This window comes from Heterodontus francisci, chromosome 4, assembly GCF_036365525.1.
Source record: "Heterodontus francisci isolate sHetFra1 chromosome 4, sHetFra1.hap1, whole genome shotgun sequence".
Classification (NCBI taxonomy): Eukaryota; Metazoa; Chordata; class Chondrichthyes; order Heterodontiformes; family Heterodontidae; genus Heterodontus; species Heterodontus francisci.
Window position 1 is genome coordinate 89,924,571 of NC_090374.1, and position 288,358 is coordinate 90,212,928.

The 288,358-nt window shown below is 43.4% G+C and overlaps 1 protein-coding gene across 6 annotated transcripts; it reads left to right on the forward strand.

The window, feature by feature from the left end:
* Positions 1–30,227: 30,227 nt before the first annotated feature.
* Positions 30,228–205,934, forward strand: ythdc2 (YTH domain containing 2). 6 transcript variants are annotated; one of them, XR_010974877.1, is made up of 32 exons: positions 30,228–30,307; positions 36,201–36,364; positions 46,677–46,767; positions 48,773–48,969; positions 49,197–49,399; positions 50,651–50,817; positions 51,730–51,832; positions 62,646–62,802; positions 72,802–72,909; positions 73,134–73,288; positions 87,612–87,747; positions 91,470–91,596; positions 93,762–93,827; positions 100,313–100,491; positions 103,813–103,909; positions 110,488–110,575; positions 110,656–110,736; positions 110,827–110,909; positions 115,296–115,401; positions 115,969–116,088; positions 116,173–116,445; positions 140,164–140,290; positions 143,534–143,739; positions 143,965–144,172; positions 155,622–155,731; positions 162,019–162,317; positions 172,921–173,086; positions 179,883–180,086; positions 190,736–190,918; positions 197,030–197,134; positions 197,952–198,290; positions 203,351–205,934. XR_010974877.1 is itself a non-coding variant. In XM_068029854.1 (31 exons), the coding sequence occupies exons 2-31, from the start codon at positions 36,208–36,210 to the stop codon at positions 203,354–203,356; spliced, it is 4,308 nt and encodes a 1,435-aa protein (XP_067885955.1). In that variant the 5' UTR covers positions 30,228–30,307; positions 36,201–36,207; the 3' UTR covers positions 203,357–205,934. The 6 variants fall into 6 exon arrangements, 1 of the variants encoding a protein (XP_067885955.1); XR_010974878.1 differs by having other exon boundaries at positions 155,625–155,731; XR_010974879.1 differs by having other exon boundaries at positions 143,965–144,160.
* The last annotated feature ends 82,424 nt before the right edge of the window (positions 205,935–288,358 follow it).

The following is a 288,358-nucleotide window of genomic DNA, read 5'->3' on the forward strand; positions in this document are numbered from 1 at the left end:
ACTGAACTTCGATAGGCAAGTTACTGGTAAATGCCTCAGCCCTTGCAATTAGGCAACAAGTTTGAGGTTCTTGCAGCTTGTATGGACAAGAGCGAGGGCTGCAGTGTGGATGAGCAGACTGACCATGGCACCATGGTACAGGAAGCCATTTAAGTGGGGGGAGCAAAAATGAAAGTAGTGGTACTGGGGGACAGTATAGTGAGGGGGATTGACACTGTTCTCTGCCATAAAGAGCAAGAGTCCAGAAGGCTGTGTTGCCTGCCCAGTGCCAGGGTTCGGGACATCTGCTCAGGGCTGGAGAGGAACTTACAGTGGCAGGGGGAGGATCCAGTCATCGTGGTCCATGTAGGTACCAATGATATAGGCAGGACAAGGAAAGAGGTTCTGCATAGTCAGTATGAGGAGCTAAGCACCAAATTAAGAAGCAGAACCAAAAATAATCTCTGGATTATTACCTGAGCCACGTGCAAATTGGAGTAAGGCAAATAATATTAGAGAAATAAATGCGTGGCTCAAAGACTGGCGTGGTAGAGGTGGGTCCCAGTTTGTGGGGAACTGGCAGCAATACTGGGAAAAGTGGGGGCTGTACCATTGGGACAGTCTACACCTGAACCGTGCTGGGACCGGTGTTCTGGTGAGTCACATAACTAGGGAAGTAGAGAGAGTTTTAAACTTAATAGTGGGGGCAAGGGATCAAATTTGGGAAGATGTGGTAAATCAAAGAGTAGAGTCAAGGCAAGAAAGAAAGATATTAATAGGGGAAAAGATAAACAGACCGTGACAGGAAGGGACAGTGATTACAAATCTAAGAGTTAATCAGCAAACACGGCTGGAGGTTACAAAAATAATAAAAGGACAAAATTAAAGGCTCTGTATCTGAATGCACGTAACATTTGAAACAAAACAGATGAACTGATAGCACAAATACAAATAAATAAGTACGATCTGACAGCCATTACAGAGACATGGCTGTAGGATGGCATAGATTGGGACCTGGATATTGAAGGGCACATGACATTTAGGAAGGACAGGAAACTAGGAAAAGGTGGAGGGATGGCTCTGTTAAATAACTGTATTAGCACAATAAAGAGCGATGACCTAAGTTCAGGAAACCAGGATGTAGAAGCGGTTTGGGTTGAGATGAGAAATGATAAAGGCAAGAAGTCACTTCTGGGAGTGGTGTACAGGCCACCTAACAGTAACCACGTAGTAGGACGAGCTATAAAGGAAGAAATAATGGGTGCTTGTCAGAAAGGTACAGCGATAATCATAGGGGATTTTTATCTACATATAGATTGGAAAAATCAGATGGGCAAAGGTAGCCTAGGTTAAAGGCCTGCTCGGGTCTGCAAAAAAAAACCTGACCCAAGCCCAACAGAACCACATCCGACCCCGAGCCCGACCCGGCCCGAGTCCTTCCATTTTTTCCCGTGCCCGACCCAACCCAACCTGACCATCAGTTAACTTACCTTCCGTTCTTCACTTTGTTACTAATCTGCAGAAGCTTAAAGTAACTGTAACAAAACCACCTTTCTGGTCCAAAAAATAAATTAACATTGGAGCCACTTACCTGCGATAGAGCATGTCCCACCCAGCCCGACCTGAGCCCGAATGCCGGACCCGGAAGTGCAACCCGACCCGACCCGAACACGACACATGTCGTTGGGTCCCATCGGGTTCAGGTCGGGTAGCTGGCCTTTAGCCTAGGTGAGGAGTTCATAGAGTGTCTTCGGGAAAGTTTCTTAGAACAGAATGTTTTGGAGCCAACCAGAGAGCAGGCTACACTAGACCTGGTGTTGTGCAATGAGATAGGATTAATTCATGACCTCATAGTGAAGGTGCCACTAGGCAGCAGTGATCATAATATGGTTGAATTTTACATTCAGTTCGAGGGAGAGAAGAGTAGGTCTAAGACTAGTATTTTAAACTTAAATAAGGGCAGTTATGAGGGCATGAAAGCAGAGATAGCAAAAGTGAACTGGCAAAGCAGGTTAAGGGATAGGTCAATAGAGATGCAGTGGCAGATATTTAAAGGGATATTTCAGAACACATAGAATAGATACATTCCAATGAGAAAGAAAAATTCCAAGGGGAGGACCCACCATCCGTGGTTAACTGAAAAAGTTAAAGATAGTATCAAACTTAAAGAAAAAGTATATAATTGTGCAAAGGTGGGTGGCAGGTCAGAAGATTAGACAAAATATAAAAAAGCAGCAAAGAATGACTAAAAGATTAATAAGGAGGGAAAAATTAGAGTATGAGAGAAAGCTGGTGAGAAAAATAAAGACAGATAGAAAGAGTTTTTATAGATATTTTTTAAAAAAGAGTTAACAAACAACGTTGGTCCGATATAAAGTGAGTCTGGGGAATTAATAAAGGAAAATAAGGAGATGGCAGATGAATTGAACAGGTATTTTGCATTGGTCTTCACCATAGAGGATATAAGTAACATCCCAGAAATAGCTGTAAATCAGAAAATGGAAGGGAGGGAGGAACTCAAGAAAATTACAATCACCAGGGAAGTGGTACTGAGCAAATTGTTGGAGTGGCGGGCCAACAAGTCCCCAGGTCCAGATGGACTTCATCCTCGGGTCTTAAAAGAAGTGGCTAGTAAGAATAGTTGATGCATTGGTCTTGATTTTCCAAAATTCCCTAGATTCGGGGAAGGTTCCATTAGATTGGAAAATAGCCAATGTAACTCCTTTATTCAAAAAGGAAGGGAGACAGAAAGCAGGAAACTACAGGCCAGTTATCTTAACATCTGAAATATGGAAAATGTTGGAAGCTGTTATTAAAGACATTATAGCAGGGCATTTAGAAAAATTCAAGGTAAGCAGGCAGAGTCAACATGGATTTGTGAATGGGAAATCATGTTTAACCAATTTATTGGAGTTCTTTGAAGAAATAACATGTGCTGTGGATAAAGGGGAACCAGTGGATGTACTGTACTTAGATTTCCAGAAGGTATTTGATAAGGTGCCACATCAAAGGTTATTGTGAAAAATAAAAGCTCCTGTTTTAGGGGGTAACATTTTGGCATGGATATAAGATTGGCTAGCTAACAGGAAAGAGAGTAGGCATAAATGGATCCGAAACGTTAACTCTGCTTCTCTTTTCACAGATGCTGCCAGACCTGCTGAGTGGTTCCAGCATTTCTTGTTTTTATTTCGGATTTCCAGCATCCGCAGTATTTTGCTTTTATATAAATGGATCATTATCTGGTTGGCAAGTTGTAACGAGTGGTGTGTCACAGGGATCAGTGCTGGAGCCTCAACTTTTTACAATTTATATCAATGTCATGGATGAAGGCACCGAAGGTATGGTTGCTAAATTTGCTGATGACACAAAGATAGGTAGGAAAGTAAGTTGTGAAGAGGACATAAGCAAGCTACAAAGGGATATAGATAGGTTAAGTGAGTGGGCAAAGATCTGGCAAATGGAATATAATGTGGGAAAATGTGAAATTGTCCATTTTGGCAGGAAGAATAAAAAAGAAGCATATTATCTAAATGGTGGGTGATTGCAGAATTCCGAGGTGCAGAGGGTTACAAAAGATTAGTATGCAGGTACAGCAAGTAATCAGGAAGGCGAAGAGAATGTTTTCATTTATTGCGAGGGGAATTGAATACAAAAGTAGGGAGGTTATGCTTCAGCTATACAAGGCATTGGTGAGACCACATCTGGAGGACTGTGTACAGTACTGGTCTCCTTATTTAAGGAAGAATGTAAAGGCATTAGAAGCAGTTCAGAGGAGGTTTACTAGACTAATACCTGGAATGGGCAGGTTGTCTTATGAGGAAAGGTTGGACAGGCTAGGCTTGTATCCACTGGAGTTTAGAAGAGTAAGAGGCGACTTGATTGAAACATATAGGATTCTGAGGAGTCTTGATAGGGTGGATGTGGAATGGATGTTTCCTCTTGTGGGAGAATCTAGAACTAGGGATCACTGTTTAAAAATAAGGGGTCACCCATTTAAGACAGAGTTGAGGAGAATTTTTTTCTCTCAGAGGGTCAGGAGTCTTTGGAACTCTTTTCCTCAAAAGGCGGTGGAAGCAGAGTCTTTGAATATTTTTAAGGCAGAGGTAGATAGATTCTTGATAAGCAAGGGGATGAAAGGTTATCGGGGGTAGGCAGGAATGTGGAGTTGAGGTTACAATCAGATCAGCCATGATCTTATTGAATGCCGGAGCAGGCTCGAGGGGTCGAGTGGCCTACTCCTGCTCCTAATTTGTACGTTTGTAACAGTACATTGGAGAGAAAGTAAATAATGAATAAGATAAAAGTGAGTTGAGAGATGTTTTATTAAATAAATGGAAATTATTCTCGAGAAGTTAATTAAGCTAATGGACAAAGTGCCTGAATTGGATGCAGTACATCCAAGCAACCTGAAGGAAATGAGGGAAGAGACAGTGGAGAACCTAGAAATTACATTTCAGGGTTCCATTGAGAGTGCATCAATGTTAGAGGGTTGCAGAATGGAAAGTATAGTATCAATTTTCAAAAAGACAGAGCGAGCTAATCTGGGCAATTACTGGTCAGTTAATTCAACAGCTGTGGTACAGAAAATTTTGGAATCTTTAATTAATGATGAAATTACTAAATACTTAGATGATGACAAAATCATTAGAAGCAGCCAATAAAGATTTCAGAAAAGAGGATCATAGAAACATAGGAACAGGAGTAGGCATTCTCCAAACCTCTCGTCTGAACATTGACTTCAAACCCATTTTGACTTAATTTAGCCCTTGAGCCTGTCCCGCCATTCATTGGGATCATAGCTGATCTGCGACCTAATTCCATCTTTGCCCCATATCCTTAAAACCTTTGCCTAATAAAAATCTATCAATCTCAGTTTTATAATCAACAATTGATTCAGTTTCAAGAAGAGAGCTCCAAACCTTTGCCACCCCTTGTGTGAAGAAGTGTTTCCTAATTTCACTCCTGAAAGGTCTGGCTCTAATTTGTAGACTATGCCTCCTAGTCCTGGATTCCCCAACTAGTCAAGTCATAGAGTTATACAGCACAGAAACAAGCCCATCAGCCCAACGCGTCTGCGCCGACCATCAAGCACCCATCCAATCAAATCCCATTTTCCAGCACTTGGTCCATAGCGTTGTATGCGATGGCATTTCAAGTGCTCATCTAAATACTTCTTAAATGTTGTGAGGGTTCCTGCCTCTACCACCCCTTCAGGCAGTGTGTTCCAGATTCCAACCACCCTCTGGGTGAAAAATTATTTCCTCAACTCTCCTCTAAACCTCCTGCTCCTTACCTTAAATCAATGCTGCCTGGTTATTGACACCTCCGCTAAGGGAAAAAGTTTCTTCCTATCTATCCTATCTATGCCCCTCATAATTTTGTATACGTCAATCAGGTCCCCCCTCAGCCTTCTCCGCTCGAAGGAAAACAATCCTAGCCTATCCAGTCTCTCTTCAGAGCTGAAATGCTCCAGCCCAGGCAACATCCTGGTGAATCTCCTCTGCACTCTCTCCAGTGCAATCACATCCTTCCTTTAATGTGGTGACCAGAACTGTACACAGTACTCCTGCTAACCAGCGTTTTATAAACCTCTATCATAACCTCCCTGCTCTTATATTCTATGCCTCGGCTAATAAAGGCAAGTATCCTGTATGCCTTCCTAACCACCTTATTTACCTGTGCTGCTGCCTTCAGTGATCTATGGACAAGTACACCAAGGTCCCTCTGGCCCTCTGTACTTCCTAGAGTCCTATCATCCATTGTATATTCCCTTGCCTTGTTAGTCCTCCCAAAGTGCATCACCTCACACTTCTCAGGATTAAATTCCATCTGCCACTGCTCTACCCATCTCACTAGCCCAACTATATCGTCCTGTAATCTAAGGCTTTCCTCCTCACTAGTTACGATACCACCAATTTTCGTGTCATCTGCAAACTTACTGATCATATCTCCTATATTCACATCTAAATCATTAATGTACACTACAAACAGTAAAGGTCCCAGCACCGATCCTTGTGGTACACCACTGGTCACAGGAAATGGTAGAAATAGTTTCTCTCCAACTACCCTATCTGTTACCCTTAAAAACCTGAAAACTTCAAACACATCATCCCATAACGTTCTAAATTCCAGGGAATGCAACAGTAGTTTGTGTAATCTCTCCCTATAATTTAACTCTTGGAGTCCAGGTATCATTCTGGTAAATCTACAGTGTGCTCCCTCCAAGGCCAATATACCCTTCCTAAGGTGTGATGCCCAGTATTGAACACAGTACTCCAGGTGTGATCCAACCAGGGCTTTGTATAGCTGAAGCATGGCTTCTGCCTCCTTGTATCCTAGTCCTCTAAATATAAAGGCTAGCATTTCATTCACCTTTTTGATTATTTTCTGTACCTGTTCATGATATTTTAATGATCTATGTACCTGGATCCCCAAGTCACTTTAGACCTCCACTGTTTTTAGCTTTCCACTACTTACAAAGTACCCTGTTCTATCCTTTCTAGGTCCAAAATGGATGACCTCACATTTGCCTTGACTGAAATCCATTTGCCACTGTTTCCCCATTTACTTCATCTATCAAAATCTCTTTGTAACTTTATTCTTCCATTCGCACTGCTTACAATGCTGCCTATCTTTGTGTCATTGGCAAATTTGGATATGTGGCTTCCTTGGCTATCATCTAAGTCATTAATAAATACAGGGAATAGTTGAGGCTTCAACACAGATCCTTGCAGGTCACATCCTGCCATTAGAGGTGCTAACCATTATCCCTATTCTCAGAGACTGGCGGCAGAGAGAGAGCGAACAAGCGGAACCAGCAGGCACTTCAAAAGAGCAGCGGCAGAGAGAGAGAAAGAGTCTGAATGGGACCAGCAGGCACTTCAAAAGAGTGACAGCAGAGAGAGAGAGAGAGAGAGAGAGTACTATCCAGTACAGTCCAATTCAGGCTGCCAGAGCGGACTGACCTCGTTCTGAGGAGAGAAAAAAAAACCTGAAAGTGTGACGTCACAGGAAAACTGGTAGTTGATTGGTTAGTGAGTTATTTTGTTGTTTATCTTTCAAAACCCAGGTAATTTTACTAATTGTAAGGTTTTTTTTACAAATAATAGTAAAGCTTAATAGATTGGCTGGTGAATATTTCCTATTAATTAGTTAAGTAAATAATTAATTATTAAAAACACAATCAGGATGGCAGGGCAGATGATGTGTTGCAGCTGCAGTATGTGGGAGCTGGTGGATGCCAGTGTGATCCATGGAAAACATGTCTGCAGTATCTACAGCTCAATGAGCTTTGGCTTATAGTCAGTGAGCTGGACGCTGAGCTACAGACACTGCGATACATCAGGGAGGGGGAAAGTTACCTGGACACTTTGTTCCAGGAGGCAGTCACAATTCATAGGATTGGGTCTTCTGATTTGGTCAGTGGTCAGGGACAGGAGGATGTGACTGTGAGTAAGGCAGGTATGGGATCGAGAAGGCAGAAGTGGAGGAACCTCAGCCCTTGTAATTGTCCAACAGGTTTGAGGTTCTTTCAGCTTGTTTGGATGAGAGTGAGGGCTGCAGGGTGGATGAGCAAACTGACCATGGCACCATGGTACAGGAAGACATTCAAGTGGGGGGAGTAAATATGAATGTAGTGGTAGTGGGGGCAGTATATTCAGGGGAATAGATACCATTCTCTGCAGCCAAGAGTGAGAGTCCAGAAGGCTGTGTTGCCTGCCTGCTGCCAGTGTTTGGGACATCTGCTCAGGGCTGGAGAGGAACTTGCAGCGGGAGGGGGAGGATCCAGTTGTCACGGTCCATCTGGGTACCAATGACATAGTTAGGACTAGGAAAGAGGATCTGCATAGGGTGTATGAACAGCTAGGGGCTAAATTAAAAAGCAGAACCTCAAAGGTAATAATCTCTGGGTTATTACCTGAGCCACGAGCAAATTGGCGTGGGCTAAATGAGATTAGACAGTTGAATGTGCGGCTCAAAGATTGGTGTGGGAGAAATAGATTTTGATTTATGGGACATACTGGGGAAAGTGGTAGCTGTACTGTACTGTCTACACCTGAACTGTGCTTGGACCAGTGTTCTGGCGAGTCGTATAACTAGGGCAGTAGAGAGGGCTTTAAACTAAATAGTGAGGGTGAGGGATCAATTGAGGGAAGATGTGATAGTTTTAAGAGAAAGGAGAAGGCAAGAGAGCAAGATAGCAATAAGGGTAATGATAATCGGATGGGACAGGAAGGGACAGTGCGGACAAACTCAGGAGTGAACCAGCAGATAAGACTAGAGGTTGTGAACTAACAGAGTGGGGGCAGGATTCGGGAGAGGTGAGATTTAGAAGTCCAAAGAGAAAGGTCAAGGCAACGGAACAGTATAGCATTGTGGGTAAAGACAAGTAGAATGGGACCAGAAGGGACAGAGAGTTTAACAGAAATTGTATATCAGCAAATAAACTCATCAAAGGGAATTGAAGCAAAAAAATCAAATTAAAGATTCTATATCTGAATGTGCGAAGCATCGACAATAAGATAGATGAATTAGTGGCACAAATAGAGGTAAATGATTTAGATCTAATCGCCATCACAGAGACATGATTACATAGTGATCAAGGTTGGGAAATAAATGTTCCAGGCTACACAATATTTCGGAAATACAGACAGAATAGCAAAGGATGAGGGGTAGCACTGATAGTAAATGATGACATAACGGTATAAGTGAGAAAGGATCTAGACTCCGAAGATCATGAATTAGAATCAGTATGGGTAGAAACAAGGAATAGCAAAAATCAGAAAACACAGGTGGGAGCAGGTTATAGGCCTCCTAACAGTAGATATACCATTGGACAGAGCATTAAACAAGAGATTATTGGAGCTTGTAACAAAGGCAATGTAATAACTGTGGGGGAATTTAATCTTCATATAGACTGGGACAATGAAATTGGCAGGAGTGGTCTAGAAGATGAGTTTGTAGAATGTTTTTGGGCCAGTTACTTGGAGCAATACGTTGTGGAGCCAACCAGGGATAAAGCCATCTTAGATCTAGTATTGTGTAATGAAGCAGGATTAATTAGTAAAGTCATAGTAAAAGATCCACTGGGAAACAGTGATCACAATACCATTGAATTCCATGTTAAATTTGAAAGTGACATGCTCCAATCACAAACAAGAATCAAACAAACATAGACATAGACATAGAGAAATACAGCACTGAAACAGGCCCTTCGGCCCACTGAGTCTGTGCCGACCATCAGCCACCCATTTATACTAATCCTACATTAATCCCATATTCCCTATCACATCCCCTCCTACATTAATCCCATATTCCCTACCATTCTCCTACCACCTACCTACACTAGGGGCAATTTACAATGGCCAATTTACCTATCAACCTGCAAGTCTTAAACTTAAACAAAGCCAATTACGTAGGCATGAGGGGAGAACTGGCTAAGGTAAATTGGGTAAACAGACTAAAAGGTATGGCGGTAAATTAACCGTGAGAAACCTTTAAAGAAACAATTCAAAATGTTCACCAAAAATACATTTCTTTGAAAAACAAAAACTCAGCCAGAAAGACTTATCTGAGGCTCACTCAGGAAGGCAAGGATAGTATTAGATTAAAAGAAAAGGCTTACAATGATGCAAAAAAGAATAGTAAATCTGAGGATTGGGATTGTTTTAGAAACCAGCAAAAGGTCACCAAAAGGTTGATATAGAAGAAAAAAAATAGAATGAGAGTCAACTAGCCAGTAACATAAAAACAGATTGTAAGAGCTTTTATAGGTATATCAAAAGGAAGAGAGTAGCTCAAGTAAACTTTGGTCCCTTGGAAGCAGAGACAGGAGAAATTATCATGGGGAATAAGGAAACGGCAGAGGCGTTGAACAAATATTTTCTGTCTGTCTTCACAGTAGAAGACATAAGTTCCAAACCAGAAATAGGCAGTAACTTAGGGGCTAAAAAGTGTGGAAATTAAAGAAATTCATATCAGCAGAGAAAAAGTATTGGAGAAACTTAAGGGACCAAAATCTGACAAATCTCAAGGACCTGATAGCCAACATCCTAGGGTTCTAAAAGAGATAGCTGCAGATATAATGGATGCACTAACTATGATTTTCCAAAATTCCTTAGATTTGGGAACGATCCAATCAGATTGGAAGTTGGCAAGTATTACACCACTTTTCAAGAAAGGAGGGAAAGAGAAAACAGGGAACTACAGGCCAGTTAGCCTAACATCAGTTGTTGGGAAAATGCTGGAATCTATTATTAAGGAAGTCTTAAGAAGGCACTTAGAAAAGCATAGTATGATTAGAACAAGTCAACATGGTTTTACTAAAGGGAAATCCTGTTTGACAAATTTATTAAAGTTTTTTGAGGATGTAACTAGTAGGATAGATAAAGGGGAACCAGTAGATGTGGTATACCTGGATTTCCAGAAGGCATTCGATAAGATGTCACCCAAAAGGCTAATTGGCAAGGGCTCATGGAGTTGGGGGTAATATATTAGCATGGATAGATGATTGGTTAACAGACAGGAAGCAACAAGTGGGCAAGAACTGAACATTTTCAAGTTGGCAGGCAGTAAATACTGGAGTGCCACAGGGATCAGTGCTGGGCCTCAGTTACTTACAATCTATATTAATGACTTAGATGAAGAGATAGGGAGTAATGTATCTAAGTTTTCTGATGATACAAAGGTAGGTGGAAATGTCAGCTGTGGGGAGGACACAGAGAGGCTGCAAAGAGAAATAGACAGGTTAACTGAATGGGCAACAAAATGACAAATGGAGTATAATGTAGGGAAGTGTGAAGTTATTCACTTTGGTCATAAGAATAAAAAAGCAGAATATTTTTTAAAAGGTGTGCAACTTGTAAGTGTCGATGTTCAAAGAGACTTGGGTGTGCTTGTACAAGGAACGCAGAAAGTTAACTTGCAGGTACAACAAGTAATTAAGAAGGCAAATGGCATGTTGGCCTTTATTGCAAGGGGATTGGAGTACAGGGATAATGAAGTATTGCTACAACTGTACAGGGTTTTGATGAGACCACATCTGGAATACTGTGTGCAGTTTTGGTCTCCATACTTAAGAAATCATATACTTGCATTGGAGGCAGTGCAGTGAAGGTTCACTAGATTGGTTCCTGAGATGAAGGTGTTGTCCTATGATGAGAGACTAAGTAAATTGGGCCTGTATTCGCTGGAGTTTAGAAGAATGAGAGGTGAACTCATTGAAACATATAAGATTCTAAAGGGGCTGGATAGAGTAGAGATTGAGAGATTGTTTCCCCTGGTCAGGGAATCTAAAACTCAGAGCACACGATGATGAGAAATTACTTCACTCAAAGGGTTGTGAATCTTTGGAATTTTCTACCCCAGTGGGTTGTGGATACTCCATAGTGGAATACATTTAAGGCTGGGATAGACAGATTTTTTGTGTCTCAGGGAATCAAGGGGTATGGTGAGCAGGCAGGAAAGTGGAGTTGAATCCTAAGATCAGCTATGATTGTTTTGAATGGTGGAGCAGGCTCGATTGGCCATATGGTCTACTCCTGCTCCTACTTCATGTATTCTTGTGTCTCCTGCCAATTTCCTAACCTGGTCAATAATTTGCCTTCAATGCCAAGGGCTACAACATTAGTTAACAGTCTACGAGAGATTTTTCCAAATGCCTTCTGAATGTACATATAAATAACATTCACAGATATTCATGTCTACTACATTAGTTATTTCTTCAAAAAATTCAGTCAGGTTCGGAAGGCATGACCTACCCTTTACAAACCATGCTGGCGCTCTCTACTCAGAGGAAAATTTTCAAGGTGTTCAAGTCCCAGGCCCTTGCCTTTTCCCAACAGCCCTGCAAATCTTTTCACTTCAGATAATTATCTAATTCCCTTTTGAAAGCCACGATTGAATCTGCCTCCATCAAACTCTCAGGCAATGCCTTCTAGACTCTAATCACTCGCTGCATAAAAAAGTTTTTCCTCATGTCATGAGAACAGAAAGTGCCAGAAATACTCAGCAGATCTGGCAGCATTTGTGCAGAGAGAAACAGAGTTAACGTTTCAGGTCTGTGACCCTTCATCAGAACAATTACTTTAAATCAGTGTCCTCTGGTTCTTGACCCTTCTACCAATGTGAACAGCTTCTCCCTATTTACTTTGTTCAGACCCCTCATGATCTTGAACAGCTCTATCAAATCTCCTCTCAACCTTCTCTTCTCTCAGGAGAACAGCCCCAGCTTCTCCATTCTATCCTCGTAACTAAAGTCCCTGATCCCTGGAATCATTATCATATATTTTTTCTGCGCCCTCTCCAATGCCTTTACATCCTTGCTAAACTGTGGTGCACATAATTGGAAACAATACTCCAGTTGAGGCTGAACCAGTGTTTTATAAAAGTTCACCACAACTTCCTTGCTCTTGTACTCTATGTCTCTATTTATAAAACCCAGGAACCTGTTTGCCTTATTAACTGCTTTTTCAACCTGCCCTGCCACCTTCAATGATTTGTCCACACATACCCCCAGGCCCCTCTGCTTCTGCACCCCTGTAATTCATACGAGCTGCTTTGTCACCCTTTGCTGCTCTTTGCCTCTTTTCATCAGCATCTATGCTATTTTTTATATGTTTGTATGCTTTTTCTTTTACGCTGTTTCTTACCTCTTTAGTTGTCCATGGCTCTCTTTTTTTGGCAAGTTGAGATCTTGCCCTTTAGAAGTGTAAACTAGTTCTGCATCACATTAAATTCTTTTTTAAACACCTCCCACTGATCTTTTCATTTTACCCATTAACACATTTGCCCAGTTTACTGTGGACAGTCTTTGTGTCATAAATCTAGAATCTTAGTAGCTGTTTCATGCTTCTCCCATTCAAACACTACGTTGAACTTGATCGTATTATGATTGATATTACATAAATGTTCACGCATTGTTAGACTGTTAACTAAGTCTGGCTCATTACTAAATCTAATATGGCACGCCTCCTTGTTGGTTCTAGGACATATTGTTGCAGAAAAATATCCCAGACGCACTCCAGAAATTCACTACCTTTCTGACATGTGGGCTGGAACTTTACCGGTAAGAACCGGGTCCCGTTGGGGGTGTGCGGAGGAAAAAATGGCGCGGGAAGACATCGGGCCGGGTCCCCGCAGTCATTTTGCGCTGACGCAATTTAACCAGCGTTGGAAGTCGGGCGCGATCGTGTTTGCACTCGCCGCCCGACCAACATCAATTGAGAAGTACTTAAGGTACTTCAGAGTCCAATTGACGGAGATTTTACGCTATGTATCTGATTTTACGGCAGTTAATCGGGTCTTGGGGCGTGTCGGGAACCCGGCAGTTTCAAAAGGGTGGCAGGCATTGAATCATGAGGGAATTGGAGGTAAAAATGTATTTATTGAACTTCATTAATGCTGATGTTATTTGTGTGTCCTAACAAGGGGTGTAACTTGCAGGTTGTGCAGAAGGTTTAATCTGAATGTTATGCACTGCTGATTGGGACCCGTCTAATATTAGTTATTGCCTGAAAGGAAGTACCTGAAGTGAGCCAGTCACAAAAGCTGGAAGCTATTACCTGTGGTCAAAGCATTTGTTCTGCTATTCAACAATGGGAATTGTTCACTCTGGAAGTGGATCATCATTTGAGGAGGACAGTGATTCAATGAGTGACAGAAGTACAAATGGTCAGGGGAACGTACAGCAAGCTGCACCAGTGCATCCTCGTGCTGCTGGAGACAGAGTAGTTCACAGAGTCGCCCAAGAGCGACCAAATGTCAGGAGATGTGCCTACCCAGCAGGAAGGGCATACAGCCCGCGTCTGAACTACCTGCAGCTGTCAGGACGCCAGTGCAGAAGAAGACTGCGGCTGTCACGGGAGACTGTCACATCTCTTTGTGAGATGCTGTCATTGGATGTTGCAACAAACTGTCTCGGTGGCCATCCAATGCCAGTCGCTCTAAAGGTTACAATAGCTCTTAACTACTATGCGTCTGGCTCCTTCCAAGCCTCAGCTGCAGACTTGTGCGGTGTCTCACAATCAGCAGCGCACCACTGCACAAAGGTTGTGACTGATGCATTATTTCAACATGCTAACCATTTCATCACGTTCAAGATGGACAACACTAGTCAGGTTGAGAGAGCCAGAGGCTTCAGCACTATATCCGGCTTCCCAATGGTACAGGGCGTGATAGACTGTACTCATGTGGCTTTTAGAGCACCAGCTGGACAGTCAGGGGCATTCAAGAACAACAAGGGATTCCATTCAATGAACATTTCACTCATCTGTGATTATTGGAAGCGAATCATGCAGGGGTGTGCCTGTTACCCTGGTAGTTGTCATGATTCTTTCATTCTCGACAACTCACAGGTGCCTGAAATTTTCAGTCCTCCAGACAGAATGGAGGGATGGATACTTGGCGACAGGGGTTATCCTCTGAAGACATGGCTCATGACACTAGTGAGGAACCCAAGGGGTGAGGCGGAGGAACGATACAACAGGAGCCATGCGGCCACTGGAGTGACAATCAAGCACACTGTAGGTCTCCTAAAGATGAGATTTAGGTGTCTTGACCGCTCTGGTGGATCACTGCAGTACGCACCGTCGAGGGTTTCAAGAATCATTGTCATCTGTTGTGCCTTGCATAACCTGTCGATTGAACATGGAGATGCCCTCGAGGATGATCAATGTCAGCATGATGTGTCATCAGATGATGGCGACGTTTCTGATGAGGAAGATGGGCATCAGTCTAATGATGATCATGGAGAGGAAGCTGAATGTAACTTGGCTCTAAGTGCTGGAGAAACAAGGGATTCTCTAATAGGAACGCATTTCAATTGAAATGATATAAATCTTCACACCTTTCAAACTGCTTTATGACATTAATCATTGTGAGGATCTGACAGTGCAAAATCTCTAACCTTTAGGGGGTGAGACAATGCGACGAACCAATCCATCACATCATGAGGGACGCGACCCAAGTGTGTGGCCTCACATTTGAGACAACTTGAGTTGACTAACTATGTAGTATCTGACTTCAGGAATGACATGTTCAAAAGTAAAATCTCCAATTTAATCAAACACTATTATTTAACAAATCAAATAAATGTATTTCAAGTCACCCAGTGCACCAGTAGTGAAATTGAAGTGTTTTCTTAATCCATTTAGAACAAAGAACAAAGAACAGTACAGCGCAGGAACAGACCATTCAGCCCTCCAAGCCTGTGCCGATCTTGATGCCTGCCTAAACTAACACCTTCTGCACTTCCGGGGCCCATATCCCTCTATTCCCTTCCTATTCATGTATTTGTCAAGATGTCTCTTAAACGTCGTTATCGTATCTGCTTCCACCACCTCCCCTGGCAACAGGTTCCAGGCACTCACCACCCTCTGTGTAAAAAACTTGCCTCGCACATCCCCTCTAAACTTTGCCCCTCACACCTTAAACCTATGTCGCCTAGTAACTGACTCTTCCACCCTGGGAAAAAGCTTCTGACTATCCACTCTGTCCATGCCGCTCATAAGTTTGTAAACCTCTATCATGTCGCCCCTCCACCTCCGTCGTTCCAGTGAAAACAATCCGAGTTTTTCCAACCTCTCCTCATAGCTAATACCCTCCAGACCAGGCAACACCCTGGTAAACCTCCTCTGTACCCTCTCCAAAGCCTCCACGTCCTTCTGGTAGTGTGGCGACCAGAATTGCACGCAATATTCTAAGTGTGGCCTAACTAAGGTTCTGAACAGCTGCAACATGACTTGCCTATTTTTATACTCTATGCCCCGACCGATGAAGGCAAGCATACCGTATGCCTTCTTGACTACGTTATCCACCTGCGTTGCCACTTTCAGTGACCTGTGGACCTGTACGCCCAGATCTCTCTGCCTGTCAATACTCCTAAGGGTTCTGCCATTTACTGTATACCTCCCACCTGCATTAGACCTTCCAAAATGCATTACCTCACATTTGTCCGGATTAAACGCCATCTGCCATTTCTCCGCCCAAGTCTCCAACCGATCTATATCCTGCTGTATCCTCTGACAATCCTCATCATTATCCGCAACTCCACCAACCTTTGTGTCGTCCGCAAACTTACTAATCAGACCAGCTACATTTCCCTCCAAATCATTTATATATACTACAAACAGCAAAGGTCCCAGCACTGATCCATGCGGAACACCACGAGTCACATCCCTCCATTCAGAAAAACACCCATCCACTGATACCCTCCGTCTTCTATGACCGAGCCAGTTCTGTATCCATCTTGCCAGCTCACCTCTGATCCCTTGTGACTTCATCTTTTGTACTAGTCTGCCATGCAGGACCTTGTGAAAGGCTTTACTAAAGTCCATATAGATAACATCCACTGCCCTTCTTTCATCAATCATCTTTGTCACTTCCTCAAAAAACTCAATCAAATTAGTAACACACGACCTCCTCTTCACAAAGCCATGCTCTCTTGCTAATAAGTTCGTTTGTTTCCAAATGGGAGTAAATCCTGTCCCGAATAATCCTCTCTAATAGTTTCCCTACCACTGACGTAAGGCTCATCGGCCTATAATTTCCTGGATTATCCTTGCCACCCTTCTTAAACAAAGGCACAACATTGGCTATTCTCCAGTCGTCTGGGACCTCACCTGTCGCCAATGAGGATGCAAAGATTTCTGTCAAGGCCCCAGCAATTTCTTCCCTTGCCTCCCTCAGTATTCTCGGGTAGATCCCATCAGGCCCTGGGGACTTATCTACCTTACACTTTACATGTACTTTACATGTGCTCATTCGGGTGCACGATCCCTCGCCACCAGACTTACCAGAGGCAGGTGGCTGATCTTGTTGCTGCCCTGCTTTTGATGACTTAGGCGGACGTCCTCTGCATGCTCGCGGCCGTGAGGGCCCTGGCATCTCAGGGTTCTCATGACAAATATCATGAGCACCCTCTATCACCCCAGGATTTAGCGGTTCACATGTCCCTGGCGGAGGGAGCAAGGAGCTGCAGGATGCATCAGGGGCGCCATGAGAGGAGCTCCCATATGCGATCTGCTGCCCCTGTGTCCTCGTGAGGCTCGGCTGGTCCTCAATGGTGGCATCAGAGTGCTGAGTGTCCTCAACCTGGCGCAGTCGCATCAGATTATGCTTTCTGATGCTCTGGTCCAGGGAGGCCACACTCGCTCTGAGGTCCCGAATTGCATGAAGAACTGGTCCCTCCACTGCAGCCGCCAGTCTTTCAACAGAGGAAGCCAAATGTTTAAAGGTCTGTGAGTTTGATAAACTCATACACTGGAGGGATGTCTCCAGAGTATGAGTCATAGCGCGCAACGTCTCAGGCAACTCTGCCAGGTTTCCATGGACCGCATTCTGCACCTGCAACATCTCCCGACGAAAGGATGATCTCAGAGGCACGTCATCAGCTTGCGGTTCTGCACTGGCCTGGTATCCCACTCTCCTCCGAGTGTGTGATGCATCAGCCGATTCTGCCTTTGGTGGCTGGCCCGGCAACTGTGCTGTGCTCACACCAGTATGTGACATTGATTCCCCAGACACAGTCATCCCAACCGAAGTGTCAGTATCTGCTGTGGTACTTGGTGTGTCGCGATGATGTGACGGTGCACCCTCTGAGGCACCCTCCTCCACCTCAGAGGTGGATGGTCGGGCAACAGTAACGCTTCCTGGCACATGCTGTGTTTCACCTGTTGGGAAAAGCATTGTGATCAGTTTCATCATCAATCCAGAGTTAAGCACAAGTTTGTGCCTCCAGCATGGTTACATTGAGGGCAACATTCAGTGCACTTGACATTCACCAAATCATTGGCACAGTAGCGCAGCCTCACCCCCCACTCCCCCCCCCCGCCCCACCATAATGAAGTGTTACACTACATTCTGGATCACTCACTCTCATGGCCAGGTCCACCGGCCTCGCCATCTGCTACAGCGCGTCCTTCTTCCTCCCCGGCTATAATTAAGGCATCCTCCTCCATTCTGGTGAGGAATGCCTGGGTGGCCACGCCACCACCAATACGTGACCTCTCCCGGGCATTGTGTGCCCTCTTTTCCAAAATAAACAATAATACTTATTTAATACATAGTCAGTGGCATATGACACTGTTACCCAAAGGGTTGATCTTGCATTTCACTGCTGTGACAGTGCTGGGCGCAACTTTAACACCACAGCATTAGCGTTCATCTCAGACTTGCCCATCATGCGTCCTATTTCAAGGCAGCAGCCAAGCATTGATCATACAGGGCTTCCACATTGCATCATGAGTACACAAAAAACCTCCCTTGGCTCATAACTGATTAGATGAATGAGGAATGCCCCTTACCCTGGCAGAGCGAAGCAGGTCATTGAGGTGCTTGCGGCACTGTATCCATGTACGCCTCACTACGCCTCGGCTGCTGACGTCCTCTGCGACCTCCAGCCAGGCCCTCTTGGTCACTTTGGAGGGTCTGCTTCTCCCATCTGAACTGAATAGAATGTCTCTCCTCTCCTGAACAGCCTGGAGGAGGACCATCAGAGAATCATCAGAGAATCAGTGGGGCAACGCGATTGTTTCTGCCCTCCATCACCTCTACCTGTAATATTGTTGGCTCCCAGTCTTTCTGTGTTTCAAGGTATGGAGACTTTGAAATCTCCAGACCTTATGACACTTGTATCTTCCTTGACGTCCAATGAAGAACTCACTGCTCTGTTTAAAATCAGTAATCCTGTATATAGGGCTTACAATCAGCCCCCCAATGATGCTGAAGTTCCCGCCCGTGCGCGTCATTTCTTGTCGGAGTTACGCCGCGGGCCCGTTGATTAGGTGATCAGCGTGTGATACCGGCGGCCAGGTGCACGGAGTAGGATCGGGGGCCTGATCCGCTTCGGGCGCATCGGCCCCGGAGCCACTGGTAAGCGCAAAATTCTGGCCGTGCTTGTCTGCTTATCCTAATCTGCATAAAAGTTAAACACTCCCCTAAATCCACTCTGCCTTTACCACATGCTTGTCTAATTCCTGCATTGTTGCAAACTATCGCTTCAATGCTACTGCCAGGAGTCCTACACACAACTCCCTCTACAGTCTTAAATCCCTTTCTATTAATTCCACCCATAAAGTCTCCACAACCTACTTACCTTTTCTTATATTCTCTCATCATGGAAGTAATTTAATCCTTAATTTTTAAGGCTACTCCTCCCCCTCTATCATTTTCTCCATCCTTCCTGTCTATCTAGTTGTCAATCTGACCATCTTGCAGCCATATTTCAGTCACGGCTACCATGTCATACCCTCCAAGTTGAATTTCTGCCTACAATTCATTCAATTTGTTGCTTATACTCTGTGTATTTGTATAAAGAACGCTTATTTGGGCCACACACACTAGCCTGTCCTTTTGCTATAATGATTTACTGACATGCTTCCTATTTCTCTCTCCTGGTTTAATTACTAAACATCATTTAGTTTTCCCTTTACCTGCAGTGCCTAAAGCACAACTTCTGACTCTTGCTCAGCTCTTTTCCCTTTTGTTTTCAAACTATTATCTGTATTATGTATTCCACCTGAGCACCACCCCCCCCCCCCCCCCCACCCTACCTCACTTACTAGCTTGAAGTCCTTGTGACCACCCTTTTTATCCTTTCTGTTAGGACCATGGCCCAGCCCAGTTCAGGTGCAGCCCATCCCAACAGTACAGTTCCTTTCTGTCCCAGTACTCATGCCAATGTCCAATAAAATGCAACCCCTCTTTACCACACCACTCTGGCTGAAGGAGTTCCAAACAGGACCTCTTTCTTATTCTTTTCTGTGTCCCAACATGGACCAAAATGACTGGATCTTCCCCCTCTCTCTCTAATATCCTTTGAAGCCGATTTGAGATATTACTCACCCAGGTACTAGGTAGGCAACGAACCATCTGGGACTCTAGATCCTGCTTACAAAGGATGATATCTGCCCCCCTCAAATTACTGAATCTTCCACAACTACATTCACCTTCCTTCCTGTCAGCCCCTCAGACAGGCTCCTGCTCCAAGGTGCCATGGTCTGTATTCTAGGTGTCCTTCCAACAGTCTTTATTGCTATCCTCACAGATAGCAATTACATTGCACCTGTTGGACAGGATCAGTTTCTGTGGTTCTTTGTTGCCTATCTCACCTGGATTCTCCTTACTCTGTACACTACCAAACATACCAACCCCATTTTGAACCTATACCTATCTACGAGGTGTGACCAAAGTCTGGAGCGAAATGTCGAGAAACTGCTCCTCCTCCTTCATGTGTCTAAGTGTCTCCAACTCACACTCCAGCTCAATGACACTGAGCTGGAGATATATACTGCAGATGTGTTCACTCAGGATAGTTTCACTGTCCACAAACTTGACAAACTTGATGGTGTTCTTTGAGGAGGTGGTAGATATGGTGGATGGGGAAAATACGGTTGATATGGCATACATGAACTTTCAGAAAACCTTTGATAAGATGCCAAACTGAAGACTACTGAGAAAATTAAGGGATATGGAATGGGGGAGTTAGTGCAGTTGTCACAGAATTGTATTTATTTTCTCCTTGGATTAAAACAGTGTGCCTTTAAGACTGAGCACAGGGTGCCAGGTGCACCTGTCCCTAGGCCACAGTAGGAGAGAGAGGTGGCATGAAGACCCCCATCTGCCAAGAATGAGGCATATTAATTTTGTCACATTAACATTAATTTTAAACTGTTGCTGGAATGAAGAAATTACTTGTTTAAAGGGATCAGTAGCGGCTGGAAAAGAATTTGCATTCTAAGAGACAGTCGCCTAGGAAAAGACAATGGGAACTGCTCACTGATTCAATTAACAGAGATTGGTCTGGGCAATGGTGATCCACATCTTGTCAGCGTAAGAGACAGCACTACACCACCACCCCCAACCTCCCACCGCAAACGCAGGAGTTTGTTAAAAAAGCAAGTCACATGACTAACCTGCTGGCCCAGGTCTGGTTTTGAACTGCTCACAGGATAGCTTGAGTCAGAATGCAGATTGCAACTGAACTCGGAAGAAGAGAGCCTCTCTCTCTCTCATCTCCGGACCCACTGAAGTCACTTAAACCTCAAGTGAGAAAAGACTCCTACATCCAAACAGGTTTAAAGGCATGCACTGGGCCCCAACGAAACGGCAAGACTTACCAGCAACCAAAGACTCTACATCAAACTCAAAGGACCGTAAATAAAACCCAGCTATTGCCTCAAACTTTTCCCTTTTATCCTTTCTACTTCTGTCTCTATCTGCGTGTGTATTTAGCGTGTATGCATGCTAGTGTGGTCGGGTCATGTATTCGTAGTCATTAACCAAATTAAAGTTTAAGATTAATAAACTTCCACCTTTTTTGTTTAAATCTAAGAAAACCTGTCTGATTGATTTATTTGCCTTACAACTGCAAAACAGTGAACAAGGATTCACTGAGGAGGAGCTAAAAACACAGCGTTTTTAAAATTAAATCCTGTTACGGTTAAACCAGGCAAAGACTGGTCATAACACATTGTATAATGTTTTGATTTTACTGTGTGTGAAACTGGTAAAAGCCAATCTGAACCAGCCACCAGCAAGGCATGCTACTGAAGAGCTTTCTGTTCTCTCTCAGCAGATATTCTACAAGGAGCTACAGGCTGAGTTAATTGCCTAAGGAGAAAAATGCCTTTTCTTTGAAGAGACCATTTGTATTGCTGAAGGTAGCAAAATTCCTTTTCTTTACTTCCAAGCCAGGAAGTATTTGCTTCAAGATTGACTCTCTCTTGACTGATTGTATTTTCGCCAGTGGTCTTGATGCCTAGCACAGCTGAAGTGTTTTGAAAGCCTAGCTACTGACAGACTGTTTCATCAAATCCGCGTGGAGGCTTCGAGTAGCATTTGATTATTTTCACATTAGAATACTTCATCAATCAGGAATGTAACCCACAGACTTATTTATTTATTCTTAAGAAACAGCTAATTTTTAAAAACATAATTTTTTGGAAAAAAAAAGAAACCAGTTAATGTGATTTTTGAGTGTATGTGTGTGAATGGGGGAGTTAGGTTAAAATAAGAAGTTAAAAGGTCTTTAGACATAGGTTTATCTTAATAGTGTTTAAGATTCATTTATTTTTTAATAAGTGGTTAATTTGTTGTTGTCTAAAGATACCTGGTTTGGTCTGTTTTATTCTGGGGGTTACTAGAGTGTTTGATTTGGCTGTTTTCCAGTTGGGTGGGAAAACTTTAATAATATGCTGTGACCTGTGGATTGATGGGACTGAATTGATGGTGCATTGCCCCCACCTCGGTCATAACAGTAGTATAAGGGTTTGAAAGGGTTAATGTCTGAGACAGTGTGATGATGTAAGAGATCACATGAGAAAGAGACCTGAAGAGAGGAGTTAGACATGCTTCAGCAAAGTTGTATATAGTTCTGTAATATGTAAAATAAAACTAGTTATTGTTAAAACTTACTGAAGACTCAGAAACCTCTGCTGGCTGTTCTAACCAAACATACAATATGGTGACCAACAGTGTTCTTGCCATACAACCTCGAAAATTTTAGAATACTACTTTCAAGAAGGTTCAAAAGTCAGACCTGGAAAAAGTGGCATCCAAAACTGCAGAACTCGAGAAGAGGCTGCGAGGAGCTCCAAAGCTGCTCCGTAGACAAAGAGTCGGGGAATCGGCTTGCAGAGGCATAGTGGTCTGTGGGGGGAAAAAAATTCCCGGTCCAGTGATCGCATGCTTTGAGTCAGAGAACCAAGCAACTGTCGGGATCTGGTGAGCAACCCTTAAAAAGGGTAGAAAATTGTTTTTAACAGCGCACTAGGCAGACAGTTCTGGTCACCACACTATAGGAAGGATGTGATTGCAAAGAGGAGATTCACCAGGATGTTGCCTGGGCTGGAACATTTCAGTTATGAAGACAGACTGGATAGGCTGGAGTTGTTTTCCTTCGAGAGGAGAAGACTGAGGGGGGACCTGATTGAGATATACAAAATTATGAAGGGCATTGATAGGATAGATAGGAAGAAACTTTTTCCCTTAGTGGGGAGGTCAATAACTAGGGGGCATAGATTTAAGGTAAGGGGCAGGAGGTTTAGAGGGGAGTTGATGAAGAATATTTTCACCCAGAGGGTGGTTGGAATCTGGAACACACTGCCTGAAGGGATGGTAGAGTCAGAACACTCATGACATTCAAGAAGTATTTAGATGAGCACTTGAAACGCCATAACGTACAAGGGCCAAGTGCAGGGAAATGGGATTAGTTAGGACAGGTGCTTGATGGTTGGCGCACTCACGTTAGGCCTGTTTCTGTGCTGTAAAACTCTATGGCTCTATGACAGCACCGGGAAAACTGAATCCCTAGCAAGGGCAGTTCCAAGGTCTGCGCCATTAAATGTGGCTGAGAAGCGTGGGAAAGCTTCCAATACTGGAAGAGAAATTTAAAACAGCAAGTAAACTACCTAGAAAGCTTAGAAAAGCCATGGGTCTTAAATTCATGCTACCACAGAGGTTTGGACACATGAAAGGACCAAATCAAACACAAAACTGCTCACTTTGAAGAAAAAGGTTTTAGAGATACAGAATTGCTTCAAAATTAGACTGCAAGTCTGAAGCAGAACAAGTCAACACATTACTTTGCTCCATAGAAGCAATAGCAGACAATGTTATTGCAAGATAAAGCATTAATGAGATATCAGATACATTTTGATAGCCTTTAATAAGTATTTCAACCTGAGCAGCAACAAGATTCTAGGAACGGCCACATTCAACAGAAGGGACCAGAAACCAGGTGAAGCAGATGTTCCGAAGTTGAGTTCCGAAGAAGGGTCACTGACCCGAAACGTTAACTCTACTTCTCTTTCCACAGATGCTGCCAGACCTGCTGAGTGATTCCAGCATTTCTTGTTTTTGTTTGAAGCAGTAGATGCTTTTATTAATGACCTTTACAGGACAGTTGAAGGATGTGAATATGGAGACCTAAAATCAGAATTAATACGGGACTGCATTGTAGTAGGTATTGCTGATGAATCCCTTTCAGATTTTTTGCAGTCTAAGGAAGACCTCATCCTAGAAAAAGCAATACAGCTGGTGACACAAGCAGAGGTCCATAAGCAGAACAGAGCAATCCTGAGAGGTGAAGAATAACCTTGAGTGAGGAAATCTCCAATGACGAAACTGTTCCTTAATACAAGATTGTAAAAGATGCACCAGAAAAGAAGGTACACTTGGGAGGGAAAGTGCAAGAAGCCATGAAACCCTGCCAATGCTATGGCACCAAAAAGACACACAGACGCACACAGTGTCCTGCAAAGAAAGCAGAATGCTCTGTTCTGCTTACGGACCTTTGTTTGTACGCCATTTTGGGAGGATGTGCCAAAGTAAAACCTCTATTCCCATGGGTTTTAAAGGAAAAATATTCATGCATTGAGCTATTAATGAAGTTGAACAATCTCCATTGGAAGAAAAATCAGAAAACTTCCTTGGTGAGATCAATGACCCTAACCATGCATTCTGGACTGCAGACATATATGTCAACGTACATATCACCAACTTTAAACTAGACACTGGAGCGAGTGTAACAGTTTTATCAGACAACAAACCGTGGTTATGAATGCATTGCCTGCAACCAATGGAAACTCAGTTACATGGTTCAGGAGGCATTGAACTGAAAGTTAAGGGCAAGCTACAGGCAACACTCCAGTATGAGGGAAAACAGATATTGGAAACACTGTATGTTCTACAGAATCAAGAATATTCTCTTTTAAGTAGAAGGGCTGGTATAGACCTTAGTCTTATCAGGAAAGGGGAAGCAGATGCATTATCCAGAGCCACTGTTTACCATCCTACACGACAGGATGTTAACTTCATTGATGAGATTGAGTCATATTCTCAGTTCACTGAATTGCAATGGTGGGCAAGCTAAAAAATGCTCTAAGAAATTCATCATGCTCAGATGCAAGAAGAGGAATGCATCCGTATCTGCCAATATTGCATGCAAGGTTGGCCACAGCAGCGTCCCAGTGGCACGGTGATGAAAATCCTCTTTGAGTACAGAAAGCAGTTTACTATTGTGAATCATTTGTTGATATATGACAAGAGTCTGGTGATTCTGGTCTCACTCCGGGCAGACATCTTGGGAGAAAATACACTAGGGCCACAAGGGTATCACGAAATGCAGAGCACGGGCTCAGTTGTCTCTGTGGTGGCTGGGAATATCGAGAGATATAGAAGAAATGAATTCTAATTGACAGGTATGCGCAGTGCACAGACCAGACCAGAGGGAATCGCTTATCTCGACCCAATTTCCAACCAGACTGTGAGATGGTCTGGGGATGGATCTATTCATGTTTAATGGGAAATCCTACCTGATTGTTATTGATTATTTTTCCAGGTGGATTGAAGTCAAATATTTGTACACAACAATTACTGAGACTGTCATTCAAGCTTTAACAGAGATCTTTGTAACACATGGCATTCGTGATCAGATTGTGTCAGATAATGGTCCACAATTTGCAAACAACTATTTCACGCACTTTGCGTAGATCTTTTCATCTTACAAGTTCCCCTAGATGTCCTCAATTTAATAGTGAAGCTGAAAGAGGAGTCAGAACTAGCAAAGCCGTGGCATAGTAGTAATGCCACTAGACTAGTAATCCAGAGGCCCAGGCTAATGCCCTGGGGACATGGGTTCCAATCCCACCATGGCTGCTGGTATAATTTAAAATCAATTAATACATTCAATTAATTCATAAAAATCTGGAATTGAAAGCTAGTCTCAGTAATGGTGCCATGAAACTATCATTGATTGTCGTAAAAACCTATCTTGTTTATTAATGTCCTTTCAGGAAGAAAATCTGCTGTCCTTACCTGGTCTGGCTTACATGTGACTTCAGATCCACAGAAATGTGGTTGACTCTTAAATGCCCTCTGAAATGGCCTAGCAAGCCACTCAGTTCAAGGGCAATTAGGAATGGGCAACAAATGCTGGCCTGCCAGCGACACCCACATCCCATGAAAGAATAAAAAAACTTAAAGAAGAATGAAGATTTTCAAACAGCACTCCTAAACTACAGATCTACTCCATTGCTATGTGGATTAGTACCATCAGAACTGTTGATGGGAAGGAAGCTCAAGACACAACTTCCTATCCCACCCAAAAAATTACTTCCAGGGTTAGAAGTCCAGGATTATCAGAGTTCAAGACAGAGAAAAGTCTTATTGAAAACAACAAACTTATAACTATAACAGGAGATATCCTACCCAAGTTGATGGAAGGAGAAAAGGTTTGGGTATGAGTCCAAGGCAGAGAAGGAATAATTGTCCAGAGATGAGAATTAACAGAGATCTTATTTAGTACATACTTCAAAAAGTACTATAAGAAGAAAGAGGAAAAATCTTATTTCTATTAATCAAAGACGTCAATCAGTCACACATTTGGATGAACCATATGTTGACCCTGAAATTCAGAAAGCACCAGATACAACAAACCTCAATGAACCATCCAAGTCAAGAAACCAGAGTTCAGAGAAAGATCATCTGAGTCTGACTACAACACAATCAGGTAGAGTTGTGAAGCCTCCTGACAGATTTAATCTGTGATGTCAGAGACTTGGGGAGAGATGGGGTAGTATGTGAAAGTAAAAATGAATGTATAAAAAAAATGGACAAAGACTTGGGGGGAGATGTAGTATAAGGGTTTGAAAGGGTTAATGTCTGGGACAGTGTGAATAATACCTCCCACTATGATGATGTAAGAGATCACATGAAAAAGAGACTTGAAGAGAAGAAGCAGCAGCATGGCATCAAAGGAGTTAGACATGCTTAAGTAAAATTGTATATAGTTCTGTGATATGCAATAAACTAATTATTAAAACTTACTGGAGATGCAGAAATCTCTCCTGGCTGGACTAACCAAACATACAATAATTAGAAAAATTAGAATGGAAGAAACAGAGTTTAGGACTCTGGGGCAGTTGCTCAAAGTGGTTGGAAGTGGATATCAAGTGTCCCACAGGGTTCTGTGCTTTCTGCCACAGGTGCAGATGTGACAGAAGCCTGGTGGGAGAGTCCAGATGTGTTGCAATCCTAAGAGAAAACACCATCATCTATACTTTTCCAGCTATGCCTATGCTGCTGTGCACTGCCTTACTATGACCGCTGATCCCTTGATAGATATTTCAGATATCATGTTTTCAATTAGGCAGTTTGCAGATCATACAAATCCATTCACTCTGTCTCTGATGGGGCTCACTGGCAAGGCTGGCATTAATTCCCCATCTCTAATTTACTTTGAGAAGGTGGTTGTGGTGAGCTGCCTTCTTGAAACGCTGCAATCTATGTGATGAAGGTGCTTGACGGTATTGTTATAGGTAGGAAGTTCTAGGATTTTGAGGATGAAGGAACGGCAATGTATGTCCAAGTCATGACTTGGAGGGGTATTTTCAGGTGATGGTGTTCCCATGCTACCCTTGTCCTTCTAAATTAGGATTTTCAACATACGGCCCGCGATCCGGGATCCGGCCTGCCAAAGATTTCCATCCAGCCTGCGGATGTATTTCAGAAATGAGAAATTTACGATTGGCTTCTTCTTCCAGATCAGCTATTAAAAAAAGATCAGTTTCACAGCTGACAGTTGCTGACATCGTGAACAGCCGTTACTGAACTTGGGACAGATTCGGGGTTTTCCGTCTGGTTCCGACTTTTATTTAAAAGGCTGCTGGAAAACCCCGAATCTATCCGAAATTGGGAAACTGCTGTTCTCGATGCCAAATCTATCAGCTGTGAAACTGACTTGTGATCTTTTAAAAAAAACTGACCAACCACAAAGCTGCTGTGGTGAGTGCTCCCGCTCTCTGCAACTGTCGGGGGGGGGGGGGGGGGGGAGAGAGAGAGAGGGGGCAGGGAGAGAGAGAGGCAACAGAGCAAAAGGGGACAGAGAGAGGGGGAGAAAGAGAGAGGGGGAGAAAGACAGAGGACAGAGAGAGAGGGGACAGAGGGGGGTAGAAAGAGAGAGAGACAGAGGAAGGGACAGAGAGAGAGGAGGAGAAAGAGGGACAGAGAGTGAGAGAGAGTTTGAGGGGGGAGCGAGCAAGGGACGGAGGGGGGAGGGAGAGGGGGACAGAAAGGGAGAGAGAGAGGGAGATGACAGAAAGAGAGGGACAGAGGGAGGTAGAAAGAGAGGGGAGTGAGTGAGGAACGGAGGGGGGAGGGAGAGAGAGGGGGACAGAGAGAAAGGGGGAGAGCGAGAGAGATGACAGATAGAGAGGAGAGATGGGACAGAGGGGGGTAGAAAGAGAGGGGGTCAGAGAGAGATAGAGAGAGGGACAGAGAAAGAGGTAGAGAGAGAGGGGGGACAGAGAGATGGGGGAGACAGAAAGAGAGGGAGGCTGAGAGGGGGGGACAGAGAAAGGGGGGAGAGAGGGAGAGAGAGAGAGAGGGGAGTCGGGGGGGGACAGAGCGAGAGAAAGAGTGGGGACAGAGAAAGGGAGGGGAGTGAGGGGGAGAGAGAGGGACAGAGATAGAGAGGGGGACAGAGAGAGAGGAATAGAGATAGAGAGGGGAGAGAGAGCGAAAGGGAGAGAAAGGAGAGAGAAGGGAAGGATGAAAGAAAGAGGGGCAGAGAGAGAGGAGGGGACAGAGAGAGAAAGGGGAGACAGAGAGAGGTGCAGAGAGAGAGTGGGAGAGGAAGGGGCAGAGAGAGATGGGGAGAAAGAGTAGGGGGGAGAGAGAGAGGGCGGACAGTGAGAGGGGACTGAGAGAGTTGGGGAGAGACGGGGCAGAGAGAGATAGGGAGGAGAGAGAGAGAGGGGACAGAAAGAGGGTGGACGGGGAGAGAGAGAGGGACTGAGAGAGAGATGAGGCAGAGAGAGAAAAGGGGGGTGGACAGAGAGAGAGAAAGAGAGGTGACAGAGGGGCAGGGATACAGAACGAGGACGACACAGAGAGGGGTGAAACAACATGGGGGAGGTCACAGAGAGGGGGCTCACAGGGAGACATAGAAAGGGAGGGAGAGTAATCAAGATCACTCCTGACAGATGGACATCTATCTGGAATACTCCACATCGCTACAAGAAGTGTGCGAGTTAACATTGACTACTTGTGCAAGCAAAAAAATGCCAGTACCTCACTAAATCAGTGTTCAACATAGTGACAAGAAAGTAAGTCAATAAATTAGTCTTCTCATTTACAGCTTCTTTACAAAATGCACATTTGTTGTTGTTTTGATTAATAGTAAGACAAATTTTTAATGCCTTTACCTTTCTGAAATTGTCTCACCGGCCCCTATGTAAGACAAAAGTTATAATGTGCCCCCCCCGCCCCACACACAAAAAAGTTAGACAACCCTGTTCTAAATGGTTGAGGTCACGGGTTTAGGAGGTTCTGTCGAAGGAGTCTTGTCGAGCATGGCTACCCGACCCAAACCCGAAGGGACCTGACAATGTGTCGGGCTCGGGTCGCTCTTCCGAGTCTGGCATTCGGGCTCGGGTCGGGTCGGACACGCTCTATCACCACCTCCGGTACGTGGCTCCAATGTTATTGTACTTTTTAAACAACCTTTCAAGTCCAGTTATAGTTTTTTTAAGCTTGTGCAGATAAGCAAGAAAGTGAAAATCAGAAGCTAGGTTAACTGATGGTCGGGTCGGGCGCGGGAAAAAATGAAAGGACTCGGGCCAGGTCGGGCTTCATTTGCAGACCTGAGCCGGCCTTTGGAACCTTGCTGCAGTGTACCTTGGAGATAGCACACTGTAGCCATATGGTGTAGAGATTGAATGTTTAAAGGGCCGCTGATCAGATGTTTCTTGCCTCCTTTCTTTCTAACTACCTGTGAGAAATAAACTTGCACGGTTATGGGGATTGAGCTGCGGAGTGGGTCTGACTGCATAGCTCCAAGGAAAGCCGGCATGGACTCAATGGGCTGACTGGCCCTCTTCTGTGCTGTAAATGACTCTATAACTGTAGAAGTAGACGATCTGTTTGAATGGTGAGGTAGGCTCGAATGGTCTACTGTTCCTATTTCCGATGTTGCCATGAGCCTTCTTGTTTATATTTCAGTTCCGATGAATGATATCGACCTGGTTAACTTCTTCCTGTTTACAGATACTGAGTGAGCTTCTGTTTGCTTCCAGTTGTTTCTGGCTGAACAGTTTTTCCGATTTGCATTTTTTTCCCCACGGCATATCTTACTGTATCTTTCCTCTAACAGAAATGAACCTGTTGTCGGTAAATGTGTTAAACAGAAGACAAACTTGAGCATGCAGCCAATGAGCTTCCTTCAGTCACATGACTGTGCGCCGCGGTCTCGCGCGGGTGATGTCACGGGCGCGACGCGTCGGTCGGTCGGTGAGAGCGCGAGCGAGTCGGGACTGTGTGATTGTGATCGGTAAGTGTACCGGGATCGGGGAAAGCTGCTCTCTTCTCTGTTTAAAGGGAAAAAACGGGCTGATATGTTGGCGGCCGGGGCTTTACCGCCCGTCTGTATTCGGTCAATGATACTGAGTGTCCTCTTTTTGGACTCGGATGAAGGAGCAGGCGAGCTGCGCGGCCTCCAGTGGCAGCTTGTCTTCACGGCCGCTCCTGGTTTACTCATCGTATTCCTACCCTTCGCCCCCGCTCCTGGCCGGGCTGTCACCTCTAACCCCAGACCCTTCTCCTTTCAGGGTAAATAGGGGGTTTTGGGGGACAAAGTTTTTGTGCTCTTTCTCCTTCGGTGTTGGATGTTGAATGATATTGAACATGAGACTCTTTTTTTACATGACTGGCAATACCCAATATCTCAACAGTTTGCTTTTGAATGTAGTTGATAAAACAGTAATGACGCATTCATTGACTTTAGTCTATGCTTACCCTGTTCTAAGTGGTCATCATTTGGGTTTGTAGTAGCCCCATCTCACTATATTTATTGATTTCTACTTGACCTTTTACACCACAACAAAGCAGTTTCTGCTGTGACCTCAAAGTTGGTGTCTAACTCAGAACAATGACCTGAAGGTGAAATCCCCAAAAGTAGTGGTCAGGATCCCCACCAGAAGTAAATTCCTTCTTTTGAAGTTTGTGTGCAGCACCTGTCAGATATGCAGCAGCATCATGACCTCATCATATTGACCAAAGCGAGTGGACCTGAATACTAAATTAAGGATTCCAGACAGTAAGTGCTTTTGGAGTGTCAGTACAAATTGGCATTCTGTCCTCATTTTTCTAATTATTTGCTCCCTATGTACCCAAAGGTATTCTGGAGTTATTTAAACTTGTTAGCAGTTTAAGTAACTGCTCCAAAGCACTAACCTTTAGCTGTTAATGATTAATGACATTATCTGAACAAACTGAAATTAAAGATTTGACATTTTGTATCTTGTTTTTTTTTCTCTTCAATGTTTTACAGAATAATCTAGTAGTTTCCCCCTTACGTTTAATCACTTGTGCCAGTATGCATGTCTTTTTATGATTTATTAATACTATCTGAACTTATTATATGCAGCTCTGTGTAACTTAATTCCTATGTGGTTGTAGAATATTATAGTGTTTTGTATTTACAAATAGTTTATGCGATGATTTTAAAATTCTTATCCTATTGTTCTAATCCTTCCATGGCCTCATGCCACCCCATCTTTAACTTCCTCCAGCCCTACAACCCTTCGGGAACTCGGCATTCCTCCAATGCATCCCCCACGTCCTTCACCAACACCATTGGCAGCTGCGCCTTGAGTCATCTAGGCTGTGTGCTTTAGAATTTCTCCTTTAAATTTCTTTGCTCGATTCCTTTTAAGACGTTGCTTAAAACCTACCTCTGATCAAGTGTTTAGTCACCTAGCTTAATATCAGGAGATCTTAGCAGCTCTGATCAGCCAACTGTCTGGGAAAGGAGTAAATTTATGGCCCACTCGGCAGTGGCCTGAAGAATTAATTGGCTAATCATCCTAGAGGAGGCCATTTGTGATCACAAAGTGCCCACTGTTCCTCAGAAGCACATTGTGACACTTTGTGAATATCATTGTATTCAGTTCATCCAGTATTGCAAGCAGCCAGATAGGCTTTTGAAAGCCCCTCTGGTTACAGTGCAAAGACTACGCCCCAGCCTGTGCTAAGGATATTTATTGAAAACTTTGAAACCAATGGACAAAGTGAATGGTGCTTCACAGTTGGGCATCATTCTTAAGCAGGAAGAGCAAAATAGCTAGTGGATGTGACTACAGTGTTAGAGGTTGGTTTTAAGGAGGCTCATCTCCATTAGAGTAGAGGATAGACTAATATAAACTAGCAGACACCCACAAAACATTTGCAGGTAAATTAGTATATTGCAACAGCACTTCTTCAAATACAGGATTTCTAGTTATTCTTTCACCAAAGTCTTTAACATAAAATGTTTTACTCTGGAAAAAGCTACCATGTGTAAAAACAGGCCTAAATACAAATTTTGTCAAGAGTCTGCCCTTGTGACTGTTTATAGTCATGGCGTATGAAAGTCCAATTGGGAACTGTTATTGCCTGAGTTGAAAGGGCAATTTTACATCTGATGGGCTCAATATTATTTGAGGAATAAACACTCTATTTCCTTGAAATTTTCCTGTTAGATGCTGAAATTATATCCTCTAACTCATCTTGTTCCATGACAAAGTCCTTGTTTAGGATTCAAGTTTGATGGCAACATTGTAACTGCTCCTTTGTTTGTGCAGTGGCATGCCCATTGGAGTTATACTGTGTAGAAACTCTGGAGGGTTTAGATTATCATCATCTTTGTCTATAGAATTAACACTAATGTATTCTTTTAATTCACCTGACGGCTTTTCAAAAACGTTTTCATTCAAATCTAATGAATTCTTCATTTTTAGCACACAGAATAGCTTTCGAATAATTTGTATCAAATAATTGTCCCTGCCATTTTGCCACGTGACCAATTCCATCATCTCATCCACTCCTCCCTCCTGTCATCCCCGTCTCATGCTATTCCCTTCTTCCCATGCTATCCATCTCTTGCCATCCTCATCCCATTCCTTTCAACCCTCCCATGCCATCTCCATTCCTCTCATAATCCCATCCCATCCCTTACGCAAACAATCTCTCCAGCCAGGGTTGGGCTCCCCTTACCTTCCACTGTTTTTGGTCTCCATGAAACCCCCACCCCCCCCACTGCAGCCACCTATGCACCAGTCCTCCATGCACCCCACATGCCTTTCTGTGTGCCAAGCACTGCCCACCAAATAAACCTACCAACAGATACAGCCCTCAAACTGACCAATCAAAGCGGTCCAGACAGAAAAAAAAAACCTGAGAATTATTATTCCAGATTTTCTATGGTGCTGTCCACAGTCAGTTGATGAAATATTGATAATGGCAACTGGTTTGGGAGAGAGACTTTCGAACTTACTCGTGTCTCCTAGTAGTCCGAGCTTTCAGCTGCATTGTGATTTTTTAAAAATTCATTCATGGGATGTGGGCATCACTGGCTATGCCAGCATTTATTGCCCATCCCTAATTGCCCTTGAGAAGTTGGTGGTGAGCTGCCTTCTTGAACCGCTGCAGTCCATTTGGGGTAGGTATACCCACAGTGCTGTTAGGAAGGGAGTTCCAGGATTTTGACCTAGCGACAGTGAAGGAACGGCGATATAGTTCCAAGTCAGAATAGTGTGCTACTTGGAGGGGAACTTGCAGATGGTGGTGTTCCCATGCATTTGCTGCCCTTGTCCTTCGAGGTGGTAGAGGTCGCGGGTTTGGAAGGTGCTGTCGAAGGAGCCTTGGTGTGTTGCTGCAGTGCATCTTGTAGATGGTGCATACTGCTGCCACTGTGCGTTGGTGGTGCAGGGAGTGAATGTTTGTTGTTGGGGTGCCAATCAAGCGGGCTGCTTTGTCCTGGATGATGTCGAGCTTCTTGAATGTTGTTGGAGCTGCACCCATCCAGGCAAATGGAGAGTATTCTATCACACTCCTGACTTGTGCCTTGTAGATGGTGGACAGGCTTTGGGGAGTCAGGAGGTGAGTTAGTCGCCGCAGGATTCCTAGCCTCTGACCTGCTCTTGTAGCCACGGTATTTATATGGCTACTCCAGTTCAGTTTCTGGTCAATGGTGACCTCCAGGATGTTGATAGTGGGGGATTCAGCAATGGTAATACCATTGAATGTCAAGGGGAGATGGTTAGATTCTCTCTTGTTGGAGATGGTCATTGCCTGGCACTTGTGTGGCGCAAATGTTACTTGCCACTTAACAGCCCAAGCCTGGATATTGTCCAGGTCTTGCTGCTTTTCTACACGGACTGCTTCAGTATTTGAGGAGTCGCGAATGGTGCTGAACATTGTGCAATCATCAGCGAACGTCCCCACATCTGACCTTATGATTGAAGGAAGGTCATTGATGAAGCAGCTGAAGATGTTTGGGCCTAGGACACTACCCTGAGGAACTCCTGCAGTGATGTCCTGGAGCTCAGATGATTGACCTCCAACAACCACAGCCATCTTCCTTTGCGCTAGGTATGACTAACCAGTGGAGAGTTTTCCCCCTGATTCCCATTGACTCCAGCTTTGCTCGGGCTCCTTGATGCCATACTCGGTCAAAAGCTGCCTTGATGTCAAGGGCAGTTTCTCTCACATAGCAAAATTGAAAGGGATATACTGACAAAAGTATTTCCAAAAGCTGTGGCAGCAGTCAGCAAGGAGAAGTAGTGTGTGCCCTACACTTTAAAAAAAAAATGCTAATGATTTACTGTGGCATCGCACACAGTACATCAGAGAATATGGTGAGTCAGTTATCTGTTTGTTTTCCTTTCTCTGTTCTTTCTATTCTGTCTCATTCTCTTTCTACTCTCCTTAACTTTTCTTCTCTTTCTTTTATCCTCCTTTTGGATGGTATCCATAGTGTGGCAGAGAAAATAGTCACCAGCTGCGGCAGACTGTATTTGGAGTAGGGGTTGCAGGGAAATTGTGGCTTGCTTAGGAACATAAAAAAGGAGAAGGCTATATGGTCCCTCAAGCCTGCTCTGCCACTTAATAAGATAATGGCAGATCCTCTCCCTCAACTCCACTTTCCTGCACTGTCCCCATATCCCTTGATTCCCTTGAGTCCAAAAATCTGTTGATCTCTATCTTGAATGTCCTCAATGACTGAGCATCTACAGCCCTCTAGGGTAGAGATTTTCAAGGATTTGCTTATGCCCCCTAGTTCTTCATTCTATAGCCAGGGAAAACAGCCTCTCCATCTATCCTGTCAAGTTTTTGCAGAATCTAATATGTTGCAATGAGATCACCTCTCACTTTGTAAATTCGAGAGTTTGGGCCCATTCTACTCAATGTCTCCTCATAGGACAACACTCTCATCCCAGAAATCAATCTAGTGAACCTCCGTTGCACTTTCTGTAAGCCAAGTATCTTTCGTCAGTATGGACACCAAAACTGTGCACAATACTCCAGGTGTGATCTCACCAAAGTGCTGTACAATTGTCGCCAGACTTTCTGACTCCAACCTCCTTACAATAAAGGCCAGCATGCCATTTGTCTTCCTAATTGCTTGCTGTACCTGCATGTTAAATTTGTGAGTTTCTTGTACAAGGATATCCAAATCCCTCTGAACAGAACATTTAAAAGCTTCTCATCATTTAAAGAATACTCAGTTTTTCTATTCTTCCTAACAAAGTGAATAATGTCACATTTCCACACATTATACTGATCTGTCACCTTCTTGCCTTCTCACTTAATCTTTCCATATCCCTTTGCAGAATTTTTGTATCCTCCTGACAGCTTACTTTCCCACATAGCTTTGTATCATCAAACTTAGGTACATTATACATGGTCCCTTCATCTAAGTTATCAACATAGATCCTTGCGGCGGCCTGCATTCTGAAAATAACCCATTTATTCGCACTCCGTTTTCACCAATGTTCTCTATCCATGCTAATATATTACCCCCAATCTATGACCCCTTATCTTGTGTCGCAACATTTCATGTAGCATCTTATTGAATGCCTTTTGTAGATCTTTTGAAATATTCTACACCCACAGTTTTCCTCCAATGAAGGTTTCACTAGGTGCTGAGCATTTAAGGTGAATTTTGTATTGTGTACTGCTGAATATATTTAATGTTCTATTCACTGCGATTCTGTATGGACAATTTTTATAATATTTATAAGGGATGTAGAATTAGTAAGCGTTGAGAGATTGTAGGTGTTAAGAATGATGCAACATGTTGGTGCAAACTTGTGAAATATCAATTAAATTTTATTTTGTGTAGGATTGATTAAAGACATTTTGTGTGGGGGGGAAAATAATCAACATTATTCTTGTTTCCTCAGAGCTAATATGTCGAGGCCTACAAGTGTGTCCCCACGACCTGGCAGTGCCCAGTCAAGCCAAGCTGCCTCTAAAGCCAAAGGTTTTAAGGATATCCGGATTGATGAAGAAGTGAAAATTGCAGTTAACATTGCTCTAGAGAGATTCCGTTACAGTGATCAAAAAGGTGGATGCAGTAACAATGCATTTGTTACTGAAAAATTCTTTTTAATTTCACTTGGACAAGTGTGGATTAATTAAGGAAGGCAAGCACAGATTTGTTAAAGGCAAATTGTGTATATTATATTATTGTGTTTAACTTGATTGAGTTTTTTATGATAAAATAACAGAGGGTTGATGTAGAATACATGGATTTCCAAAAGGCATTCAAATAAGTGCCACATAAAAGGCTTGTCAGCAAATTTGAAGCCCGTGGAATAAAAGGGAGAGTGGCAGCACCATTACAAAGTTGGCTGAGTGACAGGAAACAGTAGTGGTGTACAGTTGTTTTGATGAATGTAGGAAAGTATACTGTGGGGCTCCCTAGGGGTTGGTGCTAGGACCACTGCTTTTCTTAATATATATTAATGACTTATATGTACAAGACGCAATTTCAAAATTTGCAAATGGCACAAAACTTTGAAGCATTGTGAACTGAGGAGGGCAGTGATGAGACTTCAGGAGGGCATAGGCTGGTTGAATGGGCAGACGTGGCAGATGAAATTTAATGCAGAGTGTAAAGTGATACATTTTTGTAGGAAGAACAAAGGCAGTGTGAAATCAAGGGTACAATTCTAAAGGGGATGCAGAGGCAGAGAGATTTGGGGGTTGGTTAGCATCCTTCCATCTACGAAAAATGATGGACATGTAGCAAACAATTCATTTAAGTGGGGTGTCTTCTCCTGGTTTTGTTGATGGCTGTGAAGACCAATCCTTGAGAGGCAGTTTCTGCCACAAGTGCTGCATGTGAAGCTGCCAAGTGACACTGAGAGTTGTTTTTTGACGTTGGTGCCTGTTGCCAAGCTGCTGTAGCAACTGGTCATCGTGGTAGTGCACATCAGTCCACAGGATTTGTCGCCATTTCCCTCTTTCGCCAGCTAGTAACTCCCAAGTACGATAGCCGACATCTAGGGCCTTTATGTCACGCTTGCAAGCATCGTTGAAGCAGAGCTTTGGGCGCCCCATGGTTGTCTGGCCCTGGCCACCTCACCAAAAAGAAGGTCCTTGAGTTTGCAACCCTCTTCCATTCTGCGGACGTGTCCAATCCACCGAATCTGCCTCTGTTTGATTAGTGCCAGCACACTTGGGAGCTCTGCCTTTGAGAGTACTGCTGCATTTTTGATTTTGTCCTGCTGGGATATGCCCATATTGCCCCGCAGACAGTGAAGATGAAAATTATTGAGCTGCTTTTCCTGGTAGCTGTATGTTCCCCTATGTTTCACAGCCATACAGCAAAGTGCTGTATAGGCCTTATAAACCATCAGCTTGGTCCTAAAGTTCAGCTTGGTTTAATCCCATGTGCTTTTCGAAACTTGGCCAAAGGTGGTCGCTGCTTTCTCTATGCGTGTATTGAGCTCTGCATCAAGGGACAGATTGTCTGTCACCATGGACTCGAGGTAGCAGAATTGTAGCTGTGTTTCTGTGTGAGCGACTAGCGCAACATCAACAGCGTCGAGGTGTGTTTTTGTCTTTGCTTTCAGCCTTGATAGATTGTAGAGCCTGCCGTTTGACCTAGTGTGCAAGTAGACTCCTTCCATATCTGCAGGGAAGGCGAAGGTCAGGAGCATGGAGAAGATGTCAAACAGAGTGGGGGCTAGGACATAACCCTGTTTCACTCCAAAACTGTCAGAAGTGGAGCCATCAAACTGTACAGTGCAGTGCATGTTGTCATGGAATGAGCGGATGAGACTGAGATTCAGTGGACAGCCAATTTTTCCCAAAATGCTGCAGAGCCCTGCTCTGCTGATGGTGTTGAATGCCTTAGTGAGATCCACAAAAGTAAAGTAAAGGAATATACTTTGTTCCCTACACTTGTAGCTGGCTTATGGAGAAGATCATATCCACAGTAGATCTGCCAGCATGGAAACTGCACTGCGCTTCTGGGTAGAATCGGTTTGCAAGTAAATAGAGTCTTTCAAGTATGACCCTAGCAAAGGACTTACCCGTGATGCTAAGGAGTGAGATGCACCTGTAATTGTTGCAGTCTCCTCGGTTTTTGTATAGTGTGATGATTGTGGTGCCACGCATCTCCTGTGGAACAGAGCCTACTTTCCAGCTGAGAAGGAGAAGGTCATAAAGGTGTGGCAATAGATGGGACTTTCTGTGCTTGAGCCATTTGGCTGGGATTCCATCCTTGCCTGGAGCCCTTCTGTTTGCCAGGTGGTCTATGGCGTTCTTAAACTCCAGTGATGGTTCGTCATCTAACTCATCTGTGACAGGACGTTGCGGGAGAGAATCGAGCGCAGATTGGGAAATGTCTGATTCGAAGGAGTGCAGCTCAGGAGTGTGCAGCCCAGTGGGACGTCTGTTACCTCTGGCGAGTACTTTACCATCTGCTGACTTCAGGAGAGCAACTTTAGTGATGGCAGGGCCAAGCACCCGCTTAATCCCTTCATATATAGCTCGTGAGATTTCCTTTGTCACACGCAGTTTGGATTTCTTGACATAAGCTGATCCAGTGTTTTGCGCAGTATCTCCTTCTCCTTTGCATGACTGTCTTGATGCACTTGGTCCTGCAGTGTTTTAGCTGTAGGGTTTATGTTGTGCATCATGTATGCATTGTTTTTTGTATCAATGACATGACATATCTCAGCTGAGTAGGTATATTTGCACAAGTCATCGAAGATGGCAGGACAGGTTGAGAAAGTGTTTAAAAAGGCAACGGAATCCTGGGCTTTATCAATAGACCGCAACATCCTGAGGGTTGCCATTGACCAGAAACTGAACTGGACCAGCCATATAAATATGGCTACAAGAGCAGGTCGGAGGCTGGGAATTATGCAGGGAATAACTCACCTCCTGTCTCCCCAAAGCCTGTCCACCATCTACACAGCACAAGTGTACGGGCGGCACAGTGGTGCAGTGGTTAGCACCGCAGCCTCACAGCTCCAGCAACCCGGGTTCAATTCTGGTTACTGCCTGTGTGGAGTTTGCAAGTTCTCCCTGTGTCTGCGTGGGTTTCCTCCGGGTGCACCGGTTTCCTCCCACATGCCAAAGACTTGCAGGTTGATAGGTTAATTGGCCATTATAAATTGCCCCTAGTATAGGTAGGTGGTAGGGAAATATAGGATAGGGACAGGTGGGGATGTGGTAGGAATATGGGATTAGTGTAGGGTTAGTATAAATGGGTGGTTGATGGTCGGCACAGACTCGGTGGGCCGAAGGGCCTGTTTCAGTGCTGTATCTCTAAACTAAAGTCAGGAGCGTGATGGAATACTCTCCGCTTGCCTGGATGGGTGCAACTCCAACAACACTGAAAAAGCTCGACACCATCCAGGACACAGTAGCCCGCTTGATTGGCACACCATCCACTACCTTCAACATTCACTCCCTTCACTGCTGCACAGTGGCAGCAGTGTGTACCATCTACAAGATGCTCTGCAGTAACTCAGCAAGGCTCCTTTTGACAACACCTTTCCAACCCACGAACTCTTATCACCTAGAAGGACAAGGGCAGCAGACGCATGGGAACATCACCACCTGCAAGTTCCCCCTCCAAGCCACGCACCATATCCTGACTTGGAACTATATCGCTGTGCCTTCACTGTCGCTGGGTTAGAATCCTGGAACTCATTTCCTAACAGCACTGTTAGTGTATCTTCACCCCAAGGACTGCAGTGGTTCAGGAAGGCAGCTCCCCACCACTTTCTCAATGGCAATTAGGGACAGGCAACAAATGCTGGTCTAGCCAGCGACGCCCACATCCAATGAACGAATAATGAAAAAAAATAGAGGCACAATACAAAAGCAAGGAAGTTATGGTGAGCCTTTATAAAACACTGGTTTGGCCTCAACTGGAATCTTGTGTCCAATTCTGGGCACTACACTTTAGGAAGGAGGTGAAGGCATTAGGGTGCAGAAAACATTTATGAAACTGTAGGGTTGAGGAACTTTTTGCATATATTGGAAAGCTGGGGTTATTCTTTTAGAGATGGTTGAGAGGAGATTTGACAGGTGTTCAAAATCCTGAGTCTAGCCAAAGTACATAAGAGCATAAGAATTAGGAGTAGGCAGTTCAGCCCCTCAAGCCTGCTCCGCCATTCAATACGATTGTGGCTGATCTCATCTCGGCCTGAACTCCACTTTCCTGCCCATTCTCCATAACCCTTCACTAATTTGAAATCTGTCTGTTTATCTCCTTGAATTTACTCAATGTGCCGGCATCCACCGCGCTCTGGGATAGTGAATTCCACAGATTCACGACCCTTTGAGAGAAGTAATTTCTCCTCATCTCTGTTTTAAATCTGTGACCCCTTATCCTAAAATTATGACCTCTCGTTCTAGATTGCCCTGCAGAGGAAACATCCTCTCTCCGTCTACTTTGTCAATCCCCTTAATCATCTTATATACCTCAATTAGATCTCCTCTCATTCTTTTAAACTCCAGAGAGTAAAGGCCTAAACTGCTCAATCTCTCTTCATAAGACAAACCCCTAATCTCTGGAATCAAACCAATGAACCTCCTCTGAACTGCCTCCGGTGCAACTACATCCCTCCTCAAGTAAGGGGGCCAAAACTGTACGCAGTACTCTAGGTGCGGTCTCACTAATTCCTTGTACAATTGCAGCAACACTTCCCTACTTTTATACTCTATTCCTTTAGCAATAAATGCCAAAATTCCATTTGCCTTCCTTATTACCTGCTGCACCTGCATATTAGTTTTCTGTGATTCATGCACAAGGACACCCAGATCCCTCTGCACCGAAGCACTCTGAAGTTTCTCTCCATTTAGATAGTAATTTTCCTTTCTATTCCAACCAAAATGGATAACCTCACACTTATCCACGTTAAACTCCATCTGCCCAATTTTGGCCCATTCACCTAACCTATCCATATCCATTTGTAAATTTCTTATTTCTTTATTGCAACTTACTATCCCACCTATTTTAGTGTCATCAGAGAAACTGTTCCCATTGGTGGACTGGTTGAGAACCAGATGACACTGATTTAAGATGATTAGGAAAAATAACAATGGCAACATGAAAAACATTTTTACGCAGCAAGTAGTTGGGATCTGGAATGTGTTGTCTGAGAGTGTGATGGAGGCTATCAAATGCGAATTGGATAAGCACCTAAAGAGAGAAAATTTGCAGGGCTATGGGGAAAGGGCAAGGAAGTGGGACGAGATGAATTGTTCTTGCAGAGAGTTGGCATGGACATGATTGGCTGAATGGTCTCCTGTACTTTTTAGAATTAGAACATTACAGCGCAGTACAGGCCCTTCGGCCCTCGATGTTGCGCCGACCTGTGAAACCATCTGACCTACACTATTCCATTTTCATCCATATGTCTATCCAATGACCACTTAAATGCCCTTAAAGTTGGCGCGTCTACTACTGTTGCAGGCAGGGCGTTCCACGCCCCTACTACTCTCTGAGTAAAGAAACTACCTCTGACATCTGTCCTATATCTATCACCCCTCAACTTAAAGCTATGTCCCCTCGTGTTTGCCATCACCATCCGAGGAAAAAGACTCTCACTATCCACCCTATCTAACCCTCTGATTATCTTATATGTCTCTATTAAGTCACCTCTCCTCCTCCTTCTCTCCAACGAAAACAACCTCAAGTCCCTCAGCCTTTCCTCGTAAGACCTTCCCTCCATACCAGGCAACATCCTAGTAAATCTCCTCTGCACCCTTTCCAAAGCTTCCACATCCTTCCTATAATGCGGTGACCAGAACTGCACGCAATACTCCAGGTGCGGTCTCACCAGAGTTTTGTACAGCTGCAGCATGACCTCGTGGCTCCGAAACTCGATCCCCCTACTAATAAAAGCTAACACACCATATGCCTTCTTAACAGCCCTATTAACCTGGGTAGCAACCTTCAGGGATTTATGCACCTGGACACCAAGATCTCTCTGTTCATCTACACTACCAAGAATCTTCCCATTAGCCCAGTACTCTGCATTCCTGTTACTCCTTCCAAAGTGAATCACCTCACACTTTTCCGCATTAAACTCCATTTGCCATCTCTCAGCCCAGCTCTGCAGCCTATCTATGTCCCTCTGTACCCTACAACATCCTTCGGCACTATCCACAACTCCACCGACCTTAGTGTCATCCGCAAATTTACTAACCCACCATTTTACACCCTCTTCCAGGTCATTTATAAAAATGATTTTAATTTTCGTTGTTATCGATATTTATAAAATGAAATTTGATTGTTTTGAAATAGTTGTTTTTGATTTCATATTGTCTGATTTTTAAAAAATTCATTCATGGGATGTGGGCGTCGCTGGCCAGGCCAGCATTAATTGCCCATCCCTAATTGCCATTGAGAAGGTCGTGGTGAGCTGCCTTCTTGAACCTCTGCAGTCCATGTTGGGTAGGTACATCCACAGTGTTAGGAAAGGAGTTCCAGGATTTTGACCCAGCAACAGTGAAGGTTTGGCGATATAGTTCCAAGTCAGTATGGTGTGTGACTTGGAGGGGAACTTGCAGGTGGCGGTGTTCCCATGCATTTGCTGCCCTTGTCCTTCTAGTTGGTAGAGGTCACGGGTTTGGAAGGCGCTGTCTAAGGAGCCTTGGTGCATTGCTGCAGTGCATCTTGTAGATGGTACACACTGCTGCTACTGTGTGTCGGTGGTGGAGGGAGTGAGTGTTTGTAGATGGGGTGCCAATCAAGCGGGCTGCTTTGTTCTGGGTGGTGTTGAGCTTCTTGAGTATTGTTGGAGCTGCATCCATCCAGACAAGTGGAGAGTATTCCATCACACTCCTGACTTGTGCCTTGTAGATGGTGGACAGGCTTTGGGGAGTCAGGAGGAGAGTTACTCGCCGCAGGATTCCTAGCCTCTGACCTGCTCTTGTAGCCACTGTATTTATATGGCTACTACAGTTCAGTTTCTGGTCAATGGTAGCCCCTAGGATGTTGATAGTGGGGGGATTCAGCGATGGTAATGCCATTGAATGTCAAGTGGAGATAGTTAGATTCTCTTGTTGGAGATGGTCATTGTCCGGCACTTGTGTGGCATGAATGTTACTTGCCACTTATCAGCCCAAGCCTGGATGTTGTTCAGGTCTTGCTGCATTTCTATACGGACTGCTTCAGTATCTGAGGAGTTACGAATGGTGCTGAACATTGTGCAATCATCAGTGAACATCCCCACTTCTGACCTTATAATTGAAGGAAGGTCATTGATGAAGCAGCTAAAGATGGTTGGGCCTAGGAGACTACCCTGAAGAACTCCTGCAGTGATGTCCTGGAGCTCAGATGATTGACCTCAACAACCAAAACCATCTTCCTTTGCGCTAGGTATGACTCCAGCCAGCGGAGGGTTTTCCCCCTGATTTCCATTGACCTCAGTCTTGCTAGGGCTCCTTTATGCCATACTCGGTCAAATGCTGCCTTGATGTCAAGGACAGTCACGTTCAGCTCTTTTGTCCATGTTTGAACCAAGGCTGTAACGAGGTCAGGAGCTGAGTGGTCCTGGCGGAACCCAAACTGAGCGTCACTGAGCAGGTTATTGCTAAGCAAGTGCCGCTTGATGGCACTGTTGATGACACCTTCTATCACTTTACTGATGATTGAGAGTAGGCTGATGGGGCGGTAATTGGCCGGGTTGGACTTGTCCTGCTTTTTGTGTACAGGACATACCTGGGCAATTTTTCACATTGCAGGGTAGATGCCAGTGTTGTTGTTGTACTGGAACAGCTTGGCTATGGGCGCGGCAAGTTCTGGAGCACAGGTCTTCTTTCCTTATCATTTTCTTGGGACTATTATTGAAGGAAGTAACTTGAATTTATTTAGTTTCTTATCATGATCTCAGGACATTACAAGGGCTTTATAATCAATGGATTATTTTTAAAAAGCAGTGTTAGGTAGTGAAATGCGGCAGCTAGTTTGTGCACTGCAAGGATCCACACGCAATGTGAATGAATAGCCATTTAATCTGTTATGTTGATTAAAGAGAAGCATATTGGCCTTAGCACTAGGAGAATGCCCTGCATTTCGAATACTGCTATGGGATCTCTCTTGTCTATCTCAGTGACCTTGGTTCAGTGATAGCACTCTTGCCTCTGAGTCTGAAGGTTGCGGGTTCAAGCCCCACTCGAGACTAAAGCACATAATCTAAGCTAACACCTCAGTGCAGTGCTCCTTCGGTATTTCACTGTCGGAGGTGCTATCTTTCGGATGAGGCACTAAACCAAGGCCCTTTTGCCCCCTCAGGTGTACGTAAAAGATCCTATGATACTATTCAAAGAAGAGCAGTGGAATTTTGCTTGGCGGTCAATATTTATCTCTTGACTAACACCACTAAAACCGATTATCTGGTCATTATCTCATTGTGCGACCATGGTGTGGGTAATTTAACTAGTGTTTTCTGCATTGCAGCAGTGACTACACTTTTTAAAAGTACTTCATTGGCAGTTAACAAACGTGCAAATTTCAAAGGGCATTCAGTCCTCAAAGGATTCATTTGCACCGTTTCATTTCAGTGATGTGTGACAGTGGCAAAACATTGTAAAAGGTATTATATAATTGTAATTCTCTCTGCTCTGAGCAGGCAGTCAGGTCCTCAGGTTTAAAATCTCACCCAAGAGAACCTCTCTGCCTTAATCCTGCATTGAAACATTCCCTCAGTACAACACTGAGCCTTCCATTGTGTTCATACCTTTTGGGCTTAAACACCCAATTTTCTGAGTTGGATGAGTGTTACCAGTTGAGCCAAGCTTACATGTAAGTATACAACCTGTCGGGCCTGCACTGCTTTTCTGAAAGAACTATCCATTTAATTCTGCTCCCTGCCCTTTCCCTCTACCTTCTTAAGATGTTTACAAAATGTTTATCCACTTCAATTGGAAGTTATTATGGATTCTGCTTTTAGCACTGGATTTTTAAAAACCTTGCCAACTTGTCCTGCCACCTTTTTAAATATGTATTCACTAGATTCTGCTTTCACTACTGGTACTGTAGAACATTCCATGTCCTAACAATCTTCAGTGTAAAATAAATACATTCTTCTAGCCATTTCTTTTGGTGATTACCATAAATGTGTAGATTCCAGTCAACTCATTGACCAGACTTTGCAGTTGGCTGTGCTCCCTATTTTTGTGCTGTCTAGTTGTCACACAGACTTGCCTTTTACAAATCTGCACTGGCTATTTTTTTATTAATCCATGTTGTAAGTGAGTATTTATTTTATCCTGTAATATGGCTCCTGGAAGCTTGCTTACTACTGAAGTTGGGCTGATCAATCTATAGCTATGCAGCTTACCTTTGACCCTTCTGGAGCACAGGTGTTACTTTGGCAACTGTCCATTCCTTTTGCACAATTTCTATATTCAGAGATGTTGGAAAGATTGTGGTTGAATGCTCTGCTATTTCTTTGGTTTCCCTTGGTATTTTTTGTTATGTATAGTTATCCTTTCTAATTGCTCTCCTATCTTTTCATTCCAACTATCACACCTGTGTGGAAACGGAGACAAAATCTCCACTATTCTCGAGCCATTTATCTTATTAGTCTCCAGTTTGCTTTATAACTAGCGTTGTGCATGCTTTATCTCATGTAATTTGGTTTGCGAGAAAATGTTGCTGTGATTTTCTGATGCAGCAAGTTTTGCTTGCAGCCAAGTCACTGGATAGTATAGCCATAAGACTACAGGAAGAAATAGAAAATCACTGAATCCCTCTGGACATTTCATCTGCATGTGCTAGTGGGGGTGGTGGGATAGCAAGGGCTGGGGGGTGTTAGAGGCCAGTATCAGTAAGATATCCTTGCAAGTTGGCTGCCAATGCTCTTGCCTAGAAAATGATGCATGATATAGGAGCCTGAAGGAAAATAGTAGATAGATGAAGGAATTGTGGAATGAGCGTGGAAAGAAAAATTGATACTTGGGCAGGAATCCTATTTAATGATTAAAACAGCCTCATAGTCTGGAGCACCAAAGTTCTGGTAGTTTATCATCTGAATCTCAAAATAAGATTACCAACCTGGAAGTCATTCCCACCATTCAGCTTCTTGTGTAATATGCACTTTGAAGTTAGAAATGGAGCCAAAGCAAAACTTGTTGATGACAGATGTCCTGTATGTGGAAGCCACTGCACTTGTATAGTAAACTTACTTTCTAGGGAAAGTCCATTGCTTTGTTAAAAACTAGGATGAATTAATGAAAATAAATGAGAAAGGAATGTTTAATCACAAAGTTGGGGCTTTTAATAGTATGCAGTAATGTCACTTGCTCTGATTTGATGTGCTAAAAGCATTTCAAATTGTGAAAACTAGATAAAATATTACATAACTGACATTTGCTACAGCTGATTAATTTTTTTCTTCTAGAAATGGAATTTCCATCCTCCTTGACTAGTACAGAAAGGGCATTTATTCATCGTCTTGCCCAGTCCCTTGGTCTGATCTCTAAAAGCAAAGGGTGAGTCTCAGATTTGGGCTGTTTGAAGCTTACATGCTGTAGTGTCCCTCGAGCAGTGTTGCAGAATATATTGTACAGTGTAAGTGATGCAGATTCTTCCAGTTAACAAATAACTAGAACCTGAACAGAGCACAATTGACATGCTTTTATATTTATTTTTAAATGTTTTAATATATTTAAAGCTACGTATTTAACCATTTTCAGTCTTTCCCGCTATTTTACACCAAAGATATAAATTATATGTGAAAATAAATCAATTACTGTTGAAAGGTGTCATGTCTTTGCACAAATGAAGTGGAAAGATTGCAACTTAATAGCCCTGCCAGGCTGAATAAAGGCCCCAAAATGAACTCCACTGAAATGACCCATTTGCTACTTGGAGAACAACCATTTTGTCAACAAAAAAAATTGGAATAGTTACCCAGCACTGAAGAACTCACTACCATACCATAATGTTCCACAAATAGACAACAAAGTTGCTGCTTTTGTGGGAGTTAGTTACCTTTATCTCCATGTGTGTGGAAAATAATTATTTGATCAGAGTCACCAATGATGTCCTTTGAGGGTGGTATGTTACTCTGCCTTGTGCTCTGTGACCTTTCCAAGGCCTTCATTATGATCTTCCATTCTCCCCTACAAGTTCTCTCTTCACCTTGCTGTACCACTGCCATATGGTACCATTTCAACTTGTCTCTTGTAGAGAGTTCTTCAACCCTCAGTCATTTCTGCTTTGCTAAAGCCTCCATCCTCGAACCTCACTGCCATTCTTTAGATTGCTTCTCACCAACATTTTCTTTAAGCATGGGATCAGCTTCCATGTTTACACTGTGACATTCCAACTTTACCTCTCTGCCATACCTTTGCTCTCCAGGACGGATACAGTCTGCTTGTCTGATGTCAAGTTGTGGATGGATCAGAGGTTTCCTATTTCATTGGCTAGAACAAAGCCTTGCTATTAGGCTTCTGGAAGAAACTCTGCATTCTAGCACCTGGTTCTACTTCTGGTCCCTTTCCCAGCTATGTTCTCAGACCAGACCACACCTGACAGTGTGCAACCTTGATGTCCTTTTTGACCATTAACTGAGTTTCAAACTCACCATTCTAGTCAGCACTATGACCGTCTATTTCAAATTCCTGTAACATTACCTGCTTCCATCCCTCTCTCCCACCACCACTGCTGAAACTCTCATATAAGCCTTCGTATCCAAGCTCAACTTCTACAATAATCTCTTTGCCAACATCCTACAAATTTCGTTGCTCGCATCCAGTATTAAGCCCCACTCGTCTATTGCCTATTCTTGCTGGCTCTGCGTCCCTCAATATTAGTTTCAAAATTCTTGTTTACAAATCTTTCCATGGCTTTGCACCACGCATATCACTCACTCTCTTCCAGTGCTTGACCTGCTGTGTCCTGTTTCCCTCAGCCAAACACCCTGTGCTCTAATGGTAGCTAAACCTTCAGCTATCATGGCTCTGTAGTTTGGAATTCTTTTCCTAAATACCACCGTGTTGCTACAAGCTCTTTAGCTTAAAGTATGTTCAAAACCTGTACTTGGTTTCCGGCCTTAATTCGTCTTCCAAATGATGTTTGCTTTTCCTTCATTTCTCCCCGCCCTAGCCCATGTGATGAGTTCTGGAGCATGTCGCTACATAAAGTACATATTGGTGCACTGTGTAATGGATATTCTTATTGTCTATTCAAATGGAGCTGTGAACGCTATTTGAAATAACGAGAAAGCAAAATTGTGTTTAAAATGTTGCAGTGCAGGACATTTCTACAAGTATTACAGCATTATGGTTTATCTGCACAAAATTTATTTTAGATCTTATGAAACATTTTTATTTTTGTTTTAACATTTTTCATTAATGACTCCATCTTAGTTCGCAATTCATGAGAGCCATACTGCAGTTAAAAAAAACTTTTCACACAGCAAAGTACCCTTTATGTTTACAGTGCTTTGCCTTTTAAAGTTTTTAAGAACAATAATTGATTCTTTCCTTTCAGAAAAGGGGCACACAGATTTCTTACAATAAAGAAAAAAGACGGCTCTGAGATGGCTCAGGCTGTCATGACCTGCACACTAACTCACAGTATGAAACATGCCATACGGAATCTAATTCAGAGGTTTCCTGTGACTAATAAAGAGCGCACAGATCTTTTACCCAAAACTGAACGTGGGAATGCATTAACTGTTGAAGCAGGTATGTATGACTGTTGCCTCCCTCCAAAATAAACAAACCTATTTGGCAAGTCTGTCTCTTTTTTAATTATTTAAAATTATTTTGTTTATTATTTATATAGGTTCATTTTGCACAAGTGTCATTTTGTGAGATTGTGAAATTGAATATTTTGTGAGATTGCTATTTTTAGTTTTACATGTTTATTTTCAAGCTGTGGTTCAGTTGGTTTCACATTTCTGCCCTCCTAGAAAACAACAGAGAAATGAATAAGACCAGTGGTAGACTCAACAATGGCATTCCTCAAGTTCCACCAAAACGTGGGGATTCTGAGTTAGATGCCTTTCGACAGTCTCTGCCTGTTTTTGAAAAGAGAGATGAAATAGTGAAAATTATAAAAGAGAACAGAGTGATTTTAATAGTTGGAGAAACAGGATCTGGAAAAACTACACAGGTGCGTTTCCCCCTTAATTTGTTGATGATACTTGTTTTTATATTGCCTTGTTAGCATATCAAAATGCCTCAAAGCAATTCAGAGCTTTTTTTGAGTCCATTGGCTGTTGTACTGGGAAAACATAGATCCATTAAAACTTTGTTTTATATAGTAGCTTTATATGGAGGGAAATTTTATAGATTTTTGGGGAGAAAATTTTCAGGAAAGGGTTCTGTATTTTATGGCTTGATGTCTCTTGTGTTTATTTTTAGGTGAAGTGCAAATCCCCATTTTTATATCTTGTGCTTTTTGCACATTGATAACTGATTTGACTTAAACCACTTTGCTTTGGCTTTTACAAACCTGTGCTTCAGTTCTCTGAATTTTGTACAGGGGCAGTGTGCACTCTATTTTCGGCACCACAAAACTTCAACTATGTGGATTTCTTAATGCTTTGTAGGCTCCTAAGTATGGCAACTGTGTATATTATTACTGCTTAATCCAAAACAAATGGACTTTTGAAGTTCTTTTCATGGGTAAATGTGTAATGTTAGTATTTCAGCAGAAGTATAAAACTCTCTCTGGCTTATTTTGTTTGGGTTGGAATTGTGATTTTTTTTTTTCTGATTTAAGAATGGACCTCCAAATATCATGCTGTAATCTTTAATATGGCTGAGATGTAGTAACAGCTGCATCACCACCAAGTGAAAGCATAAAATACCAGTAGCTTTTGTTTTCTAGTCTTAATTTTATCTAATATGAGCATATAATTAAGTTTAAAGTATAGATTGCTAAGGGAGGATTGAAATGTCAAATTAATTATTCATCCTTTCCCAAAAAATAAGTGTTAATAATTGAGCGCTTTTTAAAAACTTGCCTTTGCTGAAGGTTCTGAAATGGAATGAAAATTTTCATGATAGTGTTTAAATGTGTTGATTTACAGTAGAACTGTATGTAGATTATATTCTGCCAATAATTAATTTAGTGTTGTAAGCCATTATCCCATTGGTATTTTCTCACCTTTAGTCACGATCAAAGTTTTTACAGATGCAATTTAGTAATGTTTGTTTTAATATCAGTTTGATCTTTACCCTTTTGGAAATGTATGGTGCTGGAGTTTTTTTTTTGAAGAGCATGATTACAAAATAGTCACAGGAACAATATTCTTGAAATTTTCCAAATACTTGCAGCTGTGCTGTTCATTTATTCTGAGTGTCTCTCTCTTAATTTGAGAGTAGCTGTGTTCACTCTTCATTGTATTTTTTTTTTCAGATCCCCCAGTTCCTTCTGGATGACTGTTATAAGAATGGAATACCCTGCCGTATATTCTGTACTCAGCCCAGACGACTGGCGGCTATTGCTGTGGCAGAAAGGGTTGCTGCAGAGAGGGGTGAGAAGATTGGACAGACTATTGGTTATCAGATTCGACTGGAGAGCAGGTATAATGGAAGAATCACAGAATTGTTACAGCGCAGAAGGAGGCCATTTGGCCCATCGTGTCCGTACCGGCTCCCCGAAAGAGCAATTCACTTTGTGCCATTCCCCTGCCTCCTTCCCGTAACCTTGCACATTCTTTCTTTTCATATAACAGTCTAATTCCCTTTTGAATCCTTCAATTGAACCTGCCACCGCCACACTTGGGCAGCAGATTCCAGACCTTAATGACTCGCTGCGTGAAAATGTTTTTCCTCAGGTCGCTTTTGCTTCTCTTACCCATTACTTTACATCTGTGCCCTCTCGTTCTCGATCCATTCACGAGTGGGAACAGTTTCTCCCTATCTGTCCATACCCCTCATGATTTTGAATACCTCTATCAAATCACCTCTCGGCCTGTTCTTCTCCAATCTATCTTCATAACTGGTTCCGGGGATGAGGAACTTCATTCTCGTGAATCTTTTCTGTGCTCTCTCCAGGGTTCTTGCATCTTTCCTGAAGTGCGGCGCCCAGAACTAGTGTCATATATGTTCAACATAACCACCTTGCTCTTGTACTCTATGCCCCTATTAATAAAGCCCAAGATACTGTATGCTTTATTAACCGCTCTCTCAACCTGTCCTGCCACCTTCAATGACTTATGCATGTATACACCCAGGTCCCTCTGCTCCTGCACCCCCTTTAGAATTGTACCTTTTTATATTGTCTCTCCATGTTCTTCCTACCAAAATGAATCCCTTCACATTTCTCTGCATTGAACTTCATCTGCCACCTATCTTCCCATTCCACCAACTTGTCTATGTCCTTTTGCAGGTCACGATGCTTTCAAGTTTCGTACCATCCGCAAACTTTGTAATTGTGCTAAATGCAAGTGCACTTGACATTTAAATTTGCTAATACAAACTTCTTTGTTTCAGGGTTTCCCCAAAGACACTGCTGACATTTTGTACTAATGGAGTGCTGCTTCGAACACTAATGGCAGGAGATGGCACCTTAGCAGCTGTCACACATGTGATAGTAGTAAGTTTATCAGAATGATTCATGTATCCATTTTCCCTAACTGAACAGAACATGAAATAAATGAAATGAAAGCAGAAAATACAGGAAATAAAGGTTCTTGATATCAGAAGAACTAGTATTATGGTTGTGGATCCTTGCTCAGAACTGGAGGAGAGCCCTTTTGTAGGAGTGAACAGGATGATTATCTTGCTGAGGCAGTGAGAAGATTTAACAAAGGAAAAGTGGGAGTGGAGGCATGGAGGTGGGGGCAGACCTGGTCAACTGTTCTGCCAGGCAAAGCTAAATGAAAATCTTTAGATTGGGAAGGGGAAAGATGGGGGGAACAAAGGACTGCTGCGGAAAGTGGTTATCAGAGCATATACTATGGCAATGGACAAGGGGGAAAAGGGATGCAAGCTTTGCAGGGCGGGCTGGGACCATGTTACAGCATGATTCCACCACCAAAGCACATCTTTATATCTATTCGCACCTGTTTTTTCCTTCATCTTGTTGCATCCTGTAATGGGGCTTGATTGTCTTCCAGTTACCAGTTGTAACAAAGATTTAACCTGCCTTTTTTATTTTCAGATGCTGGTAGACTGAATATCTATTTCCAACACTTTTTTGATTTGCAGTTTGTTTCTGTCTATCACTTTTATGGAATAAGTGACCAGAATCCAAAATGCTCTAACAATTCTCTTATTAACTATTTTCATAAATGTGTTAAATGCTAATTTACTGGAATAAGCAATTCTTGAAATACAGCTGATCTGGTGATGTACTGTATTGGTTTAAGCCTATGTTCTTCAGGGTAGTGTCCTAGGCTCAACCATCTTCAGCTGATTCATCAATGTCCTTCCTTTCATCATAAGATCAGAAGTGGGGATGTTTGCTGATGATTGCACAACGTTCAGCACCATTTGCGACTCCTCTAATACTGAAGCAGTCCATGTCCATATGCAGCAAGACCTGGACAACATCCAGGCTTGGGCTGATTAGTGGCAAAGAACATTCGCGCTACACAAGTGCTAGGCAAAGACCATCTCAAACAAGAGATTCCAACCATCTCCCCATAACGTTCAATGGCATTACCATCACTGAATCCCTCACTATCAACATCGGGGGGTTGCCATTGACCAGAAACTGAACTGGACCAGCCATATAAATGCAGTGGCTATAAGAGCAGGTCAGAGGCTGGGAATTCTGCAGCGAGCAACTCTCCTCCTGTCTCCTCAGTGCTTGTCCACCATTTACAAGGCGCAAGTCAGGAGTGTGATGGAATACTGTCCATTTGCCTGGATGGGTGCAGCTCCAACACTTAAGAAGCTCGACACCATCCAGGGCAAAGCGGCCCACTTGATTGGCACCCCATCCACCACCTTCAACAGTCACTCCCTCCAACACAGATGCACATCTACAAGATGCACTGCAGCAACGCATCAAGGCACCTTCGGCTCCTTCGACAGCACCTTCCAAACCCGTGACCACTACCACCTAGAAGGATAAGGGCAACAGATGCATGGGAACATCACCACCTGCAAGTTCCCCTCCAAGCCACACGCCATCTTGTCTTGGAACTGTATCGCCATTCCTTCACTCTCACTGGATTAAATCCTGGAACTCCCTCTTAACAGCAGTTTGGGTGTACCTACGCCCCAAGGACTGCAGCTGTTCAAGAAGGCAGCTCGCCATCACCTCAAGGGGAATAAAGGATTGGCAATATGGCCTAGCCAATGGTGCCCACATCCCATGAAAGAATAAATTTTAAAAAGTAATGAGCTTCTTAACAAAACCAATTAAACTGGCTGCTTTTGTGTCCCTTGAAATGGGCAGGTTACATTTTGAGTCCTAGAAGCGAATCCCTTGTTTGGCTGAGGATTTGTTTAGGGGAAAAAGGAGCGAAAATGCAAACTAACAAAAAAAACTTAGTTTTGAATAGTGTAATGTACATATTTCAACCACACTTGATGGTCAGAGCCTCTGCTATTTCTTCTCTTGCTTCCTTTAACAGCCTAGGATACATTTCATCCAGCCCTGGGGATTTATCCACTTTCAAAGATGTTAAACCCCTTAATACGTCCCACCTCACTGCTAATTTCATCTAATATTTCATGCTGCTGCTGCCTGATACATTGTCTGTATCGTCCCTCTCTTTTGTGAAAACGGATGCCACGTATTTAAGAACCATACCAATGTTCTCTACCTCCAGGCACAGGTTACCCTTTTTTTTTTAAATTCATAAGATGTGAGTGTCACTAACAAGGCCAGCATTTATTGCCCATCCCTAATTGCCCTTGACAACTGAGTGGCTTGCTAGACCATTTCTGAGGGCAGTTAAGAGTCAGCCATATTGCTGTGGGTCAGGATCACGTGTAGTCTAGATCGGGTAATGACAGATTTCCTTCCCTAAAGGACGTTAGTGAACCAGATGGGTTTTTATGACAGTCTGGTAATTTCATGATCTTTACTAATAAGATTAGCATTTTTTTCCAGATTTATTTATTAATTGAATTTAAATCCTACCAGCTGCGGTGGTGGGGTTTGAACTCGTGTCACCGGCGAAGTCCAGGCCTCAGGATTACTAGTCCAGTAACATTACCACAATGCTATCCCCTCTCGTGGTCCCAAATATGACCTCTTTCTTTAGTTATCCTTTTGTTCTTTATGTATTGATAAAAAAAATCCTTAGTTTCCTTGATTTTACTTGCCAATTTATTTTTTTTGTGCCCTCTCTTTTCTTTCTTTATTGCCTTTCACTTTTTATACTCTTAAGTTTTCTGTAATATTGGCCTTCGGTATCTTTCATAAGCTTCCCTTTTTTCCATTATCCTCCCCTTTAAGCTCCTTGGCATCTGGGGGGGCTCTGGATTTGTTAGTCCCACCCTTTTTCTTTAAGGGAACATACTTGCTTTGAACGCTCGCTATCCCTTCCTTGAATACCTCCAAGTGATCGGACACTGATTTAACTTCAAGTAGCTGGTTCCAATCCACTTAAGCTAAATCACATCTCTGCTGAGTAAAATTAGCTTTTTCCCAATTGAGAACTTTTATTCTTGGTCAATCTTTGTCCTTTTCATAACGACCCTAAATCTAACTGGATTGTGATCACTTCCACCAAAGTACTCCCCAACTGATACCCCTTCCATCTGCCCAGCTTCATTTCCTAGAACTAAGTCCTCTCTGTTCCCCCTCTCTCGTTGGGTTTGCTACGTACTGGCTAAAAATGTTCTCCTGAATTCATTTTGAGAATTCTGCTCCTTCTCTGCCTTTCACACCCAATTCTATTCCAGTTACTATTCGGGTAGTTGAAATCCCTCACTGCTACTGCACTATTGTTTTTGTACTTCTCAGAGATTTGCCTACATATTTGCTCTTCTATCTTCCTCTGACTGTTTGGCGGTCTGTAATACACTCCCAGTCGTGTGATTGCCCTTTTTTGTTTTTCAGTTCAACCCATATGATTTGATAATCCTTCTACCTTAACATCCCTCCTCACAGCTATAATTGTTTCTTTAATCAGTGTTGTTGTAGCTTGCTGCCATGTCTCTTCTTTGGAAACAGTAAGATTCTAGAGTACTGTACCTCTAGGGTATGCCTGCTTTCTGCTGGCTTGTGCTCCAGACTGCAGCTTCAAAAGAAATGATGGAAATTTCTTTAGTAAGATGACTTCAATTGACTGTCCAAGCTGGGATTTAAATTTGTGATTCTTTGAGTAATGATCCAGCATTCAATCTGCACAATTACTAAAATGCCTGGCTTTTTTCTTTGTATATGTGCATCTTACTGTTACAATACTTCTCATACTAGGGAACAGCATGGGGAAATGCCAATAGCCAATCATCTCTACTCGGCTGGATACTGCAATCTTTTGGCTTATTCTGGTCTGTTGGGATGACTTCTTCTGTAATTAAATGCTTACTGAACAAGCGGTTGGAGGGGACAAGAAAGGGATAATCTCACATACCAACCTAGAAAATTCTGCCCAACAACTTCACAAAAACTGACATAGCCCAGAAAAGCTGACAAGTATAAAGTAACCCTGAATTTAGTCCTCGTGAAGATGAGTTGCGGTGTAAGTGCAGGAGAATTTGAGCGGATAATTTGAGCTGCAGGTTCACACAACATTTTATCATGCATAGTTGAGGAAAGATCCTACAGCACATAAAAGTGTAATTTAGGGCAGTGGTGGATTTGAATTTAATGGAAGTGTGAGATTTCTTTTTCATGGCAATCTGGTTGCACCTCCAGAGAGGTTTAAGTTTTGCCACTTAATTTTTTGGCATTTTGAAGGCCCATGTAATGCTGTCTTTAAAGGCAAAAATAATTTCTCCTGGAAGGTTAGATGTTATAAGTATGAAAAAAAACCAAATTGTATGGACTTCATTGCAAACTTATAGGGTGAAGCCAAAATAAATGGGTTCATAGTTATGTTAAAATAACCAATAAATGTGTAAATATTTGTCCACTGTTATTGCCAACAGTAATTTTTGGTCTATTTTGCTCTTGAACCTGACGAGGTCTAATTTCTTGAAATAAAAATAATCATTAAAGTAAAATGCATAGGAATATGCTTTCCAGGAACAGGCATGAGGAGCTGTGGTGTATGCTTTGAATACCTCCAATCTGGGGAAAGCTGTTATAGTCTGAATATTATTCATTCCTTATATTTTCCCATACACACTAGTTGGTACCCTCCATCCACAAAAGATGATGGACACACAGCAAATAATAAGTGGGTGTCTTCTCTTGATGCACCTTTGCTGATGGCTGTGAAGGTCAATCCTTGAGAGTCAGGTTCTGCCACAAGTACCACACGTGAAGCTGCCAAGTGACGCTGAGTGTTGTTTTTGATGGTGCCTGTTGCCAAGCTGCTGTAGCAAATGATTGATGTGGTAGTGCCTGTCCACAGGATGTGTTGCCATTATTGTATGATTGCTTTGAGTGATGTCTCTTTAAGAACTTAGTATGTTAATGAGCTAAGTACCAGGATGTATTCATGTGACAAGAAGCCATAGTCACTCTGCGCTGTAACACCCTGGACAAAGGTTCTGTATATAGTTTGTTCTGTATTGTATGTACTAGTTTAGCTGTTAAACCTAGAGATCTTCAAGGAACTGGAATCCATGTACCTCATTATGTTGTTTAAGATAACACAAAGAAACTCATGACAGCCATATCCCTCTTTCACCAGCCAGTGAATCCCGAGTGCAATAGTTGACATTTAGGGCCTTGTCACCCTTACAAGCATCTTGAAGTGGAGATTTGGGAACCCCAGTGGTCGCCTGGCCCTGCTACCTCACCAAAGAGAAGGTCCTTGGGTATCCGACCACCTTCCATCCTGCGGAGGTGTCCGATCCACCGAAGCTGCCTCTGTTTGATTAGTGCCAACACGCATGGGAGCTTTACATTTGAGAGGACTGCTGCATTTGCAATTGGGAATGGGCAATAAATGCTGGCCTTGCCAGCAATGCCCACATTCTGTGAATGGAGGAAAAAAAAAGTTTTTATCCTGCCAGGATATATCCATAATATGCCGCAGACAAGGAAGATGGAAATTATTGAGCTGCTATTCCTGGTAGCTGTAAGTTGCCCATGTTTCACAGCCATACTGCAAGGTGCTGAGAACACTGGCCTTATAAACTGTCAGCTTGGTGTTATTCCATGCGCATTTCGCGATACAGCCAAAGGTAGTAGCGGCTTTTCCTATGTGTGTATCGAGCTCTGCATCAAGGGACAGATTGTCTGTCACGGTGGACCTAAGGTAGCAGAGTTTGCTAACCGTCCCCAGTGTGGGGGTGTTTAGTGTGATCGGGGCGGAGATGCAACACCATGTCCCATGACCAGGGTTTTCTTGACGCTTATATTTAAGGAGAACAATTTACGTTAGCTGTTCTAATATAGGTATTATGAGCTCTTTTCCCCAGTTTCTTCATGCCAATAAAGTTTTCAGAGTATAATTTTACAGAATCTCACCATTCATTTATAAAATGAAAACTACTAAATTACAGAATGTAAATGGACATTCACATACAAACAAGCCAACAGTATTCTATTTCCAAACCTAGTGCTGTGACAGGTCCTTTTGGGCCTCCTTATACGAGAGACAATGGATACGCGCCTGGAGGTGGTCAGTGGTTTGTGAAGCAGCGCCTGGAGTGGCTATAAAGGCCAATTCTGGAGTGACAGGCTCTTCCACAGGTGCTGCAGAGAAATTTGTTTGTTGGGGCTGTTGCACAGTAGGCTCTCCCCTTGCGCCTCTGTCTTTTTTCCTGCCAACTACTAAGTCTCTTCGACTCGCCACAATTTAGCCCTGTCTTTATGGCTGCCCGCCAGCTCTGGCGAATGCTGGCAACTGACTCCCACGACTTGTGATCAATGTCACACGATTTCATGTCGCGTTTGCAGACGTCTTTATAACGGAGACATGGACGGCCGGTGGGTCTGATACCAGTGGCGAGCTCGCTGTACAATGTGTCTTTGGGGATCCTGCCATCTTCCATGCGGCTCACATGGCCAAGCCATCTCAAGCGCCGCTGACTCAGTAGTGTGTATAAGCTGGGGGTGTTGGCCGCTTCAAGGACTTCTGTGTTGGAGATATAGTCCTGCCACCTGATGCCAAGTATTCTCCGAAGGCAGCGAAGATGGAATGAATTGAGACGTCGCTCTTGGCTGGCATACGTTGTCCAGGCCTCGCTGCCGTAGAGCAAGGTACTGAGGACACAGGCCTGATACACTCGGACTTTTGTGTTCCGTGTCAGTGCGCCATTTTCCCACACTCTCTTGGCCAGTCTGGACATAGCAGTGGAAGCCTTACCCATGCGCTTGTTGATTTCTGCATCTAGAGACAGGTTACTGGTGATAGTTGAGCCTAGGTAGGTGAACTCTTGAACCACTTCCAGAGCGTGGTCGCCAATATTGATGGATGGAGCATTTCTGACATCCTGCCCCATGATGTTCGTTTTCTTGAGGCTGATGGTTAGGCCAAATTCATTGCAGGCAGACGCAAACCTGTCGATGAGACTCTGCAGGCATTCTTCAGTGTGAGATGTTAAAGCAGCATCGTCAGCAAAGAGGAGTTCTCTGATGAGGACTTTCCGTACTTTGGACTTCGCTCTTAGACGGGCAAGGTTGAACAACCTGCCCCCTGATCTTGTGTGGAGGAAAATTCCTTCTTCAGGTGACAGGTATGCTCAATAAAGTCAGTTAATCCAGAAAAATTCTCCTTATCTCAAAGTGGCTGCAACTAGTCTTGAACAAAATAAGGGTGAGAATGTATCAGAGGCTTGAAGCAGCTACATAGCTTAGCCAGAAAGTAACATCAGAGGTCCAGAACCAGAAGTAACCACATAATGTTGCTAACCATTCTGAGAAAATAAACATTCATACCGGACAAAAGCTGGGCATGCCCCAGAAAGTTTCCTTGAGGAAAATTATAAAGAATTTTGAAGCTGCATTTCTCACAGCTTACTTCTTCGATCTAATTTCATTGGGGAAGGATGCGAAATAAAAGCAACTGTAGAAACGATTCTCAGAAACTATTACCTCATCTTAAAACTTTTTTACCTTGAGTTTATGCACAACCAATAATTAGGTGTAAAATTGGTTCTTTCAGTTTTCTTTCCAGTATATTTCATAGGTTCTGACAGCCTTCCAACGAATTGAACTTGTTCATATTGACATTCAATTCCAGGGAGAAAAGCTGATAGTATTTCACAAGAAAAAACAAACACGTGGGTTGAAAAGCTGATGGTTGGTATGTTTAGATAATAAATGGAAAAATATGGTTTGATTATTGAGGAATTTTGTTAACAGCTCAGCAAAATGGCTCTGCTTATTTGGATCTCAGATCAGGACTTGTAGAGCAGGACTTGAACATGCCTAATAAGTGCCACTGAACATTTGAGCACTATTGTGCTTAACCTGGTTGAGTTAATCCTACAAATGCATAGGCTATTCACCATGTGATCACAGAATCACATAATAATACAGTGCAGAAGAGGCCCTTCGGCCCATCAAGTCTGCACCGATGCATTAAAACACCTGACCTGTCAACCTAATCCCATTTGCCAGCACTTGGCCCATAGCCTTGAATGTTATGACGTGCCCAGTGCTCATCCAGGTACTTTTTAAAGGATGTGAGGCAACCTGCCTCTACCACCCTCCCAGGCAGGGCATTCCAGACCGTCACCACCCTCTGGGTAAAAACAGTTCTTCCTCAAGTCCCCCTTAATCCTCCCGCCCCTCACCTTAAACATGTGACCCCTTGTAACTGAACCTTCAACAAAGGGGAACAGCTGCTCCCTATCCACCCTGTCCATGCCCCTCATAATCTTGTACACCTCGATTAGGTCACCCCTCAGTCTTCTCTGCTCCAGCGAAAACAACCCAAGCCTATCCAACCTTTCTTCATAGCTTAAATGTTCCATCCCAGGCGACATCCTGGTGAATCGCCTCTGCATCCCCTCCAATGCAATCACATCCTTCCTATAATGTGGCGACCAGAATTGCACACACTACTCCAGCTGTGGCCTTACCAAATTTCTATAGAACTCCAACATGACCTCCCTGCTTTTGTTATCTATGTCTCGATTGATAAAGGCAAGTGTCCCATATGCCTTTTTCACCACCCTATTAACCTGCCCTCCGCCTTCAGAGATCTATGGACAAACATGCCAAGGTCCCTTTATTCCTCCGAACTTCCCAGTGTCAGGCCATTCATTGAATACTTCCATGTCACATTACTCCTTCCAAAGTGTATCACCTCTCACTTTTCAGTGTTAAATTCCATCTGCCACTTTTCTGCCCATTTGACCATCCCGTCTATATTCTCCTGTAACCTGAGACACTCCACCTCACTGTTAACCACTCGGCCAATCTTTGTGTAATCTGCAAACTTACTGATCCATAGTCATCTATGTCGTTTATATAAATGACAAACAATAGGGGACCCAGCACAGATCCCTGTGGTACGCCACTGGACACTGGCATCCAGTCACTAAAACAGCCGTCTGTCATCACTCTCTGTCTCCTACAGCTAAGCCAATTTTGAATCCACCTTATCAAGTTACATTGTATCCCATGTGCATTTGCTTTCTTGATAAGTCTCCCATGTGGGACCTTGTCAAAGGCTTTGCTGAAATCGATGTAAACTACATCAACTGCACTACCCTCATCTACACACCTGGCCACATGCTCAAAAAATTCAATCAAATGTTTTAGGCATGACCTCCCTCTGACAAAGCCATGCTGACTATTCCTAATCAAATTTTGCCTCCAAGTGGTGATAGATTCTCTCCTTCAGAATTTTCTCCAATAGTTTCCCTACCACTTACGTGAGACTCACTGGTCTGTAGTTCCCTGGCTTATCTCTACAACCTTTCTTCAACAGTGGGACCCCATTAGCTGTTCTCCAGCCCTCTGGCACCTCCCCCGTGGCCAGAGAGAAATTAAAAATTAGGGTCAGAGCCCCTGCAATCTCCACCCTCGCCTCCCACAGCATCCTGGGACACAAATTGTCTGGACCTGGAGATTTGTCCACCTTTAAGCCTTCCAAAACCTCCAATACCTTGTCACTCCCTCTGGCAATTTGCTCAAGAACCTCACAGTCTCTCTCTCTAAGTTCCATATCTACATCCTCATTCTCTTGGGTGAAAACAGATGTGAAGTATTCATTCAACACCCTACCAATGTCCTCTGGCTCCACCCACAAATTTCCCCCTTAGTCCCTAATGGGTCCTACTCTTTCCCTGGTTATCCTTTTCCCATTGATATACTTATAGACTATCTTGGGATTTTCCCTACTTTTACCAGCCAGAGCTTTCTCATATCCCCTCTTTGCTCTCCTAATTGCTTTCTTAAGCTCCATCCTACACTTTCTGTGCTCCACTAATGCTTCCGTTGATTTGTTCTCCTTGTATTTGCTGAAAGCCTCTCTCTTCCTTCTCATTGTACCCTGAGTGTTTCTGGTCATCCATGGTTCTCTGGGATTGTTGCTCCTACCTATTACCCTAGAGGGAACGTGTTGGGTTGTACCCTCCCCATTTCCTTTTTGAATGCCCCCCACTGCTCTTCTGTAGATTTCCTGACAAGTAACTCTTTCCCGTCTACCTTGGCCAGATCCTGCCTTATTTTACTAAAATTCGCGCTCTCCCAATCCAAAACCTTTTTTTGCAACTTGTCTATTTCTTTCTCCATGACAAGCTTAAATTGTACCATGTTATGGTCACTATCACCAAAATTATCCCCCACCAACACATCAACCACCTGTCCGGCTTCATTCCCCAGAATTAGGTCCAGGACTGCACCCTCTATGTTGGATCCTCTACATATTGGGCTAAAAAGTTCTCCTGTATATATTTTAAGAACTCCACTCCATCTAAGCCGTTAACACGATGACTATCCCAATTAATGTTGGGAAAGTTGAAATCACCTAATATAATTACCCTATTATTTTTACACACCTCTGTGAATTGCGCACATATTTGCTCCTCAATTTCCTGCTGACTATCTGGGGGTCTATAATAAACACCTAGCAATGTGGCTGTCCCTTTTTTATTCCTAAACTCTACCATAAAGCTTCATTTGATGCCCCCTCCAAGATATCATCTCTCCTTACTGCAGTAACTGACTCCTTAACTGATAAATGTATGTTTGTGCCGGGAGGTGCGCAGTAGGAGTATATGCTCTGCAATTACTAACCAGCTAACTGAAAACAGTAGAAGTTGTGTAGATTTTTTTTAAAATGGTATCGCCATTCTTTTGTTTTACTAAATGTACCATTAATGGTTTAAAAATAGATACCCATCCTTTCTTTTCCCTTTTTTCTGTTTGACAGGATGAAGTGCATGAGCGAGATCGGTTTAGTGATTTCTTATTAACTAAACTGAGGGATCTGATGCAGAAACATCCATCTCTAAGACTTATACTTTCTAGTGCAGCTCTGGATGTTAATCTCTTCATCAGATATTTTACTGGCTGTCCTGTAATTTACAGTAAGTAAAAGCTGTTGAATAGCATTTTTATTACCTTGTATCCTGAAATTAGTTTGTGCTATTTGCTTTGCCAAGGCCTCAAAATAATTTGGATGACTATCAACCTTTTTTGTATGTCCTGTAAACTGTTTGGTTAAACAATATTTAATATTGCCACAAGAGTAGACTTTTTCCAAGTGAAGATAGTTTGTTACAATTATTAACATTTGCTACTTCAGGTAAATATGGTCACAAATTTGAATTATGCAAGGAAATTAAGCTGTTGATAACATGATGGTAATTTGCACTAAATTGTTAGTATTGTTTAGACCAGAAGGATGGCTGGTATGGGAAATGAAATATCACAATGATGCAGTAGGTGATACTTTTCAAGGTTGGATTAATGTACATTGGACAAATCAGAGGGAGCTTCTCTGCATTTGTATTGTACCTACCTGGGGCTCCTTTATGCTGACACTGGTCGCCTAAAATGAAAATATGTTCCCATTTCCTGTAAATAATCCATGTTGAGGCTTTGTACAGTACAACTCTGACCTTGATATCCTACTGTGTGCACTGCTCACATCTATAGGGGGCATAGTCTAAAAATTAGGACCAGACCGTTCAGGAGAGATGCTAGGAAGCACTTCTTCACACAAAGGGTGGTAGAGATTTGGAACTCGCTCCCACAAACAGCAGTTGAAGCTATAACAATTGTTAATTTTAAATCTGAGATAGATTTTTATTAAGCAAAGATATTAAGGGATATGGGCCAAAGGCAGGTATATGGTGTTAGGCTGCGGATCAGCCATGATCTCATTGAATGGCGGGACAGGCTCGAGGGGCTGAATGGCCTACTCCCATTCCTATGTCCTATATATCATGCATGCATTAAGTAAATGGAACAAAATGTATTTTTGTTCATAGATTCTTGGAGCAATGTGCCTAGGTGCATGTCTTTTGAGGGGTTAGTATCTAAAAGAGGATAAAAGAATTCTGTTAAACTAGGCAATTAGTTCTTTGAGAATATGAATTTTAGGTAGACTTATTACTAAACAAAGGTTACCGAGTGGGGAAGTGGATTATGTGTATGTGTCGCTATCTGTTTAATAGAAGTCACCAGGGAAAATTGGAGCTTAATGTACTCCGGGGTGGTTCCTTCTTTGGCTAACGTGGATAACTTTTCTTGAAGCCAGCTGCAAGACAGCATCCAATAGTAGTGTGTTTCCATTCACATTGGCTTCATGGATACTGTAGGGAAAAAAATGTTATTTCCATTACAGATTAGGGTGTTGTGCAGTGCAGCTCTGGTGGGGTTGACCTTGGTTCTAAGTTGACCTTAAGATGCAAGTTACTAGAACCCTGCTACCATTTTTTTTTTACATTCTGTTAGCTCGGCTAGATTCTCCCATGAGCAGGAATTTGTCGTTATCCCATAGGGTAAAACCAACTGGGACACTTGCTTTTTTAAAAAAAAAAAGTTGCATTTATATAGTACCTCAGGATGTCGCTAAGTACTTTCTGAATTGTTGTCACTGTTGTAGGAAACACAGCAGCCAAATTATGCACAGCAAGCTCCCTCAAACAACACTGATAAGCAGCAAGTAATGTTTGTTATGAAAGTGCTTTCATTTTTAATATTTTTATTTGAGAACTTGTGTGAAAACTGAAAAGATTCCATTATATGTGTTTTTTAAACCAAGTTCACTGACAAGGCAAGATGTTGCTTTAAAGCCTCCTGTGCTGGAGACCACCTGTGATTTGAACTCAGAAAACAGCAGAACCCTTGGTGACTTGGGGGGAAAATGGTTACAGAGAAGCCACATGTCAAGGTTTGTGGGGGTCAGGATGTTTTGGGTTTGAACATTGTTTTCACTTTTAGTTGGAGTGTAAACTGTTTGAAGACATTTGGTGTTTTCCTGCCAAGGAACAAGAAACCACCTAGCTCACCACCTTCTCTACCGTTCTGAAGAAATCCTGCCAAGATTCAGTGTGGGGAAAAAATATCCCTGGTGCTGTATAGCTCCTGAAGAGCTGGGAAAAGTCCTGCGATTCAAGTGTGTGCTGGCAAAAAAGCCTCAATGCTATATTTCTCCTAGAAAGCCGCCTAGAATAATTCTCGACATCTCCAGAACGGACTGCTCCTGAGATGAACCCAGTGACTTGTCTCCATATACCTGGATGCCAAACCAAAAAAGGGACAACTGACTTCCTTCCATATCATCATCTGTTTGTCGTCAAGAATTAGTAAATATTTGGCCAAAGTAGTCTTTTTTTGTTTTTGTTTTCTGTTTTTTCCTGTGTGTGTGTGTGTGTGTGTGTGTGTGTGTGTGTGTGTGTGTGTGTGTGTGTGTGTGTGTGTGTGTGTGTGTGTGTGTGTGTGTGTGTGTGTGTGTGTGTGTGTGTACGCGCGCTTCTGTCTGTTAACCAATTTCAATCCATTGCAGTATATCCCCAATCCCATGTGCTCTAATTTTGTTTACTAACCTGTGTGGGATCTTATTAGAAGCCTTCTGAAAATCCAAATACACCACATCCACTGGTTCTCCTTTATCTACGCTACAAGTAATATCCTCAAAAACATGATTAATCTCCCTTTCACAAATCCATGTTGTCTATGCCCAATCATATCATTATTTTCTAAGTCTTCAGTTAACTCATCCTTTATAATGGATTCTAACATTTTGTCTACTACTGACGTCAATCTAACAGATCTGTAGTTCTCTGTTTTCTCTCTTGCTCCCTTAAATAGTGGGGTTACATTTGCTACTTTCCAGTCTGCAGCAGCCCTTCCAGAATCTAAAGAATTTTGAAAGATAACCACCAATGCATCCACTACCTCTATACCTTCAATCCTCTGGGATGTAACTCATTTGGTCCAGGGGATTTATCAACTTTCAATCCAATTAATTTTTTGAGTACTACCTCTTATTGATACTAATTACTCTCAGTTCTTTATTATTGCAAGTCCCTTGGTTCCCGAGTATTTCTGGGAGATTTTCTGTATCTTCCTCCGTGAAGACAGACAGAAAGGAATTGTTTAGTATCTCTGCCATTTCCTCATTCTCCTCCACATACTCTCCTGTCTTGGCCTGCAATGGACCCACATTTGTCCTTGCTAATCGTTTCCTTTTCACATACCTAAAGAAGCTTTTACAGTTCGCCTTTGTAGCTAACTAGCTTGCATTCATATTCTGTCTTCCCTTTCTTTTTCAGTTTTTTGGTCCTCCTTTGTTGGACTCTATATTGCTTCCAATCCTCAGGCTTACCACTTTTTCTGGCGACCTTATAAGCTACTTCCTTTGACCTAATGCAGTCTTTAACTTCTGTTGTTAACCACAGTTGATTCACCTTTCCTGTTGGGTTTTTGGGTCTTAGAGGAATGTATATTTATTGTAAACCGTGTAATATTTCTTTAAATACTAGCCATTGCCGGTCTACTGTCAAATCTTTTAATGTTTTTCCCAATCCACCGTAGCCAACTTGCCCTTAATACCTTCATAGTTTCCCTTGTTCAGATTTAAGACCCTAGTTTCAGAATGAACTATATCTCTTTCAAACTTAATGTTGAATTCTATCATATTATGGTCACTATTTCCTAATAGCTCCTTTACAGCAAGGTTATTAATTAGCCCGTTCTTACTGCATAATACTAAATCTAAAATAACCCCATCCCTAGTTGGTTTTTCAACATACTGCTCCAGAAACCCATCTTGTACATACTCCAAGAATGCATCCTCCACAGCATTAGTGCTAATTAGGTTTACCCAATCTGTATGTTGTCATACTAGGTCCCACCTGCCAAGAATGAGGCATATCAATTTTGTCATGAACATTGATTTTTAACTGTGGTGTTGGAGCGAGGAAATGACTTGTTAAGCAGATCAGCTGTGGCCGAAAAAACATTTACATACTAACAGACATCGAAGGTGAGGAAGTGCAATCCAGAGCCTGCTAGGGAGGATACAATCCACAAGGGCCAGGACTGGTTAGACCAGCTTGTCACATGACTAACTGGCTATTCCAGGGTTTTTTTGAACTAGCCGCAGAGTTTGAACTGGGTAAGACTGTTTGCTCCTGGACTGAGAAGATCTCTCCTGTCTGCTCCCATTTCTTTCTCACAAGTCTCTGAATCCACTGAAGACACATGAACCCCAAGAGAGAAGTCTCCTATACTGAACAACGACTGGGCCCCAACGAAAAGCAAGATCTACCTACAATAAAGGACTCTACAGTGAGCCCAAAGAAGCGTAACAAAAACTCTTCAGATATTGCCTCAAACTTTTCACTTAATTTTTCTTCTCTTTTCTGTTTCTATATTTGCATGTGTGTATTGTGTATGCATGCTAGTGTGGGCGCTTCGTGTATCCGTAGGCGTCAACCAAATTAGAGTTTAAATTCAAGTTTAATAAATTTCAACTTTTTTTCTTTAAACCTAAGAAAACCTGTTTGTGCTGGTTTCTTTGCCTTATAATTGAAGAGTGAACAAAGATTCACCAAGGAGGAGCTAAAAACCATGTTTAAAAATAAAAGCCTGTTACGGTAAGACCAGATGAAGGCTGAGAGGGACCCCTCAACACCTTTCTCACCTGTTCATAATGATGTAAATTGAAGCTGCCCATTAATACTGTGTTGCCCATGCTACACGCAGCTCTAATTTCCTGATTTATACCATTCCCATCTTTACTACTACAGTTTGGTGGCGTATAAACAACTCCCACCAATGTTTGCTGCCCCTTGCTGTTTCTTGTTTCGACCCAAACTGATTCTACATATTGCTTCTTCGATTTAAGATCCCCTCTCACTAATGCACTGGTATCGCCCCTTATTGACAGCGCTATTCCACCTCCTTTTTCCCTTTCGCCTATCCCTCCAAAATGATGAGCATCTGTGAAGATTCAGTTCCCAGTCCTGGTCACCCTGTAACTATATCTCCGTATTGGCAATTAAATCATACCCATTTACCTCTATTTGTGTCTTAAAAACATCTACTTTGTTGTGAATGCTGCGTACATTCAGATAGAGTGTCCTTAACTTTGTTTTAACATTATTATTCATTCCGATCCTATTTGATGTTTGCCTTTGTCTTGTCTGACTTCTTACATATGTCATTGGTACCAACGTGGACCATGACCTTTGGCTGTTCACCCTCCTCCAGTAGAAAGTTCTCAACATTTGACTCTAAGTGTCATAGCATTCGGACAAACGTGGGCAAGGAAAGCTTTTGCTGATTTTGCTGATTAGCTACACCTCCCTCAGCTGATGAATGAGTACTCCTTGTTGAATAACACTTTGCAGAAGCACTAAGTGTAGCAAAGGCGCAGAAAGTATTCTGGGTGGGGGACCTAACTGTATTGTATTGTGCAATGAGATGGGATTAATTCATGACCTCATAGTGAAGGTGCCCTAGGCAGCAGTGATCATAATATGATTGAATTTTACATTCAGTTTGAAGGAGAGAAGAGTGGGTCTAAGACTAGTATTTAAAACTTAAATAAGGGCAATTATGAGGGCATGAAAGCAGAGCTAGTAAAAGTGAACTGGCAAAGTAGGTTCAGGGATTGGTCAATAGAGATGAAGTAGCAGACACTTAAAGGGATATTTCAGAATACACAGAACAGATGCATTCCAATGAGAAAGATAAATTCCAAGGGGAGGACCCACCATCTGTGGTTAACTATAAAAGTTAAAGATAGTATCAAACTTAAAGAAAAAGTATTTAATTGCACAAAGATGGGTGGCAGGTCAGAAGATTGGGCAGAATATAAAAAACAGCAAAGAACGATTAAAAGAGTAATAAGGAAGGAAAAATTAGAGTACAAGAGAAATATAAAAACCGATAGTAAGAGTTTCTATAAATAGTTAAAAAAGAAAAAAGTTAACGGTGAGCATTGGTCCTATAGAAAGTGAGTCTGGGGAATTAATAAGGGAAAATAAGGAGATGTCAGATGCATTCAACAGGTATTTTGCATCGGTCTTCACTATAGAGGATATAAGTAACATCCCAGAAATAGCTGTAAATCAGGAAATGGAAGGGAGGGAGGAATGCAAGAAAATTACAATCACCAGGGAATTAGCAAATTGTTGGAACTGCGGGCTGACAAGTCCCCGGGTCCAGATGGACTTCATCCGAGGGTGTTAAAAGAAGTGGCTAGTGAGATAGTTAATGCGTTGGTTTTAATTTTCCAAAATTCCCCAGATTCACAGAAGGTTCCATTAGATTAAAAATAGAAAATGTAACTCCTTTTATTCAAAAAGGGAGGGTGCCTGAAAGCAGAATTAGAAGCTATTAATAAAGAAGTTCTAGCAGGGCATTAAAAAAAACTGAAGGTAATCAGGCAGAGTCAACATGGTTTTGTGAATGGGAAATCATGTTTAACCAATTTATTGGAGTTCTTGGAGGGAGTTACATGTGCTGTGGAGAAAGGGGAGCCAGTAGATGTACTGTACTTAGATTTCCAGAAGGCATTTGATAAGGTACCACATCAAAGGTTATTGCAGAAAATAAAAGCTCATGTTGTAGGGGGTAGCATTTTGGCATGGATAGAAGATTGGCTAGCGAACTAACAGTAGGCATAAATGGGTCATTTTCTATCTAACTCTGCCGTAAAAATATTCAAAGACTCTGCTTCCACCGCCTTTTCAGGAAGATCAGCCATGATCTTATTGAATGGCGGGGCAGGCTTGAGGGGCCGAATGGCCTACTCCTGCTCCTATTTCTTATGTTCTGGTTGGCAAGATGTAACGAGTGGTGTGTCACAGGAATCAGTGCTGGGGCCTCAACCTTTTACAATTTATATAAATGACTTGGATGAAGGGACCGAAGGTATGGTTGCTAAATTTTCTGATGACACAAAGGTAGGAAAGTAAGTTGTGAAGAGGACATGAGGCTACAAAGGGATATAGATAGGTTAAGTGAGTGGGCAAAGATCTGGAAAATGGAGTATAATGTGGGAAAAAGTTGTCCATTTTGGTAGGAAGAATAAAAAAGAAGCATATTATCTAAATGGTGAGAGGATGCTGTGGGTGTCTGAGTGCATGAATCGCAAAAGGTGAGTATGCCGGTTCAGCAAGTAATTAGGAAAGCTAATAGAATGTTATTGTTTATTGTGAGGAGAATTGAATACAAAAGTAGGGAGGTTTATGCTTCAGTTATATAGGGCATTGGTGAGACCACATCTGGAGTACTGTGTACAGTATTGGTCGTCTCCATTTAAGGAAGGATGTAAATGCGTTGGAAGCAGTTCAGAGAAGATTTACTAGACTAATACCTGGAATGGGCGGGTTGTCTTCTGAGGAAAGGTTGGACAGGCTAGGCTTGTATCCACTGGATTTAGAAGAGTAAGAGTCGACTTGATTGAAACATATAAGATTCTGAGGGGTCTTGACAGGGTAGATGTGGAAAGGATGTTTCCTCGTGGGAGAACCTAGAACTAGGGGTCAATGTTTAAAAATAAGGGGGTCTCATTTAAGGCAGGGATGAGGAGAAATTTTTTCCGTCAGAGGGTTGTGAGTCTTTGGAACTCTCTTCCTCAAAAGGCGGTGGAAGCTGAGTCTTTGAATATTTTTAAGGCCGAGGTAGATAGATTCTTGATAAACAAGGAGATGAAAGGTTTTTGGGGGCAGGCAGGAATGTGGAGTAGAGGTTACAATCAGATCAGCAATCATCTTGCTGAATGGCGGAGCAGGCTCGAGGGGCAAGTAGCCTACTTCTGCTAATTTGTATGTTCGTATAGATTCAAAACTGAACTAGCAGCTCAAAACTGGGAATCCATGAGGCACTGTAGGCCATCAGCAGCAGAATTGTATTTCACCGCAATCTATAAACCTTGTTGCCTGGTGTATTCCTCACACTACCATTACCATCAAGTCAGGGGAATAACCTTGGATCACGGAGGCGTGTGGAAGAGCTTTCCAGGAACAGCACCAGGCACAGCTAAAAATGAGGTGCAAACCTGGTGAAGCTATTGCATACTTGCCTCCATGTTAAACAATGGAAGCAGCAAGCTATGAGCAGAGCTAAGCCATCCCAGAACCAACAGATTGGATCGAAGCTCTGCAGCCTTGCCACATCCAGTCATGACACTTGGAAAGCAACCGAATGTACTCCGCAAGGGAACCTCAGTGTCCACCACCAAGAGAGGCTCAGTCGCACTGCTACCGAACGAGCATGTTGAGTCCTGAAGGACATAGTTACGAGACTGGGACTGGGCTTGCTTGGTGATGTTGGAGAGCCAATACGAGGGAAGGAGTGATGACTGCATTGTCCAGTGGCGGTGAAGTTCTGTCTTCACACTGAGGGTGTCCCCCATTGTGTTGTGTGGCACTGCCACCCTGTCGAAATGATTCAGATTCTAGCAGCAGCAGAGTTGTATTCCACCACAATCTAACCTTGTGGCCCAGCATATCTCACTCTATCTTGACCATCAAGCCAGGCAACCAACCCTGGATGAGTATAGAAGAGCATGGTAGGAGTCGCACGAGAAAACGAAAATGAGGTGTCTACCTCATGAAGCTACAACACATGTTAAATAGCAGAACCAGTAACCGCCCTAAGCGATCCCAGAACTAACGGATTGGATCAAAGTTCTGCAGTCCTGGCACTTCCAGTCGTGAATAGTGTTGGACAATTAGACAACGAATAGGAGGAGGAGGCTTCATGAACATCTCTGTCCTCAATGATGGCAGAGCCCAGCACATGAGTGCAAATGCCAGGGCTGAAACATTTGCAAGCATTTTCAGCCAGAAGTGCCAAGTGGTTGATCCTTCTGGGCCTCCTCCTGAGGTCCTTGCCCTCTCAGAAGCCAGTCTTCTGCCAATTTGATTCACTCCATGTTGTGTTGAGAAATGGCTCAGTGCAATGGATACAACAGAAGCTATGGGCCTCAACAACGTCCCAGCTGTAGCGCTGAAGATGTGCTCCAGAATTAGTCATGCCAAGCTGTTCCAGCACAGCTACAACACTGGCATCTACCTGATGAAGTGGAAAATTTGCCCAGATCTTTCCTGTCCAGCCAATTACTGCCCAATTCGTTGACTCTCGACAATTAGCAAAGTGACGGAAGATCTTGTCAACTGTGCCATCAAGTGGCATTTACTTACCAAGAACCTCACCAAAGCTCATTTTTGGTTCTGCCAGGACCACCCTGCTCCAGACATTATTACAGCCTTGGTCCAGACATGGATGAATGAGCTGAATTCCAGAGGTGAGAGTGATTGCCCTTGATATCAAGGTAGCATTTGATCGCATGTGGCATCATGGAGCCCTAGTAAAATTGAAGTCCGTAGGAATGGGTAAAATTTTCCATTGGCTGGAGTCATACCTTGTACAAACAAAAATGGTTGTGGTTGTTGGAGGCCAATCATCTCAGCCCCAGGACATTGCTGCAGGAGTTCTTCAAGTCCTAGACTCAACCATCTTCAGCTGCTTTATGAATGACCTCCCCTCCAACATCAGATCGAGCATGGGGATATTCGCTGATGTTTGCACAGTGTTTAGTACAATTCGTAACTAATAAGATAATGAAGCAGCCTGTGCCCATGTGCAGCAAGTCCTCAACAACGTTCAGGCCTGTGTTGATAAGTGGCATGTAACATTCACGCCCCACAAGTGCCATACAAGGGCTATCTTCAATGAGAGAATCTTCAAACCTCCTCATGGTAATACCATTGAATGCCATCATCAGATCCCACACCATCAACATTCTGGGGGTCACCATTGATCAGAAACTTAACTGGACCAGTCACACACATACTGTGGCTGCAACAGCAGATCAGAGCCTGGGTATTCTGCAAGAGTGACTCACATCCTGACTCCCTGCAGCATTCCCAACATCTTCAAGGCAGAAGTTAGGAATTCAGAGAGGTGACAATTTTGAAACTTTGTAATGGAACTGAAATCTTTTGGTTAAACTCTTGGTCATAGTATACAATTTAAAATATGTATTATGTATACTGTATTAAAAGTATAGCAAGGCAGATTCAAGTACAGATTTTAATCTTTGGTGCCTTTCTTTCAAGTTCAAGGGAGACCATTTGAAGTAAAAGAGCTCTTTTTAGAGGACATCTTGCATACCACTGGGTATACAAACAAAGAAATGTTGAAATATAAGAAAGAGAAACAGCGAGGTAAGTTCAAATATATGTATGTCACCATTGCTACCTGATTCCTCGATTCCAGTGAAAAAAAAAAACTGAGATTGAGCCACCAGGCTTGAGCAACAGTCCAATTTTGGTACAATTTTAACCTGTTAGTGTTGTTGTAATGTGTTCCAGTAATACCTTGTGTTACAATTAATTACTCTAAGTATGTTTAATGTTATTAAATGTTGAGAATTATGTTTTATCTTCAGAGGAAAAACAACAAACAAACTTAAGTGAATGGTATAAAGCCAAGGAGACCAGCAGTGCCAGCAGATCGGAGTATCAAAGACAAAGATTTATCCCAAGCCTGACAGCAGAAAACGATTTGCTCGATGATGGTGGAGACAGTGTATTCAGTCAATTGGTAATTTGGCAAATTTTTAAATGAGCGTCTTTTATGATTTTTCTTCCTGTTTTCTTGCCGTGCTGCCCAAATTCACCATTATATATTATTGGTTTCAAGAGCATTAGGTTCAATCTACACACATTCCCAATTTCTATGGATTCATAGCCATCTAACAATGGATGTGCTGCAGTAGGGGATGACCATCAAATTTCCTTTCTTCCCAAGATGCCATTGTTGAAACCAAACATCTTGCATCATGAAGCTTGAGTGCAAATACCAATAGGGATTTGTGATTTGCTCAAGCCTTCTAGTTGAGCATCCATTGCTGTTGCATTGTAACAGTTGGTATGTCCTTTGGTCAATTCCATTTTGCCTATTTTAATCAGAATGGAAAGGACAAGTAAAACATATACAAAAAGAAGAATGTAAATGGCCATCAATCCCATCCTACCAGACACAGTGCAACCATGTACACCATTGACACATCATGAATCTCCTGGGAGAAGCCAGAGAAAAATCTGCCAATTCAGGAAGTACTCTGGGGAAATTCCTTGTTGACTTCCTGAGTCATCAAACAATGAGGCTGAGGTCGTCCTTAACTGCTGCTAATCCAAGCCAACTAGCAGTTTACCTTCCATAACTGGAAATTGCCCTCTTCTCAGGGAACTTACTTATCAAGTTCTCCATTAAAGAATTGAAAAATAGTGCTGAAGCAAAAGGCAAATGATGCAGTAGCAAAACTACTCATGTCAAAAATAACTTTAGTACTATATAACCCAAAACAATATTTAAAAAAAATGATTAAAATTAGAAATTGCTTGCTTTGACTTTGCTGGGATTGGCCCCCTTCTGTTTTTTTTCTATTGTTTCATTTTTCCCATTCTCTTTTCACCCTATTTATTTTATATTAAATTTTTCTTTTCTGTACCTAAAATTTATATTAACTTTTGTTTTCTTCTATCTCTTACTTTGTGGTTGGCTAAAAAACAGCTCCAAAGGCATACCGATCAAATATCTGTATCCACAATTGCATTGCTTCATCTGAAGTTGAAGGGAATTTGGTTTTCCTAATTTTCAAACATATTGGTATAAGTGTTTTTTTTTCTGGTAACAACAACATTGGTACAGCTGTATCTAGATGAAAACTGAAACTATTAGCGATTATTCCCTAATATTAAGTTGGTCTTCTTTGTGATAGATTCCCTCCAAAAATTGCTGAGCTCAGATTTCCTACAACATTCACAAATAACTATGAAATTGTTATTTGAAGAATAATGCTCAACCTATGTTGGACTGTTGCATAAAAGATGAGATCATTGAAATTATATTTTGTGTTGCAATATGTCTGTGCAAGAAGTCTAGAAAAAGAGGATAAATAGGCCGGTTGCAAGAACTTTAAACTAGTAAGTAGGGCGGGGTGAAGGGCTTAGGTGGAAAAGGTACCATAAATAGGAATTCAAAAAACAAACGAAAGCGAAGAGAATACAATAATAGTGAAATTGTGCTTTATGCACTGTAAATAAAGGCAATACTAAAAGATGTAAAATAATGAAGCCCAGAGAGAAATAAAAAAATGTGTGTAAGACATTAGAGCTGAAGGACAGGTTAGGGTTTGTGGCTCAAGTAAGCATTCTTTATACAAATGCATGAGGCATAAGTTGCAACAAATGAGTTGCAGGCAGAAATTGAACTTGGAGCATATGACATGGTAGCCTTCTCTGAGACATGGCTGCAAGATGGCCAGGACTGGGAGCTAAATATACCAGTTTGGAAGATCCACAGGTAAGCTAGGGAAAACAGTGGAAATGGCGGAATAGCCTTGGTGATTAAGGATGAAATCAGTTCAATAAGACAGGATATAATGAGAGGTAAGCAAGCAGTGGAGACTTAGTGGGTAGAATTATGAAATAGAAAGGGATTGAAGACTGTAGTGGGAGTTGTGTATAGGTTGCTGGTAGCAGCTGTGAAGTAGTAGATGTATAAATGCAAAAATTAGACAAGTTATGTAGCAACGGCAAAATGGCTTTAATGGGGGAATGTTGACTTTCATATAACAAAAACAAAGAACAATACAGCACAGGAACAGGCCATTCGGCCCTCCAAGCCTGCGCCGATCTTGATGCCTGCCTAAACTAACACCTTCTGCACTTCCGGGGCCCATATCCCTCTATTCCCTTCCTATTCATATATTTATCAAGATGTCTCTTAAACGTCGCTATCGTATCTGCTTCCACCACCTCCCCTGGCAGCAAGTTCCAGGCACTCACCACCCGCTGTGTAAAAAAACTTGCCTCGCACATCCCCTCTAAACTTTGCCCCTCGCACCTTAAACCTATGTCCCCTAGTAACTGTCTCTTCCACCCTGGGAAAAAGCTTCTGACTATCCACTCTGTCCATGCCGCTCATAACTTTGTAAACCTCTATCAGGTTGCCCCTCCACCTCCGTCGTTCCAGTGAAAACAATCTGAGTTTTTCCAACCTCTCCTCATAGCTAATGCCCTCCAGACCAGGCAACATATATTGGGATAGGCATGTGTCAGAAAAGTATTGAATTTCTTGTGTGTCTAGGATAGTTTTCTGCAACAATATTCCCTCCAGCCAACAAGGGGGCATGCCATATTAGATTTAGTAATGAGCTAGTTAGAATGTTAACTCAAACGGTGCATATGAACTTTTAATAGCGATGATAATATGACTCTTCAGTTTTCTGTTTGAAAGGGAGAAATGTGAAACAGATACTAAGATTCTAGATTTAGTTAAGCCTGACTTTCATGCAATTTAATTAGGGTTGATTTGGATGGGATGAGGCAGAGACTATCCATGGTAAGCTGGGCAAATCTGTTAATGGGTGAAATGACAAGATCAGTGGGAGGTGTTCAAAAAAGAATTTAAACTGATATAGAAGCAGTTTATAACCCTAAAGGATAAGGACTCTACTTGCCCATGAAAAGCCATGGACAACTAGAAAGGTAAGAGCCAAAGTGAAACTAAAAGAAAAAGCATACAAAAATGCAAAAATTAGAACAGATCCTGGCAAATGGGAAAGATGCAAAGGATGACAAAACGGGTACTAAGAGATATAAAAAGGGAGTATGAAAAGAAACTTGCAAAGAATATCAAAATCAGTACAAAAAAGTTTCATAAGTAGGAAAAAGAAAGTAGTTAGGAGCAGTGTGGGCCCCTTGAAAACTGATAATGTTGATATTGTCAATGAAAATAAGGAATGTTGAATACTTTGTGTCAGTATTTACTGTACAGGAAGGGGTCAGCATGCAGGAAATCCCAAGGAAACTAATATTGAATTAGGGACAGGGACCAAAATTAACATAAGCAAAACAACAGAAATGAAGAAAATAATGGCACTAAAGAGTGACAAATCTCCAGGATCAGATGGTATCCATACCAGAGTTTTAAAGGAAGTAGGTGAGAACATTGCAGATGCCCCAACTGCAATCTTCCAAAGTTTTCTCAATTTGGGAACAGTTCCTTTACATTGGAAAATTGTGCATATCACTCTGCTATTTAAGAAAGGTGACCGAGGGAAACTAGGAAATTATAGACCAGTTAGCCTAACATCTGTTGCCCAGAAACTACTAGTCTATAATTAAGAATGGGGTGATTGAACACCTTGAAAATTTTCATCTGATCAGAGCGTGCCAGTATGGTTTGTAAAGGGTAGGTCATACCTGATTAGTTACTTCCTCAAAAAATTCAGTGAAGTGGACAAGAAAATGTCTGTGGATGTTATTCATCAGAGTGAGGGGTACACGGAGTGGAGACTTTGCCGGAGTGAGACATAGTCAGAGTGTGAAGGTGGGACAAAAACAAGAAATGCTGGATTCACTCAGCAGGTCTGGCAGCATCTGTGGAAAGAGAAGCAGAGTTAACGTTTCGGGTCAGTGACCCTTCTTCGGAACTGACAAATATTAGAAAAGTCACAGATTATAAACAAGTGAGGTGGGGGTTGGGCAAGAGATAACAAAGGAGAAGGTGCAGATTGGACCAGGCCACATAGCTGACCAAAAGGTCACGGAGCAAAGGCAAACAATGTGTTAATGGTGTGTTGAAAGACAAAGCATTAGTACAGATTAGGTGTGAATATACTGAATATTGAACATCAGCAAGTGCAAACCTGAAGAAAAACAACCTGAAAAAAACAGTGGGTAAGCAAACTGAACAAACTAAGATGAAATGAAATAAATGCAAAAAAAGATTGTAAAAAATGTAAAAAGGAATGCAAAAAAAAAGGAAGAAAAAATAACTAAAAATGACTAAAAATGAAAGTAAAGTGGGGGGCTGTCATGCTCTGAAATTATTGAACTCAATGTTCAGTCCGGCAGGCTGTAGTGTGCCTAATCGGTAGATGAGATGCTGTTCCTCGAGCTTGCGTTGATGTTCACTGGAACACTGCAGCAATCCCAGGACAGAGATGTGAGCATGAGAGCAGGGGGGAGTGTTGAAATGGCAAGCAACCGGAAGCTCAGGGTCCTGCTTACGGACTGAGCGGAGATGTGAAGGTGGGAATTTGGTTCATGTAAATTCTGGTAAGTTTTTCTCAAGTTTAATTGAGATTAAGAGGCAGGCTTTGACATAGAACTTTCAGACGCCAATTAGTTAAATTGCCTTGTTAAACAGTCAGCTGCCTGACAGTGGCAGTTACTTGTCTATCATCTGAATGTAGTTGGCTCAGTAGGTGTTAATTACTGTAGCAAGAAGCTTAGCTAGCTAGCAAGTGACTCATCAGAGGCTCTATAAAAGCAGTCAGGATTTCAAACCGCATGGAGCAAGGGATGCACGGAGTGTAGACTTTACGGAGTGAGATGTAGTCAGTGTGAAGGTGGGAATCCAGTGCAGAGGGGGAAAAGAAGAATTGATGTGATGTTACGAGCGTAGAAGGTAAGTGGTTGAACGTTTTCTCTTTTTCTCTTATCTAAACTAAGGAATTTTAATTGGGGTTAGTGTAACATTAATTGGAATAGTCACCATAAGTTACTACTGAGTCTCTACTGAGACTCGGATGATTTATTCATAAGGTTTTATTAGTTGTAGTAAAGCTTAGTAGTGGGGTTTATTAATTATAAATTAAGAAATTAACACATAATAGTGGCAGGGCAGGTATGTGTTGCAGCTGCCGTATGTGGGAACTGGTGGGATGCCAGTGTGATCCACGGCAAACACGTCTACAGTAAGTGCAGCTCAAGGAGCTTCAGCTCAGAGTCATGAGCTGGAGGCCGAGCTACAGACACTGCGATGCATCAGGGAGAGGGAAAGTTACCTGGACGCTTTGTTCCAGGATGCAATCACACCCCTTTATATAGGGTCATCTGATTTGGTCAGGGACAGGAGGGTGTGACTGGGAGTCAGGCGGTAAGGAGATTGAGAAGGTGGGAGTGGAGGAGCCTCAGCCCTTGCAATTGAATAACAAGTTTGAGGTTCTTGCAGCTTGTATGGGCAAGAGTGAGGGCTGTAGTGTGGATGAGCAGACTGACCATGGTGCCATGGTACGGGAAGCAGTTCAAGTGTGGGCAGTTGAAAGGAATGTAGTGGTAGTAGGGGACGGTATAGTCAGGGGGGATAGACACTGTTCTCTGCAGCCGAGAGCGAGAATGCAGAAGGCTGTGTTGCCTGCCCGTGCCAGGCTTCGGGACATGGCTGGAGAGGAACTTGCAGTTGGAGGGTGAGGATCCAGTTGTCGTGGTCCATGTAGTTTCCAACGACATAAATAGGACTAGGAAATAGGTTCTGCATAGGGAGTATGAGCAGCTGGACACTAAATTACAAAGTGGAACCTCAGAAGTAATAATCTCTGCATTATTACCTGAGCCATGTGCAAATTGGCATAGAGTAAATAAGATTAGAGAGATGAATGCATGGCTCAAAGACTGGTGTGGGAGAAGTGGGTTCGGGTTTGTGGGTTACTGGCACCAGTACTGGGGAAAGTGTGGGCTGTACTGTTGGGACAGACTTCACCTGAACCTTGCTGGGACTGGTGTTCTAGCGAGTCGTATAACTAGAGCAGTAGAGAGGTCTTTAAACTAAACGGGGGGGGGGGGGGGGAGGGGGGGTCAGAGATCATGTAGGGGAAGATTGAGTAAATTAAAGTGAAATGACAAGGCAATAGATCAAGGTAGCAATAAAGGTAATGATAATCAGAGTATGGCAGGAAAGGACAGTGATTTGAAAATGTGAGTGTGCCAGCAGATATGGCCAGAGTTTACAAAAACTAAAGAAAAAAACTGAATTAAGGACTTTGTAACTGAATGTCCACAGCATTTGCAATAAAACAGATGAATTGTCAGCTCAAATAGAAATTCATATGTATGACCTGATGGCCATTACAGAGACATGTCTACAAGGAAACCAAAGCTGGGACCTCACTGTTCATGGATGTGTGACATTGAGGAAGGACAGGAAGCTGCAAAAAGATGGTGGGGTAGCTCTGTTAATCAAAGCGGGCATTAGCACTGTAGTGAGACATGACCTTTGTTCAAAAGAATCAGTTTGGGTGGAACTAAGAAACAGCAAGGGGCAGAAAACATTGGTGAGAGTTGTTGATAGGCCACCAAACAGCAGTGGTAATGTAAATCACAGTATAAATCAGGAAACTAGAGGTGCGTGTAACAAGGTTAATACAGCAATCATGGGTGTTTTCAATCTACATATAGACTGGGTAAACCTAGTTAGTACTAATGTTGTAGAGGACAAATTCTTGGAATATATGCGAGATGGTTTGCTTGAGCAGTACGTTGAGGAACTAACTAGGGAACGGGCTATTTTAGGTCTAGTATTGTACAATGAAAAGGGCTAATTCATAATCTTGTTGTAAAGGAGCTTTTAGGAAAGAGTGACCATAATATGATAGAATTTTACATTAGTTTTGAAAGTGATGAAGTTCAATCAGAAACTAGGGTCTTGAATCTAAGCAAAAGGAACTATGAAGGTATGAGGGGGAAAATTGGCTATGGTGGATTGGGAAACTACGTTAAAAGGTATGACAGACAGGCAATGGCTAACATTTAAAGAACTGATACATAGTTTGCCACAATAATATATTGCTGTAATGCACAAAAACTCTGCAAGCAAAGCGTTCCATCTGTGGCTGATGAAAGAAATCAAGGATTGTGTTAGATCAAGGGAAGAGGCTTATAAAGTTGCCCAAAAAAAAAGTAAGCATGAAGATTGGGGGCATTTTAGAATTCTGCAAAGGAGGGAAAATAGAATGAGAGTAAATAAGCGAAAAACATAAAAATGGACTGTAAGAGCTTCTATAGGAATGTAAAAAGGAAAAGATTAGCAAAACCAAATGTGGGTCCATTACAAGCGAAGTCAGGAGAATTTATAGTGAGGAATAAGGAAATGGCAGAGAAACGGAACAAAAATTTGGGTCTGTCTTCATGGAGGACAATACTAAAAATCTCCCAGAAATAATGGATAATCAAGGGACTATTGTAAACAAAGAACTGCAAGACATTAATATGAGTAAAAAAAAAAGTACTAGAGAAATTAATGGGACTTGTAAAATAGATAAATCCCCTGGACCTGATGATCTGCATCCCAGAGCATTGAAAGAGGTGGCTGCAGAGAGAGTAGATGTGTTAGTCATCTTTCAGAATTCTACAGCCTCTGGAATGGTTCTTGCAGATTGGAAGGTAGCAGTTGTAACCCTACTATTTAAGAAAGGAGGGAGAGAGAAAACGGAGAACTACAGACCTGTTAATCTAACATCAGTTGTAGGGAAAATCGTAGAATCTGTAATAAAGGATGTAATAACAGGACACTTAAAAATAAATAATGGTAGGATTAGTAAGAGTCAACATGGAATTATGAAAGGGAATCATGTTTAACAAACCTGTTGGAGGTTTTTGAGGATGTAACTTGCAGAATAGATAAGGGGGTACCGGTGCATGTGGTATATTTAGATTTTTAGAAAGCTTTTGATAAGATCCCACACAAGGGGTTAGCAAACAAAATTAGAGCACCTGGGATTGGGGGGGGGGGGTGCGGAATATACTGGCATGGATTAAGAACTGGTTAACGAACAGAAAACAGAGTAGGAATAAATGGGTCACTTTCAGGTTGGCAGGCTGTGGCTAGTGGGGTACCACAAGGATCAGTGCTTGGGCCCCAGCTATTCACAATCTATATCAATGATTTGGATGTCAGGATTAAATGTAATATTTCCAAGTTTGCAGATGACACAAAACTAGGTGGAAGTGTGAGTTGTGAGGAGGATGCAAAGATGCTTCAAGGGGATTTGGAGAGGCCAAGCGAGTGGGCAAAAAATTGTCAAATGGAATACAATGTGGAGAAATGTGAGGTTATCCACTTTGGTAGGAAAAACAGAAATACAGTGTATTAAATGGTGAAAAACTGTGAAGTGTTGAACTTCAAAGGGACTTGGGTGTTCTTGTTCATGAGTCACTGAAAGCTAACATGCAGGTACAGCAAGCAATTAAGATGGCAAATGGTATGTTGGGGATGATTTGAGTATAGGAGAAAAGATGTCTTACTGCACCGGTGGATGTGGTATATTTAGATTTTTAGAAAGCTTTTGATAAGATCCCACACAAGGGGTTAGCAAACAAAATTAGAGCACCTGGGATTGGGGAGGAATATACTGCATTTCAGTTATGAAGACAGACTGGATAGGCTGGGGTTGTTTTCCTTGGAGTGGAGAAGGCTGAGGGGGGACCTGATTAAGGTATACAAAATTATGAGGGGCATTGATAGGATACATGGGAAGAAACTTTTTCCCTTAGCGGAGAGGTCAATAACTAGGGGGCATAGATTTAAGGTAAGGGGCAGGAAGTTTAGAGGGAAGTTGAAGAATTTTTTCACCCAGAAGGTGTTTGGAATCTGGAGGGGTGGTAGAGGCAGGAACGCTCATTACATTCAAGAAGTATTTAGATGAGCAGTAGAAACGCCATAACATACAAGGCTACGGGCCAAGTGCGGGGAAATGGGATTATTTTGGGGTAGGCGGTGGCCTAGTGGTATTATCACTGGACTAGTAACCCAGAGACACAGGGTATTTCTCTGGGGACATGGGTTCGAATCCCACCACAGCAGAAGGTGGAATTTGAATTTAATTAATAAATATGGAATTTACAAAGCTAGTCTAATGATGGCCATGAAACCATTGTCGATTGTTGTAAAAACCCATCTGGTTCACTAATGTCCTTTAGGGAAGGAAATCTGCTGTCCTTATCTGGTCTGGCCGACATGTGACTCCAGACCCACAGCAATGTGGTTAACTCTTACATGCCCTCTGAAATGGCCCAGCAAGCCACTCAGTTGTATCTAACCGCTACAAAGTCTATAAAAAGGAATGAAACCGGACGGACCACCCAGCATCGACCTAGGCACCGGAAACGACAATGCCAAACCCGGCTCTGTCGACCCTGCAAAGTCCTCCTTACTAACATCTGGGGGCTTGTGCCAAAATTGGGAGAGCTGTCCCACAGACTAGTCGAGCAACAGCCTGACATAGTCATACTCACGGAATCATACCTTACAGACAATGTCCCAGACAATGCCATCACCATCCCCGGGTATGTCCTGTCCCAACAGAGGTGGTGGCACAGTGGTATACAGTACGGAGGGAGTTGCCCTGGGAGTCCTCAACATCGACTCCGGACCCCATGAAGTCTCATGGCATCAGGTCAAACATGGGCAAGGTAACCTCCTACTGATTACCACCTACTGCCCTCCCTCAGCTGATGAGTCAGTACTCCTCCATGCTGAACACCACTTGGAGGAAGCACTGAGGGTGGCAAGGACACAAAATGTACTCTGGGTGGGGGACTTCAATGTCCATCACCAAGAGTGGCTCGGTAGCACTACTACTGACCGAGCTGGCCGGGTCCTAAAGGACATAGCTGCTAGACTGGGTCTGTGGCAGGTGCTGGGGGAACCAACACGAGGGAAAAACATACTTGACCTCGTCCCCACCAATCTGCCTGCCACAGATGCTTCTGTCCATGACTGTATTGGTAGGAGTGACCACCACACAGTACTTGTGGAGACGAAGTCCCGCCTTCACATTGAGGATATCGTCCATCGTGTTGTGTGGCACTATCACCGTGCCAAATGGGATAGATTTCGAACAGATCTAGCAATCCAAAACTGGGCATCCATGAGGCACTGTGGGTCATCAGCAGCAGAATTGTACTCATCCACAATCTGTAACCTCATGGCCCAGCATATCCCCCACTCTACCATTATCATCAAGCCAGGAGACCAACCCTGGTTCAATGAAGAGTGCAGGAGGGAATGCCAGGAGCAGCACCAGGCATACCTCAAAATGAGGTGTCAACCTGGTGAAGCTCCAACCCAGGACTACTTGCATGCCAAACTGCGTAAGCAGCATGCGTTAGACAGAGCTAAGCGATCCCATAACCAACGGATCAGATCTGAGCTCTGCAGTCCTGCCACATCTAGCCGTGAATGGTGGTGGACAATTGAACAACTAACTGGACGAGGTGGCTCCACAGCGGCACAGTGGCGTGGTGGTTAGCACCGCAGCCTCACAGCTCCAGGGACCCGGATCGATTCCGGGTACTGCCTGTGTGGAGTTTGCAAGTTCTCCCTGTGTCTGCGTGGGTTTTCTCCGGGTGCTCCGGTTTCCTCCCACAAGCCAAAAGACTAGCAGATTGATAGGTAAATTGGCCATTATAAATTGTCACTAGTATAGGTAGGTGGTAGGGAAATATAGGGACAGGTGGGGATGTTTGGTAGGAATATGGGATTAGTGTAGGATTGGTATAAATGGGTGGTTGATCGGCACAGACTCGGTGGGCCGAAGGGGCTGTTTCAGTGCTGTATCTCTAATCTAAAAATCTAATCTAATCTAAAATATCCCCATCCTCAATGATGGGTGAGATCAGCACATCAGTGCGAAAGATAAGGCTGAAGCATTTGCGACAATCTTCAGCCAGAAGTGCCGAGTTGATGATCCATCTCGGCCTCCTCCTGAAGTCCCCAGCATCATAGATGCCAGACTTCAGCCAATTGGATTCACTCCGCGTGATATCAAGAAACGACTGAAGGCACTGGATACTGCAAAAGCTATGGGCCCTGACAATATTCCGGCAATAGTACTGAAGACCAGAACTTGCTCCAGAACTTGCCGCGCCCCAGCCAAGCTGTTCCAGTACAGCTACAACACTGGTATCTACCCTGCGATGTGGAAAATTGCCCACGTATGTCTTGTACACAAAAAAACAGGACAAGTCCAACCCGGCCAGTTACCGCCCCATCAGCCTTCTCTCATCATCAGTAAAGTGATGGAAGGTGTCATCAACAGTGCCATCAAGCGGCACTTGCTTAGCAATAACCTGCTCAGTTTGGGTTCCGCCAGGGCCACTCGGCTCCTGACCTCATCACAACCTTGGTTCAAACATGGACAAACGAGCTGAACTCAAGAGGTGAGGTGAGAGTGACATCAAGGCAGCATTTGACCGAGTATGGCATCAAGGAGCCCTAGCAAAACTGAGGTCAATGGGAATTAGGGGGAAAACCCTCTGCTGGCTGGAGTCATACCCAGCGCAAAGGAAGGTGGTTGTGGTTGTTGGAGGTCAATCATCTGAGCTCCAGGACATCACTGCAGGAGTTCCTCAGGGTAGTGTCCTCGGCCCAACCATCTTCAGCTGCTTCATCAATGACCTTCCTTCAATCATAATGTCAGAAGTGGGGATGTTCGCTGATGATTTCAGAATGTTCAGCACCATTCGTGATTTCTCAGATACTGAAGCAGTCCGTGTAGAAATGCAGCAAGACCTGGACAATATCCAGGCTTGGGCTGATAAGTGGCAAGTAACATTCGCGCCACACAAGTGCCAGGCAAAAACCATCTCCAACAAGAGAGAATCTAACCATCTCCCCTTGTCATTCAACAGCATTACCATCGCTGAATCCCCCACTATCAACATCCTAGGGGCTACCATTGACCAGAAACTGAACTGGAGTAGCCATATAAATACCGTGGCTACAAGAGCAGGTCAGAGTTTAGGAATCCTGAGGTGAGTAACTCACCTCCTGACTCCCCAAAGCCTGTCCACCATCTACAAGGCACAAGTCAGGAGTGTGATGGAATACTCTCCACTTGCCTGGATGGGTGCAGCTCCAACAACACTCAAGAAGCTCGACAACATCCAGGACAAAGCAGCCTGGTTGATTGGCACCCCATCTACAAACATTCACTCCCTCCACCACCGACACACAGTAGCAGCAGTGTGTACCATCTACAAGATGCACTGCAGCAATGCACCAAGGCTCCTTAGACAGCACCTTCCAAACCCGCGACCTGTACCAACTAGAAGGACAAGGGCAGCAAATACATGGGAACACCACCACCTGCAAGTTCCCCTCCAAGTCACACACCATCCTGACTTGGAACTATATCGCCGTTCCTTCACTGTCGCTGGGTCAAAATCCTGGAACTCCCTTCCTAACAGCACTGTGGGTCTACCTACCCCAAATGGACTGCAGCGGTTCAAGAAAGCAGCTCACCACCACCTTCTCGATGGCAATTAAGGATGGGCAATAAATGCTGGCATAGCCAGTGACGCCCACATCCCATGAATGAAAAAAAAAAGTTAAGACGGGTGCTGGATGGTTGGTGCAGGCGAGTTGGGCCGAAGGGCCTGTTTCTGTGCTGTAAAACTCTATGACTATATATAGAGCCTTCGTGAGACCACACCTGGAGTATTGTGTGCAGTTTTGGTCTCCTTATCTAAGGAAGGATATACTTGCCATAGAGGGAGTGCAATGAAGATTTGCCAAACTAATTCTTGGGATGGAGGGATTGTCCTCTGAGGAAAGATTAAATAGTCTGGCCCTTTTATTCTCTGGACTTTAGAAGAATTAGAGGTGATCGCATTCAAACAGCGAAAATTCTTACAAGGCTCGACAGGGTAAATGCAGGAAAGATGTTTCCCCTGGATAGGGAGTCTAGAACCAGGGGACACAGTTTCAGAATAAGTGGCAGGCCATTTAGGACTGAGATTAGAAGGAATTTCTTCACTGGGGGTGGTGAATCTTTGGAATTCCTTGTTGCAGACGGCTGTGGAGGCTCAGCTGTTGAGTACGTTCAAGACTGAGATTGATAAATTTTTACACGTTTTTAAAACAGCAAGGGATAAGGGCTAGCAACTCTAATTGGCAGGATCTGACTAGTGATGTCCTGCAAGGATCTGTGTTGGAGCTTCAACTGTTTACCCTTTTCATTAACAATTTAGATGATGGTCTAAGAAGCCACATATCCAAATGTGCCGATGACATAAAGATAGGTGGCTTTGTAAGCAGGGTAAATGGAATAAAGTTACAAAGGTATTAAGTGAATGGAGAAACAGTGGCAAATGGATTTAAATCTAGGCAAATGTGAGGTCATCCACTTTGGACCTAAAAAGGATATAACAGGGTACTTTTTAAATAGTGAAATGCTAAAAACAGTGGAGGCCCAAGTACATCGATCATTAAAATGTCATGAACAGGTACAGAAAATAATCAAAACGTCTAATGGAATGCTGGCCTTTATATTTCGAGGACTAGGATACAAGGATGCAGATGAAGTGCTTCAGCTATACAAAGCCCTGGTTGGACCACACCTGGAGTATTGTGCTCAATACTTAGGAAGGGTACGTTGACGTAGGAGGGAGTGCAGTGCAGATTTACCATTATACTACCTAGACTCCAAGCGTTATAAGGAAAGATTACACAAACTTGGGTTGTAATCCCTGGAATTTAGAAGTTTTCAGGATATAAAGGGAAACAGATAGGGTAGATGGAGAGAAATTATTTCTGTTAGTTGGGGAATCTAGGACTAGGAGGCATAGCCTAAAAATTAGAGCCAGACCTTTCCAGAGTGAAAATAGGAAGCTTTCTACATAATGAGGGTGCAAGTTTGGAACTTGGATCAATTGTTAAACTGAGATTGATACATTTTTGTTAACCAAGGGTATTAAGAGATATGGGACAAAGGCGGCTATATGGAGTTAGTTCACAGATCAGTCATGATCTCAATAAATGACGGAACAGGCTCAAAGAGTTAAATGGCCTACTTCTGTCCCTGTGTTCCTAAACTTTGATAAATTTGTAGCACTGTTTGGATTTATTAACCTTTTCTGACTCATGGAAATTAAATAAGTTGTCTTCATTAAATTAATATTTGTAATAATTTATATTACATAGCTATGACAAACTGCTGACGCTGTTTATACTTGCTAACAAAGTGGCTTTCTGAAAGGATATGGATTGCCTATTATTTAAGTTATTGCCCTAGGTGTACATTTGTGCTTATAATAGCCATGTCTCAATTTTTTTCCCTTTTTCTCTACTTCAGAATGAAAAAGATTTTAATTCTCTTGAGCCTTGGCTTATAAAGGAAATGGATGCCTGCCTGTCAGATATTTGGCTACACAAAGATGTTGATGCTTTTGCCCAACTCTTCCATCTTATTTTAAGTGAAAACGTCAGTGGTGAGTTTTCTTTTTCAGGGTTAGTTTCTGAATACATGCCAGCAGCAAGCCACCATATTTATCAGACCATAAGATGCACTGGATCATAAGACGCGCCAAGATTTTACAAGGCAATATTTGGGCATAACCTTCAGACCATAAGATGCACGGCAATTTCAGGCAACTTTTTTTCCAGAAAAAAAGTGCATCTTATGGTTCAGCAAATACAGTACCTTGCCAGTCTCCATTGCACGTTAGAAAATTGTGGGCAGTGTGCTCACAAACCTCCAATCCACACAGGTGGTGGTGTGGAACCAAGCCGTGGCCATTGTGTCTTAACCTTTTTACCTTATACCATATAGATATGTTCATATGTGCATAATTAAAACTAAAATGTATGCTCAGTTAAAATTTTATTTTTTTATTAGCTGTAAAATAATAACCTGAGCAATCTAGATCTGAAAAATAGTTTCTCTCCATCTACCCTGTTGAATCCCTTTGTCATTTTAAGCATCACAATTAGATCTTGTACAGCTAATTTTATGCAACCTGTTCTCATAATTAGAGTCATAGTCATACAGCATAGAAACAAGCCCACTGCGTCCATGCCGACCATAATGCCTATCTATACTAATCCCACCTGCCTGCATTAATTCCATATCCCTCTATGCCTTGCTCATTCAAGTACCTGTCCAGATGCCTCTTAAATGTTGCTACTGTTCCTGCCTCCACCACTACCTCAGGCAGCTCATTCCAGATACCCACTATTCTTTGCGTGAAAAATTTATCCCTTTGATCCCCTTTAAACCTCCTCCCTCTCACCTTAAATCTATGCCCTCTAATTTTAGTCACCCCTACCATGGGAAACAGACTCTGGCTATCTACCCCATCTATGCCTCTCATAATTTTATATACCTCTATCATGTCCCCTCTCAGCCTCCTTCGCTCCAGGGAAAACAGACCCAGCCTATCCAATCTCTCTTTATAACTCAAGCCCTCCAAACTAGGCAACATCCTTGTGAATCTTTTCTGCACCCTCTCTAGCTTAATCACATCTTTCCTGTAGTGCGGCGACCAGAACTGCACACAGTACTCCAAATGCGGCCTGACCAACGTTATGTACAACTGTAACATGACGTCCCAACTCTTGCACTCAATGCCTCGGCCGATGAAGGCAAGCATGCCATACGCCTTCTTCACCACCCTGTCTACCTGTGTTGCCACTTTCAGGGAACTATGTACTTGCACCCAGGGTGTCTCTGCTCAAGAACACTCCCCAGGGCCCTGCCATTCACTGTATACGTCCTGCCCTGGTTTAACTTCCCAAAATGCATTACTTCGCACTTGTCTGTGTTAAATTCCATTTGCCAATCCCTTGCCCACTTTCCCAATTGATCTATATCCTGTTGTAACCTTAGACAACCTTCTTCACTGTACACTATACCACCAATTTCGATGTCATCTGCAAGCTTACTAATCATGCCCTCTAAATTCACATCCAAGTCATTAATATATATGACAAACAACAGAGGGCCCAGCACAGATCCCTGCGGCACACCACTGGTTACTGGCCTCCAATCTGAAAAACAACCCTCCACTACCACCCTCTGCCTCCTATCACCAAGCCAATTTTGTATCCCTATAAACCCTTTGAGGCCCAGTATCCTCCTGGTAAATCTGTGCTGTACCTCTTTCAAGGCCAATGTATCTGTCCTGTGATCCGGTGCCCAAAAACTAAAAAGCCATGATATTGCGAAGTATGTATTTTTTTAATGTTGCAAACCTTAATTTCATTAATATCATAAATTTCAGTAACTGACTAAAATATAGCAGGCAAAACATTTTTCTAAAGAAATTTGACTGATTTGATTGAAGGTCCAGACCTCATTACAACCTTGGTCCAAACATGGACAAAAGAGCTGAATTCAAGAGGTAAAGTGAGAGTGACTGCCCTTGACATCAAGGCAACATTTGACTGAATGTGGCATCAAGGAGTCTTAGCAAAATTGTAGTTAATGGGAATCAAGGGGAAACTCTCCACTGGTTGGAATCATGCCTAACACAAAGGAGGCCAATCATCTCAGCCACAGCACATTGCTGCAGGAATTCCTTTGGGCAGTGTCCTAGGGCCAACCGTCTTCAACTGCTTCAACAATGACCTTCCCTCCATCATAGTAGCTCGTCAAGGCTTCTTCGACAGCAGCTTCCAAAACCGCAGCCTCTATCGCCTAGAAGGACGAGTGCAGCAGACGCATGGGAATACTCCCCACAGCCCTGTGGGTGTACCTATGCCACATGGACTGCAGCAGATCAAGAAGGCATTCACCATCACCTTGAGGGCAGGTGGGGATGGGCAATAAATGCTGGCCATGCCAGCACGCTCATATCCCATGTACAAATAAAGATATATAGATGTAACTTTCATAGCTACATATAAAGTGCCCTGGAGTACATTTTGCTCTGGGGAAATTTATTTTTTTCTGTTGTCTGTAATTACACTTTTATTTACTAATTGTTTGTGCAAGTGTCAAGTGTTTTCTGGTTTTATGTAAACTTAGCTGATGTCTGTGAAGGTCTAAAATCTAATAGAAGCTACTATACTGCATCATCGTTCTACAATCGCTGCTTAGTGCCATGGTGTCTCAGGTTCCTCACAGATATGTTGAGTTTAAATAGCTGCATGATGAGATTTTATACTGTAATCCAATTAGACCTTAGATAAATGTGAATCTTTTTATGTCTAAAAGCTTATTGTACTAAAATTGCAATATCTAATATTTGAGTTATTGTATTATTTTTCTTACCTCTTGAAACCCTCAGCATCTGTGGCTGCTAAAACAGACTAGAGATCTGTTTCTTTCCCTCTGTTATTCCTCCTCTGTACTTGGGGGTGTCCACAGGTTACTGAAGGGCAGATTTTTGCATTTCTGTGGGCATCAGCCCTCCATGTTGGCATGGCTTTATTTTTTAAAATTAAGGCCCAGAATTTATCTGCTCCGCCCGCCCCTCTGTCCCCCCACCTTACGCAGGAGCAGGATAGGAGATGGAGGTGGGTGTGAAATCAGGTGGGAGGCAGGGGGTGCTATGCCTGTCTGCCTGCCCCGCCTGCCCTTCGGCCAATTGAGGCCTTTAAGCGGCCAATTAATGGTAAACACACAGTGGCGGATGGGCACTTCACTTGAGGCCATCTAGCAATACCAGGCAACCGCCTTGCAGGCTGGGGTTGGTGGAGGGGAGGGCCACAGGAGCATGGGCTGCCCATGCTGAAACAACCATCACCACCAACCCCCCAGCCGACCTCGCCAGGGCCTGGCTGATTGTCACCGGTGAGGCCTGACCCCCACTTACCTATTTGGAGGCTGACTGTCCATGTTCCTTTTCTCACTGGGTGCAGTCCTAGCAGTGGCCACCGCTCCCTGTGGCATTGAGTTGCTGTAATTGGCTGGCAGCTCTTGGAGGTGGGACTTCCTATCAGAGAGGTAGAGCCCCGAATGCAGCCAATTAAGGGCCTGTGCCATGCCAGATAGCAGCTTTCTAGCTGGTGGGTGGGGCCACCGCCTCCACCTAAAATTCTGGCCAAGGTGTTGATAAATATGCAGAGGATGCCAATAGCAGTAACATCTTATGTACTTCAATTCTTTTATTAGAGCAAAAAGACAAATTTCATAGCTGGTATTTGGGCAGTTTATTCTATAATTCTGTTATATATTAATCTCTATCCAAGTAAGTGTTACTGTTCTTAGTTGACTATAGGCACAGTGAAACCAGTGCTACTCCATTAATGATAGCTGCAGGCCGGGGCTTCCTCAGTCAAGTAGAACAGCTACTCAGCATGGGAGCAAATGTCAGTGTTAAGGCTTCAAATGGCTGGTAAGGAAATTGGTTTCTTTCTTTCCATATGCCTCTATGATTATACTTTGATTAAAATGTGTGGCTTATTCAATTAATCAAATATAGTTTCTGTTAATAGTTTGATTGTTGCTGAATTTTAGATGATCTGAATGGATTTTGATTGCACATTATTTTTCTAGGCTGTTTGAGATAATTATACAGCCGTTAGTATTTTAATAAATTGAAAGCTGCTAGCTTAGCAGAAAGCAAATACTTCCAATTATAATCAAGAGTTTGCAAGGTTGGGTCTTGGGACACCCAGAAAAATCTGCCAGCCTAATGTGACAGGTTTCATCAGTTGTCAGATCGTGTAGTGCTGTGGGAAAGAGAAAACTGCTTTTCATGAAATTCTTAATGCGTTGCTAGAATTGCTTAGAAAGTAAAAATTTTTTGTAATATTTTATAATAAAATGTTACATTTTGTGTTGGATTCTGGTGAGACTCAATCTTATGAGAATATGCATGTTGCCTTAAACTTTTACTAATTTTCTACCTTTAAGTGCTGAGCATGACATTTGTTGTCCTGATTTAGTTCCTGTTTAGCGAGCTAAGGTCGGAATGCCTTTTTTGATCATTCAAACAAATTAATATTGTGCTAGCAAATAGGCTGTTTTTGCATTTAACTACAAAGAAGGAAATGTCTGATAAAACAACAATTTACTTTTTGTAGCATTTTTAGCATAGTAAAATGTCCCAAGATGCTTAACAGGAATGTTATCAAACAAATTTGGACACTGAGCCACATATGGAGATATTAGGTCAAGTTGATCAAAGTAGTAGGTTTTAATGAGCATCTTAAAGGAGGAGAGTGGGGTAGACAGGTGGAGAGGTTTTAGGTAGGGGATTCCAGAGTTTAGGGCTTAGGCAGCTGAAGGCATAGCTGCCAATGGCGGAGCAATTAAGAGTGGATATGCAAGAAGCAAGAATTGAAGGAGTGCAGAGATCTTGGAGGGTTGTAGGGCTGGCAGAGGTTACAGAGATAGGGAGGGGCAAGGCCATGGAGTGACTTGAAAACAAGGATGAGAATTTTAAAATTGAGGCATTGCCGACCAGGAGGCACCATGAGCTATTTGGTGAATGAAACTTAGTGAGCGTTAGGATATGGGCAGCAGAGTTTTGCATGAGCTGAAGTTTGTGGAACAATGCCGATGTGAGACTGCCTATGCTAAAACTGGTGTCATCATTGTTTTTTGAACATGTACACAAATATAGCTAGTTTTTTTCATCAATCTAACAATTTCCTTCAATAATTTGCATGTGTGATGTAATAACAATAGCACCTACGGTGTGGAGAACTTGAATGTAATCTACACTGCTGTCAGTTTGGCCTATCCTCCATTCATAGGAGTAAGAGTAGGCCATTCAGCCCATTGAGCTTGTTCCATCATTCAGTTAGATTATGGTTGATCTGTATCTCCATCTACTTGCCTTGGTTCTGTAACCCATAATACCTTTGCTTAACAAAAATCTGTCAACCTCTGTTTTGAAATTTTTCAATTGACCTCGCCTCAGTAGCTTTTTGAATGGGGGAGAGGTCCAGATTTCTACTACCCTTTGTGTGAAAAAGTGCTTTTTGACATCGCTTCTGAATAGCCTAGCTCCAATTTTAAGGTTATGTCCCTTATTCTGGGCTCTTTGTTTCATTGATTGGTGAACATGTTGTTGTATGGAATGCCTCCATTAATTTAAGAATTGATCCTTGCATAGATGTGCAAAAGATGCATATGTTTTAGTTATGATATTGGTCAATACTCTATATCTCTAACTCTTAACATGTTAGTTTACAACTGTACCTCCTAAAACAATTTTGCAGCTGTGGATTACTAATCACAAAAAAAAATTGAGTACTCCCTCGTTAAAAGAAACTTGTCCAGTTAAAACAATCAAGAATAAGTTTAATGGCTTTGTAATTGATCGGAATACATGCCCAACATAGTTTCGATTTTGATTCCTCACTTTGTATTGGTGAATATGACATGCTAATGGTTATGTATTTCAGCATATGTTGCACTGAGATTACATCAAGAAACTTTCCTTTTAAATCTTTTACTCATCTTGGGCGGGACGTGGGCGTGGACCATGAAGCTGGTTCTGTAGTATACTGCATGTCCTTAAGAATTAAATTGTTTTTTCAATTTTTCCAGGGTAGCTTTGGACTGGGCTAAACGATTTGGTCAAACTGACATTGTAGATCTTCTAGAATCTTTCAAGTAGGTATAGAAATGCTATTTAGATGTATTTGCCACACCATTCTGAATAATGAATCTATTATTCACATATTACAATTAGGAGAAAACCAGTTTAATGAAAAAGTTTTGCATTAAAGTAACCCATTTTTCAGTCTTAGAGCATGTGTATATACTAAAAGGTAATAAATAATAGTGTTGGGAATGGGACAGTTCCATTTTAGGCACTAAGGGCTAAAAATGCATCAGACCCGATTCTCTGGCGCGGAGGTCATGATCCAGCCATGCCTGCACCCATTCAGATCGAGATGGGCAACAGGCAACATTCATCTACCCACCTCGTCTAAATGATTGTGATTGGGCGGCGCAATGGCTAGCATCGCAGCCTCACTGCTCCAGCGACCTGGGTTCGGTTCTGGGTACTGCCTGTGCGGAGTTTGCAAGTTCTCCCTGTGACCGTGTGGGTTTCCTCCGGGTGCTCCCGTTTCCTCCCACATGCCAAAGATTTGCGGGTTGATAGGTAAATTGGCCATTGTAAAAAAAATTGCCCCTAGTGTAGGTAGGTGGTAGGAGAATTGAGGGAAGGTGGGGATGTGAGAGGGAAAATGGGATTAATGTAGGGTCAGTATAAATGGGTGGTTGATGGTTGGTGCGGACTCGGTGGGCCGAAGGGCCTGTTTCGGTGCTGTATCTTTCTATGACTCTATGACGCGATGGTGTGCCTGCAACACTGATCTCTGCTTGTTAATGCTGCCGGCGAGCTGCACCCAGTAGGAAACCCTGGCAATGTTGTTTGCTGATCATGTGGTAGAGGCTGCCTGCTGTTCAAGTCAGGCTGCTGCTTAAAGGGAATCTGTACAAAACTATTGCTATAATGGAAATTCTTTTGAAAATGAACACTGCAAACAGAGGACCCACAGTGACGGATGTGATGCTGGAAGCATGAGTGGTCCAGATGGGCTTGAGGAGAGATGCCATGATCCCATGGGGAACCAGGAGACCTTCAAGGACCACCTGAGAAGGGAGTGGGAGCAGATGGCCAGGAGTCTGGACATGAAGATCTGGCAGCAGTGTTACAAGAGGTCTAATGACTTCATGTGGGTGGTCACTGTCAGTGAGCGCAACTTAACATGCCATCTTCTGTCCACCACACCACCACCCTCCTGCGCTGCTCAATACACTACACCTCCATCGCTCATCTAGCAGCAGTTCCTGGCACTCAAGACTCAGGCCTAGCATCCAGGTACTCCACCTCACCCTCACACACCTACCAATGATGCCAGCCTCTCATCCAGCTCCCACTGCCTTCATATACCTCCAGCTATTCAGCTATGGCAGGAACATAACCCAAACAGTGCTGCACAACCACTGACATTCTGCCCTCTTGCAGGGCAAATTGGCACACAAAAGAAGGGAGCAGAGCTGGCGGATGCATTTTCTGAGCCCTACAGAGGAAATGGGTCTCTGAATCGTGATACTGGCTGCATCGGGACCCATGGCATCCAATGTCACTGAAAACATTTAAGATGATGGCTGCAGGGTGACCAAGGATGGGAACTGAACATCCAGGAGTATTCAATATTTAGGAAGGACAGGCAAAAAAGGAAAGGAGGTGGAGTAGCATTGTTGGTAAAAGAGGAAATCAATACAATCGTGAGGAAGGATATTAGCTCAGAGAATCCTGATGTGAAATCAGTATGGGTGGAGCTAAGAAACATCAAGGGGCAGAAATCGTTGGTGGGAGTTGTATATGGACCCCCCAAACAGCAGTGGTGATGTCGAGGATGGCATTAAGCAGGAAATTAGAGATGTATGCAATAAGGGTGCAACTGTAATTATGGGTGATCTACATATAGATTGGTCAAACCAAATTAGCAATAATACTGTAGAGGAGGAATTCCTGGAGTGCATACGTGATGGTTTTTTTGGACCAATACGTTGAGGAACCAGCTAGAGAACGGCCAGCCTAGACTGGGTATTGCGCAATGAGAAAGGATTAGTTAACATTCTTATTGTGTGGGCTCCCTTGGGGAAGAGCGACCATAACATGATAGAATTCTTCATTTAAGATGGAGAGTGATTCCGAGACTAGGGTCCCGAATCTAAATAAAGGAAACTATGAAGGTGTGAGGTGCGAGTTGGCTATGGTAGATTGGGGAACGTTACTTAAAGGGTTGACAGTGGATAGGCAATGGCTAGCATTTAAAGAGTGCATGGATGATTTACAACAATTGTTCATTCCTGTCTGGTGCAAAAATAAAACAAGAAGGGTGGCTTACAAAAGAAATTAGGGATAGTATTAGATCCAAGGAGGAGAAATATAAAATGACCAAAACAAGCAGCACACCTGAGGATTGGGAGCTGTTTAGAATTCAGCAAAGCAGGACAAAGGGATTGATTAAGAAGGGAAAAATAGAGTATGAGAGTAAGCTTGCAGAGAACATAAAAACTGACTTGTAAAAGCTTCTATAGCTAATTGAAGAGAAAAAGATTAGTGAAGACAAATGTGGGTCCCTTACAGTCAGAAACGGGGGAATTTATAAATGGGGAACAAAGAAATGGCAGACCAATTAAATACATACTTTGGTTCTGTCTTCACAAAGGAGGACGCAAATTACCTCCCAGAAATGTTAGAGAACGTAGGGTCTAGTGAGAAGGAGGAACTGTATGAAATCAGTATTAGTCGGGAAATGGTGTTAGGGAAATTGATGGGATTGAAGGCCGATAAATCTCCCAGGCCTGATAATCTACATCCCAGAGTACTTAAGGAAGTGGCCCTAGAGATAGTAGATAGATTGCTGGGCATTTTTCAAAATTCTATAGACTCTGGAATAGTTCCAATGGATTGGAGGGTAGCTAATGTAACCCCACTGTTTAAAAATGGAGGTAGAGAGAAAACAGGGAATTATAGATCAGTTAGCCTGACATCAGTAGTGGGGAAAATGCTAGTGTCCATTATAAAAGATGTAATAGCAGAGCACTTGGAAAACAATGACATGATCGGACAAAGTCAACATGGATTTATGAAAGGGAAATCATGTTTGACAAATCTACTGGAAATTTTTGAGCATGTAACTAGTAGAATAGGTAAGGGAGAACCAGTGGATGTGGTGTATTTGGACTTTCAGAAGGCTTTCAATAAGGTCCCACATAAGAGATTAGCATGCAAAATTAAAGCACATGGGATTTGGGGGTAAGGTACTGACATGGGTAGAGAACTGGTTGGCAGACAGGAAACAAAGAGTATGAATAAACGGGTCTTTTTCCGTGTGGCAGGCAGTGACTAGTGGGGTACCGCAGAGATCAGTGCTAGGACCCCAGCTATTCACAATATATATTAATGATATAGATGAGGAAATTAAATGTAATATATCCAAGTTTACAGATGACACAAATCTGGGTAGGAGTGTGAGCTGTGAGGAGAAGCTCCAGTGTGATTTGTACAGGTTGAGTGAGTGGGCAAATACATGGCAGATGCGGTATAATGTGGATAAATGTGAGGTTATCCATTTGGTGGTAAAAACAGAAAGGCAGATTATTATCTGAACGGCGATAGATTGGGAAAGGGGGAGGTGCAGCGAGACCTGGATATCCTTGTGCACCAATTGCTGAAAGTAAGTATGCAGGTGCAGCAGGCAGTTAAGAAGGCAAATGGTATGTTGGCCTTCATAGCGAGAGGATTCGATTACAGGAGCAAGGATTTCTTGCTGCAATTATACAAGGCCTTGGACCACATCTGGAGTATTGTGTGCAGTTTTGGTCTCCTTATCTGAGGAAGGATGTTCTTGCTGTGGAGGGAGTGCAGCGAAGGTTCACCAGACTGATTCCTGGGATGGCAGGACTGATGTACGAGGAGAGATTGAGTCGATCAGGCTTATATTCGCTAGAGTTTAGAAGAATGAAAGGGGATCTCATAGAAACCTACAAAATTCTAACAGGACTGGACAGACTAGATGCAGGAAGGATGTTCCCGATGGTGGGGCGAGTCCAGAACCAGGGGTCACAGTCTAAGGATAAGGGGTAAGCCATTTAGGACTGAGATGAAGAGGGATTTCTTCACCCAGAGAGTGGTGAACCTGTGGAATTTTCTACCACAGAAAGCAGTTGAGGCCAAATCATTAAATATATTCAAGAAAGAGTTAGATATAGTTCTTGGGGCTAAAGGAATCAAGGGATAGGGGGAGAAAGCGGGAACAGGGTACTGAGTTTGGACGATCAGCCATGATTGTATTGAATGGCAGTGCAGGCTCGAAGGGCCGAATGGCCTACTCCCTGTTTTCTATGTTCCTGCTTTCTGCCCCTTCTCAACTTCCAGCACACTGTTATCCTGCTACCTTGCACGATGAACAAGCTGCTGATGGTGTGGCCATGGGCCTTCTGCTTCCCACCCCAACTCCCGTCCCTCACACCAACCTTCTCCTTCTGAGTTCCTACTTTCAGATGCCCAAGAAGTACAGCCTGCCCAGCTACAGGAACCCAAGGAGGAGGAGGGGAAAACAGCACAGCACTGATGAAGTGACCCTGTTACTTGATCTGACACTTGCAGCCACCAGCTCAGATGTTGGCACTGCACCTATCTTGGAAGTTAGTATAGAGTTGGGATCAGCATGTGGTGAGTCACCGGGTTTGAGTGGCCTGCTTGGTAGGCCAGGGGTGAAGAATGGTTTGTTTGGCAGCTCATCAGAGGGCAAGGTGTCAGAAATGTACTGCTGCAGAAGAATTTGATCAGGACCTCGATGGAGCAGCATACAGGAGAATGCTGAATGGGTATGTACACAGAGGTGCTGGGTACATTGCCTGGCCTGCCAAGTAGCCTCCTGTTGTTGTGAAGGAGCATGGAGGAGTTCAACTCCAAGTTGGCAGGGGGCATGGCGCAGAGCTTGCCCTCTCTGCAGCCTCTGCTCCATCTCCCTGTGTCCTACAGACTGAAAGGTACAATTACTGCTGCCTCCATGCTTGGTGCAGCCTTTGGACAGTATTTAATGCCCTCCCCCATGATGAGTTTGGAGGCAGGGAGGGCCTTTAATTGGGTGGAATGGTGGGTGGGGACCCTGCTATCTTCACAGTGTGATTTGGACAGGTTGAGTGAGTGGGCAAATACATGGCAGATGCAGTATAATGTTGGGTAAATGTGAGGTTATCCCTTTGGTGGCAAAAACTGAAAGGCAGATTATTATCTGAACGGCGATAGATTGGGGAAGGGGGAGGTGCAGCGAGACCTGGGTGTCCTTGTGTGGCGGGAAGGCCTGTTGACATCCTCCTTGCCCTGCTGCAATTGAGTCTCTTAAGTCGGCAATTAAGGGCCTTATCCTGCTGCCATTGGTATTAACCCAGCGTCTGGCGGGGATCTCGCCATGCGAGGAGCAGGACAAGCAAAACTTTGTACGTTGCTTGCCAGCTCCTGGAGGAGTGGGTGGTTCCTTGTTCAAACAACTCGATGCCTGATCAACGGACCCGGCATCGGGAAGGGGCGGCCTGCTGAGAGCCACCCCTGCAGACCCCCTGCCTTCATCACTCACCTGTGGCCTGGATCCAGCGACAATCCATGGCCTCTGGTGGGTGGTGTTCCAGCAGCAACCACCACCACCCGGATTGGCCGTCGGCTCTGAGTGGGCAGGACTTCTGCCCCGTGGGGTTCTGATCCTGGGGAAAGTCCACCGGTGGCCCCTCAAGTTCCTGATGGCATGTAATACGGGTGAGCTTTCGAAGAAGGGTGTAACGTAGGGCTGTCGCCTCCATTAAATCCTGCCCTTTGTGTGCATAGGTCACCTACTCTTCTACCGTCCCTGTGAGGATGTGGCAGCAAACTCTGGCAAATGCAGGAACTAACCAAAAGACCTCCCAAAACACTCAAGTACTTTCAGACACTGCAGTTGAAAAAGTTTCAAAAATTTAACTCGCTTGCAATCAGGATGTCTGGCTCTTTAAATAGCACTACTGCAGAGCCCATCTTGCAGTTTCACTTCTCATTTCTCATGAGTAGACAACGGAGGCATTACCTAGACCTGCGCTGTCCAAATTTGGGATCCTCCTATTCTATCAGTCGGTTGGGCTGTATGATGTCAGAATAGCGTCAAATCAACATTTTCTGGTATATGCACGGATGCACCTATACTCTGCATATGAATTTCAAACCCTGAGGCCTTCATAACCATCTGCAATATGAAGCATCCTCTAAAATGCCTGAACAATGTGTTAACCCTCAATTTCAACAGAGCATCTCTTATTGCACCAATGTGATATTTCAGTATCAAGCATTTTTGATGTCGCTGTGAGATTGCCAATATCAAATTGGAGGCAGTCTGCGCTGGCTCATTGTGCTTTATTCTGTCCTTGTCTTAGTCTTTAAGTAAAGTCCATGTATTTTTTAATGAACTTCTGACACTGTGAAATCATAATTGTATCAGAGTTCAAAGTCAAGATAGTGAAACTGTTCTTAAGTAGCTTTAATAGATTTATGCAGGTTGCTAATGTTGAATCATGCTAACATTTTTATTTTTATGCGCAAGTTCTTCAGTGGAATTAGGAAATTTGGATGAGTGTGTTCTGGTACAATCAAATGGTGGAGAACTGAGCCAAGAAGATAAAGAAATACTAAGTGTCTACCACCATAGCTTTGATGATGAAAAAGTTGACCTAGATCTAATTATGCACCTTCTTTACAACATCTTTCAAAGTTCCGATGATGGTAAGATATTGGTTTGAGCAACTCTTCGATTTCTTTTCGAACTATTCACCATGCTAAATTTTTGTAGCATAATTTGATTTCAGCTATGGCATGCATTATGTCTAGTGTTGTATGTTCAAATTGGAATGGAGAAAATTTAGAATATCTGAATGTTACATAGAATTCATAGCTCAGAAATGTGCCATTTGGCCGAACTGGTTCATTATGGTATTTCACACAAGCCTCCTCCACTCTTCATCTAACTCAATTAGCATAGCCTATTCTTTTCTCTGTCATGTGTTTATCTAGCTTTCCCTTAGGTGCATCTGTACTATTCCCCTCAACTACATATTGTAGTAGCGAGTTCTACATTCTAACTTCTCTGTGCGCAAAGAAGTTCTTCCTGCATATTATAGGTGACTATCTTATATTTCTGGCTCCAGTTTTGGAATATATCTGATATCTGTTTGCCAGTTCTGTATACTTTTGAGCATAAAATTTGCTCACAATCATGTTAACTTTGCAAAAGGTATGAGTTGGCATTAAAAAATGTTCTGCATCTCATGCCATTTGCTACTTGAGAGGGTGGGAAGCTGACCCATTCCTAGGCCTTTGGTAATCCAGGCTATTAGGTTGCTTCTTAGAGACTGTTGCAAGTTGACCTGACCTCATTTTAAAAAAAAAGATGAATTTTTATGATTTGTTTTACCTCACTCTTTCTGTAAAAGCAGCCTCCCTAGATACATCAGGTGAGATGGAGAAATCATTGACTTATTCTGAATAAAAATCATGGTTTGGATGGTGTAGCTTGGAAATTCATAACTAGTGTTATGACCGAGGCAGGAGGAGTGCACTGACTTTCTCTAGTTCCACTTCCCCACAGGTCACAACATATATTTAAATGTTTATCCAGTTACCCATATGGCCAATTATATACTCTCTTTTTATTTCAGAATAAAATCTGCCAACCAGGTTTCTTTAATAAAGAAATTACTTATTCAGTGAAGATGCAAAGCATTACACACAGATTGAAATATGAAAGTTCCCTTCTAACTTAGCCCAACACACACACACGCACAGGTTTAAAAAAAAAAGACATTTTCTCTGCAGAGAGCTCTTTACAAAAAAAGACAAAAAATACTTTGGCCAAATACATATTAATTCCTGAATGAAAAGAAGATATGGAATGATATCAGTTGTCCCTTTTTTCTGGTGTCCCACGTATGTGTAAACAGCTGTCACTGGGAACTTTTTGGAGCAGTTCTCTTCAGGCGATGTCCAGGATTAATCTGGCTGGCTTTCCAGGAGAAATGCAGCATCGGGTTTCAGCTCACACTAGATTCTCAGGGTTTCTCAGATGGAGAGAGGATGAGCTGGGTGCTTCTCTCAGCAGGCTGCAAACCCAACTGACACAAAACAATCCAAAACGAAACTAACTCTTGACCACCATAAATTTGACATGTCACTTCTCTGCAGACAACTCCCCCTAGTTACCAAGGCTCCTGTTCTTTATTTAGCTTAGACATGTAACTTCCAGTAAGTGTGTTTCCAAACCAAGTCCCAAAGTCCTTCCAGTAACTTTAAAAAAAAAACAAAGCCCAGCATCTATGTAATCTCTTCAGTCCTCCAAAGGAATCCATTTCCACGATTTTAAAACACGAGTCCTCACAAAATATTAAAAAATGGAAGTACTTTCATAACTCTAGCAATGCATTAAACTATAGCAAGCACATAAAGAGCACTGGAAAAAATCTTGCCATTGAGACTTGTTCTCAACCATAAAAGTTTGCAGGCTGTAGTTTCCACTGAGTGGTTTCAGATGTGGTTGGAGGAACCGGCACCGTAAGAACATAAGAAATAGGAGCAGGTGTAGACCATATGGCCCCTTGAGCCTGCTCTGCCATTCAGTACAATCATGGCTGATGTTCTGCCTCAGTTCCACTTTTGTACCCGCTCCCCATATCCCTTATTCCCTGAGACACCAAAAATCTGTCTATCTCGGCCTTGAATATATCCAACGATGGAGTATCTGGATCCTCTGGGGTAGAGAATTCCAAACATTCACAACTGTTTGAATGAAGAAATTTCTCTTCAGCTCAGTCCTAAATGAACAGCCCTTATCTTGAGACTATGCCCCTGTGTTCTATATTCCCCAGCCAGGGGAAGATAACTTCTGAGTGTACCCTGTCAAGCCCCTTCAAAATCTTGCATGTTTCAATGAGATCGCATTTCATTCTTCTAAAACTAGGGAATGTAGACCCAATTTACTCAACCTGTCAATGTTGGACAACCCTTTCATCCCAGGAACTAATCTAGTGAACCTTAGCTGTGCCACCTCCAATGCAAGTATATCCTTCCTTAAATATGGAGACCAAAACTGCACACTGTGCTCCAGGTGTGGTCTCACCAATACCCTGTGCAACTGTAGCAAGACTTCCTTACTCTTGTTCTCTAATCCCCTTGCAATAAAGGCCAACATGCCATTTGCCTTCCTAAATGTTTGCTGTACCTGCTTGCTAACTTTGTGTTCCTTGTATGAGTACACCAAAGTCTCTGAACATCAACATTTACCAGTTTCATGCCTTTTAAAAAAAAAAAATCTGCTTTTCTATTCATACAACCAAAATGAATAACTTCACTTCCTCGCGTTGTATACTCCATCTGTCACCTTGTTGCTCACTCACATATCCTGTCTATATCTGTTTGCAGCCTCTTTGTGACCTCCTCACAGCTAACATTCCCACCTAGCTTTGCATTGTCAGCAGACTGATATATTACTCTCGGTTCTTGGTCTAAGCCATTATTCTAGATTGTAAATAACTGAGGCCCCGGCACTGATCCTTGTGGCCCTCCACTAGTTACAGCCTGTCTTCTTGAAAATGCCCCATTTATCCCTACTGTCTGATTCCAGTCCGTTAACCAATCCTCCATCCAGGCGAATATATTTCCCTACTCCATGAGTCCTTATCTTGCTTATGTTAGACATGGACATCGATTTTAAGGCCTGAGGTGTGACTGATAGTGATTTGTGATGGCGGTTGTTGGGAGTTACTGTGGCAGAAACGGGGACAAGGCCTAAAAAGGGGACACTGGCAGAATCAGAGGAAAACAAATCTGCTTTGATCTCTGCTTGTTCCTCCACTGACTAAGCCCATGTTTTACCAACTTGGGAGATCTGACAGGAGAGAGAGTAACATTCTGTACTCAGCAAAGTTACAGGAACATAACTTCCATGTTTCATTCAATCGGATTTAGTAGTACAGTAGTACATCATTCTGTTTTATAAAATTGCCATAAGTAAAAAAGAATACTTTTAATGTGTCCTTACGGTTATATTTCCAGGTGCAGTTTTAATTTTTTTACCAGGGTATGATGAAATTGTTGGACTCAGAGATCGCATTCTCTATGATGACAAAAGGTTTGCAGATAATTCTCACAAGTAAGTTTTCAAAACGTAACGTGCAATTTCTGAAATAGGAAGTTAAATGAATATTGTTTATAAAAACTGTTTTCCTTCTAAAATAGTTCGTTTACACAGACTGCGTATAGAAATGTGTCTTCTGTTACATACCGTAGGTACTAATCAATCAATATCAGAGTTACAGAATCATAGAGGCTTATGGCACAGAAGGAGGCTATTCAACCCATCAGCCTGAATTTTCCTGTTGGTTCGCAGTCCCAACGTCTGCCTCAATTCCAGGTTGGGAACCCAAAAGTGGCTGTGGTGGGGCATCGGACACGATCTTCCTGGAGGCGACCAATTTAGAAGGTGTCTCCAGGAGCCTCATCCAGTTAAGGACTGTGGGTGGATCAGATCACAGGGTCTGCAGCAATGTCCGGCCAGCACACCCACCATAAAGGTGGGTGCTGCCAATGTAGGTAGGAGAACACGAGGGCACCTCAAGATGGAGGCGTCTTCTGAAGAATTACAAAACTGTTTTTTAAAACAAAAAGTGTGGCCACAGCTGCCAGGCCATCATTGTGGAGGAGGAACCTTTCTACAGGATGGCCTGCAGCTGCAGTTGTGGCCTCCTAATACCCGTGGCTTTGAAGAGGGGGGTTTAAAGGAGGTGTCGAAAGGCAATTAAAAGCATAATACTGCAGATGCTGGAAATATGAAATAAAAACAAGAAGTGCTGGATATACTCAGCAGGTCTGGCACCATCTGTGGAGAGAGAAGCAGAGTTGTTTCAGGTCAATGACCCTTCATCAGAACTGACAAATATTAGAAATGTAAAAGGTTTTAAGCAAGTAAAGCTGGGGTGGGGCAAGAGATAACAAAGGAGCAGGTGTTGATAGGACAGGGTCACAGAGAATAACCGACCAGAAGGCCATGGAACAAAGGCAAGCGGTATGTAAATGGTGTGCTGAAAGACAAAGCATTAGTACAGAGAGGGTGTGAATTGACTGCAAAGCACTCCCAAGCACAAACATTAAAGAAAGAACAGTGGGTAGGCACAGTAAACTAAAAAAACTAAAATAAAATAACCAAATAAAAAAGGAAAAAGAAAAAGAGAAAAAAATAACTAATCATAAAAAGGGGGGCCCGTCGTGCTCTGAACTTATTGAACTCAGTGTTCAGTCCGGCAGGCTGTAGCGTGCCTAATCGGTAAATGAGTTGCTGTTCCTCAAGCTTGCGTTAATGTTTGCTGGAACACTGCAGCAATCCCAGGACAGAGATGTGAGCAGGGGGAGGGGTGTTGAAGTGGCCATCAACTGGAAGCTCTGGCTCATGCGCCATTCCATTCTTCCAGTTTTTCCATCTCCAACGCATCTGCACTGATGATGCTACCTTCCACGACGGCACTTCTGATATGTCTTCCTTTTTCCTCAACTGAGGATTCCCCCACACTGTGGTTGACAGGGCCCTCAACCGTGTCTGGCCCATTTCCCGCACCTCTACCCTCACCCTTTCCCCTCCCTCCCAGAACCGCGAAAGGGTTCCCCTTGTCCACGTTTTCCACCCCACCAGCCTCCAGATCCAAAGGATCATCCTCCACCACTTGCGCCACATCCAGCATGATGCCACTACCAAACGCATCTTCCCCTCCCTTCCCCTGTCAGCATTCCTAAAGGATCGTTCCCTCCGCGACACCCTTGTCCATTACCCCCAACCCCTCGTCCCCTTCCCACGGTACCTTCCCCTCCAATCGCAGGAGGTATAATACCTGCCCATTTACCTCCTCTCTCCTCGCTATCCACGGCCCCAAACACTCCTTTCCGGTGAAGCAGCGATTTACTTGTACTTCTTTCAATTTAGTATACTGCATTCACTGCTCACAATTGTGGTCTCCTCTACATTGGGGAGACCAAATGCAGATTTGATGACCGCTTTGCGGAACACCTCCGCTCAGTCCATAAGCTTAACCCCGAGCCTCCGGTTTCTGGCCATTTCACCACCGCCACCCCACTTTTGAAGAAGATAAACCTCTTGAATAATTCGGCTCTGACCATGTTTCTCACATTTCACATTCCTCCTTAACTACAATGTCTGCATTCCCTCACCCCCACTCCTTTTGAGAGGACAGATATAAAATATTCATTAAGGACCATGCCCACAGCTTCTGCCTCCACGCATAGGTTACCTTTTTGATCTCTAATAGGCCCTACTCTTTCCTTAGTTATCCTCTTGCCCTTTATGTATTTATAAAACTACTTTGGGTTTCCTTGATTTTACTTGCCTTTTTTAACTAGAGCTGTATGTTTATCAAAAATATGTTTTAGCATAACCTTTTACAAGAAAATATTCTCTCCAATTCTTCCCAACATAAAGTTTTTGTCGGTGATCATTGAATCAGAACAATAACAACAATTAAACTCTGATAATATATGGTTACCATACCCAGCAACTAAGTCTCTGGTGTATCAGTCTTAATTTCCGTTCCCAATAGTAGGGTTTCCGATGTTCATCACGCCCACGCAATACGAACTATAAATATGAACTTATGAAATATAAACTATAAATATGAACTTATGAAATATAAACCCGAAATGGACACTTTCCTGTAAAACAAAATGGAGTTGAGAGGTAAGGTGACCTTTTCTTTCCTGCCAATACACACGGAATTGCTAGAACTCTGAGCTAATTTTCATGTCTGGACAAATCTTTGAGAAGTCATTAAAACACAAACTGTAATATTCTGATAATTATCAAGGCTTAGTACAGAATATATGAGTTTGATGGCTCAAATAACAGGAGTTTATTCAACACGTCTTGCATCTAAGGTTTCATCTACAATACTTCATGAGGTTCTGCACAGATTATATTCCATCACTTGCTGTGAAAATGCACACCGTAGAGCTACATAACCCAGTAGCAAACCCAATGTCCACTATATTACATTGTATACACAAACAACTCTTCCTGTGGTAATGGCTGCATTTCTCCAACTAATTAAAACAAAACTGGGTTCACAATACTGTTGTAGATGCTTCGACTCCAAAATTGAAATCCAGAAAATGGATGTGAAAAGCTGTGTTTTATCAAGGTGATATGTGGATGAGTGCTACCCAGACTCGATTGTCTGACAATGGCCCTAAACTTCAGAAACTATTTGAGGACAATGGAAAGAGTTGCTCTGGTCGCATGACATAAATAAGGTTTCTGATGAGGGGTTTAAATAAGGCATATTCTGAGCAGACAGAGAAAACATCTATGCCAATTAAGACAAAAGACCCTGCCTAAGACCCCCAGCTTTAAACCACATGTAGACAGAGACTCGAGTTTGCCCTTAACTCTCCACCTGAGGACCCGTACCGGGGCTTTGCCATTGAACCTTGACTGGAGTATAACCAGAGAAGTCTGCTACAGTGAACATAAAACAACAGTGAATCTGTCCTCCTAAACCTTTTCTTCAGTAGACAAAAAAGGATTACAGGCCAGCATCGTTTCAAGTCTTCACCCCAGGGAAAAGCAAGTGTAACAGAGGGCTCTTGAGATCATAGGAATTAAAGGTATGCTGTTTTTATAATAGCAATATTTTCTTGCATCTTTGTATATCTGTACACAGAGTGGGTGTAGTTATTTGGGCGTTGAACAATAAACATTTATCTATCTTTTAAAGCTTGAGAAAACCTGTCATTTGTCTTTTCCTGACAATTAAAGCACTCTAGCTGAAACATTATTTTTAAACATGCAGTATTCAGTCAGGCGAGAGGTGAAAAAGGGGAGCCATTCCGATCATCTCTCATTTGTCCGTAACATGTAACACATTATTAGATAGCATTGTCTCTGTTGTTACGACCAGGTGAGAAAGGTGTCTAGGGGTCCTTCTCAGCCTTCACCTGGTCTTACAGTAACAGGGTTTAATTTTAAACAGTGTTTTTAGCTCCCCTTGGTGAATCCTTGTTCGCCGCTTTCCAATTATAAGGCAGAGAAACCAGCACAAACAGGTTTTCTTAGGTTTAAAGAAGAAAAGTTGAAATTTATTAAACTCGAACTTCAACTCTAATTCGGTTGACGCGTAAGGATACACGACACACCCAAGCTAACCTGCGTACGCGATACATGCAAATAGAGACAGAAAAGAGCAGAAGAAAAATAAAGTGGAAAACTTTGAGGCAATATCTGAAGAGTTTTTGTCACAGTTCTTGGAGCTCACTGTAGAGTCCTAAATTGTAGGTAGATCTTGCTTTTCGTTGGAGCCCAGTATTCTTCTGAAACCTTGTTCACTGTAGGAGACTTTTCTCTCTTGGGGTTCATGTGTCTTCAGTGGATTCAGAGGCTTGTAAGAAAGAGATGGGAGCAGACAAGAGAGATCTTCTCAGTCCAGGAGCAAACCAGACACTCTCCGTTCAAACTGTTTGTACAATTCAGAAAAACCCAGGTTGCCAAGCAGGTTTGCCATGTGACTAACTAGTCTGACCACGTCTTTGATTGTATCACCTTAGCAGTATCTGGAATGCACTTCTTACACACAATATCTGGTGATCAAGGTCCATTGTAGGTTGAATGTGTAAGGGAATGGTCCTTTGTCCTTCCAATCACTGTCTGTTAATATGTCAATGCCTTTTCCAGCCACAGCTGATCTGTTCAAGTCCTTTCTTCATTCCAGTAACAGTTTAAAATCAATGTTCATGACAAAATTAATGTGTCTCATTCTTGGTAGCCTAGCATGACACTATGGTCCTTTGCCAAGAGATGCTTCTCCTCAAACTCCATTTTGACTTCTCCAATTGGAAAAACCTCTTTGCTGCCCCAGGTTCTCTGGATTTGGCAGATCCTTGCATTTGATCCTGGGTTACTCGATTCAGTTGACTGCTGGACGCTTGTTAGATGTTACCTTGGTCGCTCGCTCTTACCGATCTTGTCGGTCAAGGTCTTGTTGCCAACTCTGCAGACGTGGGTGTGGTAATACATGTTTACTCCGAGCCTTATCCCAGTTTGGTGACCTGTTGGCAATCAAAAAAATTTTCTTTCTCCCCTATAGAAGCCCTGGCTGATACCCCTCCTGGCCTAGGGAAAGGAGCTGAAGCTAATTGTAATGTTTCTGCTGTTACCCTTGATGAGATCATATAACTCAGCACAGACCTTATGTCAGTATGGCTGAATATGGCAGTAGATGATGCATTTTACCCGTGAGCCACCATGGGAGTTGTCATCAAAACTGTTTTAAAGAAATTATAACTTCATTCTTTTATCTTACACTGAGATCAGTATAAAAGACTACATGGGAAAACTCTCTGGCTTTGCAATTTAAATTTACAGTAAGTTTATTGGAATTGAATGTTTGGTCGATATTTCCAAAATATTGCCAACAATGGTTTAATTATATAAAACACAAGATCTATTCAGGCTCATAAATATAAATGTAAACATTTTAAGCTAAACACCTTAATTGGGAATCATAAAAATAATCTTCACAAAAGGTATTGTTAATCTGTTAATTGTGTATCAATTGTTTAATTATATGCAGGTGGAGGGTGTTAGTTGGGGTCTTGAGCACTTATAAGCAGACACTTACTAAGACTGGTGGAGGTTTTTGAGTGAGGAACTACATTTTGTTATCCTTTTACTCTGTACAATAAATGTGAAACCGAGTAAAGATAGGCTCCAGCGTCATTATTCCACAACAAGCTTTCTGGAATATAACAGTTATTGCATATATAATGCTAGTATCTGTGCTTATAATGGAGTTTTGGGATTATACATCAAATAAGCAGAGATATTCAGCTGCTTTGGCAAGATTGAAGCTAGATGGTTAGGCCTGAACTGGAGTATAGCACCTAGTTCTGGCAGCCCCACTTTAGGAACATTGTTAGGGTTCTTGAAAGGGTGCAGTGAAGATTTACTAGAATAGTTCCAGGGATGGGGGATTTCAGTTACAAGGTTAGGTTGAAAAAGCTGAGGTTCTTCTCCTTGGAACAAAGGAGATTGAGGGGAGATTTAATGGAGGTGTACAAGATTATGACAGGCATAGACAAGTTAGACAGGGAAAAACTGCTCCCATTAACTCATGGCGCAAGGACCGGGAGAGACAGGTTGAAGGTTATCGTGAAGAGATGCAGGGAGAATGTGAGGAAGAGCTTTCTTATGCAGTGGGTGGTAATGACCTGGAACCTGTTGCCCACCAGGTGGTGGAAGCGGAGACTATCCGTGATTTTAGAAGGAAATTGGATGGCCAGTTGAAGAAAATAAACTTGCAGGGTGGCGGGCCCTGAGCAGGGGAGAGAGACTGACTGACTGCTCCGTTGAGAGCCAGCAGGGACTTGATGGGCCGAATGGCCTCTGCTGTGCTGTAAGTGACTAACTCTATATAAATGTCCAGGGAGATAACAGTGCAGAACATAGTAGAGCTAGTCATATATAGGGTCTGTGATGTGTCAACAAATAATCTGTTAAATACACCTCAAAAGTAGTTGTGTAAGTGAAGCTGATATAATTAATTGTTTTTGCAGATGTGCAATCGTAATATATGCCTTGTAAAATTAGTATGTTATTGGCGTATCGTAAAAATTGTTTAAATTTAATTAATGCAAATGACCATCTGACCAGTACAATATGTTGTTTTGTTTTAGGTTACAGGTTTTCATGCTTCATTCCAACATGCAGACGTCTGACCAAAAGAAAGTGTTAAAAAACTTACCTAGTGGAATTCGTAAAATAGTGAGTTTTAAAATAAAACCACAGATTTAAGTTTTATTCTTTTATTCACTTAAAGCACAACTGATTGTGTCTTCTTTCAGATTCTTTCCACAAATATTGCAGAGACGAGTATTACCGTCAATGATGTGGTATTTGTCATTGATTCTGGGAAAGTAAAAGAGGTTAGTTTTAATTAATGCACATCAGAATATTTCTACAATACTCTGAACTTAGAAATATTTAATTGTTTCAATGAACATTTTTTGTTCCAGAAATCATTTGATGCACTGAACTCTGTCACCATGTTAAAAATGGTATGGATTTCTAAAGCGAGTGCTGTCCAGAGGAAGGGAAGGTATTATGAGTACTCCATTTTTGCAATTTTAAACATAATTGTAACAATGTAAGGAAATAGTTACCTTAGCCAAGCTAATCAGCTATGACATTGGTGTCTACCTGACCATCTGCAAGATTGCCCTATGTCTTAGCCTCAACAAATAAATCTAAACCAGCCAACTATTGCCCTATAAGTATGTCCCCCCCCCCCCCCCCTCAATCATCAGTAAAGCTGCAGAATGAATAAAATCAAGCAAAACCTATTCACTAATAATCTATTTATTGACACTCAGCTTGGGTTCTGCAAGAAGCACTTGCCTCTGAATGGGAGGTGGTGGCGTAGTGGTAATGGACTATTAATCCAGATGCCTAGGCTAATGCTCTAGGGACATGGGTTCAAATCTTACCCCGGCAGATGGTGACATTTGAATTCAATGATTAAAAATCTGGAATTAAAAGCTAATGGTGACCATGAAACCATTATCAATTGTTGTAAAAACCCATCTGGTTCATTAATGCCCTTATCTGGTCTGGCCTACATGCGTCTCCAGACCCATACCAATGTGGTTGACTCTTGTATGATTGACTCTTAAATGCCCCATGAAATGACCGAGCAAGCCTCGGTTGTATTAAACTGCTACAAAGTATCAGAAAAACCTGACAGACCACCTGGCATCGTCCTAGGTACTGAAAACGACAATAAAAACCCTGCAAAGTCCCCCTTATTAACATCTGGGGGCTTGTGCCAAAATTGGGAAGCAACACCCTGACATAGTCATACTCACGGAATTATACCTTACAGACGATGTCCCAGACAGCACCATCACTGTCCCTGGGTATGTCCTATCCTACCAGAGGTGGTGGCACAGTGGTATACAGTTGGGAGGAAGTTGCCCTGGGAGTCCTCAACATTGATCCTGACACCATGATATCTCAGGGCATCAGGTCAGTCTTGGGCAAAGAAACTCCCTGCTGATTACCACCTACTGCCCCCTCCCTCAGCTGATGAATCAGTGCTTCTCCATATTGAACACCAATTGGAAGAAGCACGAAGGGTAGCAAGGGCACAGAATGTACTCTGGGTGGGGGACTTCAATATCCATCACCAAGAGTGGCTCGGTAGCACTGCTACTGACCGAGCTGGCCGAGTCCTAAAGGCCATAGCTGCTAGACTGGGTCTGCGGCTGGCGGTGAGGGCATGAGCAAGAGGGAAAAACCTACTTGACTTCATCCTCACCAATCTGCCTGTTGCAGATGCATCTGTCCATGACCGTATTGGTAAGAGTGACCACCGCGCAGTCCTTGTGGAGATGAAGTCCTGTTTTCACATTGAGGATACCCACCATCATGTTGTATGGCACTACCACCGTGCTAAATGGGATAGATTTTGAACAAATCTAGCAATTCAAAACTGAGGCGATGTGGGCCATCAATTGCAGCAGAATTGTGTTGAGCCATAATCTGTAACCTCATGGCCCCCATTCTACCATTACCATCAAGCCGGGGACCAACCCTGTTTCAATGAGGAGTGCAGGTGGGCATGCCAGGAGCAGCACCAGGCATACCTCAAAATGAGGTGTCAACCTGGTGAAGCTACAACATAGGACTACCTCAATGTCAAACAGCGGAAGCAGCATGCAAAGGACAGGGCTAGGCGATCCCACAACTAACGGATCAGGTCTAAGCTCTGCAGTCCTGCCACATCCAGTCATGAATGGTGGTGGGCAATTAACTAACAGGAGGAGGCTCCACAAACATCCCATCCTCAATGATTGCGGGGAGGTGGGGGGGGGGGGGGGGGGCGCATCAGTGCAAAAGATGAGGCTGAAGCATTTGCATCCATTTTCAGCCAGAAGTGCCAAGTGGATGATCCAAGTCGGCCTCCTCCTGAGGTCCCCAGCATCACACACGCCAGTCTTCAGCCAGTCCGATTTACTCCATGTGATATCAAGAAACGGCTAAAGGCACTGGATACTGCAAAGGCTATGGGCACTGACAACGTTCCGGCAATAGTACTGAAGACTTGTGCTCCACAACTAGCCGTGCCCCTAGCCAAGCTGTTGCAGTACAGCTACAACACTGGCACCTACCCAGAAATGTGGAAAATTGCCCAAGTATGTCATTTACAAATCCAACCTGGCCAATTGCTGCCCTTTCAGTCTACTCTCGATCATCAGCAAAGTGATAGCACTGTCCACGACCCCCTTCTATCAAGCAGCACTTGCTCAGCAATAACATGCTCAGTTTGGGTTCTGTCAGGGCCACTCAGCTCAGTCCAAACATGAACAAAAGAGCTGAACTCCAGAGGTGAGGTGATGTAAGAATGACAGACCTTGACATCAAGGCAGCACTTGACCGAGAATGGTATCAAGGAGTCCTAGCAAGTGGGAATCGGGGGAAAACTGTCTGCTGGTTGGAGTCATACCTAGCACAAAGGAAGATAATTGTGGTGCTTGGAGGTCAATCACCTCAGTCCCAGGACATCACTGCAGGAGTTCCTCAGGGTAGGGTCCTAGGCCCAGCCATCTTCAGCTGCTTCATCAATAACTTACCATCCACCATAAGGTCTGAAGTGGGGTTGTTCGATGATGATTGCACAATGTTCAGCACCATTCGTGACTCCTCTGATAATGAAACAGTCTGTGTCCATATGCAGCAGGACCTAGACAACATCCAGGCTGGGGCTGATAAGTGGCAAATAACATTCGCACCACACAAGTACCAGGCAATGACCATCTCAAACAAGAAGAAATCTAACCATCTCCCCATAATGTTCAATGGCATTACCATCACTGATTCCCCCACTATTAACATCCTGCGGGTTACCATTGACCAGAAACTGAACTGGACTTGTCACTTAAATACTGTGGCTACAAGAGCAGGTCAGAAGCTGGGAATTCTGCAGCGAGTAATTCACCTCCTGACTCCCCAATGCCTGTCTGCCAACTACAAGGTACAAGGCACAAGTCAGAAGTGTGATGGAATACTCTCCACTTGCCTAGATGGGTGTAGCTTCAACAACATTCAGGAAGTTCACCACCATCCAGGACAAAGCAGCCCACTTGATTGACACACCATTTACCACCTTAAACATTTGCTCCCTCCACCACCGACGCACAGTGGCAACAGTGTGTACCATCTATAAGATGCACTGCAGAATCTCGCCCAAGGCGTCTTCGACAGCACCTGCCAAACCCGTGATCTCTACCATCTGGAAGGTCAAGGGCAGCAGATGCATGGGAATACCACCACCTGCAAGTTTCCCTCCAAGCCACACACCATCCGGACTTGTAACTATATCGCCGTTGCTTCATGCTGCCAAGTCAAAATCCTGGAGCTCCTTTCCTAACAGCACTGTGGTGTACCTACATCCCAAGGACTGCAACGGTTCAAGAAGGCAGCTCACCACCACCTCGAGGACAATTAGGGATGGGCAATAAATGCTGGTCTAGTCATCGATGCCCACATCCCATGAACGTATATTAAAAAGTGTCATTGCAGTCTTGATCCAGATGTGGACATAAGAGCTGAATGTCAAAGAAGAGGTGAGAGTAGCTGGCCTTGACATCAAGGCAACATTGGACTGAGTATAGCACTAAGAAACTCTAGCAAAAGTGAAGTCTGTGGAGTTCAGCAGACTACTTGCTGGAGTCCTACCTCACAAAGAGGAAGTTGGTTGTGGTTGTCGAGGGCCAGTCATCACAACAGTTATTCCTTGGGGAACTGTCTGCAGTATAACAGTCTTCAGCTCCTTCATGAATGTCCTTACCTTCATCAAAAGGTTAGGATTGGGGCTGTTTGCTGCTAATTCCATAGTGTTCAAATCTATTCACAATAGCCAAGGCTGCATCTATGGGGAGAAAAACAGAGCCACCGATGCTGCCATAGTTGGTTTTGATGAAAGGTTATTGACATGAAAGGTTAACTCTGTTTCTTTCTCCACCGATACTGTCAGACCTGCTGAGTATTTCAGCATTTTCTCTTTATATTTCAGATTTCCAGCATCCACAGTATTTTGCCTTTTCCCATGATAATGAGATGTTCGAAAGAGATGAATATCCAGTTCTGATCACAAGGGGGGCTACTGTTACACCCGGGGTTACATAATGTATAGTTCAATATTGGACACACTGTTCGATCCAAAATGCCAGACTGCTAAAAGGAACTGACTAGCATTCACAGTATCAAAGCAAGACTTAAATTTGCAGCACTACTCTGAAAATTATCAGTTTAAAAATTGTTATTTTTGATCGCCGGAGATTGACTGATTTGAATAATTTCTAATTTTTTTGCCTGCATGTTGTCTTTTGGAAAATGAAATTTTGTGGAATATTACATGTTCAAAACCAAGACAAAGACGAGAATGCTTGTTTAACTGTACTGCATTCCTGTTTGTTTTTAACAGGGCAGGTCGCTGCCGACCAGGAATTTGTTTTCACCTATTTAGCAGATTACGATTCCAAAACTTATTAGAATTCCAGACACCAGAGTTGCTACGGATGCCACTGCAGGTGTGTGTTTGGTTTGTTGTTCGTAAAATACTTCTTTCTAATGTATAATTGGAATACTACAACTGGAATGCACTAACTGAGGGTGGGTTGGATGCAAATGCTATCCAGGCCTTCAAAAAAGAATTGAATGCATATCTGAAGAGAAAAAATGTTCTGTGCTATGGGGAGGGGAGTGGGACTAGGTGAGTTGCTCTTGCAGAGAGCCACCACAGACATGATGGGCCAAATGGCCTCCTTCTGTGCTGTAACCGTTCTATGATTCTATAATTGTAAATGCTTGTAATTTTCTTGTTCTACCAAAAAGTTAAATGGTGGAATAAATGTTGAAACAATTAAGTAACCACCCTAACAGATTTTTCTTCTGCTGGAGTAGTGTAATTGAGAAAATATGGGCACTAAAAGTTTTATTTTCCGCATACAACTAATGCATATTGGATGATTCTGTGAAAGTATTAATACATCATTCTCACTCTGATGAATTAACTATCTGTAAAAAGACAAAATAAAACTGACCATTCCAAACTTTCATTATGTAATTGAATCATTTGCGTGTTTGTATATTCTTAGGAACTTTGCTTACATACCAAACTGCTAGCTCCAATCAATTGTCCAATTGCTGACTTCCTTGCAAAAGCACCAGAGCCCCCACCTTCACTTATTGTTAGAAATGCTGTTCAGATGATCAAGGTATGAGACATTTATCATCACATAAATGAATACATTTTAAAATACAGGAATGGAACAAATTTATTCTACGAATTTTCATTCTAGACTATAGATGCCATGGACAGCTGGGAAGATCTAACAGAACTTGGTTACCACTTAGCAGATCTTCCTGTGGAACCCCATCTGGGCAAGATGGTTCTTTGTGCTGTAGTTTTGAAATGCCTTGATCCTATTCTCACTATTGCTTGCACTCTGGCCTATCGAGATCCATTTGTTCTACCAGTGCAACCTTCACAGAAGCGTGCTTCCATGTTGTGTAGAAAGCGCTTTGCTGCAGGAACATTCAGCGATCACATGGCACTTTTAAGAGCATTCCAGGTAGGCTTTTTGAATTTATTTTGTGCTGTTGAATATCTTTTATTTACAATCAGAGTACAGTTCAGAGCTTTGTAGTAATGCTAATTGATTTTTAAATATAAAATTAATATTCATTTACGTCACTCCCTTCTGATATTCCTGCCTTGCATATTTGTGGAAATGAACACCCAGCAGGTATATAGTGTATTGTGAAGTATATGTAACTAGCATGCTTGTTATGAATAGTACTCTGCCACCAAAGGAAATAGTTATATCTGTGTGTTTGGTGTCATATTGTGAAAAAGTTGGTATTCCTAGATTAATTTTCAAAAGATAAATTGTTATCTTAATTCAGTCAGCTTTTATCAATTTTGCCTTGATGCTCAAGTGATGAGTGTATTTTTTGATTGCCGACCAGAAATTTGTGTTTGAATTCCAGTGTTGTAATTTAATAGTTTGCATACCATATTGTGGGAGTTTCATTTGTACTTAATTGGCTTAAGGACTAGTGGATGGTAGACAGTGGTATTTCCCACCTAGATATAGTTACCACAGGTCACAACATATATTTAAATGTTTACTCAATTGCCAGTACGGTCAATCGTATACTATACTCTTTATCCCAGAATAAAATTACACCAACCAGGTTTCTTTAATAAACAACAAAGTTATCAGTTTATTATAAAACAAGACTTATCTAGTAAAGATGCAAAGCATTAATACACAGATTGAAATATGAATGTAAATAGATATTCCTTTCTAGATACCCAACTCACATGCAGGCGCGCGCACATACCGGTTAGATTTTTAAAAAAAAGACATTTTCTCTGCAGAGGCCTTTTAAAAAAAAAAAGACAAAAAAAAAATACTTTGGCCAAATGCTCTTAAATCTTGAAGAAAAAGTATAAGATACGTTGTGTCCCAAATGGTATACATTTTGGCGTCCGAGTACATGTAGATGGGTCACTGGGATCTTTTCTGGAGCAATTTTTTCAGGTGGTGTCAAAAATTAATCTTGTAGACTTTTCAAGAACTTCTCAGGAGAAATGCAGCATCAAGGGTTTTAGCTATCACGTACTGGATTTTTTGCAGGGTCTCTGAGGTTGAGAAAGATGAGCTGGGTATTTCTTTCAGCAGGCTACAAACCCAACTGACATGCAAAACAGTTTACACCCCATCCAGAAAGTCAAAACTTCCTGACTACCATAAATCTTGACATGTCACTTCTCTGTAAACTAGAAACTGAACTGGAATAGGCATATAAATACAGTGGCTACAAGAGCAAGTCAGAGGCCAGGAATCCTGCAGCGAGTAACTCACCTCCTGACTCCCCAAAACCTGTCCACCATATACAAGGCACAAGTCAGGAGTGTGATGGTCACAAAGGAGGACACAAATAACCTTCCAGAAATGTTTGGAAACCAAGGATCTAATGAGAGGGAGGAACTGAAGGAAATCAGTATTAGTAAAAAAAAAAAGTGCTAGGGAAATTAATGGAGTTAAAGGCTGACAAATCCCCAGGGCCTGATAATCTACATTCCAGAGTACTAAAGGAAGTGGCCCTGGAAATAGTGGATGCACTGGTGGTCATTTTCCAAAATTCTGTAGACTCTGGAACAGTCCCTACAGTTTGGAGGTTGGCAAATGTAACCCCACTATTTAAAAAAGGAGGGAGAGAAAAAACAGGGAACTGCAGACCAGATAGCTTTACATCAGTAGTGGGGAAAATGCTAGAGTCTATTATAAAAGATGTGATAGCAGAACACCTGGAAGGCATAAATGGGATTGGACAAAGTCAGCATGGGTTTACGAAAGGGAAATAATGCTCAACAAATCTACTGGAGTTTTTTGAGAATGTAACTAGTAGATTAGATAAGGGAGATCCAGTGGATGTGGTGTATTTGGATTTTCAGAAGGCTTTTGATAAGGTCCCACAAAAGAGGTTAGTGTGCAAAGTTAAAGCACATGGGATTGGGGGTAATATACTGGCATGGATTGAGAATTGGTTGACAGACAGGAAACCGAGAGTAGGAATAAACGGGTCTTTTTCCAGGTGGCAGGCAATGACTAGTGGGGTACCGCAGGGATCAGTGCTTGGGCCCCAGCTGTTCACAATATATATTATTAACTTGGGTGAGGGAACTAAATGTAAGTTTGCAGACAACACAAATCTTGGGGAGGGAGGGGGGAGAATGTGAGCTGTGAGGAGGATGCAAAGAGGCTCCAGTGTGATTTGGAGAAGTTGGGTGAGTGGGGAAATGCATGGCAGATGCAGTATAACGTGAATAAATGTGATGTTATCCACTTTGGTTGTAAAAACAGGCAAATTATTATCTGAATGGTGATAGATTGGAAAGGGGGAGGTGCAACGAGACTTGGGTGTCCTTGTACACCTGTTGCTGAAAGCAAGCATTCAGGTGCAGCAAGCAGTTAGGAAGGCGAATGGTATGTTGGCCTTCATTTCAAGAGGATTTGAGTACAGGAGCAAGGATGTCTTACTGCAATTATACAGGGCCTTGGTGAGACCACATCCGGAGTATCGTGTGCAGTTTTGGTCTCCTTATCTGAGGAAGGATGTTCTTGCCTTGGAGGGAGTGCAAAGAAGATTTACTAGGCTGATTCCTGGGATGGCAGGATTGACGTATGAGAAGAGATTACGTCGACTAGGCCTATATTCACTCGAGTTTGGAAGAATGATAGGGAATCTCATAGAAACCTTTAAAATTTTAACATGACTAGACAGGCTAGATGCAGGGAGGATGTTCCTGATGGCTGGGGAGTCCAGAACCAGGGGTCACAGTCTCACGATACGGGGTATGCCATTTCGAACTGAGATGAGAAATTTCTTCACTCAGAGGTTGGTGAACCTGTGGAATTCTCTACCACAGAAGGCAGTGGTGGCCAAGTCATTAAATACATTCAAGAAGGAGATAGATATATTTCTTAATGCTAAAGGGATCAAGGGATATGGGGAGAAAGTGGGAACAGTGTACTGAATTAGACGATCAGCCGTTATGTTTTTTGAATGGCGGAGCAGGCCCAAAGGGCTGAATAGCCTACTCCTCCTGTTTTCTATGTTTCTATGCTTACTCTCCACTTGCCTGGATGGGTGCAGCTCCAACAACATTCAAGAAGCTGACACCAAAGCAGTCTGCTTGATTGGCACCCCATTCACAAACATTCACTCCCTCCACCACCGACGCACAGTGGCAGCAGTATGTACCATCTACAAGATGCACTACAGCAATGCACCAAGGCTCCTTAGACAGCACCTTCCAAACCCGCGACCTCTATCAACTAGAAGGACAAAGTCAGCAAATGCATGGGAACACCACCACCTGCAAGTTCCCCTCCAAGTCACACACCATCCTGACTTGGAACTATATCGCCGTTCCTTCACTGTCGTTGGATCAAAATCCTGCAAGTCCCTTCCTAACAGCACTGTGGGTCCTGCAAGTCCCTTCCTAACAGCACTGTGGGTGTACCTACCTCAAGTGGACTGCAGCAGTTCAAGAAAGCAAGAAAGCAGCTCACCACCGCCTTCTCAAGGGCAATTAAGGATGGGCAATAAACGCTGGCCTGGGCAATAAACGCTGGCCTAGCCAGCAATGCCCACATCCCATGAATGAATAAAAAAAAGCACATCAATTACATTATTCCCTGCCCCCCACCAATGTGGATAACCCTTAAGTGATAGGGCTGCAATAGTAAACTTCATCGTAATAGTCTGGAATTCTGGTTTTTGAATTTTTCCACAAAAACTAGGGGGCTATGATCAGTATATACCAGTGTATCTCTGGCGTTGTGGTGGACATATACTTCAAAATGTTTAAGAGCAAGTCATAAGCCCAGGGTTTCTTTTTCCAATGTAGAGTATTGCTTTTGGTGTCGATTTGGAAAATATCCCACTGGCCTTTCTGTGTCCGATTCATCGTGTAACAGTACTGCACCAACCCCCAGGTCACCAGCATCATTTGCTACCTTGAAGGGCTTATTGAAATTTGAGGCAGCCAACACTGGTTCATCAATCGAAATTGCTTTCAGCCTCTGACAAAATGCTTGGCACTCCCCTGACCACACTATCTTGGTTTTCTTTTTTTTGAAGCAAATTAGTCAGTGGAGCAGATATAGTACTAAAATTTGGTACAAACCTGTGGTAGAAACCACAAAAACCTCATGATTTCTTGCTTAGTCTTTAGGGTAGGGAACTCCACCAATGCTTGTACTTTTGCTGTTCTTGGCAATGCTTGGCCTCGCCCTACTTTTTCCCCCTCGGTAGGTTAAACATGCTTTTGCAAATTCACTTTTGGCAAGGTTTATCACCAAATCAGACGACTGTAATTTTCTAAATAGAGCTTCTAGTTGCAAGTGGTCCTTTCAAGTATCACTGTATACCAGCACATCAAAGTAAACCACACAGTTAGGAACACTGGCTAGCACTTGGTTCATTAGTCTCTGAAAAGTGGCTGGGGCATTTTTCTTTTAGCCCAAATGGCATCACTTGGCATTGGAAAAGACCATCTGGTGTGACAAAGTCCGTATTTTTTACTTTTTTAGCTCGGGATGTTAAATGAACCTGCCAGTATAGTATCCCTTTAACAAATCTATTTTTGGAAGAAATGTGGCACTGCTAACTCTCAATACAGTCTTCCAAACGAGGAATTGGGTAGGAGTCTGCCTTAGTTACTGCATTAACCTTTCTGTAGTCTATGCAAAATCTAGTTGAACAGTCAGGTTTAGGTGCCAACACAACTGGGAAACTTGAGCTGCTCTGACTGGGTTCAATTAGGTGGTTTTCCAACATGTATTGGATTTTTGCTTTCACCTGGGCCTGTTTCTCTGGACTTGAGCAGTAAGGATGCTGTTTTATAGGAAAGGATTCATCTACATCCACATGTATGGCTAAGGTTGTACATCTGGGTTTGTTCCTGAAGACTCCTTTAAATGCTGTGAATAGCCTTTTTAGGTCGTCTTGTTGTTCTGCATCTGAATATGAACGCATAGTGACTAATCTCCCTAACAATTGAGTATTTGCTAACTGGATGGTGGGAGGTTCAATTTGAGAATTGTCTAGGCCTCCTTCTGCCTCATCCTCACTATCCCTTTCATCCTTCACCGTCCCTACTACCTGACATATCTGTTCTTGCTTATCCGCCTCCCAGCGGTGTTATTGTTTCAACATAATCATGTGACACAGCCGATTCTTTTTCTGGTGATCTTGGGTGTCAATCAAGTAATTTATTTTACCAATCCTTTTGACTATTCCATATGGTCCACTGAACCATGCTTTCAGCGGTTCAACCTGCAAAGGCTGTAATCCTAACACCTCATCCCCTGGTTGAAATGTTCGGGTCTTGGGATGTTTGTCTGCCCATTTCTTGGTTGTTTGGGAAGCTTTTAGGTATTCCTGAGCCACATTGCAGGCTCTCGTGAGCCGCTCCTGGGACACGTAATCTAGCACGGAAGATTTGTCCCTCTGTTCTAAAAGATTTTCTTTGATTAGTTTTGAGGACCTCATCTCATATCCATAAGCTAATTCAAAAGGACTAAAACTGGTAGACTCATTAGGTGAATCCCTAGTGGAAAACAAATGAAATTCCAGCCCTTTGTCCCAATCATGGAGATATTCGGGACAGTATGCCCAGATCATCGTTTTGAGGGTCTGATGGTACCCTTGTGGCTGTGGGTGGTGTGCTGACTTTAACTGTTATGCCCAGATCATTCATAACTTTCTGAAAAATTTTAGACACAAAATTGGTACCTTGATCCGACTGAAACTCAATTGGTAATCCATATCTAGCAGAAATTGTTCTCAAGGGAATGGCCTCTGGGAACAGAGTAGCCATATCCATGATATCGAGTGTATATTGATGTCCCGCTTTTGTTTTTGGTAAAGGTCCACACAGTCTACCAACACCGTACTAAATGCTTCCCCAAAAACTTGCATGGGAATTAGAGATGCTGGTTTTATGGCAGATTGAGGTTGCCGTTTTCCCACAATCTGGCACGTATGGCACGCTTTACAAAACTGCACCGCGTCCTTGAAAAGACCTGGCCAGTAAAAATGTTGACTTGTACGTGATTGGGTCTTTCGGATCACCACACGTCCTGCCATAGGAATTCCATGGGCTATCCTTGATATTTCCCGGCGATATTTGGGCAGTACCAATATCTGGTGAACAACCGTCCATTCTTCATCCACAGGTCTGTGAGGAGATCGCTACTTCCTCATCAGAATCCCATTTTTAATATAGTAGCCTTCTGGAACTCTCTTTTCTTCAGCTTCAGTTAGAGCTGTTTCTGCCACTTTACTTAACTCTGGATCAGCTTGCTGAGCCTTGATCAGAGAAGACATATTGAACATTTCCTTCAGATTATCCAAATCCCCAAAGAGTTTCAGATATTCAGCTATCTGTCTCTGGTGCCAGTTTTACCTCTGATAATGGAATTTGTTTGGCTATTGCTTGGGTCATTACACATGAAGGAAAAAAATCCTGGAACCTTTTCCTGCAACTGTTCTGTCTCTTTGACTTCACTTGGTGTTTCTGTGACTACTGGAGAAGCTACTACCTTCGCTGTGTCCAAATCATTCCCCAGGAGTAGGTCAACTCTGTCTACAGGCAAACTATGGACAGTTCCTACGGTTACTGTTCCAGACATTAGGTCACACTCCAGATGCACCCGATACAAATGTAAGGGTATATACTCCCCGCCAATACTATTCACTAAAACAGTGGCATTCAGTGCACTCTTTGGTGGAAAAGTTATACCTTTCTGCAGCAAAAGAGTTTGGATGGCTCCTGTATCCTCAAGTATAACTATAGGTTTGCCTGCCTCACATGAGGGATCGGAGGTACTTTTCCTTTTAACAAGAATTCCCTATGACTCTGAGGTATCTTGCTCTCGTCCCCTGCACTCACACTGGTTTTTGTACTTGGCCTTACAGCTGCAGTCAGAGCTACAATTTGCTCTGTTGTACTCTGTCAGGGCCCCTTTCTCTGCATTGGCGTTGTGCACCCCAATAAGTTCCATGGGTTTACCCTGCAACTTGCAACATTTTGCACAAAGGTGTTGCACCTTGTGGCAATGGAAACACTTGGGCTTTTGGACCTCACTTCCACCCTCAGCATCTTCTTTTCTGACCTGACGAAGAGATCCTGGGGCATTCCCAGCTGTCCCTTCTTGTCCCTGGCTATATGCCTTCCTTTCACCCTCCCACCTTCTATCCTTCTTGGGTTCGTGGGGGTGATGGGCAAAGGGTTTGGGCTTGTAAACAAGCTCATAATCATCCGCAACCTGAGCCACCTGTTTGGCTGTTGAAACCTCTGGTTCTCTGCATGGGTTCTTACTAATGGAGTGAGTGAATATTTGAATTATTCCAGGAGAATTATTTCCCTAAAGGCTCATACATGGCCTCTACCTTTAGTGCCCGCATCCAACAATCAAAATTAATTTGCTTTACCCCCTCATTCTATATAAGTTTGCCCAGACTGTTTCCAGAGGTTCTGAAATTTCTGCCTGGATGCTTCAGGCACCAACTCATAAGCAGCGATAATAGCCTTTTTTGACAACTCATAATCTGCAGAAGCCTCCTCAGAAAGCATAGTATAAACTTCATGAGCTCTGCCCATCAACCTGCTTTGCATGAGCAGTGTCCAGCTTTCCTTCAGCCTCTTCATCTGTCTAGCTATCTTTTCAAAAGAAATTTAAAATGTCTCTACGTCCCTTTCCTTAAACTTTGGGAGGGCTTGCACAAATTTAAACAGCTCTCCGCTGGGTCCTGGGCTGGAGTCGGATCTTTCCTCACCCGATTTTTCCCTGGAGTCAAGGCCACCCTTTTATCTTGGATCCACGTTTTTTAATTAGAATTCCCTTTTTCTCTTTGAAATGCCCTTTTTTTTTTGCCCTTTCCTCTCTTTCAAGTTCAAGTTTTTTCATTGTCAATTCTATTTCCTGTTCAATCTCAAGTTTTTCTTCTCCTTTTCCTGTTCAAGCTGTTTCATCTGCAACGGAATCCTAGCTAATCCAACTGAACCATCATCTGGATTGCCTTTTCCTTCCTCCTATTTCAAATGCTGTGCTTTGACTTCAATTATATCTGCTTTCTTGGCTCCTGGGTTTAACTCTAATGCTGACTTTTCTGCCAATTCCTTTATCCTAGCCATGGTTAAGATTTGCAGATCACTCGGATAAATCCTCACTCCCCAGAAAGGTCGTAGCAACTGACAAATCCATTCAGTAGCGTAAACTTTAATGCACAAGAAACCTGTTTTTTTTTTTCTTTTCCTCATCAATTATTGTTACCTCACTTATAATTGCACGTCGTCGGCTTTGGGTTATCCCACACAGAGCACCCAATTATATGTTATGACAGAGGCGGGAGGAGTGACTATCTTTCTCTAGTTCCGCTTCTCCACAGGTCACAACATATATTTAAATGTTTACCCAGTTGCCAATACAGTCAATCATATACTCTACTCTTCATCCCAGAATAAAATACACCAAACAGGATTCTTTAATAAACAACAAAATTATCAGTTTATTATAAAACCAGACTTATCCAATGTTGCGACCAGGTGAGAAATGGGTCTAGGGCTCCCCTCTCAGCCTTTTACTGGTTTGGCTGTAACCGGGTTTAATTTTTAAAATACCGTGTTTTTAGCTTCCCCTCAATGAGTTCTTGCTCACTGCTCTCTAATGGTAATTGCAAAGAAATCAACCAGACAGGTTTTCTCCGATTTAAACAAGAAAAGTGTAAGTTTATTAACCTTAAAATTCTAACTCAGTTAAAACTACTAAAAATACATGACGCAATCATGCTAGGATGCATACGTGATAAACGCACAGGCAAATAGAGACAGAGGAGGAGGAAGAAGGGGAGAGGTTTGAAGTAATTGCTGGAGTTCAGTTACTGGTTTTGGATTGGATGTAAAGTCTTTGAAGTTAAGTCTTGCAGTTCTCGTCGGGGCCCAGTACACACTTATAAACTTCTTTCGCTGGTCTTCTGTCTTGAGGCTTAAGTTACTTCCTTGGGTCCCTGGAATTTTGTTTGAGAGAGACGGAGCGACCTTCCTTCTCTTTTGTCTTCAAATTGCAGTCTCTTCCTTTCTGTGTGGAATGCTGGCTCTAACCCATTCAGTGTCTCTTGATCACTACTGACAAAAATCCATCTGGCTAATTGACTCAGGGAGGACTTCCATTGTCGTCTTCAGGCAACTGTTTTTTAGAATGCAAATGTGCAGCCATGTTTTCAGCCACTGTTATGGTCTTTTTAAACAAGTTATTTCAAGTCCAGTAACAATTCAAAAATAATGCTCCATATGACAAAATTAATATCTCTCATTTTTTGGCAGGTGTGGTTTTCGTCACACCTCCACATCCAGCGGAATGAAATGCGATATTAGGAGAGCTTGTCATTAGAAAAAATAGAAAGAAGAGAAAGTACAGGAAAACACACATGCATTTCTCTCATTCATTTTCATTCATTCAGAAATCCTAAAAATTGTTACAGCCTGTCTTTCTTTTGTAGCAGTGCTGAATTAAACTGCCCCTTTTCCCTTGAGGTGGGTCTGAAATAAATAAGTGTTGCCCAAAGGGCAAAGGGGTTTAAAGTTTCTTCACCATCAGCCTGAAATACATTGGGAATGGGCATCCCAATAAACCTGTGATTTTTGGGGAGGTTTGCAGTTTGCACATTTCCATGATTGCCTACGGTGTCTTTGTTCCTGTTGGGGTCTGTAGGGATGAGGGTCAGATTTAGTTAGCTCTGGTTTGGAGTTCTGCTCATGAGAGTCTGCAGTGGGTGGATCCAGTCTGATCTCTCAGTGCTTTGATGAGTCATGCAATGGCTTTTCACTTTAGGGTATGGTTGGTTCCCTTTTCTCCTGACTGTGGTGGGGGGGCGTGGGGGTGGATTCTTTGCTAATCTTCCCTTTGTCCTCTGGGACACTCGTGCTTGCATGTATTTGTCCAGATGCTACCACACTCCCCTGAGGCACTTCGACTCTTGAGGACTTTCCTTGTCCCTGCAGGTTTCTGTAAATACTGTTAGCAACTCTGGGTGCTTCTAGTGCATTTACATAGGCGGATGTGGGGTCCAATTTTTCAAACATTTTGGGCTTGGCTGACTGAACAGTAGGTGTTTCCATTTGGGAATCCTCTCACATCTCCTTTAACCTGTCCTCTTTGTCCCTTTTTCCCATTTCCCCTCATTTTTTTGCCAGCCCTGTGTCTGCCTGTCCCCTTTTGTTCTCGATAGTGGTCGCTTACAATTCCCCAGCCCTCTGCTGGAGGATTTCCCTGCAGATTTCACTGTAGGTTAGGGTTTCCCCTCAACCTGGCACATGTGGCAACTCATACAGTACTCCACCACATCTTTGTGGTCTTTTGGCCACTCAAACTGCTGTCTTATGTAGGCTTTGGTTTCTTGTACACCGACATGTACAGCCATTGTAATCTCATGGGCCATTCTTAATATTTCTCTCTGGTACCTTTGCGGCATCACTAATTGGTGAAGCACTGTCCACCCTTTGTCCTCAGATCTGTGAGGAGAACTCCAATTCCTCATCAGTACCTCATTCTTTAAATAGTAGCAGTTGGGGACTCCCTTTGCTTCAGTTTCAGACTGGGCAGCCTGTGCTAACTCTCAGTACTGGGTCGGCTCGCTGAGCCTCAGCTAGGGAAGATCCATTTAATTCATTCCCTGGGTCCTCTAAATTTCCAAAGAAAGTCTCAGACAGACAGACCTCATGGCCATCTGCCTGCAGTGCCAATTCAGTCTCCTTTGTGGGAGCTGGTTTGATCATGGCCCGATTCACTACACATGCAGGTGAACTGCAGGGGACCGTCTCCTGCCATAGCCTGATCTCTCTGACCTCCTGCGATCTCTTTTTTTCACGACTGGGAAAGCTACCACCTTTGCCCTCGCCAGAGCATTACCTAGGGACAGGTCAACCCCGTCCACAGGCAAACTAGGGACAATCTATACAGTCACCGGTCCCGAAACTAGGTTGCACTCTAGGTGCACCCGGTGTACTGGTACAGGCATACACTGCCCTCCAATATCATTTGCCACCATTCTGGTATTTACTGCACTCTCTGGAGGAAAGGTCAGGTCCAGTATCCCTGAGGATTACTATGGGCTTGCTTGCCCCAGTCGCAGGGTATGGTGTTCCTCTCCTTTTAGACACAAAATCCTGATAACCTTCAGGAATCTTAAGAGATTTTCCTGCACCTATAGCAGTATGTTTTCTGGACCTTACTACTGCTGCAGTCAAAGCCACAGCTTGTTCTGCTGTGTTTTCCATCAGGGTCCCTTCTCCTTCACTGAGTGGGTGTGCCCTGATTAACACTTCAGGTTTTCCAGGTAGTTTCCAGCAGTCAGCTCTTGGATGACCTGCTTTATTACAATGGAAGTACACAGGCCTCTGGGTCTCACTCCTACTTATAGCACTTCATTTTTGGCTGGAGGAGGGCCCCCTGTATTTCTGCTTTTCTCTCTCTTCCAGGACTGCTTGGGCTCCTATCACCTTCCCACCCTTTGTCCTTTTTGGATTTGTGGGGGTGACTCGGAAAGGTTTTCTCCTGGGGAACCGACTTGTATATTCGAGCAAACTCATCAGCCAGAACTGTGGCTTGCCTTGCTCTGTGAACTTTTTGTTCCTGTACATGGGTCTTTATGGAGAGTGGGAGAGAGTTTTTAAATTCTTCCTAGAGAATTACTTCTCTTAGGTTTTCATAGCTAAGCTGCATTTAAAGAGCCCTCAACCACTGGTCAAGAGCCAGCTGCTTACTTCTCTCAAACTCCAAGTAAGTTTGATTAGCTTGCTTCCCGAGGGTTCAAAACATTTGATGGTAGGCCTCCGGTACTAGCTTATATGCCCCAAGGATAGCATTTTTGGTCATAATCTGAAGAGCTCTCATCTGGCAACAGGGAATAAACCTCATGGGCTTTTCCAGTTAGCTTGTTTTGTAGTAAAAGAGACCTGATCTCAGCTGGCCATTTTAGCTGCCTTGCCAGTTTCTCAAAAGACACAAAAAACACTTCCACATCTTCCTTATTAAATTTTGGAATTAGTTGAGCGAGTTTTAGCAATTTTGTACCCAGCCCTGAATTATGCTTCTCTATATTGGCCATGCTTTCACTGGGGTTACTCCGTCATACGAACATACGAATTAGGAGCACTCGACCCCTCGAGCCTGTTGCGCCGGTTCATGGCTGAACTGATTACTCCTCCTTTCCACCTGCCTGCGATAACCTTCTACCCCCTTGCTTATCAAGAATCTGTCTACCTCTGCCTTAAAAATATTCCGCTTCCACCGCCTTTTGAGGAAGAGAATTCCAAAGACTCAGGACCCTCAGAGAAAAAATTTCTCCTCATTTCTGTCTTAAATGGGAGACCCCTTATTTTTAAACAGTGACCCCAGTTCTAGATTCTCCCACAAGGGAAAACATCCTTTCCACATCCACCATGTGAAGACGCCTCAGGATCTTATATGTTTCAATCAAGTCGCCTCTTATTCTCCTAAATTCCAGCAGATACAAGCCTAGCCTGTCCAATCTTTCCTCGTAAGACAGGTCACCCATTCCAGGTATTAGTCTAGTAAACAGTCTAGTCGCCCCCTAGCTAACTCAAGCCGCCTCAGCTTTCTTTCCTCACGTTCCTCTGGAAGGTTCTTTGTTTCTCTCTTTTTCACTCTCCTGTCTTTTTTTACTCTCCTGTCTCTCCCTTTCTCTCTCTTTCCCTGTCTTCTAATTCAAGTTTCCTCTGTTCCGGCTGTAACTTTACTAGCAATACCCTGTTGGAGTCTATTTCTAATCCTGGATCTGATTCTTCAGGTTCGAGGGAAAAATGGTTGGCCGCCAGTTTTAGGAATTTGGACTTCCTAGCCCTGGCACGAAAAGTGATCCCACACTGGGGAGGCACAGTGGCGCAGTGGTTAGCACCACAGCCTCACAGCTCCAGCGACCCGGGTTCAATTCTGGGTACTGCCTGTGTGGAGTTTGCAAGTTCTCCCTGTGTCTGCGTGGGTTTCCTCCGGGTGCTCCGGTTTCCTCCCACATGCCAAAGACTTGCAGGTTGATAGGTAAATTGGCCATTATAAATTGCTCCTAGTATAGGTAGGCGGTAGGGGAATATAGGGACAGGTGGGGATGTGGTAGGAATATGGAATTAGTGTATGATTAGTATGAATGGGTGGTTGATGGTCGGCACAGACTCGATGGGCCGAAGGGCCTGTTTCAGTGCTGTATCTCTAAACTAAAACTAAACTAAAACTGCTCAGCCATATTCCTCAACTCTTCCATACACAATGACTTTAACTTATCCTAAGTTACTTCACCCTGGCTTGGGGAGGTACTGGCTTCAGTCGCAGACATGTTAGTATTCAAGCACACACAACCACAAGAAAACCTGTATTGAAATCTTTTCTCTTTTTGATTGGGATCAATTTGACTTCCCACTTTCAATTTCTCGTTTGTCTGTGGGTCCAATCCGGAGCGCTAGCCCCCAAATATCTCTTACGACCAGGTGAGAAAGGGGTCTCGGACTCCCCTCTCAGCCTTTAACTGGTTTGGTTGTAACAGGGTTTACTTTTTAAAACACTATATTTTTAGCTTCCCCTCAGTTAGTTCTTTTTCACTGCTCTGTAATGGTATTGGCAAAGAAATCAACCAGACAGGTTTTCTCAGATTTAAAAAAGAAAGGTGTAAATTTATTAAACTTAAAATTTTAATTCAATTAAAACTACTAAAAATATGTGACGCGACCACGCTAGCATGCATACGCAATAAACATGCAAATAGAGACAGAGGGGAAAGGTTTGAAGTAATAGCTGGAGTTCAGTTACTGGTTTTGGATTGGATGTAAAATCTTTGATTGAAGTTAAGTTTTTGTTGGGGCACAGTGCATACTTACAAACTTGTTTCGCTGGTCTTCTGTCTTGAGGCTTAAGTTACTTCCTTGGGTCCCTGGAACTTTGCTTGAGAGAGACAGGGAAAGACCTTCCTTCTCTTTTGTCTTCAAATTGCAGTCTCTTCCTTTCAGTGTGGGACAATTCAAAAAACCCCAGTTGCCCAGCAGGCTAGTCATGTGACTGGCTCCTTATTTGGAACAGTCTCTCCTGCGAGGTTTGTGGATTCCCCCGAGCTTACTAGATGCTCTCAGTGGGTGGGTGGGGGGGGGGGGGGGGGTGGGGTGGCGGGTAGAATGCTGGCTCATACACATTCAATGTCTTTTGATTATCACTACTGACAAAAATCCATTTGGCTACTTGAATCAGGGAGGACTCCTATTGTTGTCATAGTCATCGAGTCGTACAGCATAGAAACAGGCCCTTCGACCCATCGCGTCCATGCCCACCTTAATGCCTATCTATACTAATCCCACCTGCCTGCATTAATTTCATATCCCTCTATGCCTTGCTCATTCGTGTACCTGTCCAGATGCCTCTTAAATGTTGCTACTGTTCCTGCCTCCACCACCTCCTCTGGCAGCTCATTCCAGATACCCACTATTCTTTGTGTGAAAAGTTTACCCCTTTGATCCCCTTTAAACCTCCTTCCTCTCACCTTAAATCTATGCCCTCTAGTTTTAGTCACCCCTACCATAGGAAACAGATTCTGGCTATCTACCCTATCTATGCCTTTCATAATTTTATATACCTCTATCATGTCACCTCTGAGCCTCCTTCGCTCCAGGGAAAACCGACCCAGCCTATCCAATCTCTCTTTATAACTCAAGCTCTCCAAACCAGGCAACATCCTTGTGAATCTTTTCTGCACCCTCTCTAGCTTAATCACATCTTTCCTGTAGTGCGGCGACCAGAACTGCACACAGTACTCCAAATGTGGCCTAACCAACGTTATGTACAACTGTAACATGACGTCCCAACTCTTGCACTCAGTGCCTCGGCTGATGAAGGCAAGCATGCCATACGCCTTCTACACCATCCTGTCTACCTGTGTTGCCACTTTCAGGGAACTATGTACTTGCACCCAGGGTGTGTCTGCTCAAGAACACTCCCCAGGGCCCTGCCATTCACTGTATACGTCTTGCCCTGGTTTAACTTCCCAAAATGCGTCACTTCGCACTTGTGTGTTAAATTCCATTTGCCGATCCCTTGCCCACTTTCCCAGTTTATCTATATCCTGTTGTAACCTTAGACAACCTTCTTAACTGTCCACTATACCACCAATTTTGGTGTCATCAGGAAACTTATTAATCATGCCTCCTACATTCACATCCAAGTCATTAATATATATGATAAACAACAGAGGGCCCAGCACCGATCCCTGCGGCACGTCACTGACCTCCAATCTGAAAAACAACCCTCCACTACCACCTCTGCCTCCTATCACCAAGCCAATTTTGTATCCAATTTGCCAGCTCACCCTGGATCCCATGTGTTCGAACCTTTCGGACCAGCCTACCTTGCGGGACCTTGTCAAAGGCCTTGCTAAAGTCCATGTAGACAACGTCCACCGCCCTGCCCTCGTCAATCCTCTTGGTCACCTCCTCAAAAAACGCAATCAAATTCCTGAGACATGATTTCCCATGCACAAAGCCAGGCTGACTATCCAAATGCATATAAATCCTGTCTCTCAGAATGCCTTCCAATAGCTTTCCCACCACTGATATAAGGCTCACCGGCCTGTAGTTCCCTGGCTTTTCCCTGATGCCCTTCTTAAATAAAGGCACAACATTGGCTACGCTCCAGTCTTCCGGTACCTCTTTATTCAACTGTCTTTTAGAATGCAAATGTGCAGCCATGTTTTCAGCCACTGTTGTGATCTTTTTAAACAAGTTATTTCAAGTCCAGTAGCAGTTCAAAAATAATGTTCCCTATGACAAAATTAATATGTCTCATTTTTAAGCAGCTGTGGTTTTCGGCACATCAGTAAAGATGTAAAGCTTTAACACACAGTTTGAAATATGAATGTAAATAGATATTCCTTTCAGATGCCCAACGTACACTGCGTGCGCGTACACACGCTGGTTAGAGAAACAAAAATAAAGAAATTTTCTCTGCAGTGGTATTTTACAAAAAAAGACAAAAAAAAAAATACTTTGGCCAAATACTTGTTAATTCTTGAAGAAAAAGAATAAGATATGTGTCCCAAATGGCATACAGTCTGGCATCTGATTACACGTAGATGGGTCACTGGAATCTTTTCTAGAACAGTGTTTTTAGGTAGTGTCGAGAATTAATCTGGTGGGCTTTCCAGGAGCTTCTCAGGAGAAATGCGGCATCAGGGGTTTTAGCTATCACGCACTGGATTTTTTTGCAGGGTCTTTCAGAGGTGGAGAAAGATGAGCTAGCTGTTTCTTTCAGCAGGCTACAAACCCAGCTGACACTCAAAACAGTCCACACCCCATCCAGAAAGTCAAAGTCACCTGACCAACATAAATCTTGACATGTCATTTCTCTGTAAACATCTTCCCCCAAGTCACCAAGGCTTCTGTTGTTGATTTCGCTTAAGGCATGTGACATCCAATAAAGGTTTGTTTTCAAACAAAAACCTCGTGTCTTCCCAGTGACCCTTGTAGAAAAAAAAAACACATCCATGGAATTTTCAGTTTCCCAAATGAACCAATGTCCACAATTTTCATCACAAGTCCTCAAAACATCTTAAGAATGGAGCACCTTCTTAACTATATGTATACACACAGATAAATAAATGACTTGGATATTGGAATACAGAGTAAAATTTTAAAGTTGCCGATAATACCAAACCTGGAGGTGTGGCGAACAGTGAGGATGCTACCAATCGACTGCCACAGGACATAGATAGGCTGGCAGAATGGGCAGACTAGTGGTGGATGCAATTTAATACAGAGGTGTGAGATGATGCATTTTGGCAGAAGGGGTAGGGTGAGGCAATTTACAGTTAATGGCACATTTCTAAAGAGTGTGCAGGGAGAGAGGGATCTGGGAGTTCATGTGTATAGATCTTTGAAGGTGGCAGATCATATTGAGAGCCCGGTTAGCAAAGCATGTTGGATCTTGAGCTTCGCACTTGGATGTATTGGTGGGATTTGAAAACTAGGATGAAAATTTTCAAACAAAGACATTGCCAGATCGGGAGCCCTGGATTAACAGGCCACTTGAGGACCAAGTGGTGCTAACCACTGCACCATCCAATTATATCTTTGCTAACAATACCCGATCGGAGTCTGCTTCCAACTCTGTTTCTGCTTCTTCAGATTCAAGGGAAAAATGGTTCGCCACCGGTCTTAGGAGCTCAGCTATTTTCCTCAACTGCTCCATAGAAGTCCTTTTAGCCTATCCCAAGTTACTTCACCTTGGCTTGGGGAGTTACTGGCTTCAGTCGCAGACATGTTAGCATTCTAGCACACACAACCACAAGAAAACCTGTATTGAAATATTTTCTCTTTTTTGATTGGGATCAATTTGGTTTCCCACTTTCAATTTCTCTCATTTGTATGTGGGTCAAATCCATGACGGTTGGAGGGGTGGGGGGGTTGAGGGCCCATTGCCATTTTGTTGCAAAGCGATTTTGTTTGGGGAAGGATAAGCCAACAACGGCCTTCCCGCCCAGAAGCCAAATGAGGTCCTCAAGTGGCCTGTTAATCCAGGGCTCCCGATCTGGCAATGTCTTTGTTTGAAAATTTTCATCCTAGTTTTCAAATCCCACCAGTACATCTCAGTGCGAAGCTCGAGATCCAACATGCTTTGCTAACCGCGCGCTCAATATGATCTGCCACCTTCAAAGATCTATGCACATGAACTTCCAGATCCCTCTCTCCCTGCACACTCTTTAGAAATGTGCCATTAACTGTAAATTGCCTCACCCTACCCCTTCTGCCAAAATGCATCATCTCACACCTCTCTGTATTAAATTGCATCCACCACTAGTCTGCCCATTCTGCTAGCCTATCTATGTCCTGTTGCAGTCGATTGGTAGCATCCTCACTGTTCGCCACACCTCCAGGTTTGGTATTATCGGCAACTTTAAAATTTTACTCTGTGTTCCAATATCCAAGTAATTTATTTATCTGTGTGTATACATATAGTTACAAGGTGCTCCATTCTTAAGGTGTTTTGAGGACTTGTGATGAAGATTGTGGACATTGGTTCATTTGGGAAACTGAAGATTCCATGGATGTGTTCTTTTTTCTACAAGGGTCACTGGGAAGACACTTGAGGTTTTGTTTGAAAACAAACCTTTATTGGATGTCACATGCCTTAAGCGAAATAAACAACAGAAGCCTTGGTGACTTGGGGGAAGATGTTTACAGAGAAATGACATGTCACGATTTATGATGGTCAGGTGACTTTGACTTTCTGGATGGGGTGTGGACTGTTTTGAGTGTCAGCTGGGTTTGTAGCCTGCTGAAAGAAACAGGGTCACAGGTAGGAGCAACAAGCCCAGAGAACCATGGATGACCAGAAACATTCAGGGTATGATGAGAAGGAAAAGAGAGGCTTTTAGCAAATACAAGGAGAGCAAATCAACGAAAGCATTAGTGGAGTACAGTAAGTGTAGGATGGAGCTTAAGAAAGCAATTAGGAGAGCAAAGAGGGGATATGAGAAAGCTCTGGCTGGTAAAAGTAGGGAAAATCCCAAGATATTCTATAAGTATATCAATGGGAAGAGGATAACCAGGGAAAGAGTAGGACCCATTAGGGACCAAGGGGGAAATTTGTGGGTGGAGCCAGAGGACATTGGTAGGGTGTTGAACGAATACTTCACATCTGTCTTCACCCAAGAGAATGAGGATGTAGATATGGAACTTCGAGAGAGAGAGACTGTGAGGTTCTTGAGCAAATTCTCATAGGGAGTGACAAGGTATTGGAGGTTTTGGAAGGCTTAAAAGTGGTCTAATCTCCAGGTCCGGATGATTTGTGTCCCAGGATGCTGTGGGAGGCGAGGGTGGAGATTGCAGGGGCTCTGACCCAAATTTTTAATTTCTCTCTGGCCACGGGGGAGGTGCCAGAGGACTGGAGAACAGCTAATGTGGTCCCACTATTTAAGATAGGTTGTAGAGATAAGCCAGGGAACTACAGACCAGTGAGTCTCACTTAAGTGGTAGGGAAACTATTGGAGAAAAGTCTGAAGGAGAGAATCTGTCTCCACTTGGAGAGGCAAAATTTGATTAGGAATAGTTAGCATGGCTTTGTCAGAGAGAGGTCATGCCTAACATATTTGATTGAATTTTTTGAGCATGTGACCAGGTGTGTAGATGAGGGTAGTGCAGTTGATGTAGTTTACATCGATTTCAGCAAAGCCTTTGACAAGATCCCACGTGGGAGACTTATCCAGAAAGCAAATGCACATGGGATACAAGGTAACTTGACAAGGTGGATTCAAAATTGGCGTAGCAAAGATTGGCCGAGTGGTTAACAGTGAGGTGGAGTGTCTTAGGTTACAGGAAGATATAGACGGGATGATCAAATGGGCAGAAAAGTGGCAGATGGAATTTAATGCTCAAAAGTGTGAGGTGATGCACTTTGGAAGGAGTAATGTGACATGGAAGTATTCAATGAATGGCCTGACACTGGGAAGTTCCGAGGAACAAAGGGACCTTGGCATGTTTGTCCATAGATCTCTGAAGGCAGAAGGGCAGGTTAATAGGGTGGTGAAAAAGGCATATGGGACACTTGCCTTTATCAATCGAGGCATAGATTACAAAAGCAGGGAGGTCATGTTGGAGTTGTACAGAACTTTGGCAAGGCCACAGCTGGAGTACTGTGTGCAATTCTGGTCGCCACATTATAGGAAGGATGTAATTGCATTGGCGGGGTGCAGAGGCGATTCACCAGGATGTTGCCAGGGATGGAACATTTAAGCTATGAAGAGAGGTTGGATAGGCTTGGGTTGTTTTCACTGGAGCAGAGAAGACTGAGGGGTGACCTGATCGAGGTGTACAAGATTGAGGGGCATGGACAGGGTGGATAGGGAGCAGCTGTTCCCCTTAGTTGAAGGGTCAGTTACGACGGGGTCACAAGTTTAAGGTGAGGGGCAGGAGGTTTAAGGGGGATTTGAGGAAGATCTGTTTTACCCAGAGGGTGGTGACGGTCTGGAATGCCTTGCCTGGGAGGGTGGTAGAGGCAGGTTGCCTCACATCCTTTAAAAAGTACCTGGATGAGCACTTGACACGTCATAACATTCAAGGCTATGGGCCAAGTGCTGGCAAATGGGATTAGGTTGACAGGTCAGGTGTTTTAATGCATCGGTGCAGACTTGATGGGCTGAAGGGCCTCTTCTGCACTGTATTATTCTGTGATTCTATGACTGCTGGGATAGCTGAATCCTCAAACAAACCTGGTTAGACCAGCTGGTCATGTGACTAGCCTGCTTGGCAACCTGGCTTTTCTGAATTGTACAAAGCGTTTGAAAAAAGACAGTATGCTCCTGGACTGAAAAAGACCTCTTGGGTCTGGCTCTCCCTCTCTTTCTCACGGAATCAACTGAAGACACATGATCCTCAAGAGAGAATGGTCTCCTACCGCGAACAAGGTTTAAGAACAATACTGGGCCCCAACGAAGAGCAAGATCTACCTACAATCAAGGACTCTACAGTGAGCTCAAAGAACCGTAACAAAAACCCTCTTCAGAGATTGCCTCAAACTTTTCCACTTTATTTTCTTTTTTCTGTCTCTATCTGCATGTATGTATCGCGTATGCATGCTAGCGTGGGCGCTAACCAAATTAGAGTTTAAGTTTAATAAATTTCAAACTTTCTTTAAAGCTAAGAAAACCTGTTTGTGCTCGTTTCTTTGCCTTATAATTAGAAAGCAGTGAACCAGGATTCACCAAGGGGAGCTAAAAACATGATGTGTTTAAAATTAAACCCTTTTACAGTAAGACCAAGTGAAGGCTGAGAGGGAACCCCATTCTCACCTGGTCGTAACAACTTCCAGAGTTTCTATTCTGGTCACTGTTTAAAAGTGTCTAATAATCTAATGGAGGTCTTGAAAGAGTAGACAGCAGTATTGGAGAGAAGGCTTCTTTTCCTAGCAGGGTTCAATGTATTTTTAAATAATTTGTTCCTGGGATGTGAGCGTTGCTGGCAAGGCCAACATTTATTGCCCATCCCTAATTGTCCTTGAGAAAGTGGTGGTGAGCTGCCTTTTTGAACAACTGCTGTCCATGTGGTGTAGGTGCATCCACAGTGCTGTTAGGGAGGGAGTTCAGGATTTTGATCCTGCAGCAGTGTAGGAGCAGCAATATATTTCCAAGTCAGGCAGATGTATGACTTGGAAAGGAACTTGCAGCTGGTTGTGTTCCCATACGCCTGCTGCTCTTGTTCTAGGTGGTAGAGGTTGTGGATTTGGAAGGTGCTGTTGAAGCAGCTTATGGGAGTTGCTGCAATGCATCTTGTAGTTCCAATGCACTGCAGCCATGGAGGACTGGTGGTGGAGGAAATGGATGTTTAAGGTGGTGGTAGGGGTGTCAATCAAGCATGCTGCTTTGTCCTGGATGATGATGAGCTTCCTGAGTGTCGTTGGAATTGCAACCATCTCATGGAGAGTATTCCATCGCACTCCTTACTTGTGCCTTATAGATGGTGGACAGGCTTTGGGGAGTTGGGAGGTGAGTTACTCGCTGCAGAATTCCAGCCTCTGACTTGCTTTTATAGCCATAGTATTTATGTAGCTGCTCAAGTTCAGTTTCTGGGCAACCCCCCAGGATGTTGTTGATGGTGGAATCAGCGATAGTAATGCTGTTGAATTTCAAGAGGAGTTGGTTAGATTCTGTATTGGAGAAGATGATCATTGCCTGCACTTGTGTGACGCGAATGTGAATGGTTCGTAGATAATTTATGTTGAATGGGACAACTGAAAGGGCCAGCTAAGCAAGCTGCATGCTTGGGGAAATGGGAAAAGGCAGGAGAGAAATTGGTAACAGTAAAGAGAAGCTTTAGGATCAGTTCTATAATCAGGCGATGGTACAGAGGTGTTGCATGGAGAAGACAGAAATTAAGGGCTTTGTGCAGTTTAATGGAATTAGGGAGAAAACAGCTGTATTTGGAGATCTAGTGAGAGATGTTGACTTTTGGCAATGCTAGTTTTGTAGTTTTTTTTTACTACTGGGTATGCTGATTGGGATATTGCAACTTTGGATAAAATTGTGCAAGAAATTGGATATTGGTGGGTGTTGTACATGTGGGAATAAATGACATGAGAGTGAAAAGAGAGTTGGAGGTGCTCAAAAGCCAGTCGAAGCATGTGTAAAGCTGTGTATGTTCCATTTTATTAACCTTTGCTAAAGGCAGTGATTTCATCAGAAAAATTCTGAGGATAACAACTGCCAGCAACTGTTGTAAGACATTTTTAGAAATAACTGGAACTGTTTTTCTGGGTTGGACTGCACCTGCCTGGTTCCATTCTTATTTATCTAATCGTGGCCAGAGAATCACCATCACTGATTTCTCTTCCCATTCCCGCACAGCTATCTTTGGTGTCCCTCAAGGATCTATCCTTGGCCCCCTCCTATTTATCACCCACGTGCTGCGATATCATCCGAAAAACGACGTCAGTTTCCACATGTAAGCTTTACCTCTTGACCCCTCTACTGTCTCTAAATTGTCAGACTGCTTGTCTGACATCCACTACTGGATGGGCAAAAATTTTCTTCAATTAAATATTCGGAAGACTGAAGCCATTGTTACTGTCCGCTATTTGATTACTACTGTAACCCATATTTTGTCACTTCTGTTTCCATAAGCAGCGTTTCTATGCTAAGCACTATATCAAGTATGGTAACAATGAGAATGTATTTACTTTTTGGCTTTGGCTGTGTTGAATTCAGTAAGCTAATTTTCATCTTCCCGATGAAATTTATGGCACTGGAGTTCTATGTGATCCAAAACATGGGTGTTACAGCAATATTGGGTGATATTCAGGAAATCCGTTAAAAAGTGCTGCTGAGTTGCAAAACAAAGGGCTGGATTTTACATCGGGCGAACGGGAGCTGGCCACCGACGTAAAAGTCAGTGGTGAACCCGCTTCTGCCTAGCCTGGGGATTCATCCCGCATTTTACGGGTCCCCAACCTTTAATTGTTCTGAGGTGGGACTTCCAGCTGCTTGAGGCATGAAGTTCCACCTCATTGAACTGCCGGCCAATCATCAGGCCGGCAGCTCTTAGTTCCAGCAGCGCCACTGGGAGCAGTGGCCACTGCTGGGACTGCAGTCCAGCCAAGGACATTGAGCCAGGAATGCAGGTAAGTTTGGGTTGCCTCGCCGGGGGTAATCGGTTGGGCCCTGGCGAGGCAAGGGTGGTCGTTTGGGGGGAAGTGGGGTGTCTTGGGTCCTGGGGCTGGTTGGGGAAGCGGGGACGGCCCTCAATCAGGCACCCTTTGCCTGTTTGTCAGGGCCCAGCCCGCGCTGAGAGGCCGCCAGCTTTCACCGGGCGGCCTTTCCCGGCTCTAGGACGCCCACTTGCCACGGTTAAAAATCCCCATGGAGGCGGGCGATGGCCTGCTGCCGTTAATTGGCAACTTAAGAGCTTTGGCCTGGGCAGGAAGCCTGTTTTTCACCCGCCCCCCCCCCGGCCCTACATAAAGTGGGGCGGAGGCAGGAGCGGGTCAGGAAGACTTCGCGGAGCTTCCTGCCCCATTTTATGCCACCTGCCCGCCGCCATCCGGCTCGCTGGGGTGGCATAAAATTCTGGCCAAAATGTTTAAATTTGCATTGAACAATGTGATCGTTTGACTATTTTATTTGTTATCTTAGATACTTGTTTTGTTTTGAACTATTTTGTTTTCTTTCAGGCTTGGCAAAAGGCTCGCAGTGATGGTTGGGAGAGAGCATTCTGTGAAAAAAATTTCCTTTCTCAAGCTACAATGGAAATCATTATAGGCATGAGGACACAGTTGTTGGGCCAGCTCAGAGCTTCAGGTGAGCACAGATTAGAGGTGAACGTAATGCAAGCTGAAATTTATTAACTGAAAGTCTGCAGGCAGTCAAACAAAACGGACATCCAGTACTACCTCTACTGTTCACCGTTGAGGCAGCATGGTTTCTTGGGAGATGACCTTTGTGCCAATTCTTATTGGTGGTGTTGGCTTACTCTGCTTTCATTTCCAAGATACGTCCCTCTGATCACAGAAACAATTTGCTAGTAAAATTAACTGGCAAGAAACATATTGGTTTTAATGTGGTACGCATGCAGATATAGGGGCACTGTAAAGTATAATGTGTAAACTGCATCTCTGTCAAGATTTCATTGAAAATAGCAGTTTATTTATATTCTGTAAGTATCTGTATTTCAGGGTGCATGGATGTTCTTCAAAATCTGTTACTCAAAGTATTGTTTGATTTTTCAAACATTTAAATATGCAAATAAACTGCAACTGTATTGTTGCTGCAAAGTAATTTATTTTTGCCTTGACACTGCTTTTGCAATGTAAATGCAAGTTGAATCCATTGTAAGGACATAAACCTGGATGAAACCAGCTTGGGATTTCCAGGAGGAGGGCATATTTCCATTTCACATCCCATCAATCTCTCCTGTGCTCATCATTCACCGCCACCAGGTTCTCTGGAAACGCTGAACTTTTCTTCCTTTTTTTGCTTCGCTAACCTTTCATTACTTGCTCTCAACTTTGACCACTCATTCTCCACCGCACTCTCTCCCACTCTCAAACACCAACCTCTTTTGAAGCTTCACTTTTCTCTCCCCTTTCCACGTAAAATGTGTCTATCCTCTTGTTGCCCCCTCCTCGCCTGAAAGCTTTCAAATCCTGCTTGTTGACTGACCACCTCTGCATACTTCAGCTACAATCAGAAACCCCATTGGAGGAAATCGTCTGCATTGCTATCTCCAAGAGACTCACTGAACAAGTCATCTACCTCTTCAAACTAAAAGCCTCAGGATGACTGAATTCAGCTGGAAGCCAGCCGAATCACCAAACGCCACAGACTGTATACCTTTTTTATGGACTTTAACTCAACCAATCTACCCTTCCCCACTCTGTAACCTAGTTGTGTGTGAGTGAATGAAAGTTGGCATGTTATTTTATTAGTTTGGATTAGGTACAGTAAAGTTAATCTCTTTCTTTGTTAACTCAAGAAAACCTGTCCGATTGGTTCTTAAGATCATAGCAAGTAAGTAATCAAACACCTACTGAATTGGCCAGTACATCCACTTTAAGAAAGAATTAAACCTGTTGTGGTCTAACAAGGAGAGGGAAAAGAAGGAAGCCCTTCAACCCCTGCTCACTTGACCGTAATACTCTGCTCCACCCAAACTGTTAGGACTGAGGTGGGAGGAGTGCACTTTTTTTTTCTAGTTCCACTTCTCCACAGTTAACATATATTTAAATGTTTACCCAGTTACCGATGTGGTCAATAATAGACTCTATTTTTTATCCTAGAATAACCTGCACCAACCTGGTTTCTTTAATAAACAACAAAATTATCAGCTTATTATAAAACAAGACTTAACCAGTAATGAAACAAAGCATTAACACACAGATTGAAATATGAAAGTTCCCCTTTTTAAATTTCCTCACACTCAAAAAAAAAAATACAGAAATTCTCTCTGCAGAGCTCTGTTACAAAAAAAAAGACATAAAGAATACTTTGACCAAATACCTGCTAATTCTTGAAGAAGAAAAAAAGATATGTCAGTTGTCCCTTTTTGGTTTGACGTCTCAAATTTGCATAGACGGCTGTCACTAGGATCTTTATAGAACAGTTCTTTTCAGGTGACATTGAAGATCAGTTTGGCAGGCTTTCCCGGAGAAATGCAGCAACAGGGGTTTCTGGCAGGCCTTCCAGGAGGAATGCGCCATCAGTTTCTCTATTTCTTACACTCGCTTCTAAGAGCTTCTCAAAGAGATGGAAAACCCGGCAGACTTTTCAAAGAGAGATGGAGAAAGGCTGAGCTGGGGTTTTGTCCTTGGCAGGTTGATTAAAAAAAAAAGACCTCCTTTCAAAACACTGTCCATACCCCCAACTGACTGTCCAAAGCGACACCAAAACAAAATCTCGAGTCGAGCCTCCTGACCCCTATAAATCTTGTGGCTGTGCATCAAGTGTTGCATGCTGGAGCTTAGGTCCTTGATCAGATTCGTGAGAACGGTTCCAGGTATGAGGACTTTCAGATCTGTGGCTAGATGGAAGAAGCTGAGGTTGTTCTCTTTGGAGAAGAGATGATTAAGAGGATATTTGATAGAGGTGTTAAAAATCATGACAGAGTAGATAGGGAGAAACTGTAATAAAAACAAGAAATGCTGGAAATACTCAGCAGGTCTGACAGCATCTGTGGAGAGAGAAGCAGAGTTACCGTTTCAGGTCAGTGACCCTTCGTCAGAACTGGCAAATATTAGAAATGTAAAATGTTTTAAGCAAGTAAAGCGGGTGTGGGGCAAGAGATAACAAAAGAAAAGGTGTTGATAGGACAAGGTCACAGAAACGGTTCCTGTTAGCGGATGAATTGAAAACCAGGCGGCACCGATTTAAGGCAAAAGAAGCAACGACATGAAAAACCTTTTTACACAGTAAGTGGTTAGGATCTGGAATGCACTGTCTGAGAGTGTGATGGAAGCAGATTCAATTGTGGTTTTCAAAAAGAGAATTGGACAATTATTTGAAGAGAAAAAAATTTGTAGGGCTACAGGGAAAAGTGGGGGGAGGGGGACTAGGTGAGTTGGTCTTAGAAAACTGGCACGGACATGAAGGGGATGAATGGCCTCCTGTACTGTAACTATTTTCTAGATTCTTTTTAACACGTGGCTTCTTGCTGCTGCTTACACAAGGTGGGTTTCCTGCAGGCAGACTAGGGATGCCCAGTTTCTGAAAAGATTTTGTTTGTGGTTTCATTTCAGTAGGTTTGTCAGCATGAAGCTAGAGCTATAAATGCTTTCAGCATTCATGTAATTAAAAAAAAAATTAACTATATCTGATTTTGTTCCTCTTTAAATTGGTACGTGGGGACAAGATCTTTGAGTATTCCTTAAGAGCTGGCGAGCTTAAAGTGAATATTGTAAACCACTTTAATATATTTGTAATTAATTTTATCTGTAATTTTCTGTTTGCTTTTGTATTTATTTGAAGAATATATTGAAGACCAGTTTGACCTGATTGTTTTGCTTCCTTATTGTTTTCCTTTTACCTATGTTTAATATTGCCTCACAGGTTTTGTGAGGGCACGAGGGGGAGGTGACATTCGAGATGTGAACACAAACTCTGAGAATTGGGCTGTGGTGAAAGCTGCATTAGTTGCAGGCATGTACCCAAATCTCATCCACGTTGACAGAGAGAATTTAATGTTGACTGGGTCTAAAGAAAAGAAAGTCAGATTTCACCCTACCTCAGTTCTCAGCCAGCCACAGTATAAGAAGGTAGGACTTGTGCTTTCTAACATTAGAAGATTAGTGTGGAACTTTTTCAGCATCTAATTAACTCGGAACTTTTTAAAAACTACACTCTCAATTTAAGTGAAAAGCAACTGCTATTTGGCCACTGCATTCAAATATCTGTCATATTTCATTTTTAATTTCATAGCCAAATAATTATTTGTGAAACTGTATATTATTATCTAATGTAAACCCTAAATTTTGTATTAGATTCCCCCAGCAAATGGACAAGCTGTGGCTGTTCAAGCAATGCCCACTGACTGGCTTATTTATGATGAAATGACAAGAGCGCACCGAATTGCTAATATACGCTGCTGTTCTGCTGTAACGCCAATCTCCGTGGCCTTATTTGGTGGTCCAGCTAGACTATCAAGCAGTGCATTACAAGAACCCTCTTCTCCTCGAGGTAACACATACAGTGAGTCAAAATTATTTCTTAATAAACTGCAGTATGTTTTTGTTGACAGATGTGTCATTTAGTTAAATTCATTTCAGAAACTAAATATTTTTTGTACTAAGTATAAGTTAGAGAATAAAGAAAATTAGTTTGAAACCAGCTTTAAGTGCCCTTTGAAATGTATTCTCTAGATTAAAAATTGCATTTGCGTGATAGTTTCCTTTTCCTGAAAAATAATTAGGACATGAAGATTTTCATTACTCTTCGGTATTATGACCAAACAAATTGGCAATTATTTAATAAGAACATAAGAAATAGGAGCAGGAGTAGATCATGTGGCCCATTGAGCCTGTACCACCATTCAATACGATCATGGCTGATGATCGACTTCAACGCCACACTCTCACCTACTCACCATATCCCTTGATTCCCGATTCTCTGAGAGACCAAAAATCTGTCTATCTCAGCCTTAAATATATTCAACAATGGAGTATGCACAACCCTCTGAGATTGAGAATTCCAAAGATTCACAACCCTTTGAGTGAAGAAATTTATCCCCTCTGTCCTAAATGATTGGCCCCTTTTCGACTGTGCTTCTGTGTTCCAGATTCCCTAGCCAGAGCAAACAACCTTTCAGTATCTACCCTATCAAGCCCATTCAGAATCTTACATGTTTCAATGAGATCACCTCTCATTCTCCTAAACTCCAGAGAATATAGACCTGAAACGTTAACTTTGCTTCTCTCTCCACAGATGCTGCCTGACCTGAGCATTTCCAGCACTTTGTTTTTATTTTGGAGTTGCAACACCTTGTCCCATGACTATGGTTTTCTCGACATTTATAGTCAAGGAGAACAAGTTACAGGCATGGAAGAGACTGTTCGTGAGCCTTTGTAGCTGCATTTCCGTGTGAGCGACTAGTGCAGCATCAGCGTAGAGCAGTTCTAGGGGAGGCGTTGGCGTGGTGGTAAAGTCACTAGACTAATAACCCAGAGCACCAGGCTAATGCTCTGGGATAAAAGCAAAATACTGCGGATGCTGGAAATCTGAAACAAAAACAAGAAATGCTGGAATCACTCAGCAGGTCTGGCAGCATCTGTGGAAAGAGAAGCAGAGTTAACGTTTCGGGTCAGCGACCCTTCTTCGGAACTGGAACTAATGCTCTGGGAACATGGGTTGAAATCCCAACGTGGCAGATGGTGGAATTTGAATTCAATTAATAAATCTGGAATTAAAAAGCTAATCTAGTGGTGATCATGAAACTATTGTTGATTGTTGTAAAAACCCAACTGGTTCACTAATGTCCTATAGGGAAGGAAATCTGCCATCCTTACCTGGCCTACCTGTGATTCCAGACCCACAGCAACGTGGTTGACTCTTAAATGCCCTCTGAAATGGCCTAGCAAGCCACTCAGTTGTACCAAACCGGTACAAAATCGAAGAGAAGGAACCTACATCCTAAAGACTGCAGAGGTTCAAGAAGGCAGCTCACCTCCTTGTCACGGACAAGTAGGGATGGGCAATAAATGCTGGCGTAGCCAGCGATGCCCACATCCCCTGAACTAATTTTCTTTAAAAATCAGGTCGCGATGTCTTTGCTTTCAGCAGAATAATAAATATATATATAATTTTATTATATTGCATATAACATTTTGGGGAGTGGGTAAAGGAGTAGGTTTCCTTTTTAAACCCACATTCCTAGGTCCATTGCCAATCTGGTAGCAGGTGGTCAAATTTGTTGCTGGTGCTAAGCTGAGAGAGACCGTGGAATCAAAAAAGCAGCATACAAGTTGCAATGCGTTGCATTAAATATGTATGTGGGCAGATCAATGGCAGATCAAATTGAATGTGGATAAGTGCAAACTACTGCACATAGGATGGAAAAATAAGCAGTAAAATTATTCAAAGAATGGTGATTAAATAGCTATAGATGAAGTGGAAAGAGACCGAGCAGTCTTGGTAGGCTCAACATTCAACATGTACAACCAGAAGCCAACAACGCCAATAGAATGTTAAATTTTATTGCCAAAGGAGTAGAAATATAACTTGGAAGAATTGTGTTCAACCATTTACAGTTCTCTGGTTAGATTTATGCAGATCTGGATTCTGTATCGGCAGCCATCCCAAAACAAGACAGACTGATTCTACTGGGAGATTTTAATGCCAGAGTTGGGTGCAACTGCACCTTCTGGAAGGGCACCATCGGAGAAAATAGGAGTGGGTAATTTAAATGCCAACAGCCTTCTCCTCACCAAGTGCATTGAACATCAGCTTGCTGTCACAAACACTCTCTTTCATCAGAAAGGTAAACATAAGACAACGTGGATACACAACCGATCCAAGCATTGGCATCTCCTCGACTACATTGTTGTCTGAGCCCGGGATAGGAAGGATGTGCACGTCACCCAAGTCATGCAGGATGCAAACGACTGCTGGACAGACCATAGACTTATATGCTCCACCATGAGCATATGTCTGGCACCCAAACACTGTAGATCCTTAAAGAAATCCAGGAGAAGATTAAACATCCATGCTCTCCAGGATATAAAAACCAGAGAACAATTCCAAGTGAAACTTTCTTCCCATCTTGCTCTCACAGGTTCCAATGATGCCAGTGTGGAAGAGCTTTGGGACAAGATCAAATCTGCGATCCAGGAGACATGTATCCAGATCATCGGGTTTGAATCTCACAGGCACCACAGCACAGGTTTGACGAAATGGTAAAGAATACACAGAATTCTCAATCGGAAACGCCAAATCTTCATTCTATGTCAAAATCACCCTACATCACAGCATAAACAAGAATACTTACTACTGAAATCTGAAGCTCAGAGAATGATACGTGTCATACGAACATACGAATTAGGAGCAGGAGTAGGCCACGCGGCCCTTCGAGCCTGCTCCGCCATTCAATAAGGTCATGGCTGAACTGATTACTCCACATTTCCAGCTACTCCCGATAACCTTCCATCCCCTTGTTTATCAAGAATCTATCTACCTCTGACTTAAAAATATTTAAAGACTCTGCTTCCACTGCCTTTTGAGGAAGAGAACTACAAAGACTCACGACCCTCGGAGAAAAGATTTCTCCTGATCTCTGTCTTAAATGGGTGACCCCTTATTTTTAAACAGTGACCCATTGTTCTAGATTCTTACACAAGGGGAAACATCCTTTCCACATCCATCCTGTCATCACCCCTCTGGATTTTGTATGTTTCAATCAAGTCGCCTCTTCCTCTTCTAAATTCCGCCGGATGCAAGCCACGCCTGTCCAATCTTTCCTCATAAGACAACCTGCCCATTCCAGGTATTAGTCTAGTAAACCTCTGTACTGCCTCCAACGCATTTACATACTTCCTTAAATAAGGAGACCAGTACTGTACACAGTACTCCAGATGTGGTCTCACCAATGCCCTGTGTAGCTAAAGCATAACCACCTTACTTTTGTATTCAATTCCCCTCACGATAAATGATAATTCTATTCGCTTTCTTAATTACATGCTTTACCTGTGTACTAACCTTTTGCGATTCATGCACAAGGACAACCAGATCTCTCTGCATCTCAGAGCTCTGCAATCTCTCACCATTTAGTTAAGGTGCTTTTTTTATTCCTCCTGCCAAAGTGGACAATTTCCCACTTTCCCACATTATACTCCATTTGCCAGGTCTTTCCCCACTCACTTAACCTATCTATATTCCTTTGTAGCCCCCTTATGTCCTCTTCACAAGTTACTTTCCTACCTATCTTTGTGTCATCAGCAAATTTAGCAATGATACCTTCGGTCCCTTCATCTAAGTCATTTATATAAATTGTAAGAAGTTGAGGCCCCAGCACAGATCCCTGTGGCACACCACTCGTTACATCTTGCCAACCAGGAAATGACCCATTTATGCCTACTGTTTCCTGTTAGCTAGCCAATCTTCTATCCATGCCAGTATGTTACCCCCTACACCATGAGATTTTATTTTCTGCAATAACTTTTGATGTGGCACCTTATCAAATACCTTCTGGAAATCTAAGTACAATACATCCACTGGTTCCCCTTTATCCGCAGCACATGTAACTCCCTCAAAGAACTCCAATAAATTGGCTAAACGTGATTTCCCTTTCACAAAACCATGTTGACTCTGCCTGATTACCTTGAATTTTTCTAAATGCCCTGCTATAACGTCTTTAATAACAAACATTTTCCCTAAGAATAAGTGATGGGTAGAGAACATAGAACATAGAACATAGAACATACAGCACAGAACAGGCCCTTCGGCCCACAATGTTGTGCCGATCCTTTGTCCTCTGTCAAGGACAATTTAATCTATACCCCATCATTCTCCTTTATCCATATACCTATCCAAAAGCCTTTTGAAAGTCCCTAAAGTTTCTGACTCAACAACTTCCCCGGGCAAGGCATTCCATGCCTCGACCACTCTCTGGGTAAAGAACCTTCCCCTGACATCCCCCTTATATCTCCCACCCTTCACCTTAAATTTATGACCCCTTGTAACGCTTTGCTCCACCCGGGGAAAAAGTTTCTGACTGTCTACCCTATCTATTCCCCTGATCATCTTATAAACCTCTATCATGTCACCCCTCATCCTTCTCCTTTCTAATGAGAAGAGGCCTAGAATGTTCAGCCTTTCCTCGTAAGACTTATTCTCCATTCCAGGCAACATCCTGGTAAATCTCCTCTGCACCCTCTCCAAGGCTTCCACATCCTTCCTAAAATGAGGCGACCAGAACTGCACACAGTACTCCAAATGAGGCCTTACCAAGGTCCTGTACAGCTGCATCATCACCTCACGGCTCTTAAATTCAATCCCTCTGCTAATGAACGCTAACACCCCATATGCCTTCTTCACAGCCCTATCCACTTGAGTTGCAACTTTCAATGATCTATGCACATAGACCCCAAGGTCTCTCTGCTCCTCCACATGCCCAAGAACCCTACCGTTAACCCAGTATTTTGCATTCATGTTTGTCCTTCCAAAATGGACGACCTCACACTTTTCAGGGTTAAACTCCATCTGCCAATGAAATCCAACCTTATGCAGACCAGCATGACGTGCAGCTTTTTCCAGGCCACCGAGACCATTTATGGACTAAAAACAAATGGTTTCTCCTCTCTCCACTCACCCCGCCCACCCCCACCCAGGAGTCAACTGTATCGGACAAAACCGTCAAAACAATCCCTTAACAGCCTGAGAGATCATATTTCGGTATGCTCCCAACACTTGCTTAGATAAAAGAGGCTATCCAACAGATGAAGAATAACTAGGTGTCTTGTCCAGGCAGCATTCCTGGAGAGATCTGTAAAGCTGGTGGTCATGAGCTTTTGCTTCAACACTCAGAACTTTTTACAAGAATCTGGGAAGAGGTAGTAGTTCCCAACTTCTGCAGTGTCATCCTTGTTTCACTTTTAAGAAGGGCGATACTTCCATACTGGGGAAGAATCTCTCACTAATCCTCCTGCACCACCTCCTACCCATCAGTGAAAACATACTTCCGGAGACCCAATGTGGTTTCCGGCCATCCAGGGGAATCACAGGGTGTGATCTTTGTCGCTCGACAAATCCAAAAAAAAAAGTCCCTGGAACAACGCAAAGAGCTTTACATGACCTTTATTGATCTGTCAAAGGCCTTTGATTCCATCAACCACGAAGCTCTTTGGAAAATTCTCCAGTGACTTGGACGTCCAGCAAAATGATACTGTCCTGTGACTCTTGCATAATGGTGTGACAGCAACAGTCCTTTGCATTGGACTGGAGACCGCGCTCTTTTGTATCCGAACAGGTGTATGATCGCGCCAACTTACTTCACTATTTACTTCAGCCTGGTTATGGAACTCATTCATGACCAACTCCCACAAGCGGTCATGATTGAATTTCAATTGGATGGGAAGTTTTTCAACCTTAACAGGCTAAGAGCCAAGACTAATGTGACTCCATATTCATGACTTACATTATGCCAACGACTATGCAGTTGTGGCCCATGCTGCAAGTGATGTTCAGACCACACCCAACCTCTTCAACTCCACGTACAAAAGGATGGGTCTCTCACTCAACATCATCAAGACCAAAATCTGTCAGCCTTTCCCCGGACAAGCACCTACATCTCCAGCTATTGTTATTGATGGGGAGATTTTAGAAGTCGTTGAACACTTTCCATATCTCGGCAGCTACCTTTCTCAAAAGGTCACCATTGAAGTGACGATCCAGCACAGAATTAGCTATGCCAATGCAGCCTTCGAAAAATTGTGTAGTCGTGTCTTCAACAACAGAGATCTCCATAAAAAGACAAAGGCTTTTAGACCCACCAAATAGTGAGAGGGAGGTAGAAGAACAAATATGTAGGCAAATTTCTGAGTGCAAAAACTATAGGACAATAATAGTTGGGGATTTCAACTACCCCAATATCAACTGGGATGCAAACAGGGTGAAGGGCGCAGAGGGGAAAAATTCTTGAACTGCATTCGAGAACTTTTTTAGCCAGCACGTAACAAGCCCAACGATAAGGGGCGCAATTCTAGATTTAGTTTTCGGTAATGAAGCTGGACAAGTGGAGGAAGTAACAGTGGGTGACCATTTTGGAGATAGTGACCATAATACAGTAAGTTATAGCATAATCATGGAAAAGGACAAAGATAAAACAGGAGTAAAAGGTCTAAATTGGAGAAAGTTTCTTAAAATTCGCCTGAGAGGTGACCTGGCAAAAGTGGACTGGATACAGCTACTTGAGGGAAAATCAGTGGCAAACCAGTGGGAGGCATTCAAAAACGAGATACTACAGGCAGAGTGTAGGCATGTCCCCACTAAGATAAAAAGTGGTACAGCCAGATCTAGAGCTCCCTGGTTATCTAGAAGCTTACTGGGTCAATTAAAGCAGAAAAAGAAAGCTTATGACGATCACAAAAATCTTAATACTTTAGGAAACCCAGAGGAATATAGAAAGTGCAGGGGTGAATTAAAAAAGGAATTTAGAAAAGCAAAGAGAGGACATGAAAAATGATTGGCAAGTAAAATCAAGGAAGACCCAAAGATGTTTTATCAGCACATTAAGGGCAAGAGGATAACTAAGGAAAGGGTAGGGCCTATCAGAGATGTGCAAGGGAACCTGTGCGTAGATGCAGAAGATTGGGCAGGATTCTTAATGGTTTTGTCTCTGTCTTCACAAAGGAGAGGGTTGATGTAGACATTGTAGTTCAAGAGGAAGAGTGCGAAATATTAGATAACGATAAGCATAATGAGGGAGGGAGTACTAGAGGGTTTGACATCCTTGAAAGTGGATAAATTGCCAGGGCCAGTTGGATTACATCCCAGATTGTTAAAGGAAGCCAGGGAGGTCTGCAAATGTTGTACCATTGTTTAAAAATGGTGTGAGGAATTGGCCATATAATTATAGGCAGGTCAGTCTGACCTCGGTGATGGGTAAATTGTTAGAATCTATTGAGGGAAAGGATAAATTGCCACCTAGAAAGGCACGGATTAATCAGGGATAGTCAGCATGGATTTGTTAAGGGAAGGTCATGTCTTACTAACTTAATTGAGTTTTTTGAGGAAGTAACCAAAAGGATTGATGAGGGTAGTGCAGTGGATGTGGTCCACATGGACTTTAGTAAGGCATTTGACAAGATCCCACATGGAAGACTGGCCAGTAAAATGAAAGCCCATGGGGTACAGGGGGATGTGGCAGGTTGGATCGAGAATTGGCTTAGGGACAGGAAACAAAAGGTAGTGGTCGACTGATGTTTTTCTGAATGGAAAGTGATTTCCAGTGGCGTTCCACAGGGCTCAGTGTTGGGTCCCTTGCTGTTTGTGGTATATATTAATGATTTGGAGTTAAATGTGGGAGGCATGATTGGGAAATTTGCTGATGGCACAAACATTGGTCATGTAGTTGATGGTGAAGAGGATAGCTGTAGACTCCAGAATGTCAATGGTTTGGTTGAGTGGGCAGAAAAGTGGCAAATGGAATTCAATCAGATAAGTGTGAGGTAATGCATTTGGGGAGGGCAATTAAATCGAGGGAATACACAATAAACGGGAGGATATTGAGAGGGGAGAAGTGAGAGACCTTGGAGTGTATGTCCACAGGTCCCTGAAGGTGGCAGGGCAGGTAGATAGAATGCTGAAGAAGGCATATGGAAGACTTTCCTTTATCAGCTGGGGTATAGAATACAAAAGCAGGGATGTAATGCTGGAACTGTATAAAACGCTGGTTAGGCCGCAGTTGGAGTATTGCATACAGTTCTCGTCACCACATTACAGAAAGGACATAATTGCTCTGGAGAGAGTACAGAGGAGATTTACAAAAATGTTAGGGTTTGAAAGTTGCAGCTATGAAGAAAGATTGGATAGGCTAGGGTTGTTTTCCTTAGAACAGAGGAGGCTCAGGGGTAACTTAATTGAGGTGTACAAGATTATGTGGGACCTATGTAGAGTAGACAGGAAGGGCCTGTTTCTCGTAGTGGAGAGGTCAATTACCAGGGGGCACAGATTTACGGTGATTGGTAGGATTAGAGGGGACATGAGAAACTTATTCACCCAGAAGGTGATGGGTGTCTGGAATTCACTGCCAGGAATGGCGGTGGAAGCAGAGACCATCAATTCTTTTAAAAGGTACCTGGACATGCACCTGAAGTGCTGCAAGGCTATGGACCAGGTGCCGGAAGGTGAGATTAGATTGGGTGGCTAGTTGCTATTTTACTTTTCTTCTTGCCCACACGGGCACGACGGGCTGAATGGCCGCCTCCTGTGCCGTAACTTTTCCATGTTTCTATGGTTCTACAATGCTGTTGATGTCACCACTCTTCTATATGGAAGTGAGACTTGAGTCACCTATCAAAGGGCGGCACAGTGGCGCAGTGGTTAGCACTGCAGCCTCACAGCTCCAGGGACCCAGGTTCGATTCTGGGCACTGCCTGTGTGGAGTTTGCAAGTTCTCCCTGTGTCTGCGTGGGTTTTCTCCGGGTGCTCCGGTTTCCTCCCACAAGCCAAAAGACTTGCAGGTTGGTAGGTAAATTGGCCATTATAAATTGTCACTAGTATAGGTAGGTGGTAGGGAAATATAGGGACAGATGGGGATGTTTGGTAGGAATATGGGATTAGCATAGGATTAGTATAAATGGGTGGTTGATGGTCGGCACAGACTCGGTGGGCCGAAGGGCCTGTTTCAGTGCTGTATCTCTAATCTAATCTAAAAAAAAAAGGCACCTCCGGTTGCTGGAGAATATCCACCACAATGTCTCCGCAGGATACTCGGTCAATTGGGAAGACAGGCGAACAAACTCCAGCATCCTGACCAAAGCCAATTCCTCCAGCGTCGCAACCATGATGATGCGAAATCAGCTCCACTGGTCTGGGCATTGCTTCCACATGCCAAATAATTGGCTTCTGAAGCAGATCTTTTCACAACTTATGGATGGCACCCGATCTCAAGGAGGACAAAAAAACGTTTTAAGGATACTCTGAAAGCCTCATTGAAAAGGGGATAAATTGACATCGATCTGTGGGAGGAACATGCTGCTAATAATGTCATGTGACACGTCACCCAACAAACCACAATGCAGTCAGAAACTGGCTGTATGAGCTCTGTTGCAGAGAAGCGTTGAAAGGAGAAGGAGAGTGTCTACGACCCTGGATCGAGGACCTCCCTCCATCCCTTAGGTCAATGCTTGTCCTCTCTGCACAAAGACCTGTGTTTCCAGGATTGGCCTGCTGAGTTACCTGAGGACAAAAATCATGAACACTGGCAGACATCATCCTCGTTTCGAGGGACGACGATTATGGCATCTAGTTCTGTTTTGTGATTATATAGCAGACATTCAGGCACTAGATACAGTGCAGGGGAGAACCATAAGGCGATCCCTAATGTCAGAAAACTGAGTTGTGGGGAATGATTAGAGAGGCTTAGACTATGCAGCCTGGAAAAGTGGCATTTGAGAGGTAATCTTAGAGGTATATAGAATGGTACATTATATGGAAAAGGTAAACCTGTAATATTGCAATAAATTGAGAGTAATGCAAGGAAACACTGTTCATACTCTTTTTTTAAAAAAAAAAACTGACATCTGGAAATTTATCTTGCAGGGAATGATAAATATTTGAAGTGGTGCTTCTTGGTAGAGTGGTGGATCCAAAAACCCTTTATCCTGTAAACAAACAACAGGATGCTGCAAGGGGAGTTACTATAGGGAACATCTGGTTGAATAAGCTAATATGGGTTGAATGTTCTTTCTCATCCATAATTATCTTGTCACTTTTCCTTCTGCCTTTCCCAGTAGAAAAGTGCAAGGTTTACATTTGCCTGTTGGCACAGCTGAAAGTAGGAATGCACTATGTAGGGGTTCAAAAGTACAAACCACTTTGTTTGCTGCGACGCCGCATGATATAATAACCTTTGCTCTTTCAGAGAACTGGCATGGAAACAATGGGCTGAATGTCCTCCTCCTGTACTGTAACCATTCTATGATTCTAACAGTCTTGCATCATATCCAGCCTATATTCAGTAAAGAGTCAGAAATTTGCTGTGGATTTTTGCTTGTTTAGTTTGCTTGCCAAGGTTGATATGGTTGTAATATAATAAATGTACACAATAGAAAATTATTATTGCCATAAGCAATAGATTTTTTGAGAGTTTTAAGCCTTATATGTTTCCCTCTTCATAATTCAAAAACAGAATGTTGTGTTTTAAAACTTTTTTTTTGCCAAGTACGTTCTTGCTTATCCATTGATGTAAAGATGTTGTACATGTTATATATTTTACATCTTTCTGAAATCCCATCAATCTGGAGTGGAAATAAGAAATTTGTTTTACTGGAAGGCAATGAATATTCTGTTCCTAATTTTTGCAATTCAGAATAAAAAAAAATAGTAAAGCAATGGGTGATTTTACTTGGGGACGGAAGAACAAACTTGTATTTATGTAGCGCCTTTTACACCTGCAGGACATCCCAAACACTTCACACCTATGAAGTAATTTTGAAGTGAGGTCACCATTGTAATATAAGAAAATGTGGAAGACTATTTGTGTATAGCTAGGTTCCACAAACAGCAATGAGATAATGATCAGATAATCTACTTCGGTAATGCCAGTTGGGGGACAAATATTGGCCAGAACAGTGGGAGAAAATCCCATACACCTCTTTGAATAGTGTTGTGGAATCTTTAATGTCCATCTGAGAGAGCAGATGGGGCAATGGTTTAATATCTGATCTGAAAGATAGTACCCCCAACAGTGCAATGTTCCCTCGGAACTGCACTGAAGTGTCAGCCTAGATTATGTGCTGATGTCTCTGGAGTGAGACTTGAACCCTCAGTAGTGTCACCACTGAACCATCTTAGGAAAGGCTGACATCTTAGTAAAAAATCTCTCAACATAGAAACTTAAAAATATGATGACCTTAGTTCAGGTAGTTGGTTCTTAAGAAATCTGATTAAAGGCATACTTATTTTTTCTGTCTGATCTTTCGTGCAGTAGATGGCGTCACCAACGACAGCAGTGATAGTGAAATGGAGGACAAATCCACTTCTAAGATGGCAACTCTGAAGCTAGAAGAGTGGCTGAATTTTAGAATCGACCCTGAAGTGAGTAATTTCTGAATATATGTTCTTGATTTATTTTAGAATAATGACTGGCATATAAGCAAGCTAACGTCTGACAAAGCCCTGCATTGCTATAACAGTATTACACTTCTAAATTGGTTGGCCTTTCAGGATGTTATGTTGATTTCACAATCTCTATGACAAAATATATAATCTCAAAGTCGAATATTTGCTGTAATACTTGAAAAAAAAACTAAGATTTCATAGATTAGGCAGTTTCATTACAAAACAAATATTTTTTGCGATCTCTCATTTTAATTGTTGTTCAAATTAAAATACTCTGGTATCTGCTTGAAAAGTTACATTCCACTATGGGGCTTGTTTCTTTCAAGACTAGATGGCTCCAGCCATCAGGTTCAGAATTGGACCTGTACTTCAAATCAAAAATTATTTGATCTATAGCTGCATTCACATTAGAATTGTAGCATTGTTGAAGGAAGCAGATTTTTGCCATGTTGCTTCGGATTCAGGGCTAGTAGTCTAAGACAGGTTTTGTATTAAACCACACGATCATGCTATTTTATCTGGCAGTCTTTTTCCAGCTTTGCTGTGAAACGGCATTGCCAACAGGCACTTTTGGTACTTCATGATGTTGAACAATCACTCAAACCAAGGGTGAAGGTGGTGTTCTGTCTCCAAGCACCCCCACCCCTCCTCCCTCATCCCCTGCAGTCATAGTGAGGTTTTGACCAGCATTATACAGCTGGCAGCATCATGCAGAGAGAGAAGCACGGCAGGAGCTGAGCAGGCCACAGCTGGAGTACTGTGTACAGTTCTGGGCACCACACTATAGGAAGGATGTGATTGCACTGGAGAGGGTGCAGAGGAGATTCATCAGAATGTTGTCTGGGCTGGAGCATTTCAGCTATGAAGAGAGACTGAAAAGGCTAGGGTTGTTTTCCTTAGAGCAGAGAAAGCTGAGAGGGGACATGATTGAGGTATACAAAATTATGAGGGGCATTGATAGGTTAGATAAGAAGAAACTTTTTCCCTTAGCGGAGGGGTCAATACCCAGAGGGCATAGATTAAGGGGCAGGAGGTTTGGAGGGGATTTGAGGAAAAATATTTTCACCCAGAGGGTGGTTGGAATATGGAATGCACTGTCTGAAGAGGTGGTAGAGGCAGGAACCCTCACAACGTTTAAGAAGTATTTAGATGAGCACTTGAAAAGCCATAGCATACAAGGCTACGGGCCAAGTGCTAGAAATGGAATTAGAATAGTTAGGTGCTTGATGGCCGGCACGGACATGATGGGCTGAAGGGCCTGCTTCTGTGCTGTATAACTCTATGACTCTGAAATCGAAAAGTGACATCAGAGTGATGTCACAATCGACAGTGAGAGTTGGGAAACCGAGCCGCCGGGGTGAGTATACAGGTAAGCTTTTAATTTAATTTAAATCAAACATAGCATCAAACATCCCAGGCAAGCAGCTAGGTGCTTGGTTTGGGAAGAAGCTACCTGTTTGGTGAGTAGCTGGTAAGTGATTAAGGTCCATTCTAATCCTAATGTTTAAAATAGTAAAGGAAGTAGTGGTTAGCTTAATAAAATACATTAAAAAAAGGAAAATAAAATAAGTAATTGAATAAAATAATTAAGTAGTTAATTAAAACACATTAAGGATGGCAGGACAGGCGATGTGTCACGGCTACAGCATGTGGGCACCCCTGGATGGCAGTGTGATCCAGGGAAAACACGTCTGCAGGAAGTGTTTGCCGCTCGAAGCGCTTCAGCTCAGTGTCATTGAACTGGAGGCCGAGCTGCAGACACTGCGACACATCAGGCAGGGGGAAAGTTACTTGGGCATTTTGTATCAGGAGGCAGTCACACCCCTTAGGATAGGGTCTTCTGATTTGGTCAGTAGTCAGGGACAGGAGAGTGTGGCTGCAGCTGAGGCACGTAAGAGGACCCAGAGTGCAGGAGCCTCCGCCTTTGCGATTGTCAAACAGGTCTGAGGTTCTTTCAGCTTGTTTGGATGAGAGTGGGGGCTGCAGGGTGGATGAGCAGCTGGCCCATGGCACCATGGTACAGGAAGCCATTCAAGTGGAGGGAGAGAAAGGGAATGTAGTGGTAGGGGACAGTATAGTTAGGGGGATTGAGGCTGTTCTCTGCAGCAAAGAGCAAGAGTCCAGACAGCTGTGTTGCCTGCCCGGTACCAGGGTTTTGGACGTCTGCTGAGGGCTGGAGAGGAACTTACAGTGGGAGGGGGGAGGATCCAGTTGTCTTAATCCATGTGGGTACCAATGACATAGACAAGACAAGGAAAGACGTTCTGCATAGTCAGTATGAGGAGCTAGGTGCCAAATTAAGAAACAGAACCTCAAAGGTAATAATCTTTGGATTATTACCTGAGCCACGTGCAAAATGGTATAGGGCAAATAAGTTTAGAGAAATTAATGCGTAACTCAAAGACTGGTGTGGTAGAAGTGGGTTCTGGTTCGTGGGGCACTGGCATCAGTACTGGGGAAAGTGGTGGCAGTACTGTTGGGACGGTCTGCACCTGGGGCCAGTGTTCTAGTGAGCCGCATAACTAGGGAGGTAGAGAGGGTTTTAAACTGAAAAGTGGGGGCAAGGGGTCAAATTTGGGAAGATATGGTAAACCAATGAGTAGAGACAAGGCAAGGGAAAGGTATTAATATGGGAAATGATAGACTGTGACAGGAAGGGACAGAGCATACAAATCTAAGTAAATCAATAGATAAGGCTAGAGGTTACAAACATAGTAAAAGGACAAAACTATAAAGGCTCTGTATCTGAATGCACATAACATTCAAAACAAAACCGTGAACTGAGAGTGCAAATAGAAATAAATATGATCTGATAGCCATTACAGAGATATGGCTGCAGGACGACATAGATTGGGATCTGAATATGGGAGGGTATATGGCATTTAGGAAAGACAGGAAGCTAGGAAAAGGTGGAGGGATAGCTCTGTTAATTAATGATGGTATTAGCGCAATAGAGAGGGATGACCTAAGTTTAGGAGACCAGGATGTGGAAGCAGTTTGGGTAGAGATGAGAAATGATAAAGGCAAGAAGTCACTTGTGGGAATGGTATACAAGCCACTTAACATTAACCACGCTGTAGGACGGTGTATAAAGGAAGAAATAATGACAGCTTGTCAGGAAGGTGCAGCGATAATTATGGGGGATTTTAACCTACATATAACCTGGAAAAATCAGATGGGCAGAGGTAGCCTAGATGAGGAGTACATGGGATGTTTTCGGGATAATTTCTTGGGACAATACGTTCTGGAGCCAACCAGAGAGCAGGCTATACGAGACCTGGTATTGTGCAGCTAGATGGGATTAATTAATAATCTCATAGTTAAGGCACCCTTAGGTAGCAGCGATCATAATATGATTGAATTTTTCATTCAGTTTGAGGGAGAGAAGAGTGGTTCCAAGACTAGTATTTTAAACTTAAATAAGGGCAATTATGAGGGCATGAAAGCAGTGCGAGCCAAAGTGAACTGGCAAATCAGGTTAAGGGATAGGTCAATAGAGATGCAGTGGCAGACATTTAAGGGGATTTTCAGAATACACAGAATAGATATATTTCAACAAGAAAGAAAAATTCTAAGGGTCGGATCCGCCATCCGTGATTAACTAAAACAGTTAAAGTAAGTATCAAACTTAACGAAAAAGCCTATAATTGCACAAAGATGGGAGGCAGGTCAGAAGATTGGACAGAATATAAAAACAGCAAAGAATGACTAAAAGATTGATAAGGAAGGTAAAATCAGAGTACAAGAGAAAGCTAGCTAGAAATATAATGACAGATAGTAAGAGTTTCTATAGGTCTTTAAAAAAGAGTTAACAAAGTGAGCGTTTGTCCGATAGAAAGTGAGTCTGGGAAATTAATAACGTATAATAAGAAGATGGCAGATGAATTGATCAGATATTTTACATCGGTCTTCACTATTGAGGATACAAGTAACATTCCAGTATTAGCTGTAAGTCACCAATCACCAGGGAAGTGGTACTGAACAAATTGTTGGAGCTGCCAGCTGATAAGGTCCTGGGTCGTAATGGACTTCATTCTAGGGTGTTAAAAGAGGTGGCTATTGAGACAATTGATGCGTTAGTTTTAATTTTCCAAAATTCCCTAGATTCGGTGTAGGTTCCATTAGATTGGAAAATAGTGAATGTAACTCCTTTATTCAAAAAGGGAGGGAGACAGAAAGCAGGAAACTACAGGCCAGTTAGCTGAACATCTGTCTTAGGGAAAATGTTAGAAGCTATTGTTAAAGACGTTATAGCAGGGCATTTAGAAAAATTCAAGGTAATCAGGCAGAGTCAGCATGATTTTGTGAAAGGGAACTCATGTTTAACCAATTTATTGGAGTTCTTTGAGGGAGTTACATGTGCTGTGGATAAAGGAGAAACAGTGGATGTATTGTACTTGGATTTCCAGAAGACTTTGATAAGGTGCCACATCAAAGGTTATTGCAGAAAATAAAAGCTCATGGTGTCGGGGTAACATTTTGGCATGGATAGAAGATTGGCTAGCTAATAGGAAACAGAGAGTAGGCATAAATGGGTAATTTTCTTGTTGACGATATGCAACGAGTGGTGTGCCACAGGGATCAGTGCTGGTGCCACAACTTTTTACAATTTATATAACTGACTTGGATGAAGGGACCGAAAATATGTTGGCTGAGTTTGTTGATGATTCAAAGATAGGTAGGAAAGTAACTTGTGAAGAGGACATAAGAGGCTACAAAGGGATATAGATAGGTTAAGTGAGTGGGCAAAGACCTGGCAAATGGAGTATAATGTGGAAAAGTGTGAGATAGTCCACTTTGGCAGGAAGAATAAAAACGCATATTATCTAAATGGTGAGAGGATGCAGAGGGATCTGAGCATGAATCGCAGAAGGTTCGTATGCAGGTACAGCAAGTAATTAGGAAAGCTGTTAGAATATTATCATTTATCGCAAGGGGAATTGAATACAAAAGTCAGGACATTATGCTTCAACTATACAGGGCATCGGTGAGACCTCATCTGGAGTACTGTGTACAGTACTGGTCTCCTTATTTAAGGAAGGATGTAAATGTGTTGGAGGCAGTACAGAGAAGGTTTACTCGACTAATACCTGGAATGGGCAGGCTGTCTTATGAGGAAAGATTGGACAGGCTAGGCTTGTATCCGGTGGAATTTAGAAGAGGAAGAGGCAACTTGATTGAAACATGTAAGATCTTGAGGGGCCTTGATAGGGTGGATGTGGAAAGGATGTTTCCCCTTGTGGGAGAATCTGGAACTAGGTGTCACTGTTTAAAAATAAGGGGTCACCCATTTAAGACAGAGATGAGGAGAAATTTTTTCTTTCAGAGGGTCATGAGTCTTTGTAATTCTCTTCCTCAAAAGGCAGTGGAAGCAAAGTCTTTAAATATTTTTCAGGCAGAGGTAGATAGATTCTTGATGAGCAAGGGGGTGGAAGGTTATCGGGGTTAGGTGGAAATGTGGAGTAATCAGTTCAGCCATGAACTTATTGAATGGTGGAGCAGGCTCAAAGGGCCAAGTGGCCTACTTGTGCTCTTAATTCATGTGTTCGTATGCAATATTTGGCTGCAAAGATGTATTTACTGATCTGAGCAGATCCTTGAATCTGACATGGTTGATGTATGTGGCAAGAAGTACTGTTAGAGATTGCATGGCTGATCTGAAATTTGCTGTTACTGAACAGTCTCTTCACTGATGTGCCAGTCAATTCAAAGCTCTTGCAAAATCTAAGGTTAATTTTAGCTCTCAAAAAAAAAAATAGAAAAAAAGGCCCTGTGCCACTTTACAATAAATTCCTGTTTTATATTGTCATTTAATTTCACAAAAAGCAATCTGCTGAACCAAATGTCAATGACCGTTATCCTGTTTGTAAGATTGAAGTATAGAAATGTATGGTAAATTATTCTGGCAAGTTTTAGAATAAACTAGAATTTTTAATCATTAGGGTGCTAACTAAATATGACTCAATCCTTGGTTAATTGGAGTTGCCCACTGAACAAATTTTCCTGATTTTATCTTCGACAGGACCATTAAAACAGAATAGTTGGTCATCCATTCATTTTCTGTTTGTGAAACACTGCAGTATACAAATTAGCTGCCATATATGCTTACATAAGTAATTACACTTCAACAATAATCTGTTGGTTGTAAAGTGTTTTGAGATGATCTGAGGATACAATAAAGAGCTATATATATGCAAGTTCATTAATTTGTGCTTGCTTGTTTTCTTCTTTGACTAATGGATTTTCGCAATGTTTTGTTATAGGCAGCTAGTCTTATCTTACAGTTGCGACAGAAATGGCATAGTTTATTCCTGAGACGTATGCGAGCTCCTTCAAAACCTTGGACTCAGGTTGATGAAGCAACCATCAGAGCAATCATTGGAGTTCTTAGCAGTGAGGAGCAAGCAGCAGGGCTGCAACAACCTTCTGGAATTGGACAAAGACCAAGACCTATGTCTTCAGAAGAGCTTCCAGTATCATCATCTTGGAGATCGAACAGTAGGAAGAGCTCAGCAGAAACAGAGTTTTCAGATGATTCTTCCAGTGTGGAATTTAGGGAAAGGTAGAGCAACAGCAATACTACAAACTTGAACAGTAATTGATTTGCAAAATATATCTAGATGTAGAATATAAGAGCAGAGAGGTTATGTTGGAACTGTATAAATCATTAGTTCGCCCACAACTTGAGTACTGTGTGCAATTCTGGTCACCTCATAACAGAAAGGATGTAATTGCACTAGAGAGGGTACAGAGGAGATTTACAAGGATGTTGCCAGGATTGGAAAAATGAAACCTATGAGGAAAGATTGGGTAGGCTGGGGCTGTTCTCCTTGGAACAGAGAAGGCTAAGGGGAGATTTGATATATACAGAATTGTGAGGGGCCTGGATAGAGTGGAGGTGAAGGGCCTATTTACTTTAGCAGAGAGGTCAGTGACTAGGGGGCATAGATTTAAAGTGATTGGTAGAAAGATTAGAGGGGAAATGAGGAAAAGGTTTTTCACCCAGAGGGTGGTAGGGGTCTGAAACTCGCTGCCTGTAAGGATAGTAGAGGCAAAGGGTGTCTGGATATGCTATGGACCAAATGCTGGAAAGTGGTATTAGGCTGGGTGGCTCATTTTTTGGTGGGCAAGACACGATGGGCCAAGTGGCCTCTTTCTATGCTGTAAACTTTCTATGTGAAGAAGTTATACTGTTGGTATCTAATCTTAGATGTTACGAAAACAAAATTTACATGGAATAACACCACATCTTGTGCCATGTATTGTCTGATGACTTTTGGATCACCCAATTAAATTGCTAGTAATCTCTAGATTATGTAATGCTCTGTGCATACCCAAACAAGTTTAATAGAACAAATGAAGGTTGAACAATGATTTAAATGAAAATAATTCACCAGTTATTAGTGGAAGGATGAAACATTTATGACTGCATTTCTTAACAGTAATTAAATAATTCATACCGAAACATCTTTCAAGCTAATGGCTCAGATTTACCTGCAACGATGGGATCGGTGATGTACATCGTAAGTTACAACATCGGGGAGGTGGTGGCGTAGTGGTAATGTTACTGGGATTGCAATCCAGAGACCCAGGCTAATGGGGATGTGTTCAAATCCCACCATAGCAGCTGGTGGAATTTAAATGCAATTAATAAATCGGGAATTAGGAAAGCTAGTCTCCGTAATGGTGACCATGAAACCATTGTTGATTGTTGTAAAAACCCATCTGGTTCATTAATGTCCTTTCGGGAAGGAAATCTGCCATCCTTACCTAGTCTGGCCTACTTGTGCCTCCAGACCCACGACAATGTGGTTGACTCATAAATGCCCTCTGAAATGGCTAGCAAGCCACTCAGTTGTACCAAACCACTAGAGAAAACTCTATAAGGAATGAAACAGGACAGACCACTTGGCATCGACCGAAGCACCGGAAATGCCAAAGGCACACCCAGCCCTGTTGACCCTGCAAAGTCGTCCTTACTAACGTCTGGGGGCTTGTGTCAAAATTGGGAGAGCTGTCCCACAGACTAGTCAAGCAACAACCTGAAGTGTCATACTCAGGAAATCATACTTTACAATGTCCCAAACATCACCATCGGTCGGACAGGACATACCCACCAGAGGTAGCGGCACAGTGGTACACAGTTGGGAGGGAGTTGCCCTGGCAGTCCTCAACATTGATTCCAGACCCCATGAAGTCTCATAGCATCAGCTCAAACATGGGCAAGGAAACTTCTTGCTGATTTCCATCTACCATCCACCACTCCCCACCCCCCCCCCCCCCCCCTTTCAGCTGATGAATCAGTACTCCTCCATGTCGAACACCACTTGGAAGAAGTACAGAGGGTGGCATGGGCACAGAATGTCCTTTGGGTGGGGAACTTCAATGTCCATCACCAAGAGTGGCTCGGTAGCACCATTACTGACTGAGCTGGTGGCGTCTTCAAGGATGTAGCTGCTAGACTGGGTCTGCAGCAGGTGGTGAGGGAGCCACCAAGAGGGAAAAACCTACTTGACCTCGTCCTCACCAATCTACCTGTTGCAGTTGCATCTGTCCATGACAGTATTGGTAGACTGACCACCGTACAGTCTTTATGGAGATGAAGTCCCGTCTTCACATTGAGCATACCCACCATTGTGTTGTGTGGCACTACCACTGTGCTAAATGGGATAGATTTTGAACAGAGCTAGCAACTCCAAGCTGGTCATCCATGAAGTGCTGGGGAGCCATCAGCAGCAGCAGAATTGTATTCAACCACAATATGTAAGCTCATGGCCTGGCATATCCCACACTCTACCATTACCATCAAGCTGGGGGACCAACCCTGGTTCAATGAAGAGTGCAGGAGGGAATGCCAGGAGCAGCACCAGGCATACCTAAAAATGAGGTGTCAACCTGGTGAAGCTACAACCCAAGACTACATGCATGCCAAACAGTGGAAGCAGCATGCAATAGAATGAGCTAAGTGGTCCCACAGCCAACGGATCAGATCTAAGCTCTGCAGTCCTGCCATATCCAGTCATGAAAGGTGGTGGACAATTAAACAACTAACAGGAAGGAGGAGGTGGCTGCACAATCATCCCCATCCTAATGATGGAGGAGCCCAGTACATCAGTGCAAAAGACGAGACTGAAGCATTTGCAACCATCTTCAGCCAGAAGTGCCGAGTGGGCTATCCATCTCGGTCTGCCCCCGAGATCCCCAGCATCACAGATGCCAGTCTTCAGCTAATTTGATTCACTCTACCTGATATCCAGAAACCGCTGAAGGCACTGGATACTGCAAAGACTTGGTGCTGACTGCTTTCCAACAATAGTACTGAAGACTTGTGCTCGAGAACTAGCTGCGTCCCTAGCCAAGCTGTTCCAGTACAGCTACAACACTGGCATCTACCCGACAGTGTTCTAGGTACGTCCTGTACACAAAAGAACAGGACAAATCCACCCTGGCCAGTTACCACCCTATCGGTCTACTCTCGATTAGCAGCAAAGTAATGCAAGATGTCGTCAACAGCATTCTCAAGTGGCCCTTACTCAGCAGTAACAACCTGCTCGCTGATGCTCAGTTTGGGTTCTGCCAAGGCCGCTCAACTCCTGACCTCATTACAGCCTTGGTCCAAACATGGACAAAAAAGCTGAACTCCAGAGGTGAAGTGAGAGTGACTGACCTTGACATCAAGGCAGCATTTGACCAAGTGTGGCATCAGTGAGCCCCAGCAAAACTGGAGTCAATGGGAATCGGGTGGGGGCGGGTGAAATTTCCACTAGTTGGAGCACAAAGGAAGATGGTTGTGTTTGTTGGAGGTCAATTGTCTCAGTCCCGGGACATCACTGCAGGAGTTCCTCGGGGTAGTGTCCTAGGTCCAACCATCTTCAGCTGCTTCATCAATGACCTTCCCGCCATCATAAGGTCAGATGCGGGGATGTTCGCTGATGATTGCACAATGTTCAGCATCATTTACGACCACTCAGATACTGAATCAGCCCATGTCCATATGCAGCAAGACCTGGACATCATTCAGACTTGGGCTGATAAGTGGCAAGTAACATTTGCGCCACCCAATTGCCATGCAATAACCATTTCCAACAAGAGAGAATCTAGACGTCTTCCCTAGACATTCAATGACATTGCCATCACTGAATCCCCCACTATCATGGAATCATAGAATGGTTACAACACAGAAGGAGGCCGTTCAGCCCATCGTGTCTGTGCCGGCTCTCTGCGAGAGCAACTCAGCTAGTCCTGCACCCCTGCCCTTTCCTCATAGCCTTGTAAATTGTTTCTCTTCAGATAATTATCCAATTTGGTTTTGAAAGTCATGATTGAATCTACCTCCACCATGCTGTCAGGCAGCGCATTCCAGATCCTAACCACTCTGTAAAAAAAAAAAACTTTTTCCTTATGTCTCTTCTGGTTCTTTTGTCAATCACTTTAAGTCAGTGTGCTCTAGTCTCGACCCTTATAGGAACATAGGAGCAGGAGTAGGCCATTGAGCCTGTTCCGCCATTCAGTAAGATCATGGCTGATCATCAACTTCAATGCCTTTTTCCCACTCTCCCCATATCCCTTTTATGTCGTTGGTATTTAGAAATCTGTCAATCTCAATCAAGCTTCCACAGCCCTCTGGGGTGGAGCATTCCAAAGATTCACAACCCTCTGAGTAAAGAAATTTCTCCTTAATTCAGCCCTAAGTGGCTTCCCCCTTATTTTGAAATTTTGTCCCCTGGTTCTAGACTCCCCAACCAAGGGAAGCATCTTACCTGCATCTACCCTGTCTGTCCCTTTAAGTATTTTGTCGGTTTCAATGAGATCACCTCTCATTCTTCAAAACTCTAGAGAATACAGGCCCAGTTTCCCTTATCTCCCTTCATAGGACTGTCCCACCATCCCAGGAACAAGTCTGTTGAACCTTCGTTACACTCCATCTATGGCAATAATATCCTTCCTAAGGTAAGGGGACCAAAACTGCATACATTACTCTAGGTGAGGTCTAACCAAGGTTCTATACAATTGAAGCAAGACTTCACTACTCCTGTACTCAAATCCTCTTGTGATAAAGACTATCATACCATTAGACTTCCTGATTTGCTTGTTGCACCTGCATGTTAGCTTTCAGTGACTTAGTGACGAGGACACCCAGGTCCCTTTGAACATCTACACTTTCTAATCTCTTGCCATTTAAGAAATACTCTACACATCTGTTCCTCCTGCCAAAGTGGATAACCTCACATTTTTCCACATTATATTCCATCTGCCATGTTCTTGCCCACTCACTAAGTCTGTCCAAATCTCCTTGAAGCCGCTTTGCATCTTCCTCACAGTACATATTCCCACCTAGTTTTGTGTCATTTGCGAGCTTGGAAATATTACATTTGGTCCCCACATCCAAATCATTGATATATATTGTGACCCTTCCACCAATAGGTACAGTTTCTCCCCATTTACTCTGTCAAGACCCCTCATGTCTTTGAACACCTCTATCAAATTTCCTCTCAACCTACTTTTCTCTAAGAAGAACCACCCCAGTTTTTCCAATCTATCGTCAACATCATTCCCATTGACCAGCAACTGAACTGGACCATCCATATAAGTACTGTGGCTACAAGTGCTGGTCAGAGGCTGGGAATTCTGTGTGAGCAATGCGCCTCCTGACTCCCCAAAGTTTGTCTCCATCTACAAGGCACAAGTCAGGAGTATTTTGGAATACTCTCCAGTTGCCTGGATGGGTGCAGATCCAGCAACACTCAAAAGGCTTGACACCTTCCAGGACAAAGCAGTCCACTTGATTGGCACCCCATCCACCACTTTCAACATTCGCTCCCTCCACCACCGACGCACAGTGGCAGCAGTGCGTACCATATAGAAAATGCACTGCAGAAACTCACCAAGGCTCCTTCAACAGAACTTTCCAAACCAGTGACCTCTACCACCTAGAAGGGCAAGGGCAGCAGACACATGGGAACACCACCACCTGCAAGTTCCCTTCCAAGCCATGCACCATCCTGGCTTGGAACTATATCGCCGTTCCTTCACTGTCGCGGGTCCAAAATCCTGGAACTCCCTTCCTAACAGCACTGTGGGTGTACCTACACCCCAGGGACTGCAGCGGTTCAAGAAGGCGGCTCACCATCACCACCTTGAAGGCAATTAAGGATGGGCAATAAATGCTGTCCTAGTCAGCGACGCCCACATTCTGCGAAATAATAAATAAAAAGAAATCTTGTGTGCTGATTTCACCATTGATAACTTCCTCTGTATTTTCCTGCATTTCTAATTAGAATTCCCTGAAGCAAACATGGCAGCGAATCATAAGTGGCACAACCAATGGCCAATAAATCTATCCTACTGTTGTGTCATTTCTTTGTCTTGGTGGTAAAATGCAACGTTTTAACTTGGTTGCAACTGTTAACGATTCCTGCCAATATGATATAACATGGGAACTGTCTTTGCCATATTTTGTAAGTTTTAAAGGTTGTGTTTCTGTCAAACAAATAAAATATAGGTGCGCCCATAAAATTTATCAGTAGAATGAAACCCAGTTCTTCTTTACCCTTATTTTCATTGACTGTGATCTGGTCGAGCAGGTTCTTTAATTGTCTCAAGTATCCACAAACCTTACAGCAATGTGCATGGAAGTTTCACACACCTGATCTTTTCAGTTATTTTAAAAATATTTGTTACTAAATTAATAAAAGGTTAGTAGACATGAACATTTATTTAACTGAGAGATTTGAAAAAGGTTTCTTTGAACCCATGGTTGGTTAAAGTTTTGTGTTCTTTAGCTATCAGTCAAAATATTTGAATAGTTGACCCCTGCAATCTGATTCCTCCATGCCACGTGGAGAGATTTCAAAAGGGAGGGAAGGTGGTTGACCAGACTGATGTTCATGTGCCTGACTAGTGAGACAGTGATGTCAATTCTTAGCAAGGATTCATTAGTAGAATCAGACTTAAATTAAATGTTATTTTACGTGCACTGCTGACAACCATATGTTGATTTACACTGCACATACTATGGCTTTTATGTTGCATATTACCTTAAAGCACATGTTCATAGCTATCAACTAATTAACTTTGTCTAGGATGACCTCTTGCCATCCTGGATGTGAACATTAGTCAGTAACTGTTGTTTGGACAGATCATATGGGGTTATTCTCTACAGTTGCAAATTAAATATACAAGATCATTTGCATATGCTGTGTGCTGCATAAATTTGCCATTCATAAAACGTAGGAACGGGAATAGACCATTCAGCCTGTCAAGCCTGTTCTGTGTTCAATTAGATCATGGCTGATCTGTACCTCAACTCCATTTACCCACCTTTTGTTTCATATCTCTTGCTACCTGGCCTCCTAAACATCTGTTGATTTCATTCTTGAAAAATTAAACTGACCCAGCAGCCTCTCAAACTTTTGAGAGATTATGTTCCAGATTTCCACTACCCTGTGTGTGAAAAAGTGCTTCCTGATTTCAATTCAAAATGCCCTAGCTCTAATTTTGAAATTATGCATTCTTGTTCTGGATTCCTTTAGCAGAGGAAATACCGTTTCAGTGTCAACCCGATCAAATCCTTTTAGCATTTCAATACTTTGATTAGATCATCCTTCAGCTGTCTAAATTCAAGGGAATACAAGCCAAGTTTATGCAATGTGTCCTGTTAATTTAAACCTATTAAGCTCTGGTATCATTCTCATGGAGGTGCTGTCTTTCAGATCAGATGTTAACCGAGGCCCTGTCTTCCCCATCAGGTAGATGTAAAAGATCCCATGGAACTATTCCAAAGAAGGACAGGGGAGTTCTCTCTGCCCTGACCAATGTTTATCTTTCAACCAACATCACTAAAACAAATTATTTGGACATTATCTTCTTGCTGTTTGTGGGACCTTGCTTTGCACAAATTAGCTGTCACATTTCCTTCATGACAACAATGATAACACTTCAAAAAGTACTTTGTTGGTTGTAAAGTGCTTTGGAATGTCCAGAGGTCATGAAAGGTGTTACATAAGTGCAAGAGCTTGCTTGCTTGCTTTCTTGCTTGATTATGTTCTTTTCTTTTTTGTTTTCTTTTCTCTTCATTCAAATGATTAATATGTATGGTGAAAAGCTGATATCCAAGTACAGATAGCTGGAGAAATATCCTTGGTCTCATCCTACCAATCAGAGAATGAACTCTTTATCCCTACTCTCTCGCTTCTACTTCACAACCAATTACTGACCCATGCCACAACCTTATCTACAATTCCATACGCACCTTTTTTGCTAATTTCTTGTGTAGCATCTTATCAAATACTTTCTGGAAGTCCATAGGCACTACCCTATACACCTCTGCAAAAATCCAAATAGATTAGTCAAGAGAAATCCATGCAGCTGGACAGCGAACCTACAGTCTTCATTGTAGGAGAGGAAGGAGGGAAGGAAAACTGATCAAGACTAATACACGGGCAGAGAGTTTCATCAACTAGCAATTGACAGAACTATTTCCCTATTCTACGTGTGTCCCTATGTTGACATTTGCTTCCCTTCTCCTTTAATAATAGTGCAGCGTGTGTGTGATCTCCTAATTTTGTGTTGTCGGTTTTTCTGGGGTCTCTGGAAGCATAGCAGTGGAATTTTGAAGGCACACTAAGTTTGAGTCAACTGTTAAGAGGGTCTGCAGCACAGTAAGAAAGTTTGAGTGCTTGTGGACCAAATCTAAACTTCCTATGGTCAGTAGATTTGAGTTGAACTGATTTGGCCATTTAAACATTTTAACATAATTAACTAACTCCAGTAAGATGGGTCTCTATTCACGTACAGTGACAGTTAAACTGCACAGCCCATGGCCTTCCTGAACCACGCGTATCTCCACTTTGATCTGAGGTATGAAAATTAACCAGACTGTAACATTTACTCATATAATTTGTAGAAACAGTGACTTTAACTCTGCATGTACTGCATCAGCAAGAAAAAAATCTAATATAGAATAAATGACTTCATTTTTGTCTCACCATCTAACAAGTTAATTCGTGCATTTAACACCCATCACTGAAGCAAGCCATTTCATTCATTTTCAGCTATCCAATGTGATTCATGTTCTTGTGGTAGTGGCCTTTATTGACAGCTGCGTCATGGTGAACATGCGAGTTGTGCCTAAGGAACAAGCAGGGCCATTGACTTTGTGTTCCTCTTGTGCAATTCTGTGGCTATGAGTTTCCAATTTTTCGCTCATTTGGCTGCCTTATATTCCGGTCAAAGACCCATCTGAAGATGGCGGAGTCTGAGCTAAATCAATGGTTTTGTGAAGCAGTTCACCATGGGAAAAAGTGAAAATTTTTGAAGGATCAGTTTAATGTGAAATAGCAGAGGAGATTTGTAAAGGTTGTAATTATATTTGTTTTATTGCCTGAGCCTCACCTTAATGGTGTATATTCGTCCACGTACTGAACATTTACAATCTACATTAATGACTTTGATGAAGGGCCAGCATGTATTATAGTTAGATTTGCTGACGATACAAAGATAGATGAGAAAACAAGTTGTGATGAGGACACAGTGTTCAAAGGGATATATAGATAGGTTGTAAGTGGGGAAAAAATTTGGCAGATAGAGTACAATATGGGAAAATTAGGTTATCCACTTTGGTAGGAAGAATAGAAAAGCGGGATATTACTTAAATGGAGAGATGCTACAAAATGCTGCGGTGCAGAGGGATCTGGGTATCCTGGTACATGAATCATAAAAAGTAATTAGGAAGGCAAATGGAATATTGGCCTTTATTGCAAGGGGGATGGAATATAAAACTAGGGAAGTCTTGCTACAGCTGTACAGACCGTTGGTGAGATCACACCTAGAGTACTGTGTACTGTCATCTCTATAAGGAGGGATATATTTGCATTGGAAGCAGTTCAGAGAAGATTCATTAGATTGATTCCTGGGATGAAGGGATTGTCTTATGAGGAAAGGTTGAATAAGTTGGGCCTGCATTAATTGGATATTAGAAGAATGAGAGGTGATTTTATTGAAATGTAAGGTTCTGAAGGGCCTTGACAGGGTAGATGCTGAGAGGATGGCCACTTTGTGGGGGCTCTAGAAATAGGGGGTATAATTTCAGAATAAACAGTCTCCCTTTAAGATGGATATGAGGAATTTCTTCCTTGGGGTTGTTGATCTTTGGAATTACTTCCCTGAGGGTCGTTGATCTTTGGAATTCTGTATCCCAAAGAACAGTGAAGGCTGAGTCATTTGAATATATTCAAGGCTGAATGAGATCTACAAGTGAGTCAAGGGTTATGGGTGGCAGGCAAGAAAGTGGAGTTGAAGCCACAGTCAGATTAGCCATGATCTTATTGAATGGCGGAACAGGCTAGAGGGGCTGAATGGCCTACCCCTATTTCTTAATTACTTGAGTTCATATGGTGTCATATATATTCTGGCAAGTTAGAGTATAGTAGTAAAGGTTCTCAGTTAAACTCCAGGTCTTGCTATCTTTACCGAAATATCAGACAGGTAGCACACTGATCTGTAGGATGTGCAAAGCCTACCTGTTGACATTGTCATTCACCTTGAATACAAGAAGATTTTTTTGCTCATTAATAGAATTTGAGTGTCACTGCCATCTGCTGTTTAAAACCTCAATGCAACAAACATTATCCTTGCACACTAACTTCAACGAAAAAAAAATTCTGTATGCTATATGAATAGCTTACAATCCCTGGTGAAAAGAGATGAACTTGAAACGTTAACTCTGTTTCCCTCTCCATAAATGCTGCTTGACCTGCTGAGTAATTTCAGCATTTTCTGTTTTTATTTCAGATTTCCGGCATAAGCAGTATTTTTCTATTACTAGCTTTTCTATTACTATCTCTGTTTTTTTTGGGTGAAAAGTACAACCATCATGAAGCCAATATATGAATGTAAGGTGGTGGTCATATATTGGGCAACTGAGCTGTAATACAAAAATAAATTAATATAATCTTGAAAGATGATTAGAATCAGAATTTTGCAGCACAGAAATAGATCATTGGCTCATTGCTACTGCATTCAGTCTATACAAGAGCTATCCACTTTAACTCCTTTACCCCAGCTTTGCTCCACACCTTTTAATGTTTTTGAATATTCATTTCCTTTTTAAAAGATTTTTATTGATGTTTTCAAAAATGTATAAACCAGCAGTTCTCTTTTTATAGGGTTCAGTTAAAGTCACAGCAGCAGCAGCAAAGATACAAGGAGAGGGGCTTCCTCCATCCTAAGAGGAGTTCTGATGACAGGTCAGATCAGTCATCTGTAAAATCAACAGACAGCAGCAACTATCCCAGCCCCTGTGCCAGCCCATCTCCACCACCTTCAGGCAAAGTAAGTAGTTTTTTGAAATGCTCGTTTAGAATCATTGAATGTGGTGGCACAGAAATAAGCCATTCGACATATCGGGCAAAATTTTTCCAGCCCCGTGGAGGTGGCTGGGCCAGAAAATTTAGAGAAAAAGCGTCTGGCCAGCTTCCTCACATGTTCCTGCCTCTTTGTGATTTTTCCTGTGGCAGTGGTGGGAAGCCAGTGAAGGTAATAATTGAACCAATTAGCAGCCAATTTTAGAAGGGATTTGAACTTTGCCAGTGACACATGGCTTTGTCTACTCCCCCCCCCCCCCCCCCCCTTGCACACAGGAGGCGAGAGCACAGTGAGAGTTGTGAGCCATGCAATGCATATGCAATGTTCATTTTGAAGGACCAAATTGGCAAGCCTCAGGCCATTTGTCTGTAAAGGCTCACAAATCAATGCATTTGACCTGCAGAGAGATCCTGTCGAAAGTGCTTGGCGTGAGGGAGAAGGTGCTTGGCTGCTGGTCCCATCATCAGTATTGTGCTTCACATCTTGTGCTGCCCTCCCCTGCTATGTACAGCTCAGCATCACACAGCTTTCACAGTGGGGCTGCCAGCCGTCCTTTCTTCAGACACACTGGCCCTCCTGTGTCCCTGGGCTGCCCATTGTCCTTAATTGGATGCTGAATGCGGAGGCAGCCTGCTAATTGGCCCCCCTCCCATAAAATGTAGCTGGCGGCAGTGCTGCGACATTGAGCGGAGTTGAGACCCGGAAATGGTTCCGTCTCCCGAATATTTTCAAAGTTGGGAAAATTCAGCCCATCATGTCAGTGCTGGTATTACTTTTCCCAAAAACTTGATCAAATCCCATTCTCGTACCTGCCCCCCAAATGATTTAATATTTATTACTTTCAAACAATGAGTTGCTGTTTAAAAAAAAAACTTTGACTTTGATTCAAGTTTTCATGGTGCAGCCTAATCCCCTTCTCCAATTATTTTTATCTTAAAACTGTGCCCTTCCATTGTCTCAACATTCAGCTGAAATAACCTATCGCCACTCAATTTATAACCCTTCATAATCTTCGACTTTTATCGGAATATCACTTCATTTCAACTCTTATTAGGGGAAAAAAAACTAAATTTGCTGCATGAAACGCACAATAGTTAATAAACAAAATACTCAGGTCAGGCAGCATCTGTGGAGAGAAAAACAGTTAACATTTCAGGTCGTGACCTTTCATCGGTTAGTAAGAAATGGTTTGTATTTGTCCTTCAATTATGAAGGCAAAACCATAACACTTTGCCGATTTGAATCTGAAATATATGTAATATGTATTTGTTGCTGTACTTGCATAGCTGTGCTCTCACTAAAACAAATGAACTTTACATCCTTAGGACATCCCAAAGTGCATCTCAGTAACTGAAACACTTTTGAAATATAGGAGAGAACTTTAACCCAAAAAAAGGGTAGGTCTGGGTCAGGGGTTGGGAGGTTAAAGTCAGAAAAATCTATTTCCCAACCTGTGCCCAACTCCAACTTGCCCGTAACAAAAACAAGAAATGCTGGAATCACTCAGCAGGTCTGGCAGCATCTGTGGAAAGAGAAGCAGAGCTAACGTTTCGGGTCAGTGACCCTTCTTCGGAACTGCCCGTGTTTGACTTTAACTGAGGCTGGGAGGTGAGCAGGCGACCACACTGCTCCAAGGAGGCAGGTTGGTACTTTAAAGTATAATAATGAGACTGTATGCCTCATTGTCATTCTACTTTTGGAATTTAACTGCTGTCGACTAGCAGTTTCATTGAAGTGAGGACTTAGTCAATTCAGCAGTTAGCCTTTACAACTACCTCCTGGATCCAAATGCCTGCATGGGAAGCCTCAGACCTCCATGACCTTCCCTTTCCCTCCCCTCCCCAAGGCTTCTGATCCACCACAGGGCCTCTGACCTCGTGTGCATCCCCCCAAATTCCCCCCGAGGCCTCTGTTCTCCTTCCCTATTTTTTGTATATTAATTGTGGGCAGCTTTTTTTATTCGTTCGGGGGATGTGGGCATCGCTGGCTAGGCCAGCATTTATTGCCCATTCCTAATTGCCCTTGAGAAGGTAGTGGTGAGCTGCCTTCTAGAACTGCTGCAGTCCTTGGGGTGTAAGTAGGCCAACAATGCTGTTAGGAAGGGTGTTCCAGGATCATCTTGTGAATGGAAAGCGGTTTCCAGTGGTATTCAACAGGACTCGGTGTTGGGTCCCTTGCTGTTTGTGCTATATATTAATAATTTGGACTTAAATGTGGGAGGCATGATTGGGAAATTTGCAGACGACATGAAAATTGGCCATGTAGTTGATAGTGAAGAGGATAGCTGTAGACTCCAGAATGATATCAATGGTTTGGTTGAGTGGGCGGAAAAGTGGTAAATGGAATTCAATCCGGACTAGTGTGAGGTAATGCATTTGGTAAGGGCAAACAAAGCAAGGGAATACACAATAAACGGCAGGATATTGAGAGAGGTAGAAGAAGTGAGACACCTTGGAGTGCATGTCCACAGTTCCCTGAAGTTAACAGGACAGGTAGATAAAGTGGTGAAGAAGGCATATAGAAAGCTTTCCTTTATTGGCCGAGGTATAGAATACAAAAGCAGGAATGTAACGCTGAAACTGTATAAAATGCTGGTTAGGCCACAACTGGAGAATTGCGTACAGTTCTGGTCACCATATTACAGGAAGGAAATAATTGCTCTGGAGAGAGTGCAGAGGAGATTTACAAGAATGTTGCCAGGGCTTGAAAGTTGCAGCTATGATTGGATTGGCTCAAGTTGTTTTCTTTAGAACAGAGAAGGCTGAGGGGTGACTTAATTGAGGTGTACAAAATTAAGGGGCTTAGATAGAGTAGACAGGAAGGACCTGTTTCCCCTCGCGGAGAGGTCAATTACCAGGGGGCACAGATTTAAGGTGATTGGTAGAAGGATTAGAGGGAACATGAGAAAAATCTTTTTCATCCAGAAGGTGGTGGGTGTCAGAAAATCACTGCCCGGATCAATGGTGGAGGCAGAAACCCTCATTTAAAAGGTACCTGGACATGCACCTAAAGTGCTGTAACCTGCAAGGCTATGGACCAGGTGTTGGAAGGCGGGCTGGATTAGATTGGGCAGTTACTTTTTTCAGCTGGCGCAGACATGATGGGCTGAATGGCCTCCTTCTGTGCCAGAACTTTTCTATGGTTCTATCTTGACCCAGCGACAGTGAAGGAACGGCGCTTTAGTTCCAAGTCAGGATGGTGTGTGGCTTGGAGGGGAAATTGCAGGTGGTGGTGTTCCCATGCACCTGCTGCCCTTGTCCTTCTAGGTGGTAGAGGTCACGGGTTTGGAAGGTGCTTTTGAAGGAGCCTTAGTGAGCTGTTGCAGTGCATCTTGTAGATGTTCTTCTGTGGTGGAAGCAGTGACAGTTGAAGGTGGTGGATGGGGTGCCAATCAAGTAGGCTGCTTTGTCCTGGATGGTGTCAAGCTTCTTGTGTTGGAGCTGCACCCATCCAGGCAAATGGAGAGTATTCCATCACACTCCTGACTTGTGCCTTGTAGGTGGTGGATAGGCACTGGGGCGACAGGAGGTGAGTTGCTCGCTGCAGAATTCCCAGCCTCTGACCTGCTCTTGTAGCCACAGCATTTATATGGCTGGTCCAGTTCAGTTTTTGGTCAATGGTAACTCCCAGGATGTTGATAGTGGGGGATTCAGTGATAGTAATGCCATTGAACGTCAAGGGAGATGGTTAGAATCTCTCTTGTTTGAGATGGTCGTTGTCTAGCGCGAATGTTACTTGCCACTTATCAGCCCAAGCCTTGATGTTGTCCAAGTCTTGCTGCTTATGGACATGGACTGCTTCAGTATCTGAGCAATCACAAATGGTGCTGAACATTGTGCAATCATCAGCAAACATCCCCACTTCTGATCTTATGATGGAGGGAATTTCATTGATGAACCAGCTGAAGATGGTTGGGCCTAGGACATTACCTTGAGGAACTCCTGCAGTGATGTCCTGGGACTGAGATGATTGACCTGCAACAACCATCTTCCTTTGTACTAGGTATGACTCCAACCAGTGGAGAGATTCCCATTGACTCCAGCTTTGCTCCTTGATGCCATACTCGGTCAAATGCTGCCTTGATGTGAAGGGCAGTCATTCTCACCTCACCTCACCTCTTGAGTTCAGCTCTTTTGTCCATGTTCGGACCAAGGCTGTAATGAGGTCAGGAGCTGAGAGGCCCTAGCAGAACCCAAACTGCACATCAGTGAGCAGGTTATTGCTGAGCATGTGCCACTTGATTGCACTTTTGACAACCCTATCCATCACGTTGCTGATGATTTGGAGTAGACTGATAGGACAGAAATTGGAAGGATTGGATTTGTCCTGCTTTTTGTGTACAGGACATACCTGGGCAATTTTCCACATTGCTGGGTTGATGCCAGTGTTGTGGCTGCACTGAAACAGCTTGGTTAGGGGCGCGGCTAGTTTTGGAACACAAGTCTTAAGTACTATTGCTGGAATGTTGTCAGGACCCAGCCTTGCAGTATCCAGTGCCTTCAGCCGTTTCTTGATATCATGTAGAGTGAATCAAATTGGCTGAAGACTTGTTTCTGTGATGCTGGGGACTGCAGGAGGAGGCTGAGATGGAACATCCACTCTGCACTTCCGGCTGAAGATGGAAAGAGCTGGTGGGCATTAACTGGGGATTCACTTGTGCTCTGAAAATGTTTAATCTTGCAGCTAAGCAGGCTCAGGTCTGGTTAGTACTTGGATGGGAACCGCCTGGGAATACTAGGCCTTTGTAATGGCCGGTTAGCTCAGTTGGTTAGAGCATGGTGCTAATAATGCTAAGATCGTGGGTTTGATCCCCATATGGGACCCTCCTTTCTTTAGACAGGGAGACAGTGGCATGGTAGTTGTCACTGATCTAGTGGTCCAGAGGCCCAGGCTAATATCCTGAGGACAGAGGTTCAAGTCCCACCACAGCAGCTATTGGAATGGTCTGACCAAGGTGACCATTTATAGGTCCAGGCAGCCGGCAATTCAGGGGGTTGTCCACCCAGACTCTCTTCCTGTCTTCCGTGGCTACGTCCGCACCCGGGTGTCCCTGGAGAGGGAGCACGCGGTGTCTACCGGTATACTTGAGGCCTTCCGTGACCAGTTGGCACCAGAGGGACCAGAGTGCATCATCACTACCGGGATTGATTTTTTAGTTTGATGTAGTTAGGTTTCCTTTATGGTTTGTTTTTTGTTACTGTATGGCACTGGTGCCCCTTCATTAGGGATATCTAGTCCCTTTCCTTTACTTGATTTGGTTGTTGAAAGGAGGTACAAATAGACACTAATTAAACTGTGATTGTTGGGTTAGGAGGTGCTAGTTTGTAATCTGTAACTGTAAATAAATGCTAAGAAAGGGTGTAAAGATTAGCTCCGGTTAAATCCTTTACTAACTGCCTTTCTGGAATACAATACCAGCACTCTCTTTTCTCCCCCCACCCCCCAATCACCCAACTGGGTCTGCAATCATAGAACATAGCACAGTACAGGCCCTTCGGCCCACGATGTTGTACCGACCATTTAACCTACTCTAAGATCCCCCTGGCCATGTGGCCTTTGACCTCTTCTTTTCTCTTCCCCCCCCCCCCCCCCAAATCCTTGGGATTGGCAGCCCACGTGATCTACTTTCCCCCTACCGCCAATCGATCCCATCCCTCCCCTCCTCCCCTCAACCTCTCAATCTCACCCCTTGGCTTGGACTTACCTGCTCCTGCGTCCTTCACTGACTGGCTCCCCTGCTCATCTGTACGCCAGCTTGTCAGTCAGGCTAGCTTCTGGGCAGGGAACCGATTGGTGACATCATGCACATGTTGTGGAGCTGAAACTCCACAGCTTGTGACGAAATCACCAATGGAGGTTCCCCATGACTTGCTGACTGACCCACTCCCTAGGGGTCAGGTAAGTAAAAATGGCCCCCATAGTCATGGTTATTGTAGGCAAAATGGCAGGCAATTTAAAGAAAAAAATTATCTTCCCAAAACAGAAAAGCCTCTTGATTTATCATTTCATTAATTAAAAATCAGACTTTCAAGTTTCTCAAAATATGTTTCTTTGCTGAAGAGTCTGGTTCCTAAATAGGAAGCTTGAACTTGATTCCCAGTATTAATATTCACATTTGTGACTCCCATAGAGTCTTCAGTCTTTACTGGCCATTTGAGGAATGATGAAAACCATCAGAATCCATCTTGTGTTGCTTTAAACATGCTGTTAAGTCATCAAGGAGCAGTATACATTGCACTTATTGTGGAGATTATATCATAGTCTTGCCACTCAGGCATACAGAATGTCATGAATCTTTTTTCTTGAAGGGTATTTCATGATAGTGAATTCAAGTATGTAGTCATACTTCATTTAAATTATCTTCAGATTACAAAATGGTGCAGCTTTTGTTTGTTTGCAGGTTGTATTTTTTGTCTAGGAGCACCATCTCCTGTATGTTTAATATATTCTGAAAGTAAGATCCTCATAGTTTAATGGTATGTGCTACTTCTGAAGAAGTCTGGTTTCAGACAGCTTTTCAGCTAAAGTAATTGAGTACTTGCTGCTAACTCAAAGACTAAAATGTTGAGTCTTGGGGTCATAATTGCCTGAGGTGAAGTAATTTTTGTCTGTTTTCAGTCATGCTATTGGCTGTAGTGCATTGGCAACATGGAGGGAAAGTTCTGAATTATGATTCAGACCATCTCCTGCCACCCAGCATAAAAAGACTTTGGAACAAGATAAAAAAGGGTTTAAGAGTAACAGAATCGTAATTTATCTTTAGGGCTCTAAATCTCCATCACCGAGGCCAAATGTACCAGTTCGCTTTTTCATTTTGAAGAGCAGCAACCTTCGTAATCTTGAGATTTCTCAACAAAAGGGAATCTGGTCCACTACACCCAGCAATGAACGTAAACTAAACCGTGCATTTTGGGAAAGCAGCATTGTGTATCTTGTATTTTCTGTGCAAGGATCAGGGCACTTCCAGGTAAAAATTATACTATATTGAAGTATTTAACAGATGTGTATTTATTCCCTTCAGTTAGGTTGCTATTGAATGTATGTCAAGCATTATCTGTAACATTAAAATCCTTTTTTATACTTAATTTCTTACGTAGCTTCTCATTAGACACTTGATTTAACAAATAAGCAAATTGTGAATTATGTGTGTCACATTCATTGTTCTTTGGGTTGAGTTTTCAATTGACTAAATGATTTGTTTTTTCAGCTTCTGAGAAGCAACGCTTCATTTCATAGTCCTTGTAAAAAGACTGCTTTGTACAATAACTTCACATTACTGCCCCATCAGTCAGCTCTCAATCATCAGCAAAGAGCAGTGGCACCACGGCTGGCACTGTTGTTCAGCAGGGAGGGACAAAGCGCAGAAGAGCAATAGTTATAGGGGACTCTATAGTCAGGGGCACAGATAGGCACTTCTGTGGACGTGAAAGAGACTCCAGGATGGTATGTTGCCTCCCTGGTGCCAGGGTCAAGGATGTCTCTGAACGGACAGGGGGCATTCTGAAGGGGGAGGGTGAACAGCCAGAGGTTGTGGTACACATCGGTACCAAGGACATAGGCAGGAAGAGTGATGAGGTCCTGCAGGAGAAGTTTAGGGAGTTAGGTAGTAAGTTTAAAAAACAAGACCTCTAGGGTTGTAATCTCGGGATTACTCCCTGTGCCACGAGCCAGTGAGGCTAGAAATAGGAAGATAGTGCAGCTAAACACGTGGCTGAACAGCTTGTGTGGAAGGGAGGGTTTCAGATATCTGGACCATTGCGATCTCTTCAGGGACAGATGGGACCTGTACAAGAAGGACGGGTTGCATCTAAACTGGAGGGGCACAAATATCCTGGCTGCGAGGTTTGCTAGCGTCACTCGGGAGGGTTTAAACTAGTGTGGCGGGGGGTGGGAACCAGAGCAGTAGGACAGCAAGTGAAATAAAAGAAGGGGAACTAGTAAATAAGGCCAGTAAGACGAAGAGGAAGAGCAGGCAGGGAGATGTTGTGGAGCACAGCGGGACTGGTGGTCTGGAGTCCAGTTGTTTCAATGCAAGAAGTGTAACAGGTAAGGCAGATGAACTTAGAGCTTGGATTAGTACTTGGCACTATGATGTTGTTGCTATTACAGAGACATAGTTGAGGGAAGGACAGGATTGGCAGATAAATGTTCCAAGATTTAGAAGCTTCAGGCGGGATAGAGGGGGATGTAAAAGGGGTGAGGGAGTTGCATTACTGGTTAAGGAGAATATCACAACTGTACTGCAGGAGGACACCTCGGAGGGGTCATGCAGCGAGGCAATATGGGTGGAGCTCAGGAATAGGAAGGGTGCAGTCACGATGTTGGGGGTTTACTACAGGCCTCCCAACAGCCAGCGGGAGGTAGAGGAGCAGATATGTGGACAGATTTTGGAAAGATGTAAAGGTAACAGGGTTGTAGTGGTGGGTGATTTTAACTTCCCCAATATTGACTGGGACTCACTTAGTGCTAGGGACTTGGATGGGGCAGAATTTGTAAGGAGCATCCAGGAGGGCTTCTTGAAACAATACGTAGATAGGCCAACTCGGGATGGGGCCGTACTGGACCTGGTATTGGGGAATGAGCCCGGCCAGGTGGTCGAAGTTTCAGTAGGGGAGCATACGGCATGCTTGCCTTCATCAGTCGGGGCACAGAATATAAAAATAGGCAAGTCATGCTGCAGCTGTACGGAACTTTAGTTAGGCCACACTTGGAATATTGCGTGCAATTCTGGTCGCCACACTACCGTAAGGATGTGGAGAGGGTACAGAAGAGGTTTACCAGGATGTTGCCTGGTCTGGAAGGCATTAGCTATGAGGAGAGGTTGGATAAACCCGGATTGTTTTCACTGGAACGAAGGAGGTGGATGGGCGACATGATAGAGGTTTACAAAGTTATAAGCGGCTAGGACAGAGTGGATAGTCAGAAGCTTTTTCCCAGGGTGGAAGAGTCAGTTACTAGGGGACTTGGGTTTAAGGTGAGAGGGGCTAAGTTTAGAGGGGATGTGCGAGGCAAGTTCTTTACACAGAGGGTGGTGAGTGCCTGGAACTTGTTGCCGGGGGAGGTGGTGGAAGCAGGTACCATAGAGACGTGAAAGAGGCATCTTGACAAATACATGAATAGGATGGGAATAGAGGGATACAGACCCCGGAAGTACAGAAGGTTTTAGTTTAGGCAGGCATCAAGATCGGCGCAAGCTTGGAGGGCCGAATGGCCTGTTCCTGTGCTGTACTGTTCTTTGTTCTATTGGAAGGTGTCATCGACAGTGCTATTGCTCAAAACATACTCTCAGATAAACTGCTCACCGATACTCAGTTTGGGTTCTGCCAGTACCACTCGGTGCCAGATCTCATTACAGCCTTTGTCCAAGCATGGACAGAAGAGCTGAATTCTAGGGATCAGACGAGAGTAACTGCCCTTGACATTATGGCAGCATTTGACCGAGTGCAGCATCAAGGAGCCCTAGTAAAATAGATGTTAGTGGAAACCATGGGGTAAACTCCCCTGGCTGGAGTCATATTTAGCACAAAGGAAGATGGTTGTGGTTGTTGGAGGCCAATCACCTCAGCCCCAGGACATCACTGCAGGAGTTCCTCAGGGTAGTGTCCTAGGTCCAACCATCTTCAACTCCTTCATCAATGACCTTCCCACCATCATAAGATCAGAAGTGAGGATGTCCTCTGCTGATTGCGCAGTGCTCAGTTCCATTTGCAAATTGTCAAGTAAAAGAAAGTATAGTTGAGGCCACAATCCGATCAGCCATGATCTTATCAAATGGTGGAGCAGGCTCAAAGGACTGAGTGGCTTACTCCTGCTCCTAATTTATATGTTCGTATGTTTGTCCTCGGTTAATGAAGCAGTCCGTGCACACATGCAGCACGACCTGGACAACTTTCGGACTTGCGCTGATAAGTGGCAAGTAACACTCACGGCAAGCAAGTGTCAGATAATGACTATCTCCAACAAGAGAGATTCTAAACACCACCTCTTGACGTTCAACTGCATTACCATACTGAATTCTCCGCCATCAAAATCCTGGGAATCACCATTTACCAGAAACTTAACTGGACCTGCCACATAAATGTAAGAGCAGGTCAGAGACTGGGTATTCTGTGGCAAGTAACTTACCTCCTGACTCCCTAAAGCCTTTCCACGATCTGCAAGGCACGAGTCAGGAGTGTGATGAAATACCTTCCACTTGCCTGGATGAATGCTGCTCCAACGACAATCAACATCACGTAGGATAAAGCAGCAACTTGATTGGCATCTGGTCCACCACCATAAATGATCTGTCACTCAACCACTAGCACACTGTGGCTCCAGTGTGTACCATCTGCAACCTTTGTTGCACTCCCTCTATGGCAAGTATATCTTTCCTTAGGCAAAGAGACCAAAACTGTATGCAGTATTCTAAGTGCGGTCTCGCTAAGGGTCTATACAATTGCAGCAAGACAGCTTTACTCCTGTATTCAAATTCTCTTACAACAAAGACCAACATACGATTTTCCTTCCAAATTGTTTGCTGCACCTACATGTTAGCTTTCAGTGACTTCTGAAGAAGGACACTCGGGTCCCTTTGGACATCAACACTTCCCAATCTCTATTTAAAAAATACTCTGCATTTCTGCTTATCTACCAAAGTGGCTAACTTCACATTTTTCCACATTCTTTTCCATCTGTCATCTTCTTGCCCACTCACTTAGCCTGTCTAAATTCCCCTGAAGCCCCTTTGCATCCTCCTCACAACTCATTTCCACCAAGTTTTGTGTCATCAGCAAACTTGGAAATATTACATTTGGTCCCCACATCCAAATCATTGATATAGATTGTGAATAGCTGGGACTCGAGCACTGATCCTTGCGGCACCCCACTCGTCACAGCCTGCCAACCTGAGAATGACCCGTTTATTCCTACACTCTGTTTTTTGTCCAGTAACCAATTATCCATTCATGCCAGTATATTAACCCCAATCCCATGTGTTCTAATTTTGCTTACTAACCACCTGTGTGGGACTTTATCGAAAGCCTTCTGAAAATCCAAATGCACCACATCCACTGGTTTCCCCTTATCCACTGGTAATTTTTCTCTGCCTCGCAATGAAAACCTATGTTATAGTTAGTAATGTATTCTAGCAATTTCATTTTTGTCTTCAAAAGCTTGTATATTTAGTTTATGCAAAACATTTTTACCAGTTTTATTTAGAAATAATTTATGCTATTTCTGACTTAATGGGCAGAATCTTAACTGCCAACGGTATTCTATTTCATATAGCCAGGCAGTGAAGGATAGAACTAGAGCCTAATCTTTACATAAGCTTTTATTTACAGCTTTATAAGCTTTTATTCTTCCATGGTATATGGGTGTTGCTGGCAAGGCCAGCATTTGTTGCCCATCCCTAATTGCCTTTGACAACTGAGTGGCTTGCCAGGCCATTTCAGAGGGCAGTTAAGAGTCAACCACATTGCTGTGGGTCTGGAGTCACACGTAAGCCAAACCAGGTAAGGACAGCAGATTTCCTTCCCGAAAGGACATTAGTAAGCTAGATTGGTATTTACGACAATTGATAGTTTCATGGCACCATTACTGAGACTAGCTTTCAATTCCAGATTTTTTTTTGATTAACTGAATTTAAATTCCACCAGCTGCTGTGGTGGGATTTGAACCAGTGTTCAAGTTAGCCTGGGTCTCTGGATTAGTAGTCTAGTGACATCACCACTATGCTACATTAGCTGCTGTTTTTTAACCAAGCGTTCTGGCTTTAACACTTAATTCCTGAGCTGTCAGCAACCCACCAGTATCAACCAGGGGAGTGCACAGCAGGCACTGCTTTTTCAGTGAAACTGACAGGCCGAAGAGCTCCAGCCATGCCTAAGTGAGAGACTGGTGCTCTTCTGAGAGAGTGCTTTTACTGCTTGATAGGTAATTGCCAATTTCTTGGAAGTCTGTTCACCTGTCTTGCAGTTCACTCACCTTGAGCTGCTCTTCTCTGCTGTCAACCTTCTCAGTGGCACAGGAACAGCTTATGCAGCTCCAGTCAGTTTAACTTCCGTAGTGGGAAAACTTCTAGAAAAAATAATTTGGGACAAAACCAATCGTCACATGGACAAATGCGAGTTAATTAAGGAAAGACAGCATGGATTTCATAAGGGAAAATCATGTTTAACTAACTTGCTTGAGTTTTTTGAGGCGGTAACAGAGTGGGTTGATGAGGGCAATGCTGTTGATGTGGTGTACATGGACTTTCAAAAGGCATTTGATACTGTGCCACACAACAGACATGTGAGCAAACTTGTAGCTCATGGAATAAAAGGAACAGTAGCAACATGGATATGAAACTGCATGAGTGACAGGAAACAAAAATTAGTGGTTAATGGATGTTTTTCAGGCTGGAGGAAGGTTTGTAGTAAAGTTCCCAGGTTCAGTGCTGGGCACTTGCTTTTCCAGATATGTATTAATGACCTAGACCTTGATGTACAGGACACAATTTCTAAGTTTGCAGATGATATGAAACTTGGAAGCATTGTGAACTGTGAGGAGGATAGTGTAGAACTTCAAAAGAACATAGACAAGTTGGTGGAATGGCCAGACAGGTGGCAGATGGAGTTCAGTGCAGAGAAATGTGAAGTGATTGATTTTAGTAGGGAGAACATAGACAATATAAAATAAAGGGTACAATTCTGAAGGGGATGCAGAAGCAGAGGGACCTTGGTGTATATGTGCATAAGTCATTGAAGATGGCAGGGCAGGTTGAGAGAGTAGTTAATAAAGCATACAGTATCCTGGGCTTTATTAATAGGGGTATAGAGTACAAGAGCAAGTTAGTTATGTTGAACCTGTATAAGACACTAGTTCGGCCTCAGCTGAAGTATTGCATTCAGTCCTGGGCGCCGTACTTTAGGAAAGACATAAGGGCATTGGAGAGAGTGCAGAAAGGATTTACGAGAATGGTTCCAGGGAAGAGGAATTTCAGTTATGAAGATAGATTGGAGAAGTTAGGGCTGTTTTCCTTGGAGAAGTGATAGTTGAGAGGTGATTTGATCGAGGTATTCAAAATCATGAGGGCTCTGGACAGAGTAGATAGAGAGAAACTGTTACCACTCATGAAAAGATCGAGAATGAGAGGGCACAGATTTAAAGTATTTGGTAAGAGAAGCAAAAGTGACACGAGGAAAAACTTTTTCATGCAGCGAGTGGTTAAGGTCTGGAATGCACCATCTGAAAACGTAGTGGAGGCAGGTTCAATTGAAGCATTCAAAAGGGAATTGGACAGTTATATGAAAAGAAAGAATGTGCAGGGCTACGGGGAGAAGGCAGGGGAATGGAACTGAGGGAATTGCTCTTTCAGAGAGAGCCAGTGTGGACACGATGGGCCATATGGCCTCCTTCTGCACTGTAATGATTTTGTGATAACTTGCACCTCTGATGAAGAACAGGGGGAGCAGTACCAGCAGCACCAGGAAGAGCAGGAGCAACACGAGCAGCAGCACCAGCTGCCTTCTCCGCGGCCATGTGCCACTCCGCAGGGCAGAGAGGATAGACACAGAGATACAGCTCAAAGGAGGAGAGAGCAATCCCCAACAGTCTCCAGGCAGAGGATCAGCTATCTCGACATTGTTTTTATATTCGTTCTGGCTTGGCCAGCATTTATTACCCATCCTTAATTGACCTTGAGAAGTGGATGTGAGCTGCTTTCTTGAACTGCTGCAGTTCTTGGGGTGCAGGAACACCCACAGTGCCGTTAGGAAGGGAGTTCCAGGATTTTGACCCAATGACAGTGAAGGAACAGCGATAAGGTTCCAAGTCGGGATGGTGTGTGGCTTGAAGGGGAAATTGCAGGAGGTGGTGTTCCCATGCATCTGCTGCCCTTGTCCTTCTAGGTGGTAGAGGTCACAGGTTTAGAAGCTGCTGTCGAAGGAGTCTTGGTAAATTGCTACAGTGCATCTTGTAGATGGTACACACTGCTGCCACTGTGTGTCAGTGGTGAAGAGAGTGAATGTTAAAGGTGGTGGATGGGGTGCCAATTAAGTGGGCTGCTTTGTCCTGGATGGTGTCGAGCTTCTTGAGTGTTGTTGGAGTTTCACCATCCAGGCAAGTGGAGAATATTTCATCAGACTCCTAATTTGTGCCTTATTGATGGTGGGTAGGCACTGGGAAGTCAGGAGGTGAGTTACTCGCCACAGAATTCCCAGCCTGTGACGTGCTCTTGTAGCCACAGTATTATGTGGCTGGTCCAGTTCAGTTTCTGGTCAATGGTGATTCCCAGGAAGTTAGTGGGGGATTCAGCCATGCTAATGCAGTTGAACATCAAGGTGAGATGGTTAGATTCTCTCTTGTTTGAGATAGTCATTGCCTGGCACTTGAGGCGTGAATGTTACTTGCCACTTATTAGCCCAATGGATGTTGTCCAGGTCTAGCTGGATCTGGACACGGGCTGCTTCATTATCAGAGGAGTCGCGAATGGTGCTGAACATTGTGCAGTCATAGTGAATATCCCCACTTCTGACCTTATGATGGAGGGAAGGTCTTTGATGAAGCAGCTGAAGATTGTTAGACCTAGGAGACTACTCTGAGGAACTCCTGAAGTGATGTCATGGGACTGCCTGAAGTGATGTCATGGGCCTGAGATGATTGACCTCCAACAACCAAAACTATCTTCCTTTTTGCTAGGTATGACTCCAGCCAGCGAAGAGGTTTCCCCCTGATTCCCATTGACTCCAGTTTTGCTAGGGCTCCTTGATGCCATACTCAGTCAAATGCTGTCTGCATGTCAAGGTCAGTCACTCTCACCTCACCTCTGGAGTTCAGCTCTTTTGTCCATGTTTGGACCAAGGCTCTAATGAGGTCAGGAGCTGAGAGTCCCTGATGGAACCCAAACAGAGTCAGTGAGCAGGTTATTGCTGAGCAAGTACCACTTGATAGCACTGTCGACAACCCCTTCCATCGCTGCTGATGACCGAGAGTAGACTGATAGGGCGGTAATTGACTGAGTTGAACTTGTCCTGCTTTTTGTGTACAGGACATACCTGGGCAATTTTCCACATTGCTGGGTAGATGCCAGTGTTGTAGCTGTACTGGAACAGCTTGGCTAGGGGTATGGCTCGTTCTGGAGCACAAGTCTTCTGTACTATTGCCAGAAAGTTGTCAGGGCCCATTGCCTTCGCCGTATCCAATGCCTTCAGCTGTTTCCTGATGGCACGTGGAGTGAAGCGGATTGGCTGAAGTCTGGCATCTGTGATGCTGGGGACCTTAGAAGGAGGTTGGGATGGATCATCCACTCAACATTTCTGGCTGAAGATGGATGCAAATGCTTCAGCCTTGTCTTTTGCACTGATGTGCTGGGCTCCTTCAGCATTGAGGATGGGGATGTTTGTGGAGCCTAGGGCTCCTCCTGTTAGTTGCTTAATTATCCCACACCATTCACGACTGAATGTGGAAGGACTGCAGAGCTTAGATCTCATTTGTTGGTGTGGGATTGCTTAGCCCTGTCTATCATATGCTGCATCCGCTGTTTGTCATGCAAGTAGTCCTGTTCTGTAGCTTCACCAGGCTGATGCCTCATTTTTAGGTATGCCTGGTGCTCCTCCTGGCATACCCTCCTGCACTCTTCATTGAACCAGGGTTGGCCCCTTGGCTTGATGGTAATAGTAGAGCGGGGGATATACCGGGCCATGATATTACAGATTGTGGTTGAATACATTTCTGCTGCTACTGATAGCCCACAGCATCTCATGGATGCCCAGTTTTGTGTTGCTAGATCTGTTCTGAGTCTCTCACATTTAGCATGGTGGTAGTGTCACACAGCACGATGATGGGTACCCTCAATGTGAAGACGTGCGTGAGAACTAGTGCCTCAGGAGGCTCTGGCTTTCACAGCAGTCATTGCTGACGTCTTCAGCCTCCTGGAACAAAACCACCTCCTCAGTGGACCAGGTGGGCATGCATTCCCAGTGGTCATCAAGGTGTCTATCACTGGAGGCCCCCCAAGTTCTCTGCCTCTCCCTGAGGTTGTGCGCCCTCTTCATCAGGGAGAGAAAGCAGAGAGTTATGAGTATTAGAAATGGTTTATGGGGAGGGAAGGAAAACATTTGTGATGGGTGACTGAGGCACAGATGCAAAAGGGCAATGAAGTAGGTGTGTGTGATGGCTGTCTAGATGGGGATATGAGGATTTGCCTGGAAAGAGAGGAATGAGGAATGAGTGGAGCTGCAAGATGTGTTTTTTTTTAGGAGTTCTGTGTCGGAGAATGCTGGGAAAGGCAGCGTGTGAGGACTTGGTACCTGAAAGTGCTATTGCACTCACCTTTCCTGGCCTCCTCAGGCCCATGATCCTCTTGGTACACTCTCTCCAGGTTAAAGAGACCACATTCCACCTACAAACTTCCTTGGCCACTTACAAACCTGCTTGGTTTGAGAGGCTGGCTTCTTCCTCCCATCCTTGGAAAAGATCACCTCACTGCAGTCCCTCAGATCCCACATCAGATCTACAGGTAAGAGTGAGACCCCTGCGACTGCCTTCCCACCTCTCCATTCCTGTGGTTGCTGCAGTGTCAGGAATCCATGTCCAGTTAAGCATTTCTGACCGCTGCTGGATCCCCTTTAATAGAGATCCTACCTTTGACAGATTTGGCGTGTCATTTTTCTCTGGTCAAGAAATCCAGAAGTGGGATACTAATGCTGTGGCTCAACATGCTATGGGTCCAGCCATTTCTGCTGGAACTATCAGCTCAAAGTTGTGCCCAATATGTTTAAACATTGTTTTGATTTAGTTGTTCAAGATACAGACTTAATTAACTCTGCTGCATCAAACACTTTATTTGATATAACAATCTACAGAGATCCAGGAGTGAGATGTTTATTTGCCCATGGTTTGTTTGTGATTTAGTTAGAGAAACCAAGATAAAGGACAATGGTTCATAGTCTAAGGTTAATAAGAGTTGGAAAGAAGATGAGGCAAAGAACTGTCGTTGGTTGATGGGAAGCTACATTTTAAAACCTATTGATTGTAAATGCAAGGAGGAAGAGGATATAGGACAGTACTTGGAACTTTGGAAAAACGAGAGAGGAAAGGTTGCAGAATAGTAATTACAATAGCATGAATAAAGTCACATTGCAGAGTGGGAAAGAGCTGGAGGCTAGATAGTCTTATCAAATAACCCTTTTCTTGGTCAGAAATCTGTTAGTGGTGCTTAAAGAAAGAAATACTGCTTCCATATCTAGGAAGCAGTATTCAAGTCCTATATTTGGGAATTATAGAACATTGAGCTATTCAGGGTGAAAAAAGTTACTTGGCAGGCAATTAATTCCCTTGGAGACAGCTTTAGCAATGCCCGAGATCTGAGAGTTTGTTCTGAGATCATAGGAGATAGTGAGGCCAATAAAGTTGATGGTTTCAGTATTGGTTCTTTTTCATCTGTCAATGGTAAACATGGCATTAGGTATTTGCTGAATGTAGCCCCCATGTGCTTACTTCACAAGGAGCAAGAGAAAATTAGTCAACAGAAACATTCTAAGGCATCACTCAATTGCCAGCTAATAAATGGGACAGATCACCTAAAGAGGGGAGTAAATTATAAATTTAAAAATGATTTGTGTATAACTAACAATGGCTCTTTTTTTTTAGGGTTTTGCCAGAATGATCTCTGAGATAGGGCGAGAGAGAAGCCAGGAGTGGGGTTCTGCTGGGCTAGGAGGAATCTTCCGAGTGGAATGGATAAGAAAGGAAAGCCTTCCTTTCCAATATGCTCACCATCTGCTGAATCCATGGAATGATAATAAGAAAGTCCAGATAAGCAGAGATGGGCAGGTATGATTTAACTTTATGTACAGTATGTGCTTTCTTGGAAAGTATTTTTCTTACAGAAGAACAGTAGTACTTGTGTATCAGTTTAATTTTGTGCATTTGGATGAATGTTTTTGTTTTCTAAGAAATACTCTTTTTTTAAAAAAAAATGTATATATGAATCTTGCCAGGGTATCTCAGTTAGATTGGAGGGCGATTTGATCAGTTGTTTGAATTTGAAGTCTACATGAGTGCTTTAAGAACAGAGCTGGTGGTTGTTACTTAGTAGTTTGTGCACTCTATTTTTAGAGCACATAAATGGTGTAAAATGATGCAGGGTGATATCCACAGCACCACAAGCATAGATAAAAGACATTATTTATGGGAATGGTGTGATACGCAATAATGGCTGCTTGTAATTTACACCTATTTGTTAACTGTTACTGGTCTGGTCAGCTACTCTGTGTTGATGCAGTTTTTGCTGTGAATACTGTTTGCATCTCAGTGTCATGTGCTATGCTGCAGGGCAGGTTTCCAGTTTGCACAATCTTTGGCCACATTTTCCTAGGTTCTAAATGAATGAGTGTCACATTGCTTAAGTATTTGCTTCAGGTTATCCTTGAAACATTTCCTATGATTTTGTACTGCATTGTTTTCTGTCTTCAGCTGGCTGCAGAATATGGTGACTTTGAGAAGTTACTTCATGGATTTGTAAGCAAAATGTCCTATTCACTGGAGTTGCATCTGCATAAGCATGACCTTGGTGTCAGTTATGTTGGTGCACTGTGGTATTTCCTTTTATCTCATTTGTTCCTTAAATTTCATGATTATATTTGCCTTTGGAATTTTCATGTGCTCATGGTGGAGCATTGCCATTTTGCAGCTGTATAAATGAGCAGACCTATACTGTGCATTTCAATTTCAGGTTGCATTCGTTGTAAATATGATGCTGCATCATTTTTTGATATGGCTGTCAGTATTTTGGTCAACTACACATCATGATTGAGTATGCTGCTTAGGTGTATGAAGCTGTTCATGGCATTTAGCTTTACATCTTGTAATATGATCTTGGTTTTATTGTAAGGTTGATGGATACAATGCCAGGGTTGGGGCTGAACATGACTCATGGCCCTCCTGCCTTGGGCGCTATGGCGTTGGAAGGATGAATGAGAATGGACAGAGACTGCTTGAGTTGTGTACCTATCATAACCTTTGCATCACCAACTCGTTCTTTCACACTAAACCCTGTCACCAGGTTTCATGGAGGCACCCAAGATCACGTCGTTGGCACCAGCTGGACCTCATCGTCACAAGGCGAGCCTCCTTAAACATTGTTCAAATCACACGCAGCTTCCACAGTGCGGACTGCGACACCGACCACTCACTGGTGTGCAGCAAGGTTAGATTCAAACCAAAGAAGTTGCATCATTCCAAGCAGAAGGACCGCCCGCGCATCAACACGAGCAGCATTTCTCATCCACAGCTGTTAAAAAAAATTTCTAAATTCACTTGTAAAAGCCCTTCAAAACACTCCCACAGGGGATGCTGAGACCAAGTGGGCCCACATCAGAGACGCCATTTATGAGTCAGCTTTGACCACCTGTGGTGCAGTGGTTAGCACCGCAGCCTCATAGCTCTAGCGACCTGGGTTCAATTCTGGGTACTGCCTGTGTGGAGTTTGCAAGTTCTCCCTGTGTCTGCGTGGGTTTCCTCCGGGTGCTCCGGTTTCCTCCCACAGCCAAAAGACTTGCAGGTTGATAGGTAAATTGGCCATTATAAATTGCCCCTAGTATAGGTAGGTGGTAGGGGAATATAGGGACTGGTGAGGATGTGGTAGGAATATGGGATTAGTGTAGGATTAGTATAAATGGTCGGCACAGACTCGGTGGGCCGAAGGGCCTGTTTCAGTGCTGTATCTCTAAATCGAAAAAAAAATTAAAAAAAAAAACCTATGGCAAACGTGCGAAGAGGAATGCAGACTGGTTTCAATCTCATTTTGAAGAGCTGGAACCTGTCATAGCCGCTAAGCGCATTGTACTGTTGAACTACAAGAAAGCCCCCAGCGAGTTAACATCTGTAGCACGGAAAGCAGCCAGATGCACTGCACAAAGAACAGCCAGGCACTGCGCAAATGACTACTGGCAACACCTATGCAGTCATGTTCAGCTGGCCTCAGACACCGGAAACATCAGAGGAATGTATGATGTCATGCAGAGAGCTTTTGGGCCAACCATCAAGAAGGTCGCCCCCCTCAAATCTAAATCAGGGGACACAATCACTGACCAACGCAAGCAAATGGACCGCTGACTTGAGCACTACCTAGAACTGTACTCCAGGGAGAATGTTGTCACTGAGACTGCCCTCAATGCAGCCCAGCCTCTACCAGTCATGGGTGAGTTGGACGTACAGCCAACAAAATCGGAACTCAGTGATGCCATTGATTCTCTAGCCAGCGGAAAAGCCCCTGGGAAGGATGACATTACCCCTGAAATAATGAGTGCCAAGCCTGCTATACTATCAGCACTACATGAACTGCTTTGCCTGTGCTGGGACGAGGGAGCAGTACCTCAGGACATGCGCGATGCCAATATCATCACCCTCTAGAAAAACAAAGGTGACCGTGGTGACTGCAACAACTACCGTGGAATCTCCCTGCTCAGCATAGTGGGGAAAGTCTTTGCTCGAGTCGCTTTAAACAGGCTCCAGAAGCTGGCCGAGCGTGTCTACCCTCAGGCACAGTGTGGCTTTCGTGCAGAGAGATCGACCGTTGACATGCTGTTCTCCCTTCGTCAGATACAGGAGAAATGCTGCGAACAACAGATGCCCCTCTAAATTGCTTTCATTGATCTCACCAAAGCCTTTGATCTCGTCAGCAGACGTGGTCTCTTCAGACTACTAGAAAAGATCAGATGTCCACCAAAGCTGCTAAGTATCATCACCTCATTCCATGACCATATGAAAGGCACAATTCAGCATAGCGGCACCTCATCAGACCCCTTTCCTATTCTGAGTGGCGTGAAACAGGGCTTTGTTCTTGCACCCACACTTTTTGGGGATTTTTTTTCTCCCTGCTGCTCTCACATGCGTTCAAGTCTTCAGAAGAAGGAATTTTTCTCCACACAAGATCAGGGGGCAGGTTGTTCAACCTTGCCCGTCTTAGAACGAAGACCAAAGTACGGAAAGTCCTCATCAGGGAACTCCTCTTTGCTGACGATGCTGCTTTAACATCTTACACTGAAAAGTGTCTGCAGAGTCTCATCGACAGGTTTGCGGCTGCCTGCAACGAATTTGGCCAAACCATCAGCCTCAAGAAAACGAACATCATGGGACAGGGCGTCAGAAATGCTCCATCCATCAATATTGGCGACCACACTCTGGAAGTGGTTCAAGAGTTCACCTACCTAGGCTCAACTATCACCAGTAACCTGTCTCTAGATGCAGAAATCAACAAGCGCATGGGAAAGGCTTCCACTGCTATGTTCAGACTGGCCAAGAGAGTGTGGGAAAATGGCGCACTGACACGGAACACAAAAGTCCGAGTGTATCAAGCCTGTGTCCTCAGTACCTTGCTCTATGGCAGCGAGGCCTGGCCAACGTATGTCAGCCCAGAGCGACGTCTCAATTCATTCCATCTTCGCTGCCTTCGGAGAATCCTTGGCATCAGGTGGCAGGACCGTATCTCCAACACAGAAGTCCTCGAGGCGGCCAACATCCCCAGCTTATACACACTACTGAGTCAGCGGCGCTTGAGATGGCTTGGCCATGTGAGCCGCATGGAAGATGGCAGGATCCCCAAAGACACATTGTACAGCGAGCTCGCCACTGGTATCCGACCCACCGGCCGTCCATGTCTCCACTGTAAAGACATCTGCAAACGCGACATGAAGTCCTGTAACATTGATCACAAGTCGTGGGAGTCAGTTGCCAGCGATCGCCAGAGCTGGCGGGCAGCCATAAAGACGGGGCTAAAGTGTGGCGAGTCGAAGAGACTTAGCAGTTGGCAGGAAAAAAGACAGAAGCACAAGGGGAGAGCCAACTGTTTAACAGCCCCGACAAACAAATTTTTCTGCAGCACCTGTGGAAGAGTCTATCACTCTAGAATTGGCCTTTATAGCCACTCCAGGCTCTGCTCCACAAACCACTGACCACCTCCAGGCGCTTACCCATTGTCTCTCGAGACAAGGAAGCCAAAGAAGAAGAAGATGGATACAATTTAATGTGTAACTTCGATCTTTGTTGAACTGACATTTGTTATGAGTGTTTCCATTTTTTTGTTAAATTTTGGACAATTTGTATTTTAAAACTGAGAGGGATTCCATAGAGGCTGGGTAGGCTGTTTAAAAAAGATACTGGAAGGTTTGGACTGAGTTTGAACTGTAAACAGTTACAGGAAGGCACCTGTTCTCAAATAAAAACCCAGCAGGGGTTGTTTTTGACTTGGAGAGATGTTTACAAAGAAGTGACAAGCCAAGATTTATAGATGCCATGAGACGACTTCTGGAAAGTTTTGGTTTCAATGTGAACTGTTAAAAAAGCCAGTTGGCGTTTGGCCTGAGACAGATAAGACCCTGCTCATCTCTCTCTTGAAAACCAATGCTGTATTTCTTGTGTTTCACATTCCTATTTCCTCCTGTATTTGAAGAAATCCTGCATGTTTGCAGAAGCCTTTTCATGTTGGATGTGTGGAACTGAAACCTTGTTGCTGCAGTCTTGCTGTAAGACCTATATGGAGCCTTAAAAGCTGCATCTCATGGAAAGCCTACCCAGACTGATCATCATCATCGCCTAGAAAGAACTGTTCTAGGAAGATCCTAGTGACGGCCACCTATACGCATTTGGGACACCTAACCAAAACAACGGACATCTTTCCATACCTTCTGTTCCGCCTAAGTGTTTTTTGTTTATTCCTTCAATTTCTTTGTAACAGATGTAAACAAAAATCCCTTTTTTTCCCGCTTAACCAGTGTGTGTGTATGAGGGCTTGGATAGATAAGGGGCTTTAATATTGCAATTTGTGTGTATCTTTTACTTTATTATTGGTGAAGACTCTGTTTATAATAAACAGATAATTTTATTTATTAAAGAAACCTGGTTGGTGTGTTTATTCTGGGGAAAAATAAAGTACATGATTGACTGTATCGGTAAGAGGGAAAATTTAAATATATGTTGTGACCTGTGGAGAAGTGGGACTAGAATGAACAGTGCACTCCTCCTACCTCGGTTGTAACACATTTATAAGTCATGTTTGAACTGGGTTTGTATAATGCATGCAGGGATTCTAATCATTGAAGTATCCCTTCTGTAATATATTCCAATATGATGATACGTGGATAGCTAGGTTCTTACATTTTACTATGTGTTGTGCTAGAACCTCTACTGGATTATAATATTGTGAGGAGAATTACTTCTAATCTAAAATCCACTAAATCCTAATAAAAGTTAGTGAAACGAGTTTTCTGCAGAAAATTTCTCTCTCAAAATTATGGGACAATTGTTTAGAAATCATGAAAGCATTTGTAAGGTGAATGCAGTTGGATCACAAGTGAGTCTGTTCAAACAAGTTCTTTTGATTACTGTTGGCAAAAGTGCATATGAACTAAACTTGTCAATAGTCTTAACCCTAAGGTATAGAAGATGTTTTTACTCTAATCATACAATGGGAAGCTGATTATCCAAATTACCTACTTAAATTGACAACATATCTTAAATGTAGAATTCTTTTCATTGTAATATGCATCAATTTTTGATATTTGCCATGCTGGAATTGAATGTAATCAGTTATCCAATTATCTAATTTTGGGATACTTTTCAAACTTGATGGAGAAATGTCATGTGAATAATTCTAGGACAAACCGTTAACTGGGACAACAGGGTCTGAATTGAGTTGTCTGCTTAGCAAGTTTCTAAGCAAGAGAATGACGTATGTATGTCCCACCACACTAGTACGCTGTGTTACGCGGGACGGTCGGTATTTGTGGGGAGTGGCAGTGGTGGTGTTGATCATGCTCCTTAAGTGTTCTTTATGCCTTTCATATTGTACTTTTAAAAAATTAGTTTATCTGCTGCTTAAGGTAACTGGATAAGGTTTGAAAATATCAAGGGAATAGACTTACTTTTGCTTTGTGTCCCATACAGGAGCTGGAGCCACAGGTTGGGGAACAGTTGCTCCAGCTTTGGGAGCGAATTCCTGTTGGAGGGAAGCTACCACAGACAGATAGCAGACTCGGCATATTTGGGGAGGTAATATTGTTGGATGGTCAAAAGTTATGTCCTATGTTACTGGAATAGATGATTAATCTTATGACAATGGCTGATATGATATCTAGTATATGGATGTCTCACACTAATCAAGATTATTGTACAATTTAAAACATCTTTTAAACTGCATGATGTGTTCTGCAACTATTAAAAGTTCCTGTCAATAAATAGAATATTGCACTGGGTGATCTGTTTCAATTGTTTCCTGTGTAAAATGCCTTCATAATTCACTTGTGAAACAATAGAAACCCCATTAGTTTTCACTTACAATGCACACTTTCCCCGTTATCCCTGATTGTAAATTTCCTTTTTGGAGCACAACATATAGTGTTGTTAAGCATATAACAATATTGTACCAATATTTACCAATGCTGCTCACATTGTACCACCTGCAGATACCAACGTTGTATTACTATGTAGTGATATGCAATATAAGAAAGTGGTGCCACAAAACAAATAGTTTTTGTCCATGTGATTCCAAGCTTGGGACTCAAAGCATAGTTCTTTTATTTGGTTAACTGTCACTGGTAAAATACAACATAGAATGACAGTTTTGTAAATCAAACACTTTTTCCCCATCTCTCTGGGGTTTTGGATTCTGGCAGCCTTTCATTACTTTCCTCAAGTGGTTATTTTTCATGAGAATCAGCAGATTATTTAACTGATGTGGAAAGCATCCCTGCCGAGCCTGACACTGATCTAAGTTATTGTCCACACATATGCTTGTACCAGGGGTCACTGGATTGTAATCAGCTACAGGAACCTTGGCCCTGGCTGATTTTTCACTTCCCTCTCATAGGTACCCGCAGGTCAATTATGGTGGAGCACAACATGTCTGAGGACATACCGAGGAGCAACAATCAACAAAGAAAATATAAAGCTAAACTATATAAATTGCATTGTACAAATTAGAGAAAGCTGTGTTCTGGTCAGACCACATCTTGATTACTGTATCCAGTTCTGGTCAGTGACACACACAGGAAACCCATTCCAGCCGTGGCGGTAGTCCTCTGACACTAGTGATCTGTCCTGTGGCTCTTCTGTGAACTAAGTTATGAGGAAAAGTTGGAGAAGTTTGGGCTTCTCAGCCGTTCAATTAAGCACCTGAGAAGGGAACTCGTAGAGGTGGATAAAAAAGGTAAATCAAGGCACTATTGCACATTAAACTGTGCCAGTTAGGATTAGCAAAAGGCAAATTTAAGCTTATTTTCACTTTATGTTCAATAAAGGATAAGAAACAATTGTGCTATCCTTTGCTGCTGCTCTGACTGAAATCTGCAACCTCATCATACAGTGGAGATTGAATTTGGGAGTTTGCTGATTTGATGTGATTCAACTACTTACTGTAGTTGATGAGCCACCAGGGAAGCTTAATTGTTGCCAGTCCATGTAAAAGTCCACCAGTTTCTTAGCTCATGTACTTAGTTTGTCCAGACCCTTCTATGGGCCGTGGTTTCTCATTCTTGTTGCTTGACCCCTATAGATCTTTACTAGTTTTTCCCTCACTTATAAGCACTACTTGATTCTTGTTGACTAGCCTTTTTCAATCTGCTAGCTAAGTTGTCATTAATTACAGTTGACTTTAAAAAAAAAAATACCCACATGGAACTTTGTCCAAACAACTTCTGAAAACCACTAGCAAACCAATTTAGTCACTTCTTGGCGTATTGCAGTAGATTTCTGAGGTGCCACCTTTTGCTTCTAAATCTGTACTAATTTTTTCTTACATGTACACTTTTGTGCACAGCCCCCATGCCATGGATGTTGATCCAAATGTTTTTCAGCATAATATTTGATGGACTGGATTTTATGGTCAGCAACAAAGCAACAATATTCACCGCTGACCTCAAAGAAAGATGCCCACAAAGATGTAGCAAATCTGTGGCATGGATTTCCCCTTTTGTGATGTCAGTTTGAATCTGGTGTCAAGTCAAGGACATCTTCAGGCATCCAGCAACAGTGATATCAAGCAGGCTAAGCAGCCAGTCACATGGCAGTATTCTCTCAGTAAACCAGGAAGTAAAAACGCTTCACTTTAATTTTAATTTTTACAGATGACAAAATAAACAATTGGGGCATTCACATGGGTTTAAAGTGCAAGCTAAAATATCATAAACAAAATTCTTAAACGTGGAATTTCTTGCCATCATGGAGAAATTTGACCTTCAACAAATCTAAAATTATTCTTTCAGGGCCAGTGAGACTGTTTAACAGTAATTATGAACTTAGTACGCTATTTAAAAACCCAGTTACACCTTATTCAGCAAGTTGTAATTCTTTCAAGGGTTTTTACAGACTAAACGGAAGAGTGAAAGTTCTCATCAGTTCATTGATTTTCTAATTGATTGTGTTCTGAGGGGTCCTCTAGGGCACACCCTCTGGAGAAGCTTGGAATCAGTGACAGCAACTTTTGGATTTCTGTGCATGTGTAGACGTCAAAGTTGCTGTCATTTTCAGAGGAGTAATGATGAGCGCTGACAGTTTTGCCGTCATTATCAGCACAAAATCATGCTCATTATTTTCCTGTCTTCAGGTAACGCTCTAATATTTATGGAGCTTATAAAACGCTAACCTAAGTGTTTTTTTTTGCCAATTTTCTCACTCGCTTCATGGAGAGTTTTGGAGTATATCCCAACTGGACTAAATGAATCATCGGTGCTCTTTGTATTTTTTGACAACCTGCTTTATCATTCACTGTAGATTCCCAAATCAAATTGACTGGATTTGGACAGTGTTCACATTTTCATTTGTGTATGTATGAACTGAAAAATCTATTTAACATTTTGCAATCCAGTTCTTGAATTATAGAACCATAGAAAAATTACGACACAGAAGGAGACCATTCAGCTCGTTGTGTCGCGCTGGCCGAAAAAACTAGCTGCCCAATCTAATCCCACTTTCCAGCACCTGGTCCATAGCTTTGCCAGCTACAACACTTCAGGTGCATGTCCATGTACCTTTTAAAAGAATTGAGGGTTTCTGCCTCCACCACCGTTCCTGGCAGTGAATTACAGACACCCACCACCCTCTGGGTGAAAAAGTTTTTCCTCATGTCCTCTCTAATGCTTCCACCAATCACCTCAAATCTGTGCCCCCTGGTAATTGACCTCTCTGCGAGGGGAAGCAGGTCCTTCCTGTCTACCTAGGCTTACAAATCCATGAAGTAACTTCTATTAAGTCACCTCTCAGACTCCTCTGTTCTAAGGAAAACAACCCTTGCCTATCCAATCTTTCCTCATAGCTGCAACTTTCGAGCCCTGGCAACATTCATCTAAATCTCTGTACTCTCTCCAGAACAACGATGTCCTTTCTGTAATGTGGTGACCAGAACTGTACGCAATACTCCAACTGTTGCCTAACCAGCGTTTTATACAGTTCCAGCATTACATTCCTGCTTTGAATTCTATACCTTGGCCAATAAAGGAAAGCATTCCATATGCCTTCTTCACCACTCTATCTACTTGCCCTGCCACCTTCAGGGACCTGTGGACATGCACTCCAAGGTGTCTCACTTCTTCTACCCCTCTCAATATCCTGCCGTTTTTTGTGTATTCCCTCACTTTATTTGCCCTTCCAAAATGCATTACCTCACACTTATCTGGATTGAATTCCATTTGCCACTTTTCTGCCCACTCAACCAAACCTTTGATATCTTTCTGGAGTCTACGGCTATCCTCTTCACTATCAACTACACGACCTATTTTTGTGTCATCAGCAAATTTCCCAATCATGCCTCCCACATTTAAGTCCAAATCATTAATATGTACCACAAACAGCAAGGGACCCAACGCTAAGCCGTGTGGAACACCACTGGAAACATCATTCCATTCACAAAAACATCTGTCAACTACTACCCTTTGTTTCCTGGCCCTGAGCCAATTTTGGATCTAACCTGCCACATTCCCCTCTATCCCATGGGCTTTCATTTTATTGACCAGTCTGCCATGTGGGACCTTGTCAAATGCCTTACTAAAATCCATGTAGAGCACATCCACTGCACTTCCCTCATTAATCCTTCTTCTTACTTCCTCAAAAAACTCAATTAAGTTAGTAAGACATGACCTTCCCTTAACAAATCCATGCTTAGAAGGAGGGTGAAGAAGCGTCACTGACCTGAAACGTTAACTCTGCTTCTCTCTCCACAGATGCTGCCAGACCTGCTGAGTATTTCCAGCATTTCTTGTTGTTATTCCATGCTTACTATCCCTGATTAATCCGTGCCTTTCTAATTGGCAGTTTGTCTTGTCCCTCGGAATAGATCCTAACAATTTGCACACCACCAAGGTCAGATTGACCGGCCTATAATTATTTGGCCTATCCCTCGCACCCTTTTTAAACAATGGTACAACGTTCGCAGACCTCCAGTCGTCTGGTACCTCTCCTGTATCCAGTGAGGATTTGAAAAAGATCCTCAGCGCATCTGCTATTTCCTCTCTGGCTTCCTTTAACAACCTGGGATGCAATCCATTCGGCCCTGGCGATTTATCCACTTTCAAGGATGTCAGACCCCCTAGTACATCCTCTCTCATTATGCTTATCGTATCTAATATTTTGCACTCCTCCTCTTTAACTACAATGTCTACATTAACACTCTCCTTTGTGAAGACAGAGACAAAAAACTCATTAAGAACCCTGCCCTCATCTTCTGCACCTACGCATAAGTTTCCTTGTACATCTCTGTTAGGCCCTACCCTTTCCTTAGTTATCCTCTTGCTCTTTATGTACTGATAAAATATCTTTGGGTTTTCCTTGATTTTTATCTGCTAATAATTTTTCATGTCCTCTCTTTGCTTTTCTAATATTCTTTTTTACTTCACCCCTGCACTTTTTATAATCCTCTAGGCTTTCTAAAGTATTGAGATTTTTATGATCCTCATAAGCTTTCTTTTGCCTTAACTTACCCTGTAAGCCACTAGATAACCAGGGGGCTCTAGATTTGGCAGTACCACCCTATGGTTCTCGTCTCAAAGGTCTAACTTATGAGGAAAGACTTGAGAAACTTGGACTTTTCAGCTTGGAAGGGAGGCATTTGAGAAGTGCTCTTATAGAGGTACATGATAGCCACAAGTAGCACATGGGGACATGGATTCAAACTAGTAAAATGTAAATTTGGGACTGATGTCAGGAAATTAGGAAATTAGTATTCGTACAAGTGCAGTCGACACATGGATAGAGCAGTAGCAAACCATAGAATCAAAGCAATTGAATGCAGCAGTGAGATTACTTAAGGCTCTTTCTGAATGGTTGCATTAGGGTGGACCAAATGGCTTTCCTAATCCTTAATTATCTTGTGAAGAATGGGCACCTGGGTGAAAGCTTTGTTTTTCAGTTTCCCCCCCCCCCCCACCAAAAATCATTTTATTTCCTTTTTCTGTTAAATTTCTAGCTTGGCTCTTATCACAGGTGTTCAAGCTGTTTATCTTTGTGGGCCACATAGGTTTGTTCCATATAGCCTCATTGGCCATATGTAAAGTTTAAATTCATGATCCTGTTACTTGTTGCAAGTTGCTAATACTAACGCACCTTGACTGTTCCGATTTAGGATTTATCCAATTAATAAGGCAAGATTGCTAACAATCATTGTCTCCAAACTTTTCTGGCCCATAAAATAATACCCGCCAAGCAAGCAAATAACTATAAGCAGAGATAGGTTTGAGTTGTATGAGCTTTGAGTGCTTAACTAACATAAATATGCCATCTATTGCTTGTATAATTCCTTTTTTTCCCCCAAAATTGATCTCATTGTGACCTGCAGTCCAGTGCTTTTAATACTCATTTTAGTTACCCTCAACTGATAGGCACATGAGTTGAAGCCCTCACTATATTTTGTTTAAATCTGTATTATATAATTATTTCCTAGTCATTGTTTTTTCCCATTCGATGCTCTGTAGTTTTCCCTTTTTTTAAAATAAAGGGGGAATTAGAAGAAGTTAAGGATTTTTGTAATGAAGTGTATTCTTTAGGTTCACTCATTTTAAAACTTTTCAATGCAGGGAAAGGGATAATGAAATTTGAAAAATAATTGAACTTTGTAACTTGAATTTAAAGAGAAATATCTCTCCTGATAGCATATCTTCTGCGATTGAGACTTTGTCCCTGAGCTGCTGTTAGCTCACCACTATGAGATGCACAAGAGTGCATTTGGGTTATCCTTCGAATGTAAACTGCAATTACTGAATTTATTTCTCCTTCTTTCAGTCCTAGAAATTCTGGAACCCTGGAAACTGCATTTTCTGAAGAGTTTTATTTTGCAAAACTGAAGATACGCAGGAGTGCAAAACAAGCTTACTCCCCATAGAACTTTGTAAACACAGTGAACTTCATTAGGACTAAGTTATACTTAAAAACTGACAAAGGATTGATTGTTGAGATAGAGGAGGGAGATGGGAAGAGAATGTGTGTTTAATATTTGTGAACTTCTCTGATCTACAAAAGATGAGAAAAGCAGTTATGTCTTGTTAATTCTGTTCTGTTTCTGTTCCTGAATTGTGAAGAAAATGTTTCCACAGCATAAGATTTAAGAATATGAATATGTCAAAGAGACAGTGTACTTTTCATTAGACAGCCTTAAGCATACATTTGTAAGTAACCATTCCTCTACCAGAGGTGTTTTATGTTAGAGGGCTTACAAATTAGACTTAAAATTATTTTAAAAGAAACTCAATTGAAACACACTATGAGGATCAAGCTTATTTTCGTTTTATTTTTGACCACCTATTTAAAACACAACTCAACCTGTTTAAAAAGATATACCCGTCCAATGCAAGTCTATACTATAGTAGTCAAATTGAATCTTTTGTCAAACTTAAATTGTCCATTATGTTGCCTTTTAAGATATTGCAACTTATCTCCACCTTCCCAGTTGAGGGTTCACTTTATTGCAACTAGATTTTCCAGTAAAAATGGTGCTAGGTAGAAAGTATCTCATTAGAAAATATTGTTTAATCTGATTGTAACACAGATGCATACAGATAATCATCCTTTGGGAAGGATTCTGTCAGTGAGTAAAATATTGAAAGTTGTACTACGAACTGAAAATATTTTAAAACAATTGTGCCAAGATGTAAATCATTTGTATTACTTGTTTACTATGAGACAAGGATCCAGTAATAAGTGAGAATTTTTAGTTGTTAGCTCAAAGTATAAGAGTATTGTTGGTTAAAGTGGTGGCCAAATTGAAACCTGTATAGCTGTTAAATAGATTGAATTTAATCTTTGAAAATTTAAGCTTTGCACAAAAAGAAACTTGCTCTTCAGTGATTGTCTCAAAAGCTTTGATAAACTTACAAGAAACTGTAAACATGGCAGTAGTGTTGATCCATTATGTTGTCTGAAGTTTATTGTTCTTCATAATGCAATTTAGTTTAATGGTTATTAGCCTCATTTTAAACCTCTAAGTTTACATCTACATCTGATAGGCTGTGAACTACTCAGCACTTTGAGGCATGTAGTCAAAATTCAAATATAAACTAGTAGTCTATTTATTATGTTGCACACAATGCAATATATTCTTTGGCAGGAAATGAATGAGATGGTTTTTCCACATATCAACATTAATGGGAGCATCTTTCATTGCTATGTGGCAAATGCCTGCAAGTCAAGCCTTTTCATAAAATTAATCCATTGTAAGAAATATTTTAATGATCTCACCTAAAGTTGCATTATACTCAATACAAGTGCTCAAGTCTTAACAAAATCTAAAATGCATTTGATTGTAGACAATTCCAAGCTATTCCAAGAGTGAGCTGTTTTGATGTACCTCACTTGTACAATCATAATTGTGGGTGAAAATTCTACACTTGACTCTTGATACTAGAACTTGTGCCTAAGCAACGCAGAAGGCAGCTTGGTGATTCCATGGGTTGATTTACTAATGTGCTTCACCATTGACTTGTACAATGTAACTTTGTATCAAGGAATGCAACAGCAAGCTCTTGACATTATTAGTTGTTAATGGAGGTACATGCGTCCACACAGGAAGGAGCAACTATCTACTGTCACATTTCACAAATACCTCCTCCTGGTTGGTTTGTTTGGCATTGACGGAAACCTTAAAAAGCAGCTTACCAATCTGACATTGTAGAAAGATGTGTAGATTTGGAACTTAGGAATTGAATATTTTAATTGCAGAAGGAAACAATATGGTCTACACAATTAAAAAAAAAACTCTCATCTCTCTTTGTGATGGCTCGTAATGGTCATAAAGCCAGATGATCAGACAGTCTTAATCCAATGGACTGAAGACAGATGCATCAACAGCACTGTTCAGTTATAGATGGTATTGGGAATTAAAATGTCTGTTGCAGCAGAAAACACAAACTCCACCTTGATATTAGGACTGTATTTAATCAGAGTGCGTTATGCTCTCACTGTTCAGAGGAACATTCTTCCAAATTTCGTAGTCGGCCGTATGTGTGAAAGTTACCAAGTAATTTTTGTATTAATGCCATGATTCTTGGGCCATCTGTTTGCAGTGTTGGTCTGAAAACTTTGCAAACTCCAAATGACTATTTTTGAAAAATCATAAAACCGAGTTCCCACCAGGAGTTGACCTTATTGACCTACTTACTGACCCAAAATTTTAGCTGCATAGCATGCATTCTACCTTCAGCTGTTTGGCACTTTGCAATGGGAGTGGTGAAAAATGAATGGATGTTATTTCCAGTACAAAGTATACATATTGCTGCAGTGTGCAGTTATGTTTTTATCTTTCAAGTTTGACAATGACTTTTTTAATGAAGGAGTATAATTCAAAGAATAAACTAATTTGTTTCTACATTAATGTGCAGTGGCTGGTCTGTTTTGTTGAAATTTTTGTTTTTAAAATAAATCCATAGACGCTAGATATAAAAACAAAGCATTTTAAATTTAACTTTATGTATAAGTTCCCACAAAACATTAGATTCACTTTAAAATGACTTTTCTCAGAATTATCTGCCCATTTATCATAATAATGAACCACCGCAAAAACTTTAGAAACAATTTCAGGTTTTTCTAAAAATATTTCCATTTCTCTCATGTCAGCCTCCGTTATCTATTGGATATATTTGTGCCAGTAAGCATCTCCTTTCTGTTACAAGTGAATTTTCTTTTTTTTTTGAGACTCTTGAGTTGTCCCAGCAAGATTATGACCAATATGACAACAGGATACTTGGTGCAGTATTTCAGGGAAGCTTTGTTAAGAAATAATGAGTTATACTTAACAAAATTCAGGTAGTGACTTTACAGCTCTCACGGTTGAGCTTTCTGTTCAAGTTTTGGTCGCAGATGACGTGAAGACCCTCTTGACCTATCTGGTTTGATGGTTCTTTTGTGTTCACGCCACGTGCTGGAGTTCTACTTCTGTGATTTCACTTCTGGGAATTGTCTTGTTCTCTGCACATTGAGACATTCCAGACCCTGACTTTTGACCCTTCTGACCACCAGGCCACCACCTGTTTCGCCTGATGACTGCCTCAGACCTTGTGCCAACAGTTGCTAGTCTATTTTAATTGGGACTTGAGGTGATGATACCTGCCAGCAGCTGTGAAAGGCTCTATTCACTTCAGTTAGCATCCCTTTGGGCTGACACAAACAATATGAAATTTGTACAAAAACTGACTGTTAGCTAGGCTTGCTGAAGGTTTTCAGGGTTCACAATTTTTGTTGTGCTGACACAGGCAATACATTATCATTATACATTATATTTCTACATTATTAAAGCTACATTCAAGCTACATAAGGCATACACAATTTAATACATATAGAGCTCATAACGCAACTGAGGTTTTAGGATTAATTGTGATTGAATACATTAGTTAATACTAACATATTGGTACAAAACAGACTTTAAGTTAAAGAATAAAGTAAAGCTAATTCTAACCACACCAAAGTTACCTACACCATAAAACCTTACTTACTTTTGTTACTTCTATTAATTTTCTCATTAATTCCTCTGTCTACATTTATAATAGGAAATGTCCACAGAAACCAGACAAGCTATAATTATACCCACCCAGCAGTGATGGATCAGTATTGGCCCTCTTCCTACACTGCAGTAGCCCGAACCTTGTGATAGGAATAATGGTGAGACTGTCAGCGCTCACTGTTATAATGGAGTAAATCAAGCATCAACTTCCAGCCTCTACACATGCGCAGCTAAATGTGAAAATGGAGCCGTTGCTATCAGAGATAATCCATGCCCACACACTGTAGACTCGGCATTAAAATCAATGCAATGGCATAAAGTTGGTGTGCTTGCCCACTATAGACACCAAGAGAAGTTAGAGCTGGTGCATTCAGGCGTAAGTGAATTTTAAATGGTGTGTTCTGCCATAATTATTGTTAAAACAACCTCTCTGGTCCTGAAAATTTAATGTTACAAGTGTGGAGTCATATTCCACCAGAAGTTAATTAGTTAATTACAATCTGTAACCTCATGACCTGGCATATCCCCCACTCTACCATTGCCATCAAGCCAGGAGACCAACTGTGGTTCAATGAAGCGTGCAGGAGGGCATGCCAGGAGCAACACCAGGCATACCTCAAAATAAGGTCAATCTGGTGAAGCTACGACACAGGACTATCTGCGTGCCAAACTGCGTACGCAGCATGCGATAGACAGAGCTAAGTGATCCCATAGCCAACGGATCAGATCTAAGCTCTGCAGTCCTGCCACATCCAGCCGTGAATGGTGGTGGACGATTAAACAACTAACTGGAGGAGGTGGCTCCACAATATCCCCATCCTCAATGATGGGGGAGCCCAGCACATCAGTGCAAAAGGTAAGGCTGAAGCATTTGCAACAATCTACATCCAGAAGTGCCGAGTTATTGATCCATCTCAGCCTCCTCCTGAAGTCCCCTGTATCACAGATGCCAGGCTTCAGCCAATTGGATTCACTCCACGTAATATCAAGAAATGACTGAAGGCACTGGATACTGCAAAAGCTATGGGCCCTAACAATATTCCGGCAATAGTACTGAAGACCTGTGCTCCAGAACTTGCCGCACCCCTAGCCAAGCTGTTCCAGTACAGCTACAACATTTAAACATTTAAAGCTTCACAAAAATGCACATTTGTTGTTTTGATTAATAGTAAGATAATTTTTTAATGCTTTTATCTTTCCGAAATTATTTCACTGGCCCCCATGTAAGACAAAAATTGTAATGTGGCCCCCACGCAAAACCTTGCTCCAAGCCTTTAACCTTGCATTTTAAAATAACTTGGTAGCTAGGTTATTTTAAAACACAAGTTTAAAGGCTTGTGTTATGTAAACTCACTTTAAAATGGAAAAAGTCACTTAGGGAATTTATCGATTTTTATGGTCTGGCATGCATTACTTTCTCTTGGGACACAAGCTCAGTGACATGTTCAAAGTTACTGGACTTTTATTTCCATATAAATGTAATTCCGCTGCTATCCATTTGGAATCACATTGTTCCAGAACTTGTGTTATTGGGGAAACAGGCAAGAAAATCCAAGGAATCTCCAGAGGTCAGCGCTGTAAGTTCTTCATGAATACAAGAGTACTGTGTATTGGGGCTGAGTGATATTGGTGAAAAGATGATGCTGCTGACCCATATACAATAGTTAGTAAATACATGTAGTGGATAACTTTAATAAACCTTAATCTATGATGAACTGTCTACAATTCCTGAACAAAATCCATGCTGCATTTGCAGTTTTAAAAACAATTGGGGAAGACATAGTAAAAATTTATTGTCTGTTAATGATCATGTTTGAAGCAGTCATTAACTGATTTTTTTTGCTGCAAATTGGATTAAATGACAAGTTTTACAAATATGTCAAAGATCAGTAACTGCAATATGCATCATTTGCTATCCAGTTTAAGGGCAGATGGCATGAATGGCCAATGTCATTTGAAATTTGTCTATCATATTACATTATGTTATAAGTGCACCTTTGACAACAGGTAAGAGATTTGGCTTGGATTTAAATTGGTTAGTCTGGAGTACCATCATACAGATAGTGACTGAACATTTTGTAACTGAATAATACATGTAGTAACAACCACTCAACTTTTTGCAGAAAAGCTTTTTATTGATTATTATCTTGTCAGAGCTGAATCAGAATTGACAGTGATAGACTGAGATATAGACATAAGGGAATTTAAGAGAATCACTTTATTGGAGGAGCTGAAGGGTGCTCTTTATTTGTAATTGTCTTGATCTAATTTTGTCCCTAGCTTTGATGAGCAAATGACATTTTGTCCATGCGAGATGCTGTATGTTCTGTATTTTCGAATCTAGTACCTAGTTTAACAGCCTGTCAAGATGAATAAACTTGTCTTGGCTACCTATTAATGTTTCTGCCCCTTCCTGTCCTACTCTGCTTTTCTGTTTTATATGACTCTTCTGAAGTACTATCTTCTTCATCCTATAAAATTCTTCTGCTTTGGAGATCACTGCCCTTTTGTTGGCTGCCCTGTCTTCAGACGTATATTACAAGCAGGTGGAGAAGTTGCACAAACATTAACCATGGGTTGTGAAAACAGCAGCGTGAGAAATGGTCCATGTTCCTACTGCTGATTTTTCTACTGCCTCACCTCAATAACCACAATAACAATCCTCTCCTTGCGTTTTATGGTTTATTGGATGAATTTACACTCCTGACACAGTGTGAATCCACAGAGGTCATCCGACAATGTCCATCTTCCACCCCATGACGTGGCGTAGCTCGCTCGATTCTGTCAACAAAAGTAATTTGCATTGACATTTGTTACGACCAGGTGAGGAAGGGGTCTAGGGGTTCCCTCTCAGCCTTTTCCTGGTTTCACCATAAGAGAGTTTAATTTTTAAAATATTGTGTCTTTAGCCTCCCTTCAATGAATCCTTGATCATTGCTCTCCAATTGTAATGGCAAACAAATCAACCAGACAGGTTTTCTTAAATTTAAACAAGAAAGGTGTAAGTTTATTAACTTTAAAACTCTAATTCGGTTAAAGCTAATAAAAAACATGACATGACCGTGCTAGCATGCACATGCAGATAGAGACAGTAAAGGAAAAAGAATCAAGGGGAAAGGTTTGAAGCAATAGCTGGAGTTAATTTACTGTTCTTTGAGTTTAATGCAAAATCTTTGATTGCAGTTCAAGCTTGCCGTCTCGTTGGGGCCTAGTGCACTTTCAAACCTGGTGACATGGTTTAGTATGAATGAACGAGTTGGTGATGCAGAGGTTGTGATAGGTACACAACTCCAACTCCAACTCAGCACACTGTTAAATAACTGCATGCCTGAGCAGGGACATAAAATCGTGAGAGGTTCAAGCTAACCTGCACTACTTAAAGCCAGCCTACATCTCTGAAAGGGGAGGTGGATTCTAACTGGAGCAGGGGCTGGAAGTCTTTCTAGAATAGAGTTTAACCTGGGAAAGGCACAAGAATGACACAACATGACTTTAGCCTTCAAGTCACTCTCTGGTGGAAAACTTATATCTTTCCCCAGCAAGAGTATTTGGGTTACTCCTGTGTCCCTGAGTATAATAGGTTTTCCTGCCTCACTTACAGGATATGGAGTTACTCTCCCCTTTGTCAAAAATTCATTATAACTCTCAGGTATTTTATTCTTAACCTCTACACTCCTTTCAGTTTTAGTATCTGGTTTCACATTCACAGCTGTCGTTAAAGCTATAGCCTGGTCTGCTATACTCTCAGTCAGAGTCTTTTCCTCTGCACTAACTTTGTGTACCCCAACAAGTCCTCTGGGCTTACCTTGCAATTTCCAGCACTTTGAACGAAGATGACCCGTTTTGTTGCAATGACAACACTTTGGCTTGTGAACCTCACTTCTACCCTCAGCACCTTCCTTTCTGATCTGAGGAAGTGATCCTGGGGCATTCCCAGCTGTTCCTTCCTGTCCCTGGCTACTTGCCTTCCTTTCATTCTCCCACTTTCTATCCTTCTCGGGTTTATGGAGGTGATGGATAAAAGAGGTTGGCTTATTCACAAGCTCAAAATCATCAGCAATCTCTGCTGTTTGCCTAGTTTTCAAAACTTTCAGGTTATCTATATGAGTTCCCACTACTGAAGGAATGGAGTTTTTAACTCTTCTAAGAGAATCAATTCTCGAAGGTTCTCATATGTGGTTTCTATCTTTAACGCCCGTATCCAATGGTCAAAATTAATTTGCTTCACCCTCTCAAATTCTAAATATGTCTGCCCAGTCAATCTCCGTAGGTTCCTAAACTTCTGACGGTAAGCTTCAGGGGCTAACTCATACGCAGCAAGAATAGCCTTTTTTGCCATCTCATAATCTTCAGAAACCACTTCAGAAAGTATGGCATAAACTTCATGAGCTCAGCCTACCAACCAGCCCTGCATGAGCAATGTCCAGCTTTGTTTTGGCCATTTCATCTGTTTGGCTATTTTTTTCAAAAGATATGAAAAATGCCTCCACGTTCCTTTCCTTGAACTTAGGAAGAACCTGTATAAAGTTAAACAACTTCTTGCTGGGTCCTGATCTAAACTCGGATTCTTCCTGACCTGAATTTTCCCTGGATTCAAGATTACCCTTTTGTCTTAGTTCTGTCTCTTTTAACTTAAATTCCCTCCCTTCTCTTTCACTTTCTCTCTGAAATGTGTTCTCTTTCTCCCTTTCCTCATTTTCCAATTCAAGTTTTCTTAATTTTTTTCCTGTCGAAGCTCCAATTTTTTCATTTCTATCTGAATCCTAGCCAATTCCACTGTATTACTCTCGGATCTACTACCTTCATGTCTCTCGTATTGCCCTTCATCTGTATCGTCGTCGTCATCATCATCTTCTTCCGTTAATTCCAGATGTTTGGCTATTATGTCAATTATCTCTGCTTGTTTGACACCTGATTTCAATTCCAACCCCAATTTCGCTGCCAATTCTTTTAATTTGTTCTTAGTTAAAGTAATCAAGTCACTCAGGGAAACATTCTGCTTTCCCAAAAAGTCTGCTGCAACCACTAATGCCATAACAATGGTATCTTCTTCTTTGGCTTCCTTGTCTCGAGAGACAATGGGTAAGCGCCTAGAGGTGGTCAGTGGTTTGTGGAGCGGCGCCTGGAGTGGCTATAAAGGCCAATTCTAGAGTGACAGACTCTTCCACAGGCGCTGCAGATAAAATTGGTTGTCAAGGCTGTTATACAGTTGGCTCTCTCCTTGCACTCCTGTCTTTTTTCCTGCCAACTGCTAAGTCTCTTTGACTCGCCACTCTTTAGCCCCGCATTTATGGTTGTCCGCCAACTCTTGTGATCACTGGCAAACTGACTCCCATGACTTGTGGTCAATGTCACAAGACTTCATGTCACGTTTGCAGACGTCTTTAAAGCGGAGACATGGACGGCCGGTGGGTCTGATACCAGTGACGAGCTTGCTGTACAATGTGTCCTTGGGGATCCTGCCATCTTCCGTGCGACTCACACGGCCAAGCCATCTCAAGTGCCGCCGGCTCAGTAGGGTGTATATGCTGGGGATGTTGACAGCCTTAAGGACTTCTGCATTGGAGATACGGTCCTGCCACCTGACGCCAAGGATTCTTCAGAGGCAGCGAAGATGGAATGAATTGAGACGTCGCTTTTGGCTGACACACGTTGTCCAGGCCTCGTTGCCATAGAGTAAGGTACTGAGGACACAGGCTTGATACACTCGGACTTTTGTGTTCCGTGTCAGTGCGCCATTTTCCCACACCCTCTTGACCAGTCTGGACATAGCAGCAGACGCCTTTCCCATGCGCTTGTTGATTTCTGCATCGAGAGCCAGGTTACTGGTGATAGTTGAGCCGAGGTAGGTGAACTCTTGAACCACTTCCACAGCGTGGTCGCCGATATTGTACAATGGTGTAGACTATACCTTATTATACAAGAGACCTGGCTCTTTTAATTTCTTTTTAATTGGTGTTCGATTTAGATCCCAACAATTGAGTTTCCAATTGATATGAACCCAGACTCGAGAGCAATTAATATGATGCCAAACGCAAGACCCCAATTTAAATATGTTATCTCAGAAACGAATAATTAATATGATTCCAAATGCGAGCCCTCCAGATTAGTCTGATTCTGATCCCAGATGCGAGATCCCAATTAACATATGATTCAAATCTCGAGCGAGCCCCAATTAATATGTTACAACCGACTGCTCCAGTCAAAGCCCCCAATCAAAATATACGATTCTGATTGTGGTGGGAGAAACGCACTGTTAATTCAATCCTGTCCCTCTACAGATCGCCTAACATAACACATCATTTAAAACTTTCCAAATTAAAGACCCAGTCAAGTTGTACCATTTATTAACCACCCGAATGAGGCTAACTAAACCAGGTGTCTTTAAATTAACAAATTAACTATTTAATTAGAAAAACTAAATTCTTAAACACTATTAAGATATAAACAACATTTAAAATAGAAAAAATCAGAGTCCTTGCAAATTTACAGTCCAATGTTGCTTGAAGTCCTCATAGCCATCTGATGGGGATAAACAAGTTCTTCAACAATAGAACAGTCCGTAGTTTAATTCTAGCAGTAAGTGATGCTTTCCTTCGCCAGCGATGAATTCCCACAATTAATGACTTTCAAACACCTTTTAAATGAATCAATTTGGCTTTAGAGTTTTTGAGGCTTAAAAATATAGTCACAGTTTAAATTCTTCCTTCAGTTTAAATTATCAGAGATCTCTCCTTTCAGGTGCTAACACACAGCTGTCTGTCTATGACTTTGTTAGAACAGGCTGTTTACACTATAAACCAGTTCAACATTAAATTGTAACAATTGTATCTCTCAGTCCCAGTGGTTGTATCTGAGGCAACGAGAATGCACCCTTTGAATTGCAGTCTCTGAATGGCTGTTGCCGGGTAACCAGGATGCATTCTTTGAAGCTGGTTGGTTTGCTCTCCATCTGCTTGTATCTAACGGCAACCAAAATGCTCTTTCTCTAACTCCTGAGGCTTGCTGGTTCTTAAAGCAGTATAGCTCCTTTGCTGTCTTAAAAACACACCACATATTTCCCGGTGATAAAAAGACAGGATATTGAAAATATGACAAAATTAATATGCCTCATTCTTAGCAGGTGGGGGCCTGCATGACACTATCCTTTTCAGCTCGGAACTTAAAATGATATACGGGATTGTATCAAAGATTAAGTCAAATAAATGTATTTAAAAATAAAGTTACTCAATTTTAAACAACCATTCCAGCTTCATGTTCATAATTCCTTAATTTTCCTTTTTTTTCACTATGTCTTGGTGCTACCCTGACATTTGCAGCTAAGGTGGAGGTAGTCTGTTGATTATGCTGCCCTGTTGCCCTGAGTAACTGTGTTGGATGTCCTCTGGAGGTATGGGGCCTTAAGGGCTCCATCCTACTGGGGATCTCAAGCACTGGTGCTTGAGCATCCCCCTTTGGCTCACCTGCTGGAGATAAGGAGCTCAATGTCATTGGAGGGCGGGGGGCAAAGATGAGATGCCGCTTACCCTGGGGACGTTCTGAGAGGAAGGCCCCTGGTCAGCTGGCACATGCTCCTCCTCCATTTGGGTGCATGATGGCACCTGCCTGTCTCCCTGAGGGGAAGGGGCACCCGGAGGGAAGTCCAGGTTCCTCGTTTCCCCTCTTGCTTAGACTCTGCTACATAGAGCCCATGGCTCCAGTGATCGAGTGCAGGTTAGAGTGCATATGGGTTGAGTGCTCAACCAGACTCACCATGGAGTTCACCAAACTCTCCACTGAGGAAGCCATTAACTCATATGCCTGGGACATGGCAGAAGTCATGGCTTGCATGGACTCCTCCATAGCAAGCGCAAAGCCACACATGACCTCAGGCTTCTCCGATATATTTCCCAATTGGCCTCGTTGCACATCCAGCAGACTTCTCGTAGCAAAAAACAGAGGATTATCATAAGCATGGGGCTGAGCAGGGCCTGGTCCCTAGCAGTCCTCCAATTGTCAGGTGGTTCAGCTGGCACATGCTCCCTCAGCTGCTGGGATCTGTCTGTGATGTGCCCACCAGATTGTGACCCTGTTTCTAATCTTAAACCTCCCATGAATTGTGTGGATGTATCTGTGCTGGTGGAGGTGGAAGAGGCAGGTGACAGTGCACCCTCTGGGGCATTGGTGGCATCTTCCCCAGAGGCAGTGTCTTAGGCCTCATGGTGTTCCATTACTCGAGTGCAGGCACCTGCAGTGGAAAACCAAACAGGGACACATTAAGTATCATCTCAGCATGAGGTCGCCACTTTTTGACAGTTTCCCTCTGTGTTCACATATGGCTGCAACAGTAAAGTTGACACTTCATCCTTATGCCTTGATGCTCTTTTGCCTCACCATCTGCAATTGCTCTGTCTCCGTCCTCTCCAGCTATCTGTACAGCCTCCTCCTCTGCTGGGATCAGGATTCTAATGACAGGCACTCCTCCACCTGTTTTGGTCCACTCCCTTTGGTTGTGGGTCTGTTTTCCCTGCAGGAGAAAGTGCTGATTTAATGACATAGAACAAAGAACAAAGAACAAAGATAATTACAGCACAGGAACAGGCCCTTCGGCCCTCCAAGCCTGCGCCGATCCAGATCCTCTCTCTAAACATGTCGCCTATTTTCTAAGCTTCTGTATCTCTTTTCTTCCTGCCCATTCATGTATCTGTCTAGATACATCTTAAAAGACTCCATCGTGCCCGCATCTACCACCTCCGCTGGCAATGCGTTCCAGGTGCCCACCACCCTCTGCGTAAAGAACTTTCCACGCATATCCCCCCTAAAATGATGCCTCACACCCATTGTCTACATGCATCAACATCACTCATTCTGGACTGTCAGTCACACGCAGCATCCAAATGCAAACAGGCGCCAGACTTGCATATTCTGCACAATCAATTGGTATATGGCACCAAGGCTGATCACACATTCAAACACATGCCATGACTGCCCAAGGAGTAAAACATTTGTACTGCTTCGGCAACATCACTTACCCTCGCTGATCTGAGCAAGTCATTGACCCATTTCCAATACTGTACTCAAGTTCTATGAGTGACCCATTGTCACGCACACAAAGGGAACTATGATGAAATATGTAATGAACTGGAGGAATTATGAAATAAATGTCAACTGATGAACTGAACTACAAAAAAATGGACACATGGGTGCCGCAGACAAAATGGGGTAGAGATCAGGTGACCCCTCCCGTACTGTCAATAAAGATGTTTTTCTGTTGAAGATTAAACCCATTATTCACATCTGTATTAGTTTTGAGGAAAACACATTGAAGTGGAAAAACAGTCCATCCCATGCTAACATCTTCTATCTGCAAGAATGGAGCTAACCAAGACATTTACAGACAGATTGACTCCGAAGCCAAGGCCAAAATAATAGGTGTGAAATAATACTTATTAAACGAAATGGACCACATTCAAACGCCATGATGTAACAATGGCTCCCATGTCCTGGAACACTGTATGAATCACCCCAGGGGAGAGAGCCCTCAGTCACCTGATTGACACCTCAACCTGACACATTTCTACCATAAAAGGTCTGTCCTCTGTCCCCGGTCTTGTTTGTTTGCTGTATTGAACCCTTTGCTGAGTCTATTAGGAAGGATGCGAGCATAAGAGGGGTGACAATCCCAGGCAGCGGAGGCACGCAGGTCAAAACCTCCCTGTACATGGATGACGTCGTCGTTTTCTGCTCGGATCCGCTGTCCGTGCGCAGACTGATGAGCATCTGCGACCAGTTCGAACTGGCCTCGGGAGCCAAAGTTAACCACGGCAAGAGCGAGGCCATGTTCTTTGGCAACTGGGCTGACCGATCCTTTGTCCCCTTCACCGTCAGGTCAGATTACCTGAAGGTGCTGGGGATATGGTTCGGAAGGGCCGGGGCGTGCACCAAAACATGGGAGGAGCGAGTAGCCAAGGTACGACAAAAGTTGGGCATGTGGGGGCAGCGATCTCTCTCCATGGTGGGTAAGAACCTGGTCATCAGGTGCGAGGCGCTCACGTTGTTGCTCTACGTGGCGCAGGTCTGGCTCATACCCCACTCCTGCGCCGTGGCAGTCACCCAAGCCATTTTCCGCTTCGTCTGGGGATGTAAAATGGACCGGGTCCAGAGGGACACGATGTTCAAATCTCTGGACATGGGCGGGAAAAATGTACCCAACGTGGCCCTCATCCTGATGACCACCTTCGTGTGCGGCTGCATCAAGCTGTGTGTAGATCCCCAGTACGCAAACTCCATGTGTCACTACGTGCTGAGGTTCCATCTGTCCCCGGTGTTGCGAAGGAGGGGCCTGGTCACATTGCCGAGGAACGCTCCGTGCAGTTGGGCGGTGCCGTATCACCTATCCTTCGTGGAGCAGTTTCTGCGGGAAAACACCTTCGACCACCGGTCCATCAGGCAGTGGTCTGCACGGAATGTCCTCAAGGCCCTACGGGAAAGGAAACGGTGGATCCTGTCGGATGGTTCCCCGAGCAGACCGTCAAAGTCATTTGGCGGAATGCCTCATCACCAGAACTTTCAAACAAGCACCAAGACGTAGCTTGGCTGGTGGTGTGAAGGGCCCTCCCCGTCAGATCCTTCATGCACACCCGAAGTCTCGCCCCCTCCGCACAGTGCCCCCGCGTTGGCTGTGGTGGGGAAGAGACGGTCGCCCACCTCCTCCTGGAATGTGCCTTTGCAAAGCAGGTGTGGAAAGAGATGCAGTGGTTTTTGTCAAGGTTCATCCCAAGCAGCTCTGTAACACAGGTGTCTGTGCTCTACGGGCTGTTCCCAGGGATGCACACCGAGACTAACATCAACTGCTGCTGGAGGACTATCAATTCGGTGAAAGACGCCCTTTGGTCTGCCCGAAACTTGCTGGTCTTCCAGCGCAAAGAGTTGTCCACCACCGAATGTTGCAGACTGGCACATTCCAAGGTCCAGGACTACGTGCTGAGGGACGCACTAAAGCTTGGGGCAGCCGCAGCAAAGGCTCAGTGGGGAAAGACCACAGTGTAAGGTTCCCCCACCAAGCTGGACTGAGGGGCTGGATCCATGGGAAACCCCTCGAACTGTATCATTAATATTCTGAATTGCTGTAAATGTAAAACTGTAATTGACATGACAATTGTGAAATGGAAGGGTTGGGAAGAAACTCATGACAGTATTGAAGGAAACTGATCTCCCTTGCAATGTTTGTCTTTTTTGGTGCTGTTTGGAAACTGTTTGGCAATGTAATTTTTACAGATTTTTATGAATAAAGTATATTTTGGAAAAAAAAAATTTCTACCATAAAAGGTATCTCTCTAGAGAGAGAGAGCGAGAGAACAGCCAATGTCCTTTCCAGCCAGAACAGCTGTGAGACAGCTCCAGCTAAGCAGGAGACCTGCTTATAACATCTTTTAACTACTGCAGCAGAAAAATTGCAAGGTGACTCTTCAACTCCCCATCTGCAGAAGTGAACCAGGATTTCCATCGTTGACTTCAGATTGAAGCTTAACTAAAAGGAGCCAGCGATACTTTATCCCTTTCAAGACAAAGAACTTCCAGGCCTGCACTGCTGAAAGATTTCCTCCTGAAAATCTTCTAAAAAAATTTTTTTTAAAACAATGAGCTCTTTTACGATAATTGGACTCGAATTGCATGCTACACTCTACTCTCTATCTTTTCTTGTGTGTGAGTGGGTGAAGTCACAAATATTTTTCGGTTATTGTATAAAAATAAATATTTATCTTTTTAACTACGAGAAAGCCTATCCTTTGTCTATTTATTTGACCCTTAAAACACTCAGGGACTAAAACGCTATTTTTAAAACACTATCTGTGGTAAGTTGTGAGGTGAAAAGTGGAAGTCACCCACATCACTTCCCATCTGTCTGTAACACTACGATTCAACACCTCCTCCACCACCTCCAAGCAGGCTGTCTTGGTCAGGCAGGAGGGTCTTCTGAGTCCATCCCTTGGCAAGAGGACCTTCCGCCTTTCCCTGATGGCCTGGAGGAGAACCTGCAGGGAGGAATCACTGAATTGTGGGGTGGGTGCTGTGTGTTGGCTGCGATTGGTGTGGGTGGTGATGGTGACAGAAGTCAAATCTGAAGGGGAGTTGGTGGCGGGGTGGGAGAGATTTCAACAGATGAGGAAGGGTACAAAAATGATACAGTAATAATCATTTTCTGCAGACAAACAACAGGCAGGCTGCTGATCCTCAGGTTTGCCATGAGGAATGATTTATAGCTGTGGCGTTAATGGTGCTTTGAAGAATGACGTTGGGTTTCAGCAATGAGAATCATTCCCTGCCACATGATCACATGTGTCTCCCATGGCTGCCATCAGAACAGTAATGTACATCCATAACTGCATGTAGAATGACAAAAAGGGTGGAAGCAGAAGTGCCACCAACCTCCAGTTCTGCCATCATAAACGCCACGAGATACATAAAATATCACCCATAGAGCTATAATGGCACAGAAGGAGGCTATTCAGCCCATCAAGTCCATGCAGGCTCTTTGTGGAGCAATCCAATCAGTCCCATTCCCCTGCTCTATCCCCATAGCCCTGCAAATTTATTTTCCTCAAGTGCCTATCTAATTTCCTGTTGAAATCATTGGTCATCTCCGCTTTCGCCACTGTTGGAGGCTGCGAGTTCCAGATCATTAGGCCTTGTGTATATAAAGTTCTAAAAAGTTCTTCCTCACATCTCCCTTGCCTAAAATTTTAATTTTGTGTCTCCTAGTCCTTGTCCAGTTCGATGGCTCTATTTCTGACAGTTTCGAGTGAAGAATGGAGTGAAACAGGGTTGGGTCCTAACCCCCACTCTATTTAGCATCTTCTTTTCCATGCTTCTGACCTTCGCCTTCCCTGCAAATATGGAATATCTGCACACTAGGTCAGACAGCAAGCTGTACAATCTATCAAGGCTGAAAGTGAAGACAAAAACACATCACGTCCTGATCAGAGAACTTCTCTACGCTGATAATGCTGCACTAGTCGCTCACACGGAAACTCAGCTACAAAGACTCACGGACAGCCTGTAACTTGTTCCCTTGACCCTAAGCATCAGGAAAACTGTGGTCATGGGACAGGTTTTTAAATTTCCACCCATGATAACACGAAGTAACACCCCACTGGAAGTGGTGAGCAAATTCTGCTACCTTAGGTCTACAGTGATAGACAATCCGTCCTTTGATGTCGAGTTCGATACACGCATAAGGAAAGCAGCTACCACCTTTGGCCAAAACGCACATGGGATAACACTAAGCTGACACTTAGGACCAAGCTGATGGTTTATAAGGTCTGTGTTCTCAGCAGCTTGCTGTATGGCTGTGAAACATGGGTGATTTACAGCTACCACGAAAAGAAGCTCAATAATTTCCATCTTCGCTGTTTGATTTGCATTATTGGTATATCCTAGCAAGACAAAATCACAAATGTGGCAGTCCTCTCAAAGGCAGAGCTCCCAAGTGTGTTGGCACTAATCAAACAGAGATGGCTTCAGTGGATCGGACATGCCTGCAGGATGGAAGACAGTCGCATACCCAGGGACCTTCTATGTGGTGAGGTAGCTGGGGCCAGACGACCAGTGGGGCACCCAAAGCTCTGCTTCAAGGATGCTTACAAGCATGACATGAGGCCCCAGTGTTGACTATCGCACCTTGGCATCACTAGCTGGCGAAAGAGGGAAATGATGACACATCCTGTGGACTGGTGTGCACTGCCATGATGACCACTTGGCAACAGGCACCAATGCCAAAAACAACAACTCACAGTGTCAGTTGACAGCTTCATGTGCGGCACTTGTGGTAGAACCTGCCTCTCAAGGATTGGTCTTCACAAACATCAGCAAAGGTGCACCAAGAGAAGACACCCCATTTAAATGGATTGTTTGCTGCTTGTCCATCATCTTTCATAGATGGAAGAATGCCAACTATTATTAAGGAAGTCTTAGCAATGCACTTAATAAATCATTGTATGATCAGACAAATCAACATGGTTTTGTGAAAGGGAAATTCTGTTTGATAAATGTATTAGAGTTTTTTGAGTATGTAACTGGCAGGGCAGATAAAAGGGAACCAATAGATGTAGACTTGGATTTCCAAAAGGCTTTCGATAAGGTGCCATACAAAAGATAAATACACAAGATAAGGGCTCATGGAGTTGGGGGTAATATATTAGCATGGACAGAGGATTGGTTAATGGGCAGGATGCAAAGAATAGGAATAAACAGGATATTTTCCAAGTTGGCAGGTTGTCACCAGTGAAGTACCGCAATGATCAGTGCTGGGGCCTCAGCTACATATAATCTTTATAAATGACTTAGACAAAGAGACCACGAGTAATGTATCTAAGTTTGCTGACAATACAAAGCTAGGTGGGAATGTAAGCTGTGGGGAGGGCACAAAGAGGCTGCAAAGAGATATAGACAAGTTAAGAGAGTAGGCAACAAGGTAGCAGATGGAGTATAACTTTGGGAAGTGTGAGGTTATTCACTTTGGTTGTAAGAATAGAAAAACAGAATATTTTTTAAAAGGTGTGAAAATTGTAATTGCTGATTTCCAGAGGGAATTGGGTGTACTCATACAAGGAACACAGAAAGTTAGCAGGCAGGTATAGCAAGCAATAGGAAGGCCAGTGGCATATTGGCCTTATTGCTAAGGGATTGGGGTACAAGAATAAGGAATTCTTTCTGTAATTGTATAGGGCATTGGTGAGACCACACCTGGTGCACTGTGCGCAATTTTGGTCTCCATATCGAAGGAAGAATATACTTGTCTTGGAGGCGGTGCAGCAAAGCTTCACTGGATTGGTTCCTGGGATGAGGACGTTGTTCTACAATGAGAGGCTGAGGTAATCAGGCTTATACTTGGCCCGGGCCCTTAATGGGCCTCGGTCAGGACTTACGCCCTCTGAGCAAGGAAGTCCCACTTCCAGGAGCTGCCAGGCAATCAGAGGGCTGGCAGCTCTTCAGTCCCAGCTGAGCCACTGGGAGCAGTGGCCACTATTAGGACTACACCCAGCAGGAAGAGGATGATGGACAATGCCCTTCAGGACTTAAGGGCCTCAATTAGCCTAGGGCAGGCAGGCAGTTTCCACCTCCACTGCTGCTGGTAAAATGGCAGCAGGAGTGGATAGGTGATGGCCACTGCACCCCCCTCCACTCAATTTTATGCCCCCATGCCTCCCAGCCCGCTCCTGAGGGGCACAAAATTCTGGCCATAGAGTCATTTATGGCACAGAAGGAGGCCATTCGGCCCATTGAGTCCATTTTGACTCTCCACAGAACAATCCAGTCAGTCCCACTCCCCTGCGTGATTATCGTAGCTCTGCAAATTTATTTCCTTCAAGTGGCCATCCAATTTCCTTTTGAAATCATTGATCGTCTCCGCTTCCACCACCCTCGTGGGCAACAAGTTCCAGGTCATTACCACCCACTGCATAAAAAAAAAGTTCTTCCCTGCATCTCTTGCTTAAAACCTTCTATCTGTGTTGCCTAAGCCTTGTACCATCAATTAATGTGAATAGCTTTTCTTTGTCTACCTAATCTAAGCCTGTCATAATCTTGTACACTTCTATTAAATCTCCCCTCAATCTCCTTTGCTCTAACGAGAATAAACCCAGCTTTTCCAACCTAACCTTGTAACTAAAATCTTCCATCCCTGGAACCATTCTGGTAAATCTCCTATGCACCCTCTCAAGGACCCTCACATCCTTCCTGAAGTGTGGTGACCAGAACTGGATGCAATACTCCAGTTGAGGCCTAACCAGAGCTTTATAAATGTTCAGCATAACTTTCCTGCTTTTGTACTCAATGCCTCTACTTATGAAGCCGAAGATCCCAAATGCTTTCTAAGTAACCATTCTCTCAATACGCCCAGCCACCTTCAAAGATTGATGCATATGCACCCCGAGGTCCCTCTGTTCCTCTGTTCCTGCACACTCTTTAGAACTGTGCCATTATGTATATATCGCCTCTCCCTATTCCTTTTGTCAAAATGCATCACCTCACACTTGTCAGTATTAAAATCCATCTGCTACTGATTAACAATGTGAAAGAAACTTACAAGTTAAAGTTAATTGTTAATTGCAAAACTTAACTAAATTTCAATCCTCAAAACCCTTAAAAGTCCCCCCTCACCAAATTCCCTGATTGAATTTTTAATTGGCACCGGAGGTGGGTCGGTCTGGAATTTCCTGTTGCCGGTCAGCTTGCCGGTACTGTCTGCCTCCGGCCATTTTCCAGGAGGCCGGATCAGGGTGAGATTGCTACCCACCCACAAGCTAATTAAGGGGCCTATTATGGTCCCTGTCCTGCGCCAACTAGAATTTTCCAGTTAGCAGGCGGGCCCCCGGCAGTGGCTGAAACACAGCTAAAGAAGGAGGTGGCCTCCTGATGGAGGCTATGGGGTGGGGGCCGGAGGTGGGGGGGGGGGGGGGGCGGGGTGGTGAAGGTACCAGCCCTCTGTTTCACTATTTAAACATCCCCCAAATCCTGCAGCTGACTTACAAATGGCTGCAGGCTGCCCTGTGGAGGATTTCCTTCCCTGAGGACAGTCTGGTTGCTGTAACCATTTTAAAGTTACAAGATTTTAAAAGTGCTGTGATGGCGCCTCAATCTTGAGGTGTCCTCTCTCTTCCTTGCCTGCATCAGCAGGCTGCAGCTTCTACAATGCTGGAGGGCCTCATATTGTAAGAATTCTTTATTATTTACATTTCAAATGGTAGCTGATTGAAACAAAACCTCCTGAATGGGGTTATAAATGTGGTTAGTAATCTTGAGGTCTCATCTAAGGGAACATGCCAAAACTCACTACTGGCGTCGAGTTTGGTAAACATGATGCTCTGAGACAATTTTGCCAAGCTCTCATCCACTTTGGACATTGGGTGAATTTCCTGTGCCACTGCTTTCTTAATCTGCATTAAATCCACATAGATACGAAGAGTACCAATTTGTTTTGGAACTGGAACCATAACCGAACACCACTCCGTTGGTGTCGTAACAGGAGAAATGTCTTCCATCCTGGTCATCTCTTCCAACTGGTCTTGAACTTAGTTCATCAGCGAGTGAGGTATTTTTCTAGGTGTAAAGATACACACTGGCCTGGCATTGTCCTTAAGTGTGATTCTATAGTCTGTCATGAGTCTTCTGAGACCTTGGAAAAGTTTCTGGTAGTCTGCTTGGAAGCGACTGTTTACATGTGACTTCATCAATCTTCTTGATCAGATGCAGGTCTATGCACACTTTTCTGGTCAGGAGGGAAAATTCTTGGTTTTGCAAAACGTATAAGGTTTCCATAATTTGGCTCCCTCCATAGTGGCAAGTTACTTGAAGCTTATCCTTCACTTTTAGTTGGGTTCCGCCTGGACCATGCAACGATCTGCTGGTTGTAGGCAATGCGTCGTTGACCATGACTCTTGGTCTGACAGAATTGTGGCACTAGCACCTGTGTCCAATTTGAAATTTGTTAAATGTCCATTTACATAAATGTCCGCCGTCCAAAATCTTTGATTTGGGTCATTAATTTCTCCTAGGAAATCTCGAGGTTCCTTTTCTGCTGGAAGTTGATGCACGTCATTCACTGCTCTTTGTGTGACGGTCTATTGCTTCGCAATTTTGAATGAAGAGGTCTTGCTCTGGCACATTTTCCTATAATAACCAATCATTTTACCGTTGAAGCATTCCACTTTATTAGCAGGACACTGCTCCCATCTGAGAGTCTTCCTGGCTCCATAGTGCTGACACAGTTTCCTGGTGTCATGCACCTTCTCACCTGTGTGTGTCTTCTTCTCTATAGATTGCATCTCTATCTTTGACTTCAAGAACTGCACAATCATTGGATTCCTTCTAATCCAAGGCTTCTCTTCAGCATGCAGAATAGCTCTGTTGTGTCTTCGGACTTCTGCCTGTCATACAATCTGAATTGCCTTCTTGAGTGTAAGGTCATCTTTCAACTGTAGGAGAGCTGATAAAGATTCATCAGCTATTCTGACAACTATTCAGTCCCTTATCAGTTCCGCCTTCAATTCTCAATAGTCACATCCCTCTGCCAATCTGTATAGATCATTTATAAAAGAATCTACGGATTCGCCTATCTTCTGGACTCACTTGTTAAAGTTTGCTTTTTCCAGAATTTTGTTGAATGCTTGTAGCACATCCTCAAATTTATCAGATGCCTTGGACCATGGAAGAGTCCAGCACCAACTTGGCACAGGACTTTACACAGAGCTTGGAGCCCATCCTCTCCAGCATGGAAGTGGCAGCCAATTCCATTAACACACTTCAGGACCCAACCATGATGTAGTGTCTGATGGCTGACGTCCCAGTTTCCATTGCAGCAGAAGCAGAAGCCAACCAAAGTCTGAGTGCTGCAGTGGAAGCTCAGACTGAAGCCAAGCAAACTCAGACTGCTGCCATCATGACTTCAGATACCAAAGAGGCTTGCTGGGAGTAAGAGCAGTCCAGCAATCTGTCCTCCGACAGGTTACTAGGGTTGTTGAGGTGCGGTCCCAGAGGAGTGGAAGAGGCTCCATGAAGCATGACCTGCTGTTCTGTCTCAGGAAGACAGCATTTGTCCTTTTACCGCTGCCACTCCACCAGTGCCCTTGTTGTTGTCTCTCAGCCAGACAACTCAGACTGCTGCTGCCCATGTCGAGATGGTGCAGTCTGAAGCTGGGTCTTCTGTGGCCAGAGCTGCTTGAGGTCATCCTACAAGACCATCTGCTCTCTCCCAACTGAAAGTCAGCAGTCTTCCACCAGCCATGCTGCAGCCACTGAAGTAACAGTGCATAGGAGCACTAGGACAGTCAAAGGTATACAGAAGATAGTTACTAAGGGAATGTACAAGGATGATTTGTATTACTTGACATTTGTATGCAATATGACATGGTTTGATTTGTAAGTTTGGTTTGGAATGTTTATTTTGTGTTCGATTTTCTTTTTGCTTTGTGGCCAAGTTGACATTGTGATAGTAACAGGGAAATAAGGATGGGATCATTGGTGCTTGGGGAATTGTGTTGTGTTTACTGGTATCGCAGTCAGTTGTGTTGTTCACGGACAACCCAGACAGAAAGGGTTATGTTAGTTGCCTCCTCCCGTCCTCCTCTTCCTCCCCCCTCCTCTTCCTCCCCCCTCCTCTTGTTCTTCAGCTAGTCACCGCAAGGCTGGTAGAAAGGACTGTGCCTGCAGCAGATCATGACGAATGTTGACACACATTCTGCCGAATATTACAGGGTTCCTCCAGAGTGATCCAGGCAGTGGAAGTATTGGTTCAGCACCCCAGTGGTCTTCTCTACTGTGTTTCATTGTATGCACGTTGTCCACTTGTGTGTGGGTTGCGTACTGGAGTCATGAGCCATGTCGTTCAAGGATAGCCCTTGTTGTCTAGTAGCCACTCTCTGGTTTGTTGCAGTGGCTTAAATGTAGATGGCACAGTGGACTGCCACAGAATGAAGGCATCATGATTGCTGCCAGGATAATGGACATTGGCCTGCATGATACGCTGTGTTTGGTTGCACAGCTGCTGGACGTTGAGGGAGTGGAATCCTTCCTGTTATGGTACATCTCAGAGTTGACATGTGATGCCCATAATGTGACATGCAAACAGTCAATGACGTCCTGGGAAAGCCTGCAATCGTCACGAAGCCCCATGCTTGCTCCACCTGCTTCTCTCCGGTAAAATAGAATGAAATGCATTCAGATCTCTTGGAATAGAGGTTCAATAGCCTCCCTTGTGAAATAGTGAACATAAACTTGTAGTTCTTGCAAATATTGCCTACTCTAGTCCAGAAGGAGCCAGACGGAATAAAGTTCATGCCCACGGTCACCTTCACAGTCACTGGCAATGCCGTTGTTGCCCTGATCTGAGGTTATTGTTGTGGCTGCAGCAGGTGGCAGATTTCAGTGTGGATGTCCTTACTGAAGCGTAGACATCATACACATTATTCCTCACTCAGGTTCAAGTAGAATTGTTCAAGCCCTGGGAGGATATGGCTTCCTGCTGAGAGCCCTTAGCCCCCCGACTTCCTCCTCCCCCCTCATTCAATATTTAATCCTACTCTGTATCACCTCTACTCATTCTCCCTGTAGTTCAAGGGGACTGTGTACTACTGCGCCCATGTATGGGACCAAGTGCTTTATGCAGAATCCTTGATGTCAGGACAAGGTACATTAGCATATGCCACACATTAGCAGCTTTAAAGAACTCTGGAAATCACCAAACACTTCTACAATCACAGCAACAGACAGTAGAAATCAATCGGTGACTAAACTGTAAATTGATGATCCTTTTAAATAGCCCTGGTGGGAGGGGTTCTTTCCTGCTGCTGAATGCATGTTCAGCTGTGCACATTTAAGAGACACTGCTGGAACTTTGAGCTCCAAAATGGCAATGCGCGCACCAAATCAGCATGACGTCACAATCTGCCTACTCTGCTTACTTCTGGTGGACCCTCCCTGTGAGTGCTCACGCCCTCACCAAAATGCCATCTGGCGCAACTCCCACCATTTTGGAACCAAAATTCTACTTGTTGCACTGAAAAACTAGGTGCCAAGGTGTGGAATTTTGTGACCAAAATCCCTAAAGTGTTCAGGTGTGCTCTATATGGGGATAATTGTGTTTCCTTATCGTGACATCATTATGCAAGTGCATTCTCATGAGTGTCTTTGCTTGGTACCTCACTGCGTAAAATAACATTACTACTCCCTTCCCTCAGTCACACATGACCATTACTAACATTCTTCGTTCGTTGTTATACCTACATGAATGACCAGTTATCTGATATGGCCTTCAGTTGCCTATATCTGTCCGATATTTATTACAGAGAAAATTATTCATTCCTTGCGCTTCCATTTGGCACCATTCCAGTCATTTATCTTCCTCCTGTCACATTTTCCTACAGTCTAGTATTGAGCACTGCTTGTCTTAGCACGCAGAGAATCCTAATTATAGAGCCATACAACACTGAAACAGGCCCTTCGGTCCAACGACTCTGCACCAACCATCATCCACCCATTTATACTAATCCTACATTAATCCCATTTTTTTCCCCCTCTCACATCCCCACCTTCCCTCAATTCTCCTACCACCTACCTACACTAGGGGCAATTTTTACAATGACCAATTTACCTATCAACCCGCAAGTCTTTGGCATGTGGGAGGAAACCAGAGCACCCGAAGGAAACCCACGCGGTCACAGGGAGAACATGCAAACTCCACACAGGCAGTACCCAGAACTGAACCTGGGTCACTGGAGCTGTGAGGCTGCTGTGCCACTGTGCCACTATAACTATTACAGTTATGTAATGTGTCTATATGCTTATGCAGCTATTCTACCTAATGCGTTCACTCTTCCAGGAAGTTGCAAGGCTGGCTGGTGTGGAGAGGTGGGTGGAAATAATAGGCCGGATTTTATGTTGAAGCCACAGTTCCTGACGTCAGGACCGGAAGCAGGTGCAGCTTCCGTCGGGGCCATGAACGGCCGGCCACATGAAATCAAGCAGCAGCTGGCCAATTGAGTTGAATGAGATGCGGGAGCCGTCCAATACAGTGGACAGTGGCGGGGCGGAGGCGGAGATGTTGTCTTCAGCTGACGTTGCGGCAAGTACAGCACCATATTTAAAGGCTGTCAGCCCTGCATTAAATGCTTGCTGGCCAAGTACAATGATTTCTTCAGGGGAGAAAGGCTGCACAACGATGGTAGAAGGAAGTTGCTTTAGTGATGCCTCCCACCAGGTGCTCTTACAGGCTGCCAGGGAAAGTCGGGAGATACTATTCCCTAGGGACAGGAGGAGGAGAGCTGGGCACCTAGAATCATAGAAAGTTTACGGCACAGAAAAAGGCCACCTGGCCCATCGTATCTGCGCTGGCCGAAAAAGAAAGAGCTACCCAGCCTAATCCCACTTGGTTTGGAGCCCGACAGGTTACGGCACTTCAGGTGCATATCCAGGCACCTTTTAAATGAGATGAGGTTTTCTGCCCCTACCATCCTTTCAGGCAGTGAGTTCCAGACCCCCGCAACCCTCTGGATGAAAACATTCTTCCTCATCTCCCCTCTAATCCTTCTACCAATCAATTTAGACCTATGCTCCCTTGTCACTGACATCTCTGCTAAGTTAAATAGGCCCCTCACAATTTTGTACATTTCAATCAAATCTCCCATCAGACTCCTCTGTTCCAAGGAGAACAACCCCAGCCTATCCAATCTTTCCTCATAGCTGCAATTTTTCAGCCCTGGTAACATCTTCGTAAATCTCCTCTGTACCCTCTCTAGTGCAATTATATCCTTTCTGTAATGAGGTGACCAGAACTGCACACAGTACTCAAGTTATGGCCTAACCAATGTTTTATACAGTTCCATCAAAAGCTCCCTACTTTTATATCTATACCTCAGCCATTAAAGGAAAGGATTCCACATGCCTTCTTAACCACCTTATCGACCTGTCCCACTACCTTCAGGGATCTGTGGACACGCACATCCAAGGTCCCTCACTTCATCTATGCATCTCAGTAGCCTCCCATTTATTGTGTATTCCTTTGCCTTGTTTGACCTCCCCAAATTCATTACCTCTCACTTCTCCGGGTTGAATTCCATTTGCCACGATTCTGCCCACCTGACAGTCCATTAATATCTTCCTGCAGTCTACAACTATCCTCCTCGCGATCAACCACGCGGCCAATTTGTGTGTCATCTGCAAACTTCTTGATCAAGCCCCCATATACCGCAAAAAGCAGGGGTGCCAGTACTGAGCCCTGGGGAACCCCACTGGAAACAGCCTTCCAGTCGCAAAAACACCCGTCAACAATTACCCTTTGCTTCCTGCCACTGAACCAATTTTGTATCTAGCAGCTACATTTCCGTGGATCCCATGGGCTTTTATATTTTTAACCAGTCTTCCATGTGGGACCTTGTTGAAAGCCTTGCTAAAATCCATATAGACCACATCAACTGCACTACCCTCATCAAGCCTCCTTGTTACTTCCTCAAAAAATGTAATCAGGTTAGTCAGACACGATCTTCCCTTAACAAATCCATGTGGATGATCCTTGATTAACCTATGCCTTTCTAAGTGACAGTTTATCCAATAATTTGCCCAATACCGAGATTAGACTGACTGGCCTGTAATTGTTCAGTCTATCCCTTGCTCCCTTTTTAAACAAAGATACAACATTAGCAGTTCTCCAATCCTCTGGCATCACACCTGTATCCAGTGAGGATTGGAAATGATGGTCAGGCCCTCCGCTATTTCCTCCCTGGTGCCTTTTAACAGCCTGGGGCACATTTCATCTGGCCCTGGTGATTTATCCACTTTCAAGGATGCTGATCCCCCTAATACTTCCTCTCTCTCTATGTTTATCACATCCCCAATACTTCATACTCCTCCTCCTTCACTACAATGGGGATAATTTTACCAGGCCCTCGATGATGGGGGTCATGGTGGGGTGGAGGGGGGGTGGGTGGGGGTGGTGGGAGGCCCGGAAAATGCCACTGAGAGAGGCCCACCACAGGTTCGATGCTGGGAAGGCTCTGCCCCATATTACCGGCGGCAGCGAGGCCTCATAGTGGCCCTACTGCTGCTTGGCGATGGGAACATGATTAAAATATGTTAATGAATATTAATTAAAGAATAAATACTTACCTCGTCGCGCCGGCCGTCCCTCTCCCATATTAAGGTCAGTGGCCGGCACTACTGCATCGTCCCATCCCCGACCACTGAAGAATGTCAGAACACTGGTGGGGAGGGGGGAGCAGATAAGTTTTCAGGGTGGGGGGGAGCAGAGTTAAACGATACCAATTGGTTGAGTGGGTGATGGGAAGGAATAAAGTTAAAAGTCTGAACTTTGGCAGGGGGGGTGGGGTAGTGGTGGTGGGTAAAGGTCAGGTACTGAAGTTAATTATTTTGGGGGTGGAGAGGGCAGGAATTACATGTACGGCTATTGGGGGAGGGGTGGGAGATCGGCTGGAAGGAGTTGTTTAATTAGTTTTAATAATTTTAAATTAACTGTCTCTTTAAAATTTTAACTTGTCATTTAGGGCTCCAAGTGGTGCCGGACGCCATTGCTGGGATGGAGCACCCACCCCCTCCACATCATCGGGGGTGGGGGTGGGGGGGGTGCGGTCTGCCCAGCCATTTAAATGAGCCATCGCGATCAATATTGTGGTGGCTCTGCAATGGGCGGTCTGCATGGGCGGACTGCCAATTTGGAAGCTTGCCGCCAAGATGTCGAGCTAGTAAAATGCAGCCCAATGTCTGCATCACCTCCTCTTTTGTGAAGATAGATGCAAAATATTCATTAAGAACCATACCCACAAATTCTGTCTCCGCACATACATACGTACATACGAACATACGAATTAGGAGCAGGAGTCGGCCACTCGACCCTTCGAGCCTGCTCCACCATTCAATAATTTCATGGCTGAACTGATTACTCCACATTTCCACCTTCCCCCAATAACCTTCCACCCCCTTGTAACATAGGTTACCTTTTGGTCTTTTATGGGCCATACTCTTTCCTTAATTTTCCTCTTACTCTTGAAGTGGAACCAGTAGGAAATATTCGTAGATTATTTAGCATTAGGATATGTTAACAGTCTTAGAAGAAAGATGGAAGCACTGTAGTTATGGGGAACCAGGCCATGATGGGATGCGTGGCAATAGTTATGGGAAGCTGTACAACTCAGAAGTCCAATTGCCTTTACATCTGTGCAAACATATTGTCCTTGAGATAAGACTGTGACTGCAGGAGGCATAGGATATTATAAACGCTGAAACACCAAGCCTCACGAATGGGGAAGAGACATCAGGGGGGGATGATTAGTGAGACAATACACTTCAGTTTATTGATCAAGCTGCAGCTTTGGAATGTGTCGGGGGGTAGTGTGGACAAAGGAGTAATGATTATTGTATTCTATAAATTTGTACTACAGACTCTGTTTCATTGAGAAGCCTTTGGATGTTTCACCAGATACTTCTCCCTTGCACCAGTGTTTGAATAAACCTTTATTTACTTTAATCCCATGGACTCAAGACAAGTTATTTTCTCCACAACACTCTTAATGTATTGATAAAACATCTTTGGGTTCACCTTGATTTTACTTCCCATATTCTTTCATGCACTTTCTTTGCTTTCCTAATTTCCTATTTGATTTCACACCTCTCTGTAATATTGAGTTCTTGGTGTCTGATGTAAGCTTTCCTTTTCTGCATTATCATACCCTGTAAGCTCTTTGACATCCAGGGGGCTCTAGATTTGGCCATCCCACCGTATCTGTTTGTAGGAACATGTTTACTCTGAACCCCCTGAATCTCCCCTTTGAATGCCTCCCACTGCTCTGACACTGATCTGACTGAGCAAACCTGGCTGCAGATAACGGAGGAGGTCAGCAGCCGTGGGGTCACCCAAGAATCTGGATTCAGTGCTGCAAGTGGCTCAATGATCTCATTCGGGCAGCAAAAGTGAATACCTTTTAATGTCTTCACCTCTTGGGCCTTGCATTTGTCAGAGAAGGATGGTGAATTGGATCGAAAGGGAGAGCCCATCCAGATGTAGGCAAAAAGTCAGGGCATACAGACAAGCTCCCTGAGGCATGTCGAAATGGCATGAAAGGTGGCCTTTTGTCATTGGAGACCCTCAAATCTCTGGCAAGGGGCCACATGCAGGAGGCATCTGTGTTCCCCCATCAGTAACAGGTGGACTACCACCAGCATATGTCGTGGGACTGTTCCCGCTGGGTTACCAGCAACATTCATCTTTGTGCTTGCAGAAGAAGGTAGCACACAATCGCAGAGAGTGAGCCACAACTGGCTGTGGGCTGCCAATTCTCCATGTCCTGAGCTCGATCGAGGAGGAGGCCACGGACTGGCATAGCCACAGGACAGACAGAGCATTGCAGGCGGAAAATCAGGGGCGCAATCCCAAGACAGTGTGTAAGGTTGCCATGGGGCATAAGGGTACCTCAGCAGCGATGGAGCCATGCTGCTCTTGAGGCAATTGGTGCCTACAGGGATCTCCAACATAAGGATGTTTGCTATGATGGGAGGGGAGGCCCTTGGCCTTTCATTATCTCTGTTCTCTCATGCAGGTTAGGAAGCACATCCACAGAGATTCTCCGAGACTGGGGGACAGCCTGCTGCCTCTGAGGGGGAGAACGGAGCCTCAGAGGGTGCATTGTCACCTCATATCCCTGCACCATCCACCAGCGCAGAAACTCTCACGTCGTTGAGTTTGTGCTCATGGGTAGATTTGGGCAATATAACCTTGTGGACACAGCATGGATGCACCCATGCAGCTGATGGAGGCTGTGACAGCCCAGACCTCTGACAGTCGGAAGACTGTGGGAGGCCAGTCCTATGCGGGCCTATGCCCCAGGCTCATGATGTGCCTCTGGTGTCACCAGCATCATGATAAATCTGCAACTGTAGCGTGCGGTTTGGCAACATCTGGAAGAGATGCCAGATGCTATGTGTTCCCCAGCGTGGATGATGGGAGAGTCCGTCCAGGCCTTGACTGCTGCACTGTCTCTGACTGGTGCACAAGTGGTGTCCTTCATTAAGAGCTTGACAGCTCTCCCAGACAGCCACATCCAGCAGAGCACTCAGTGTCTGCAGGATATTCGTGCAGACCTATATACCCTCGTCTTGACCATGAGCGCAAGGCAGCAGTGGCAAAGCGAGAGGGGGACAGGGGACCTGGAATCACCACCAGGTCCTCTAACCTCTCAGGTCAGCAGGAAGGCACAAGGCTGCCATGCAAGGGAGGAGGAGCGGCTGCCCCTGCAGCTGGGGGCTTATCCCAGGGTGCCCCTAGTGCGGGAAGCAGTTCCTCTGCCCCTCTGCCAGTGGAACCAGGTCCTCCTTCATCCCTTATGACTGAGGGTGGTACTATTTCAGTGCAGGAGGCCCTCACAACTCCAGGGCCCTCCAGGCCTAAGGCATCCAGAGCATGACCACCAAGGACATCCGTAACCAAGGGGCAGCAAGGTCAGCAACCTTACTCCACTTCAGCTGACAGCGCAGGGGGAGCACCACGTAGGAGTGCACGCAAAAGAATAAAAAAAGAACACCTAGAAGCACAGGGGATTCACTGGTGAAAGTGTAATGTAAATAGAAAGGGTAACGTTTGCTGTCATGGATAATAGACATTATTTTCTATAGGAGAACATTTCCTTCCTCTTATTTATGGCCTTTGGCACTTCATTTCAACCCTTCCTCTGTTTAGGGCCTCAAGGCGAGGGATCATGCTGCGAGAGGTCAACTCTGGAGCATTGCCAGCTGAGCGCTGTGCAGCTGTGAGCTGGGCGAATGCTTCTTGAAGGAAGGAAGGCAACAATAAGGCTGCATAAGGATAAATCGTTATTGGTCAACTTACAACTGACAGTAAGGATCAAAGGAAACGCGAATGTATAACAGTATTGTGAGCCTTTCTTGCTCATATCACATGATGTCTCTCATGTTTGGCCAGCTTCCTCCTCTGCATCCTCATCGTTCGAAGAGGCATCATACTCTTGCTATCTTCATTGTTCAATGCATCCCCCCCTCTGTAGTGCCTGATTACGCAGTGCACAGCAGACCACCACAATACGTGAGACGCTAGCCGGGGCATACTGAAAGACTCTATTGGACCGATCTATGTACCTAAACCTTATCTTGAGTAGACCAATGTCCTGCTCTATGGTCACTCACTTTGTCCCATGGCAGGTGTTGTATCTCTCTTCTGTATCTGTGTGAGGGTTCCTCACAGGCGTCAGTAGCCATGTCCCCAGTGGTTAGCCCTTGTCTCCAAGGATCCATCCCTGAAGGCATTTGGGAGGCTGGAAAAGCTCTGGCACCTGGGACTGCCTTAAAATGTAGGCATTGCGGCAACTTCCCAGGAAGCATGCATAGACTTGCAGGATCTGTTTATGGTGGTCGCAGACCAGTTGTACATTGAGGCAGTGGAAGCCCTTTCTGTTGATGAAGATAACTGGCTGATGTGCAGGAACATTGATGGCCACATGCATGTAGTCGATGACACCCAGTACCTGAGGGAATCCAGTGATGACCCCAATCCCGATGGCCCCCTTATCTTGACTGTTGGGATCTGTTGCAGAAGTGCACATTGTCACCAGCCCTTCTGAAAAGAGCATTGGTGATCTCCTTGATGCACTGGCATTGGATTTCCACCAAGTCCCGTGGGGCACAGCTTGTACTGCATCATAATGCATAGATCAGTGATGATCTCCCTGAAGAGGTGGAGTCTTTGTTGGCACTGCCTCTCGGACACTGTAGGTATTTGAGCCTTGACAATAGACCCTCTCTGGGTAGCTTCATCTACGCAGAGAAGGCTGCTGGCTTTCCCCTCCGAACCCTTCTCCATCGTCTGGAGGCTGCTGCTGACTCTCCTGTGGGCTCTCAGGTCGTTGAGGTGCTGCTGCCTGTGCTTGCACCTCCCTCTCTGTTGCCCCTTCCCGTCAATGGGGTCCCTGAAGCCTAGATGAATGAGGCCTATGATAGATGGTTTCTCCCTGAGTTCAAGGTCTTCACTGCCAATGGCACCTGCCCCCACTCCTTTCCCCCACTTGTCACTCTGGTGAGGTGGCACTTGCCCATTGCCCCCTGTTATGGCTCTCCCTCAGTGCTGGAACCTTGTGCCCCATTCCTCAGTCAATGCCCAATGCCCTCCCTTCTCCACCCTTCCTGGCAGTTATGCTGCCTCAGCCGATGGCCTCGCTTTGCCGCAAGCAATGAGCTCCTGCCTCCATGTCACCTCCCTCAACCAGGCGAGGCTCTGAAGCCACGTGATTTCTGAGTGCTGTTAATAAAATTTAAAACTGAGAATAGAATTGCTGTCAATAGGCCTGTTAACTACTTTAATTGCCCGCCCGCCATGCTGATGTCCCCTCTCTGCCCTTCATGTTTGCTGCCATCCATAAAATTGGGATGGGACGTCATGATGTCAGACTTACTGTCCAATGTCTCCCATCCCTTTTAATGCCACCCCTCCCCCCCGCCTTTGTTCCCATTCCCAAAGTCTGCATAAAATTCGGCCTAATGTGTCCACAAGTTGCTTCCCAATAGTTTGGGACAGAGGAGTATAGAAAGTGCAGGGTGAAATTAGAAAGGAAATTAGGAAGGCAAAGAGGAAGCATGCACGGATGCTGTGGCTCAGTTAGTCACACTCTTGCCTCTGAGTCAGCAGGTTGTGCATTCAAGTCCCACTACAGGACTCAAACAAAATAATCTAGGCTGATACTGCTCTACAGTAATGAGGAGGTGTTATCTTTTGGATGAGGTGTTAAACCGAGGGCTCGTCTGCCCTCTCAGGTAGATGTAAAAAAATCCCATTACACTATTTTGAAGAACAGCAGGGAGTGTCCTGGCCAACATTTATCTCTCAATCAACATCACAAAGAAAAACAAATTGTCTGGTCATTATCACATTGCGGTTTGCTTGAGCTTGCTGGGTGAAAATTGGCTTCCACACTTCCAACACTACAACAGTGACTATACTTCAAAAAATACTTCATTAGCTGTAAAGTGCTTTAAGACTTCCGGTGGTCATGAAAGGTGCTATATAAATGCATTTCTTTCTCTCTCTCTCTCTGTCTCTCTAGAGCCTCTTGGTTGTCAAGCAGTGTACCAGGTAGGGTAAGGCAAGAGCTCAGTACTGCTCTAAAGCTAGAGGAGTATATTAAGTGCAGTGATAAATTAAAAAGGAAATTAGGAAAACAAAGAGAAAGCATGAAAAAATATTGGCAAGTAAAATCAAGGAAAACCCAAAGATGTTTTATAAATACATAAAGAAGTTAATTAGGGAAAGAGTAGGGCATATTAGCGACCAAAAAAGGTAACAAATGTGGAGGTGGGAGATGTGTCCAGGTTTGCAATGGATACATGGCATCTATCTTCACGAAAGAGGGGGACAATGCAGATATTGTAGTTAAGGAGCAAAAGTGTGAAATATTGGATGGAATAAACATAGTGAGAGAGGGTTGATGAGGTTGGCACATTTCATGTAGTGTACAGGGCTTTTGGCTAGGTCCGACATGGAAGACTGGTCAGAAAAGTAAAAGCCCATTTGATCGAAATGCAAATCCAAAATTGGCGCAGTGACGGGAAGCAAAGGGTAATGGTTGACGAGTGTTTTTGTGACTGGAAGGCTGTTTCGAGAGGGGTTCCACAGGGCTCAGTACTGGGTCTCTTGCTTTATGTGGTATATGTCAATGATTGTGACTTAAATGCAGGGGGCATGATTAAAAAGTTTGCAGATGATACAAAAATTGGCCATATGCTTGATAGTGAGAAAGAAAGCTGTAGACTGCAAGAAGATATCAATGGATGGTCAGGTGGGCAGAAAGGTGGCAAATGGAATTCAAACCAGAGAAGTGTGAGGTAATGCATTTGGGGAAGGCAAACAAGTCAAGGGAATACACAGTAAATGTGAGGATACTGAGAAGTATAGAGGAGCAGTGCAACAATTGAGTTAAAGGCCTGCTACCCAACCCGAACCCGATGGGACCTGAAGACATGTGTTGGGTTCGGGTCAGGTTGCTCTTCCGGGTTCGGCTTTCAGGCTCGGGTCGGGCTGGGTCTGGGTTGGGCCGGGTCTGCTCAGCTGGGAGGAAAAGGGAAGTTGAGTAAGTAAGCGTCAACATTTGAAAAGCCTGCCTGAACTGGGAGTCCGGGATGTCAAGAAGGGAAACGTGCATCCGGACTCCAAAGACTCTGAGTCTGCACAGTGAGCAAGTGAGCGTCTCGATGACGTCATCGCACTAATGCTGCAGCTTCCTTCCATTCCATCCATCCAAAAGTGGTAAGTACAGTGAGTACACTATGGATGTAAAACGAATGCTGTCAACTAATCACTATCCCTGGGTATGTCCTGTCCCACCGGCAGGACAGACCCACCAGAGGTGGCGGGACAGTGGTCTACAGTAGGGAGGGAGTTGCCCTGGGAGTCCTCAACATCAAATCCGGACCCCATGAAGTCTCATGGCATCAGGTCAAACATGGGCAAGGTAACCTCCTACTGATTACCACCTACCGCCCTCCCTCAGCTGATGACTCAGTACTCCTCCATGTTGAACGCCACTGGGAGGAAGCACTGAGGGTGGCAAGGGCACAAAATGTACTCTGTGTGGGGGTCTTCAATGTCCATCGCCAAGAGTGGCTCGGTAGCACTACTACTGACCAAGTTGGCCGAGTATTAAAGGACATAGCTGCTAGACTGGGTCTACAACAGGTGGTGGGGGAACCAACACAAGGGAAAAACATACTTGACCTTGTCCTCACCAATCTGCCTGCCGCAGATGCTTCTGTCCATGACTGTATTGGTAGGAGTGACCACCGCACAGTCCTTGTGAAGACGCAGTCCCGCCTTCACATTGAAGATAACGTCCATCGTGTTGTGTGGCACTACCACCGTGCTAAATGGGATAGATTTCGAACAGATCTAGCAATGCAAAACTGGGCATCCATGAGGCGCTGTGGGCCATCAGCAGTAGAAGAATTGTACTCAACCACAATCTGTAACCTCATGGCCTGGCATATCCCCCACTCTACCATTACTATCAAGCCAGGAGACCAACCCTGGTTCAATGAAGAGTGCAGGAGGGCATGCCAGTAGCAGCACCAGGCATACCTCAAAATGAGGTGTCAACCTGGTGAAGCTATAACCCAGGACTACTTGCATGTCAAACTGCATAAGCAGCATGCGATAGACAGAGCTAAGCGATCCTATAACCAACGGATCAGATCAAAGCTCTGCAGTCCTGCCACATCCAGTTGTGAATGGTGGTGGACAATTAAACAACTAACTGGAGGAGGTGGCTCCATAATAATCCCCATCCTCAATGATGGGGGAGCCCAGCACTTCAGTGCGAACGATAAGGCTGAAGCATTTGCAACAATCTCGATGACCCATCTCGGCCCCCTCCTGAAGTTCCCAGCATTACAGATGCCATACTTCAGCCAATTCGATTCACTCCACGTGATATCAGGAAACGACTGAAGGCACTGGATACTGCAAAGGCTATGGGTCCTGACAATATTCCGGCAATAGTACTGAGGACCTGTGCTCCAGAACTTGCCGTAACCCTAGCCAAGCTGTTCCAGTACAGCTACAACACTGGCATTTACCCTGCAATGTGGAAAATTGCCCAGGTATGTCCTGTACACAAAAAGCAGGACAAGTCCAATTACCGCCCCATCAGTCTACTCTCAATCATCAGTAAAATGAATGAAGGTGTCATCAACGCTGCCATCAAGCAGCACTTGCTTAGCAATAACCTGCTCAGTGATGCTCAGTTTGGGTTCCGCCAGGGCCACTCAGCTCCTGACCTCATTACAGCCTTGGTTCAAACATGGACAAAAGAGCTGAACTCAAGAGGTGAGGTGAGAATGACTGTCCTTGACATCAAGGCAGCATTTGACCAAGAATGGCATCAAGGAGCCCTAGCAAAACTGGAGTCAATGGGAATCGGGGTAAAACTGTCTGCTGGTTGGAGTCATACCGAGCGCAAAGGAAGATGGCTATGGTTTATTTATTTATTTTTATTTATTTAGAGATACAGCACTGAAACAGGCCCTTCGGCCCACCAAGTCTGTGCCAACCAACAACCACCCATTTATACTAACCCTACAGTAATCCCATATTCCCTACCACCTACTTACACTAGGGGCAATTTACAATGGCCAATTTACCTATCACCTGCAACTCTGGCTGTGGGAGGAAACCAGAGCACCCGGCGAAAACCCACGCGGTCACAGGGAGAACTTGCAAACTCCGCACAGGCAGTACCCAGAATCGAACCCAGGTCGCTGGAGCTGTGAGGCTGCAGTGCTAACCACTGCGCCACTGTGCCGCCCACAGTTGGAGGTCAATCATCTCAGTCCCAGGACATCACTGCAGGAGTTCCTTAGGGTAGTGTCCTAGGCCCAACCACCTTCAGCTGCTTCATCAATGCTGTTCCCTCCACCATAAGGTCAGAAGTGGGGAGGTTCACTGATGATTACACAATGTTCACAAGCATTCGCGATTCCTCAGATACTGAGGCAGCCCATGTAGAAATGCAGCAAGACCAGGACAACATCCAGGCTTGGGCTGATAAGTGGCAAGTAACATTCATGCCACACAAGTGCCAGGCAATGAGCATCTCAAACAAAAGAGATTCTAAACATCTGCCCTTGACATTCAATGGCATTAGCATCGCTGAATCCCCCACTATCAACTTTCTGGGAGTTACCATTGACCAGAAACTGAACTGGACCAGCTACAAGAACAGGTCAGAGGCTAGGAATTCTGTAGCGAGTAACTCACCTCTTGACTCCACAAAGCATGTCAACCATCTACAAGGCACAAGTCAGGAGTGTGATGGAATACTCTCCACTTGCCTGGATGTGTGCAGCTCCAACAACACTCAAGAAGCTCGACACCATCCAGAACAAAGCAGCTCGCTTGATTGGCACACCATGCACAAACATTCACTCCCTCCACCACCGATGCACAGTAGCAGCAGTGTGTACCATCTACAAGATCCACTGCAGCACTGCACCAAGGCTCCTTTGACAGCACCTTCCAAACCTGCGACCTCTACCACCTCGAAGGACAAGAGCAGCAGATGCATGGGAACATTACTACCTGCAAGTTCCCGTCCAAGTCACACACCATCCTGACTTGGAACTATATCGCCGTTCCTTCACTGTGGCTGGGTCAAAATCCTGGAACTCCCTTCCTAACAGCACTGTGGGTATACCTACCTCAGAAGGACTGCAGCGGTTCAAGAAGACAGCTCACCACCCTTCTCAAGGGCAATTAGGGATGGGCAATAAATGCTGGCATAGCCAGTGACACCCACATCCCATGAATGAATAAAAAAAAACTGGAGAAAGTGAACATTCCGGTGGTCGGTTCGGGCTTGGCTCGGTCGGGCGCGAGTTGGGTCGGGCATGGGAAAAAATGGAAGGACTCGGGCTGGGTTGGGCTTGGATCCGATGTGGTTCTGTTGGGTTCGGGTCGGGTTTTTTTTTCCAGACCTGAGCAGGCCTTTAATTGGAGTCTGTGCCGACCATCAACCACCCATTTATACTAATCCTACACTCATCCCATATTCCTACCACATCCCCACCTGTCCCTATATTTCCCTACCACTTACCTATTACTAGGGGCAATTTATAATGGCCAATTTACGTACCAACCTGCAAGTCTTTTGGCTTGTGGGAGGAAACCGGAGCACCCGGAGAAAACCCACGCAGACACAGGGAGAACTTGCAAACTCCACACAGGCAGTACCCAGAATTGAACCCGCGTCGCTGGAGCTGTGAGGCTGCGGTGCTAACCACTGCGCACTCTGTCACGGCCACTCAATTTCTGACCTGATTACAGCCTCGGTCCAAATATGGACAAAAGTGCTGAAATCCAGAGGTGAGGTGAGCATGACTGCCTTTGACATCAAGGCAGCATTTGACTGAGTATGGCATCAAGGAGCCCTAGCAAAACTGGAGTCAATGGGGATCAGGGGGTAACGCTGCACTGGTTGGAGGCATACCTAGCACAAAGGAAGATGGTTGTGGTTGTTGGAGGTCAATTATCTCAGTCCCAGGACATCACTGCAGGAGTTCCTCAGCATAGTGTCCTAGGTCCAACCATCTTCAGCTGCTTCATCAGTGACCTTCTGTCTATCATAAGGTCAGAGGTGGGGATGTTTGCTGATGATCGCACAACATGACTATTTGTGATTTCTCAGATACTGAAGCAGGCTGTGCCCAGATGCAGCAAGACCTGGACAACATTCTGGCTTGGGCTGATAAGTGGCAAATTACACTCGTGTCACATAAGTGACAGGCAATGATTATCTCCAACAAGAGAGAATCCAACCAGCTCCCTTGACATTCAATGGCATTTCCATTGCTGAGTCCCCCAGTATCAACATCCTGGGGGTTTATGACTGACCAGCAACTGAACTGGACCAGTCACATAAATACTGTGGCTACAAGAGCAGGTCAGCGGCTGGGAATTCTGTGGCGAGTAACTCACCTCCTGACTCCCCAAAGCCTGTTCCCCATCAACAAGACACAAGTCAGGTGTGTGATGGAATACTGTCAATTTGCCTGGATGAGTGCAGCTCCAGCAACATTCAAGAAGCTCGACAACATCCAGAACAAAGCAGCTCACTTGATTGGCACCTCATCCACCACCTCCAACAGTCACTCCCTCCACCACTGACGCACAGTGACAGAAGTGTGTACCATCTACAAGATGCACTGCAGCAACTCACCAAGGCTTCTTCGACAGCACCTTCCAAACCCACAACCTCTACCACCTAGAAGGACAAGGGCAGCAGATGCATGGAAACACCACAACCTGCAAGTTCCCCTCCAAGTCACACACCATCCTGACTTGGCACTATATCGCCGTTCCTTCACTGTCGCTGGGTAAAAATCCTGGAACACCCTTCCTAACAGCACTGTGTGTGTACCTACGCCACATAGACTGCAGTGGTTCAAGAAGGCAGCCCACCACCACCAACTCAAGGCAATTAGGGATGGGCAATTAATGCAGGCCTTGCTAGTGTGCTCAGATTCCATAAACAAATTAAACAACACAAATGCATCAATGCCCTGAATGACGGTTCCAGGTTGTGATATTTTTAGGTGAGATCTGTTTTGCTGAAAATTGGATGTGTTCAACTGAAAGCAGATCCTGCAATGTTTTATTGGTATAATAAAGGAAAACTTTCAGGCATCTTCATGATGCATATTAATGATTTCTTATGGGGTGGGGTTGTGGAATTTGAGAACTGTGTTATTAATTAGATTAGTGTAGAATTTAAAGTCTGGAGTCAGGCTTGTGGGGCTTTTAAATATATTGGTTTAGATATTAAGCAGTGTAGGTCTAGAACATCTTTAAATCAAAATCCTATTTATAGAGTCATGCTAGGTACTCAGAAAGATGATGTTACATTTAAAGAAGGAACAGAGCTATTGTGAAGATTGATTGGTCAGTTAAACTGGTTGGGCACTCAGACTAGAGCAGATACTAGTTTTAACATGTTGGAGTTAAGTACTACAATGGAACATTCCAAAATCAAGAATGTTTTAAGGACAAATGAAACATTAAAAAGTGAAATCTGGAGGAATGTATACTTAAGTTCCCATCCTTAGGTGACCCAAAGAACATGAAACTAATAATTTTTAGCAATGCTTCACGTGCTAATCTTCCTGATGGGTATTTAAGTGCAGCTGGTTTCATCATATTTCTGATGGGTGAAAATGATAAATATTGTCCTTTTGGCTTGGGAAGCTAAGAAAATAAAAGTACTTTGACTGCTGAAACAGTGGCTGTTGTGGAGACAGTAGATATGGGATTCTATTTGTCAAATATTTTAAGTGAGATTCTGTACACTGGGCTTACTGAAGATAGTATTTTTTTTAATTCTTTCATGGGATGTGGGCATCGCAGGCCAGGCCAGCATTTATTGCCTATCCCTAATTGCCCTTGAACTGAGTGGCTTGCTAGGCCATTTTGAGGGCATGTAAGAGTCAACCACATTGCTGCGGATCTGGAGTCACATGTAGGCCAGACCAGGTAAGGACAGCAGATTTCCTTCCCTAAAGGACATTAGTGAACCAGTTGGGTTTTTGCAACAATCGACAACGGCTTCATGGCCATCATTAGACTAGCTTTTAATTCCAGATTTATTAATTGAATTCAAATTCCACCTTCTGCTGTGGTGGGATTCGAACCCATGTCCCCAGAGCAATACCTGGGGCTCTGGGTTGCTAGTCCAGTGACAATACCAGTACACCTACGCCACCGCCTCCCCTATACCTATTAAATGTTATGTAGATACTCATTCATTGTGGGATAATCACTTTGAAAAGTTTGATTGAGAAAAGGCTATGTAATCACCTTGTTGGCTTGAAATAAATGCTGGTAAGAAAGGAAATCTCAAAAATTAAGTGGGTGGATGCAAGTCATCGACTATCTGAATGCACGTATGAAGAAATTGTTAGGCGTCCTAGAGAAGGGGCATCTCACAATTTAATGCTTTGTACTGCAAATGGAGCTTTTTGATATAATTTGTTTTGAAATTTTGGTTGTACAAATTATTTCTAATTTTTATTTAAAGAGAAAAGGAAATCTGTTAATTGTGCTTTAATTGTGTTTGATTTTATGTAAATGGTGGACACTTGAGTCACTACAAATAGACACAGACTGAAACTGTGGTTATTGGGTAAGAAGGTATATGCTTGTTATGTGTAACTCTGTAAATAAATATAAAAGTGTGTAAACATTGGCGCCAGTTATCCTTCACCAACTGGCTTTCTGAATTAAAACGATCAGCATGTCGGGGGCCTGGTCAGCATGTTAGTGTTTGCTGATACTAATCAGTACTACATGGTCCCACTCTTAACCCCCACTTCGAATAGCAAGCTGTAATCTTCTTCAATTTTACACTGAGAGAAAATATCCATTCTTGCGAAACAACCTTTATTGTGTGTTCTGTCAACAAACCATAGGTGCTGTTAATCTCAGTTTATAATGGGAAAATAAGCAGTTGCTAATATTTGAAATGTGAGACTTGCTGGAAATAAAGCTTTGTGAATTCAGTCATTTGTTTGTTTTGAAATCTTTTGAATAAAGCAAAGAAACTGAAATCCTCAAAGAATTAGGGGTGGGAGTGGGGGGTGGGTGGGGGTCACCCTCTGTTTTCAAGGCAGAGAATTCTAAGGATACATGCTGAGAAATTTTACAAATGGTGCTTGTTCAAAATGCAGAGCTGATGTTGTTAGTCTCCAATTAGGAAATAAAAATTGAACCCAAAATATTGAAGCAGGCTCAGGCTCAGGCTCAGAACTACAGGTCATTAAAAAGACAAAAAAGACCTTCAATGGATAAATTTAAGTTGTGCATTCTTTATTTCTTGGTTATGTTTTGTGCTAATTACAAAAATATGATAGTAAAGTGTGACTGAAAAATTGTGACAACAAGAAATAAGGCGAATATGTACAGGAAATGCATATATAACCAGATAGAATTCTATTATATCATTACTATTCCCACCTTTACTAAACAAACAAAATTACTTTTTATTTTATTCAGTTCATTACTCAGTTTATGTGGCTGCTGCTTACACAATTCAGTACCTCTACGCAAATTCCTTATTTCATTTCCTTTGGTTTAATTTATTTTACCTAGCAATAGTTATCTTTTTCATACCATTCTTTTCCAAGAATCCAGGTTGGACTTATTAAATAAAAAGGCCATTCACCGTAGGCATACTGACACTTCAAATTTCAGAGATCTAACTAAAATGTAAAAAAATTCAGAATCACTTTTCCCAATGACAAAACCATTGCACAGTGATTTTGTGATTCCTGTTATTGCTGACCTTTTCCACAGGATGTCACTGTGAGATCAATATTTCTTTTTCACATTGGCTGACTATGTACTTTGCTAAATACTCTCAGTTGAAACAACTATTACAATTGAACTGATAGATGTCAGCCTTGGCTCATTGATCACACTCTCTTTAAGTAAAAAGGTTGTAGATTCAAGCCCACTCCAGAGATTTGACCACATAATCTGGCACTTCTGAGGAGTTCTGCACTGTCAGCAGTGCTATCTTTTGGATGAGATGTTAAATTGAAGGAACATCTGCACCCTCAGGTGGACATAAAAGGTTCCATGGCACTTTTTGAAGAAGAGCAGGGAAGTTCTCCCATTGCCCAGGATAATGTTTATCCCCCAACCAACACGTAAAACAGATTACCTGTTCAATTATTTCATTGCTATTTTTGGGACCTTGTACAGTAACTACACTTTAAAAGTACTTCATTGGCTGTAGGGTGCTTCGGGACATTCTGCGATTGAATGCAATGCATTTTTTCCCCCCTCTCTTTATTTTACATAAAACCTTAAGTTTAGAGGATCTGGTTGATTTAGTGGGTTAGATGGTTGTGTTTGTAGGGGGTCAATCATCTCAGTCCCAGGACATCACTGCAGGATTTCCTCAGGGTAGTGTCCTAGGCCCAACCACCTTCAGCTGCTTCATCAATAACCCTCCCTCCATCATAAGGTCAGAAGTGGGGATGTTTGCTGACGATTGCACAATGTTCAGCACCATTCGTGACTCCTCTCATACTGAAAGAGCCCACGTCCAGATGCAGCAAGACCTGGACAACATCCAGGCTTGGGCTGATAAGTGGCAAGTAACATTTACACCATACCAGGCAAAGACCATCTCAAACAAGAGAGAATCCAACCATCTCCCCTTGATGTTCGATGGCATTACGATTGCTGAACCCCACACTATCAACATCCTAGGGATTACCATTGACAAGAAACTGAACTGGGCCAATCATCTAAGTACTGTGGCTACAAGGGCAGGTCAGAGGCTGGGAATTTTGCGGAGAGTAACTCACCTCCTGATTCCCCAAAACCTGTCCACCAAAGGCACAAGTCAGGAGTGTGATGGAATACTCTCCACTTGCCTGGATGGGTGCAGCTCCAACAACACACAAGAAGTTCAACACCATCCAGGACAAACCCGCCCACTTGAATGGCCACCCATCCACCACCTTCAACATTCACTGCCTCTACCACCGACGCACAGTGGCAGCAGTGTGTACAATCTACAAGATGCACTGCAGCAACTCACCAAGGCTCCCTCGACAGCACCTTCAAAATCCGCGACCTCTTCCACCTTGATGGACAAGGGCAGCAGATGCATAGGAACACCACCACCTGCAAGTTCCCTTCCAAGCCGCACACCATCCTGACTTGGAAGTATATCGCTGTTCCTTCACTGTCGCTGGGTCAAAATCATGTCACTGCCTTCCTAATAGCACTGTTAGTGTACCTACATCCAAGGCCTGCAGCAATTCAAGATGGCAGCTCACCACCACTTTCTGAAGGACAATAAATGCTGGCCTAGTCAGCGACACCCACATTCCACAAATGAATAAGAAAAAAGTACTGAACCTTGAGGAACTCCTCTCTATACCTCCCTGCAGTCCAAAAAACAGCCATTCAACACAACTCTCTGTCCCTTAGCTATTTTGTATCCATGTTGCTACTTTCTGTTTTATCCCATGGGTTTCAATTTTGCTGACAAGCCTAATATGTGATACTTTATCAAGCACATTTGAAAGTTTATATACACAACATCGATTGCACTGCCATCATCCACCCTGTCTATTGCCTCATCAAAAAACTCATGCCTTTGTTATCTTCTTTCACGAATACATCAGGATGCAGGAGACTACAAGTGACTGCAAACAGACATTTTTACAATTACAATGATTCCCTCTGTCTTCTTGCACTTCCTCTAAAATTGTCCCATTTAGGATGTATTTTCTCTCCTCATTCTTCCTATCAAAATGTATACCCTCTCACATTTCTGTGTTGAATTTCATCCGCCATGTATCGTCGCACTTCACTACTTCCCAGATTCCAGACTGTGCATAACCAGACTACGATCAGATCAGATTATATTCTTCCAAATGCAAAGTATTATGAACATTTGTGTCAGGAGATCATATTTTGACTTTTAGCTTAATATTCTATTTAATTCTTGCTTAATTGTGTTAAAACATACTGGGTAGTGTTACAAAAGTGCTTCTATTATTTTTAATATATTTATTTTTTGAGGACTGTGTTAAAATTAAAAAGATTCCATGTATGTTTTTTGTTACCAAAGTTCACCGACAAGACAAGATGTTGTTTGAAAGCCACCTGTGCTGGAGGTCACCTGTGATTTGGGACAGAAAACAACAGAATCCTTGGCGCCATGGGGGAAAATGGTTACAGAGAAGCCACATGTCAAGGTTTGTGGAAGTCAAGAGGTCGACTCTCCGTTTGGGGTTTGGAAATTGTTTTCAGTTTTAGTTGTGGTGTAAACTGTTTGAAGACGGTTGATGTTTATCCTGCCAAGGAAAAAGAAACCACCCAGCTCACCACCTTCTCTATCTTTCTGAAGAGATCCTGCCAAGGTTCAGTGCGGAAGAGTAAAAAAATCCCTGGTGCTGTATAGCTCCTGAGAAGCTGAAAAGAAATCCTGCAATTCAAGTGTGTACTGGCGCAAAAACCTTGATGCCACATTTCTCCTAGAAAGCCCACTAGAATAACTCTTGACATCTCCAGAACGGACTGTTTCTGAAACAATCCTAGTGACCCGTCTCCATATACCCAGATCTCAGACCTAAAAAGGGACAACTGACTTCCTTCCATTTCTTCTTTCTTTTTTCGTCAAGAATTAGCAAGTATTTGGCCAAAGTCGTTTTTTTGTCTCTTTTTTTGTTACAGACCTCTGCAGAGTGAATTTTTGTATTTTTTCCAGTGTGTGTGAGTGTAATTGGGGAATTTTTAAAAAGGGAACTTTCATATTTTAATCAGCTTTACTTCATTACTGGTTAAGTCTTGTTTTATAATAAACTGATAATTTTCTTGTTTATCAAAGAAACCTGGTTGGTGAATTTTATTCTGGGATAAAAACACAGAGTATATGATTGGCTGTATCGATAACTGAGTAATCTTTTAAATAGATGTTGTGACCTGTGGAGAAGTGGAACTAGAAAAGACAGTGCACTCCTCCCGCCTTGGCCGTAACAGTAGTTTAAAAGGAGGGCTTCTGTCAGTAAATATTTAGTTCTCTGTATTTATAGAATTTCTGAGACTTAATCATTATGAACAAGGTTTGTTTAGGGATGTTAAGCTCTTCTATAATAGAAGAGTATGGAAAATCCTCCCCTCTAATCTTCCTTACTGTCATTGGGCACTGGGGATAATATTTTTATGTGCACATAAAATTTTCATAAACAGGTAATATTACACATTTATCACTATAGTTTTTATAATGGTTTGGTTTTATGCTCGAAGCAGTTAAATTACATGAAAATCTATGATGAGCTTACTAGGATGGTTAAAAACTGCTGTTGGGCAGAGTAAGTGACATTTGATTTGGCCCCCATCTACATGCATCTACAGTGACATCCTCCTAAAGCAGTGTTAGTTTCCACATGTACACTGAAGACACTCAGCTGTATCTCACCACCACTTCTCTCGACTCCTCCACTGTTGCTAAATTATCAGACTGCTTATCCAACATCCAGTACTGGATGAGCAGAAATTTCCTCCAATTAAATACTGGGAGGACTGAAGTCATTATTTTCACTCCCCACTCCAAACTCTGTTCCCCAGCTACCAACTCCGTCACTCTCCCTGACAACAGTTTTGAGATTAAGCCAGTCAGTTTGCAATCTTGGTGTCACATTTGGCCCTGAGATCAGCTTCCAAACTCATATCAAGTGCAGAGTATACGTCTAGCCTCTAAATGGATAACTTATGTCCAATTGCCACCGATACATTTTTTGTTATGTAGTAACATCCCATTACAGTACACATAATTTAGGATTAGCCTCTGATAGTGGAACATCGACGCCAAGAGCAAGCAGTCATCTGGAATGGGAAGACTGGAGAGTCTGGTTTAGAATGTATAGGCTGGATTTTAAGAGTTCGCTGTCACAAAATGGCGGCCTGCATGTGCGAGCTGCATGTCGCAGAACCACCACGATCTCCCATATGGTGACTCATTTAAATAGCCAGGGCGGCACACCCTCCCCCCCAATCATGTGGAGGGAGCAGGCTTTCTGATGCTGGCAATGGTGTGCACAGGCACTGGCGCCATTTTTAAAGGACAGCCAGCCCTGCCAATCAATTTGAATTTTTAAAGTGGTATTCCCCCCAAAATCTACCAAATAAAATTGTAACACCCCTTTTCCATCCCCCAAATAACAATTACATTAACTATTTGACATTTCCCCCCAAAACACACACCTTTGAAATCCCACTTTCCCCCCACTAGACTGTACAAAGTTTAAATTTCACCCCTTCCCACCATCCCCTACACTCATTACGTTTATTTGACCCCTCCACCCATCCTGCCCTAAAAGTCTTGACTCCGCCCCTCCCCACCAGTGTCACGCCAGCTTCCCCAGACGGGGAAGTGAAGGCTCGAGAGTGCCAGCCGTCGCACTGAAGATCACAGCGGGCCCGGAAGATTGGAGGTGAGTACATTTAAATGTATTAATTTTATTGATTTACATATTGAAATTCAGGTCCTGTTGCCCCAGCAGCAGGGGGAGGGGGCCACCATGGAGCCTTGCCGCCGTCGGGACGATTGGGCTGGGCCCTCCTGCCATCGAACTCTGTGGCGGGCCTCTGCCAGAACCATCTTCCGCCCCACCCGCCATGGGGCCTGATGTCGGGGGGCCGGTAAAATCCAGCCTTATGTGTGGAGAAGATTTTCCAAATTGGTTACGGTGAGGCTGTTAAGAGATTTGAAAATAGGTCAAGGATCTTGAAATAAACTACCTAAGGCAAAGTACGAGTGATGGATCTGAGGGATTTTAGGGGAGAAGAATCATTCTTAAGAGTTCTGGATTAGCTTAAGTGTGTGGCTGGTGAATAATGTATTTGAGAAATCAGTTCTCAAGGTAATGGAAATGTAGCTTGGGTTTCAGCAGTGAAGAGCTGAGGTAAGGAGGTAAGTACAGGTGGAAAAATAGCAATCTGAATAATGCAACAAATGTACAGAACTTCAGAAAATTACACAGGTCTCTCCTTTGCCTCACAAAAAGCCCGAAGGTACTGAGAACTGCCACCTTCAGAAAATTATAGACCTAAAGGGAACTTTTGATAATTTCTGATGCACTACATTTGATTTGCACTGGCACAATTACTAAAGTGAGTTTGAGGAGGAGATGGAGTAAACTCACATCCTAACTTTTGCTACAGCTACTTCAGGTTCATTTTAACATGCCAACATTGTTATTTGGAAAAAATGGAATAACACTTTTGATCTAATGATACTGAAGTATACGGTGGGCCCTTCATAATTAGCAACTTTGTTCTTTTTATGTAATGGGTAGCTTAGCCATAGGGTGCAGTTGGAGGCAGCAGTAACAAGGAAAGTGTCATACCAATACTAAAGATAAACAGTAAATTTTATTATGCAATCTAAAATAATTGTTTTGCATAACTAAATCATTAAGTAATTATTAGCCATTATAGACCTTTAAGGAGTGCGTAAGACTGCAGAATTGTTGATATGTAACGTTTTTCACTTGCTGAACATGCAAAACTCTTTTTGACCTACGTATTTTAACTATTATAAATGTAAATTGTATCTCGTGAATCCTTTTTGTTCTGCTTTTCTAGTCTCTCATCTGCACCTTTAAGCCTCTGGTCATGTGCTTGGATCAGTGGAATCGGGACCTGGATTTCACCACTGGCTCTCACTTTGATGTTTGCAGCTGAGACTGGTGGTAACTTGGCAGGCAGATCATTGCACAGCTCTTGGATCATGAGGAAATTTGGGAGAGCCATTCAATCCCTAGGTTAGACAGAAAAGTCTTCTTTCTGACTTTTCTCATCATAGAAGCTGGCAACATTTTTCTAGCATCACTAAATCACAGGAATCAATGAGGAAATTCACCCCTATTAGGTGCTGCGCCTTTTGGAGTGTTTTCTGTTGACTGACACTGTCCCTGGCCTGACCAATCCAGTGTAGAACATAAGTGTTCCTAGACAAAACCATTTTCTAATTTGTAATATCTTAAGAAAATGTTGTTCTTAAATTGAGTTGTCTATTCCGGTATGTTTCTTGTTGGGCATCTGTCGATTCAATTCTGTTACAGTATTGGCATTCTCAGGTCATAAGACCATTTGTACCATCCCATTTTCAAATGAAGTACTGATTTTGTTTGTTTTTTTCGCTCCTTCCTACCTTCAGATGGCATGCATTTCCTTCAGCATCATCACTGTAAATATTACCCTCAGGTTAGCTAACAAGAGACCCAAGACAAGATCATAATAATTGGTTATTCTGAAGACTGCAACCTAGAATATCTATTAAGCAACCAGCAGAGTAGAGAGGCAATATCTCCACAGACTGGCCCCACCATGACTGCAGCATTACCAAATTAGAAGTCATTGCTCTTGTCAGGCACAGCACTGCAAAAGCACCTGCCCAATGTAAGTGTCGGAACCTCGGAGTGGCATCTTGCCGTTCCAAGACAGGGAACCATAGTTGTTCTGGCTAAAGGTTGTACGGATTTCTACCTTTCGTGTCAGCCTTGGTTCACTGGTAGCACGGTAACTTCAGATTGAGAAGGACATGGATTTAAGCTCCACTCCATTAGGAATGGCAATAAATGCTGGCCCTGCCAGCGATGCCTACATCCCATGAACAAATAATAAAAAAGCTCCAGGACTTGAGCACATTCTGTGGGCTGACACGTCAATGCGGTACTGAGGGAGGTGATGCCTTTTGAGTAAGGTATTAAACTGAAGGCCCCACCCACTTTCAAGAGGATGTAAAAGATTCCGTGGCATTATCTAAAGAGCAGGGGGCTTCTCCCAGTGTTCTGGCTACGATTTATCCTTCAAGCAACTTTACCAATTAACAGATTAACTGGTCTTTTATCTCATTCTTGTTTATGGGACCTTGATGTATGCAAATTGACCACTACAGTGACAGCACTTCAAAAGTAATTAATTGGCTGTGAGGTGCTTTCAGATGTCCTGGGGATGCTGAGAATGTGAAAGGCACCATATAAATGCAAGTTCCTATTTTGTTGATCTTTCATCCTCCAAGGATGGTAGGCACTAATTAATTAATAATTGATCTGTCTGTGATTCATTGACATTTGAAATCGCCACAGTGGGACCCACATGCAGCCCAGACTAGTGCCTACAACTGCCTTCTGCAAGCTTAGGTACCGCTGGATCTTATGGTGAGATTTCCAGGGGAGCCCAGGAATGCCCCAGGCATATGGTTAACCTGAAATTCAGCTGGAAGAACTGGCCACCTGCCCCTTCAGATTTTTCTGCAGCCGCCTTCAAGGGGCTGAACAACAGTGGAGAAGACACTGTTCCAACTTCTCTTTCCCCCTGCTGGCATTACTTGATTTCCACTCCAAGAACAAAAGGAGCTCTAGTTTTGTTTGTTCTGCTCATTGATTATATTAGTGATGACATATTTCACTTCTAATGATACTCTGTGACATTGATTGGGACGATGTGAGTTGGAGTGAGATATAGCTAGGTACTCACTTTCAAATACAATATGTCAGCTAGATTCTCTCAGGATTCACTGTCAATAGTTGACTTTAAATGGTAGACAGTTTACTTTCATTGTCATCCAGAGAGCTTGAATATCAAACTTTCTAGGGGCTTAATCTCTACTGATGACAGATCGCTTGCCAGTAGAAGTAGTTAGGGCAACAGATAGGAGTTGAGGCCAAATAATAGAAACAACATGAGACTATTGAATTGTAGCAGATGAGTTTGGGCATTAATGAGAGATGCCTCACTGTCAATGGCAGGTAAGCTCAAATGACAAACATCCCAGGGACTCACTCTCGACAGTAGCAGGTAAACTTGTTGCAAATATAAGGTGAGTTTGAGTGACAGATAGCTTAGAGATTTCATCCCCAGTGTACTCAAATCACAGACTGGAGATAAATTTGAGTGATAGTTTAGTTAGCTAGGAATTTAATCTCTAACAAAGTTGAAGTCCATGGAATTAAATGGACAGTGGTAGTAAAATTGTCAAGAGGCAGAGAGTAGTGGTGAATGATTGTTTTTCAGACTGGACGAAAGTATATAGTGCCATCCCCTAGGAGTTGGTATCAGGACCACTGCTCTTTTTGATATATAGTAATGACGTAGACTTTGGTATAGGGGGCTTACTTTCAAAGACTGCATAGGAAACAAAACTAGGATGCATTTGGGAAGAAAGAATGCAGAGAAGTAATATAAGCTAAATATTAGGATTTTAAAAGGACTGCAGGAGCAGAGAGTCCTGGGTGTTTACATGCATGCATTTTTGAAGGTGACAGGGCAAGTTGATAAGGCTGTTAAAAAGCATATGGGATCCTTGGCTTTATAAATAGAGGCTTGGGGCTGGATCTTGTTCTCCCCCAGGCATCGGGTTTCATGGCAGTTGGAGGGGTGCTAAAGATGGCTCTGGATGAGGCCCACTACGGATCTCGACGCTGTGAGGACCTGGCCCGATCGTCCCGGCAGCAGTGAAGTTCCGAGGTGGCCCACTCATCACTGGGTAATGGGACCACAATTTACATATTCAAATTAATACAATTAATAAATTTGAATATACTTATCTGAGATCTTGAGGGCCTGCCATGAGCTTCGACGTGGCGGCTGGCACTCCTGCGCCTTCAGATCTCTGTCTGGGGAAACTAGGCGCGTCACTGGATGGAAGAAGTAGGTTTGTCATTGCAGGGGTTGGTGACGGGGTCAAATACACATGATGGGTGTAGGGAATGGTGGGAAGGGTTGAACTGTAAAATTTGTGCAGTTTTGGGGGGTAAAGGTCAGCTGTTAAAAGTAAGTGTTTTGAGGGGAGAAGGGTAAATAGTTAATGTAACTGTTATTGGGCGGGGGTGGGAAAGGGGCGTTGGAAATGTATTTATTTGATTTGGGGGTCTGTCTTTAAAAATTTAAATTGGGCGGCAGGGCTAGCTGCCTGTTAAAACTGGCGCCAGTGCCTGCGCACAGGCAGCTGATGCCATTGCTGGGGACGGCCAGCTCCCCCCCTCCACGAGCTTGGGGAGGGTGGGGGTGTGGGCCACCCTGGCTCTTTAAATGAGCTGCCGTGCTTAGGATTGTGGTGGCTCTTTGGTGTGTGGCCCACACGGGCGGGCTGCCACTTTCTGAGTTTGCCGCCACAATTGGCGGTGGGCCAATCCAGCCTATTGAGTACAAAAGCAAGGGCGTCACACTAAACTTTTAAAAATTACTGGTTACGCTTCAGCCAGTTTCAGTGCATTAGCAGTGTATAAGTTATGCAGGAAATTTGGATGTAAGTAATTTCCTGCCATTTACATCATTAAAACATATCCCTGAGCTCCCTCCCTGATTTTGAGCCTTTCTGCGATTTGTCTGCTGAGTCTGCACTGACCTCATTTTCAAATGTCGGTGTGGGAGCCATGGATTTGCACTGCCAATGCACAGTGAGTCGGTTAGACTGAGGTTTACGAAGCTAACAGTGTAAGAGATTGACAACATTTCAAATGATCTGAATTGATTAAGTAGATGGGTAGAGGAATAAGTTATGGGCTTTACATGAGTTATGTCATGCACGTTGGGACTGAAAACATGAAACTCACACAGTGAAAGCCTATCCATTAGCAAAGGTGGAAAAGGATTTGAATGATTATTGACTACATGATTCCAGTCAATGTGAAGTCATTGAGACTACTCATACGACAGAAGCTTTTCTAACCTTATATAGATCACTTGAATTAGTGTGCGTAGTTCTAGGCACCCCACAATAAGAACAGCATTTAATGCATTACAGGTGGTTTCGAGAATAGCTCTATGTTATCAAGTGACATTTACAGCTTTTAACTTTTTTTCATAAAGAGAAAAGTTTCAGAGGAATGTGAATTCAAGTTTTATATTGTTCAGAAGTGTAATATAAATACAAGAAGGTTAGTTAATTTGTTGTGTGATAGCAGAACTAGATGATTTGACTATAAAATTAACAAGCCTCATGCAAAACTTTGAGAGTGGAAGCAATTTCCTCTAATCCTGAACACGGGAACTAATGTGCTATCCAAAGGAAATGTAACTGTGTGAAATTAATACTTTTAAAATGAACTGGAAAAATGTCTGTTTTTAAGAACAAATATAAAGGTGAGTACAAGTAGAAATAACAGAACATTGTCAAAAATCTGCAAATAAAGCAATTAAAAAAAAATTTGTTCATACGATATGGGCTTCACTGGCTAGTCCAGCAATTATTGCCCATCGCTAATCATTCTTGGGAAGGTGGTGGTGAGCTGCCTTCTTGAACTGCTGCAGTCTTTGGGTTGTAGGTACACCACAGTGCTGTTCGGAAGAAGTTCCAGGATTTTGACCCAGCGATAGTGAAGGAAAAACGATATAGTTCCAAGTCAGGATGGTCTGTGGCTTGAAGAGGAACTTTCAGATGGTGGTGTTCCCATGCATCTGCTTCACTTGTCCTTCGAGGTGGTAGAGGTCACGTGTTTCGAAGGTGCTGTTGAAGGAGCCTTGGTGAGTTGCTATAATGCATCTTGTAGATGATACACACTGCTGCCACTGTGCGTCAGTGGTGAAAGGAGTGAATGTTTGTGGATGGGGTGCCAATCAAGTGGGTTTCTTTGTCCTGGATGGTGTCGAGCTTCTTGAGTGTTGTTGGAGCTGCACCCATCCCGGCAAGTGGAGAGTATTCCATCACACTCCTGACCTGTGCCTTGTAGATGGTTGATAGGCACTGGGAAGTCAGGAGGTGAGTTACTCGCCACAGGATTCCCAGCCTGTGACCTGCTTTTGTGGGCACAGTATTTATGTGGCAGGTCTAGTTCAGATTCTGGTCAATGGTAACCCCCAGGTTGTTGATATTGGGGAATTCAGTGATGGTAATGTCATTGAACATCAATGGGAGATGTTTAGCTTCACTCTTGTTTGAGATGGTCATTGCCTGGCACTTGTGTGGTGTTAATGTTACTTTCCACTTATCAGCCCAAGTCTAGATATTTTCCAGGTCTTACTGCATATGGACACGGGCTGCTTCAGTATCAGAGGAGTTGCAAATGGTGCTGAACATTGCACAATCAGTGAACATCCCCATTCTGACCTTATGAAGCAGCTGAAGATGGTTGGGCCTGGGACACTACCCTGAAGAACTCCTGCAGTGATGTCCTGGGAGTGGTGGCAAGTGCACAAAATGTTGGCCATCTAGCCTGTGACGTTTGTGGCCGCGCCATCATGATTACGCGGCAGGCAGCCACGTAGCATAATGATGGTAGCCGTCCCCCCCAATTGCGTGGTGGGAATGGCATTGGCGATGCCATTTACAACATCTCCTGATGATGGATTGCAGAGTTCAACCCTCCCCTCGCCAACAGTACCCACTTGCAAAGTTCCAACCTTCCCTCACATCTGCAGATTGACCTTAGTGGCAATGTCCGATGTTAAAACAAATTCAATAGAATAACAAGGCATAACTTAATGCTCCTGGTGGCACAATAACAAAATCCAGCCCTAGGAGTGGACTGAAGTGAATGATGGATGCACATTATCCTCTAAATAATCTCTCTCACGCAGGTCAAAGGCAAGACCAGACAGCTCAAGGGACCGGGGGCAGCCAAACACCTCCGAAGATGAGGAGGGTTCCTTAGAGGATGCACCTGCCATCCTGAACTGGATAGCGATCATGGAGGTGGTCTCTTAATTGGCTGCTTCCCGTAAGATTGCGTTAGAGGACACACTGCAGAAGCGAGTGGGTTTGGAACCCGGAAATGGTCCCGACCTGCACTTATATTCTATGTCTGGAAGTTTCTTACCAATGTTTTTTGAGAACAAGTTCATGCTAATTAATTATTCATATTTCTCTGAGGAGTAAAAATCTGCAAGTCCCATTATGGAAATTTTAAAATAAGAGCAAAAATTGAAAATATGAAATATACAAACAGAAAATTGATGATGTAAGAACTCTGTCGAACTCTGGATAAAAACACACGGCATCACTTTCTTGATTGTTGCTGTGAACTGAACCTTTATTTTCGACTCGCCTTACTGGCACATTGTGCATCCTCCGCCGAACACATACAGGGGCCTCGAATAGACAATATACTACACAATAAACTACATCCCTCCTCATCTTGGAAATGAGAGGTATATCATCTTTACTTATGATTTACTTAAGAGTATTACTTAAATGGAGAACGACTGCCGACTTCTGAGGTGCAGAGGGATCGAGGATTGTAATGCATGAGTCACAAAAAGTTGGTATGAGCGGGTTGTCTAATGAGGAAAGGTTGGACAGACTGGGCTTGTTTTCACTGAAGTTTAGAAGAGTGAGGGGAGACTTGATTGACGTATATAAGATCCTGAACGGTCTTGACAAGGTGGATATGGAAAGGATGCTTCGTCTTGTGAATGAGTCCAGAACTGAGGGGCACTGTTTTAAAATTAGGGATCTCCCTTTTAGGACAGAGATGAGGAGAAATTTTTTCTCTCAGAGGGTTGTGCGACTTTGGAAATCTCTGCCTCAGAAGGTGGTGGAGGCAGCGTCATTGAATATTTTTAAGGCAGAGGTAGATAGATTCTTGTTAGGCAAGGGAACCAAAGATTATTGGGGGTAGATGGGAGTGTGGACTTCAAGACACAACCAGATCAACCATGATCCTATTGAATGGTGGAGCAGGCTCGAGGGGCCAAATGGCCTATTTCTGATCCTAATTTGTATGTTCGTATGTACTTTGCTTTTTTAATTAATACAGTGTTGGAACTTCCAAAATGAGCTATCTGCTTCATGGTGTGTTTCAAAGGTTTGCTTTCATTGTTCTGCTTGGACATAACTTCACTTTATAACATAATCGCATAAGTATGGCGGATGTTCCACTGATGAGTAGGGTATCGAGGTGTGACATCAGGTGTTGTCTCATCTAACTCATGTTTTTTTTATTCATTCATGGGATGCGGGTGTCACTGGCTGGACCAGCATTTATTGCTCATCCCTAATTGCCCTTGAACTGAGTGGCTTGTTAGGCCATTTCAGAGGGCATTTAAGAGTCAACCACATTTCTGTGGGTCTGGAGTCACATGTAGGCCAGACCAGGTAAGGATGGGGGATTTCCTTCCCTAAAGGACATTAGTGAACCAGATGAGTGTTTACAACAATCGACAATGGTTTCATGGTCACCATTAGACTAGCTTTTTTAATTCCAGATTTATTAATTGAATTCAAATTTCACCATCTGCCATGGTGGGATTCGAACCCATGTCCTCAGAGCACAAGCCTGGGCCTCTGGATTACTTGTCCAGTGATATTACCACTACGCCACCGCCTCCCCTAACCTTCATCTGAAGTGTCAATGTCAAGAAATAATGGGGGCTTGCAAGAAAGGTGCTTTTTTTGTTTTATTCATTCCTGGGATGTGGGCATCGCTGGCTAGGTCAGCATTTATTGTTCATCCTTAATTGCTCTTGAGAAGGTGGTGGTGAGTTGCCTTCTTGAACTGCTGTGGTCCACGTGGAGTAGGTACACCCACAGTGCTGTTAGGAAGGGAGTTCCAGGAATAATCAATAATAATCACTGCAATAATCATGGGAGATTTTAATCTTCATATTGATTGGTGGAATAAAATTGGAAAAGGTAGATTGGAGGATGACTTCATGGAGTGTAGTCGGGACAATTCTTAGAACAATACATTCCGGAACCAACAAGGGAATAGGCTATATTATACCTGGTAATGTGTAGTGGGACAGGATTAATAAATGACCTCATAGTCAAGGATCCTCTGGGCAACAGTGATTGTAACATAATAGCATTTCATATTAATTCTGAGGGTGAGAAGTTTGGGTCTGAAACTAGTATCTTAAATTTAAATAAAGGCAATTACAAGGGTATGAAGACAGAGTTGACTAAAGTGGACTGGGAAAATAGATTAAAAGGTAAGATGGTAAGAGAAGGAGTGGCAGACATTTCAGGAGATATTTCATAACTCTTAACAAAGTTATACTCCCTTGAGAAAGAAAGGCTGTATGAAAAGGATGCACCATCTGTGGCTAACTAAGGAAGTTAAAGATGGTATCAAATTGAGGGAAAAGGTGTACAATGCTGTAAAGATTAGTGGTTGGTCAGACAATTGGGAAAATTTTAGAAACTAGCAAAGGCTGGCTAAAATAATAATAGAGGGAGAAATTAGAGTATGAGAGTAAACTAGCAAGAAATATCAAAACTGACAGTAAAAGCAAAATACAAGTATATAAAAAGGAAACTCATAGCTAAAGTAAGTGCTGATCCCTTGTGGATGAGACTGGGGAATTAATAATGGGAAACAAGGCAGAGACTTTGAACAAGTATTTTGTATCTGTCTTCACAGTAGAAGACACAAAAATCATCCCAAGAATAGTAGAAAATCAGGGGAAAAAAGGGAGGGAGGAACTTAAAACAATCACTATCGCTGGAGAAAAACTACTAGGAAAACTAATGCGACTGAAGGCTGACTACTCCCCTGGGCATGATGGCCTGCATCCTAGAGTCTTAAAAGAAGTAGCTGCAGTGATAGTGGATGCATGTTGTGATCTTCCAAAAATTCCCTAGATTCTGGAAAGGTCCTGGCAGATTGGAAAACTGCTAATGCACACCTCTATTCTGGAAAGGAGGGAGACAGAAAGCAGGAAAGTTTAGGCCAGTTAAGCTAACTTCTGTCATTGGGAAATGCTAGAATCCATTCTGAAGGAAGTAGTAGCAGGACATTTAGAAAATCATAATGCAATCAAGTAGTGTCAACATTGTTTTATGAAAGGGTATTGTAAAACCCCCTCTCTGGTCTAAAGGTTCTTGTCTGTACTCTTGATATCAATGGCACACAACAATTGGATACTGTTTCACTAAATGTGATACATCTTTATTAAATTTCTAAGCAATAATACATACTCACCATGACACTGCTTGCTTGGGACACTTAGCTAGTGTTCGTCTTAGGTGGTCAGTCCTTCGACAGATCTCCAAGCATGACTTTGGAATGGCTGACCAGGCCACTCTACCCACTGCAGTAACAATGTCCTTGAGGGCTGTGGCTTTATACGCCTTCCTGACCCTGGCCCTTGGCACATAAGGCAATACCTTAAATCGGATTGTCCGATTAGGTTATTAATCCCACCCTGGCCATCCAGAACCATCCACGTGGTCATATCCTACCCTCAGCAGGGGTGGTGTGTCTGGTTGCATGCCAATAATGGGTGTGATTACTGTATCTTGGGGCAGGAAGAAGGCCATTCACACATTTCTGAGTGGCCATTGCCTAGTTCAGTTTCTGTAGGCAAAGTGTCTGTGACAGTTCACCACCTCAGGAACATACCCTGACATGTGTGTGTGTCTGTTTTAATTAAAACTGGCCCAGCAATAATGTCTTTGGTCAGAATTCTCCCCTTCGTAGCTCCATCCTCTTACCAACATGAGACAATCTCTGCCCACAGGACTCCACCATAGCCAGCTTACATTCATTAATATGAAAGAAATAAAAGCATGTTTTACACGATTGAGTGATTAATACAATTAAGTAAATAATGCATTGGCTTACAGTAATCATGCTTGACAAATTTCTTTGAGTCCTTTGAGGATGTAACAAATAGGGTGGATAAAGAGGAATCAGTAGATGATGTATTTGAATTTCCAAAAGGCATTCAATAAGGTGCCACATAATAGGTTACTGCACAAGATAATAGCTCATGGTGTAGGGAGTGATATATTGGAATGGACAGAGGATTTGCTAACTAACAGGAAATAGAGAGCCGGATTTTCAAATCCTGTTGAGAGTGGGAACAGCAGCGAGCGCAATTTTAATATCACATTCTCAGAGTTCAGCACTGGATCCCACCGGCTCCGGAATGCAATGCAATTTTCAAAGTTCCACTGGCATGGCGGGTGCCTGCCTTCAATTAATATCCTGTTGATCTCATTAAAGAGCTCATTAGCAGGCTTGTCAGGAGCAAGAAGCGATTTTTAAAGGCTGGGAATGGGGAAAATTTCATGGGGGGATCATGACAGGGTTGTGAAGATGTGAGCAGTATGGAGGGACATGAGGACTATGGAAAGGGCTGCTTAAATTAATTCAGAGGCAGTAAATAAAGCTTAGCTGCCTCAGATGTGTCTCAGTGTGGATATTGTTGCAGCTGGAAGAGTTAAATGACACATTGGAGAGTGCCAGGAAACTGGATAGGGAAGTGAGCCTTCTAGCATCACAGTGGCAGTTAGGGTTGGCACGGGAAGGCCTGGTGAGTGTTCAAAGCCCAGCTGATCAAGGTCAGATGTGAACAGGCTTCTCTGACATTGGACAGAGCAAGATGAGCTGTGGCATATGCAACCTCCTAGACAGCAGGAGGCCAGAGGAGCACAGTGAGGGCACTGTCGGGGGATAAGGCTTATCCCCTAAGGACGTGCATTCAGATGCTCTTTCGAGACCCAGTGATGAATGGAGCAAGGCACGATAACATGAGGTAACTCCTAACACAGACCTTCATACAGCAGACTATTGTCCTCTTGAAGAGATGCTTCTGTTGCAATCGGATGGTGCCTTCCAGTAGGAGCCAGCCAGAGTTCCTCACTTTGTGGTTGTCTGCTGTGCCCTGCACAACATAGCAATGCAAAGTGGCCTGGAGATGAATGAGGAGGAGGAGCAGGAACACTACTCCAACTTGGAGGAGCACTGGGAGGAGGGAGAAGAGGAGGAATGGGAGGGGAAGCTGCTAGCTGGAATGGCAGTGGGGGAAAAGCTGATTCAGCTACACTTCACCTGATCTCCACCTAATCCTTGCAGCTGAGAAGCCCACTACTCATTCTCCATAATACAGCACTTTTGCGCCATTTAGATCCTAGACTGCAAGGTTCCATTGGCAGCTGTGAACATGCATATGAAGCTTTTCTTCATCCATATATGTCCAACATTGAAGAGCTTGAGCAAATAGCAGTCTCAGATCTCCATGCCCCCGCCACTGGCCTCAAAATGCGGCATCCCCCTTTCCAGAGGATACATCAACAATGTATGTGTCTGAGTGATGACAAGAGATTTGCATTATGAGCCATTATTAAATAAAAACAGAAATGATCATAAGCACCGAGGTGACCCTTGAGGTGAAATCAGTGATGAGGCGCCTTCCTCTCCTCTACACTTCTATGGAGTGTTCCTCCTGTGGCAGAGAATGAGACGAAGGCAGCCTGCTCCCTACTCCCTGCCCCTGCCTGAGATGTCTTTGGCTTCTGTTCTTGTCTTGGAACTGTCCATGGCTGGCATGCCTGTGTCATGGCTGGGGCTGCCTCCATCACAGGGTCCTGGCACACAGATGACTCCTGACTCGGAGGGGGTGAGGGGCTGAAGGGTGATGCCGGAGACCCCTGAGCAGTAGCTCCATCTTCTCCCACTACATCTGTCTCAGTCCTTTCCTGATGCTCTTGGATGCTGGAAGTGGCTACTGACTGGGATGCAGCTGGCATCCACTGACACCACCTCTGTACCATCAGTGACACTGGGTGATCTACGCTGCAGAGAGTTTCACTCTTTCTGTGCATGTCAATGCACTGCTCCTGCACCCACTCAGAGTGGTGCTGCATATGGCTCTCCACGAGGTTGTCCAATCTCTCATGCGATCGAATCCCTGGGTCATGACGGAGCACAAGCGCTGCATGGACTCCTCCATTGCCTGTCCATGGCTCCTCAAGGCCTCAGAAAACTCCGACAACTGAGAAATTATCTGCCTCTAGTTCTCGAGGAAGGCCCTCCTTGTTTGTAACACCTGGGGCCCAGCATCTTTTCCCAGCAGGGCATCGCTATGTCTGTCCTCCGAGGGGGATTGCCCACAGCTGACTCTGCTTCACCCTCCTCCACACTGCTCTGTGGTCCAATTGAGGTGAGTGTGTCTGCGCTGGTGGAGAGTGCCAAGGTATGATGTAATGATGCAGTTTTCCATGGATTCGCCCCCAGCCATTGATGTCGGTACTGAAACTGTGCATTACCTTGGAAGCCTGTCCACGACTAGCCCTGTGGGAGTCAGAAGACAATGGTAATGGGAAGTGGTTCTAATCAATAAATGCCTCAGCACATCCAGTGCCTTATATGACAGCAGTCTTAGATCCAGAGTTTGCTTTAGGCAGGAGTCTCCTCCATGCCCTTCACCTCAAGAAAGAGCTATCAAATTACCCTGCTGCTCACGGCCTCCTGTCTCGCCTTCCCCACCGAATGCTGGATTGGTACACTGGCAATTTCCAGCACTGCCTCCTCCACTGAAGTTAAAGTTTAGAGCTGAGCCACTCCATCTCCCATTCTGGCCATCTCCCTTGTATTATGGGCTCTCTTCTCCTGTAGAGTCAGACCAGAAAGATCCATAAATATGCTGCACCTCCCTCCGTCTCTCCCAGCATGACATTCAAGTGGACTTATGTCAGTGATGTTCCCATCTGAGCGTCTCTGTGTAGCAAACGCGCACTTAAACTGAAAATGTGAGGGAGATATATGGACAAGCTGTGAGGTCATCTCACATGCTTTCTACTGCTTAGAGAGTTTGTGCCCATTCAACCGGTTTCGGATTACCACTCACCTTACCACACCGCAATAGATCATTAAAGCTTTTCCTACACTGCACCTCAGTCCTTCTTGTCGGCCCCTGGGTGCTGACCTCAAGACCACCTCCATCCACGCCCCCCAGGACTCATTAGGGGGATTCCTCCTCCCTGAGGCTGGGGAGAAGACCTCTCTCCTTTCGGACACAGCATCTATCAGAGCTTTGAGAGACATCAGAAAAGCGGGGTGCCACCTGGGAATGCATTCCCATACCCATCAAGGCCCTCCGAGATCCCTGATGACTCATTGGTTTAGGCAACAACAAACACAGTGAAGGCTGCCGCTTGTCTTTAAAAATTGCTGTCAATTTCCTGTTCCCCCCTCCATAACTCTTGTGGTGCCTCTAAATGTGCGCTGGACACACTCTCAGGCCAATTACTAACTTTGCATTTAAAAATAGTCGTCGGGGTCCTGACCCGTAAATGAAAATCCCGCCCAGAGAGTCGGCATAAATGGGGCATTTTCAGGTTTAATGGAGTGCGACAGGGATCAGTGCTAGGGCCTCAACTATTTACAATCTATATTAATGACTTGGATGAAGGGACTGATTGTGTTGTAGCCAAATTTGCTGACGATAGAAAGATAGGTAGGAAAGCAAGTTGTGAGAAGCGCACAAAGTATCCGCAAAAGGATATAGATGGGTAAGGTGAGTGGGCAAAAATTTGGCAGATGGAGTATCACGTGGGAAAATATGAGGTTGTCCACTTTGGCGGGAAGAATAGAAAAACACAATATAATTTAAATGGAGAGAGACTGCAGAATGCTGCGGTAAAGAAGGATCTGGCTGTTCTCGTATATGAATCACAAAAAGTTAGCATGCAGGTACAGCGAGTAATTGGAAAGGCAAGTGGAATGTTGACATTTATTGCAAGGGAGAATGGTGTATAAAGTCTTGCTACATCTGTACAGGAGTTGGTGAGCTTGCACCTAGAGTACTGCATACAGTTTTGGTCTTAGTTAGGGAGGGATATACTTGTATTGGAAGCAGTTCAGAGAAGGTTCACTAGGCTGATTCCTGGGATTAAGGGGTTGTCTTATGAGGAAACGTTGAGCAGGTGGTGCCTATACTCAGTGGAGTTTAAAACAATGAGAGGTGATCTTATTGAAACATATAAGATTCTGAGGGGACTTGACAAAGTCGATGCTGAGAGGATGTTTCCCCTCATGGGAGAATCTAGAACTAGGGAACACCGTTTCAAAATAAGGGGGCTCCCATTTTAAATGGAGATGAGGAGGAATTTGTTCTCTGAGGGTCATCAATCTTTAGAATTCTGTTTCGCAGAGAGCAGTGGAGGCTGGGTCATTGAATATATTCAAGGCTGAGTTAGACAGATTTTTGATCTACAAGGGAGTCTACAAGGGGTGGCAGGAAAGTGAAGTTAAGGCCACAATTAGATCAGCCATGATCTTACTGACTGTTGGAGCAGGCTCTAACGGCCAAATGCCCTATTCCTGCTCCTATTTATTATGTTCTGATTGGATGCAATGCTTCTGAATGGCATTTACAACTCTTTGAGGAATGATGCATTTCTTGCGATGGGCTGTGAACCACGCCTAGCAGTGATCAGTGATCATTTTGTGTTGGTCACAACAAATAGTTGGATGTCATACGGGGTTGTTTGCTTTCCAACATAACGATCATGTTTTGCAAGCACTTTGTCTCCTAGCCTTAGCAGTGTAGTTCTAGATTTCATGTTTCGCTCTGCGTTTGCTCTTGTGCAATTCTTCTGTCCTCAATCACGCTCGTGTTCATGTTGATCATTAGATTTGTGGGATAGTTTGGGAAGACGTGTGCACATAGAATGTGTGAAGATGAGCATAGCTGGAGGCTTTCCAATCATTGAGTGACTCCTCACTCTGTAATTGTGAAGAAAACAATACAAATCCTGCTTCCACGACTTGCTCTCAGCAGTAGTTGTACAGATCATTTTTTTTCAAGGTACACATGAATCTCTCAACTTCTCCATTAGCTCTTGGCCAACAGTGAATTTGCTGAACTCATCGCTGTTGAATGGGGTCCATTGTTGCTTCTCATTGTTTGAGAGACTCCGAACAAAGCAAAAATATGGTCAAGATTTGGGACGACTGCTTTCGCTGAGGTAGATGTAAAATTTTTTGCAACTGGGAATCTGCTGTAGTCGTCAGTGACAACAAGCAAGTGCTTGTCAGTGGGCAAGTCTGCGAAGTCTATGCTAATTTCACTCCATGTGCCTGGAGGTAGCTCAGACATGTTGAGTGGATCACGAAGATTTGACATTATGGTTGCTTGACATGGAAAACACTGAATGATTTTGTGCTCCACCATACAGTCAATTCTGGGGAACCATGCCTTTTCCTGAAAAAGTTGCTTGGCTTTGACAATTCCCTGGTGGCCCTCGTGCTATTTCTACAACACATTCTCTTATTGACTGCGGAATGACAATGCCGTTGCCATGTAACAAGAGATCAGAAGTGGTTGCAACTATGAACTCATTTCAAACATTGTGAAAACCTTCTCCCATATGACTGATTTCGTTTCGAGGCATTCTGTCAATCACATCTTTCCAGTTCTATGATTCCATAGCTGTCATACATAGTTGCAATGCTTCATCCTGTTTTATTTTCACTTTGATGCCAGCTAATGTTAGCAACTTTGGCACCACATATACACTCACATTGTTAAGATGTTGTTCAGCAGTCTGTTCTTTGCGACTAGTAGGACTGCTTGTTGGCAAAGGATACAGCTTGGGTTCAGCTTGCCTGGGTGATACATAACATGGAACTTGTACTTTTGTGGTTTGAGTATCCAAAGCTCTATTTGAGTAGGTGGCTTGCTATGCGGGTCATTGAACAGGCTCACTAGTGGCCTATGAATGGTTATCACTTCAAACTCGCTTCCATACAAATAGAGATGAAAGTGTAGGATGTTCCATGTGATTGAGAGTGCTTCTCCCTTTGTTTGCAAATATCGTTGTTCTACAGGTATTAACGATCTGCTTGCCATTGTGATGATTGATGGGTGACCTGCTGTGTCTTTCTGCAGAAGAACTGCACCTAAGCCAATTGGGCTCGCATCCCATGGTGGTTTTCTCAGGGTTGGAGTAGGCATTTGTGCAACTTGCTGGCAACCGTTGTTTGATCTGGTGTACCTCATTAGTGCGATTAAGTCCGTTCCCACTTGGTGGTCTTTTTTGCCAGATCGCATAAGGGGGCAGACATGACAGCGAGGTCAGAAATGAAACGACTACAGTATTTGATGCGCCCAAGCAGACTCAGGACTTGATGCACTTTCATAGGATCTGCAGTGTTTGCAATGGCTTTGACTTTTCATGGATCTGGTGATACTCCTTCACCGCTGAACACATGACTGAAGAATTCGATTCTGCTTTCATTGAACAGGCACTTGTCTTTGTTCAGGATGAGGTTGCATTTTCTTAGACTTTGTAGTCGTGCATGTCTCGAGTTCACTTTCAGTGCGACCATAGATGAGAATGTTATTGCTGATATTCAGCATAGCCTCAAGTCCTTGCAGTGCAGACTGAATCATGTGCTGAAATGCCTCAGCTGCTGAATTGACTCCAAAGCTAAGCCTCTTGTATTGAAAGAGCCCGATGTGAGTGGAGAACTCTGTAAGATACCTTGATTCTTCTGCAAGATTTGATTGTATAAAGCAGTGAGGTCAAGTTTAGCAAAATGTTTAACACCATTCACTTTCTCTATGATATTAATTGTCGGTATCAAATGTTCTCATTGTATTGCCTGTTTTGGCGACTGCATATCGATACAAATTCTGATCCTGCATGTAACACCCTTCAGTTAGCTGATACCCGTGAAGTGGTCAGCATACAGTTCAAGAACATTGTTGTATGTGTAGAAACTCTGTATGTGACTGCAATCATGTGCAGATCTGTTGTTATGTGGAAACTGATATGCATGTCACTTTCTTCAGACATGACATAGAATGCAACATTTGGTCTGGTGTCTTTGAATGTAACTGGCATTTCAAAACTGCCAATAACTTTCAGTGGTTTCTTACTGTTGTAGGGGAAGATTTTTGTATTCCCTGGTTTGCAAAGGATGGGGCAGTCCTGAAGTTTATTGCATGTTTTATCTCCCATGACGTTGACAGACGCTCCTGTATGAATGAGAGCATCTGCTTTCGAGCAGCCACTGGTCACTGTCACACATGGATGGTTGCTGTGTCCAGAAGAGAGCACAAAAGTTTATTCAGGGTCATCATCTCTACATTGGCTACATTCTCTTGCCGTTTTGATGTGGTACACGTATGTGGCACCCTTTTGGTAGTATTGGTCTTAAGAGTTGATTTTGCTGATGAGCGGCAAATGTGAGCAAAATGGTTGACTTTCCCACAAGCTCTACACTGCTTGCCAGCAACAGTGCGTACTGTCTGGTTTGCATAAGCACCGCCACAGTGGAAGCATTGTTTGGACAAGTCAAGGTTTTTTTTGCAAGATTGCTGTTGTTGCTTTGCAGATGGTTGCCTGGCACATGAGTGGTGAACACCGTTTACAGTAGTTGAGCTTGAAGTGTAACAGTTGCTGTTGGCAGCCTCAACTTCAGCAGCTCTGGACTCTGAAAGGGCTTGCGATATTGCTAACTCCAGCAGCTCTGACAGTTTTCTGTCTTTCTTGACTGCTTTCCTGCATATTTGACTAGAGAGGCAACCTTCAATTATTTGTGTTTTGATTTCCCATTTGACACGTTCAACATTACCAAAGTCGCATTTGGTTGCCAGTTGTCTCAATCGAGTGCAATATTGATCAATAGTTTCATTTACTTCTTATTTGCTTCATTGGAAAATAATTGTTTTGTATACTGCATTCTTCTTGGGTGTGAAATATGTCATTACCGCATATTTTGCTGAGTTGTAGTCATTCTGTGCAGGCATAAGTTTCTCAAAAATATTTTCCGATTCTTCACCTACATAATGGAGAAGTAAAGTGAGGGCGGCACAGTGGCGCAGTGGTTAGCACCACAGCCTCACAGCTCCAGCGACCCGGGTTCAATTCTGGGTACTGCCTGTGTGGAGTTTGCAAGTTCTCCCTGTGTCTGCGTGGGCTTCCTCCGGGTGCTCTGGTTTCCTCCCACAGCCAAAAGACTTGCAGGTTGATCGGTAAATTGGCCATTATAAATTGCCCCTAGTATAGGTAGGTGGTAGGGAAATATAGGGACAGGTGAGGATGTGGTAGGAATATGGGATTAGTGTAGGATTAGTATAAATGGGTGGTTAATGGTCAGCACAGACTCGGTGGGCCGAAGGGCCTGTTTCAGTGCTGTATCTCTAAATCTAAAAAATCTAAAGACTTTTTTCTCTTCTCAGCAGTAATTCCAAAGCCCATCATTGCGCCCTCTAATGGTCTCAGCCACTTCTGCCAATGTGGTAACACAGATGAAGGCTTGGAATACTTCTCAAAATGTGATAGGTTGGGCATAGCTGTCGTCATCTTGATCATCAGTGTAGCGATAGAGCATGATAAAGGATACAGGATTCCGTTCTGCAGGCACAATCACACAGACGTCATCAAAAGTAATAACGGTAGGTGGAAGAAGCAAACGTACATTTCATGGGATGCTGCACTCCTGCAGTAGGTGGGTATAGTAGGTGATCGAGGTGTTCTAGTGCATGAGTCACAAAAAGTTAGTATGCAGGTACAGCAAGTAATAAAGAAGGCTAATCAAATGCTATCCTTTATTACGAAAGGAATTAAGATAAAATTAAGGATGTTATGCTTCAGTTATACAGGGCCTTGGTGAGACCACATCTTGAACACTGTGTGCAGTTTTGGTCTCCTTATTTAAGGAAGGATGTAAATGCATTGGAGGCGGTTCAGAGGAGGTTTATTAGATTGATACCTGGAATGAGCGGGTTATCTTATGATGAAAGGTTGGACAGACTGGACTTGTTTTCACTGGAGTTTAAAAGAGTGAGGGGAGACTTCATTGAAGATCCTGAACCGTCTTGACAAGGTGGATGTGGAAAGGATGTTTCCTCTTGTTGGTGAGTCCAAAACTCGGGGGCACTGTTTTAAAATTAGATTAAAATTAAAACTTTTAGGACAGTGGTGAAGAGAAATTTTTTCTCTGAGGATTGTGCGACCTTCGACCTCTCTGCCTTAGAATGTGGTGGAGGCGGGGTCATTGAATATTTTTAAGGCGGAGCTGGATCGATTCTTGTTAGGCAAGGGAATCAAAGGTTATCGGGGTAGATGGGAGCGTGGAATTTGAGACACAAACATATCAGCCATGATCTTATTGAATGGCGGAGCAGGCTAAAGGGGACGAATGGCCTACTTCTGCTCCTAATTCGTATGTTCGTAGTAAATTCTTCTTTAAGGTTTAAGCAGACCAACTTGCATTGGTGTATGAGACAAAATGGCTGTCCTGCGTTGGCTGCACAAAGATACAAGGCTTGCTGTGCACAAACCCCAACACTGTCCATATTTGACATGGAGTTCACGACTGAAAACACAGCAAATTATAACTGGCTATAAAGTAGGTGCACATCTCTTCCTTGTCACTATTGTAAGAACTCTGTAGATCTCTGGAAGGAAACACACAGCAGCACCTTCTGGATTTATTTTTGACTCCTCTTACTGGCACACTACCTATGCTCCACCTAACACATGCGGTCACCTCAAATGAGAGCCAGCTAGTCAACTTTCTGAAAGGGAAAGATTGGTCAAAATATTAGGTGGGTGATTTCATCAGAATTACGATTAAGTGTCTCATCTGAAATAGTTAACCTGTCTTTCTTTTTCTGATGATGACTGAACAGACCTGCTATGCAGTTCCAGCATTTTCCACTTTTATTGCAAATTTTATATCTCCATAGGATACCTTCTTTCACTTCCAATAAAAATTAATTGCAGTAATTATCTTATTTATCATTAATAGATTCCCTAGCTTTTCTGGAGTTTATGCTAACATGCTATCATCATGTAAGACTTTTGACAAGGATGAAGAATCAAATCAGATTTTAATATACAATCTTCAATCTTGCTGCAAAAACAGGTTCTGTGAGTTCCAGATATTCTTGGTAGAGCTTCACTGTAAAATGCAGACTGCAGAAGATTTTTACATCTTTTTTTACCACCCACGCAGTAGGAGAGAGAAAAGAGATGAAATGACAAGGGCATTCTGAACCAGCAAACAAAAATAGGATATTCATATTCCGAGGCAAGACACTCAATAAGTTCTATATGACTAGAATTAATAGTAAAAAAGAAGTTTCACATTTAAGAAGAATTCAAACTTCAAGGATAAGTTGTGAAAACTCCTACTGCAGCAAAAACTGCTGATGATTCTCATCCACCCACATGTGTAGCATTGTCACGAGCTACAATTTTTAGGGAAAAGCTGTCTATTGATCATTCCTTCTTTCCTCCGTCAATTTCAAATGGCCTTATTTAATTCAAAAACTCAATGGTACATCTTAATTTGCTCCTGTGACTAAAATGTCAAAGGTGACAAAAATCACCCAAGTGCATAAGAGAAAGTGTTGTACCTACTGCACATTTATAGTGAAGTTTAATAGACTTTCTGTTTTCGAACTGTGTATATGTGTGGGTGAGGAAATGTGGACAGGATGATCAGGTAAAGGAAAATTCCTGTCCTCAGTTACATCATCTTGCTTCAGGATCACCATGGAAACTGGCTTTCTAAAGTCTGAATGATGACTGAAGGTTTTAATGCCATTAGCCTTCTCCGATGGGTCACTACTTGTAAGTAATATTTTAGCTTGTCCTCAACTTAATTTATTTATTCATATTTTCAACTTAAAAATACAAATGAGATTCATGACAAGTGTACTTGTGTATACTCAAAATAAAATATTAAAAATCATGGGTTATGAAAAATAAAAATTGTTTACATTTTAATAAATGTTTAATTTCTCTGTCTGGAGACAAAATTTTGTATGCATTTGAGGACATCAAGCAGTTGAATTGTTGATGGTCCAGCATATTGTGCTGTGGAGCAGCCTCACACCGACAGTTCCTGACACAACAAGCTCTCAATCTTGGCGACATCAAGAGGGTGCAGGTGCCAAAGCGACATTACTGCTTCCTCAGTACGAGGAAGTTAAAAATCACAGGGTAGGTCACTCTGTGATACTGCTGGTGCTTAATTAAAGAACAACGTTGGCAGAATGCCTCTTGACAGGGTGGAGAGCTTAAAAGAGGGGAGAAAATGAATTTAAAGTAGAGAGATACTGTTGAAATGAAACAGCAGCACAAAAGATAAAATGGGAAGTTACACAACTGTAAAGCAAAAAAACATAATTCTAAGTAAGTTTCTAATTTAGAGTTAAAATCATACTGTACCAGAAGTACATAACTGACCCCAATAAGGAAGAATGCAACATTTAACCTTATTCTGGGAAGAGGAATAAGTTGGCAACCTAAAACAAGGGGAACATTTGGAAAAGCGTGGCCACAATATAACCAGGCTTAGTAATAAGCCTTAAGGGAAAAGATACAGAAAATGCAGTGGATCTGGCTTATGTGAAATTTCTAAAAGTATTTGATCAGACATCCTTATGATACTAAAACAGTAAATGCAGAAAATCCTTAGCAGGTGTGGCAGTGTCTGTGGAGAAAGAAACAGAGTTAACCTTTCAGGTCAATAACCCTTCATTAGAACTGGGAAAAGTTAGAAATGTAATCGGTTTTAAGCAGGTTAAATGGGAGAGGATGGAAAAAGAACAAAAGGGAATATCTGTGATAGGGCAGACATTAAATTACAAAAGTGTTGGTGGAGCAGAGCCAAAGGGAGCACAAGTAAAGAGACAAAAGCTGTGTCTAGAGTGTTAATTGTATTTAATCATATGTGGGTGGAGGGTGTTAATCAGGGTCTTACTTGAGTATGTATAAGGACACACTGAAACTGGGTGAAATTTTGAGTGAAAATAAATGCAAGAATGAGTAAAGATTCGCTCCAGCATAATCCTTCAACAACATGCTTTCTGGAGTTTAACTTAGTAGCAGAGGATGGTTGCCTAAAGGTGAAGATTGGAAACTAGAATTTTTTTTTCCGCATAAAAGACTAAAATCCCAGTGGCGATTATGGAAAATGGCAGAAAGCAAGTGTAAATTGTCAGGGTATGATTCCCCTCTGATGTTCTCTGAATCTGAACCATATGACCAGTGGAAGAATGAAGTGGATATGTGAACATGAGTTAAGTCCCTCCCAAAGAGGCATTATCATTTCCTCCAAAAAGTAAAAGCAGAAGTAAATTTTGTGATCTGGATGCTCGTCAGTTGGATACTGATGAAGGTTTGGATCTTCTGTTAAAATTCTTGAATGAGATTTACAAGAAAGATGATCTATTAAATGCCATGAGGCATGGTCAGACTTTGATAGATTTTGGAAAACAGCTGGTTTTTCAATGAAGGGATATACAGACTCTATTGAAGATTGAGGAAATTCGATTTGGAGATCCCTGGTTCAATGAATGCTAGCATTTAAATTGCCAGATTGTGCTAGGGTGTCACATATGTCAGGCTGTTGATTTTAATTGGGGTTCGGTTCTCAGAGAAAGACTCCCTGTTGGATCAGATGTGCTGCCTGAAAACAAATTCTGGAGAAGCAGTCATTTCCTGCAGCCTTGGTAGGACAAATGGGACATTCTGTGGTGACACAAAGAATGGAGCACTTAATGATTGCCAGATTTCGAAATTGTCCAGGAAATGACAATGCCTCTTTGGTCGGTACTTAACTCATATTCACATAACCTCTTCGTTCTTCCACTGGTCATATGTTTCAGACTCAGAGAAGATCAGAGGGGAATCATACCCAGTACAATGGAAAAGTTAAAGGCAAACTCAAAACACAGTGTCCAACATTAGATGTGATTCTGTAATTGGACAACATTTACTAAATAATCCAAAGTATGCTAGGAATTACGCAGGCAACCAATTTAATATTGTCAGTAGGGCTCGTAGTGTGGCGCATTTGCACGTACTGGAAGCTACATATATTAATACACAGAGCCCTGTTCTTTGCAGACAGAAAGAATATGTACAAACATTGTGCCTGTTTCAGCTGAACAAAATAAGTGACAGACATTTGTTGGTTCATTTCTCAGGACAATGCCTTGACCAATCAGAGTCAAGCTGCCTGGTTTAAATTTCAAACAAAGCTTGACAGTTAACTGTCAGTCACCATAAACTGTTGCGTTCTCCATGGCAACACCTCTACCAATCAGAGTTCAATTGCCAACCAATCAGCACTCTCTTCTCATGCAGTATAAGTTGTTGTTTTCCCTTACATTGGTTATCTTACAGATTGTCCTGATGAGTGCAAGACGAAATGCTTCGACAACATGTCTCTATTTTCAGCAATATTCAATTTCTGTACAACTAAACGTCTACTCTGGGATGTAGAATATCAGGTCCCGGGGACTTCTCAACTTTCATCCCCATTAATTTCTCCAATACAACATTCTTACTGATACTAATTTCCTTCAATTCCTCATTCTTCATCCCTTGGATCTCTAATTCTGTGAGATTTCTTGTATCTTCCTTGGTGAAGACAGACACAAAGTAATCATTTAGCTTCTCTGCCATTTCTCTATTCCACATTATAAATTCTCCTGACTCTGCCTGTAATGGAACCACATTTGTCTTAGCCAAACGTTTCCTTTTTACGTACCTATAGAAGCTTTTACAGTCTATTTTTATGTTTGTTGCTAGTTTACTTTCATATTCTACTCTCCTTTTCTTTATCAGTTTCTTGGTCCTCCTTTTCTGTACTCTAAAATCCTCTCAATCCTCAGGTTTACTACTATTTCTGGCAACCTTATAGGCCTTTTCTTTTAATCTTATACAATCCTTAACTTCCTTTGTTAGCCACAGTTGACTAACTTTTCTTTTTGGTGTGTTTGTGCCTTGAAGGAATGTATAGTTGCTGTAAACTAATTAATAATTCTTTAAAGTCTATCCATTGCCTATGTACTGTCATACCTTTTAATGTATTTTCCCAATTCACCTCAGCTAATTTGCCTCATACCTTCATAATTTCCTTTGTTCAAATTTAACACCCTGGCTTTAGATTGAACTACCTTACATTCAAATATAATGTCAAATTCTATCATATTATGATCACTCAGCCCTAAAGGTTCTTTTACAACAAGATTATTAATTAGTCATTTCTTATTACATAATACTAGATCTAAAATAGCCTGTTCTCTAGTCGGTTCCTCAACATACTGCTCTAGAAAACCATCCCTAACACACTCCAGAAATTCGTCCTCCATAGCATTAGTGCTCATTAGGTTTACCCAGTCTATATGCAGATTGAATTCACCCATGACTACTGTATTACCCAGTCTATATGCTTCTCTAATATCCTGACTAGTACCATGCCCCACACTACCACTACTTTTTGGTGGCCTATAAGCAACTCCTACTTTGCTGCTGCCCCTTGCTGTTTCTTAGCTCCACCCAAACAGATTCCACATTTTGTTCTTCCGATCAGAGATCCTCCCTTACTAATGTACTGATCCCATCCCTTATTATCAGTGCAACACCACCTCCTTTTCCTTTTATCCTGTCCTTCCTAAATGTCAAATATCCTTGAATATTCAGTTCCCAGTCTTGGTCACCCTGCAGCCACGTTTCTGTTATGGCAATTAGATCATACCCATTTACCTCTATTTGTGCTTTTAAATCATCTACCTTGCTGTGAATACTGCATGCATTCAGGTAGAGTGCCCTTAACTTCGTCTTTTTGACATTATTCTACATTCTAAGCCTGGTTGATGTTCGCCTTTGTTCGCCTGCCTTCTAATTTCGCTTGCCACTTTTCTACTTCCTGTTACCAACTTTACTTCCTTCCAATTTGAGCTACCCCTCAGGTTCCCATCCCCCTGATGTACTGATGTAGTCTCTAGTGAGATACTTTTACTGTTGAGTAAACTTTCTATGGAAAAGGCACAAATGAAACTTGATATGGAGCATGATAAGGCAATTGTCTTTAAGTTACACAGACAATTTGCTCACCCTTCTTGTCAAAGATTAAAAACACCGCTAAAGGATGCAGGTGTGACTGATGAAGAATATACAAGGATAATAGAAAAGATCAGTGAAAAGTGTGAAATCTGTAAAAAGTATTGGAGGACACTGTCACGGCCTATGTAAGCCTTTCATTGGCACATGACTTTAACGAGGTAGATGCCATGGATTTAAAAGTATGGGACAAAGTCAGAAATAGTTTCCTTCTACATTGTTTGATCTGGCAACCAGATTTGATCTTTCTGCAATGATACATAGCAAGGACAAAAGGGTTACTATCGATAAATTCATGGAGAAATGGTTAGGGACTGGACTTGGGGCACCAGCTAAGTTTCTGGTTGATAAGGGAAGAGAATTTGCCAATGATGAGTTCAGTGTGAATACATGAACATTATGGTCATGAATACCGCAGCTGAAAGTCCTTTCAGCAATGAGCTTCGTGAAAGGAATCACGTGATGATCGATGGTCTCAGAGAAAATTTGGAGAGCTCTGAGACATCATATAAGGCCATCAGAGACAGAATTTTTTTTATTCATTCATGGGTTGTGGGCGTCGCTGGCTAGGCCAGCATTTATTGCCCATCCCTAATTGCCCTTGAGAAGGTGGTGGTGAGCCGTCTTCTTGAACAGTTGCAGTCCAAGTAGGATAGGTACACCCACAGTGCTGTTAGCAAGTTCCAGCATTTTGACACAGCGACAGTGGAGGAACGGCGATATAGTTCCTAGTCAGGATGGTGTGTGGCTTGGAGGGAAACTTGCAGATGGTGTTCCCATGCATCTGCTTCTTTTGTCCTTCTAGGTGGTAGAGGTCGTGGGTTTGGAAGGTACTGTCTAAGGAGCATTGGTGCATTGCTGCAGTGCATCTGGTAGATGGTACACACTGCTGCCACTGTGCGTCAGTGGTGGAGGGAGTGAATGTTTGTAGATTTTTAAAAATTCATTTATGAGATGTGGGTATCACTGGCTGGGACAGCATTTATTGCCCATCATTAATTGCCTCTGAGAAGGTGGTGGTGAGCTTCTTTCTTGAACCGCTGTAGTACATGTGAGTAGGTACACCCACCGGTGTTAGGAAGGGAGACCCAGTATTTTGACTCAGCGACAGTGAAGGAATGGTGATATGGTTCCAATTCAGGATGGCTTGTGGCTTGGAGAGGAACTTGCAGGTGGTGGTGTTTCCATGCATCTGCTGCTCGTCCTTCTAGTTGGTAGAGGTCGCAGGTTTGGAAGGTGCTGTTGAAGGAGCCTTGGTGCATTGCTGCAGTGCATCTTGTAGATGGTACACACTGCTGCCACTGTGCGTCGGTGCTGGAGGGAGTGAATGTTTGTAGATGGGGTGCCAATCAAGCGAGCTGCTTTGTCCTGGATGGTGTCGACTTTCTTGAGTGTTGTTGGAGCTGCACCCATCCAGGCAATTGGAGAGTATTCCCTCACACTTCTGACTTGTGCCTTGTAGATGGTGGACAGGCTTTGGGGAGTAAGGAGGTGAGTTATTCGCTGCAGAATTCCTAGCCTCTGACCTATTCTTGTAGCATGGTATTTATATGGCTACTCCAGTTCAGTTTCTGGTCAATGGTAACCCCCATGATGTTGGTAGTGGGGGATTCAGTGATCGTAATGCCATTGAATGTCAAGGGGAGATGGTTAGATTCTGTCTTGTTTTTGATAGTCATTGCCTGGCACTTATGTGGCGCGAATGTTACTTGCCACTTATCAGCTCAAGCCTGGATATTGCCCTGGTCTTGCTGAATTTCTACAGGAACTGCCTCAGTATCTGAGGAGTCATGAATGGTGCTGAACATTGTGCAAACATCAGTGAAATTCCCACTTCTGACCTTACAATTGAAGGAAGATCATTGATGAAACAGCTGAAGATAGTTGGGCCTGGGACACTACCCTGAGGAACACCTGCAGTGATGTCCTGGAGCTGAGATGATTGACCTCCAAGAACCAAAACCATTTTTCTTTGCGTTAGGTATGATTCCAACCCGGAGAGTTTTCCCCTTGATTCCCATTGACTCCAGTTTTGCTAGGGCTCCTTGATACCATACTCGGTCAAATGCTGCTATGATGTCAAGGTCAGTGACTCCTACCTCACCTCAGGAGATCAGCTCTTTTGTCCATGTTTAAACCAAGGCTGTAATGAGGTCAGGAGCTGAGTGGCCCTGGCGGAACCCAAACTGCAGGTTATTGCTTAGCAAGTGCCGCTTGATAGCACTGTTGATGACACCTTCCATCACTTTACTGATGATCGAGAGTAGACTGATGGGGCGGTAATTGGCCAGGTTGGATTTGTCCAGGACGTCCCTGGGCAATTTTCCACTTTGTCGGGTAGATGCCAGTGTTGTAGCTGTACTGGAACAGCTAGGTTAGGGGAGCAGCAAGTTCTGGAGCACAGGTCTTCAGTACTATTGCTGGAATGTCATCAGGGCCCATAGCCTTTGCAGTATCCAGTGCCTTCAGTCATTTCTTGATATCATATGGGGTGAATCTAATTGGCTGAAGACTGGCATCTGTGATGCTGGGGAATTCAGGAGGAGGCCAAGATGGATCATCCACTTGGCATTTCTAGCTGCAGATGGCTGCAACTGCTTCAGCCTTAGCTTTTGCACTGATGTTCTGGGCTCCCCCATCATTGAGGATGGGGATATTTGTGGAGCCACCTCCTCCAGGTAGTTGTTTAATTGTCCACCATCGTTCATGACTGGATGTGGCAGGACTGCAGAGCTTAGATCTGATCCATTGGTTGTGAGATCACTTAGCTCTGTCTATCGCATGCTGCTTATGCTGTTTGGCATGCCAGTCCTGTGTTGTAGCTTCACCAAGTTGACACCTCATTTTGAGGTATGCCTGGTACTGCTCCTGGCATGCCCTCCTGCACTCTTCATTGAACCAGGGTCGCTCCCCTGCTTTGATGGTAATGGTAGAATGGGGTGTATGTTGGGCCATGATATAACTGATTATGGCTGAGTACAGTTCTGCTGCTGCTGATGGCCCACAGCGCCTCATGGATGCCCAGTTTTGCGTTGCAAATCTGTTCGAAATCTATCCCATTTAGCACCGTGGTAGTGCCGCATAACACGATGGAGGGTATCCTCAATGTGAGGACAGGACTTTGTCTCCAGAAGGCCTGTGCGGTGGTCATTCCTACCAATACTGTCATGGACTGATGCATCTGTGAGAGGCAGATTGGTAAGAATGAGGTCAAGTATGTTTTTCCAACTTCTTGGTTCCCTCACCATCTGCCGCAGACCTAGTCTAGCAGCTATGGCCTTTAGGACTCGCCAGCAATGGTGCTATCGAGCCACTCTTGGTGATGGACATTGAAGACCCCCATCCAGAGTACATTCTGTGTCCTTGCCACTTTTTCTTCCTGAATAATCAGCTGACAGTGGGGGCGGGTGAGGCAGTAGGTGGTAATTGGCAGGAGGTTTCCTTGCCCTTGTTTAACCGGCGGGTATGATATCGTGAGTATGACTTTCTCAAGCTGTTGCTTGACTAGTCTGTGGGACAGCTCTCCCAACTTTGGTACAAGCCCCCAAATGTTAGTAAGGAGGACTTTGCAGGGTCGACAGTGCTCAGTTTGCCATTGTCTTTTCCAGTGCCTAGGCCGATGCTGGGTGGCCCGTCCGGTTTCATTCCTTATTGACTTTGTAGCGGTTTGATACAACTGAGTGGCTTGCTAGGCTAGTTCAGAGGGCATTTAAGAGTCTGTAGTCACATGTAGGCCAGACCAGGTAAGGACAGCAGATTTCCTTCCCTCAAGAGAATTGGTGAACCAGATGGGTTTTTTTACAACAATCGACTACATGACCATCATTAGACTAGCTTTTAATTCCAGATTTTCGTTAATTGAATTCAAATTCCACCTTCTGCTGTGGTGGGATTTAAACCCATGTTCCCAGATCAATACCCTGGGCCACTAGCCCAGTGACAATACCACTATGCCACTGCCTCCCTTAATTTAATTCAGGTGATTTGGTGTATTCTAAAAGAGAGGGTCATAGGGAATGGAAAGGCCCTGGTGAGGTAATAGGTCGTGATGGTAAGACAGTTGTAATCAGACTGTTAAGGTTTATTCCTCACGATCAATCAGAATTGATTGCAAAATCTCAGAATCTGAGCAGTTGATGGAAGGAAACGAGGCACCTTGTACCTCAAATGCTCGTGTGTTTTGTGATGAAGGTCCTGAGGCCAATTGTCCCGAGTGGGTATATTACAGAAGAGTTTAAGATGAATAAACTTCCACCTTTCTTGTTTAAATCTAAGAAAACCTGTCTGATTTATTTGCCTTACAATTGGAAAGTGGTGAACAAGGATTCACTGATGGGGAGCTAAAACACAGTGTTTTTAAAATTAAACCCTGTTACGGTTAAACCAGGCAAAGGCTGAAAGGGAACCCCAAGACCCCTATCTCACCTGGTCATAACAAAAATTTTGGGACTAGCATCCTGGATTTGACCCGCAGACAAATGAGGAAATTGAAATTGGGAAGTCAAATTGATCCCAATCAAAAAGAGAAAAGATTTCAATACAGGTTTTCCTGTGGTTGTGTATGCTGGAATACTAACATGTCTGCGACTGAAGCCAGTAACTCCCCAAGCCAGGGTGAAGTAACTTGGGAAAAGTTAAAAGCACTGTCTGTGGAGGAGTTGAGGAAAGTGGCTGAGCAGTGTGGCATCACTGTCTGTGCCAAGTCTAGAAAGTCTGAACTCCTAAGACTAGTGGCCAACCATTATTCTCTTGAATCTGAAGAAGCAGAAACAGGGCTAGAAGTAGACTCCAGCAGGGTATTGCTAGCAAAGATACAATTGGAAAGGAAACTTCAATTGGACGATAGGGAAAGAGAAAGAGAAAGAGAGAGGAGGAAGAAAGAGAGAGATAGGAGATAGAAAGAGAAAGAACCTTCCAGAAAGAATGCAAAGACAGAGAGCTGAGGTGACTTGAGATGACTAGGAGGTGACCGAGTAACCCCAGTAAAAGCATGGCCAATATGGAGGCGTGTAATTCAGGTCTGGATACAGAATTGTTAAAACTGTCCCAACTGATCCCAAAATTAAATGAGGGAGACGTGGAAGCATTTTTTGTGTCTTTTGAAAAACAGGCAAGGCAGTTAAAGTGGCCAGCTGAGGCTTGGATTCTCCTGCTACAAAGCAAGCTAACCGGAAAAGCCCATGTGGTTTATTCCATGTTGCCAGATGAGAGGTCATCCAGTTATAAACTGACAAAAAGTGCTATCCTCAGGGCATATGAATTAATACCCGAAGCCTATCGCCAAAAGTTTAGAACCGTCAAGAGGCAAACTGATCAAACTTACCTGGAGTTTGAAAGAAATAAGCAGCTGGCTTTTGACCAGTGGCTGAGGGCTCTTAAAGCTCAGCTATGAAAATCTCAGAGAAGTAATTTTGCTTGAGGCATTTAAAAACTCTCTCCCACTCTCCATAAAGACACATGTAGAGGAACAGAAGGTTCAGAGGGCCCGGCAAGCTGCAGTGCTGGCTGATGCTGGCTGATGTGTTTGCTGTCATTTATAAGTTGGTTTCCCAGGGGAAAACCTTTCCTAATCACCTCCACAAATCCGAAAAGGACAAAGGGTGAGAAGGTCATAGAAGTTTAAGCAGTCCTGGGAGGGAAAGAAAAGCAGGGGCCCTCCTCCAGCCAAAAAGGAAGGTGCTGTAAGTCAGAGTGAGACCTGGAGGCCTGTATGCTTCCATTATAATAAAGCAGGGCATTTAAGAGCTGACTGCTGGAAATTAACGGGAAAACCTGTAGGGTTAATCAGGGCACACCCGCTCAGTGACGGAGAAGGGACCCTGATGGAATGCACAGCAGAACAAGCTGTGGCTTTAACTACAGTAAGAGGCAGACCCAGGAAGCCTACCGTTGCAAGTGCAGGAAAATTTAATAGGATTCCTGAAGGTTATCAGGGTTTTGTGTCTGAAGGGAGAGTAACCCCAAACCCCTCAAGTGGGGCAAGAAAACCCATAGTAATTCTTAGGGACACAGGGACCACTAGATCCATTTTACTGGGAAAAGGCCTGACCATTCCCCTACAGAGTTCAGTAAATACCAGAATGGTGGTGAATGGTATTGGAGGGCAGTTTATGCCGGTACCTTTACAGCGGGTGCACTTGGAGTGCATCCTATTTTTGGGACCGGTGACTGTAGTGATTGTCCCTAGTTTGCCTGTGGATGGGGTTGACCTGCTCCTAGGTAATGATCTAGTGGTAGCTTCCCCAGTAGTGAAACAGAGACCGCAGGAGGTCAGAGAAACAGGGCAGTGGCAGGAGACAGTCCCCTGCATTTTCCCTGAATGTGTAGTGAATCATGCCATGATCAAAGCAGCTCCCCCAGAGGAGACTGTTTTGGCACTGCAGGCAAATGACCATGAGGTCTGTCTGAGACTTTCTTTGGAATGTTAGGAGACCCAGGGAATGAATTAAATGGATCTTCCCTAGCTGAGGCTCAGCGAGCTGACCCAGTACTGAGAGAGTTAGCACAGGCTGCCCAGTCTGAAATTGAAGCAGACGGAGTCCCTGATTGCTACTATTTAAAGAATGAGGTACTCATGAGGAAATGGAGTTCTCCTCACAGACCTGCGAGCAAGGAGTGGACAGTGGTTCACCAGTTAGTGGTGCCGCAGAGGTACCAGAGAGAAATATTAAGAATGGCCCATGAGATTACAGTGGCTGTACATGTCGATATACGAAAAACCAAAGCCCGCATAAGACAGCAGTTTGACTGGCCAAAACTCCACAAAGATGTGGTGGAGTACTGTAGGAGTTGCCACATAAAGAACAGTACAGCGCAGGAACAGGCCATTCGGCCCTCCAAGCCTGCGCCGATCTTGATGCCTTTCTAAACTAAAACCTTCTGCACTTCCAAGGACCGTATCCCTCTATTCCCATCCAATTCATGTATTTGTCAAGATGCCTCTTAAATGTCGCTATCGTACCTGCTTCCTCCACCTCCCGCGGCAGCAAGTTCCAGGCACTCACCACCCTCTGTGTAAAGAACTTGTCTCGCACATCCCCTCTAAACTTTGCCCCTCTCACCTTAAACCTATGTCCCCGAGTAACTGACTCTTCCACCCTGGGAAAAAGCTTCTGACTATCCACTCTGTCCATGCCACTCATAACTTTGTAAACCTCAATCATAGAACATAGAACATAGAAAATACAGCACAGAACAGGCCCTTCGGCCCACGATGTTGTGCCGATCCTTTGTCCTCTGTCAGGGACAATTTAATCTATACCCCATCATTCTCCTTTATCCATATACCTATCTAAAAGCCGTTTGAAAGTCCCTAAAGTTTCTGACTCAACAACTTCCCCAGGCAAGGCATTCCATGCCCCGACCACTCTCTGGGTAAAGAACCTTCCCCTGACATCCCCCTTATATCTCCCACCCTTCACCTTAAATTTATGACCCCTTGTAACGCTTTGCTCCACCCGGGGAAAAAGTTTCTGACTGTCTACCCTATCTATTCCCCTGATCATCTTATAAACCTCTATCATGTCACCCCTCATCCTTCTCCGTTCTAATGAGAAGAGGCCTAGAATGTTCAGCCTTTCCTCGTAAGACTTATTCTCCATTCCAGGCAACATCCTGGTAAATCTCCTCTGCACCCTCTCCAAGGCTTCCACATCCTTCCTAAAATGAGGCGACCAGAACTGCACACAGTACTCCAAATGAGGCCTTACCAAGGTCCTGTACAGCTGCATCATCACCTCACGGCTCTTAAATTCAATCCCTCTGCTAATGAACGCTAACACCCCATATGCCTTCTTCACAGCCCTATCCACTTGAGTTGCAACTTTCAACGATCTATGCACATAGACCCCAAGGTCTCTCTGCTCCTCCACATGCCCAAGAACCCTACCGTTAACCCAGTATTTTGCATTCGTGTTTGTCCTTCCAAAATGGACGACCTCACACTTTTCAGGGTTAAACTCCATCTGCCACTTTTCAGCCCAGCACTGCAACCTATCCAAGTCCCTTTGCAGACGACAATAGCCCTCCTCGGTATCCACAACTCCACCAACCTTTGTATCATCTGCAAATTTACTGACCCACCCTTCGACTTCCTCATCCAAGTCGTTAATAAAAATCACAAACAGGAGAGGACCCAGAACTGATCCCTGTGGCACGCCACTGGTAACTGGGCTCCAGGCTGAGTATTTACCATCTAAGACCACTCTCTGCCTTCTATCAGTTAGCCAATTCTTAATCCAACTGGCCACATTCCCCACTATCCCATGCCTCCTGACTTTCTCCATAAGTCTACCATGGGGGACCTTATCAAATGCCTTACTAAAATCCATGTACACCACATCCACTGGTTTACCCTCATCCACTTGCTTGGTCACCTGCTCAAAGAATTCAATCAGGCTTGTGAGGCAAGACCTACCCCTCACAAAACCGTGCTGACTGTCCCGAATCAAGCAGTGTCTTTCCAGATGCTCAGAAATCCTATCCCTCAGCACCTTTTCCATCAACTTGCCTACCACCGAAGTAAGACTAACTGGCCTGTAATTCCCAGGGTTGTTCCTATTCCCTTTCTTGAACAGGGGCACAACATTTGCCACCCTCCAATCACCTGGTACCACCCCCGTCAACAGAGAAGATGAAAAGATCATTGCCAGCGGCTCTGCAATTTCATCCCTTGCTTCCCATAACATCCTTGGATATACCCCGTCAGGCCCGGGAGACTTGTCTATCTTCAAGTTATTCAAAAACCCCAACACATCTTCCCTCCTAACGAGCACTTCCTCGAGCTTACCAGTCTGTTTCACACCGTCCTCTTCAGTAATACACCCCTTCTCATTCGTAAATACCGAAGAGAAGTACTCATTCAAAACCTCACTTATCTCTTCCGGCTCAACACACAGTCTCCCGCTATTGTCCTTGACCGGACCTACGGTCCCCCTAGTCATCCTCATATTTCTGACATACGCGTAAAAGGCCTTGGGGTTTTCTTTTATCCTACCCGCCAGGCATTTTTCATGCCCTCTCTTAGCTCTCCTAATCCCTTTCTTCAGATCCTTCCTGGCCATCTTGTATCCCTCCAGAGCTATGCCTGTGCCCTTTTTCCTCAACCTTATATACGCATCCTTCTTCTTCCTAACAAGACTCTCAACCTCTCTTGTCAACCACGGTTCCCTCACATGACCATCCCTTCCCTGTCTGACAGGGACATGCTTATCAATGGCCCCTACTATCTGCTCCTTGAAAAAGTTCCACATTTCGACCGTGCCCTTCCCTGCCAGCATATGCTCCCAACTTATGCTCCTCAGTTCCTGCCTGACAGCATCATATCTACCCTTCCCCCAATTGTAAACCTTGCCCTGTTGCACATACCTATCCCTCTCCATTACCACAGTGAATGCTACAGAATTGTGATCACTATCTCCAAAGTGCTCGCCCACCAACAGCTCTATCACTTGCCCTGGTTCATTACCTAGTACCAAATCCAATATTGCCTCCCCTCTGGTCGGGCAGTCTACATACTGAGTCAGAAAAGCTTCCTGGACATACTGCACAAACACTACCCCATCCAAACTATTCGATCTAAAGAGTTGCCAATCAATATTTGGGAAGTTGAAATCCCCCATAATTACTACCCTGTGACTTCTGCTCCTTTCCAAAATCTGTTTCCCAATCTGCTCTTCCACCTCCCTGCTGCTATTGGGGGGCCGATAGAAAACTCCCATCAAGGTGACTGCTCCTTTCCTGTTCCTGACCTCAACCCACAGTGCCTCAGTCGGCAGATCCTCCTCGAAAATTCTTTCAGCAGTTGTTACACTATTTCTAACTAACAATGCCACCCCCCCACCTCTTTTACCACCATTCCTAATCTTATGAAAACATCTATAACCAGGTACCTCCAAGAACCATTCCTCCCCCTCACCTATCCACGTTTCAGTGATGGCCACAACATCGTAGTCCCAAGTGCCCATCCACGCCTTCAATTCACTCACCTTATTCCTGATGCTTCTTGCGTTGAAGTATACGCACTTTAACCCTTCTCCGTGCCCATCTGTCCTCCGCGACAGTGCTACCTTCCCCAATACCTCACTACACTCTTTGTCTTTCTGAGTGGACCCACTGGTCCCTGGACTACAAGTCCGGTTCCCATCCCCCTCCCAAACTAGTTTAAACCCTCCCGAACAGTACTAGCAAACCTCCCTCCCAGGATATTGGTGCCCCTCTGGTTCAGATGCAGCCCGTCCTGTTTGAACAGGTCCCATCTTCCCCAGAATGCAGTCCAATTATCCAAGAACTGGAAGCCCTCCCTCCTACACCATTCCTGCAGCCACGTGTTCAGCTGTGCTCTCTCCCTATTCCTAGCCTCACTATCACGTGGCGCCGGCAACAAACCAGAGATAACAACTCTGTCCGTCCGAGCTTTCAGCTTCCAGCCTAACTCCCTAAACTCACTTCTAACATCTGTGCCACCCTTCCTTCCTACGTCGTTGGTGCCAATGTGCACCACGACCTCTGGCTGCTCCCCCTCCCCTTTAAGGATCCTGAAGACGCGATCACAAACATCACGGGTCCTGGCACCAGGGAGGCAACAAACCATCCGTGCGTCTCGCTTGCGCCCACAGAACCGCCTGTCGGTACTCCTCACCATCGAGTCCCCGATGACTAGTGCTCTCCCGTTCTCCCTCCTTCCCTTCTGAGCCACAGTGCAGGACCCCGTGCCAGAGGCCCGTTCACTGCAGCCTGCCCCCGATAGGCCGTCCCCCCCAACAGTATCTAAAACTGTATACTTGTTGTTGAGGGGAACGACCACAGGAGATCCCTGCACTGACCTCTTCCCACCTCTAACTGTTACCCAGCTGCCTTTGTTTTGTGGAGTAACGACATCCCTGTAGCTTCTATCTATCACCCCCTCAGCTTCCCGAATGATCCTCAGTTCATCCAGCTCCAGCTCCAGTTCCCTAACACGGTCTGATAGGAGCTGGAGACGGATGCACTTCCAGCAGGTGAAGTCGGCAGGGTCACCGGAGGTTCCCCTCACCTCGAACATACTGCAGGAGGAGCACTGCACTCCCCTGGCTGCCATTTCTTTTACTCAATTACCCCTTAATTAAGTACAAATATAGATATTAACAAAAACAGTGAAATAGCTTACCTGTTCAGTCCTTTTTGGTTAGAGGAGGAGGGTAAAAAGGGTCTTATTATTAGGTTAGAGGAGGAGGATGGGTGGGAGACACTACATGTGTAGTGTCTCGGGTTAACTCTGCTCCGCACCTTTAAAGAAAATACCTACCCAGGAGTCCTTGCTGCCGTCCAGCTTCCGGTTCCTCCCGCGCCAAAAGTAACTTGAACACAAGGAAAACAGTAAGTACAACTTTTAAAACACAGCTCCTGGTGCCTTCACTTACCCACCGAAGAGTCGCTACCTTCTCCTGCTGCTCCGCCGGGAAATGTCGCCCCTCCACCTCTGTCGTTCCAGTAAAAACAATCCGAGTTTATCCAACCTCTCCTCATAGCTAATGCTCTCCAGACCAGGCAACATCCTGATAAACCTCTTCTGTACCCTCTCCAAAGCCTCCATGTCCTTCTGGTAGTGTGGCGACCAGAATTGCACACAATATTCTAAGCGTGGCCTAACTAAGGTTCGGCAGAGCTGCAGCATGACTTGACAATTTTTATACTCTATGCCCCGATCGATGAAGGCAAGCATGCCATATGCCTTCTTGACTATCTTATCCACCTGCGTTGCCACTTTCAGTGACCAATGGAGCTGTACGCCCAGATCTCTCTGCCTGTCAAAACTCCGAAGGTTCTGCCATGCACGATATGCTTCCCACCTGTATTAGATCTTCCAAAATGCATTACCTCACATTTGTCCAGATTAAACTCCTTCTGCCATTTCTCTGCCCAAGTCTCCAACCGATCTATATCCTGCTGTATTCTCTGACAATCCTCATCTCTATCTGCAACTCTACCAACCTTTGTGTCGTCCGCAAACTTACTAATCAGACCAGCTACATTTTCCTCCAAATCATTTATATATACTACAAAGAACAAAGGTCTCAGCACTGATCCTTGCGGAACACCACTAGTCACATTCCTCCATTCAGAAAAGCACCCTTCCACTGCTACCCTCTATCTTCTATGACC

Bases quoted from the DNA above. Each gene is read 5' to 3' on its own strand.
- ythdc2 (XM_068029854.1), top strand. From the start codon at position 36,208: ATGTCGAGGCCTACAAGTGTGTCCCCACGACCTGGCAGTGCCCAGTCA. The intron at 36,365-46,676 runs GTGGATGCAGTA...TTTTTCTTCTAG, and splicing joins CCGTTACAGTGATCAAAAAG to AAATGGAATTTCCATCCTCC. The intron at 180,087-190,735 runs GTAAAAATTATA...CTTTTTTTTTAG, and splicing joins AAGGATCAGGGCACTTCCAG to GGTTTTGCCAGAATGATCTC.